Source organism: Natator depressus, chromosome 7 (assembly GCF_965152275.1).
Source record: "Natator depressus isolate rNatDep1 chromosome 7, rNatDep2.hap1, whole genome shotgun sequence".
Lineage (NCBI taxonomy): Eukaryota > Metazoa > Chordata > Testudines > Cheloniidae > Natator > Natator depressus.
The window spans coordinates 104,673,438-104,931,090 of NC_134240.1; the positions used below are offsets into that span (position 1 = coordinate 104,673,438).

General features: G+C 41.3%; 7 protein-coding genes across 8 annotated transcripts; 1 reads left to right on the forward strand and 6 right to left on the reverse strand.

Moving 5' to 3' along the window:
* Positions 1-6,628: 6,628 nt before the first annotated feature.
* Positions 6,629-14,602, reverse strand: PSTK (phosphoseryl-tRNA kinase). The gene is made up of 6 exons (XM_074960028.1): positions 14,284-14,602; positions 11,524-11,815; positions 11,020-11,218; positions 8,501-8,576; positions 7,837-7,930; positions 6,629-7,578 (listed from the first exon to the last, which is right to left on the reverse strand). The coding sequence occupies exons 1-6, from the start codon at positions 14,497-14,499 to the stop codon at positions 7,379-7,381; spliced, it is 1,077 nt and encodes a 358-aa protein (XP_074816129.1). The 5' UTR covers positions 14,500-14,602; the 3' UTR covers positions 6,629-7,378.
* Positions 14,603-17,242: 2,640 nt separating this feature from the next.
* Positions 17,243-58,633, reverse strand: LOC141991119 (disintegrin and metalloproteinase domain-containing protein 9-like). The gene is made up of 23 exons (XM_074959208.1): positions 58,368-58,633; positions 50,490-50,673; positions 48,613-48,710; positions 44,985-45,058; positions 44,214-44,292; positions 43,065-43,141; positions 41,374-41,590; positions 40,739-40,804; positions 40,587-40,658; positions 38,818-38,990; positions 38,297-38,381; positions 37,370-37,491; positions 33,281-33,452; positions 32,562-32,651; positions 31,750-31,945; positions 31,488-31,593; positions 29,584-29,758; positions 28,129-28,209; positions 26,750-26,855; positions 25,480-25,612; positions 23,673-23,739; positions 21,814-21,866; positions 17,243-19,754 (listed from the first exon to the last, which is right to left on the reverse strand). Exons 2-23 carry the CDS (start codon positions 50,536-50,538, stop codon positions 19,673-19,675), a joined length of 2,373 nt encoding a protein of 790 aa, XP_074815309.1. The 5' UTR covers positions 50,539-50,673; positions 58,368-58,633; the 3' UTR covers positions 17,243-19,672.
* A 257-nt stretch (positions 58,634-58,890) lies between these two features.
* C7H10orf88 (chromosome 7 C10orf88 homolog) lies at positions 58,891-75,003 on the forward strand. 2 transcript variants are annotated; one of them, XR_012640337.1, is made up of 8 exons: positions 58,891-59,210; positions 65,828-66,031; positions 66,958-67,027; positions 67,632-67,838; positions 69,134-69,609; positions 71,536-71,808; positions 74,221-74,291; positions 74,933-75,003. XR_012640337.1 is itself a non-coding variant. In XM_074959209.1 (6 exons), the coding sequence occupies exons 1-6, from the start codon at positions 59,008-59,010 to the stop codon at positions 71,762-71,764; spliced, it is 1,389 nt and encodes a 462-aa protein (XP_074815310.1). In that variant the 5' UTR covers positions 58,891-59,007; the 3' UTR covers positions 71,765-71,996. The 2 variants fall into 2 exon arrangements, 1 of the variants encoding a protein (XP_074815310.1); XM_074959209.1 differs by lacking the exons at positions 74,221-74,291; positions 74,933-75,003 and having other exon boundaries at positions 71,536-71,996.
* A 589-nt stretch (positions 75,004-75,592) lies between these two features.
* LOC141991350 (scavenger receptor cysteine-rich domain-containing protein DMBT1) lies at positions 75,593-76,857 on the reverse strand. Its single transcript, XM_074959647.1, is given in 3 exon segments — positions 75,593-75,851; positions 76,576-76,760; positions 76,762-76,857. Coding segments are annotated over 3 exon segments (540 nt in total).
* A 7,655-nt stretch (positions 76,858-84,512) lies between these two features.
* LOC141991351 (scavenger receptor cysteine-rich domain-containing protein DMBT1-like) lies at positions 84,513-140,745 on the reverse strand. Its single transcript, XM_074959648.1, is given in 23 exon segments — positions 84,513-84,562; positions 87,513-87,749; positions 87,752-87,814; positions 92,192-92,209; positions 97,927-98,238; positions 98,973-98,981; positions 100,967-101,278; positions 102,704-103,015; positions 105,065-105,376; positions 107,416-107,727; positions 109,153-109,466; positions 111,491-111,856; positions 112,798-112,815; positions 114,498-114,891; positions 116,272-116,592; positions 118,640-118,942; positions 120,242-120,670; positions 122,717-123,046; positions 125,066-125,386; positions 127,433-127,735; positions 128,150-128,203; positions 136,223-136,276; positions 140,664-140,745. Coding segments are annotated over 23 exon segments (5,226 nt in total).
* Positions 140,746-145,654: 4,909 nt separating this feature from the next.
* LOC141991352 (scavenger receptor cysteine-rich domain-containing protein DMBT1-like) lies at positions 145,655-158,780 on the reverse strand. The gene is made up of 9 exons (XM_074959649.1): positions 158,762-158,780; positions 156,417-156,558; positions 154,754-154,944; positions 152,840-152,878; positions 151,455-151,608; positions 149,819-150,036; positions 149,302-149,477; positions 146,192-146,580; positions 145,655-146,023 (listed from the first exon to the last, which is right to left on the reverse strand). The coding sequence occupies exons 1-9, from the start codon at positions 158,778-158,780 to the stop codon at positions 145,714-145,716; spliced, it is 1,638 nt and encodes a 545-aa protein (XP_074815750.1). The 3' UTR covers positions 145,655-145,713.
* A 13,394-nt stretch (positions 158,781-172,174) lies between these two features.
* LOC141991353 (scavenger receptor cysteine-rich domain-containing protein DMBT1-like) lies at positions 172,175-241,677 on the reverse strand. The gene is made up of 16 exons (XM_074959650.1): positions 241,537-241,677; positions 233,441-233,684; positions 230,201-230,332; positions 211,206-211,235; positions 209,722-209,872; positions 204,547-204,749; positions 197,962-198,112; positions 193,818-194,020; positions 184,797-185,140; positions 183,273-183,294; positions 180,547-180,697; positions 180,026-180,237; positions 178,495-178,667; positions 177,393-177,781; positions 174,454-174,725; positions 172,175-172,356 (listed from the first exon to the last, which is right to left on the reverse strand). Exons 1-16 carry the CDS (start codon positions 241,675-241,677, stop codon positions 172,175-172,177), a joined length of 3,000 nt encoding a protein of 999 aa, XP_074815751.1.
* Positions 241,678-257,653: the final 15,976 nt, after the last annotated feature.

Sequence of the window (257,653 nt, forward strand, 5' to 3'; positions counted from 1 at the left end):
TGTTGTGGATATTTTTCACGTGCCAGTGGTATGTGAGGCTTCAGTCTAATGTTACCCCAAGATATTTCAGGGTGGGATTGTGTCTTACAGAAGTCCACATACAGTTCCAGCCTAGCTTTTTTCTTGTTTAAATTAAATGCTGACAACTGTCTTGGTGGGGTTTGGTTTTAGCTGCTAGTGTAAGAAATATGATTTTAAAGTCCTTGTTAGTATTTGTTCTATGGTAAGTAAATCCTGTGCTAGGCAAATTTCCATTAAGATGGTCAAGGAAAGTCATTGGTATAGATATTAAACAGGATCAGTGCTAGGTCACTTTGTAATTATATGGAACTCATACTTAAATACTGGCACCGTGCTTTTATTGTGGAATGAAAAGAATTTAGGATACAGGTGTTTTCCTCAGCACATGCCAGTAAGAATCAACATTGCATAGTGTACATGCTAACCACTATTAAAGGATCCAGAATGGTTCTTTAATATGCTTGTTCACTTTCTTTTACTTCTTACCAATAAAGGGAGGAATGAACTAGTAGTGAACCTCACTCAGACTTAATTGTACTAAACACCTATATTATTATGCTGAGGGTTAGGCCGTTGTGGGTAACAGCCACTCTTCATTCAGGATAAATGTGAAAAGCAAGTAAGTTCCTTTATGGAACAGACAGCTGAAACAGTAGGACACACTACCCAAAATACAGGCCACCTGCAAGGTTGGAGCAGGAATTGAGTCATGTGATCTGAGGGGGTTGTCCTCTGGGGTCTGAATGTAAATGCAGGGAGCTGGATATTATTTGCTGCAGCTGTGTGAGAGAGAGAGAAGGCAGCGAGAGAGACCCAGAAAAGCACTTGTAGCATGACCTTGAGAAAAAGCTGAGAGCTTCTGAGTAGAGTGCTGGCTGGAAAGTGGCTTGGCACTGTAAGCAAAAAAATGTCTCTTGTTGTTCGATTCCTACTGTGTTCAGGGAAACAGGATTTTATGTATATTTGTAAATAAATGGGATTGCGTCAAACAAACAGCTGACCCCATTGTCAATTTCTCCTACTAACAGAAACAAACCACAAGACCCCAAATACTGGCTAACTACTCAGATCATTAGGGGTACACGGGTGTCCCGTGGGATATGTTTATCATGTACCAATGGAAGGTGATTCAGAAAGTAAGTAATAATATGGCAGAGTGTGTGTAAAACTAGTGGCAAACTATCTTGAGCAGGGTGAGAGTTAAATATTCAAAAGCACCTACATCTCCTAGGATCCTAAGTCCAATTGTCTTTCATTGGGATTTAGGCTTCTAAATAATTTAGGTGCTTTTGAAATTTTTACCAAGTATCAAAGCTAGTGCTTCCCACGCTCAAACACAAATCAATTGTTGCCTTTATTGAATGTTTCTAAGAAGAAAAGCTAATGAAGTATCTTCCTGAATAAGAAAATAGAATTATACACTATTAGGGACATCTAGTCACGGCTACTGAAAGATTGTACAAATTATTATTATTATTATTATTGTACAAATTATTGTACAAAATTGTATATTGTACAAATTATTATTATTATTGTACAAATTATTCTACAAATAACAATGTTTTCTAATGTCTAGTTCAGTTCTGAATGTCTCAAGAGATGGTATTTCCAGCATTTCCATGATCAATCAATTTCACAATTAGTGAATGTTCTCTGTTGTTCTACCTAAGTTTTCCTTTCTTTAATTTCATCCCCCTTCTCCTAAACATTGTTTTTCTTCCCTGATGTTTACACTTTTTCAATAGACTAGCTGTTGATGAGCAAGTCATACCTGCCCACTGGTTAGCCTTTCCTCTAGCTCCCTCTTCTGTACCTCTAGCTCTCTCTTTGTGCCTTCTTCCATGCTGCGCCTTCTGCATAGACCAGCCACCCGGCTACTGTGCAACAAACCAGACCTGTCCTTAAAGCTCACTACTTCCAAAGTTTATCAACACTCATCCTCCACCAAAAGATATTTCATTCATTTATAAAGATGTTTAGAGAAATTTAACACCAAAATAATCTTTTAGCTATTGCTTCCTATAGTGAAACTGCCCCAATCGCTTTTTTTAAGGCTTTCTAACTCAATGAACCTTCAAGCATTCATTACAAGTCACTGAGAGCATCTACATTGTTTTTTAACCCTACATGAAGACTTTTCTGACCTGTGCTTGAACCTGGGGTTCTGTCGTCCACACAGCAGCACACAGACTCAAGTCAGACTAACCATATCCCAGAATCCTTAGCACCACGCCACCCCCCAAAATGTGGCCATTCTAGCCCTAGGACCATGGTGCACTGTGGGAAAACTTTACTGCCCACCTTGCATTTGACAGGAAGTTTGAACAGCCCACCAAAGCAGCCTGCCGAGCAGTCATTTTGGTCTGTGCGCTCCCAGCTACTGGGAAGAAGCATCTTTTGATGAACTATTCTTGCTTGTGCTTCCACTCCTGTGACAGGAAACTGGCAAAGCATCCACGAGGCGCTGGTGGACATTTTGGCAGCGATTTCTGTCCCACCAAAAGTACCTGCTGGATTTCCTAATGGAGCTGCAGGAAGAGGAGGAAGCAGAAGAGGAGAAGTACCCTGCTATTGCAGACTCGCAATGGCAGATGCTGCTCAATATAATTGGTAAAGCCACTGATGCCCCCTACGTAGACTGCCACTTCTGGCTCAGGGCCACAAGCAGACTGGAGGGACCACAGCGTCATGCAGACCTGGGATGTCCAGCAGTGGGTCCAGAACTTTTGCATAAAGCAAGCCACATTTCTGGAGCTTTGTGAGCAGCTTGCCCCACCCTCTAGCATAAAGCAACACCCTTGCAGGTCCAGAAGAGGGTTGCTCAAACTGTCTGGAAGCTGGTTTCCCCCAGGCTGCTACAGGACTGTTGCCAACCACTTTGGGATTAGACAGTTGACTGTGCGTAAATTGGTGGTGGCAATCAGGCATGTGGTTAACCCCAAGGTGAAAGACATTAGAGATATTCCGGAGGTAAATGCTGGCTTTGAGAGAATCGGGTTTCCTAACTATGCCGAGCCCACTGATGGGACTCATGTAGTTTGCCCTCCTCAAGAGCACGAGTACATAAACCATCAAGGTACTACTTCACTGTTATGCAGGCGCTTGTGGACCACAATATGTGTGTCTATGTGGGCTGTACAGGAAGAGTTCATGATGCCTGAGTTTTTTGCTGCTCCGGAATCTACATTCAGCATCGATGAATGTGTTTTTTCTTGAAAACACAGCATGCCTTATTTGTAAACGTCTTAAAATAGTACAACACTCACACCCTGGTGCCCAGGCCAGCTGCCATTACAAAACAGTGAATACCAGACACAATCCCCTGACCGCTACATATCCCCTGGCTCCACATTCTCTTTTCCCTTCTTTCCACGTTTCCCCCTCACTTGGGGGCAGAGGAGGTTTTACCAGAGAGGAGTTGAAGAAGGAAGGCTGAACGGGCTTTAGTTGCCCTGCCCAGCTGCTTATGAGTCCTGAATGCATGGGCAACCCTGACATGGAGTTGTCAAAACTACTGCTGGACTGAGGGTACATGGCAAGTGATCATGATATGGTGTTGGGGAGGTGGCAGGAGATGGTACTCCTGCAACCATTAGGGACAGGAGTTGCTGAAACAGTTCTCTCTATTGAGCGCTGTCCTCTTCCCTTAGCCATCATTCCTGTTCCAGGAACTGCTTTGCAAGTGCCTGCTCCCTCGCTGACAGCTTGTCCTCTACCTGCAGGAGGCCGTCATTCCAGTCTTTTGTCCCTCTTCTTTTGGTAAAGGACCTTCCAGTCTGCCCTCTCAAGAACATCGACCATAACTTCTTCACCATGGAAACGCTTCATTTTGGAACAGTCCTTGAAGGTACGTTGGGCCAGGGATTAAGTTCCTGCAGAACAGCAGGCAGTACAGGTTGAGGAGGTTGAAATAGGAGGAGCAGTGGGGTTATTGTCTAAACTAGCTCAGTGGAGGAGCACAGAATTAATTATTGTGGAATCTCAAGGACAAAAAAGTAACATTTCTAAAGTGAACCAACACATAGTGTGAAGGAAATGCTTCAGGCCTCTGGACACAACCTTGTTAATCGCGGGTACAAAAGTGCAGAGACAATGGTAAGTTTAAAATTATAACCCTTTTTCTGTTTCATAATAATCTCATAAGTAATTGCCATTCAGGGGGAGGTGGGGAACGGGTGTGTTTAGTGCCCTTGCTGCAAAAGGCTTTTTCTGTCATTTCAGGCCTTTCACATTTTGGAAGACATCACTGTTCTTGTGGTACCCTATTGGCGGAGGAAGATTTTATTCCAGGCTGCTGGAGGGAAGGCTGCAGTGTATACATCTGAAGTATTCAAATGTATAGTAACCAAACAGCACATTTGTGAGTGGAATGGACTAGTCAGATACACAGAGGGGCTTGGAAAATATGCCCTTCCCTGCAAGGTGACTATCTGGAGTTCCTGCTTCAGGAAAAGTTTGCAGCTGTCAGCTAGCAGGATTGGGTCAGAATCCGAGGGAATTAACATGATGCTGCATTGGCTTACCTTGCTGCATGCAAACACACTAACGTCTATGGCTTTCCTCCACCCCACAGTCAGCATAGTTCCGGGGAAAAACTGACACCCCACTCGTATGTGGGAGACATAATTTTGTGACATGCAGGCTGCATGGAGTAGCTCTAACTGAAATGGACTAGATTTGGAGATAGAATACTGTTTCACACACACACACACACACTCAGCTCATTGTTTACAAGCAGCTCCATAGACCCAGGAGGAGTGATTACAGAGTGGCAAATTTCTTATTATTGAAAGGAAAACAAGAATGACCCAAGCAAACATCTGTGACTTTACAGTTAAAATAATCTTTACAGCTGTTTATGAATGTCTGAAATTCCAAATCACCATTTTGAACTCAGTGTTGTGGGGGACAGGGGGAAGGGGGAACGCCAAGGCACTGTGATACAATCTGCCATTAGAGGTCACATGCTGGTAGCTGGGGCTCATAATTTTTGCACTGCTACTCAGAGCAGAAATCCCTCGCATCACTTTAATAATAAACTGTAAATTTGAGTCAGACACATACTGGGCTTTGGGACAGCTTCTGCCTACACGGGGTTTGCTGAAGATTCCGCAGCAGGCTGTTCCACGGGGCGGAGAAATCAAACAGCTCTTCTGAATAGGGACCAAGAATTTGCTAATGATTGTGATCCACAGCCTGCTCTGACTGGTTTCAATAGAAGTCACTTCATGCTCTTCACTGGAATCCTGCTGCTGGTTCCCATCAGTCCCCATGTCAACAGGGCACCATGCCAGCTGACCAAGCGGTCATGAAGCACAATTGGCTCCGTGCTGGGCGCAGTGCCCAGAATCCAGTCAAAGTCGTCATAAAACGAGCATGCCATTGGGCCACTGGCGAGTTGCCCAAGGTGCGGTTATTATCGCTGGTCTTTTGGTACTTTCTCTTCAGCCTCTTAATATGTTCCCTGCACTGATCACCTGTCTGGAAAATCTGTAAAGCTGCCAGCTTTTTAGCTATTTGCCAGTATGGGGGGTCATTCCTGGTGCTTTTGCTGAAGTCTAGTTTTACTGACCTCGCACCAGAGATTCACCCTGTCACAGGATAGGCGTGTAGAACACTGTCTGTCCTGATAATGCCCCAGAGCTAACAAACTGCTCAGAGCCCTTGCTCATGCCTAACCCCAGCAGGATTCTCAAAACTAGGCATTGCCCCACCCATCTCCCCAGAGCACGTCTACCAAGTTGGACAAAAAAAACAGCTGAGGATGAGCACGCTTGTCTTCCCCAGCATACCTCTGAACAACGCACTGCCCGTTGATTAATGCACTAACCTGGGATGTAAGAGACCTAGAGTCAACTCCCTGCTCTGCTACACTTGGAGCAGAGACTTGAATCCACATGTTGCACCTCCCAGGAGAGTTGCTCTAACCACAAGATCATATTCTGGGGTGGGTCAATCTCCCCTGTTGAAGCTCTTCCACTTCGTATAAATAATAATTTGGGGAGCCAGGAAAAGACACTGAGTCTGTAGCCTGGTAGTTCGGGCATTCACCTGGGATGTGGGAAAGTCAGGTTCAAGTCCTTGCTCCAAATCAGCAGAGCATAAGGATTAGAACCAAAAGTCTCCCTGCTGCCAGCTGCGTGCACTAACTGCGGCATAAGGTTTTTTTCTATTACTGTTCTGATTCAAGGGGATAAGCAGCATAGTGCTAGAGAAAGCTATACTAGCATAAGCAGCAGGAAAACTTTTAGTTACAGGGCCTGAATCTTGCCTGGCTTAATATTAAACACTTTATTACCTCTACTATTAAATTACCTAAAGTAGCCAGACACTGTCTGTTTTTCAGGGAGCGAGAGAATACCATTTTTCTCTCCACACAGTGCAAGTGTCAAGTCTAGAAAATGCATTGCTGCAGGTTTGATTTGATCTCTGTTGCCAAATATTGCAGAGTAGAGAGCATGCAAATGTGATACACATTGACCGTGTGTTACTTAGACAGAAAGGCCCAGCAGGTGCAATCAGTTATCCACATTACTTTAACAAACAACAGCCGTGGAAGACAAAAGTCAAAGGGTACAACAAAGATATCCTAATACAATCTCTTTATTAATATTACCTAGCATCATGCAGACATTAACCAGTTAATGTAATACTGTGTGTACTGACTATTAAATAAGACAATTTATAATTTCCTATAATTTCTTACAGATGCTATGATTCACGCTATTGTTATGCAGGATGACTGTCCCAATAGGAATGATGACTTTGATAATATAGGACGATGTTAATTACTGAGCGCAAACAACATTTGAGACCAGATCTTTTCTACCTATGTACATCATTGTTGCCTAGCTATAAATACTTTGGAAGAACAAAGGATTGGGAGGAAGATTTGAGCTTCTATTATTTGTTCTATGGAAAAAGGGTAAGTGACATTGAAAAAAAGAAAAACTGGGCTAATATGAGATGGGAAAGGAACAGAGAGATGGATACATGGAAAAATCTAGGAAATACAGAAGCAAGGACGAAGAACATTAAGGATGGAGGAGCCAGGGAAGGAGTTCAAAGATTTGCACCAAAGATGTTTTAAGAGACACAGATTAGAATTCAGGGGACTACAGCTCCAAAATCTCTTTCATCTTCAAAACTCATTTCTTCCTATTGTTGGCCTGGTCTTAAAAATGAAACACCTAAGTTGTTAATGTTTTTTTGGTTTCATAACATTGTGACAGAAATGAATTTATAAATTAACATCAACCTCCACACATGGCAGCAGTGGCTTCCTCAGATAACTTATTCAGCAGACGGCGAACACTATCACGTTTCTGGCATTCCTTACACTGAAAACACAGTGTGCTCATTTAAAAAAAACCTTCATCGCTACATTGTCAGTCGCTTGTTGGAATGAAGTAATGACATTTGTTACAAATTCACCGCTTGGCAGACAAAATTGATTTTTTTGATGATTCCCTTGTCGTAAATCTTCCAAAAACTCTGCTTTAAGCTTATTAAGTTCTTCTGCCAGAATCTTCATCTCACTTGGAAGTATATTTTTATCTAAAAGAAAAATAAAACTATAGTTTTATCTTCACATGCCTGCTAAGTTTCAAAGAACTAGGCCCGGGTCCTGTAAACACTTAACTTTAGTGGGACTTCTCATGAGAATAAAGTTTCACACGAGTTTTACTTGCAGGACTCTAGGGTCTAATCTTATACTATTTCAGTGTACGGGTATTTCACAGTTTCAGCCTTATGTTAGTTACCAGTTGAGCTATATACCCGTGGAGAATGACAGTTAGAATATGCCATGCATACCTTTCACATCCTTCATTGTTTGAGAGACAATTCGTCTGAAAGCCTGATCAGCTTGGTGGAGAATACTAGCTGCACAAATGGCTCTGTCTGTTTCCTAGCCAAGATCAAGAGAAAGTTATATTTAAGAGTAGAAATGCATCCAAAAATGTTCAGTTTCTTTAGAATTTCACCCGCTTCTGTGTGTCCCTCTCCTACTGTATGTAAGTAAGTATTCATGATTCAGGGGCAGATTATAGCATTTAGCCACAGCTTTGTGTCGGGAGTAGCATGGAAAATGCACCATGGCATTACCTCATGGAATGTCTCTGCTTTTCCCCGGTACAACTATCTGTACCACCCCTTTAAGGGGGGCAGCATACGATTTCCCTCCCAATGCGGTCAGTCAGTTGTGGGAGGCATTATCTTAACTACTGTAGAACATATTCAAAGCTTGTTAAAATGCAGTCCAGATGACTTAATTAAGAATTTGTGGCACAGTCACTATTTTTCATAGCGAAAACTCATTCTGTACACAGTCTTTTTCCTCTGTGCTTTTGCAAGCAAGAACTGTGGAAGGAATTTCTCATTTTTAGACACCAAGGTGAACAGCACAACTAAAAATGCACAATTAAGTCTTTCAATATAACCTGCAGGAGGGTATTTGTTTAAAGACAATTAGTACTACCTTTTGCTCAGTATTTTCCTCAATTTGTTTCACTGGATTTTCCAAAGCAGTAATCAACAAATTAATCACCTGCAAACTAAAAAACAATGTTATTGACACCTTTTCTCTCATTTTGTAAAATCAATATATAATGGCACAAAAAACCCCAAACAGCTGATTCTCAGTTAAGGTTGCAAAGTAAATAATGTAAATCTTAGACAAGACAAGGGGACAAGAAGAACATCACAACAACAAAAAATACACATTACAAATTATGGAAACTATCACAACTATCACTTAAAGTAAATTACATAAATATGTTATTACTATTACAGTTCCAAAATTCCGTTAATGACAGTACTGACATTTGAAAACTCACCATACTTATTCCTAATAACAGTCTTAACTCTAGCCCAAAATACTGACTTACAAACTTTTTCAAAATACACACAATGAATTGTATAATTTGCCAGGGTAAAGAGATTTTGACATATTAAATTGTATAAATCAGGTTTTAATACTTAAAGTTGTACGTCAGTTTTTGACATTTTATTTTATAAATTTTCTGGAATAAATAATTTATGATTAGTTGAGATAATATCTTTGTTCTTTATATCTATGTAAATGATCTTATACAAGAGATATTGTTTAAACCTATATCTATCTAAAGTTTCAAGTGTTTAACTTTATTTGACTTCAGTGAAACTTCTCACATGGATACATTTATTCACATGCATAAGTGTTGGCAAGGTCAGCCACAAATCTGTACCATAATTAGGGCCCTACCAAATTCACGGCCATGAAAAACGTGTCATGGACCATGAAATCTGGTCTCCCGCCGTGAAATCTGGTCTTTTGTGTGCTTTTATCCTACGCTACACAGATTTCACAGGGGAGACCAGCGTTTCTCAAATTGGGGGTCCTGACCCAACAGGGAGTTGCAGGGAGGCCACAGGGTCATTTTAGGAGAGTCGTGGTACTGCCACCCTTCCGTCTGCACTGCCTTCAGAGCTGGGGAGCTGGAGAGCAGCGGCTGTTGGCCAGGTGCCCAGCTCTGAAGGCAGCGCCCCGCCAGCAGCACAGAAGTAAGGGAGGCCATGGGCAGCAGATGACCCGGCCACTGGGGGAGGCTAGCCCTCGGCCCCTCGCCTTATGCCTGAGCCCCCTCTTCTCCTCCTCCCTGTCTGCCCCCTCCCCCGCAGGAGCCCAGAGCACCTCCACCATGGACCCGGGCCCCGGTGGTGCAGCCACAGTGCCCTCAGCCCTGGTGCCCAAGGTGGCCGCTCCCAGCCCCAGGTGGCCACCCCAGCCCTGAGTGGCCAGGCAGCGCAGCCAAAGCACCCCCAGCCCTGGGTCAGGTAGGTAGCGTGGCCCCAGCACCAGCTGCCCTGAGTCCCTGCGGGAAATAGGCCGGCCAGCCCCAGCCAGCCAGGGTCAGGGCAGAGTGTGGGGAGGGAATCTGGGGGCGGAGCGTGGGCTGTTTTGGGAGGCACAGCCTCCCCCTGCGTACGATACCCGACGCCCACGTGGGTGGCAATACCATACCATGCCACCCTTACTTCTGTGCTGGCAGTGGCTCTGCCTTCAGAGCTGGGCTCCCAGCCAGCAGCTGTCGCTCTCCAGCTGCCCTTCTCTGAAGGCAGCACCTCCAGCAGCAGCAGTGCAGAAGTAAGGGTAGCAGTACCGCAATCCCCCCTACTTAACATTGCAACCTCATCAAAACTCCCTTTTGGGTCAGGATCCCTACAAGTACAACACCGTGAAATTTCAGATTTAAATAGCTGCAATCATGAAATTTACGATTTTTAAAATCCCATGACCATGAAATTGACCAAAATGGACTGTGAAGTTGGTAGGGCCCTAACCATAATAAGAAGTTATGTAATTTTGGTTATGATGATCATTGCTTTTCATCCCCAAAAAAGAAATTGAAACCCTGTTTCAACTGAAAATCTCAACATGACCTCAACTATGGCGCCATCAGTGTCTGTCCAGATCTTTGTGGAGAAAAAAAATATCTTAAAGGATTGTGATTTGGGAAAATTAATAAGAATCAATTAACATGAATAATTTTGTAAGGAAAAGGACACCATCTTATTCCTTTCACTTTTGTTTGTAACACTATCCCCACTGTAGAAATCTGCAGAGAATTACAGTTGTTTTAAAAATATTAAAATCTACCTGTGCTCTTAATAAAGGCATTTTAGCATCTTCATTAGAAAGCTGTTTTCCCAAGAATATAAACAAAAACAAAGCTTAAGAAGACTGTGCAGAAGCATTTTTTGCATGCATGTGTAGAACCTTGTTAAAAATAGGCACAAGCATCCTTTTAAGCCTGCTGTAGAACCACTATCGGCTCAGGCTCTCAAGTTTTAAAATATTTTCTGTGTGCAATATGCATTTATATCAATTCCCTGGCTTCCAGAAATAGCTCTACAGAGCGTGTACAACATACTGCACATACGTAGTGCATGAAAATTGCTATTTGCCTCTCTATGAAAGCAAAGTATATAAAGGAGAACTTTAATATCACAACATACTTATCTTCTGAAGTGCATTCGACACTTTTCAGAATTAGGCTATTTTGTTCCCACGTGTTTTTCTCAGGATTTGGTACTTCTATTTTTCTTGCCATTAGACATATGGTCTCATCAGGTAACGGCTGACTTCTCAGACAATTCCTCTGTAAACAGGACTCAAGTGGACAGTCTAAAAATAACTGGCAGAAGCCCAGTGAATCTAAAAGAATTTCACAAAATGTTTGCTTTGAAGAAAATAGTAATTTTAAACTGCTAAACTAATGCTTTCTGAAAACTGTGTGTGTGAGAAATAGAAAAATTTTACATAAACTAGAAGTTGCCTATAAGGCAGAGAAACTAGTCTGAGCTTGTGCTTTATTTTTAAATATTTTAGCCATTTAAAATGTATTTTACCATTAAATAACTTCCAACATGGACTAAATAGTTAAAGTTCACTGAATCTGCAGAATAATTATTTTGCTATAAAACCTGGAATTAATGCATGTAAAGGACAAAAAAAATTACATTTGCGAGCTAGCTGGTATACTTCATATCTCATGCTTTGATAATAAAAGTTGTCATCCAAAACAAAATACAATGGTCTGGAAGTGGTCGTATTTATTAAGTAATGACAAGATTTGGCATCATGTATTTCTGAAGATATTAATCCTTGTTCTTTGAAACAGGAAACAAAACTTTTCCATGTTGCTTCGGTTCTGTTTGTTGGAGCACACAAATGATCTCCATTAATAAGAGCATGTAAGAAGTGTTCAAGGTACTTTAACAGTTCATGTCGGTACAATTTCCAGCGAGACAGCTATGAAAAAAACAAAATATTTCACATTTAATATTAACGTTTAATTTAACAAATACTAACTCCCGCCCCCTACGCTTCTCATGTTCCTTCCAGTTCTCCCTTATGACCGTTCTTGTGACTCCTTTCTTCTTCAGCCTTCCACTTTCTTTCATGCTGCCTACTACCCACACCATAGCCTTCCAGTTCCATATAAGTCTATCACTTTTCCTCCCCCATGGCCACCTTTGTGGCAAAAGCCCTTATTTAGCACATGTTTAACATCAGGCACGTTCAACATGTTAAGCACATGTTTAACATCAGGCATATGCTAACATGCGTTTGCTTAATAATGATTTAAGCATGTGCTTAACTGCGTTGCTGAATCAATGCCCAAAGGTTGATCGCCTCACACATTTTTATGTCTTTGTGCTTGAACGGTGTGCAGTTGTCAGGTGTTATATCTATTTCAGTTTGGATACAAGCTCTTCAGCCAGAGAACTTGGGACCATATCTACATGGCAACATTTTCATGTACTTCTGTCAAGGTTCCTCCCCGACTCTGAACTCTAGGGTACAGATGTGGGGACCTGCATGAAAAACCTCCTAAGCTTATCTTTACCAGCTTAGGTCAAAACTTCCCCAAGGTACAAAATATTCCACCCTTTTGTCCTTGGATTGGCCGCTACCACCACCAAACAAATACTGGTTACTGGGGAAGAGCTGTTTGGACACGTCTTTCCCCCCAAAATACTTCCCAAAAACTTTGCACCCTACTTCCTGGACAAGGTTTGGTAAAAAGCCTCACCAATTTGCCTAGGTGACTACAGACCCAAACCCTTGGATCTTAAGAACAATGAACAATCCTCCCAACACTTGCACCCCCCCTTTCCAGGGAAAGGTTGGATAAAAAGCCTCACCAATTTGCATAGGTGACCACAGACCCAAACCCTTGGATCTGAGAACAATGAAAAAGCATTCAGTTTTCTTACAAAAAGACTTTTAATAGAAATAGAAGTAAATAGAAATAAAAAAAAAATCCCCCCTGTAAAGTCAGGATGGTAGATACCTTACAGGGTAATTAGATTCAAAACATAGAGAACCCCTCTAGGCAAAAACCTTAAGTTACAAAAAAGATACACAGACAGAAATAGTTATTCTATTCAGCACAATTCTTTTCTCAGCCATTTAAAGAAATCATAATCTAACACATACCTAGCTAGATTACTTACTAAAAGTTCTAAGGCTTCATTCCTGGTCTATCCCCGGCAAAGACAGAATATAGACAGACACACATACCCTTTGTTTCTCTCCCTCCTCCCAGCTTTTGAAAGTATCTTGTCTCCTCATTGGTCATTTTGGTCAGGTGCCAGCTAGGTTACCTTTAGCTTCTTAACCCTTTACAGGTGAGAGGAGATTTCCTCTGGCCAGGAGGGATTTTAAAGGGGTTTACCCTTCCCTTTATATTTATGACAACTTCAAAGGAAGGAGGCTTCTTGTTGCTGTCTTTAATTCACTCATACTTAACATATGGCAGCAGATTTAACACTGGCTCATACCTCAATATTTAGACTCCGGAGTGAGGTTTGGGTAGAATTTTGACATTACCACTGAATTTCTTTGCTCTTGTGTTTAGGAAATAAACACTTAGCTAAAATGAGAGATGCTGGGCAGGGACAATTGTGGTCCCTCTGTGTCTAAAGTAATTGATTATCATCCCCTCCCATAGCAGTTGGGGTCTGGGTGTACTCTGTAGGGAAAGGCAGAAAGAGAGGCAAAACAGAGTGGAAATGCAAGAAATGGGTCAGAAGTGAAGAGCTGAAGGAAGAGATGGTAATGGGCTGCAGGGCCTGTGCCAAGTGCTCACAATGTCCTTTGATTTCAATATAAATTGCATATGCTCAGCCTCTCTCAGGATTTGGCCTTCGCTGGGGGAAGGGTAGGACCACTTTTAAAGCTCTGCCCTTGGGTCACCTTCCCCACTAGCTTTCCCCAGAAGAAACCCCCCCAGTCGGGGCAGAAATTCCCAGGCTCAGCTGTGAGACTGCTCTGCAGTCAGCACGGGATGGGAACAGACACAATGGCCTGGTGCGTGTGTCACCCACGCTGAGCTCGGAGGTATCAGGAAGAGCAAGCGGCCCTCTGAGGAAGAAGAGGGGGAGTGCCCACACAGTGGCACTTGCGGGTTGAAAATAACACTGCCTTAGACAGTACAGAAGGAGCAGTGCCTGGGATACAGTCTGCATTTGGGGGAAGACGAGGAGGGACGATACAGAGGAGGGGCAGTGCCCGGGACACAGCCCGCCCTGACTGGAGCAAGGCCAGCGCACATGCCGCCAGTGGCTCAGGCCCGAGGAGGGGCGTGGCGGACACCCGCCCGCTGCCAGCGCAGGTAGCAATAGAAAAGCTCCACAGCTGCGCAGAGCAGCGCTGGCCAATAAAGGGGAGGTCAATCTACGCTAACCAATAGGAAGGGCAAAATCTGTACTGACCAATGGGTGTTGTTCTACGAGCCCCACTTCTGTCTCTGGTTGGCTGAAGGCCTCCTGCGGAATGAGGTCATCGTAGGTCAGGAGGGCGCAGTCGCAGTCTGGGGCCCCGCGCCGCCGCAGGCTGTGTTTCAGCGCCCGCGCCAGAGTGGACTTGCCCGCTGCCGGCAGCCCGCACAAGACGCACACGCCCAGCTGCCGGGTCCCGGCAGCCTCCATCGGGGCGGGGCAACTGACAGCGAGCGGCTCCGTGTCGGGAGGCGAAGACTCGGAGGAGCGCGCGGCACCTTGCGCGTGCCGTTGTCAGCGCCTGGCAGGCCGCCCTTTCAAAAACACGCATGCGCGCTTGCAAGTGTGTTGCCTAGATGCGCACGCGCAGTGTCGCCAGTTTCCCATCCCATGGGCCGGGGTTGGGCCCATCGTCATGCCCGTGCAGACATTCGGGAGGCCGCCGCGCCTGTGCGGAGTTCGCGTCCCTCTGCTCCCCGTTCAAGGCCGTGGGGAAGAACGGTGGTGAAACGCCCCCGCCTAGGGCGGCGCTTGGGGGGAGCCTCGGGGCTCAAGGGCCCAGCGGGGGAGCGGTGGCCCTGCCGGCAGGTGGCCCAGCCTCGCCTCGCGGGCTGCCCCATCTCCCGGCCCCGGCCGCTGTTGGATTTTTCGGCTGTATGAAGTTCTCCTTTCCATCGATCGGTCTCCTTGGTTTGTGCAGCTAGAAGCGAAAATAGCCCTTGCCGTGCAATGGGAGCTTCCTGGCAAATCTTTCAGTGCTTTCCCAGCACTGCACATCTCACACTGCTTTAGAAATACTAATTCTCACAACACCCTGGTGAAACCGCTATGGTAACCCAGACGGGGTGAAAACCAAGTACAGAGAGATCCACTTTGTAGTCTTCCTGAAGTGAATGAGGCTACTTATCAGACTGAGAGCAGGTTTTGCCTTACCTGACATGGATCCCGAGCCCGCAAACTTAGCTGTGTTGATGGAGCCCTGCACAGACATGGTGCTCCTCTCCTGTGGGTGAAACTGTGGGGATACGGGACTGCGTTAGGTCAGCTTGCAGGATCTGGGCCCTTGGTTAAGATCCAAAAATGTCTGCAGAGCCAAAATTAGAACTGACCAGACCTAACTGCCCTCCTCTGCTTAGTCGGATTGACTCGCTATGTGGCCTTTACAATGAATAGATGCATATAATGTTACTATGTCTACAAAATACCAAGTACAGTATTTTCACAGATGGTATTTTTGTAAGTGGTGAAATTATTGTCCACATGTTTTTAAAACCTGAGATCTAGTCAGTCTCCAAAAAAATGAGTTAAATGTTTTTAGGTGTATTCTAGTTTACATTAGAACTTGACTGAAGTTAACAAAAGAATGGCCATATTGGGTCATCCCAAAGGTCCATCTAGCCCAGTATCCTATCTTCTGACAGTGGCCAGTGCCAGGTGCCCCAGAGGCAATGAACAGAACAGGTAATCATAAAGTGATCCATCCTCTGTTGCTGATTCCAAGCTTCTGACAAAGAGAGGGTAGGAGCGCCATCCCTGGCCATCCTGGGTAATAGCCATTGATGGACCTATCCTCCATGAATTTATGTAGTTCTTTTTTTAGCCCTCTCATAGTCTTGGCCTTCACAAGATCCTCTGACAAAGAGTTCCACAGGTTGACTGTGTGTTGTGTGAAAAAATACTTCCTTTTGTTTGTTTTAAACCTGCTGCCTGTTAATTTCATTTGGTGACCTTTAGTTCTTGTGTTATGAGAAGGAGTAAATAACACTTCCTTATTTACTTTCTCAGCACCAGTCATGATTTTATAGACCTCAATCATATCCCCCCTTAGTTGCCTCTTTTCCAAGCTGAAAAGTCCCAGTATTATTCAGCTTTCCTCACATGGAAGCCATTCCATACCCCTAATCATTTTTGACAGGTTTCAGAGTAGCAGCCGTGTTAGTCTGTATCCACAAAAAGAAAAGGAGGACTTGTGGCACCTTAGAGACTAGCAAATTTATTTGAGCATAAGCTTTCGTGAGCTACATCCGATGAAGTGAGCTGTAGCTCACGAAAGCTTATGCTCAGATAAATTTGTTAGTCTCTAAGGTGCCACAGGTTTTCCTTTTCTTTTTGCTAATAATTTTTGTTGCCCTTTTCTAAACCTTTTCCAATTCCAATATATCTTTTTCAAAATGGGGCTACCACATCTGCACGCAGTATTCAAGATGTGGGCATAGCATGGATTTATATAGAAGCAATATATTTTCTATCTTATTGCCTATCCCTTTCTTAACGATTCCCAACATTCTGTTTGCCTTTTTGACTGCTGCAGCACGTTGAGTGGATGGTTTCAGAGAACTATCCAAAATGACTCCAAGATGTCTTTCTTGAGTGGTAACAGCTAATTTAGACACCATAATTTTATGTTTTCCAATGTGCATTACTTTGCATTTATCAGCACTGAATTTCATCTGCCATTTTGTTGCCCAGTCACCCAGTTTTGAGAGATCCTTTTGTAGCTCTTCGCAGTCTGCTTGGGATTTAACTATTTTGAGTAGTTTCCATCCTCTCCTTATTAGGACATAGAAAATCTCCTAAATTAAGTGAGTTAATACCAAAGTCATTTATTTCATTTGTGAATTACCACAGGTAGATGGCAGTAGTGGTCCCCCTACTGTACCTTTTTCTTAACCACTTCCGTTAAAAAAAAAAAAAATTCTGTGAAACATTATTATATATCTTGGAGACATATTTTCAAACAAATGCTCTTAAATAAATTATCTTACCATTAATTCATTTTCCAGAAGTTGTTGCAATTAGAATATATTTGCCCATTGTAAAAAAAAGTACCTACATATACTCAGAAAATGATAGATATGTAAATATTTTTATTTTTTAATGTTACATGTTTCACAAGTATTGATTTACAATACTCAAGCACTTAAAATAAGATGCTGTAGAGAAAAATTCTTCTGTCAGTACCACAGAGTATCTTGAACAATACATTTGTAGTCTTTGGGTGAAGGATTTTGGTTGGAGCCCATATATAGTGATTTTATCCATGCAAAATGTGCATCCCTAGGTATTTTGACAGAAAAAAACACTTTCACAGAACTTTAATACTTTTAAAACAAAACCAAGAACAAACATTTCCTTCTGTGATTTTAAAAGTATACTTCTATTTAACTTCATACACTATTTTATTAATGTACATGGAAAATAGGATACATTTTTATTTATGTTTAATATGGAGGTTACTGAAATTCTAAGAGATACACTCTGACTCTATTGCTTGAGTCAATTCACTTAACAAGGTGGGAATAACAAAATGCTCCTTGAAACACTGGATAGTATTTCCATAATAAATTAGATGTGTGAATGCTATTACAACCAATATAGGTATAAACCATCAATTTTTATCCAGACTTAGTTTGAAATAAATTACAATGCTAGTTTTCAGTAAACATTTTTTTCCGTATCAGAAGTACCAGTACAAATGATTTACTGATTCCTGATGTATATACACTACTAGAGTACAAAATTGACAACTTTTATATTTCTTATATTCAGAAAATAAAGGTACTATTAAATATGCTAACATTAACAACTTGTACTAAGATACTGCCAGCATGTCATACTATTATTATTAAAACAATAAGCAATAGGTTAACAATGGGCATACATTTAATATAACTGAGAATAATGGTTGCCTTCCACAGACTGAGAAATTACAAATGGAAGAGACTTAGGTCATCTAATCCATCTCCTTGTCAGTGCTGAGTTTTGTTTTTCTACAGTATATTTTCTGTTTCATTGTCTGGTTCAATTGTAAAATGACAATAAAGGGGTTTCCACCGTTCCTTTGGGAGATAAATCCATAAGTTAATAGATTTTAGGATGTTAGTTTATGCCCCCAAGATTCACACATGAAGCTGGCCCAACAATCATAGATCTCACCATTCTGTGTGAAAGAGTGTCTTTGCCATAGTGCTCCCTTCCCTAGGGAGGGGTGAGTGAGCACAGAAAGCAGCTCAGGTAGCAGTGAGACCCATGCTGGGAGGGGAAAGGGATCAGAGAAATGTACATTGTTTCCCCATCAGCCTTATTGGAAATTCCTCTGAGAAGAACAGAACAAACTCAGTTCTTACCAAGCTTTCCTTCACCTTAGGTGTCTCACACAGACTCAGGAGGGAGGGATATGGCCCACAACTGGGAAATCTTCCTGATATTCAGCCTGAAGTGTCCTTTGGTTAATTTTATTTTATCATTCCTATCACTTTGAATCACCTTTAACATTTTCTCTTTTTCCACTGTGTTTTCACCCTGGATATATGTAATAGATTCGCCATGCCCTCATTCCATTAGTTGTCCATTTTGCCAAACTCTGTGCAATTTTAGTTATTTTCTTTTAAAACTCCTCGCTGATAGTGTCACATTTAGAACTACAAGATTATAATGTGTTCATTTCAGAGCTGATGTATTCCTAGAAATCTCAGATTGTAATTACCAGTAAACATTTAATATGTAGTTAAGCAGCTAGTCTTTTTCCTGAAATGTATTGTAAATAAGGTAGTACACAAGGATATGTATAATAAAGTAAAAATTATTGCTGAGGCTACATTCATTATTTATACCCATATTCTCTTCACCAGAATTCTTTTGTTTATTTGTAATAGTTGAGTTTAAATGTAATATTGCTAATAAGTATCACCACTGCTCCAGCCCCAGGACATTGTGTAAAAGGGCTGAAGTGGCATAAAAGAGCCCTAAAAGCCTTGGTTCTGAGGCACTCAGAAGACAGCCGTAATGCTGCCTCCCAAGGATCTCTTCACAGACCCTAGCATAAGAGAGTGGTGAGGTAGGGCTCCAGCACAGTGGTCCTGCAGAGATGCCAGGCAGTGCCGCTTCCCACCAGACAGCCCAATGAGGTTGTCATAACTTAGGCCTCCGGAGCTGCCTGAGTTACACAAGAGCCTCAGAGAGGCCTAGGATTAGGAAGGTGAGTTAAATCCATCTTAAACTCCCCCTCTCCCTGGCTGCTAGTTTTGTGCTGTGCCTCAAAGTCTAGGTTGTGGAAGAGATGATTATTTGTACATATTGTAGGTAAGAGTTGGGCTCTTATGCCTTCTGATAAAAAAGGCCTGGGAGGAGCTGGGCACCTGTAACTTCCACTGAAATTGAATGGTAGGTGTTCATCTCCCCTCAGCATCATGCCTTTTCTGATGAAACAGTCTATTATGTTTCAAAGGTAGTTCTGACTCCTAAGACTGCAAGATTGAGACTTTCATATAACAAAGAAAAAAATAACAATTCTAAAATACTTCATTAATTTACCTTTGCCACATTTTTTTTCAGTTTACTCAAGGCATTTGTCTGAATTTGTGAGGACTCCTAAAAATGGCTTTCAGACAACAGGTCTGGGTGGGACAGGTGGTCGCTGATGAGATCTTGAAGGAGCTGCAGGAAACTGATTTTGTATTGGCTGCCTAAAGAGTGAAAAATACTTTTAGTGCATGTTTGATACCATATTTCAGGAGCTGAGAAAAATCATTAGTATCAGGAAATCTACCTATCCATGTTATTTCTCAAGTGCCTGTTACAAAGGTGTTGAATCTCCCATTTTAAAATATTTTTAATGTTAGTAATTGTTTACTATTAATATTATGGTAGCACCTAACAGGCTTTGTGAGATCGCAGCCCCATTGTGCTAGACACTGCACATACACATAATAAGAGACAGTCTCTTCCCTGAAAAGCTTACCATCTAAATAGAAAAGACAAACAAAAGATAAGAATTGTAACATAGGCACAGAGAAATACTTCAGACCTAAGGTCTTTGATTGCATCTTGGTTTCTGAAGTACTAAGTACACTTTGTCTGCTATAAGTGATAATAATCCAAAAAGCTGGAGTATCTTGAGCTTAGATATGGAACCAATTCTTTTATTAACTTCAGTGGAAGCAGGCCCCACATTGTAGTTATTAACGTTTTCTTTTCTGGAATTGTGTGTTATTTCAGGACCAACTTTCTACTGGAAATTTCAGAAAATTTGATGGTACATTTTTCTCTACAATGATGCAACCATGTACATTCTCATTCCGAAGAGGTTGTCAATGGCAACATTTGTGACTGATATAAGGCTGAAGATACAACAATATTTCATAATTCTCTACTGTAGAAACCAGTAAAAAGCATTTAGCACCAATGAAGATATTAATATACTGATATGTAAAGATGGAAGAGGAACTGTTTTGAGAGGTTTTTAAATAGTACTGCTTCAGCATTCCCGCCCCCTACAATATTACCTCAAATGCTTTTTAAAAACAGTTGCTCGTTTTTTTTCTCAAGAACTCTGTTTATTTTTGCACTTCTTTTGAATGCTGAGGTGGCTGCATATGATTTCATCTTTCATAAGGCTAATATCAGACACCTACCACAATAATCAGTCTGCAGCCTCTAGTTTGGTTTGTAAGACATTTAAACAAATTACAACTTGCAAGGGAATTTGTACATCCACATGCATTTAGTGTTGAGCAAACAATTCCCACAATTACAGAAAACTCTGGATGACAGTTCTTTGATGACGTATCCTCGAGGATGGCTATAACACAGTAAGGTATTAAGGAATAAGAGTCAGTAACACAAGTGTTTTGTAGCTACCCAAACTGCGAAAGAATGCATTGATGTGAAGAGTCAGTCATTTAAGACCACTCAGAGAATTAGGCTGATGGAAATACGAGTAGGATGGCCCAGGTAGCTGGGCTGGGCACATACCAGATGCACAGTGGGCAGGAATCCTTCCCACTTTCCCTCCAGCCCACAGAAAAGTTCAGTAGCCACTCCAATGGCTTGAGTAACCTCTGCAGCGTGTTCTCTTTCCCCTGTGAGGATCCTTGGGTCAGGTTATCTTTTGAACATTCCAGTCTCTATTTTGCTATGCAGAAAGTGTCACGTTCCTGTACTAGATATCGACTGACTACAGAGCTTGCTAATACATACCAGATACGTTCATCACAAGATCCTTTAATGCTCTGACAATGCTCTGAGGTTTATTTAAATAAGATATTTTACAAACAATGCCACCTAGCAGTGGAACACTATAATACAGTTTAGTGTTCTATTACAGGAAGTTCACAGGGAGCTACACATGGCACAGTCCAGGAGATGCACGTTCCCTACATGGGCCCATGTCATCAGCTCCCCACCTTGCATAACAGAAACATTGGTGCTCTTATCTATGCATCCTTGGTAGCAGGCTGGATTTGCTTCTTAATGAAGAAAAATGTGTCTCTAGTATAAGACCATCTTGATAACATTGTGTGACTTCAGAATGACGACAAGAAAAGATTTTTGAAAACTTCTCTGCAAATATATAAACACTAAATATTGCCTATTTTACAATGTACAAAACACTGTACAAAAGCCACTAGAGAAGAGAGCTAGGAGTGTGCCGGATTTACTAGCCGCTTTACGCCCTTTGTTTGCGATGATAATGCAATGAACACATTTTTAAAAAATACAGTAAAAAAATTTAAAATTACAAACCTTGGCGCAGGAAAATGCGATACTGTAAAAATCCCAGAATTGGTTGCTGCAGGCTGAAAAAGAGAGCAACAAGTATGAAATAAAAAGAAGTTACAAAAAACCCATTAACACTAGACATATCTTTGAAAAAACACATGTGGCTAATTATTAATTATTAATAAATAAAATTATAAATATACTATTGTAAATCTTTAACTGAGAACACTATATACATTTGTCAAAAATAGCAGAATACTTAATACCATTTTTTGACAAAATACCTCAAAAATTATGACAAATCCTTTTCAGTTTTAAGAGTTTAGCATTTAATAATACTTTGAATTTCTATAGAAGTATCTAAGGATCTCAAAGCACTTTGCAAATAATTTATCAAACCTCTCAATTTCCTGTGAGGTAGGAAAGCATTATCATCACTATTATACAGATGAGAAAACTGAGGCCCAGGGTCTCACATAAAGATTGTGGCACTGCTGGGAATAGGAGCCAGATCTACTGTGCTTCAGCTCGAGAACTTTCTTTCTCCTCTACAAACTATTACTTTATGACTGAGTGTGTAGCAATTGCCATTAGAAAGTGGCAGTCTGCCATTTTCATGCTGATCTACAGGGAAAATAGGTATGTATGTCGGGGTCAGATTATCTGCTCATCCCCAAGGCACTTTGAAAAAATTATAATATCAGAAGGGGCAATGGAAGGATGTCTGGGAAATGAAAAGCATGGTATGGAAGAGATTAAAAACCTTTGTGTGAGAAGTATGAGGAGTAGGGGCCTGTGGCGTGACCACAGGATTGGGAGCCAAGAAATCTGGGTTCTATTCTGACATCTACCCCAGATTTCCTGAGTGATGCTCGGCAAGTTACTTAACCTTCTCCATGGCTCAGTGTCTCTATTTGTAAAATGGGATTACACTTACTTAAATACTGCACTGGAGTGTTATGAGAAGTAAAAAGTTAATATTTGCAAAGCTCTATAAACAATTTACTATTAAATGATGAGAAAACTGAACATAGAAAAAGGAAAGAGAAATTAGAATGAGAGAAAAGACAAAAAACAGGAATAAAGAAAAGAATAGAGAGGGATTTGGGGAAAATACTGAAGACAGCAGACACAAAACTTAAAGGCATTAGGGGCAAGTCCTCAACATCATGACTATAAAACAACACAAACATTTCAAAATGACACCAGCTTTTTTTTTTTTTTTTAAATGGATAGTGTGCCAGGGAGATGGGAAGGAGAAAACAAAACTGTGTGTTCCAAACATACTTTCCTATTAGTTTAGTTTATTTTTAAAGAGGTTTCTTTAGCAAGGTCACACTTCTACTATTTCGCTTTATTCCCTAATTTTAAAATCCATGAAAGTTTCAGAGCTTTTTTTCATTTTCTCTGCAAATTCTTCATATTTGCTTAGCATTTCTTATTTATTTTTGCCAGAAATGGACCTATGGGCTGGCTTGGCAATTGCTCTATGTGGATCACAGTTTAGGTCCAGCATTATTTGGGCTAGCAAAGAGCTCTGCAGACTGATGTTCAGTTCCTGTGGGAAGGAAGCACCTCTGGTCAGTACTAAGAGCACTACTGAGTGTTGCCCAGCTTCCCTTTGCTGAATGAAGGATCTTGAGGCCAGCGGGTGGTAGAGTCTCTCATCCTAACCCAAACAATAATAAAATAAGCCTAAATCCTGAGTAAAATGGTGTAAATCCCTTCAAATGCCCTGTGATATTCGTATGGCTCTAATCTATTATATCACAAAGTCAGACCACACAGAAGTCCAAAAATGCACCATGATTTCTAAAGTATTGTAACTTAGTCATCAGTGAAATTTATTCAACAGGAGAGAGTACGATCATACATTGTCTTACCCGATTATTTATAGCGTTATTCTGGTTAGGTCCATTATTTTGCTTTGGTTGCTGTGTATTGTTATCCCTAGAATAAAATTCACATAATCAGAAAAATTAATATAAATCTAGATTAATTACATTTAAGGAACAGTATGGCCCAGTAGCTAGGGCACTGATCAGGGGTTTGGAGATCAGGGTTCTTTGTCTGGTTCTGTCACTGTATGACCTTGGACAAGTCATTTACTTCTCTGTGTCTCTATTTCCCTTACCACCCTTTACCTGAATTGTCTATTTTGACTGTAAGATCTTCAGGGCAGGGACTATCTCCTACTGTATGTTTATATAAAGCTTAGTACCACGGGTGCCTCCAGGTGCTACTTAATACAAATATGACAATAAATGAATACAATATATATTAGAAAAGAATACTTGAGAAGTGAGTAGAGGAGAGGAACTGAACAGTTTAATTAAAACAAAAAGGTTCCTAAATAGCCACAAACTTTGCTGCCTGAGAAAAACACAAATGCATCGGGAGGCCAAATGTGTAGAACTACATGAACATAATTTAGGGCAACTTCTGGCCCAGTGTTTCTTTTCTTTTTAATCTTTATTTGGAGATACAGAATTTACAAGTGTGGATTTCATATATATATATATATATATATTTCACAGTTTTAGGGTTTTCTGCATAATTTGTTTCTCACAGAAAAGGATTAATTAAAAAAAAAGAAAGTTCCAATACTGCACCTGATAATGTGTCTGCCTGCACACTGATTTAAATGGAGCCTTGCACATGCACAGTCCACTCACACACTATCAATTACAGGATCAGAGCTTAAATTTCTAGCTTTTTCCATTGTACAGATCATCTTCCGAAACTAACATTGGCTTTCTGAACCACTGCACTGTAACCCAGCCTTACAGAAAACTGCCTCCAGCCAAACAGCAGTTTCAGAGGATGTAAATATGGCAAATCTGAAGCAATGCCTATGATCTAATCAATAACACAATGGAATACAGTATTAACTTTTAAGTTCCCCTAAAGACCAGAGGATGAAATGTCACCTTATTTACAATAACACTGAATCCACTCCCCCTTTTTCAAACTTTAACAGACCCTCAAATTAGACCTTCAAATGTTGATATAATCTCCCTTTACTTCTTCACTGCACCTAATTTAGTGCATCCTACCACCAGTCCTATACTTACTTTTTTCAAAATGTAGTAATTTTTCCAACCTATTCCAGAAAAGAAATGGACTGTATCTGTACTTTTTATCTGTCAAAACCCAGAATTAGTTTATTAATATTCTAAAGAAGTAAGAAGCAATGGGGGATCGAGTTTCCCCAGCTGAAAGATTTTATAACACAGACAGCTATAGTGAGGTACATTTGTGACTAGCTGCACTTAAAGAAAGACATGATACCATCCTTACATGACAAAACATAGAAGCTACAGATCTCTCTTTCTAATTTAATTTACGGAGATGACATTTCATTACCCTGTGAATCTTGCATCGTCCAATCATGAGCATCAAATCTAGAGAAAATCAATAAATACTTAGGCAGATTCTCCCTTTAGGCTGTGGTTAGAATGGGTATTTTGACAACTATTTCCTACTGTTGATAACACCAGGACAATTCCACTGGTGGTAGAAGTGGTGGGAGCCCTAGTACAGACAAAGTCATCACAGGGGTCTGGCTTTATAATACTTGGTGACATTAAGACCTGCTCTGAGTAGCATTAGAACATGATATATCAAGTGATGAAATACTCTATTGTGACAAGAATGACATTGGTTGTGATGAAAATAAATTTTTGACACCTGTATCGTCTTCTACTTTTCCGGCAAAACCTTCTCTTTATTGCATCTCTCTTGATAAATGCTATTACGACTGCAATCAACACTGGAAGCACAAGCAGGAAAAATACAAGCAAGCCATCTCTAAGTGATGTATCTAGAAAAAAGCAATGCAAACAGCATGAGCTAATCATCTTGTTTAACTTCATTATGCAAACATTTTGCTGCTATATGAACCTTCTTGTTGAGAATGCTAAAACCTTTAAGTAATCATAGATAAAATTCTGACCAGCATACACACGTTAGTAGCTCCAATTAAGTCAATGTAACTAATAGCATAAATCAGACAAGCAGGATCTGGCCCCAAGATCAGAGGTTGCTTGCTTTTTTTTTTCTTTTCTTTTTTTTTTTTTTTAAGAGATGAAAGTAATGTGCTAACTTTTCTATCTTTTTCCACAATGTTTATTTTTTCAAGATCCCTGAAATGGAAAAACACTATTTCACCTTTAAAAAAAATTATTTGCCTGCACATCCCAATTTTCAGTATTTCTGTGATTCAACATATTTTCTTCAGCACACTGACAAATCAAAAGTAGATTGTTTTTCTTTTCAAAATAAGAATTCAGTAACAGATAAAAGGTTTTTTATAAAGTTATGGATCAATTAGATTTTTATATAAAAAATAAAAAAGTGTGTAACATGCTCTATGGTATATATAAAAAGCAAGCAGGATTTGGCCCATTCAGCTTATCAGGATTTCCTAAATTTACTTAGATGGGTGGATCAAATCCTGAACACTTTATTCACATGCATGATCCTACCAATTCTTTAAGTGAATAAGGAGCACAGGGTTTAGCCCACAGCTGTAATCAACTTGAACTTTTGTGATGTAAACAGACTTGTATCTGTTTTGTAATAATATATTTATTTTTGTGTTTTTATAAAAATAATGATTTCTAAACAATTAGAATATTTTTTTAAGAAAAAAATATCAGATTTGTTTTGTAGTACAACCTTACACAATATAAATATTGGGGCCAGATTGTGAGCAGGACTAAATCCCACCTTATCTCTCTAATATCCTGGCACTGGCACAGCTATAAGTACACTGCAGATAACTCCCTTTAAGTCAGTGGTGTTAAGCCAGCAGAGGATTTTGTCCATCCTCTGGGGTCCTGGTCCATGGCTGGGGCTCCTATGTGCTACCATAATATAAATAAAAAGGAGACGAAAGTAAGTAGTAGTTTATTTTATCAGACATTACAGTCAAACTGAAAGAGCTTCAGCATCCTACCTATATGAGTTGGACCACTGTCAATACTGCCACCATAACCTGATTTATCACAGAAAGGAGGAGCCCATCCAGGATTGCAGTGACAATTCCCATTGTTGTTACACACCTGTGACCACACAAGATACCACAATTAAATAAATGTTTCGTAGCACTGAAATGTCATTTTTGCATTTATATTATTTAATTCTCCATATTCCATCTGAGAGATGGGAAAAAAGAAGGGTTCCATTCAGGATTGTTAACCAAGAGCCTGACCCAAAGTGCACTGCAGTCAATAAAAGAACTCTCATTGACTTCAACTGGTTTTGGAACAGGGCCCAAATTCCATGCTTGAAGGGGCATTAGGTTCCAAGTCAAAATGAATTTCTTTACAATTGTCACTCATAACACCATCGATTATTTAGATGAAAGATTTATAAAATTGAATAACATCTTGTGTCTATGGTAGCTGTACTCTTTTCTAAAGACTCCTTTTTTTATCAGCCATATGAAGTGTTTTATTTGGAAGCCACCTCAGGCTACAGCCTTCAGACCTTTCTGAGCTAGTGGCATGTAAGTAGTACTAGCATGTACCTAGAAAAGTTTGGAACATTACAACATTTATGGTCAACCCCAGAGTGAGGGTTGGTTGTAGTATAAGAAGCTGAACCTCTTCAGGGTTACTCCCCTGAGAGTACAATGACTCTCACAGATAATCCAATTGAAGTTAATGAGACTCCATGTGGTTGCAAAGGGCTGTGCTAATGGATCCCTTTGTAGAATTGCAGCCTAAACGTGTACATTCATTTAGAACAAATCAGAACTGCCAAATGAACAAATCATATTTAGAGTTGTACATGAAGAACTGTGTGTGAAAACAGAGAGTGGTGGATAGCTGAAGGAGGGATCTTGGCACAACCATTTTTTCTCCTCCATTGGCATTCCCATACATTGTGAGTGATATTGTTGGCTCCTGTGACAGCAAAGCCTCTACAGCAATTAGCCCCTTTTCTCATTTGTCTTGCATAGAACATTGTTTCAAAGGAGAGCTTCTGGGTTTTACTATATCTGGATCCTGTTCTGATTTTTCACACAGGAATATTACATAATTCATTATATTTTCTCTGCAGAGAATTACATTGCTTTCAAAATTGGACAGCTAATCTAGTAATGTAATTGGATCTACTTTGCCTATTTCATATTAAAAGTGCTATCCACATTAGTGATGAATGTTTACAGTGCATTGGTAACAGGAACTATAGATACAAATAATGAATTTGACTTTTAGTACAGATTAGAAAAAACTAAGCATATGTTTCATTATTTATTTTATTTATTTAGATCTATTGCACCTATCAATAATCTCTAGAAGCCTAATGTAACAAAAGCAATATACTTACAGCACGATTATTACACTTCTGCATTACATCGCAGTTGTAACCAAGCTCACTTGCATTAACACATTTAAAGTCTACACAGGCCTGAAAAATATTAAATATCTATTTTAAAAGAGCACTTCAACTACCCTAATATTTTTATGCACATAAAATAATATATATAAAAACAGTAATACTGCAAAATGTAAGTGGTGAGAAACAAGGCTGTCTAAAAACACTTGATTCTTTAGAACTCCGGTTTAATTTATCACACATTTTCATGCACTAGGACATACTTTGATGGAAATGAAATCAGAATATGAATCACTATTTATTTTAAAGCTTTGTTAAACCAAACAGCAGGCTTTATGGTACAGAGCTAATAAATACTACTTCTCTGTGTGTATGTATATATAAATGAACATTAAGTATGATTTATTATACCAATATATAGACACACCCATGCACACACATACATATAAAACACAAAAAATCTATGAAGAACATTACTTCAGCTGCAAAGTTAAGCACTCAAAAATTAGGAAATGCCAGATTTACAGTTGCTCACACAGCCCTATTTCTGCTCCTTGTGTCCCTCCAGTGCACTGACTGAGGCCACGGTGCTGTGAAAAAATAGTATATGATCACATCATTAAAGCTTCTATCATAATGCATATATGCACAAGGGGACTGAATTAAGGTCGTGTGGAGAACCATAGATCTGGAGTCTCCTAACTTTTGAGTGTTTGACTTGGCAATCTTACCAATGTTCTTTTAATGCAGATTTTGTATATAATTTTGTATGTAATTTTCATTTTTTTTAGAACAAGATCAAATAAATTCTACATTGTTCAACGGTAACAAACTCCCATCAGCACAGTGAATCTTGAATGTTCAGCATTGCAGCAGAGTGTAACAACTTGTACCAACAGCATATGCTGGCCATAGCAGACAGCTGTTTGACTGGGGAGGACATGGGTTGCTGGGTCTAGGGGTGATGGGGAAGTGAGCTGGCTCTCTAATAGGAAGTGGAAAAAGCTGCTCTAACTGTAACCCTATGTTCCCAATGCAATGTGTGCTGCTGGTGCTGCTGCTTCGGTGGTGGCCTGAGCCCTGCCTCTTTATTGATTTTGTCATGCTGCCAAAATTTTCCTGCGGAGTGCAAGGCAGAGAAGGGAAACAGCAATTTTTAACAATTCATATGTCAGTTAAATCTGAATGGAATTTCATGGGACAAATAAAAGGCAATTCCTGTAAGTCTAAGGGGATTCTCCCTCCTGAACATCAAAGGTTATAGTGCACACAGACACTCTTTAAGAGACAAGTATTTTGAGAGTCATGAGCCAATGTGGTTATGAGGAAAATTAAAATGTGGCTTAATGCTTTTGAAAGCTAAGGGTCTTATAGTAAGATGTATTAAAAAGAGAACTTTTCAGTAAGTGTCATGCATTCTGCAATAACTGCTGTGATCTACCTTACCTTTCCTTTTCCACAAGCAGTTCCCTTTTGAACTTGAGCAGGATCAGGGATATCTGACCCTAGGTCAAAGTCAGAAGTCACACATGAAACACCATCTTGATTGCTGACAACACTAGAAGCAGGAAGATTTTCAAGACTGACAGATGTACACTGAAGTTTGCCACATAGACTATGTCTGTAATAAATGAATAAAATACAAATAGAAGGTAACAGGGAGAAAACAGACTCAATACAAAAATATTATTTATTAATAAATTCACACAATTTACACTATGAGCCAATAATTTTCTCTTGCTGGAAATCTCATATTCTAAGAAAGTTTTCCCTTCTCTTTTTCTGTGTATGTGTGTGTGTGTATCATATTTTATATATATTGAAGACTGCCTATTCTGAGCCTTTGGCACAATGTAATTTTGTGTGCGTGTGTGTATACAAGGTATTTCCACATTTGAGGGAAAAGAGGAAACATTTCTCTTGCAGGTTATTTAAAAAGAAATGGCATCTGACAGAAGCTGCTCAAAAGCCTGGGATACGAGAAGTAATCCCTATGGAGATGCATTAGTGGAGAGAGTCCTGTTGATAAAGAGGATTAATGGTGCCTGATAAATGTATTTTAGCATATGGCTCTGCAATTTATCAGATGGATATCACCATAATATATGTGTTTGTCTATGGGTATATAAACACACATGCCCCTGCTATAGGCAAGGCCGGTAGCACGGCCTATTAAGGTTGTCCGACACTTCTCATCATAAGAGCCTGTTTTCAGGTGCTTATAACTTTGCCAGACTTTAACCATTTGGGCTGAAATTTTGCATGCTGGGTGTTGCCTCAGGTTGACATTTTTGGAAAAATTCTTACAAAAGGATTAAGCCATTTCCAAGAATGAGGCTAGGGGAAAATATATTGTTTTGTCCGCGTTAAAAAATTTCTGCAAGCTTTCATTTGAACAGTTTTAGCAGCTCCATGCTTTGTAGCAGGAACTTGAAATTTGGCAGGGGAGTGGCCTTTCTGACAGGGTTGTGCCTTTTGCCTTCCCTGTGAAAATCTGCCCAAATTTGGCCAAGTTATAAGCCTTGAAAAACAAATTACAATTCCATATGCTCAGTTCTATAGTGATGAGAACCACAGAAAAGCCCTTCGGGAGATTAATATGTTTGTCTTCAGAGCAGGGTCACACCCAGGGTTATAAAATTATATAATGCAGTGTAGTGCATAACTTTGGCCCTCCTATGTGGTTTTTTATTTTTTACAAGGAAAGATCTGATGTAGGTCCTCTATTTTAAAAATACATGTGATGATTGGCCAGACTCTCTCCTGTGCCAAGATCGGCTGTTTATGGCTACCTGATTCTGTGGCCTGATCTGCCCCATCTTCCATCTAAGTTAGGGGACCATAGGCTGATCTAGGGACTATATGCCATCTGAGAATTAGTGAAGCACAGCCTGATACATCCCCTCCCTCCCTCTGTGCTGTGCTGAGAGCGTGGTTGATGCAGGAACTAGGTGGGTCAGCTTTCTGCCATTTGAGAGTTCCTATCCATCAAGGGACCTGTCAGCTGGCCAAGTACTGACAGATTATAGCTCCTTTCCACGGCCTAAGCAGCACAAAAGGGCTGGTTCAGAGGTGAGAATCTGGTTCAGTTCCTTCAAAAGAACATTTAAGTAAAGTTGAGTTTTATACATATTGTTTAAATTGGTTTTAAGAAATTATTTTCATCAATTTAAAACAGACTAATAAAAAATGAAGATGAATGCAGGTAAATTTGATAACTCAGGTAGGCCAAAGTACTGGAGCATGTAAGCATTATCTGTATAAATATATACTCTACATTATGGTACTGTTTATATGAATAAATGACAGGAGGAAAGATTAGATTCAATTTATACCTGCTAGTCACTTACTCAATGGGACATTTATTGTACGTTCCACTTGACATTCCACAGTTTCCAAATCTATCTCCCTTCAAGTTGGCTACTTCAAAACAAATATCGGGTGCTTTTCTTGCCCCTAAAAGAACAATATCAAATTTTTAACAACTAATATATTCAATAAAAACAAATAATCCACAATGGCTATTTAAATCCTAAGTCCAAGACAGAGCATATGAGTGAATTTTTCCTATTAATATGAATTCTGTTACACAGACAAACAGTTTAAAAATACCTTGTCCGTAGATAGATTCACACTGTGAATCAAGATTCTGGCAAACCCCACTATAGCAATATTCTTTCATGTTGTTACATGGGTAGCCATTCATGATATATACATCATCTGGGCAGTATGGGTATGTCCCATTGCAGTATTCAGGTAGATCACAGAAATTCATTTTTGGTCTACATTCCACTCCTGCCACTTTAAACTATAAATGGAAGAGAAAGTTACTCTGATTTATTTTGCAACAGGAGAAATTCTAACACACATGGTATACAATGATTATGTGGTAGGTTCGGAAAGAAAATATGCTTGTAAATTTGAGGAAGATGAACATAGTTCTTCATATCAATATACAGAGCACGTATGCCACTCCTGTGAGTTTTTTGTGGCATGTTGATACAGTTGATGAGCTTGATCCTGCACAGCACTGGTTCAGAGTGTGGCATTTATAAACACCAGATAAAAAGTGATGAGTAGACAGGGGATGCATGGAAACTTGATCCTGCAGTAACGAGAGCACTGCTACATGACATCTAATTACTTCTGCCTAATAGCAGAAGTCAGGCCAGAGACAACACTTCATTTGTAAGCTGAAGATCACACATAAAGCCATGAATCCTCAGACCAAGATTCTCTGTTCACCCACTGTCCCTACTTTTATCTACATTCCTGAATACGGGTTTTGATAATGTATGTACAGGTGTCTAAAGACACTGTGATAGACCCATTTCTAAAAATTAAAAAAAAATATTCACTACTAATTAGTACCAATTGTTTAAGTTAAGAACATAAATTAACAAAAAAGGGTTCCTCCAGCCTACCTTGCAATTTTCACAGCACAACCCTTCAGCACACTGTGATCCAGACTTAAATTTGCAGGTTACAGCATCACAGCAAGGATTAGTACACTCCTATAGCAAAGGCATGAATTAGGCACACAGTGTTTTTACTTTTCTCTATAGTCAGGGGTTTCTGAAGTACACAGTCGGACTAAGTTCTGACCAGAAGCCAAATGTACTGAGTCTCTTTCAGTGTTTGAAGTTTAAAGTTCTCTGTCCTATTGGAAGGCAACATGCAGTTTGGCTATCTATCAGAAACTAGAGAGAAACTTTCTTTTTGATTGGCTATTTGCATAGGGATAAGAGCAACAACAGGTAAAGCAACAACTGCTTTTCTAAATAGAACAGGGTCCTAGAGAAGCAGAACTCCATAGGTTTCTATTAACAGTTTGTAGCACTCAATATAATTTATTTTCCAAGTTAAGAGTACAATATAGAAATTATTTGTTTTTAGGGGGTTTTTTTTGGTGCCAGAAAAAACCTTCAACTGAACATGGGTTTTTCCTCACCACTGGTATTTGCTAGCATATATTCTAAGTAGTACCAATCACAGGCGCCGGCCTCCTCATTTCCCTGGGGGTGCTCGACCCCTGCTCCGCCTTGGGCCCTGCCCCCACTCCACCCCATCCCCCAAGGAACGTCTTTGTACAAAACAGGTTGAGACTGAAGCCTGGGTGCCCAAATGAACTGAAGTACTGTACCTGGGGTTTGCCACAATCGCATTCTTCATTCTTATCCACCATGTTATTGCCACAGAAAGGTTCTGTGAAAATATCACTTGGTTTTGGAGCATTTTTAAGACAGTTTCCTCCACCATTCAAAATGAGTTTCTCAAAATCATTGGCACTACAAGTGCTGAAATTCTTGGATGCACTAGAAAGCATAATATTGCATTTGTTTGGCATACACATTTTTCGAGTAAAGATCTATTTATTTCAAGCCATTTAATAACAAGGTTCTATACATTGCTTGTGTAATAGTAGATCATTGGGATCACTCATTTTTTAGATCTACATATTGCAATTAAGGAAAGATATTTCTAGGAGTTAAAAGATACTGCCAGAATTTTAGTCTTTCATATATTCATGGATTTTAAGACCAGAAGGGACTATTACATCATGTAATATGACCTCCTGTATAACACAGGCCATTGAATTTCACCCAGTTACCCCTGTATTTAACCCAAAGTGTTTGACTACCGCAGGGGTGGGCAAACCTTTAGGCCCGAGGTATGGAAATGGTATGGTGGGCCATGAACGCTCATGAAATTGGGGTTGGGGTGCAGGAGGGAGTGAGGGCTCTGGCTGGGGGTGCAGACATTGAGGTGGGGCCAGAAATGAGTTCAGGGTGTGGGAGGGGGCTTTGGAGTGCGGGGGGGTTGGGGGCTCCAGCTGGGGATGCAGGCTCTGGTCTGGGGCTGGGGATGAGGGATTTGGGGTGCAAAAAGGTGCTCCGGGCTGGGATTGAGGGGTTCAGAGGGCAGGAGGGGAATCAGTGCTTGGGCAGGGGGTTGGGGCATGGTAGGGGCTCGGGGCATGGTAGGGGCTCAGGGGTGCAGGCTCTGGGCGGCACTTACCCCAGGCAGCTCCCGGAGGCAATGGCATGTCCCTCCTACGGCTCCTATGCAGAGGCACGGCCAGGCGGCTGTGTGTGACACCCCATCCGCAGGCGCCGCCCCTGCAGCTCTCATTGGCCACAGTTCCTGGCCAAAGGGAGTAGGAGTGGGGCAGGGGCAGCGCGCGGAGCCCCCTGGCTACCCCTAAATGTAGGAGCTAGAGGGAGGACATGACACTGCTTCTGGGAGCTGCGCAGAGCGGCCCCGGACCCCACTCCTCAGATGGAGCATGGCAGTGGGGTAAGCCCCAGACCCTGCTCCCCAGCGGAAGCTCAAGGGCCGGATCAAATTGGCTGATGGGCCAGATGTGGCCCGCAGGCTGTAGTTTGTCCACCCCTGGACTACAGCATGTCTTCCAGAAAGGCATACAGTCTTAATTTGAAGCCATCAAGGATGGAGAATCCACCACTTCCCTTTGTAGTTTGTTTCAGTGGTTAATCATCCTCACTGTTAATTTTCTTTGCCTTATTTCTAACCTGAATGTTTAAGCTTTAACTTTCAACTACTGGTTCCCATTATGCCTCTCTTTGCTAGATTAAGGATTGTGATCTTCTTTTTGATAAGCTAAACAAATGAGTTCTTTAAGTCTCTCACTTTAAGACATTTTTTCCAGCTCTTGAATAATTTTTGTGGATTTTGCACAACACCCCTTATGAGAGAAGGCAACTGTGCTACAGTAAAAATTATTACTTACCTAAAAAATTTAACCAAAGTCTTGAATTTACAAACTATAGTGACATCTACTAGCCATACTATAGTTTGAAGTCTTATTTGTTTAAACCCGATATTTTTGAGGATGGATAACCGAAATTAGACTATAAATAGGGCTGTCGATTAATCATAGTTAACTCACAAAAGTAACTCAAAATAATTAATCGTGATTAATCGCACGGTTAAACAATAGAATACCAGTTGAAATTTATTAAATATTTTTGGAGGTTTTCTACATTTTCAAATATATCCATTTCAATTATAACATAGAATACGAAGTGTACATTGCTCACTTTATATTATTTTTGATTACCATTTTTACAGTGAAAATATTTGTAAAGAAAGGAAAGTATTTTTCAATTTACCTCATACAAGTACTGTACTGCAATCCCTTGACCATGAAAGTGCAACTTACAAATGTAGATTTTTTTTGTTACATAACTGCACTCAAAAACAAAAGAATGTAAAACTTTGGAGCCTACAAGTCTACTCAGTCCTATTTCTTGTTCAGCCAATGGCTAAGAGAAACAAGTTTGTTTACATTTAAGGGACATAATGCTGCCCACTTCTTAATTACAATGTCACTTGAAAGTGAGAACAGGCATTCACATGGCACTGTTGCAGCTGGTGTCGCAAGATATTTACATGCCATATGTGCCAAAGATTCATATGCCTCTTCATGCTTTGGCCATCGTTCCAGAGGACATGCTTCGGCCATCGTTCCAGAGGACATGCTTCCATGCTGATGACACTCGTTTAAAAAAAATGTGTTAATTACATTTGTGACTGAACTCCTTGGGGGGAGAATTTTATGCCTCATGCTCTGTTTTACCTGCATTCTGCCATATATTCCATATTATAGCAGTCTTGGATGATGACCCAGCACATCGTTCATTTTAAGAACACTTTCACTGCAAATTTGACAAAATGCAAAGAAGGTACCAATGTGAGATATCTAAAGATAGCTACAGCACTCGACCCAAGATTCAAGAATCTGAAGTGCGTTCCAAAATCTGAGAGGGATGAGGTGTGGAGCATGCTTTCAGAAGTCTTAAAAGAGCAAAACTCTGATACGGAAACTACAGAACCCAAACCACCATAAAAGAAAATCAACCTTCTGCTGGTGGCAGATGATGAAAATGAACATGCGTTAGTCTGCAGTGCTTTAGATAGTTATCGAGCAGAACCCATCATCAACATGGATGCCTGTCCTCTAGAATCGTGGTTGAAGCAGCAAGGGACATATGAATGTTTAGTGCATCTGGCATGTAAATATCTTGCGACGCGGGCTACAACAGTGCCATGCAAACGCCTGTTCTCATTTTCAGGTGACATTATAAACAAGAAACAGGCAGCATTATCTTCTGCGAATGTAAACAAACTTGTTTGTCTGAGCGATTGGTTGAACAAGAAGTAGGACTGATAGGACTTGTAGGCTCTAAAGTTTTACATTGTTTTATTTTTGAATGCAGGGTTTTTTTGTACATAATTCTACATTTGTAAGTTCAACTTTCATGATAAAGAGATTGCACTACAGTACTTGTATTAGGTGAATTGAAACATACTATTTATTTTGTTTTTTTACAGTGCAAATATTTGTAATAAAAAATAAATATAAAGTGAGCACTGTATACTTTGTATTCTGTGTTGTAACTGAAATCAATATATTTGAAAATGTAGAAAACATCCAAAAATATTTAAATAAATGCTATTCTATTATTGTTTAACAGTGTGATTAATTGCATGATTTAATCGTGATTAATTTTTGTAACTGCGCAATTAAATGCGATTAATTTTTTTAATCGCATGAGAGTCCTAAATATAAATGATGTTTAGTTTAGAGGAAGTTCTTGTCCACGTAAAGTCTATTATTTCCATCTTTAATTTCTAATTCTGGTGGGGGTTTTTGAGGGTTTATTGTTGGGCCACAACATTTATTCCAGGCTGAAACTCTGCATTCAAAGTTTAACTGTGGAACTATATATAAATAATGTCTACTATAACAGTGATAGGTTCCTTGATCCTACATAGAGGTTTTCTGCAGAGATACTATGATGTCACAGATTGAACCCTCATAAACATGCATTTATTTTTGCTGAGTCACTCTGATGTCAGGTCAGGTGAGTCCTATTAGCCCCAAACCTAACCCTCAGAACTGCCAACTTGATAATACAATGTAGGTAGAGATGTACATTTTATTTAAATAACTGTAAATGTAAGCCTTAGGAAAGGGAAGTTTGGACCAGATCCAGTGTGTGAATACTATGTTAGGAGCTGGGTGGAAACAGCACACTAACCTCAATCAACTAAGTCCCATTAACTTTTTAACCCTCTAGGCTTAAGTTCTCCATACAAAGCCCATTTACTAAGGTTCTCTGAGTTTAATAGGAATTTTACACGGCTGAATAAATCTAATACAAATATGTAATACTAAAAATAAGGTAATAATATTTGGAGCTCTTACTTATCCGTACTGTACATAATGTAGGATGTGGAGCACCTTCCATCATCATGTTTCATACCAAGATTATGCCCCAGCTCATGTGCAACTACTGTGGCATGACGTTGCACATTGTTACCTTTAAGCTAGTAAAGAGAAGCAATTGTTGAAATGAATATGAAAATAAAACATGAAAATAAAGAAATCATGAGAAAACAAGGCAATGATCCTACCGACTGATTTATTTAAGCTATGTCTCTCTAAATGTGTGATGATATCATAAGGAGAGAGCACTAATAGCAACTCAGTGTAATTCTTTATCTATATATCGGTTTAGGATCAGATTTTGCCATTCTTCCTCATGCTTTTACTCCATCAGTAGTTCCACTGATTTCAATGGGGTTCCTCACAGATTAAAGTACTATTAAATATAAGTACGGTAGGCAGAATTTGGCCCTTATACTGTGTCTGCTGCTGTGGTAACTAATATTATAAGGACAAACCTCCACATCCTAAGTAAGGTGATATTAGCCCTCTCATAGGATTAAGGGGAGGCACAGGCAGCTTAAAGCGAATTTTACCCCACTCTCCCCAAAGTGCACTGAGTGGAATTCTCGTGCACCTAAGAATCTATGGACTTTATGGACTTACAGTTATGGGGATATGCTTTTCTAGCCAACTTTGAGCTAAATAAATTTAAAAATATGGCCAAAATATAGCTTGAGACTTATCCGAATGAGGTGGACTGGTGCATGAAGGAGAGGGATGTGGCAAAAGGAATTATATCATCATCCTCAAAAACTTTTTGTTTTTCCATAGGAAACCTAACAGAACAACCCACACCAAACCTCTTAGCCTTTGATGACTTGGCGGAATAGGTCAGGGAGGTGTGTAGATTTTTTTATTGACTAGATCTGTACATTAATCATTGAGATGAAGTACTGTACTTACAGTGCTGATGGACCCTCCATGGACTTGAGAACAGACTGTACTTACAAAAGCCATTCCAACTGCCCCACTATAGGCACTTCTCCCTCTGCAACACAATGGCAGAACATGTGCACTGTTTTGAGAATGGGGCTGAAAGTTCATTGCTTTCTAGTGAAAAAATATTGATGGGTCTGACCCAAATATTATGATGAGTCAAATCTTGGTCTCACGGATGTCAGTGGGAAATTTCCCACTTTCCCAAAGGATCAGGATATGACTCTCTGATCAGTGTGCCTACACCAACCATATGACATAACTCTTGAAAAATATACATATGCTGTGTTATTGTTTTTGAGTGAAGAATCAGATTAAGAATAAAGATTTAATTACACAAATAATTTCTTGGTGGGCTACAATTAAAGACAAAGCTTTAAATTAGCAGTAGTCCAGTTTCTATTATTTATTCTCATTTGCAAACATAAGCAATATTACAATTCTGATTTATAGTATGAGGCAAGTTTTTCTAATGAACCAAAACTTACATTATGAGGTGGCTAACATCATTTCTTGAACGCTTAAGAAGATTTTTTTCTCTCCAAGAAACAAATCTATTTAGTACATCTCCAGCTGAACCATCCATTACATTTATGTGATTTTTATCTGACCAGATTTCTAGCCCAATCAAAACAATCTGGATGTTCAATGCATCATACATCTGAAAATACACAATGGTGATTACTTTACATATATGTGAACCAAATTCAACTGAATTCTGAAAAAATCACATCATTATTACCAGTTCAATATTATGTTGACTGGAACAATGTAAGTGTAGGAAAGTTTAGTTCATTTAAATAATTAGTTCACAGTACAAACTGGGCCAGATCCTCCTGTTCTTTATTCAGTCGAAACCTACACTATCATTTATGGGGGGTGGGATGTTACTGAATAAAGATTACAAGACTGAAGGTCTCCTATATTTATTAGGATTCCTAGCCATATCCTTCAGATGCAAGAGCCCTATGAGTAAGGAATCAGAGGGCCAACACTTGGGGGAAGGGAACTGTTTCATTCATTATCTTGGATGGTTATCTTGAGGAGAGCCTAGGAACGATTTCATCTCTCTAGTGGATTGTCAGGGACTTATGGAAATTGCTTACGGCTGTGGAATGGGAAACTCCACAGGCAGCAAAGAGGCTAGATCTTTTGACAGCAACTGGGGATTTTGAGGGTAAACTTTTTGGCCAGTAGAGGATGGACTATATGCAATGGAAAGATCCCCACTGACTTCAGTGGGAGCTGGATCAAGCCTTTAGTTAGATATTAAAACTTCTTGCCTACATTGATTATTCCTGTGTAGAACAGAGAAGCAGTATGTACCTCATGTAGCACTCCATGTACCATGTTGGAGGGGAGGATTAGCCCCCTAATGCTGATGAAATATTTGATTTTTTTTCTTACGAACACAAACAGGAATGTTCAATCTTTCAGAAATAGTGTACAAATATTTTGAGGTAAAGTTTAAAAAAAACCACTAGCAGCAGTCTTCTGTGCTCTTATCCATGTTTTTAGCCTTGTTTTTCATCAGTTATTGCATGAGTCTAGCCACAATGATTCATACGTATTCAGAAACGCTATGTTATTTTGCTAAATTTTCAAAGGTACCTCAACTCGATGTCTGAAATTATATGTATACTTTTGCAAACACATTCTTGGGCTTATGCTTTTGTGCGTACAAAGCTTGGATGTGTAAAACTGCACATTAAAAACTCATGCAAAAATGCAGAGTACAATTTTAGAGGTAGATTTTGAAAATTTGCTGCATTATGGGTGTGATCCTCACCTCTGTTTTGTCCCCTTTATGCCAGGGGAAAGGTCCAGAGCAGCATAATGTGGCTATAAAAGCCTTATATCCAGCTGAGGAAAAATTTCCCTAAGGCTGCCGGCATACATCCTGGCACAGGAGGTTTGTGAGAGGTGGGGAGAGATCTGTCAGAGTTGCCAGAGATTCCAGGTATCCCTGCAGCCCATCAGGCGGCACTGGGAGGGCTGTCCAAGTTATGCCCCTGGAGCAGCCTAAGGTTGAGTGTGTGCCAAGGTGGCTCAAAACCACCTTATCCTCTCTCCCCTGGGCTGAGAGTTCTGTGGTGTACTTCTAACAGTCTTGTCTAGATATTAATTATATGTCTGTATATTAATTATATTTTTCAGTTAGAATACAAACACAAAATACACTAGTTGTACATTGCTATTTGTGTGAAATAAGATAAAAAAGAGACTACTGAATATCCATATGACTAAAATGACCTACCACATCAACATAATTAATCAGCTCAATTGTTTCCTTTTGCACAGCTACAGGATCAGAATTCTTCTGCAAATACTGTAAAATTCAATATTAGGATGTCAGAGAAAAAATAAATAATTTGATAAAATGTGTTTAATACTAGAGAAACACATTACCCTGTTGTTATCCACAACCATAAATAGTTCCACGTAGCGTCTCTGTGGCAGCACAGCTCGTTTTTTCTGCAAGTTAGAAAACGCAATAAGTTAATATTTTAATTACCAATAAGTCAAGATTTGTATTACTATTTGTTACCATGTTATTGCATATATTTACAAGGCATGATATCTTGGTTTGGCCTCAAGTTTGTTCGCTTTTTGAGCTTAATTGACAGCTTAAAGATCTACAGCTCAATACTTCAGTGGCAGACAGGCTCTCAGAGGTGGGGGACTTATGGCATCTTTATATTCACTACCCCTCCAATCCTGTTGCTTTGCCCTCTCATACAGCTTAGAACAGCTTCTGGGCTGCTTTAAGTTGCACTTGACTGCAACAGTCTCCATGTTGCCATTCCGCTATGTGAGGATTTCCGAAGCCCAGCAGTGTTCCAGCCATGCTCAGGGCCCTGAAACGGGGTAAACAAAGAGCTAGCTAGATACACAACCTGGAATGCTCCTACACCAGGGTAAACCCCAGGAAGTCACTTAAGATGGTTTTATAGCCTCTTCTGGTCTCTGAAGCAGCCCCAAAAGAGTTGTATTGGATCCAAGGATCTAAACATTTCTCAAGAGAAAAACATAAATATATTTACCCTAAAAAGCTTTTCCCTGCTGAAAGAACTGTGTGAAACATTTGTATATCTGAGAGAATTTTTCACACTCTTCTCTTGGTGAAGGTTATCATTCAGCACACCACACAGAAAAGGATCTTGTTGAACATGTTCTAATGGATAAAATAGGTGCTCAAATGTAGCTGATGTGTCAACTGGCTCCATACCATACTGTTTGTCACCAATGTAAAGGATTCCCCTACAATAATAAAGGTATGAGAAATTATCAAGTAGAATTTCCCGGCACTTGTAAAGGTACAACTTAGATGAATAAACTACAGCTGAATATTTCACTACTAAGAAATTTACACTGTTACCTTATTTTTTTAATATAAACAACTTTCATAACAGGCAAAGGGGAAGTTGCCCCTAAAATTAAGTGTCAGGAATGGCTGAGAATTATTCGATTAATAAAGTTGCAGGATGGCTATGGAGTTGCTCTAAAGAAACTATTCTGGATCTCTGCTAGAAAGTCCTTCATTCCTCTTCTACCCACCTTTGCCCTAATTCCTGAAAGTTGCCATGCTGGGGTCATGCACAGAGTAAGGGTTTTGTGCAGCACATACTCAGTGCACAATGCATCATGCCCAACCTCTTCCCTCCCCACCCCTACGGAGCTGAACTACTCTAGCTCTGCTGTGATGTTGTGTGAGTTCCATCACTTATTTCCCACCACAAAAGAAGCCAAGCCCAAGAGCCTATAGGCATATTCAAGCCACACCAACAGGGAGCTAAGCTCAAGGAAGTTGTGGAACCCAGGGAACACTCATGACCATACTTTGAATATCTGCACACATACGGCAAGTGGTGTCTCATTTTGTCAATTCACCACCTTTTATTCCCCAAGCTGACCTGTCTGTCTAACAAAAACATTATTGTAATTTAATGTAACAGAGTTACTGTGTGGGTTTTGGAAGCCTGCTTCTAAATGCAAACTTATCAACATCACTGCTATTATTTGTAGAATGATTATAGTGTGCTACACTCTTATGCTATACGGAAACATTAGATAGTGATGCAGAGCAGTTATTTAATTTATTGTTTACATTGTGGTAGCGCACAGGACTCCAACCAGGGCATCTCTGTGCTTGGCCCCATGCCCTATATAATGAAAAACAGTCCCCACCCCCCAAAAAATTTACAATCTAAGTAAACTATGCTTTTGTTTTGTGAAAATTTTATCTTTAGTAACAGATTAACTTCAGGTTACTCAAACTTTGCCCTGGTGAGGGCTGCACTAGGAATTTGTATATCTTTTGTTTGCATGATGGAGCAGGTTGTAGTCAATAGGGAGATACAACCCTATGGGGGGTTACATGTTCCAACATCACATGCTGTGCTCCATCTACATCCACCAGGCTGCTTAACACAAGATGTAGTATTGCATATTGGGACATCTAGGTGGAATTTTCAAAAGCACTCAGTGTTAACCGAACTCTACTACCATTCACCACTGAATTCAACGGGAAGGAAATTACATTAATGCTCAGCATTTTGAAAATCCATACCCTTGTCCCTGAAAAGCAGCATTACAAAATTCTATAGGTTGAACTTTGGCCACTCCCGGATTCATTCGTTCTTATGTAATAAAAAATGGAGATTCTGAACAACAATATATTTTCTTGATATATCAGTCAATGATACACTGAAAAGTGAAAAGCAAAAAGTAATACCTTAGACCATCACATGTACTAAGAGCAAGCATAGAATCAGCAACTCCTTCAACAACTCCACCATAGTAACAGTGTGTCTGAAACACAATGAAACCACATAATTAATTACATAACAGTATTTTTTTCATTCAAGTGAAAGACCCAGACTACTCATTTGCACAATAGTTTATTTATTAGGGCCAGATTTTGCCAGCTTTACTCAGAGCTCTACAAGTTGTCTCAATTTTCTTCCATTGGATTACTCTTGGAGTAAAACACTACTCACTGTGAGTAAGCACAGCAGATTTTGGCCCTTCATTGGTAAAAAAAATTGGTAAAATAATTGGTAAAAAAAATTTCCCCTCCTTGACAAGGAAGGGAAAATGCCCAATTTAACCCATTCCCAATGTCTGACAAACCACATGGGTCTATTTTGTCCATCCTGTTCTCTGGCAGGTAAATCCTGCTTTTAAAGCCTGAATTGTTCAGGAAGCACGTTTAAGCACATATTAAGTTCTACTGAAGTCTCATGATTAAAGTTGAGTACATATTTAGATGCCTTCCCGAACAGGAATAAACATTGGCATGTGCTTAAGCATTTTCCTGAATCAGGACCTCAAAACTGGGCAACTTTGCATCTTGATCCAAAAATGTATGTTACACAATGGCTATATAATCAACTAACTTAATTTCAGTCTTTATGTAAGCTTCCAGAGCATCCTTCTTATACATTCACATATTTCTGAAAACAGGAGTTATTGCAGACACCATGTCATCATAAATAGCAACAGGTTAAACATACTTAGAGTTAAGATTATAGCATGGCAGCCTTATATGTTATGCCCATTGGTAACAATGACATAAAAATACCACACGTTAAAGCAGGAGTGCTCAAGAAGGCCTAAAACGTGATCCAACGCAACCTTCTATTATTCTCTAGTTGATCTTTGAGTGCCTTATTCATTGTTGTGAACTCAAGCAATTGTCACTCCTATATCAGGGAAGATATAAACACAACCAGAATTAATGGTTGTGTATAAGTATTTTTGTTTAAAAATGTATTTAAATGTATATGCAACCTTGTGGACAGCCTTTGGTGTCACAAAGCTTAGCTCCCCTGTGCTAAAGACACAGTCTGACACAAAAATTGAACTTTAATAAGCGCAGTACCTTGATATTTGAATGGGTAGCCTCCAATTTCCCATTTTTGCTGTATGTATATAGTACAAAATCTTCACTAACAAGATTTCTGAAAACAAAAATAAATTGCTGCTGTTTTAAGCGTCTATGACAAAATATACATCAAGTATCGTATTCAGCAATACATCTTGAGGGTAGCACTTCGATGATAAATTTACTATTAAATACGGTAGAAGGACATAGTGTGTAAAATAGGATTTTTTTTAAAAAAATCAGCTGCATCATTTTGAGAATAATTTACTTTTAAAATTTTTGTTACCAAAAAAATCCATAACTGTATTGTTTTTTTAACTTGATTCATTCTTTCAGTTATTGGAAAAGTGGATGGCCTATAAACTTTTGGGGATCGATAACAACAAAATTATACAAATTCCTCCACAATAATTAACAAAAATAGGTAGCAGAAATCTAATTTTGCACTGATTTATTTTTCAGTGAGAACTTTTTCTTCTGTAATCTCTATTAACAGTATGCTTTTTGGCACATTGTTTCTTATATACAGTGGAGCTAAGTGAAAATGTCATCAGAATTTTTAAAAAAAATGTACTACAATAACATTTTCACATTTTATTTTATCTGTTTTCAAGCCAGCTCCTTTATACACTATTTATTACCACCTCACTTTCATAACATACTACCATTTTAGACTGCTTATTCCAAACAATCTTCAATACAAAAATAGTGGTCTCTATTAAGTAAAATCCAAAATTGAAATGCGTCTTAGAATACTGTATAACCTACGTATTTTTCTTTAGTTTTAGGATGTATGTTCCATTTGCAGTTTGAATCGAATAAGAGCGATCATCTGAATGGTCCTGAAAACAAAACAAAAAATATCCCTTGGTTACGCAGTTCCCTACCTGATCATAAATTCATATTTTCTCTAACCAAAAAAGGCACTACTACTACTTCTGTTCAACATTTTAGCTATACAACAAATTTACAAAGAGAGATATTCTTAAAACCTCATGCTTTGTATATTCCACAGTGAGGGCGGCATTCCCTGCAATATTTTTTATTATATGCAGAAGCGTTGTAGTCATGTCGGTTCCAAGATATTACAGAGAAAAGGTGGACAAAGTAATATCTTTTATTGGATCATCTTCTGTTGGTGAGAGAGATGAGCTTACAAAGAGCTGTTCTTCGGGTATGGGAAATGTAAAAGGACACTCTAAGATGGTTCAATAAAAGATATTACACTCTTTATCTTTTTATTGACATTTTACATTCCATGCAGCTAGGAGAACGTCATGGAGAAGATACAACAGAAAACAAACAACCAGTAGAAGGATTAAAATACTCTGCTAATAGAAACGAGGAGTACTTGTAGCATCTTAGAGACTAACAATTTATTTAGGCATAAGCTTTTGTGAGTTAAAACCCACTTCATCAGATGCATGGAGTGGAAAAAAACAGTAGGCAGGTATATATACACAGTATATGAAAAGATGGGAGTTGCCTTACTAAGTGGTGGATCAGTGCTAACGAGACAATTCAGTAAAAGTGGAAGTGGGTTATTTTCAACAGTAGAATACCAAGGGAGGAAAAATCACTTTTGTAGTGGTAATAAGGCCAATGTAAACAGGGTGCCCATTTCAAACACTTGACAAGAAGGTGTGAGTAACAATAGGGGGAAATTAGCATGGGGAAACCTAGCCCTGTAAAAAACCCCCGTTGCCAACTCTGTCCGCATATCTATTCAAAGGACACCATCATAGGACCTAACCACATCAGCCACACCATCAGGGGCTTGTTCACCTGCACATCTACCAGTGTGATATATGCCATCATGAGCCAGCAATGCCCCTCTGCCATGTACACTGGCCAAACTGTACAGCCTCTACGCAAAAGAATAAATGGACACAAATCAGACGTCAAGAATTATAACATTCAAAAACCAGTCGGAGAACACTTCAAACTCCCTAGACACTCAATAACAGACTTAAAAGTGGCAATTCTTCAACAAAAAAACTTCAAAAACAGACTCCAACGAGAAACTGCAGAACTGGAATTATTTTGCAAATTGAACACCATTAATTAGGCCTGAACGAAGACTGGGAGTGGATGGGTCACTATAAAAACTAATTTCCCCCTACTGTTACTCACACCTTCTTGTCAATTGTTTGAAATAGGCCACCCTGTTTACATTGTCCTCATTACCACTACAAAAGTGATTTTTCCTCCCTTGGTATTCTACTGTTAACAATAGCCCACTTCCACTTTAATTGAATTGTCTCATTAGCACTGACCCCCCCCCCCACTTGGTAACACAACTCCCATCTTTTCATGTACTGTGTATATATACCTGCCTACTGTTTTTTTCCACTCCATGCATCTGATGAAGTGGGTTTTAGCCCACGAAAGCTTATGCCCAAATAAATTTGTTAGCCTCTAAGGTGCCACAAGGACTCCTCGTTGTTTTTGCTGAAACAGATTAACATGGCTACCATGCTGAAATCTGCTAATAGAGACTTTTATGGAAATGTGACAACATAAACGTATGTTAATAGGAGAGCAGAAAATAACCATGAGCAGTGGTAAATCCAGACTAGCAGTCTAGGGTTCTATACTCTCAAGAACAGATGCCCCTTACTAATTTATCAGGGTGAAATAATGGAAAAATTAAAGCTGAGCCAAAAACCAGCCAAATTCTGTTTTCTGAACAGCGAAGAGCCAGCATAACTGGTGTCTGCCACCTCCCGTGGGATGTACATTAGTGCAAATATGGAGCTGCACTCCAGCTATTCTTGGGCAACCAAGCATATTTAGAGATGCCAGAGGCTGCTCTAACCTGTATCAAAACCGAAACTAACTCCTGACTGATCCCAGAATCCAAGGAGTGCAAAGATAGCTTAAAGCCTACACTTTATGCTGAGCAGAGCTTGTCTGGACCCATGACTCAGGGCCTCTGTAATGAAATTATGATGCCAGGCTGGTGATGGGGATGCACTGTTGCATCTTTCATTATAACATCTCCTCCCAACACTTAGAAAGAGAGTGACTTTCATCTTATTTCAAATTTAAAACATGAGATACTAAGCATTACTACTAAAGCTTTTGGCATAAAACTGACAATAAGATTTTTGAAAATGATTTTTATGGGATAATAAATGGAGAATGAGCAGTGCTTAAAAGAATGGAATAGCTTATCATAATGAGCTGAATACAGAGTGATTATTTTTGTGATTACCAAATAGAAATTCCAATTCTTAGTCATTAATGGTGGGCTTTTAAAAGCACTCAGCATTGGCCCAACTCCACTGTCATAGAAGACAACTAGAGTGTTACTGCTGACTTCAATGGGAGCAAATTTAGGCTATCACCCAGCACTTTTGAAAATCCCCATCCAAAAGAGCTGTATTTTAATAGTTATACTGCAAAAAGTGTAGGAAAGCACCAAGGAGAGGCAAATGTGGAAAAGTATCTCTTCTTTTGTAAAATCAGCATCTGTATTCTTCTCAGATGACTATCTATCCTTCTTAAATTAAAAAAAATCTTTAAAAATAATTCATTATTGTTTAACACTGGGTTGTTGCTTGTAGTGTCAATACAGTCCACGTGTATCGATGTTGTAATTTGTCTTCCCACTTTAGATGTTTCATTTAAAACTTTTATTACAAAAGAAGGGAGAAAATGATTCATTGTGTAGAGTAAAAACAAAGAATTTGAGGCCCAATCATAATATAATGCCTTGTGGCACTCCTTATGCAAATCATCATCGCCCAATGAACAATATTCAAATTCCACAGGTCAGTTCACTGAAAGATAACTAAATCTGACCCATTATACAGTATTTCCCTGGCAACCATACTCTAACTTGGAGGCAAAAATTATCTCAAACATCCATTAATATTTTTTCTCTCCTAGGGAATTTATCACTCCTTACTCACTCAATTAGCCCCACGGAATTAAATTGGACAATTTGTGCAATGCAAGTATGACTGGGCCCTTATTTATGGTGAAAGGTACTAGGATGACCCAAGTCCTCTGTTTAGCCAAAGAACAAGCACAGCATGGACAATGTCAGTTCAAATTTCCCTACACTGTCTAACTGGACCTAGAGGAAACACCTGGCAGTTTTCCATGTTCACTCAGATTTTTGTCTCTGCTAAGATTGCCAACAAATGTAGCAATCAGTATGAACTGAACTAGAGGTTTGTGTGATGTGGACTGAGAAGACCATCTCTTGCCTGTTTTGAAGCCAATTCTGAGAGCACAATAATTCACTCACAAACGTGCAACCTGCTGAAAGGTATAGAAGAGATTACTGACTATTCTACACAGTAGGGGGTATTATTTTATATATATTGTAGTGCAATATTAACAATAACAAATAATTGAGAAAAAAAGTTTGGATAGAGAAACAAACCTCATGTAAATATGTGTGGCGTCTCTCCCTGCCTGTTAAACTTCGCGGGGTAATTATTTCAAATGTTGAAAGTCTAGATGTCTGATGAGAGGATGCACCTAAAAATAAAATTTAAAATCTCTAAAGAAATAGAAAGAGTAAATAATACACAAATTCTGTATGTTCACAATGCTCATCACTGAAAACCAGTTTAATCAGCGGCAACTAAGTGCAGGAAGAGAAAGGATGGTCTCATAGTTAAGGCAGCTGAATGCCAGAGTAAACTGGATTCTACCCGTCTTGGCCAGAATTGCTATGTTATGCTGGGCAAGCCACGTAAATCAAAATTTTCACAGGTGGCCAATGTGTTCCTCATTTTCTGGGTATCCACCTTGAGGCTCTTAGGGTCTGATTTGCAGAAGTGCTGAGTGCCCACAACTGCATCTGGAGTCAATAAGGGTATGTCTACACTACAATTAAAACCACCCAGCTGGCCCATGTCAGCAGACTTGGGCTTGTGGGGCTCGGGCTAAGGGGCTGTTTAACTGTGGTTTAGACATTCAGGCTCAGGTCCCAGAGCCCAAGCTCCAGCCCAAGCCTGAACGTCTACATTGTAATTAAAAAGCCCCTTAGCCAGACCCCTGCAAGCCCAAGTCAGCTGACACAGGCCACCCATGGTTTTTTAACTGCAGTGCAGACATAAGAGCTCTGCTCTGAACATAATAAGGTGCTATAACATGCTAAATACTCTGAAAAATTAAGTCCTCAAATTAGTCAAATTTGTTGACATTTTAGACAATTTTGGCTTTAATCTCTCTGCAACAGTTCCCCCATGTGTAAAATACCACCTCATTTCATAGGGGTGATACAAAAATAAATTCATTAATGTTTGAAAAGATTTAAAATATTACAATGATAACACCAGAGAAGAGCCCATGAGGAAATTCATAATTCTGTGCTCAGTACAGGGTTTGGATGGTGTGCAGTAAATAATATATGGTGCCACACATTAAATGACCAGGATTAAAAAAAACCCTAGATAACCACCCATTCACTGAATAAGGCTGGAATCTTGTGGAAAAAATAATATGTGATCATGTAATTAAAAACTGGATCATAACGCCTACAAAAAAGGGAACAAATTAAGGTTGTACAGGTGACATTAATTTTGGCATTTTCTAACTTTTGAGTGCTTGATTTTGCAACCTTAATAATGTTCTTTTAATGTAGGGTGGTGTGATTTTTTTGTTTTCTCTTCTGTAACTTCCTATGTTTGCAGGAAACTTAAAAACTAAATAAAAATAGAAATTTCATCCTGTAGAACTGCACTCACCCCAACAGGGACATCTGCAGGGTTGGTGGCTTTAGATCCACAGCAAAGTTATCTACAACTTAAACTAACAGAGTAATCGGTAGAAGTAGAAGGCAGTTATCGTCTATGTGGACCAACCACTAGGGTGGCTGGAGACACACACTTTGCCAGTCTGTTTCACAGTGATTTGCTAGACAGCAAAGAAATGCTGAGACTCAGCAATAAAGGATTCAATTTGAAGTTCTACAGGGAAGTGTGTTGGGTAGTTACAGATCCCTCTGCCCCATCTCCTCAGCTCACCACTCCTCCCTGCCCCTTTTTTCTCCTATCCCCAACTCCCCAGCTCCTGCCCTGTCCTCTCCCTTGCTGATATCCCCTTAGCTTCTGTCCATCCCTCGGGTCTGACTCCTGCCCGTCTCTATCCATAGTTCCTTCCCATCCTCCCCCATACTTTGTGTCTGCCCCTCTTTCTATATCCCTTCCTGGTTTTTGGCTCCCCTTTGCTCCTGCTTCTATTCTCCCTCCTTACCCAAAGTCCTGCCACATTCCCACTAATATACATCTCTTCCCCCACCCTGTTCCTTACCTATCTGCATCACACACATGGCTCTTCCTTCACCTTGCTGCCTGGGCATGGCAATAAGGCAACATTGAGAGCACACAAGACAGGCCCCTGCTCAGTTCCTGGGCATGGTGCCACAGCAGCCACTGTAGCCAGGAGGGACAATTTCAGGGTATGGTGCATGGGTAGTCCAGTCAACACACAGGAGCTGTGAAGGGATGGAACATGCTCAGAGCAGACTGAATCTTCACAGAATTTATCTGCCCAACTCTAGCATGTGAAATCAGATTTTTCAGAGACTTATAATTTGGCCAAAGTTGGGAAGAGTTTCACAAGAATGGCAAGGGCACATCCCTGATACGAACAAAACCCTCTGCCAAATTTCAAGTCCCTGCTCCAATGCATGGAGGCTCTAGAGCTTCTCAGAGAAATGGAAGAATTTTTTAACCTTGGAAACACAATCCATTTCACCCTAGCCTCCTTCGCGGAAATGGCATGGAAAATGTCAGTCCAAACGGTTTAAGTTTGGCAAAGTTATATGCAAGTGAAAACAGGGTCTTACAATAGAAACAAACAACTATAGAAATCACTACTTGTGCCACCTATAATAAATGACTTGCCTTTTTCTTTTCATTTGGTACAGTATCAAAACACAAGACAGTTTATGAAATAGCTCAGTCAGTGGTTCTCAAACTTTTGTATTGGTGATCCCTTCCTCAAAGCAAGCCCCCGAATGTGACCACACTTAGAAATTAAAAACACTTTTTTTACATATTTAACAATATTATAAATGCTGGAGGCAAAGCAGGATTTGGGGGTGGAGTCTGACAGCTCACGACTCGCATGTAATAACCTCATGGCCCCCTGTTTGAGAATTCCAATAGCAGGACATGAATGCCAGATGTATCTTTACTTTTTGCAACTCTGTTGACTTTTTCCAGTTTCTAAGCAATACACAAATTCAGCTTTTTTAGCTATTAACAAGTCCCTGTGGTTACTCAATTGGCTAGCAACTCTGGTCACGCAGCCAATCTTTATGACACTTCTTGGTTGAGTATGCCTTAACACTTACATTTGAGGTTTCAACATCTCAATCATATATCAGGTTGCACCATCTGAATATGAATGCTGGTGATATGCTTTTTCTTAACAGACTGACCATTTTATTAATCATTTTTCTTATTTCATCTAAAAGTACATTTGGTTTTCACTCACTTAAAGCCTTTTTTTAAACTTTATTATTTCAAAGAGTATTTAAAATATACACAGCATTAAAGTGACTTCCTTTTTTCACTATCTGGTATCAGTGGCTAACGAGCTAGTGGTTTTTAATTTGAGAATCATTTTAGCGCATCTATCATGAACTTCTGCTTACATATAAACAAACAATCTGTGTTAACTCTACCAGAGATTATTTTATTTCTCAGATCTAGGCAGAAAATTATGCCTGGACACAGGCATACATAAAATTAAATCCACAGATAAAATCCATTTTTATAGTACACTCCTTATGCCTCTGGGGTACAAATCATGCTACCACACATGGCTGCCACACTCCACCCAAGAAGTAGTAGCAATGCAGTGTTACTGAGTACATATAATTTCTAAAGTTGTTTGGTAAAATCTGGCAAGAATGGCACCACACAGGTATAAAATATTACTACTGAAAATAATCTGATAGTGGAAAGATAGGAGAAAAATGTGGGAAAGTAGTAAACAATTATTTTTAAATAATGGTTCCCTCTGACCCCCACCATTTTAGTATCCGGAGTCTAATTGTAACATGGAAGTAGAATAGAAACTCACTCAACTCCAACTTGAAGAACCATTGTGAATTAACAAATTTGGAGAATTAGTATACATAACACAGTAAAAGGTTAACATATCACAAAATATATATTGTTTGTTTGACATGTGTAGTTCAGTTTTAATATTTTAGTATATTTCATAGAACCATGTGGAAATATGCAGATGAAGAGCATTATATAAATGCTAAGAAGAATTATTATTATTCTATAGTATATTTCATAAACATTATGATGATATGAGACTACAGCTCTTTGCTACTAAACCTTCACTAAGAAAATTTGGTTTGCAAATTATGGGTATGAATTAGCAAAGTGTAAATTAATAAGATTGTCCTTTATTTCAGTGGCTTCCTAGCTATTAAACATCCATTGGGAAAAAAAGCAAAATAAGGAGCAACAGGTAGCTTTCAATTTAAGCCACAATCTGGAAAACTTCAGGTATTGTATTATGCATGTAAATTGCCTTGAATTTAAAGGGACTACTCACATGCATAAAGCTAAGCACATAAGCAAATCTTTGCAGGATTGGGGATTTATCTATTTTCACAGACAGTTAAATTTAAGAGATCTCAGACCATCCAGAGAGCAAGAAGAATACAGTAACTGGAGAAAATAAGAACTTTGCATGTGCACCCTTTTATTTTTTCAAACACTCATTAACTGCAGACTACAACATGCCATATGCTCAGAAAAGCCTATATCATAATCTCTTTAATATAATAAATATGTGGTGACAATTTTAGAAATAAAATTGAAAAAAATTGTATCATCTCAGTGTTTTTATTTTGGACTTAAAAAACATCAATCTAAAATGACTGCAGCTAAAATTATCTTTCTACCCAACTAATCTAACCACATCAACCCCACTTTCCCTTTGAAATCTCTCCACAGGTTTCTCTTTCTGCACTGAATTAAATTTTGATTTCTTGTCTTTGTCTTCAAGGTCGTGCATAACTCTCCCTCTCACTACTTTTACAACCTTGTTTCCTCATGTTGTCCCCCACGCCCCAAACCCAGCTAATCCAGCAATGACAGCTTTCATGTCCCATTTTGTTTGTTTCTGTTAGTCATCACTACATCCTATTCCAACACACCTTCTGGCTTATTTCAGAATTAGAGTACTTCAGTGGTACAGCTGTTAACCAGGAAGCTGGAGATCAAAAGTCTGATTAGAATCTGATCTCAGCAATGCAGCTTTACATTGATGTAAACACCAGGTTCAAATGGTGAACTTTACCTGATGATCTTTCCTTCCCTTTTGTTGTCTACTCATTGCGTTTGGTTTAATCCCTGTGAAGTCAACAGAAAATCTCCTGTTGACTTCAGTGGAGCTAATGGAGAGTAAATTATAAATTAATTTTAATAAAAGCAAACTGTTTTTCCGCACTTGAACTGTGCTCTCAGATAACAACCCAAAAGGATTTCATCTCAAATATAAGGCAAAATCACTCATGGCACAGAAAATTCCATGGAAGCAATCCAAAGTGGCACAAAAAAATCCACAATGTTCTCTTCACAGAGTAGGAGGAGGGTTCTTCAGCACAATTTCTGTAGATGGTTTCTTCCCTACTAAAATCTCGAAGGCTTTCTAAGGGTTGAGCGCACTACAACATTATTAAGGAGGACTCTCCAATTAAAATAATATGGTTTCCTTCCACAAAGAAACATGTTTTGGGTCTGTAACACCGGTAGGATTTATAGTTTCAGTAGTTAGATTTTGTAACTCACTTATAAAAATAGCCTTCTAAAATATTAGTACTTAGCACTTACTGTGTATGTTGCTTTTCATCTTCAAAATACTGATAAATATTAACTAATCTGCACAACCCCCTTTTTCCCCATGTGAGATAGGTATGTATTTTTATCCACTTTTAACAGATGAGAGAACTGAGGCACAGATGAACTAAGTATCTTTCCAGAACCCACAGAGGACATTGAGTCAGGGTCAGAATAGGGTTTAGAACTCCAGAGATCCAGGGTCATAGCTTTATGCTAATACCACACCTGTAAAAATACGGAATACTGAAATGTCCAGTAACAAAGCTAATTTTCTACATATTGAATACAATCCTGCCCTCACCTAACCCACGAGCATCACCATTAAGCGTCAATAGAATTGAATTTTCTCACAGTCTGTTTTATGTGAAAGTATGGCATTGGAATGGAAGCATATCTCTTTTATCCTATTATCTTCATAATGCTGTATGATCAGAGATATAATACATCACCAAATTAATTTTTAAAACAAGTTCTATTAATTTATATCTTGATACTAGAAGGGGAGGGAAGTACAAAAAAATTACTGTAATCGAGTCACACACTATTATTTTGTTGAATCCTAAATGAAAATGAATAAGAAATTAAAAAATGAGAAGTCCAACAAAAATACACAATTATTTTAAGGGAGAATTCCCTCACATCACAGAAGACCTGAACTGTTTTATCCATTGTTCATCACAGATGAGGGCTAGTTATTCTAACTGTCACAACCAATACTTTCTACAGAGCCTAACACAATGGGGCCTGGCTTCTAAGCACTACCATAATACACTACCATACTACTACTAAGTGAAATCAAGGAACATAAACCTGTCTATTGGTATAAATGTGCATTATTAAACTGACTAGGATCATTACACTCAGAATTCCAGTCTGTTCAGGTGGTAAAATAAGCAAGACTGCTTGTTATACAAGCTGGCCAATGAAGCAGAAAAAGAACATACCATACTTACACACTTGTCACACAGGAAAAAAGATGTATCTACAGACCTCATCCTGCAGTCAATACATTTCTCTGGGACTCGTACAAGAATTTTGCTTGAATAAAGAGTTCTGGATCATGACTTACGTGCACGAGCATAATTTGCAGCAACTTTCTCACTGAATATTAAAACTGAAGCTCACCTGCTGTATGAATTGGCTTTCCAATAAATATTAGTCCAAAACCAAACAAAAGTAAGCTGCATTTTAACATGGTTATTTTTCTCTGCGCAAACACTTCATCTACTAAGCTGTTCAGAAACACTGTTTTACTGAGGATGGTGCTCTTACCAGCAGTTTCCCTAAATGAAATAACTGGAAAAACTAGAATCTTTTATTGTCAAGGCAAACAATAGATAGCACTGAAAAAGTATTTCAGGCACGTTAGCAAACACTCCCAAGGAAGAAGGAAATAAAATTTCTCACATTGTGCTTTTCAAAAACTGGTTAGACAACTTAGAACAAACCCAATATAACATGATTGTAAATGCTGACTGGAGAAGCCAGCTGACTGACCCCATCCTAAGGATTACAAGACAAAACTGATTTATTCTAAAACCCTTTGAGATCAAAGACCAGAATTCTGAGACCAGCAACAATATACTCTCAAATGCTAGACAGGAAAACAAAGCATCATATTAGCTAGGTTACTGAATTCATATGAACCAGCTCAACAAAAATGCATCTTAAAATGCACCAGAATTACTCAGGTTCAATTTGTAATTGTTCTCTGTTTTGCACTTTAAGAGTTTTTATTTCACAAAAACGTTTGAAAATATTGTCCCTATGAACACACAGAAATCACACATTAACCATATAATCCAGAAATCACCGGAAACAAATGCATAACTTTATAGATATTTTCCATCTCTAATTTCTGTGGTGTCTCATCAGCGTTCAACAAATTCATTTTGGACTACCATACATGCAATGTTTGCAGATTTGGGTTCTATGACTGTATGCCTTAACCCAACAGCACAGTTATGCCTGTGTAATAAGTACAAAAAAAGGTCCTTGTTGCTATCACATGTTCAGTGGTCTTTTTCATCTCACTGAAACAGTTTTTACAATAACGTTGGTAGTGAAAAAAGAGCTGCTATTGGGTATTTTTTCAAATATTATATACTGGTTTAAATACATACATAGTGATAAAGCTGGTCAATGACTGATTATTAGTCTTCTCCATGATCAGGCGGAAAACTCAAGTTGGATGTCTAGATCTGGACTTTTGTTTTCCTGGTCAGCTGGAGGGATGGGAGATTGAGAGCTCTTTAACTTGCTGTGTAATAAAATTCCTGACAACAAAGGTAAAGACAGCACTGATTCCACTCTGAAAAGTGTATAATTTCTGTAAGCTTTGTTTGATGGGAAGAAAAAAGTTAGGTCCCAATCCTGTAAAGACTTACACATGTAAGTAACATTACACAGAACAGTCCCACTGATCTCAAAGCATGAGCCACAGTGGATAAAGTTAAGCATGTGCATCAGTCTTTGCAGGATCAGAGCCTCAGAAAACAAAGATTTGATACTACACTACTGAAGTAGAGGGAGGTTTTAATACTGACTTCAGCTGAAGCTGGATCAGACCCTATATGAGGAAGGATCCTCAGGATAAAGATAAAACATAAGAACACAAGAAAGGCCATACTGGGTCAGACTAATGGTGCATCTAGCCCAGTATCCTCTCTTCCGACAGTGACAATTGCCAGATGCTTCAGAAGGAATGAACAGAACAGGGCAATTATTGAGTGATCTAGGCCATTGTTGACTCCCAGCTTCTGGCAGCTAGAGGCTTAGGACACCTAGAGCATGGGGTTGTGTCCCTGGCCATCTTGGCTAATAGCCATTAATGGACCTATCCTCCATGAACTTATCTAATTCTTTTTTAACCTATTTATAGTTTTGGCCTGTATCCTGTAGCAATGAGTTCCACAGGTTGTCTGTGTGTTGTGTAAAGTAGTACTTCCTTTTGTTTTAAACCTGCTGCCTATTAATTTCACTAGGTGACCCCTGGTTCTTACACCCTCTAACAGCAATATCAAAATTTCACCAAATGCAGTGCCTTTCATGTCTTAGTGTTTAAACTGAAGACTGAAATCTTTGTTTTTACTATCAAGATTTGATAATCTTCTGGGTTTTTTTATACTTTCCTTTTTGTCCTTCACTCTCACACAAAAGTTCGCCTCAGACACAAGAATTTTCAGTTAGGTGAAACAGATCATAAGCAATCACAATAAATATCCACTGAAATAATCTGTTCAGTAACAAATTCTAAAATAAATTTGAAGACTGTGTGCATGATGAAAGCCAGCCAGCAATCAACTCTTTCTTTTAGCAGAAAAAGTGTACTATATCACATTATGTATTTAGGCTCTGATGCTGCTCCAAAGTTAAATCAACATCAAAATTCCCTTCCAACTTCAACAGTGCAGGATCAAGCCAATAGCTTTTCCACATCTTTACTTATCTACCTCACATGGCTGTTATGAAAAAATAACCACTGATTTTTCTAGGGGGAGGGCAGGAAAAGGGAGGAATGCCTTATTATAAATACCCATTCATTTACTCTTGACCTCACAAGCTCATTGCAACCTAACCAATCTGTCACAGAGTTCACCACAAGCACAGATATCTCACACTCATTTATCTACATTTAGTCTGATTTCTCAGGATGATTCATATGCCCTAGGCCCTCATTCCCTCCCCCCACCACCTCTCACAGCATGTTACAGACAGGGCCCCCACAATCCAGCCACCAGTGGTGAAACCATAGAGAAAACCTTGCAGGGACTAGGAGAAAAGTACATAAGACTGGCCAAACTGGGTCAGGTCAAAGGTCCATCTTGCCCACTATCCTATCTTCCAATAGCGACAAATGGCAAGTGCTTCAATGGGAATGAACAGAACAGGTAATCATCAGTCCTGTCAGCCATTCCCAGGTTCTGTCAAATAGGCTAGAGACACCATTCCTGCCCATCCTGGCTAATAGTCATTGATGGACCTATCCTCAATGAACTTATCTAGTTCTTTTTTTAACCCTATCATCTTGGCCGTCACAACATCCTCTGGCAAAGAGTTCCACAGCTTGACTGTTCATTGTGTGGAATACTTCCTTCTGTTTCCCTCTGCCGCCTATTAATTTTATTGGGTGTCCCCTAGTTCTTGTGTTATATGAAGAGGTCAAATAATGCTTCCTCGCTGTTTCCACACCAGGCATGATTTATAGACCTCTATCACCCCCCCACCCCTTTGCAAGCTCTTTCCCAATCTTTTTAATCTCTCCTCCTATGAAAGCTGTTCCATAGCCCTAATTATAGGTTGCCCCTCTCTGTACCTTTTCCAATGCTAATATATCTTTTTCTGAGCTAAGGCGACCGGAACGGCACAAGGTATTCGCGGTGTGTGCAGGAGGCCTTCAAGGTGCAAGGTGCAGGAGCACCACGCATGGTCACGTCCCCCCTGGGCCGGGCCTATTCCCCGGGAGGGAGCGCAGCCCCCTTGAAGGGGAATGTGGGGCTGAGGCCGCCGCTGTTCGCACTAAGGGGCCTTTCACACGGAATAGGGCTCGGGCTGTACAGTTTCCACCCAACAGCTCTTCTGACTGGTAACGGGCCCACGGCAGGACGCACCTGCAAGCCACGCGCTATCTGGGCCGGCAGCTACCTTCCCCCAGGCCGCGTCACACGCAACCACCGCCGCCCTAGCGCGCGCTTCCTCAGAAGCTAAGCACAGAAGCGGAAGCGAGCGCCACCGCCACTCTGCGCACGCGCACCACCCAACAGATGAGACGCCTGAGACGCTCTGGGGATGGGGCAGAACGGGAAGGTTGCGAGCCAATCAGCAGCTCGGCCGGAATGCCCCGTGACCGTTGAAAGGCGGACGTTCCAGCGGGAACGGTGTCCGGTGGGGAGTATGTTCTGGTTATTTCTGGCCGGCGCAGAAGGGGACTGTTGGCCTCGAGCGGAACGGTTGCGATGGCGAGCGGCAGCCTGGCGGGCGTTGCGGCAACCGAGGATGGCCCCCGCAGCGCCAATGGCCTCCTCCGCCACCCCCGCATCGCTGCCGGCTGCTCCTGGGACTGCGCTTCCCCCTCGTCTCCCGGGGGCCTGGCGGACATCCTGCGTCTCCTTCCCGAGGGAGCCAGTGACGGCGAGGCGCTGGCGCCGCCTGAGCACGGGTAAGGAACGCCCGGGAACACAGGCACCTACACGCCAGCAGGGAAGTGGAGGCTTGATCCGGATCCCGGGCGGGGTGTGGATCTGAACCTCTTCTCTCTCATGGAGTCCTGAGGACTCTTCTCCCCTCCCCCCCATACCCTCGCCTTGGGGTGTGTCAAAGTTCCTTCCCCACGCTGAACTCTAGGGTACAGATGTGGGGACCTGCATGAAAACCTGCTAAGCTTACTTTTACCAGCTTAGGTTAAAACTTCCCCAAGGTACAAACTATTTTACCTTTTGTCCCTGGACCTTATTGCTGCAACCACCAAATGTCTAACAAATATAACCGGGAAAGAGCCCACTTGGAAACATCTTCCCCCCTCCCCCCCCTGAAGCCCTACACCCCCTTTCCTGGGAAAGGCTTGATAAATATCCTCACCACTTTGCACAGGTGAACACAGACCCAAACCCTTCGATTTTAAGAACAATGAAAAAGCAATCAGGTTCTTAAAAGAAGAATTTTAATTGAAGAAAAAGTAAAAGAATCACCTCTGTAAAATCAGGATGGTAAATACCTTACAGGGTAATCGGATTTAAAACATAGAAAATCCCTCTAGGCTAAACCTTAAGTTACAAAAAGACACAAAAACAGGAATATACATTCCATTCAGCACAACTTATTTTATCAGCCATATAAACAAAACAGAATCTAAACATATCTAACTAGATTGCTTACTAACGCTTTACAGGAGTTCTGACCTGCATTCTTGCTCTGGTCCTGGCAAAAGCAACACATAGACAGAGAGAACCCTTTGTTTCTTCCACCCCCCTCCAGCTTTGAAAGTATTTTGTCTCCTCATTGGTCATTTTGGTCAGGTGCCAGCGACGTTGTCTTAGCTTCTTAACCCTTTACAGGTGAAAGGGTTTTTCCTCTGACCAAGAGGGATTTAAAGGTATTTACCCTTCCCTTTATATTTATGACACGCCCCCCAAATCACAGATAGGGTGAAACACTGGCTGTGATTTCTTTCTGGAGCTCTAGGAGAAAACAGGGTGAATAAGACACATGCACCTTTAAATATACTACCAAATATATAAAGACTAACAATATTTTTCACATCTCAAGGACAATTTTAACCAGTTGATTCTGAGAAATTTTCACGGGAGAGTGCATCAGCCACTTCATTAGAAGCTCCTGAGATGTGTTGGATGTCGAAATTAAAATCTTGGAGAGCTGAACTCCACCGAATATGTTTTTTGTTATTTCCCGTGGCGGTACGAAGCCACTGTAGCGTAGCATGGTCGGTTTGCAGGTGGAAACGCTGTCCCCAAATGTATGGGCGTAGCTTTTCCAGAACGTAGACAATGGCATAACATTCTTTTTCACTGATTGACCCCAGTTGCTTTCCCTTTCAGACAGCTTCTTGCTGAGAAACACTACAGGGTGGAATTCTTGATCCGGTCCTTTCTGCATTAAAACTGCTCCCATACCATGCTCTGACGCATCTGTAGTTACTAGGAACGGTTTGTCAAAGTCTGGGCCCTTAGCACAGGGTCAGACATGAGTTTCGCTTTAAGCTGGTTAAAGGCCTTCTGGCACTCTTCGGTCCACTGAACGGCATTTAGCCGTTTCTTTTTGGTTAGGTCTGTCAGTGGGGCGGCGATTTGGCTGTATTGCGGTACAAATCACCTGTAATATCCAGCCAAGCCTAAGAAGGATTGGACCTGTTTTTTTGACTTTGGGACAGGCCACTTTTGGATAGCATCCACTTTGGCCTGTAGGGGGTTGATAGTTCCTTGACCCACCTGGTGTCCAAGGTAAGTCACTCTGTTTAGGCCTGTTTGACACTTCTTAGACTTAACAGTTAGTCCTGCCTCCCTTATGCGCTCGAAGACTTTTTGTAGGTGTTCCAGGTGTTCTGCCCAGGAATCCGAAAATATGGCCACATCGTCAAGGTAGGTGACTGTATGGTCTCCTAATTCCACTAGGAGACCATCTATAAGTCTTTGGAAGGTGGCGGGTGCATTCCACTGTCCGAAAGGGAGTACATTTAAATTCATACAGTCCGACATATGTGGTGAAGGCTGATCTTTCCTTGGTGGATTCATCTAGTGGTACCTGCCAGTACCCTTTGGTTAAGTCCAAGGTAGAGATGAACTGAGCCCGTCCCAGCTTCTCTAATAGTTCATCTGTGCGTGGCATTGGATAGTTGTCTGGGCGAGTTACAGCATTTACGGTAGTCCACGCAAAAATGTATCTCCCCATCTGGTTTGGGAACTAGAACCACTGGAGATGGCCATGCACTGCCAGAGGGGCGGATTACACCCATCTGTAACATATCCTGGATCTCCCGTTCTATAGCAGTTTTAGCTTGAGGAGACACCCGGTAAGGTTGGACTTTAATTGGGTGAGCATTACCTGTGTCAATGGAGTGGTATGCCTGTTTAGTCAGTCCTGGAGTGGCTGGGAACGTCGGCGCGTAGCTAGTGCACAGCTCCTTGATCTGCTGTCGCTGCATACGCCTAAGGGTCATGGAGAGGTTTACCTCTTCCACGCCACCAGCACTTTTCCCTTCGTAGTAGACACCTTTAGGCCACTCAGCGTCATCTCCTCCCTGGGCTGTAAACTGACAAACCTTTAATTTTTTGGATCGATTAGAAGAGCAGAGAGGCGGTGGGTTGCTCCGTGCCGCTGTCCAAGCTCTCTGGAGGCATTCATCTGCTTCCTGTTCGGTCTGGAACTGTTCCCTTGATGCTGGAGACATCAGTTCCTCATTGGATTGTGGACCTAGGCTTGGTCCCTCTGGAAGCGATGTAGGGGATGGGGCTGTTTCCATTGACTGTGAACCGCTCTTCGCTGGTGCACTATGTTGGGGTTCAGGCTCCGACTGAGCCTCTTGTATAGGGTTATCGGCTGCTGCCGGTTCAGGTTCGGTGGGGCTCTCTGGTGTTGGGGATGCAAGTACTGGATTCAGTGCTGGCAATGGGTCTGGTGCTGGTTGTTCCGCTGGTTCCGGTTCTGGGGCTGGCTCTGTCTGGGTCTCTGGGACTGGATCCACTACTGCTGTTGCAGACGTTGACATGGGGTCCGGGTCCATCACCTCTGACCGGGTCCTGGTAGAAGTTTCCGGAACAGAGCTAGGCGTGACGGCTTGCTTAGCCTGGCTGCGGGTGACCATTCCCACCACCTTGGCTAGCTTCACATGATTGGCCAAGTCTTCCCCCAACAGCATGGGGATGGGATAATCATCATATACTGTAAAAGTCCATGTTGCTGACCAGGCCTTATACTGGACAGGCAACTTGTCTGTAGGCAAATTGAAAGAGTTGGACTTGAAGAGTTGAATTGTCACTTGGATCTCTGGGTTGATTAAATTGGGGTCCACTAAGAAAGCATGGACCCCCCAAGGATAGCCAACACTTGTGCTCCCGTGTCCCTCCAAGCGGTGACCTTCTTCCCGCCCACACTCACAGTTTCCCTCCACTTCGAGGGTATCTGGGAGGTATCTGGGCCTGAGGACCTCTGGTGTGATTCTGGTGCAATGAACTGTACTCGGTTGGGGTTCTTGGGGCAGTTGGCCTTTACATGCCCCAGCTCGTTACATTTAAAACATCGTCTAGCTGAAGGGTCACTGGGGCGAGGTGGGTTGCTGGAGAACGGTGTGGCAGGACGATAAGGTCTCTGGAGTATTGTTGAGGCCTTGGGCTGCCCCCAGTAGTAAGGTGTGGTCTGAGGGCGTTCCTTCTGGTATCTGCTCCAACTACGACCAGGGTTGTTCCTCTCTCCTCCCTTCACCCGTTTTGTTCCAGCTTGCCCCACCTCTCTGGCAGTCTGGGACTGCTCGTATCGATCAGCATAAGAAGCAAGACTTTCTGCTGAGTCCATTTCCTTATTGCATAAACACTGTTTATTTCCTCCTTGGACATATTCAGGAATTGCTCCTGAGCTATCAAATCACACATTCTGTCAAAGCTAGTGACACCCCTTCCTTGGACCCATTTATCTAAGAGATCCTTCATCTGGTTTAGATAAGCCACATTACTTAGTCCAGGCCCTCTCTTAAGGGTTCGAAATTTTACTCTGTACGTTTCAGATGTAATTTGAAAATTGCTTTAAAACCAAATCCTTGAACTTAGTATAATCAGAAGCCTCATCAATAGGCATCTTATTGAATATGTCCAGAGCTATTCCAGTTAATTTTGTGACCAATATGGTCATCTTGTGAGCTTCAGGAATTTTATGGAGAGTGCACAGTCTCTCAAAGGTGAGAAAATATTCAGCAATATCTCTGGATTCATCATTGTGGACCTAGTCACTCCCATTTGTGGATTGTTGGGGAAGGATCGTTAGGGTTATCCAGTAGATTCCGCTCAACCTTTGCCTTCTCCATCTCATGCTTCCTCTTTTTCCTTCTCCGCCTCAGCATGCTTCCTCTCTTTTTCCTTTGCCTCCATAGCTCTCCTGTGGGTAGCCTCTTGGGCTTTTTCCTTGGTTTGTGTCATGTTTGCCTCTCTGTTTTTAACTAACTTTACACCCGAGAGTTAGAAATAAAACAAACGAACAAAAAACTTGGCTTGTCAAAAAAAAAAAAAATAGGTTGTGTTGTAACCGGATACCTATGTTCTCTGATAGTGATTGTCAGCCTACAGAAAAATCCTTTTAAAAAAAAACAAAAAAACAAACAAACCACCTTTTCAGGTCTGTGAAGACTTGTGAATTTCCCTGCAGGAGGTTAACTACCCTGTCTTTAGGTAGAGAGAACTCCAGCTCACAAAAGACAATTCCCTTTTGTCTCTGCTCTGGCCCCCAAGGAGAGACAAAAAACTCTTAACTGCTTTCAGCTTAAAACCTGCTTTCCAGCAGCCCAAAGGAAAAAAAAATTCCTTTTAAAATCTGTGCTTCTGGTTCAAAAAATCTCAAAATGATTTCAAGTTAATCCCACCACTCTGCCACCATGTCAACCTTCCTAGGGTTAAGAAGCTAAGACTGCGTCGCTGGCACCTGACCAAAATGACCAATGAGGAGACAAGATGCTTTCAAAGCTGGAGTGGGGGGGGAGAAACAAAGGGTTCTCTCTGTCTGTGTTGCTTTTGCCGGGACCAGAGCAGGAATGCAGGTAAGAACTCCTGTTAAAAAGTCAGTAAGCAATCTAGTTAGATATGCATTAGATTCTGTTTTGTTTAAATGGCTGATAAAATAAGTTGTGCTGAATGGAATGTATATTCCTGTTTGTGTGTCTTTTTGTAACTCAAGGTTTAGCCTAGAGGGATTTAAAGGTGTTTACCCTTCCCTATATATTTATGACAGGGTGCGATGGGCTCAGGCTGGGGCCCTGAAGGCGGTTTCTGATGCCTGCCCCCTGGCTGTGGGGCCCTGGCTACAGAGCTGGAATAGATGCCTATGCTCGCAGTGAGTCTTCACACAGGTTCACTGTGTCCGGGCAGGTGTATTCCCCCCCCCCTCCCCCCCCAGGGAGATGACAACTCTTCCCTCAGTGCAATAGGCACTGCTCTGCTGCTGTCTCTCTTTTAATGGAAAGAGAAGTGACTAGACTTGATTAGTTTCAGAGTAGCAGCAGTGTTAGTCTGTATCGTCAAAAAGAACAGGAGTACTTGTGGCACCTTAGAGACTAACAAATTTATTTGAGCAGAAGCTTTTGTGGGCTACAGCCACTTCATCGGATGCATGCAGTGGAAACTACAGTAGGCTGATTTTATATACACAGAGAACATGAAACAATGTGTGTTACCATACACACTATAAGGAGAGTGATCAGTTAAGGTGAGCTATTACCAGGAGGAGAGAGAAACCTTTTGTAGTGATAATCAAGATGGGCCATTTCCAGCAGTTGACAAGAACGTGTGAGGAACAGTAGCAGGGAAAAATAAACATGGGGAAATAGTTTTACTTTGTGTAATGACACATCCACTCCCAGTCTCTGTTCAAGCCTAATTTAATGGTGTCCAGTTTGCAAATTAATTCCAATTCAGCAGTCTCTCGTTGGAGTCTGTTTTTTTGAAGTTTTTTTTGTTGTAATATTGCGACTTTTAGGTCTCTAATCGAGTGACCAGAGAGATTGAAGTGTTCTCCGACTGGTTTTTGAATGTTATAATTCTTGACATCTGATTTGTGTCCATGCTTATCAGAACATGCCCTGTGAGAACTAGCACATCATTGGGACTGATTAGTGTATTTCAGGGTAGGGATCTCCCTGTGTGTGTAGCTGAAAATATTGATAGCACACATGTTCCCTGCCCCCCCCCCAACATTTAAAACAGTATGTGGGAGCAAAACTTCCTTCAGATGTGGCACAGCCATTAATTTTCATTGCAGACTGAATCCACAGCAAGTTTTGAAATTTGTAAAACGTGATATAAATATACCCTCCCTCCCCCCCACCACACACACACAACCTGTAATTGTAGTGTTTGTTCTTCCTAAAGGATACTGCTTTGAAAGTAATGTGGTAAATGCTTCTGTTACAAAAGTATAGATTATGTAACCGTTCTCTTAAAAACTGAATCACTTTAAATGGGGAATTCTTGTTTGTTTTATAAACTATAGTGTTACCTGGAAAGCATAGGTTAAATAAAATGTAGTTAAGTTTGTTAAACAGAATGTTTCTTATATTTCTAGGGAGAACTCTGTGGTTTTGGAGAGACGTTTAAATGATGAAAAGGAAACTCCCTGCTTACTGTACCTGCAGTGTGATCCTCATGGATCTGAGCAAATAGTCTGTGTTGGAATTTTAAGTGAGGCAAGAAACATGGAAGTATATGTAGGAGAAGAGTATTGTGGAACTGGTAGGGGACAGAATGTCTGCACCATCCAGAATGATAGGTAAGTGTCTTCATTATGTAGGCTTTGTTTAATATTTGCTTATTAAATCCATTTGAAAAGGAAACTGGCTGTTTTGGGGGAGCTGGGGATGGATTATATTGCTTTTAGACTGTTGGCTTAAATGTAGCCCAGCTGTCTTAGTGAACAAAATGTGTTGCTATCCATTGGGTGTTTCGTCTCAATTGAGTTTTTAGTGGTAAGATATCCACATCACAAAAACCACCAACACAATTTGTGCAGCCTTGACAGTCTCAGCAGAGACCAAGGAATGAATGGGCATAGAAACTGCACTTCTCACCCTTCAAGGTGGACCCTCCATGTCATTGTTGAGGCACATTAGTGGTTTACATTGCCATTGTGTTGTCTGTGTCAAACAGATGGTTAAGGCTGTCAGCTACTGTTTTCGGTGAGATAAAGTATTTAACTCAGTAGTAATCCCTAAAAGCCATTTAGGATCATTTTAAATTCTCTTTATATATGGCTCCAAAGAAAGGAATGAAAATAAATAAGTCAGTATTGATTCTTCTCGTATACTCGGCAAGATTTTGCCTGTGGAGTGGGCGGGCGGGGGGGAATTAAAAGGAGGTAGATTTTAATTACAGTAAATCAACATTTGGCCAGATATGTTGTTTGACTGGCTGGTTCTTAAATTAGCAAATCAGTCAAGCCAAAACTAGGAAAAAAATCGTATGGATACCACGCATGAAAAAACTAGGAACTTGTGTGTGTGCGCCAGCCACATGATTAAATCCAAACTGAATTTCAGTGTTCAAACCAAAATATTCTGTTTAAAAGATGACCCACTCAGCTCTTTTCTCATTATCTGAATATAATAGCTGATATTTTTGTGCTCCTGTCGAATGCATTTATGTAGCATTTACCATATAGAGACTTCTCAGTTCTCATTTATTTTTTTTTTCTAACAGAAATGACAAGGTTACCTTATACAAAAAGTATCTTAAATTGGAGTACTCCACAACCTCTTGTAGAATTAAGGTAGGAAGTTCCACAAAATGTTTTTAAATTCTTTTTTTTTATTACTTGTTTGTTTTTTTTGTTTTTGTTTTTTTTTTTTTTTTTTTCATTATCTGATACTCAGATGATAATAGTTAGGTTTACATCAACCTAAGATGTGGTTTGAGTATTCTCTTTAAAAATGTAGGTGGATTTTTATACCAGGGTTCTCATGTTAAATCCACATAAAAAATGTCATTATTAAAGTGCGTGTGGGGGGGGGGGGGGAATGCTCTTAAAGAAACACCTAATTTTGTAAAATAGACATATTCTAGATGTTTGTGGGATCAATGCCTAAAATTCTCATTGTACACAAACATGCACATTTGTAACTTTACATATGTGAGTAGTCTCATTGTACTGAATGGGACTATTCACATGCATGAAGTTTAAACGTGCTTAAGTGTCGGCAAGATAAGAGCCTAACGGATCTGCACTCATATTCTATTTCAATGTGAGTACTACTCAGAATAATAGCAGTCTGAAGTCTATTAAACAGGTCTCACTTTTCCATTAAATGACCTTTTAATGTCCAAAGTAGTAATTTGTTCTAAAACCTTATTTATTTTTCTTTGTTTTTCAATAGCTGCTCTCCATTGGTGAAAGACAAAGAGTACTCCTAACTAAAATTGTAGTACAAGTAAGATCAGTTTCTGCAAAATCTGCCTCAGATCTTTCTTCATTAGGATCAAACGTAGATCTAGACAGAGTTCAAACTATGGTGGAATCCATTGGGTCAAAGTTATCTCCAGGTGCTCAGCAGCTCATGAATATGGTTCGACTTCAGCAGAAGGCAAGTTACCACGTTTTTTTTCATTTATTTAAATTTATAAAAACGCATAATCCAGAACTTTGCGTTTTGTGTCCGTGTTACACGCATATTCCAAACTCATTCAATCAAAAAGACCTCTCCAAACAAACTTCTTACTATTTCAAACCTCGTTCAGCCACCACCACTGTAACAAGACTGGGAACGTAGATGAGCCTTGGAACATGCTCTGAAGGCCACTAAGCCAAGCTGACTGACTGAATTCTAGAGTTGAAGACTCCCCACTAAAAACATTATGCCACCAAACCTTCCACCCCTCTCCATTTAAAACAGGGGGGCTGTTAGGTTGAGATCTGCAGCTACGGGCAGTTCCTTTTAAAACTGTAGTATTATAGTAACAGTCTGCCCATTTCAGGTTTTGTAGGACAAAACTTACACCATTCAACTAAAAATTAGGTGCTAGTCAATGCAGATCACTGAGTATGTGAGGTGTTAATGTGTTTCCTGCAGGAAACAACATTTAGTATCTGTGCAGCCCCATTCTGTGCCAACTGAAATATCAAGGATTTTTAGGGATCAGCCAGTTGTAGCAGAAATCCAGCCTTAAACTAACCAAACATTGATAACTCCTGAGATTTGCATCCAAACGGAAAACGTCACAACTTTCTTGCTAAAATAAAATGATAAAAAGTGATCTTGGAACTTGAGATGACAGACTATTATTATAAGTTTAATAGTTTTGTTACAACTGAGCTGTCACTACTTTGTATTGAGAATTGTGTGATGTGTATAGTGGGGTTTTTTTTGTTGTTTTTAAAAAACCCTTGTATCTTCATTACAAGAAAATGTTTCCTCCAAATAAAAGTGGAAGTACTTATAGTAATAACTATTGGATTTAGGCCTCAATCCTGCAAAGAGCAGCATATGTATGGACCCCTGCACTCACCCACATGGAGTAATCTTTGGTATTGGAGCCCTAATTTAGTCAACTCCTGCTTCAATAATTGAAGTTCAATCTAACGAAATTTGTAGCTACTCTAAACTTCATCTTGCAAATGTTAGTCACATTCACATGATTTCTTTATTCTGTAGAATTATCAGTATATAACTTTCATTCTAATAAAGCTTTCATATCACGTTCATTCTGAGTAAACTTTACACTGGTGAGAATGGAATGCAATTCTATAGTTATCTAAAATGCTACAGAATGCTTACACATTTTGGGGGGAGGGGAAGAGGCACATCTATTACTTCCGTAGATGTATATTAAAAATATAACACATTAAATATGTACCTTTTTTTTTATTTATTTCCATTAGAACAGTTTTCCTCTTAGAGACAAACTTCAATGTATCTTTGGAAAAAGAGAATCTGTCTTTGGAGACAAGCATACAGTCGATGGATTGCACAATGCAGCTGCTTTTAAAAGATTAGACCAATCATCCAATGCACCTTTTCCTTTTAAAAGTTGTTTGACAACTGAAACAGTTTTTGGAGATTTAAAAACACATACTGGCATGAACACATGGATACCTGGTAGAGAGAATATTCCTGATCTTGAAACGCTTAAAACTATGCAACAAAGCACTCCTCTTCCTGGAAATGATTTTAAAGTTATGTTGTCATCGTTAATGCAAGAGCAAGCAAGTGCAAACCCAAATATGCCCAGTTCTGGGCTGCTGCTTCCTTTTCTTCAAAACTTATGTGGTCAAGTAAATCATCTTCAGCTAGATGATGGGAATAAGCATTTTGAGAAGAGTACAATAAATGAAGAGGAAGGCATTCAAACTATTGGGTAAGTTAGGCTTGATACACGTATCCAACTTGTCCTAGCCTGTGGACCGTGCCTTGTTGGCAGTAGCGGTTTAAAAAAAAAAAATCTGCCATGATGACACTGACCACAAAGCCCCACCATTGCAATTTAAAGGAATATAACAGCTGTGAATTCCTATTTAACTAACAGTGTCAATCAGCATTTTGAAATGTATTGAATAGAATATTTTTCATTATTACCTTCATACTATTCCTGGTTTCTTTCCAGTGGCAGATCATGGTGTACCTTTTTCTGTGGTGTTCTAGGTGTCTCTTTTCTTCCCCTTTATCACATTCTTGCTTTACCTACATTATGTACTCTACCTCCTCCCCTATATCTTTCTCTTTCTCCTTCCACTTCTATTGCCAAAGTCTCTATAGTATACTTATCTTTAACTTTTTCTCTCCCGTGTTACCAGATGCATAATAGTCTAAAGCTATGAAAGATGGTGGAAAGGAAAAGGAATGCTTTATAGGTGGCAGCACTCTGGTGAGAATTCAGACCTCTCCAGCTGCCAGGAAAGGGGAAAGCGCTGGTATTCCTTACCTGGGCATTCTACTTGAACTGTGCTTGGTGGCTCCATTTCTGATTTATGAGCCTCTGCCTAGTAGATGTGATAAATGTGAAGCCTTTACTCCAAAACCTTCTATGGCTGCTAAGTGGCAAAAGGTGCATTCTCATTCTGTTTCTCCAAGAACTTGTATGAGTGGGGTGTCTCCATTTTTCAGGTCCTCCCACCTAGTGAAAAGCTCAAGTGTCTGCCTGCGCTAAAGCTCATATCTTTCCCAATTATCAGCAGACTGAAGATGATCAGTTTATTGATACTGCTGCCCACTAGGTTCTGAATAGCAGTAATGAAAAATGACAGAACTCTAGCTAACTTTCCCTCTGTTGCAGCTTGACAAACGCCACATTGCATTGGTTACATGTGGGAAGTGATTTAGCAAGGTAGTTTTTTTTTGGTTTGTTTTGTTTTTTTCCCCCCCCTCCCTCCAATCCCCTGGTTTGGGTATGGTGAATATCTCTTGGAAAGTTTTAGTACAAATTTGTTAATTTTTGAGACATTTAAAAAGGGGGGGGGATATAGCTCTTGCATTTAAATACATACAAAAAGATTGTGTTTAAGGGGGGGAAAAAAACAAAAAAACCACAACCCCTAAATGGCAAAAAGTTGAAACTTGTGACTGGCTGGTCCAAATCGATAAATACTCTTGTCACTTTGCAAGTGGAAGCCAATTTTATTTTTTTTGCAAACATTTTTTTCACTATTTCGTACTCATGTTATTTATCATAGTATTTATGGAAGTCCATCATATGGATATGATGTGTGGCTTTTGTGCTGCTATTCTTCTGAGAATTCCCTAACTTTGTTTCTCACTATGCAGGTATGGAAGCATAAAGTAAAATTTGTACAGATTAGTGTGCTAATCTTTTCTTAAACAAAAAATACAAAAAAATTACCATTTTAAATATTGGGGTAAGATTACATTAAACACAGATTAGCATAGTACCTTAACTCTTACGCACTTCAGAAAGTAGTTTGGTTAGTTGTACAAGTAAATGTACAAATTCTAATGTAAAATAGGGCAAATCTTGCACTTATATGATATACATCTGACTAATGTATGTTGCGCTGTGTGTGTGTGTGTGTGTGTGTGTGTGTGTGTGTGTGTTTGGACAAAATTAGGCCTTCTGTGTAGTAAAGGTGTAAGTATTTATTACTTAGACTTTAACATCAAGAGTACCTCCTCTACTGAGTACGTATTCTAAGAAACCCAATAATACTTCAAAACTTCAGTGCCCTTCCTTGAGGCACTGGGATCTCTATTTATGCCTGTTAGCCAGCATGATCACTGACTCCATATTAAAAATAGGAATGACTAAATATTTTTATTTACATTCTTGCAGAATGGAACAGCAGCCTATTTGCTCCTACTTGGAAAAGGTCATATCCAAAAATATGGAACTGATGGAGAAAAAACTAATGGACTATATTGATCTAAGTATGCAGAAACTTCAGGAACATATAGATACTAAAGTTGTTCTGTTAATGGACATGGTTCAAAACTCCAAAACGAACAAAATGTCACAAGAACACTATGACTCTGGAGAAGGACTCTCAAATGGAGAGAGATAGACAATATTTGAAAGAGAGGACCCCTATATAAATACTTTCCAGGGGCAAGTATTTATTTTGATGTCTTTACAAAGCTTAATATTTATTAAACTAATTATAAAACCCCCAAGTTGTTTATTACATTTGTTACTGTAATTCTGCCCAGTATTGTACACTAAATGTTGTTGTCATAAAACATCTGTAATATCATTTTTCACAAGTGTAAGAATTTTGTATGTATTTTTGTGGCTTATTTAGTTAAAAATATTTCTAAAAAGCCACTTGGAATACATTTTGTCAACCTCCACTTGAACTATGACATATGTGCTATAAATAAAGTGAGTTGTAACTTTTCTATTTATTAGCTTAATTGTTTTGTTTTATTTGCAACCCATTACTAGAAGATTTAAAAAACAGAATTCAGTTTCTGTTTAGTTTTTAGTTTATTTTAGTTCTTTGGTTAAAGGATAATAAGAGGGCACCTTTTACTTCTAACGCACCAGTTCAGAATCATTATCTGATGCATCTTAAGCTGAACTGAAGCACAGTACAGAAAGTGGATTGACTATTATCGATGGGCTAAATGACAGACCTTCTCTATTGATGCTCATTTCAAAACAAGCACACAACTGCTTGGATGGATTTAGTGTAGAGTATTGGTCAGAACCTCAGTAGTAGCAGAAACTGCCCTAAAGAAGCATGTAAGGGGGTCCCCTTTTATATAGGGAGTCTGATGGGACAGGATCTGCTGCATTATGGCAATCCTGAACAAGAGGAATGACCCTACAGTATTATGGTTGCTCCAGGATCAGGGAGGTAGAAAGGTGGCTTAGAATCCTCCTTCACCCAGTGTTTTACTGCATTGGCAGAGACTACAGCTGTTCTACACGCATCTGGCTTCACAGAGGTAAAGGCAATATCTTCCTTTTGAGAAGCAGACAGTCCTCCTTTCTGTGAAGAAATAGAGATATGTATTTTTTAATTATGGGCATTTTTACTTATAGAATAGAATTTGACTCATGAACTATGAGAAGCTATATTTCAAAAGGACAGAGATAGCTACACATCTGAAGTTTCTGCTTATACTTTATATTAAATTTTAGTCTAACTTGTTAATCTTCATTCCCATTCATCTGAGAGCATGTAGAACAGAACTGATTTCCAAATAGCTTAATTTAATGTATTCTATTCAAATATCTGAAATGTTTGAAACCAAAATGTACAAATTCTAAAATAAATACAAAAAAAAATTGTGTCGGCGTGGGCAGTGGCTATTAAGTAGCTGCCCCCATTGACTGTTCTGTATCCACCCTATCCTACATTCTCTTCTCCCCACCACCTCTTTTTCCTCCTCCTCCTCCTCCTCCCCGCTCCCTCATGCAAAGAAAAACTGATGAGCCTTGCAGTATGCCTTTAAGGTCATCACATCCAGGTACTGTAGAGATCAGTTCCAGAGTTGAGGTTGCTTCACTGAGAAGACCCTGCCAGCAGCCCCTCTTCCTACTTAAACCAGGGAACCACCAGCTCAAGTGCCTGAGGATACTGCAGTTTCTAGAGCAGGGATCAGCAGCCTTTGGCCCGTGGCCCATCAGGGAAATCCACTGGTGGGCCAGGACAGTTTGTTTACCTGTAGCATCAGCAGGTTTGGCAGATGGCAGCTCCCACTGGCTGCGGTTTGCTGTTCCAGGCCAATGGGGGCTGCGGGAAGTGGCGGCCAGCACAGCCCTGGGCCCATGCCGGCAAACCATAAACAAACCGTCCCAGTCAGTCAGCTGATTTCTCTGACTGGCTGCGTGCCACAGTTTGCCGATCCCTGTCCTAGAGTATCACAAGGACAGAGAAGGCCTTTGCAGCAGAAAGGACCCAAATGATTTTAGGCTATGTAGGTAAGATCTAAGTACACCAGACCCTTGCTAGAACGCGGGATTTGGGATCCATGCATGGTACTGTGTTAAAATTTCAATTAAAGTAATTAAATTTGGGATCCATGGCCGCGACTGTGTTATGTGTGTATTTGGGCTATATAGATGCGCGTTCTAGCAAGGGGTTCGATGTACTTCACTATATGTAGAAGGCGGCAGATGCAAAGCACAGGTTTAATTTTTTTTGTGAAACCTCTTTAAGTGAGCAGCTGTATTCAATTAAATTTGAATTTCTAAGTGCTCTTAATAGACAGCCCCATGCACAATTTATTTAAATATTACGATTGAAATATTCTTTCAAGCCAACAGCATTGCATTGTTTCAGACAGCAAGTTTGTTTTACTTCCTTTAAAATAAGTAACAGATCTGAACAAATCTCTTACATTAGAGGCAGATTTAGAACTATGTTCTCCATAAAGTGATATGCTATATAATGTCTCTCTCTCTTTAAGCAATTTTAATGTGTCCATCTCCATAATTTTCAAGCATCATAATGCATTTATTCTATCTTTAATAAGTATAAACACAGATGCTTCTGTTTTTCATCTTTTCAAGTATGAAGCTCAAGACAAAAAGTTGCAAGAAAAAGCTTTATTGCATCACATGGTATTGCACATAATTTGAAGGTGAGATCATTTTTGCATGTTAAACATGGTGACTAAATATAATCTATTCAGATTTAAATCAAATACAGAGTTGTAAATACCATTCTCATTCCAAAGAAAATAACTAATTTGATTAATTAGAATATAGTTAAATTAGAAACTTGACCATTAAGAGGCTCTCCAAACTTATGTAAATCATCATAATTTTAGCCAGTCTCCCTTCTCGTATAACCATTTTACTGTTTAGGCAGCTCTGCAATTGACTATCAAGATACTGTGCTTATACAAAATATTTCTCCTTTATAATCAGGCTTTTCCTGTCTGATGCACTAAGTCTTTCAAAAGAAGACAATTCTGTATGCTTAGCTTCAAAATCACCTCTATAGTACAGAATGGTGAGACTATAAATACTAAAAAGAAAAGGAGTACTTGTGGCACCTTAGAGACTATAAATACTGGATTCTAACATCATGGAAGTTACTAGAGCAGAAAAAGGATAAAGCAGCTGGTTATAACAGAGAGAATTTATATTTAAAAATAGCTGTCTTTCTAATCAGCAGTAACAAGGGAAACTGACTACAGAAACCTATCATAATACATTTGTGGCATTATTTTCCTCCAACTTAAGTTAGTTAGTTATTTATTTATTTATTTAAATTTAGATGCTTGAATCATATTGCACGTTGGTGCCATATATAGATGCCTTGTGGTCCTCTGCATCTGATCTCATTTGGTATGTATCTCTGCTCACTTTGGTTTTCAAAATAAGTCCAGCAGGGACCAAAATGATTACTATTGAGAGCAAAGTGATAATAGACTGGTCCTGTACCTCAACCCTTTCCCCAACTGCATTGTGAATGTGTGAGTTGAGATAAATATATAGTTATATAATTGTTCTTAAACTATAAACACTCATGCTATTCAGTGGTAGTATGATGTAAAAAAAAAAAAAAGGGGGGGGGGGGAATTTGAATAGCCACAAGAAGATTCTGTTGTCACTAAGTCTAGATCAGAAAATCAATCAATCTGGTTCACCTATATTTTTATAACCAAAATTATTTATTGAAGAGAATTATAGGCTTTTATTTGTCTAGGAAGTAAATGCAACAGATTTGAAATTAGGGAATGGTAAAGACAGATAAGGAACATATTCAGATGTATACCATCACTAAGCAAGTACTCTGATGTTTATTAGGAATTTGCTACACTGGTAAAAATGCTTCTAGAGCTCATCAGCAGGAAATCATGCAATGAATCAATCCTTTTGACGGTAAAAGCGATTGAAATAACATCATGTTAAATTGATAATACACCCATCTGAGTTACTGGGATTCTTTCACTTCAGCTGAAAGTGGCCCAGCAACGGTCACATTTTCCTGGCCAGAACTTGTCTCTCTCTTGTTCCTAGTTACACAGCCCTGGTAGCATCGGGAAGAATAATCGTACACCTTGCACACCACCACTTTGCACTGGAGGTAAACTGTAGAGTATCCATTAAAAAACTGAAAGGCTTTAAATTGGAACTGAACAATTTTTTTGTTTGATGAAGTGTAAGTAGTCTAGGTATCATCTTTTACACACCTGAGAAAAGGAAAAAATACATAAAATTAGTCTGTTCTCACAACATAATAAAATATGGAGATTGTATTATGCCATGTGACTTTGTGCTACATAAAAATAAACACTTTTGTTGCATCATAAGTTGACTTGACTGGAACTTTCTTTCATGCATTTGAAACAACAAGGTTAATAAACATTTACAATATGAAATTCCTAATACACAGAGATGGAGTGTAAATAATGAAATAAATGCAAAAACATTTTGAAAACACGCAATGGAATTTTAAAAGAATACTTTTGGAAAGCATCTTTCAAAAATATGGATAAAGAGCCTTGCTATCTTTCTAATGTTATTTTTTATTTCCCATTTGGAAATTCTAAAAATAAAAAACAAAAGAAGAGAAACCCAAACCTTTGTTTCACAATTCCTGCAATTTATTTTACTGCGATGGGAAATTTCTATAGAGATTTTAAACTAGTTTCTCTTTCCAAATCCTTCCATATGCAGAATACATACATGGGATTATATGTAATCCACACTATGAAAAGTGTGATTCTTTGTTCCTTTTAATGGCTGGCTTATCCAAAAGGCTACTGCAGCTAGCTAATATATACATTCCTTTACCTCAAAATGGTAGAGGCTTTTAGGTCGGTGAGGCCGAGGTTCAAACCCTGGTGTTGTCCCCTATGAGGTCAGTTACATATAAGAAATCATTTTAAACTGTGAGTTCAATATTTTCCTTACCCTCTCTTGATTAAATCATATTTCACAGTTGTATAGTCATAGGAATCAGGAGATGCTACACATGTGTCTATAAACAACATCAAATTTGGATCAGGGCTGTAGAGAGTGGCTTGAATGTATAAGTCCTGGTTTAGGCCAACAAAGTATGGGAAATCATTCACGGGGCTTGAAAAAGATGGTGATTTCATAAAAGGAAAGTTTCACATTGAATCATCCATACTGAGTTTCATCAGTTTCTAAAGAGTCAGACTCGTTAACTGTATGCATGATGTCTGCTATCATGTCTGGTCCATTCTGCAGGTGAAATGTAACTGAGGACTCTTTGACCTGGTGATGAAATTACCAGAAGTGGATGCTCTGACTGTGTTGGAATAGTTGATAGTCCCATTACTTACCTGTTAAAACATTTAAATAAAATACACAGTACAGTGCTTCAAAGGTCTTGTTGAAATATTACAACCTAGATAGCTGTAATGCACTACAAGTTATCCGAAAGTCAGATGAGCCAGCAGTGAATTGTTTGAGTACAGGTGTGTCAAGGTTCCTCCCCCACTCTGAACTCTAGGGTACAGATGTGGGGACCTGCATGAAAAACCTCCTAAGCTTATCTTTACCAGCTTAGGTCAAAACTTCCCCAAGGTACAAAATATTCCACCCTTTTGTCCTTGGATTGGCCGCTACCACCACCAAACAAATACTGGTTACTGGGGAAGAGCTGTTTGGACACGTCTTTCCCCCCAAAATACTTCCCAAAAACCTTGCACCCTACTTCCTGGACAAGGTTTGGTAAAAAGCCTCACCAATTTGCCTAGGTGACTACAGACCCAGACCCTTGGATCTTAAGAACAATGAACAATCCTCCCAACACTTGCACCCTCCCTTTCCTGGGAAATGTTGGATAAAAAGCCTCACCAATTTGCATAGGTGACCACAGACCCAAACCCCTGGATCTGAGAACAATGAAAAAGCATTCAGTTTTCTTACAAGAAGACTTTTAATAAAAATAGAATTAGAAATAAGAAATCCCCCCTGTAAAATCAGGATGGTAAATACCTTACAGGGTAATTAGATTCAAAACATAGAGAACCCCTCTAGGCAAAAACCTTAAGTTACAAAAAAGATACACAGACAGAAATAGTTATTCTATTCAGCACAATTCTTTTCTCAGCCATTTAAAGAAATCATAATCTAACACATACCTAGCTAGATTACTTACTAAAAGTTCTAAGGCTTCATTCCTGGTCTATCCCCGGCAAAGACAAAATGTAGACAGACACACAAACCCTTTGTTTCTCTCCCTCCTACCAGCTTTTGAAAGTATCTTGTCTCCTCATTGGTCATTTTGGTCAGGTGCCAGCGAGGTTACCTTTAGCTTCTTAACCCTTTACAGGTGAGAGGAGATTTCCTCTGGCCAGGAGGAATTTTAAAGGGGTTTACCCTTCCCTTTCTATTTATGACAAGGTGAAAAAGTGGTTTCAGCTTGAATATTTTTAGATGGCCTTTTATGCTAGATCAGCAGTTCTCAAACTGTGGGTCGGGACCCCAAAGTGGGTCATGACCCTATTTTAATTGGGTATCCAGGTTTGGTGTTAGACTTGCTGGGTGGTAGGGCTCAGGTTACAGGCCCTGCTGCCTGGGAGTGAAGCCCTTGGGCTTTGGCCGCCCCCAGCCCAGGGCAGTGCGGCTTGGGCTCCCCCACAAGATGGTGGGGCTCAGGCTTTGGTTCCCCCATGCTGGGGTCGTGTAGTAATTTTTGTTGTCAGAAGGGGGTCACGGTGCAATGAAGTTTGAGAACTCCTGTGCTAGATCATTGGTCTTGCATGGAATTAACAGAGGGAAAATTTAGTCTGAATATCAAGAAAAAATGTCTTGATGGTAAAATGTATTAGGGTATGCCTCTTGAGGGTTGTGAAGGAAGACCCATTGTATGGAATATTTAAACTAGACTGGGCAAAACACTGGAAAAAGTACTGTAGGAGACAAGTATGCCCAGGACGAGAGATGGACTGAATGATCTAATATGCATTTCTCATCTGTAACTTCTGTTGGTCTTGTTTCCTTTCTAGGTCAAAGAAGGGTGGGTGGTTTTAATCTGTTGGTGTGTTTTGGCCATAATTTAGTTTCCATTTTCTTCAACGTTGTGTGAAGCCACTATTGTGTTGATTGGACATAAAGATGGAGGTGGGATGCCTAATGCAACAGATCTTGGACTCCAAATGATCTCAGTGGGAATCTTGCATGATTAATGTCTGCAGGTTTGAACCTGGTGTCAGCATAGGGAGGTAGATAGGGAAGTAGCTATATGGGTCCTCAGTGGTGTGAGCTCACAGACAACCTAACAAAAGATAGGCCAGCCATGGTATCTATATGTATGTTGTAATGGGATCACAATTTTCTTGATGAACTGTGGCAGCCATTGTGCCTAGAATTCTTATATGCCCTACTGTACTCTTCCAGCAGTTGTATGGTGCTGCACATAAGATGATACTCTGTGTACTGGACCTTTGGTGAACCTCATGATTTTCTTTGCTAGGTGCTGCAGTGGGAGAAATCCAGCACAAGGCTAGGCACCTCTTTCTCTTTTAACTCAAGAAAACAGGATTTCTAAAGTCTCCAGGCCCAAGTGCATTATTGAACATGACACATACTGCTTCCACAGAACAAAGGAAAAGACATTGTCAAAAATATGCAACGTAGTTATAGTCATGTTGGTCCCAGAATATTAGAGAGACAAGGTGGGTGAGGTAATATCTTTTATTGGACCAAGTTCAGTGAAGAGCTCTGTGTGGCTCGAAAGCTTTTCTCTCTCACCAACAGAAGTTGGTCTGATAAAAGATATTATCTCACCCACCTTCTCTCTTTAATTGTCCAAAATAAGCAGCCAGCACCCTACCCAATCCTTAAACCATCCAGAACCCAACAAATCCTAAAGCAAAAATGTGGGGAAAGGATGTCTGAGTGTGCTTCCCCTAAAGTCAGTAGTTTAGCCACAAATTTCATCTGGATCAGGACTGGACCCTTTAATGTTTCCTTTGAGTTATGTTTACAATAAACTTATTTCTGTGTAGGTGTGTTAGAGGTGCTTCTATGCCTAATTGTAGAGGATATGTCTATCACAAAGCTGGCTAAGGAACTTTGGCTCTTTAGCTGCTCGTTTTTTCAGCTCCAGAGGTCCCCAGATCAATCCCCCAAGTGCTGGCTCTCACAAAAGTACATGGTGATATAAATATTACAGTGTTTTCTTCCCATTGAGAATCTTTTAGGAATCTTAAAAGCACTCTACTTACAGTGTGTATGATAACACCCATTTTTTCATGTTCTGTGTGTATATAAATCTCTTCACTGTATTTTCCACTGAATGCATCCGATGAAGTGAGCTGTAGCTCACAAAAGCTTATGCTCAAATAAATTGGTTAGTCTCTAAGGTGCCACTAGTACTCCTTTTCTTTTTGCGACTACAGACTAACACGGCTGCTACTCTGAAACTTAAAAGCACAGAGTTATTCTGACAACTTTTCATTAATAAGTAATTTTAACAAGTTATTTTGATATACAGTATTTTTAGATGTAAACTCTTACCTCACTTTTTGTACCACAGCCATCATAAGGTATATGGAATATAACATGGGATTTTGTAACCACAGGTCTACAAGCTGGATCATTCAAGTGAACATTCCATGAAAAATAGCCTTTTGACCTGATATAGGCTCTTCTAATTACTGCACGCATGTAATCTGGCAGACATGTAAGTGCCACTAGATGAGAAATTTTGAATATCAGTAAACAATATTGAAGCATGTATAAAAATCCAGTAGTTATTAAAATGCTGCTGTATATTATGTTCACATCACTGGCAAGCAGTTAGCCTCACAGAATATTAACTAGCCTGGAAATAACAGCTGGGTGAAGAGAAAATGAATTCGCCCTTTCTTTATTGCTAAGATTGACACAACTGAAAGTTCACTTCCCCAGCCTATCTCCCTTATGGAATTAATACTGATGTTACATAAACTAGTTTGATTCCATAGTTATTTATGCTGCCTAACAGGGAGAGCTCAGAGTTAGGCCACAGCAATAACCCAGTGATCTGCATTTTGTGATTCTTGGCTCAGACACCCACTCCAGCGAGGTGCAGTGAACAGGGGTTCAATTAACTGGCCTACTAATGCATATGAAGACCACTCTATAAATGCAGACTTAGCTTAATGATAAAATATACAAGTGCAGACTGGCTCCTTCTCTCCATGCACGCTGCCAAAACACAGCTCTCCTACTAGAGCAACATGCTGTTACCAAAATCTGTAGAGCTTGAGCCATTGCTTTAAACATGTTGTGACTCAGTTTAATGGGACAATCTGCATCCCTCTTTGGCTTCACCATTGTCTTCAGATGTCTATCACATTTCCTTCTCTGATGGATCTCAAAACTTTTTACTCTTTTCTCCTACTTTCCTGCCTTTCTTGATTGGTTCCTGGAGGGTTTGTGACCCCCTTTCCACTCCTTGGCCATCCTCCATGACAACGCTTCTCTGAAGTTCCCTAACAGTGAAGATTCTTTTCTGTTGGAGCTCAGTATATCTGCCACCTTACTGTTGGTCTCTGACACTGCAACATTTAAAGTCTGCATTGTCTGGGGCTGTGTACCACAGTGAGTACTGGGACCACAGAATATTTGGAATTTTAAAAATGTATTACTGGGTCACACTGGAAAGTCACCCATCGCTTATGGGCTGCAACAGCCTCCAAGGCAGTGAGTGACCATCAGGAAAAGCCACGATGGTCCAAATATGCCTAACAGGTGCAATAGACACCAAATAAAATGGCCTAATCAGGCTTTCCCAACTAGTTTCTCTTATCCAAGCTTGCAGTACAGTAGTAAAAGAAGGATAAGAAAATATTACCAGGTGTCTTGGGTGCTTCAGTATTATCAGGAGGAGCTATGCAAGAAGATAACAAAAGGCAAAAATTAAGGATAGTTCATGAAGCTTCATGCATTATTTATTATTATGATTATAGCATAATCAATTAACATACAGCGTAAGCAATTAAATTAAAAAGGATTTTGAAAATATTAATAGAAAATGTTCTGATGAATAGAGCTGCCATTTACCATCAGTTTTCAAAGACTAATCTAATGAAAAAAAATTGCTGCTTGAAATTGAAAAGGGGAATTACTATTAGTTTAAATGGGAAGAAGATTAAGCTCTTTGTGTATATCTGCATGGACAGGTAATTGCATGCTCAAATACTTATTTTGCAGCTGGAGAAGAGTTTCCATGTTCCATTAACTGTTTGCACACAAGTGCTCATATTTTGTAGTTACAACCAAGATGCCTTTTTAAAACGTGTGGCCCACTGGGCAAGGAGACCCCAGCACATTATCTAAGCATTTGGTGGGTTGTATAATCTGAATGGTGCACTGAACTTGGAAATACATATTAGTTCAAAAAATGAGCAAACACTGCAGTGATATACCTCTTAGGGAAACCTAACCCAGAGTCTGAGACAAAGCCCGCTGAAGTACTAGAACATATTACACTGGCATTTTCTTGATGGCCACAGTTATGTCTATGCACGACCAAAGATTCATCTCCCTTGCATTGCACATCATTCAGGAGGATACTTCCTGAGCCTTCTCCATAATGGGCACTAACTGGGGCTGAAATAACCAGTCCACACCCAAGCTGCCTGTACACAATATCTGTGTCTTTTGTATCCCAGCCATCATCACAGATTGTTCTCCAGCTTTCATTGTAAGGGTCTTCAATGCAACCTGAACACCCGCCCTCTTTGCTCACCAGTGTCAGCGACGTGGTTTGGAAAAGCAGGGAAATTAATTTTCAAAACTAGAGGAAACCATCACTGTGTTTCTGATTTAGGCTTCTATCTTGTCATTGATCCACACATAGTACATCCACCGAGGTCTCTGGCTCTCTTGGGGGCAGATACAGGGTATATGAGACTTTTATTATGCAATACTAAAAGAAAACATGACCACTACCATAGTATGGAATACATTGAAGTTTAAAGATTTACAGTGAAATCCTGGCCCCATGGATGTCTGTGGCAAATCTTCCATTGACATCAGCAGGGTCAGAAACCCCTTGTTTCTAATATGTATCGTGTGGCACAGAAAATGGACAAAAGTTTGGGGGTGGAGTTTTTATTTTATTCCATCTGGCTCTAGGATGACATATGGCTCCAAATATGTAATGGTTTATTTTCTTCTCAGGTTGTTGTGATTAATATAATTTGGCCAAAACACATATCACCTTCTCCAAAACTGTACTCCAAGTTAAAGCTTAGCAGATTTCTGGGAATGTCAGACAAAAGCCTTTTTCCTTTAATATCTATTTTTGTCAGCTGGGACATTCAAACAGTAAGTCAGTGGAGCCAGCTTTGAAGACACTAGTAGTATTTAAAAGGAAATACATTGGAGCAAACAAATAACTACAATAAAATGAATTAATAAATACCCGTTGCTCCTGATGCCATGTAATGGTCAGAGACTGACAAAGATGAGAGAAAATGAAGGCACAGTTTAGTAATAGTCAAGGAATCTGTAAACTAGATACACTTTTCTTAGCTGAAGCAAGGAAGCACAGTGGGCTACAGTGCTAGTCCAAATAATGTCTTAGATTAATTAATTAATTACAATGGCTTAGGTGGTCTCATTATATTTATACAATATGATTATGGTTCCCTAATAACATTTGGGGCCATAGTTATTCCCTGGTGATGGTAAACTGATCAGCAGTATGTGTGTCATGTTGCAAACTCCCCACAACACTGATCCACCAGGAGCCTGCTCAGGGGGACAGGACACCAACAGATCAATGGGGAGATGCACTAATTCTGAAGGTATCCTCTCTCTGTGCCAATCTCCACTCAAATGGGTATAAACTGAAAGGCCCATGTTGGTGGCAGTGAATCTGGCACTCAGTAGGCATAGCAGTTCACTGATAAATTAAAAAAAGATAGGTACAGAAATTCAGTTTAAGATAAAATGATTAAATTTGATAGGGAAGGTACCATGGATACCATATACAGGGACATACACAGGTGTGTTCACACCATTATTTGTAGTGGGACTAGAAAATGAGCTGACCCCAGAGTAATTTTCTGCTGAACAAACAGAAAAGAAAGCCAGATTAAAATATTTTATTTGCTTCTGTAGATATCTGCTATATCCATTGAATACAGGTGTATATGTATTCAAGTGGAAATGAAAATTCAGCAAATCCACTGTGAATTTAAGGGCTACCCTTCAAATAGGCATGTAAACATGGATCACACGTTGAAAAAAACATTCTGTAAGGCAAGAATGACAAAAGACTTACTAGTTGTACTCATCTGCTGTGTGGTAGGGAGTACAGCTGGCAATTCAAAAAGAAGACGACAACATGAAAGTAGCATGTTTATTAAAGAGACATTGAAATGAACTTTATGAGTTACTGGAGAAAGGAAAGACATAATCTAGAACATCATCCCTGAAAGAGAGAGAGAGGGAAAATATATAACAAACTACAAATTTAACTGAGACTCAGTTAGTGCTAACACCAAGGCTGTCCTAAAATAAGCAAGACATTTGAAAGGCAAAGTCTGGATATGTCTATGTGAGTAAGGCATTCCAGAGTCTTCAGTGGTACTTGAACTTTTGCAGCACATCCGGAGTAGAGATTTGTACCAGTGCTGCTAAATGAATAGCTAAAAAGAAATCTCTCCAGTATAGATTAGGGTTGAGAGGAATTTGAAAAGGAGACAACACCAGAATAATTTCCCACTGTCAGATTAGTAAGGAAACCAGAGTAGAGCACTATGGATTTACTATGGAGTGTAGGCAAGTTTACGTAAACCACGGAGATAGGAATCAAGTACACACACTGTGAAATTACAAGTCTGTCTTCAAATAGGCAAGGAAACAGAAATACTATTCTCTCACTTACTTGTGGTACTGGGCTCTTGTGTGATAGGTGGAGGAGTTAGTACTACAGAAAGAAAATGAAAGACAACATTAAATAGTTTATGCAACACACACACAAATGTTATCAGTTGCTGGACAAGATAAAGTACAGTTATATGTGGGATGAGCTATTACAATGAAACAGCTCATTGCTGTTGTGGGGAAACCAATGGGATGGGGAGCTGGAGGGAGGAAATTACCACCTTCCTCTTATACAGTTCAATTCACATTTTTCCATTAGGAGCAGGATTTGCCCATTCCTCCGTGCAGAAAAATTGAAGGCTTAGTTCCAAACCTTGCAGTTTGCATCCAGTCTTATGGAACCAGACATCACTGGAGCTCACAAACGTCTGTATGGATGTAGTGGGGCAGATCCCTACCTCCCATCTGGAAAGAATTAAAGCTGTCTTCTGGGCACAATCACCCTCAGTGCAACACACCTGTAAGCCTTGTGAGGCCTCGAGATGGGTAGACCCTTAAAAAGGAGGATTCTTGCTCAGGCCAGCAGGATTGCAAGTCAGAGCTCCCTGTCCCTTGGAAGAAGGGGTTCCTGACTGGAAAACTCCTTGAGAGCTTTGGCCACCCAGGCCCTCTCAGAAAAGAGAAGAACCTGTCTTCTTTGGCTTCCTGAGGGCCTAGGACTTTATTTTTGTGGTCTTCAGAAGCCTATTGATTTTTTGTATGGATTACTTTAATGCCCCCTCAAAAGGGGGCCCTGATCCACAGAGATGGAGGGCTGCACCCCAGACTCTGAGACAGGAGCAGCACCCACCTTCTTCCGAGAGGGTCACTAGAGAGATATAGCCTACTACAGTGGACTAATTGAAGCATTGGCTATGTGGCACCATGGATACATTGTATTTATGCTGCCATTCACTTCCTTGATTGTAAGTGGATATTGTGATATTATTAAGACTGCAAGGTTGATTATTTCTGATTTAATTATTAAATTATTTTCTACTAAAATATACTAACACAGTCCTTCAACATTACTACTAACCCACACACAGCTATTGAAAGTGATGGGAATGTGCAACTGATTTGATAAACACAAGCAGTGTTATGCCAATTCATCAGTTATCCGCATTGGTACATGTCACTCAAGACCCGCCTCTGAAACCCTTACTCATGTTGAGCAGCACTCACTTAGGCGATTAGACTTGAGTGGGATTCTCTCAGGATGGAGTATTTGTATGAGGAAGGCATCTACTTGTCTTCAGTTTCACCACGAAAGGATGAATCCTTTTCAGCATGGTTAAGGGCTAGAGAAGCAGCCCCTCACTGTCAAATGTGAGTGGAAAGATTCTGATAATTGTACTGAACCCAACTAATAGATAGCTGTTGTTTTGGATGCGGTGTGCTCTTCAGGAACTGGCCAGGTACATGAAAGAAAATAAAAGCCCCGCGTTAGTATTTGTCACAATATTGTGCAAACCGGATAAAGGTTTTCACATCTGAAGAAAGGCAGCACATGAGGTTGGAGTGCTAGCCAGTCAGAACTTTGCGTCCACATCCAAATGATTACAATCCATTACATTATTATTAATTAATCAATCATAATATCTTGGGAAATCTTATTATTTGACATTTTGTACAACATGAATTATGCTCTTTTCACTCTCTGGGGTTGTGGTCAATCTGTCTGGAATGTGGGGAAAAAAATACAAACCTCTGTGTGCGAGAAACCCGGAGCCAGCTAATGTAGCCTCAAATTTAGGAAGTGGCAGCTGAAGTGACAGCCCAATGAGGACTGAACCAGGCTAACTGTGTTATGTGCTGATTTACCCTCTGTGGCGGTCTCCCCTCCATGTGCCCAGAAAGGTGCATACAGATGCTACTGTGCCCATAGGAGTGTATCTGGTCCAGCAGTTCAGTCTAGCTCAGACTGATTTCAGTCTGGCAGGGAAGGAACAGGAAAGCTGTTTATTAACTCAAAATTTGCTTGTTAGGAGTTAATAAAACACAACCCTAGCCTGTATCTGATGGGTTCCATGCGAGGTCTGTGCTTTGTGTCTCTGCCCTGTCCTCACTGGTGCTGCCTCAGCCATTACCTAACATGACAATTCCCGGCGACATGCACATGCGTGTTCACATTATGGTGGGAATAGGACACTTGAAAATGATTTAGGCCTACTTTCAAACCTGGGGTGAGACCGTTTGGTATACAGCACATGTTGCATTGGTGCAGCTCATCTAAACTAGGAATTTTCGCCAGTAGTTGCTTACGTAGTGGCACATCAGTGTAGACAAGGGCTTCGGAGGACTGAAAAAGGAGCCACCTATGGAATCATTCTCTACTGTCCAAATAGTATGGAAGCCAGAGAAGAAGAAAATGGCTTTACTTCTGCAGATATCTGCTCTTTCCATTGGAATGCAGATATGTTTCTATAAAGCAGTGGAGACAGGAATCCAGTACATGCCCTGTGAAATCACAGGCCACTCTTTAAATTGGAATACAAACTTACATGTAGTAATGGGCACCTGTGTGGTAGGCGAAGAAGCTGGTAAATAAATAAAGAAAACAAAAGCCAAAATTCAATACTTACAAAACAGATGTTTGAATAAACTTTCAGTTACTGGTGAAAATAAAGTGAAATTACATCCGACATGTGCTCTTGCAGTAAGCTAGATCACTTGCTGCTGTGGGGAAAACAATGTGATGAGAGCCTGGAAGGGGGAAAGTACCTCTTCATTTCTTGCCATTTAATTTCCCCTTGCAGAAGAACCAAGGGTTCAACTCCAAACACTTCAGAGCACACAGGATTTTAGGGAAGCAGAGATTACTGGAGCTCACAGGCCTCTGTATGGACTATTGGGCAACATGGTACCCAGGGCACATTGCAGTCACGTTGCCATGTGCTTCCTTCCCTGTAGTTGCCCCTGGAATCGCCTATAAGGATGAGTTTCCCACCTGGAGGATTGAATGTAATTCCGCTAAAATACAATTCATATGAAAATAATAGAAATCTGAGTACCTGAGCAGATGACACTGGCATCCTCACGGTGGCCACAGTTATGTGTGCCCCACCCTCGATGCAAGCACTGCAACAGAGAGGATTCATTCCCTCTGCACTGTACGTCATCCAGGAGAATACTTCCGGAGCCTGGACCAAACTGGGCATTCCTGGGGGCCTCAATGGCCTGCCCACATCCAAGCTGTCTGCACACAATCTCTGCATCATTTATGTCCCAGGCATCATCACAGACTGTTCCCAGCTTCCATTGTAATGGACTTCAACATGACCGGAACACCCGTCCTGTCCATTCACCAGTCTCAGTGATAAGGAAATACCCCGTGTGGCTGAGGTTGTGTAATCTGAAATACAAGAGACATAAAAGAAAATAAGGTTCTGTAGTAGCCACTAGAATCTGTTAGCTGGGTCAAGGTTTTATTTTTTATCATCAGAGAAAGGAAATTGATGGCCAGATTTTGTATTATGAACAGATTCTGCTGAGTGTAGTTGAAAGAAGAGTCACTAGTAAGTCAGTAATGGTTCCTGGATTCTTTCCCTGGCCCCAAAACCATTGGGCTGGGCCTGCCCTGTCAATGATCCTCAAGGTACTAGCCCCTAGTTGGGGATTACTGGACTGCAATGCACTCTGGCTACATTCCTTCCTCTTCCCACCAGACACACTATCAGCACTCGGTTCTCTGGGGAGAGTGGCAAATAGGAGTTGTCTCTAAGTACTTGATACCTGTTGGTGTCTTCCCTTGACCACAAAAATACCCAGGCGGTTTGTGAGCAATCAGACACGTTCTCCTGTACATATCCGGTGATCTGCATTTACTCTAAGACTTTGAATTATTAATCACAGCTGAAAATAGTCTCTTTGATATTTATATAGTGCGATAGATGTGCACAGCACTTTATAAACAAGTTAAAAAAGATAAGTGAGGAATTTCCTCTGGACTCAAAAGAATTATTTAAAACACCATTTGACTGCTGTGAAACTAATGATACAAAACAAAAGATTGTATATTTGGTGGTGTGGGTGTCTTATAATAAATTAAGACTATTTGCTCTTTTCCTGTTTGTTCTGCATTTAACTAATATAACAATTCCGAGTGATTTAGATACTCCAGTACAGATCATCTATGGTGAAAGGATACCAGAAAATAAGATGGAAGAATTTGAAATGGAGCCAACTATAGGATAATATCCTACTGAAAATATCTAAAAGATGGCTGGACTGGGACAGAGTTTGTACTAATGTCTGCAGGTTTCTGATCTTTTGGGTTATATGTATGTAAAGAACTGGAGACGAGGGGAGACATTTTCAAAAGCACCTAAGTGACTGTGGAGCTTAAGTTCCATTTGCAAAAGGGACTTAGGCACCTAGGAATCCATGGGTACATCTACAGGGCAAGCAGGATCCTGGGGCAGTGAGTTGGCCTTGTCTACACGACAGGGGAAATTCGATCTAAGCTACACAATTTGAGTTACGTGAATAGCGTAACTCAAATCGACGTAGCTTAGATCTGCTTACCACGGGTCCACACTACATGATGTCAACGGGAGACACTCTCCTGTCAACTGCCCCAACTCTTCTCGATCTGGTGGAATACAGGAGTTGACAGGAGAGCAATCTGCGGTCGATTTAGCGGGTCTTCACTAGACCCACTAAATCGATCTCCCATGCATCAATCGTCACTCATGGATCCCCCGGTAAGTGTAGACAAGCCCTCAGAGCCCAGTGTATAGACTCAGGCTTGTGGGGCTCGCGCCAGAGCACTAAAAATATCTGTGCAGACATTCGGGCTCAAGCTGGAGCTTGAACTGTGAAGCCGAGGGTACTGAAAATTGGAATTATTCTTCCAAGTCACTTAGATACTTTTGAAACTTTTACCCAAGTCTATGAAATTCATTATGAAATTATAGGCTACTCTTTAAACTAACATTTAAAATGGATCAGGTGTAAAAGTTTAGCAAGGCAAAGCTAAGGAAATACTTTCAAGTTGTAATGGACTTCTCTGTGGTAAATGGAGGAGCTGGTAACACAAAAAGAGAACAGAAAAAAATGAATAGGTGATGGGAGAAGGGCAGGAGCCAGGGGAAAGATAAGAGTGGGCAGGGAGCCAGGCACGATAGACTCAGGAAAAGGGACGTGGACAGTAGTCGAGGGGATAAATATTGAAGGAACAGGGAGAGACTGGGGCAGGGAAAGGGGCAGAAGGGTCTGAAAGCACTACAGCAAGTTCCCCTCTAGAATGTGGAATGGAACCCATTATTCCTGAGCATTCTCAGCATTCTTCTGTTGTCTAGCAAATAGCTGTGAAACACGCTGACAAAGTGTGTGTCCTCATTTCCTCTAGTGGCAGTTCCACATAGAAGATTAAAGCCTAATAGTGCTACCACTTACTGCACTAGAGAAGTGATTAAAAGAAAAGTAAAAATTATCCATCTACATGGAAAGAATCATTTCTAAAATTTTGCATTTTTGGTTATGGCTGAGCTACTTTAGGAAGCATGAATGAATGGCATGTGGTCCTCCCTTTTTATTTAACTGTATAACGTATTACAGCACTTTTTAACATTATGTTCACGCTCTGATTGTTCCCTACCTTCATTAGGTGTAGTCAGTGATTCTGGGGTAGATATTGCTCCAGTGTTCTCTGGCATGAAAGTGGATGAAAAGGAGTGATCTCTTTCCAGTGTTGTGTAATCCACAGCTACTGTCAGAAAGATGAGGAAAGAAATTAAGAGAAAGAACTAGTCATGGCTCTGAGAACTGGGGGTATTGGTTAAAAGATTTAAATTTAATGTTTTGTGGAAAAATGAGTTAACGCAGTAGCCTTCCGCTTGTGCAGATGTGGGTCAAAATTGTATTGTAAAGTTAATAATAAAGTCCTATAGAATTGAAATTAGGAAGCTTTTGTCATTGACATTGTTGGTTCAGGACTGGGTTCTTAAGGAGCAAAAGTGGAAGTGAGTTAAAAGAAAGCAATTAAAGCAAGTAAAAATTCTGCATGGAAGGAAGCACGGACAATCATACCTCCACCAGCAGAGAAACCCATGTAAGCAATACACAGCATGGCTAGCCATGTCAATATTCAACTTTGCCTAAGCATTTGTGATAGTGAGAGCAACAATAGTCAATTTTCTGTAAGTTTCAGAGACAAGTGGTCTCTGGCTCAAAAGTGGATGAAGAGGAGCTATCTGTTTCTGGTGTCGTGTAATCTGCAGCGGCTGTCAGAAAGTTGAGGAAAAGAGACAAGATGCCCATTTCCACATCCAGCGGAAAACTTCCCTTTCTGAATTGTGATGTCATAATGCCAAATTATTTCCTTTCTTCTACATATTAAAGTGGTCATGCCCGAGATCTCTATGTGGCACCATATGTACTTACCAAATGCCTGAAACAATTCGATAATCTGGTTTGTAGGGATATATTAATAAACTCTTCGAAGTATAATTGTTGCATGTAATTTTTGTGGGCAGTAATGTCCTAATTCTATGTCTTTTATTTTTCATGCAAATATTATTACTAATATAATTTCTTAAATTTTATATTTTTGGTCATGGCTGAGCCTGTTTAGAAAGCATGACTGAATGGCATCTGGTCCTACTTATTTATTTAACTGTATAACTTATTCCAGCATTTTTCTTACATTATGTTCACACTCTGATTGTCCCTTACCTTCATTAGCTGTAGTCAGTGATTCTGGGGTAGATATTGCCCCAGTGCTCTCTGGTGCGGAGGTGGATGAAAAGGAGTTAACTGTTTCCAGTGTTGTGTAATCCACAGCAGCTGTCAGAAAGACGAGGAAAGAAATTAATAGATAGAACTAGCATCTAGTAATAGCACCTAGAATTGGGGTGTTGTTTAAAAGATTTAGATTTCATGTTTTGTGGGGAAAAAAACCTTTTGCTTGTGGAGATGTGGGTCAAAGTTATATTTCAATGTTAATTACAAATTATTATTTGATTTGCAATTGGGGGACTTTTGTCATTGACAGCATTAGTTCAGGACTGGATTTTTAAGGGGCAAACCTAGAAGTTAATATTGTAAGTTTATGCTCATCTTCTTTACCACCTAACATTTCAAAACACTGCAAACATTTTATTCTCTTTTCAAAAGGGCCCTGTAACTTAAACAACAGGAAGTGATGTGGCTCCATTAGAAAATGTAAACGCATAAACAATAACTATCTGCATTTTATTTGGCTGAGTCTCTTACTGCTAGAGATATTGGGAAAACTCCCATTTATGTTTAATATTTCTGTCCTGCTCATGCATTGTCCCCTTGGTGGATGACTGTCTCATGTTTAATTTACCAAAAAATAAAAAAATAAAAAAAAATGCACCTTATACCGAGGTTAGAATGTTGTTTCTCACATTATATCTATAGATCTTTTGAAGATCAGTTGTGTATCTTCCTTTGTTTAGTCCTCTGGTAATATCACTTGATTTAGTGAGTTCAAAGAGGAACATTCAAAATTTAGGTAGGGAGTGATAGAAAAGAGATAGAATGAGAAGACACTTGGCTCCATTTCTGGAGGACTGGTGACACAGTAGTCATTTGGGAAGTGGCAGAAACCCAAAAGACTGCAGAAGTTAAGAAAGAAGGCTGCAAAAAAAAAAAAATCTAGCAGAAAGACATTTCTAGATATTTTAAAGTACATACCAGAAATTATTTAAATGTTTTACCAGATTGTCCTGGGGTTCTGTAACCAGTATGTATTAATGCGGAACAATAAAAAAAAAATGAATTCTCAGTACTATAAACAGTCACTAATTAAAAAGCAATTAAAGAAAAGTAAAAATTATACTTGGAGAGAATAATTTCTAAAATTTTGCGGTTTTGGTCACAGCTGAGCTACTTTAGAAAGCTTGACTGAATGGCATCTGGTCCTGCCTATTTATTTAACAGTATAACTTTTTCTAGCATTTTTCTTAGATTATGTTCACACTCCAATTTCCCTTACCTTCATTAGCTGTAGTCAGTGGTTGTGGGGTAGATATTGCCCCAGTGCTCTCTGGCGCGAAAGTGGATGAAGAGGAGCTATCTGTTTCTGGTGTCGTGTAATCTGCAGCGGCTGTCAGAAAGTTGAGGAAAAGAATGAATAGACTGGGGTGTTGGTTAAAAGATTTAGATTTCATGTTTCTATTCTGAGTAGAGTTTACTCTGTTTTTGTTTTCCCCCAAGGCTTCACTCTTCACTAAGTTATATTCAGTCTACTACCAGTTCTCCACCTCCAACTAAGAACCCCTTGTAACAGGGTGGTGCTCTTGCTCTGTGGACCGGCACACTTAACATGTGTTTGTCCTAAAATAGTAGGAGGTGCTGAGTGAGCCCTGCTATCTCACTGTTGCACGTGTAGCTGTTTAAACTCCATCTTGGATATGAGGGTGGGAGGACTAGAATGAGAGGGAGTGTCTCGTGTTCAAAATGAAATGTAATGAAATATTTCAGTGAATAACTTCTGAAAATAAATGTTGATCACTAGGTTTTTCAGAAATAGTTTTGTTGTGAGGATTCAAAATCCATTAGTTTTGATACATCGGACCCAAGGAATCTTTCTTCTTTCATTGATTTGAATTATAGTATTCTAGAGTATGTAGGTTTAGAGACTTCTTTTACTTCCTTGTTCTTCTCACTAAAGGAGGACAAACTAAGGTTGCATCTGAAAACATCTGAAGCCCATAGCTCGATAAAAATGTGGAACTACTTTATGTGTGGTCTAATTTGTGTACTCACTTCTGTACCAGGAAAAATGACCACACTTACACATCACATCCAGCCAGAAGTCCACGAGGAGGACAACTGTAATCAAAACAACACAGTATGCACATACAATTTTGGTAACAGGATGCCAAATTAGGTGCAAAATTACCTGCACACTTTTAAAAAAGGCCCTGGATGATTTGAAATACCAGGAAAATGTAAGCGAGTGACTCCTTTTTCCTGGAGAATTGATGCCTGAAGTGATTTGCAAGCTGGTATGAATAGACTCCTCAAAATATAACTGTTGCATGTAATTTGTGTGGGCAGTAATGTTCTATTTCAATAATCTTATAAATAATATTATTTCTTAAATTTTGCATTATTGGTCATGGTTGAGCCTCTTTATAAGCATGACTTCATTGATTGTAGGTGGATATTGTGATATTATTAAGATTGCAAGGCTGATTTTTTTTATTTAATTGAATTATTTTCTACTAAACTATACTAACACAGAGCTTCAACATTACTACTAACCCACACACAGATATTGAAAGCAATGGGGATTTGCCACTGATTTGATAAACACAAGCAGTGTTATGCCAATTTAACAGTTATCTGCCTCTGAAACCCTTACTCATGTTGCGCAGCACTCACTTAGGTGAGTAGACTAAAGTCGATTCTCTCAAGCAGGAGTATTTGTGGAGGAAGGGATTGTCTTTAATGGGACCAATGAAGGACAAATCCTTTTCAGCTTGGTTAAGGGCTGAAGAAGCAGCCCCTCACTGTCAAATGAGAGTTGAAAGATTCTGATAATTATACTGAACCCAACTAAGAAATACCTGTTGATGCAGGAACTGGCCAGATACATGAAAGAAAATAAAAGCTCCACTTTAGTAGCTGTCACACTATTGTGCAAACTGGGTAAAGGTTTTTCACATCTGAAGAAAGGCATCACATTAGGTTGGAGTGCTAGTGTAAGACCAAGAGACCCTCATTGTCGGCGGGTGGGATCGAACCTGGGACCTCTAGAGCTAAGTGCATGAGCTAAAAGCCACATGGCCCTTAGCTAAGGCTGTAGAACAGACTCATAAATCTCTAAGTGGTCTCAGTGCCACTAGAGGGGACAGAGAACCACACCCAGGTGGTGTGTGGGTTACATACTTCCCCTAGCTGAGGAAGTGCGTCCTGAGCTTCGGAGTCTTTCCAGTTGAAATCCCGGATGAGCCCCTACTTGCAACACCGACAGACCCCAGTCATCGGTGGGCGGGATTGAATCTGGGACCTCTAGAGCATGAACCTCCACTGCATGAGCTAAAAGCCACACAGCCCTTAGCTAAGGCTGTAGAGCAAACTCAATAATCTCCAAGTGGTCTTGGTGCTACTAGAGAGAACAGAGAACCACACCAAGGAGGTCTGTGGGTTACACTAGCTTATCAGAACTTTGCATCTGCATCCAAATCGTGCCTTTATTTACATTATTATTAATTATTAAATCACAATAGTTTGGGAAATCCCATTATTTTACATTTTGTGCAACATGAATTATGCTCTTTTCACTCTCTGGGGTCATGGTCAATCTGTCTGGTGTGTAGGCAAAGTCATGCAAACCCTTCTCCACGAGGAACCTGGAGCCAGCTGATGCAGCCTCAAAATTAGAAGTGACAGCCCAAGTGAGGGCTGAACCAAGCTAGACGTGTGATGCGCTGATTTACTCTCTGTGGCAGCCTCCCCTCCATATGCCCAGAAAGGTGCATACAGATGCTACTGTGGCCATAGGAGTGTATCTGGCCTTAGGTGCACATAACAGTCACAGATAAATAAAAAAGACGGGTACAGCATTTCAGTCTTGTCACCAATATACACACCCAAATGACTGATTTCAGTCTGGCAGGGAAGGAACAGGGAAGATCTTTTCCTAACCCACAATTTGCTTGTCAGGAATTAATAAAACACAACCCTAGCCTGTGTCTGATGGGTTCCATGCAAGGTCTGTGCTCGGTTTCTCTGCCCTTTCCTCACTGGTTCTGCCTCAGCCATTACTTAACATGACAATTCCCAGCGACATGCATGTGCCTGTTGACAGGGGTGGATTTACCGCAAAACATACCATGCCCTGGCATTCTCCCCACCCCCCCAATGACGGCGGGGGGGGAGGGGCATGGCCGGGGAATGGGGCTGGCCGCAGGAGCCGGTGCAGTGCCCGCAGGCAGGGGGGCCGGCCGGGGAAGGTGAGCAGAGATGAGCGCGTGGAGGCAGCAGGGCGCTCAGGTGGCCGCCGATGGAACTGTGCCCACCCCCTCCACACACACACACCTTCAGGTGGGTGTTCAGTGCACGCGGGTCTCTGCCTGCTTCTCCGGGCCAGCCAGCGTGGGGCCACATCAAATTCTGAAAAACCATCTGTGAAAACTGAAGCAAAATCCTTTGCAGAAAAGTTTGAAAAGTACGATATTGCTGTTTTCACTCTTTTGTGGAACTTTACTTCAAAGAATTAATGACATCAGTAAATCGCTGCAAAAGGTTGATACAAATTTATTGAATGCTTCACAATTGTTAGCCTCAGTTACAAGTTTTGTCATAGAAGTTTGAAATGACTATAGCTCGGTGGAAGCAGAGGCACTAACGTTAACAGAAAATATAGGTTCCTCTGATATATCTGATGAGAAACGTAAAAAAACCAGGAAGTTATTTTTTGATGAACTTAGAGACAATGAAATCCATTTAAAAGGGAAAGAGAAGATAATCGTTGAGACAGTCAATGTTATTTGTGACACAATAATAGTGCAATTGCAGAGTAGAAGTGAATCTCTAAAGAAAACTGTTGATTTATTTTGTGTGTTTTTTAACAGAAGTATGGACAAAAATGCTAAAAGCCACTACAGTAAGAAATTAAGTGAATTCTACCGGGAGGACATAGACATAAATCTTCTTGAAGATGAAGTGAAACATTTCATTCATTTTATGATGAGGTCTATGCTTCAAGATCACCAGTTGATTTGTACAGACTTGTACGTGACGGTTTGCAGGCAACCTTTCCAAATGTAGAATCCATTCTGAAAATATTTAAAACAATAACTATCACAAATGCTTCTGGTGAACGTTCTTTTTCTGTATTAAACTGAGTTAAAAATTATTTGCGAAATACGATGAGTTGGGAACATTTGACAAGTTCAGCAATATTGACAACTGAAAGTGCCTCTTTACAAAATATTACTTATGATTACTTAGTTGATGATTTTGTAAAGAAAAAGTGTGCAAAAAAAGCTATCTGAATAAATATTTTTTTTCAAATTGAATAAGTTTCTTCAGAGGAAGTTAACTTTTATTTTTCCATTCATGCATCTTCTATACTTTTTATCTTTACACATTTTTCACATTAGGATAATGCAAATTTCATCTAGACCAGAAGTTCTCAAACTATGGTCCGAGAACTCCATTCAGATGGACTGAGGAAAGGTTATGATGGTTTTTTTTATAAAGCGCTCTTCTCCAAAGCACTTTACAATAGTAAATAACGGTACAAACAATATTTGGAAAGATCATTAAGTGGTTCGCTGAGACCCTCAACACTTTTCAAGTGATCTGTGAAAAAAAAGTTAGGAAGAAAATGAAAATAAAGTAAGGTACCTTGATTGTTTTTGTTGTCTATTACTTATAATAGAGAAGGAGGAGGAAGAAAAAAAGAATGAAAAACAGAGGAGCAGAGGAGATAAGAGAGAATGTTCTTTTTCTTGGCTGGGTTGCGTTGTGGGGGCCCCAAAAATAAAACTGGGCACAGGGCCCCACTACCTCTAAATCCACCACTGCCTGTTCACATAATGCTGGGAAAAGAACACTGGAATATGATTTAGGCCTAGTTTCAAACCTGGGGTGAAACGATTTCGTACAAAGCACATGTTGCATTGGTGCAGCTCATCTAAACTAGGAATTTTCGCCAGTAGTTATTTATGTAGTGGCACATCAGTGCAAAACACCCTATAGGTGTAGAAAAGGGCTAAGGAGGACGAAAAAAGGAGCCAACTATGGAATAATTCTCTACTGTCAAAATAGTATGGAAGCCAGAGAAGAAGAAAATGGCTTTACTTCTGCAGATATCTGCTCTTTCCATTGGAATGCAGGTATGTTTCTAAAGCAGTGGAGACAGGAATCCAGTACGTGCCCTCTGAAATAATAGGTAACTCTTTAAATTGGAATACAAACTTACATGTAATAATGGGCTCCTGTGTGGTAGGTGAAGAAGCTGGTAAACAAAGAAAGAAAACAAAAGGCAAAATTAAATATTTTACAAAAGAGACATTTCAATAAACATTGAGCTACTAGAAAAAATAAAGTAAAATTACATCTCAGATATTCTATTACAATGAGCTAAATCACTTGCTGCTGTGCGGAGAACAATGTGATGGGGGCCTAGAAGAAGAAAAGAACCAAAAGGTTCTTCTTTGTTTCTTGCAGTTTAATTCCCCCTTGCAGAAGAACCAAGGGTTCAACTCCAAACCCTTCAGAGCACACAGGATTTTAGGGAAGCAGAGATTACTGGAGCTCACAGGCCTCTGTATGGACTATTGGGCAACATGGTACCCAGGGCACATTGCAGTCATGTTGCCATGTGCTTCCTTCCCTGTAGTTGCCCCTGGAATCGCCTATAAGGATGAGTATCCCACCTAGAGGATTGAATGTAATTCCGCTAAAATACAATTCATATGAAAATAATAGAAATCTGAGTTCCTGAGCAGATGACACTGGCATCCTCATGGTGGCCACAGTTATGTGTGCCCCACACGCGGTACGAGCACTGCAACAGAGAGGATTCGTTCCCTCTGCACTGCACGTCATCCAGGAGAATACTTCCGGAGCCTGGACCAAACTGGGCATTCCTGGGGGCCTCAATGGCCTGCCCACATCCAAGCTGTCTGCACACAACCTCTGCATCATTTATGCCCCACTCATCATCACAGACTGTTCCCCATATTCCATTGTAATGGACTTCAACGCGACCGGAACACCCGTTCTGTCCATTCACCAGTCTCACTAATGCTTCTTGGAAAAACAGAGGGAAATTAATTTTCACCCAGCTCTTGACATCTGGGGCTCTTTTCTAGTTATGAAGTTGGCTCCTGCGGTTTTATGAAAGTTACAAAGCGGATATTTTCCTAAAATTGTATATTATTTGCACATAAGTATTATACTTTTGGCAACAACATTTACCTCTGCGGGTTTCTGCCATTTCACGGCAATTCGGGTGTATATACTGGAGAGAGGAGCCCAGTAACTGCACTGAGAAACTATGGGCGCCTCTTTAACTCAGCAGGGAGAACATAAGAAGAAGACCATTATTGAAAGCACGGCTGAGAAAAGACTCACCACTTGGAGGGGGCCCGTTTGTTGGAGGTGGTGGAGCTGGCAATGCAAAAAGATAAGGACAGTCTTAAAAATGATTCAAGATGATTAAAAGCCATCTTTATTAGGTGGACATTTGAATACTTTTTATGACGTACAATTGCAAGAATGAAAGACAAGAGACATTCACAAACTAGAAGATAATCACTGAAGGAGCGTGAATGAAGGACAAAATATATTCAAAACTACAAACCCAAATGGAGAATGTGTGAGTGCTAATGTAGCAGATACATTCATATCCTCAGTGGATTGGGCACAGAGGGAGACCCGTAACACACCCTCACCAGTGGGTTACATACTTCTTCTTGTCAAAGCAAGCTCATTCCAAGCATCTGAAGCTACAACAATTCAAATGCTGGACAAGACTGGACAAGACTGCCCTTATGTGACAGCATCCTCCTGGCCAATATACCACGGATTGAAACACGACCTCCAGAGCTAAAAGCATGAGTTCTGCCGCTTGATTTTAAGACTCAGGACTCTCTTTTTGCAACAAGATTTGCGACACGCAATAACATGGAAATACCAAGTGACAGGCATATGCAATTAACTTCTTAATCACAAGTTATGTGGTATCAGTACTTCAGCATATGAGCATTCCTGGCCTGACTCTTCAACTGTACTCATGCTGAGGCACACATAGTCATGAGTGTAACGTCATACTGATAAGCCTGGCCTAAATCGGTTGATCTCAGTGTGACTATGGTGTCCCAACGTCCTCATTGGGCTATTCCTCCATGGAACTTCCACTCTGCATGGTTAATGGTTCTAGAATCAGCCCCCATTCTCAGATATGATTTGAAACATTTCAACCACCGCATTATTATAATAAATATGTGCGACTAAATCCCAGTGTCTCTGGATGCTTTGGCATGTACAGGGGCTGAGAAAAGTCATGAGAGAAAATAAAAGCCACAGTTGAGTAAGTAGTCCTAGATTGGCTATAACTTTGATATCTGAAGCAGTGTCAGGCACATGTCTCTTAACACCATCAACGATGCTAGGACACTAGACAGAGAATTAGAAAAATGTGATAGGGGACCACCACCAGCAGGCTAATTATCTACCAATGTCAGACAAAGAAGTGAAATCACTTAAGGACAGTTTACATTTCCCTCTGCAGGTTTCTGCCATTTCACGGCAATTGGGGTGTGTATACTGGAGAGAGGAGCCCAGTGACTGCACTGAGAAATTATGGGTGCCCCTTTACCTCAGCAGGGAGAACATAAGAAGAAGACCATTATTGAAAGCACGGCTGAGAAAAGACTCACCACTTGGAGGGGGCCCGTTTGTTGGAGGTGGTGGAGCTGGCAATGCAAAAAGATAAGGACAGTCTTAAAATGATTCAAGATGATTAAAAGCCATCTTTATTAGATGGACATTTGAATACTTTTTATGACGTACAATTCCAAGAATGAAAGACCAGAGACATTCACAAACTAGAAGATAATCACTGAAGGAGCGTGAATGAAGGACAAAATATATTCAAAACTACAAACCCAAATGGAGAACGTGTGAGTGCTAATCTAGAGGATAGATTCATATCCTCAGTGATTGGGCACAAAAGGAGACCTGTAACACACCCTCACCAGTGGGTTACATACTTCTTCTTGTCAAAGCAAGCTCATTCCAAGCATCTGAAGCCACAGCAATTGAAATTTTGGACAAGGCTGCTCTTACGTGACAGCATCCATCTCCTCAATACACCAGAGATTGAAACATGACCTCCAGAGCTAAAAGCACGAGCTGCTGAAGGTTGATTTTAAGACTCAAGACACTCTTGCAGGGGTTGTAACATACTCATATCCTCTGTGGATCAGCAGGGAGGGGGACACTTAAGGAGACAGTGACCCAAGTGTTATGTTAATGCCAAAATTAGGTAAGTCTGGTCCAGGCAATTGGGGAAAGGAATTTGGATATATGTGAGATGAGCTTGTACCATGTTTCTTGTTGCTCTTTGCTCGGGGAAAACCCATTGGATCAGATTCCGGGTAGGAGGAAACCTTTCCGTGGTTCTCTTTACATCATAGAGTTCAAGTTCTTGATGAGGGAGTAGGATTTCACCACTCCCACTTGCGGAAAGTAAAGGAGAAATCCCAAATACTCTTGATTTCGTGGGATCTTATCGGAGTACACACCATCCTCCCAGGTCTTTGTATGGATCACTGGCAACTGAGCTCCATCTGCCTCTTTGGCAACATGACTTCAGTGAAGCCACAAACACACACACACACACACACACACACACACACTCTTGCCCTCAGATGGCTCAGGACCAATTTTTGATGGTGAGTTTCCCACTTGGAGGTTTGGATGTTATTCCTCTAAAATACATTTCAGGTAAAAATAAAAGAAGTGTGAGTACCTGAGCAGATGACACTGGCATCCTCACGGTGAGCACAGTTATGTGTGCCCCACCCCTGGTGCGAGCACTGCCACAGAGAGGATTCGTTCCCTCTGCACTGCACGTCATCCAAGAGAACACTTCCGGAGCCTTCACCAAACCGGGCATTCCTGGGGGCCTCAATGGCCTGGCCACACCCAAGCTGTCTGCACACAACCTCTGCATCATATATGTCCCAGGCATCATCACAGACTGTTCCCCATCTTCCATTGTAAAGGACTTCAACGCGACCGGAACACCCGTTCTGTCCATTCACCAGTCTCACTAATGGTCCTTGGAAAAACAGAGGGAAATTAATTTTCACCCAGCTGTTGAAATCTCGGGCTCTTTTCTAGTTTTGAAGTTAGCTCCTGTGGTTTTATGAAAGTTGCAAAGCGGATATTTTCCTTTTTTTAAAATTGTATATTATTTGCCCATAAGTATGATAGTTTTGGCAACAACATTTACCTCTGCGGGTTCCTGCCAGTTTACGGCAATTGGGGTGTGTGTACTGGAGAGAGGAGCCCAGTAACTGCACTGAGAAATTATGGGCGCCTCTTTAACTCAGCAGGGAGAACATAAGAAGAAGACCATTATTGAAAGCACGGCTGAGAAAAGACTCACCACTTGGAGGGGGCCCGTTTGTTGGAGGTGGTGGAGCTGGCAATGCAAAAAGATAAGGACAGTCTTAAAAATGATTCAAGATGATTAAAAGCCATCTTTATTAGGTGGACATTTGAATACTTTTTATGACGTACAATTGCAAGAATGAAAGACAAAAGACATTCACAAACTAGAAGATAATCACTGAAGGAGCGTGAATGAAGAACAAACTATATTCAAAACTACAACCCCAAATGGAGAACGTGTGAGTGCTAATGTAGCGGATAGATTCATACCCTCAGTGGATTGGACACAAAGGGAGACCTGTAACACACTCTCAGCAGTAGGTTATCTACTTCTTCTGGTCAAAAAAGCTGATCCCAAGCATCGTCGGGCACAGCAATTGAAATTCGGGACAAGCCTGGTCTCACATGACAGCGTCCACCTCCTCAATACCCCAGAGGTTGAAGCACGACCTCCAGAGCTAAAAATACGAGGTGCTGAAGGTTGATTTTGAGACTCAAGACACTCTTGCAGGGGTTGTAACACACTCATATCCTCTGTGGATCGGCAGAGAGGAGGACACTTAAGGAGACAGTCACCCAAGTGTTATGTTAATGCCAAAATTAGGTAAGTCTGGTCCAGGCAATTGGGGAAAGGAATTTGGATATATGTGAGATGAGCTTGTACCATGTGTCTTATTGCTCATTGCTCTGGGAAAACCCATTAGATCAGTTTCCGGCTTGGAGGAAACCTTTCCATGCTTCTCTCTACGTCCTAGACTTCAAGTTCGTGATGAGGGACTAGGATTTCTGCACTCCCACTTGAGGAAAGTAAAGGAGAAATCCCAAACACTCTTGATTTCGTGGGATCTTATCGGAGTACACACCATCCTCCCAGGTCTTTGTATGGATCACTGGCAACTGAGCTCCATCTGCCTCTTTGGCAACATGACTTCAGTGAAGCCACAAACACACACACACACACACACACACACACACACTCTTGCCCTCAGATGGCTCAGGACCAATTTTTGATGGTGAGTTTCCCACTTGGAGGTTTGGATGTTATTCCTCTAAAATACATTTCAGGTAAAAATAAAAGAAGTGTGAGTACCTGAGCAGATGACACTGGCATCCTCACGGTGAGCACAGTTATGTGTGCCCCACCCCTGGTGCGAGCACTGCCACAGAGAGGATTCGTTCCCTCTGCACTGCACGTCATCCAAGAGAACACTTCCGGAGCCTTCACCAAACCGGGCATTCCTGGGGGCCTCAATGGCCTGGCCACACCCAAGCTGTCTGCACACAACCTCTGCATCAAATATGTCCCAGGCATCATCACAGACTGTTCCCCATCTTCCATTGTAAAGGACTTCAACGCGACCGGAACACCCGTTCTGTCCATTCACCAGTCTCACTAATGGTCCTTGGAAAAACAGAGGGAAATTAATTTTCACCCAGCTGTTGAAATTTGGGGTTCTTTTCTAGTTATGAAGTTGGCCAGTGTGGTTTTATGAAAGTTGCAAAGCGGATATTTTCCTTTTCCTAAAATTGCATATTATTTGCACAAAAGTAATACAGTTTTTGCAACAATATTTACTACATGCAATAACATGGAAATCCCTAGTGACCGGCATATGCAATTAACTTATTGATCACAAGCTATGTGGTATCAATTCATCAGCATTTGATCATAGCTCTCCAACCTTACTCCTCTTCAGTAGGACTTACTCATGAGGGTAACGTCATAGTGATGAGCCGGGCCTAAATTGGTTGCTCTCAATGGGGCTACATGTGTGACTATGGTGTCCCCACGCCCTCACTGCGGCACCCTGTATGGAAGTTTCACTCTGGATGGTTAATGCTTCCAGAATCAGCTCCCATCCTCAGATATGATTTGAAACATTTCAACAACCACATTATTATCATGCAAATGTGCGACTAAATCCCTGTTTCTCCTGATGCTTTGGCATGTACAGGGGCTGAGAAAAGTCATGAGAGAAAATAAAAGCCACAGTTGAGTAAGTAGTCCTAGATTGCCTATAACTTTCATATCTGAAGCAGTGTCAGGCACATGTCTCTTAACACCATCAACGATGCTAGGACACTAGACAGAGAATTAGAAAAATGTGATAGGGGACCACCACCAGCAGGCTAATTATCTACCAATGTCAGACAAAGAAGTGAAATCACTTTAGGACAGTTTACATTTCCCTCTGCAGGTTTCTGCCATTTCACGGCAATTGGGGTGTGTATACTGGAGAGAGGAGCCAAGTGACTGCACTGAGAAATTATGGGTGCCTCTTTAACTCAGCAGGGAGAACATAAGAAGAAGACCATTATTGAAAGCACGGCTGAGAAAAGACTCACCACTTGGAGGGGGCCCGTTTGTTGGAGGTGGTGGAGCTGGCAATGCAAAAAGATAAGGACAGTCTTAAAATGATTCAAGATGATTAAAAGCCATCTTTATTAGGTGGACATTTGAATACTTTTTATGACGTACAATTCCAAGAATGAAAGACCAGAGACATTCACAAACTAGAAGATAATCACTGAAGGAGCGTGAATGAAGAACAAAATATATTCAAAACTACAACCTAAAATGGAGAACGTGTGAGTGCTAATGTAGCGGAGAGATTCATACCCTCAGTGGATTGGGCACAAAGGGAGACCTGTAACACACCCTCACCAGTGGGTTACATACTTCTTCTTGTCAAAGCAAGCTCGTTCCAAGCATCTGAAGCCACAGCAATTGAAATTTTGGACAAGGCTGCTCTTACGTGACAGCATCCACTTCCTCAATATACCAGAGATTGAAACACGACCTCCAGAGCTAAAAGCACGAGCTGCTGAAGGTTGATTTTAAGACTCAAGACACTCTTTCAGGGGTTGTAACACACTCATATCCTCTGTGGATCGGCAGGGAGGGGGACACTTAAGGAGACAGTGACCCAAGTTTTATGTTAATGCCAAAATTAGGTAAGTCTGGTCCAGGCAATTGGGGAAAGGAATTTGGATATATGTGAGATGAGCTTGTACCATGTTTCTTGTTGCTCTTTGCTCGGGGAAAACCCATTGGATCAGATTCCGGGTAGGAGGAAACCTTTCCGTGGTTCTCTCTACGTCCTAGACTTCAAGTTCTTGATGAGGGAGTAGGATTTCACCACTCCCACTTGCGGAAAGTAAAGGAGAAATCCCAAACACTCTTGATTTCGTGGGATCTTATCGGAGTACACACCATCCTCCCAGGTCATTGTATGGATCACTGGCAACTGAGCTCCATCTGCCTCCTTGGCAACATGACTTCAGTGAAGCCACAAACACACACACACACACACACACACACACACACACACACACACTCTTGCCCTCAGATGGCTCAGGACCAATTTTTGATGGTGAGTTTCCCACTTGGAGGTTTGGATGTTATTCCTCTAAAATACATTTCAGGTAAAAATAAAAGAAGTGTGAGTACCTGAGCAGATGACACTGGCATCCTCACGGTGAGCACAGTTATGTGTGCCCCACCCCTGGTGCGAGCACTGCCACAGAGAGGATTCGTTCCCTCTGCACTGCACGTCATCCAAGAGAACACTTCCGGAGCCTTCACCAAACCGGGCATTCCTGGGGGCCTCAATGGCCTGGCCACACCCAAGCTGTCTGCACACAACCTCTGCATCATATATGTCCCAGGCATCATCACAGACTGTTCCCCATCTTCCATTGTAAAGGACTTCAACGCGACCGGAACACCCGTTCTGTCCATTCACTAGTCTCACTAATGGTCCTTGGAAAAACAGAGGGAAATTAATTTTCACCCAGCTGTTGAAATCTCGGGCTCTTTTCTAGTTTTGAAGTTAGCTCCTGTGGTTTTATGAAAGTTGCAAAGCGGATATTTTCCTTTTCCTAAAATTGCATATTATTTGCACAAAAGTAATACAGTTTTTGCAACAATATTTACTACATGCAATAACATGGAAATCCCTAGTGACCGGCATATGCAATTAACTTATTGATCACAAGCTATGTGGTATCAATTCATCAGCATTTGATCATAGCTCTCCAACCTTACTCCTCTTCAGTAGGACTTACTCATGAGGGTAACGTCATAGTGATGAGCCGGGCCTAAATTGGTTGCTCTCAATGGGGCTACATGTGTGACTATGGTGTCCCCACGCCCTCACTGCGGCACCCTGTATGGAAGTTTCACTCTGGATGGTTAATGCTTCCAGAATCAGCTCCCATCCTCAGATATGATTTGAAACATTTCAACAACCACATTATTATCATGCAAATGTGCGACTAAATCCCTGTTTCTCCTGATGCTTTGGCATGTACAGGGGCTGAGAAAAGTCATGAGAGAAAATAAAAGCCACAGTTGAGTAAGTAGTCCTAGATTGGCTATAACTTTGATATCTGAAGCAGTGTCAGGCACATGTCTCTTAACACCATCAACGATGCTAGGACACTAGACAGAGAATTAGAAAAATGTGATAGGGGACCACCACCAGCAGGCTAATTATCTACCAATGTCAGACAAAGAAGTGAAATCACTTAAGGACAGTTTACATTTCCCTCTGCAGGTTTCTGCCATTTCACGGCAATTGGGGTGTGTATACTGGAGAGAGGAGCCCAGTGACTGCACTGAGAAATTATGGGTGCCCCTTTACCTCAGCAGGGAGAACATAAGAAGAAGACCATTATTGAAAGCACGGCTGAGAAAAGACTCACCACTTGGAGGGGGCCCGTTTGTTGGAGGTGGTGGAGCTGGCAATGCAAAAAGATAAGGACAGTCTTAAAATGATTCAAGATGATTAAAAGCCATCTTTATTAGATGGACATTTGAATACTTTTTATGACGTACAATTCCAAGAATGAAAGACCAGAGACATTCACAAACTAGAAGATAATCACTGAAGGAGCGTGAATGAAGGACAAAATATATTCAAAACTACAAACCCAAATGGAGAACGTGTGAGTGCTAATCTAGAGGATAGATTCATATCCTCAGTGGATTGGGCACAAAAGGAGACCTGTAACACACCCTCACCAGTGGGTTACATACTTCTTCTTGTCAAAGCAAGCTCATTCCAAGCATCTGAAGCCACAGCAATTGAAATTTTGGACAAGGCTGCTCTTACGTGACAGCATCCATCTCCTCAATACACCAGAGATTGAAACATGACCTCCAGAGCTAAAAGCACGAGCTGCTGAATGTTGATTTTAAGACTCAAGACACTCTTGCAGGGGTTGTAACATACTCATATCCTCTGTGGATCAGCAGGGAGGGGGACACTTAAGGAGACAGTGACCCAAGTGTTATGTTAATGCCAAAATTAGGTAAGTCTGGTCCAGGCAATTGGGGAAAGGAATTTGGATATATGTGAGATGAGCTTGTACCATGTTTCTTGTTGCTCTTTGCTCGGGGAAAACCCATTGGATCAGATTCCGGGTAGGAGGAAACCTTTCCGTGGTTCTCTTTACATCATAGAGTACAAGTTCTTGATGAGGGAGTAGGATTTCACCACTCCCACTTGCGGAAAGTAAAGGAGAAATCCCAAATACTCTTGATTTCGTGGGATCTTATCGGAGTACACACCATCCTCCCAGGTCTTTGTATGGATCACTGGCAACTGAGCTCCATCTGCCTCTTTGGCAACATGACTTCAGTGAAGCCACAAACACACACACACACACACACACACACACACACTCTTGCCCTCAGATGGCTCAGGACCAATTTTTGATGGTGAGTTTCCCACTTGGAGGTTTGGATGTTATTCCTCTAAAATACATTTCAGGTAAAAATAAAAGAAGTGTGAGTACCTGAGCAGATGACACTGGCATCCTCACGGTGAGCACAGTTATGTGTGCCCCACCCCTGGTGCGAGCACTGCCACAGAGAGGATTCGTTCCCTCTGCACTGCACGTCATCCAAGAGAACACTTCCGGAGCCTTCACCAAACCGGGCATTCCTGGGGGCCTCAATGGCCTGGCCACACGCAAGCTGTCTGCACACAACCTCTGCATCATATATGTCCCAGGCATCATCACAGACTGTTCCCCATCTTCCATTGTAAAGGACTTCAACGCGACCGGAACACCCGTTCTGTCCATTCACCAGTCTCACTAATGGTCCTTGGAAAAACAGAGGGAAATTAATTTTCACCCAGCTGTTGAAATCTCGGGCTCTTTTCTAGTTTTGAAGTTAGCTCCTGTGGTTTTATGAAAGTTGCAAAGCGGATATTTTCCTTTTTTTAAAATTGTATATTATTTGCCCATATGTATGATAGTTTTGGCAACAACATTTACCTCTGCGGGTTCCTGCCAGTTTACGGCAATTGGGCTGTGTGTACTGGAGAGAGGAGCCCAGTAACTGCACTGAGAAATTATGGGCGCCTCTTTAACTCAGCAGGGAGAACATAAGAAGAAGACCATTATTGAAAGCACGGCTGAGAAAAGACTCACCACTTGGAGGGGGCCCGTTTGTTGGAGGTGGTGGAGCTGGCAATGCAAAAAGATAAGGACAGTCTTAAAAATGATTCAAGATGATTAAAAGCCATCTTTATTAGGTGGACATTTGAATACTTTTTATGACGTACAATTGCAAGAATGAAAGACAAAAGACATTCACAAACTAGAAGATAATCACTGAAGGAGCGTGAATGAAGAACAAACTATATTCAAAACTACAACCCCAAATGGAGAACGTGTGAGTGCTAATGTAGCGGATAGATTCATACCATCAGTGGATTGGACACAAAGGGAGACCTGTAACACACTCTCAGCAGTGGGTTATCTACTTCTTCTGGTCAAAAAAGCTGATCCCAAGCATCGTCGGGCACAGCAATTGAAATTCGGGACAAGCCTGGTCTCACATGACAGCGTCCACCTCCTCAATACCCCAGAGGTTGAAGCACGACCTCCAGAGCTAAAAATACGAGGTGCTGAAGGTTGATTTTGAGACTCAAGACACTCTTGCAGGGGTTGTAACACACTCATATCCTCTGTGGATCGGCAGAGAGGAGGACACTTAAGGAGACAGTCACCCAAGTGTTATGTTAATGCCAAAATTAGGTAAGTCTGGTCCAGGCAATTGGGGAAAGGAATTTGGATATATGTGAGATGAGCTTGTACCATGTGTCTTATTGCTCATTGCTCTGGGAAAACCCATTAGATCAGTTTCCGGCTTGGAGGAAACCTTTCCATGCTTCTCTCTACGTCCTAGACTTCAAGTTCGTGATGAGGGACTAGGATTTCTGCACTCCCACTTGAGGAAAGTAAAGGAGAAATCCCAAACACTCTTGATTTCGTGGGATCTTATCGGAGTACACACCATCCTCCCAGGTCTTTGTATGGATCACTGGCAACTGAGCTCCATCTGCCTCTTTGGCAACATGACTTCAGTGAAGCCACAAACACACACACACACACACACACACACACACACTCTTGCCCTCAGATGGCTCAGGACCAATTTTTGATGGTGAGTTTCCCACTTGGAGGTTTGGATGTTATTCCTCTAAAATACATTTCAGGTAAAAATAAAAGAAGTGTGAGTACCTGAGCAGATGACACTGGCATCCTCACGGTGAGCACAGTTATGTGTGCCCCACCCCTGGTGCGAGCACTGCCACAGAGAGGATTCGTTCCCTCTGCACTGCACGTCATCCAAGAGAACACTTCCGGAGCCTTCACCAAACCGGGCATTCCTGGGGGCCTCAATGGCCTGGCCACACCCAAGCTGTCTGCACACAACCTCTGCATCAAATATGTCCCAGGCATCATCACAGACTGTTCCCCATCTTCCATTGTAAAGGACTTCAACGCGACCGGAACACCCGTTCTGTCCATTCACCAGTCTCACTAATGGTCCTTGGAAAAACAGAGGGAAATTAATTTTCACCCAGCTGTTGAAATTTGGGGTTCTTTTCTAGTTATGAAGTTGGCCAGTGTGGTTTTATGAAAGTTGCAAAGCGGATATTTTCCTTTTCCTAAAATTGCATATTATTTGCACAAAAGTAATACAGTTTTTGCAACAATATTTACTACATGCAATAACATGGAAATCCCTAGTGACCGGCATATGCAATTAACTTATTGATCACAAGCTATGTGGTATCAATTCATCAGCATTTGATCATAGCTCTCCAACCTTACTCCTCTTCAGTAGGACTTACTCATGAGGGTAACGTCATAGTGATGAGCCGGGCCTAAATTGGTTGCTCTCAATGGGGCTACATGTGTGACTATGGTGTCCCCACGCCCTCACTGCGGCACCCTGTATGGAAGTTTCACTCTGGATGGTTAATGCTTCCAGAATCAGCTCCCATCCTCAGATATGATTTGAAACATTTCAACAACCACATTATTATCATGCAAATGTGCGACTAAATCCCTGTTTCTCCTGATGCTTTGGCATGTACAGGGGCTGAGAAAAGTCATGAGAGAAAATAAAAGCCACAGTTGAGTAAGTAGTCCTAGATTGCCTATAACTTTCATATCTGAAGCAGTGTCAGGCACATGTCTCTTAACACCATCAACGATGCTAGGACACTAGACAGAGAATTAGAAAAATGTGATAGGGGACCACCACCAGCAGGCTAATTATCTACCAATGTCAGACAAAGAAGTGAAATCACTTTAGGACAGTTTACATTTCCCTCTGCAGGTTTCTGCCATTTCACGGCAATTGGGGTGTGTATACTGGAGAGAGGAGCCAAGTGACTGCACTGAGAAATTATGGGTGCCTCTTTAACTCAGCAGGGAGAACATAAGAAGAAGACCATTATTGAAAGCACGGCTGAGAAAAGACTCACCACTTGGAGGGGGCCCGTTTGTTGGAGGTGGTGGAGCTGGCAATGCAAAAAGATAAGGACAGTCTTAAAATGATTCAAGATGATTAAAAGCCATCTTTATTAGGTGGACATTTGAATACTTTTTATGACGTACAATTCCAAGAATGAAAGACCAGAGACATTCACAAACTAGAAGATAATCACTGAAGGAGCGTGAATGAAGAACAAAATATATTCAAAACTACAACCTAAAATGGAGAACGTGTGAGTGCTAATGTAGCGGAGAGATTCATACCCTCAGTGGATTGGGCACAAAGGGAGACCTGTAACACACCCTCACCAGTGGGTTACATACTTCTTCTTGTCAAAGCAAGCTCGTTCCAAGCATCTGAAGCCACAGCAATTGAAATTTTGGACAAGGCTGCTCTTACGTGACAGCATCCACTTCCTCAATATACCAGAGATTGAAACACGACCTCCAGAGCTAAAAGCACGAGCTGCTGAAGGTTGATTTTAAGACTCAAGACACTCTTTCAGGGGTTGTAACACACTCATATCCTCTGTGGATCGGCAGGGAGGGGGACACTTAAGGAGACAGTGACCCAAGTTTTATGTTAATGCCAAAATTAGGTAAGTCTGGTCCAGGCAATTGGGGAAAGGAATTTGGATATATGTGAGATGAGCTTGTACCATGTTTCTTGTTGCTCTTTGCTCGGGGAAAACCCATTGGATCAGATTCCGGGTAGGAGGAAACCTTTCCGTGGTTCTCTCTACGTCCTAGACTTCAAGTTCTTGATGAGGGAGTAGGATTTCACCACTCCCACTTGCGGAAAGTAAAGGAGAAATCCCAAACACTCTTGATTTCGTGGGATCTTATCGGAGTACACACCATCCTCCCAGGTCATTGTATGGATCACTGGCAACTGAGCTCCATCTGCCTCCTTGGCAACATGACTTCAGTGAAGCCACAAACACACACACACACACACACACACACACACACACACACTCTTGCCCTCAGATGGCTCAGGACCAATTTTTGATGGTGAGTTTCCCACTTGGAGGTTTGGATGTTATTCCTCTAAAATACATTTCAGGTAAAAATAAAAGAAGTGTGAGTACCTGAGCAGATGACACTGGCATCCTCACGGTGAGCACAGTTATGTGTGCCCCACCCCTGGTGCGAGCACTGCCACAGAGAGGATTCGTTCCCTCTGCACTGCACGTCATCCAAGAGAACACTTCCGGAGCCTTCACCAAACCGGGCATTCCTGGGGGCCTCAATGGCCTGGCCACACCCAAGCTGTCTGCACACAACCTCTGCATCATATATGTCCCAGGCATCATCACAGACTGTTCCCCATCTTCCATTGTAAAGGACTTCAACGCGACCGGAACACCCGTTCTGTCCATTCACTAGTCTCACTAATGGTCCTTGGAAAAACAGAGGGAAATTAATTTTCACCCAGCTGTTGAAATCTCGGGCTCTTTTCTAGTTTTGAAGTTAGCTCCTGTGGTTTTATGAAAGTTGCAAAGCGGATATTTTCCTTTTCCTAAAATTGTATATTATTTGCCCATAAGTATGATAGTTTTGGCAACAACATTTACCTCTGCGGGTTCCTGCCAGTTTACGGCAATTGGGCTGTGTGTACTGGAGAGAGGAGCCCAGTAACTGCACTGAGAAATTATGGGCGCCTCTTTAACTCAGCAGGGAGAACATAAGAAGAAGACCATTATTGAAAGCACGGCTGAGAAAAGACTCACCACTTGGAGGGGGCCCGTTTGTTGGAGGTGGTGGAGCTGGCAATGCAAAAAGATAAGGACAGTCTTAAAAATGATTCAAGATGATTAAAAGCCATCTTTATTAGGTGGACATTTGAATACTTTTTATGACGTACAATTGCAAGAATGAAAGACAAGAGACATTCACAAACTAGAAGATAATCACTGAAGGAGCGTGAATGAAGGACAAAATATATTCAAAACTACAAACCCAAATGGAGAATGTGTGAGTGCTAATGTAGCAGATACATTCATATCCTCAGTGGATTGGGCATAGAGGGAGACCCGTAACACACCCTCACCAGTGGGTTACATACTTCTTCTTGTCAAAGCAAGCTCATTCCAAGCATCTGAAGCTACAACAATTCAAATGCTGGACAAGACTGGACAAGACTGCCCTTATGTGACAGCATCCTCCTGGCCAATATACCACGGATTGAAACACGACCTCCAGAGCTAAAAGCATGAGTTCTGCCGCTTGATTTTAAGACTCAGGACTCTCTTTTTGCAACAAGATTTGCGACACGCAATAACATGGAAATACCAAGTGACAGGCATATGCAATTAACTTCTTAATCACAAGTTATGTGGTATCAGTACTTCAGCATATGAGCATTCCTGGCCTGACTCTTCAACTGTACTCATGCTGAGGCACACATAGTCATGAGTGTAACGTCATACTGATAAGCCTGGCCTAAATCGGTTGATCTCAGTGTGACTATGGTGTCCCAACGTCCTCATTGGGCTATTCCTCCATGGAACTTCCACTCTGCATGGTTAATGGTTCTAGAATCAGCCCCCATTCTCAGATATGATTTGAAACATTTCAACCACCGCATTATTATAATAAATATGTGCGACTAAATCCCAGTGTCTCTGGATGCTTTGGCATGTACAGGGGCTGAGAAAAGTCATGAGAGAAAATAAAAGCCACAGTTGAGTAAGTAGTCCTAGATTGGCTATAACTTTGATATCTGAAGCAGTGTCAGGCACATGTCTCTTAACACCATCAACGATGCTAGGACACTAGACAGAGAATTAGAAAAATGTGATAGGGGACCACCACCAGCAGGCTAATTATCTACCAATGTCAGACAAAGAAGTGAAATCACTTAAGGACAGTTTACATTTCCCTCTGCAGGTTTCTGCCATTTCACGGCAATTGGGGTGTGTATACTGGAGAGAGGAGCCCAGTGACTGCACTGAGAAATTATGGGTGCCCCTTTACCTCAGCAGGGAGAACATAAGAAGAAGACCATTATTGAAAGCACGGCTGAGAAAAGACTCACCACTTGGAGGGGGCCCGTTTGTTGGAGGTGGTGGAGCTGGCAATGCAAAAAGATAAGGACAGTCTTAAAATGATTCAAGATGATTAAAAGCCATCTTTATTAGATGGACATTTGAATACTTTTTATGACGTACAATTCCAAGAATGAAAGACCAGAGACATTCACAAACTAGAAGATAATCACTGAAGGAGCGTGAATGAAGGACAAAATATATTCAAAACTACAAACCCAAATGGAGAACGTGTGAGTGCTAATCTAGAGGATAGATTCATATCCTCAGTGGATTGGGCACAAAAGGAGACCTGTAACACACCCTCACCAGTGGGTTACATACTTCTTCTTGTCAAAGCAAGCTCATTCCAAGCATCTGAAGCCACAGCAATTGAAATTTTGGACAAGGCTGCTCTTACGTGACAGCATCCATCTCCTCAATACACCAGAGATTGAAACATGACCTCCAGAGCTAAAAGCACGAGCTGCTGAATGTTGATTTTAAGACTCAAGACACTCTTGCAGGGGTTGTAACATACTCATATCCTCTGTGGATCAGCAGGGAGGGGGACACTTAAGGAGACAGTGACCCAAGTGTTATGTTAATGCCAAAATTAGGTAAGTCTGGTCCAGGCAATTGGGGAAAGGAATTTGGATATATGTGAGATGAGCTTGTACCATGTTTCTTGTTGCTCTTTGCTCGGGGAAAACCCATTGGATCAGATTCCGGGTAGGAGGAAACCTTTCCGTGGTTCTCTCTACGTCCTAGACTTCAAGTTCTTGATGAGGGAGTAGGATTTCACCACTCCCACTTGCGGAAAGTAAAGGAGAAATCCCAAACACTCTTGATTTCGTGGGATCTTATCGGAGTACACACCATCCTCCCAGGTCATTGTATGGATCACTGGCAACTGAGCTCCATCTGCCTCCTTGGCAACATGACTTCAGTGAAGCCACAAACACACACACACACACACACACACACACACACACACACACTCTTGCCCTCAGATGGCTCAGGACCAATTTTTGATGGTGAGTTTCCCACTTGGAGGTTTGGATGTTATTCCTCTAAAATACATTTCAGGTAAAAATAAAAGAAGTGTGAGTACCTGAGCAGATGACACTGGCATCCTCACGGTGAGCACAGTTATGTGTGCCCCACCCCTGGTGCGAGCACTGCCACAGAGAGGATTCGTTCCCTCTGCACTGCACGTCATCCAAGAGAACACTTCCGGAGCCTTCACCAAACCGGGCATTCCTGGGGGCCTCAATGGCCTGGCCACACGCAAGCTGTCTGCACACAACCTCTGCATCATATATGTCCCAGGCATCATCACAGACTGTTCCCCATCTTCCATTGTAAAGGACTTCAACGCGACCGGAACACCCGTTCTGTCCATTCACCAGTCTCACTAATGGTCCTTGGAAAAACAGAGGGAAATTAATTTTCACCCAGCTGTTGAAATCTCGGGCTCTTTTCTAGTTTTGAAGTTAGCTCCTGTGGTTTTATGAAAGTTGCAAAGCGGATATTTTCCTTTTTTTAAAATTGTATATTATTTGCCCATATGTATGATAGTTTTGGCAACAACATTTACCTCTGCGGGTTCCTGCCAGTTTACGGCAATTGGGCTGTGTGTACTGGAGAGAGGAGCCCAGTAACTGCACTGAGAAATTATGGGCGCCTCTTTAACTCAGCAGGGAGAACATAAGAAGAAGACCATTATTGAAAGCACGGCTGAGAAAAGACTCACCACTTGGAGGGGGCCCGTTTGTTGGAGGTGGTGGAGCTGGCAATGCAAAAAGATAAGGACAGTCTTAAAAATGATTCAAGATGATTAAAAGCCATCTTTATTAGGTGGACATTTGAATACTTTTTATGACGTACAATTGCAAGAATGAAAGACAAAAGACATTCACAAACTAGAAGATAATCACTGAAGGAGCGTGAATGAAGAACAAACTATATTCAAAACTACAACCCCAAATGGAGAACGTGTGAGTGCTAATGTAGCGGATAGATTCATACCATCAGTGGATTGGACACAAAGGGAGACCTGTAACACACTCTCAGCAGTGGGTTATCTACTTCTTCTGGTCAAAAAAGCTGATCCCAAGCATCGTCGGGCACAGCAATTGAAATTCGGGACAAGCCTGGTCTCACATGACAGCGTCCACCTCCTCAATACCCCAGAGGTTGAAGCACGACCTCCAGAGCTAAAAATACGAGGTGCTGAAGGTTGATTTTGAGACTCAAGACACTCTTGCAGGGGTTGTAACACACTCATATCCTCTGTGGATCGGCAGAGAGGAGGACACTTAAGGAGACAGTCACCCAAGTGTTATGTTAATGCCAAAATTAGGTAAGTCTGGTCCAGGCAATTGGGGAAAGGAATTTGGATATATGTGAGATGAGCTTGTACCATGTGTCTTATTGCTCATTGCTCTGGGAAAACCCATTAGATCAGTTTCCGGCTTGGAGGAAACCTTTCCATGCTTCTCTCTACGTCCTAGACTTCAAGTTCGTGATGAGGGACTAGGATTTCTGCACTCCCACTTGAGGAAAGTAAAGGAGAAATCCCAAACACTCTTGATTTCGTGGGATCTTATCGGAGTACACACCATCCTCCCAGGTCTTTGTATGGATCACTGGCAACTGAGCTCCATCTGCCTCTTTGGCAACATGACTTCAGTGAAGCCACAAACACACACACACACTCTTGCCCTCAGATGGCTCAGGACCAATTTTTGATGGTGAGTTTCCCACTTGGAGGTTTGGATGTTATTCCTCTAAAATACATTTCAGGTAAAAATAAAAGAAGTGTGAGTACCTGAGCAGATGACACTGGCATCCTCACGGTGAGCACAGTTATGTGTGCCCCACCCCTGGTGCGAGCACTGCCACAGAGAGGATTCGTTCCCTCTGCACTGCACGTCATCCAAGAGAACACTTCCGGAGCCTTCACCAAACCGGGCATTCCTGGGGGCCTCAATGGCCTGGCCACACCCAAGCTGTCTGCACACAACCTCTGCATCAAATATGTCCCAGGCATCATCACAGACTGTTCCCCATCTTCCATTGTAAAGGACTTCAACGCGACCGGAACACCCGTTCTGTCCATTCACCAGTCTCACTAATGGTCCTTGGAAAAACAGAGGGAAATTAATTTTCACCCAGCTGTTGAAATTTGGGGTTCTTTTCTAGTTATGAAGTTGGCCAGTGTGGTTTTATGAAAGTTGCAAAGCGGATATTTTCCTTTTCCTAAAATTGCATATTATTTGCACAAAAGTAATACAGTTTTTGCAACAATATTTACTACATGCAATAACATGGAAATCCCTAGTGACCGGCATATGCAATTAACTTATTGATCACAAGCTATGTGGTATCAATTCATCAGCATTTGATCATAGCTCTCCAACCTTACTCCTCTTCAGTAGGACTTACTCATGAGGGTAACGTCATAGTGATGAGCCGGGCCTAAATTGGTTGCTCTCAATGGGGCTACATGTGTGACTATGGTGTCCCCACGCCCTCACTGCGGCACCCTGTATGGAAGTTTCACTCTGGATGGTTAATGCTTCCAGAATCAGCTCCCATCCTCAGATATGATTTGAAACATTTCAACAACCACATTATTATCATGCAAATGTGCGACTAAATCCCTGTTTCTCCTGATGCTTTGGCATGTACAGGGGCTGAGAAAAGTCATGAGAGAAAATAAAAGCCACAGTTGAGTAAGTAGTCCTAGATTGCCTATAACTTTCATATCTGAAGCAGTGTCAGGCACATGTCTCTTAACACCATCAACGATGCTAGGACACTAGACAGAGAATTAGAAAAATGTGATAGGGGACCACCACCAGCAGGCTAATTATCTACCAATGTCAGACAAAGAAGTGAAATCACTTTAGGACAGTTTACATTTCCCTCTGCAGGTTTCTGCCATTTCACGGCAATTGGGGTGTGTATACTGGAGAGAGGAGCCAAGTGACTGCACTGAGAAATTATGGGTGCCTCTTTAACTCAGCAGGGAGAACATAAGAAGAAGACCATTATTGAAAGCACGGCTGAGAAAAGACTCACCACTTGGAGGGGGCCCGTTTGTTGGAGGTGGTGGAGCTGGCAATGCAAAAAGATAAGGACAGTCTTAAAATGATTCAAGATGATTAAAAGCCATCTTTATTAGGTGGACATTTGAATACTTTTTATGACGTACAATTCCAAGAATGAAAGACCAGAGACATTCACAAACTAGAAGATAATCACTGAAGGAGCGTGAATGAAGAACAAAATATATTCAAAACTACAACCTAAAATGGAGAACGTGTGAGTGCTAATGTAGCGGAGAGATTCATACCCTCAGTGGATTGGGCACAAAGGGAGACCTGTAACACACCCTCACCAGTGGGTTACATACTTCTTCTTGTCAAAGCAAGCTCGTTCCAAGCATCTGAAGCCACAGCAATTGAAATTTTGGACAAGGCTGCTCTTACGTGACAGCATCCACTTCCTCAATATACCAGAGATTGAAACACGACCTCCAGAGCTAAAAGCACGAGCTGCTGAAGGTTGATTTTAAGACTCAAGACACTCTTTCAGGGGTTGTAACACACTCATATCCTCTGTGGATCGGCAGGGAGGGGGACACTTAAGGAGACAGTGACCCAAGTTTTATGTTAATGCCAAAATTAGGTAAGTCTGGTCCAGGCAATTGGGGAAAGGAATTTGGATATATGTGAGATGAGCTTGTACCATGTTTCTTGTTGCTCTTTGCTCGGGGAAAACCCATTGGATCAGATTCCGGGTAGGAGGAAACCTTTCCGTGGTTCTCTCTACGTCCTAGACTTCAAGTTCTTGATGAGGGAGTAGGATTTCACCACTCCCACTTGCGGAAAGTAAAGGAGAAATCCCAAACACTCTTGATTTCGTGGGATCTTATCGGAGTACACACCATCCTCCCAGGTCATTGTATGGATCACTGGCAACTGAGCTCCATCTGCCTCCTTGGCAACATGACTTCAGTGAAGCCACAAACACACACACACACACACACACACACACACACACACACACTCTTGCCCTCAGATGGCTCAGGACCAATTTTTGATGGTGAGTTTCCCACTTGGAGGTTTGGATGTTATTCCTCTAAAATACATTTCAGGTAAAAATAAAAGAAGTGTGAGTACCTGAGCAGATGACACTGGCATCCTCATGGTGAGCACAGTTATGTGTGCCCCACCCCTGGTGCGAGCACTGCCACAGAGAGGATTCGTTCCCTCTGCACTGCACGTCATCCAAGAGAACACTTCCGGAGCCTTCACCAAACCGGGCATTCCTGGGGGCCTCAATGGCCTGGCCACACCCAAGCTGTCTGCACACAACCTCTGCATCATATATGTCCCAGGCATCATCACAGACTGTTCCCCATCTTCCATTGTAAAGGACTTCAACGCGACCGGAACACCCGTTCTGTCCATTCACCAGTCTCACTAATGGTCCTTGGAAAAACAGAGGGAAATTAATTTTCACCCAGCTGTTGAAATCTCGGGCTCTTTTCTAGTTTTGAAGTTAACTCCTGTGGTTTTATGAAAGTTGCAAAGCGGATATTTTCCTTTTTTTAAAATTGTATATTATTTGCCCATAAGTATGATAGTTTTGGCAACAACATTTACCTCTGCGGGTTCCTGCCAGTTTACGGCAATTGGGCTGTGTGTACTGGAGAGAGGAGCCCAGTAACTGCACTGAGAAATTATGGGCGCCTCTTTAACTCAGCAGGGAGAACATAAGAAGAAGACCATTATTGAAAGCACGGCTGAGAAAAGACTCACCACTTGGAGGGGGCCCGTTTGTTGGAGGTGGTGGAGCTGGCAATGCAAAAAGATAAGGACAGTCTTAAAAATGATTCAAGATGATTAAAAGCCATCTTTATTAGGTGGACATTTGAATACTTTTTATGACGTACAATTGCAAGAATGAAAGACAAAAGACATTCACAAACTAGAAGATAATCACTGAAGGAGCGTGAATGAAGAACAAACTATATTCAAAACTACAACCCCAAATGGAGAACGTGTGAGTGCTAATGTAGCGGATAGATTCATACCCTCAGTGGATTGGACACAAAGGGAGACCTGTAACACACTCTCAGCAGTGGGTTATCTACTTCTTCTGGTCAAAAAAGCTGATCCCAAGCATCGTCGGGCACAGCAATTGAAATTCGGGACAAGCCTGGTCTCACATGACAGCGTCCACCTCCTCAATACCCCAGAGGTTGAAGCACGACCTCCAGAGCTAAAAGCACGAGGTGCTGAAGGTTGATTTTGAGACTCAAGACACTCTTGCAGGGGTTGTAACACACTCATATCCTCTGTGGATCGGCAGAGAGGAGGACACTTAAGGAGACAGTCACCCAAGTGTTATGTTAATGCCAAAATTAGGTAAGTCTGGTCCAGGCAATTGGGGAAAGGAATTTGGATATATGTGAGATGAGCTTGTACCATGTGTCTTATTGCTCATTGCTCTGGGAAAACCCATTAGATCAGTTTCCGGCTTGGAGGAAACCTTTCCATGCTTCTCTCTACGTCCTAGACTTCAAGTTCGTGATGAGGGACTAGGATTTCTGCACTCCCACTTGAGGAAAGTAAAGGAGAAATCCCAAACACTCTTGATTTCGTGGGATCTTATCGGAGTACACACCATCCTCCCAGGTCTTTGTATGGATCACTGGCAACTGAGCTCCATCTGCCTCTTTGGCAACATGACTTCAGTGAAGCCACAAACACACACACACACTCTTGCCCTCAGATGGCTCAGGACCAATTTTTGATGGTGAGTTTCCCACTTGGAGGTTTGGATGTTATTCCTCTAAAATACATTTCAGGTAAAAATAAAAGAAGTGTGAGTACCTGAGCAGATGACACTGGCATCCTCACGGTGAGCACAGTTATGTGTGCCCCACCCCTGGTGCGAGCACTGCCACAGAGAGGATTCGTTCCCTCTGCACTGCACGTCATCCAAGAGAACACTTCCGGAGCCTTCACCAAACCGGGCATTCCTGGGGGCCTCAATGGCCTGGCCACACCCAAGCTGTCTGCACACAACCTCTGCATCAGATATGTCCCAGGCATCATCACAGACTGTTCCCCATCTTCCATTGTAAAGGACTTCAACGCGACCGGAACACCCGTTCTGTCCATTCACCAGTCTCACTAATGGTCCTTGGAAAAACAGAGGGAAATTAATTTTCACCCAGCTGTTGAAATTTGGGGTTCTTTTCTAGTTATGAAGTTGGCCAGTGTGGTTTTATGAAAGTTGCAAAGCGGATATTTTCCTTTTCCTAAAATTGCATATTATTTGCACAAAAGTAATACAGTTTTTGCAACAATATTTACTACATGCAATAACATGGAAATCCCTAGTGACCGGCATATGCAATTAACTTATTGATCACAAGCTATGTGGTATCAATTCATCAGCATTTGATCATAGCTCTCCAACCTTACTCCTCTTCAGTAGGACTTACTCATGAGGGTAACGTCATAGTGATGAGCCGGGCCTAAATTGGTTGCTCTCAATGGGGCTACATGTGTGACTATGGTGTCCCCACGCCCTCACTGCGGCACCCTGTATGGAAGTTTCACTCTGGATGGTTAATGCTTCCAGAATCAGCTCCCATCCTCAGATATGATTTGAAACATTTCAACAACCACATTATTATCATGCAAATGTGCGACTAAATCCCTGTTTCTCCTGATGCTTTGGCATGTACAGGGGCTGAGAAAAGTCATGAGAGAAAATAAAAGCCACAGTTGAGTAAGTAGTCCTAGATTGGCTATAACTTTCATATCTGAAGCAGTGTCAGACACATGTCTCTTAACACCATCAACGATGCTAGGACACTAGACAGAGAATTAGAAAAATGTGATAGGGGACCACCACCAGCAGGCTAATTATCTACCAATGTCAGACAAAGAAGTGAAATCACTTTAGGACAGTTTACATTTCCCTCTGCAGGTTTCTGCCATTTCACGGCAATTGGGGTGTGTATACTGGAGAGAGGAGCCAAGTGACTGCACTGAGAAATTATGGGTGCCTCTTTAACTCAGCAGGGAGAACATAAGAAGAAGACCATTATTGAAAGCACGGCTGAGAAAAGACTCACCACTTGGAGGGGGCCCGTTTGTTGGAGGTGGTGGAGCTGGCAATGCAAAAAGATAAGGACAGTCTTAAAAATGATTCAAGATGATTAAAAGCCATCTTTATTAGGTGGACATTTGAATACTTTTTATGACGTACAATTCCAAGAATGAAAGACCAGAGACATTCACAAACTAGAAGATAATCACTGAAGGAGCGTGAATGAAGAACAAAATATATTCAAAACTACAACCTAAAATGGAGAACGTGTGAGTGCTAATGTAGCGGAGAGATTCATACCCTCAGTGGATTGGGCACAAAGGGAGACCTGTAACACACCCTCACCAGTGGGTTACATACTTCTTCTTGTCAAAGCAAGCTCGTTCCAAGCATCTGAAGCCACAGCAATTGAAATTTTGGACAAGGCTGCTCTTACGTGACAGCATCCACTTCCTCAATATACCAGAGATTGAAACACGACCTCCAGAGCTAAAAGCACGAGCTGGTGAAGGTTGATTTTAAGACTCAAAACACTCTTTCAGGGGTTGTAACACACTCATATCCTCTGTGGATCGGCAGGGAGGGGGACACTTAAGGAGACAGTGACCCAAGTTTTATGTTAATGCCAAAATTAGGTAAGTCTGGTCCAGGCAATTGGGGAAAGGAATTTGGATATATGTGAGATGAGCTTGTACCATGTGTCTTATTGCTCATTGCTCTGGGAAAACCCATTAGATCAGTTTCCGGCTTGGAGGAAACCTTTCCATGCTTCTCTCTACGTCCTAGACTTCAAGTTCGTGATGAGGGACTAGGATTTCTGCACTCCCACTTGAGGAAAGTAAAGGAGAAATCCCAAACACTCTTGATTTCGTGGGATCTTATCGGAGTACACACCATCCTCCCAGGTCTTTGTATGGATCACTGGCAACTGAGCTCCATCTGCCTCTTTGGCAACATGACTTCAGTGAAGCCACAAACACACACACACACACACACACACACACACACACACACTCTTGCCCTCAGATGGCTCAGGACCAATTTTTGATGGTGAGTTTCCCACTTGGAGGTTTGGATGTTATTCCTCTAAAATACATTTCAGGTAAAAATAAAAGAAGTGTGAGTACCTGAGCAGATGACACTGGCATCCTCACGGTGAGCACAGTTATGTGTGCCCCACCCCTGGTGCGAGCACTGCCACAGAGAGGATTCGTTCCCTCTGCACTGCACGTCATCCAAGAGAACACTTCCGGAGCCTTCACCAAACCGGGCATTCCTGGGGGCCTCAATGGCCTGGCCACACCCAAGCTGTCTGCACACAACCTCTGCATCAAATATGTCCCAGGCATCATCACAGACTGTTCCCCATCTTCCATTGTAAAGGACTTCAACGCGACCGGAACACCCGTTCTGTCCATTCACCAGTCTCACTAATGGTCCTTGGAAAAACAGAGGGAAATTAATTTTCACCCAGCTGTTGAAATTTGGGGTTCTTTTCTAGTTATGAAGTTGGCCAGTGTGGTTTTATGAAAGTTGCAAAGCGGATATTTTCCTTTTCCTAAAATTGCATATTATTTGCACAAAAGTAATACAGTTTTTGCAACAATATTTACTACATGCAATAACATGGAAATCCCTAGTGACCGGCATATGCAATTAACTTATTGATCACAAGCTATGTGGTATCAATTCATCAGCATTTGATCATAGCTCTCCAACCTTACTCCTCTTCAGTAGGACTTACTCATGAGGGTAACGTCATAGTGATGAGCCGGGCCTAAATTGGTTGCTCTCAATGGGGCTACATGTGTGACTATGGTGTCCCCACGCCCTCACTGCGGCACCCTGTATGGAAGTTTCACTCTGGATGGTTAATGCTTCCAGAATCAGCTCCCATCCTCAGATATGATTTGAAACATTTCAACAACCACATTATTATCATGCAAATGTGCGACTAAATCCCTGTTTCTCCTGATGCTTTGGCATGTACAGGGGCTGAGAAAAGTCATGAGAGAAAATAAAAGCCACAGTTGAGTAAGTAGTCCTAGATTGCCTATAACTTTCATATCTGAAGCAGTGTCAGGCACATGTCTCTTAACACCATCAACGATGCTAGGACACTAGACAGAGAATTAGAAAAATGTGATAGGGGACCACCACCAGCAGGCTAATTATCTACCAATGTCAGACAAAGAAGTGAAATCACTTTAGGACAGTTTACATTTCCCTCTGCAGGTTTCTGCCATTTCACGGCAATTGGGGTGTGTATACTGGAGAGAGGAGCCAAGTGACTGCACTGAGAAATTATGGGTGCCTCTTTAACTCAGCAGGGAGAACATAAGAAGAAGACCATTATTGAAAGCACGGCTGAGAAAAGACTCACCACTTGGAGGGGGCCCGTTTGTTGGAGGTGGTGGAGCTGGCAATGCAAAAAGATAAGGACAGTCTTAAAAATGATTCAAGATGATTAAAAGCCATCTTTATTAGGTGGACATTTGAATACTTTTTATGACGTACAATTCCAAGAATGAAAGACCAGAGACATTCACAAACTAGAAGATAATCACTGAAGGAGCGTGAATGAAGAACAAAATATATTCAAAACTACAACCTAAAATGGAGAACGTGTGAGTGCTAATGTAGCGGAGAGATTCATACCCTCAGTGGATTGGGCACAAAGGGAGACCTGTAACACACCCTCACCAGTGGGTTACATACTTCTTCTTGTCAAAGCAAGCTCGTTCCAAGCATCTGAAGCCACAGCAATTGAAATTTTGGACAAGGCTGCTCTTACGTGACAGCATCCACTTCCTCAATATACCAGAGATTGAAACACGACCTCCAGAGCTAAAAGCACGAGCTGGTGAAGGTTGATTTTAAGACTCAAAACACTCTTTCAGGGGTTGTAACACACTCATATCCTCTGTGGATCGGCAGGGAGGGGGACACTTAAGGAGACAGTGACCCAAGTTTTATGTTAATGCCAAAATTAGGTAAGTCTGGTCCAGGCAATTGGGGAAAGGAATTTGGATATATGTGAGATGAGCTTGTACCATGTGTCTTATTGCTCATTGCTCTGGGAAAACCCATTAGATCAGTTTCCGGCTTGGAGGAAACCTTTCCATGCTTCTCTCTACGTCCTAGACTTCAAGTTCGTGATGAGGGACTAGGATTTCTGCACTCCCACTTGAGGAAAGTAAAGGAGAAATCCCAAACACTCTTGATTTCGTGGGATCTTATCGGAGTACACACCATCCTCCCAGGTCTTTGTATGGATCACTGGCAACTGAGCTCCATCTGCCTCTTTGGCAACATGACTTCAGTGAAGCCACAAACACACACACACACACACACACACACACACACACACACTCTTGCCCTCAGATGGCTCAGGACCAATTTTTGATGGTGAGTTTCCCACTTGGAGGTTTGGATGTTATTCCTCTAAAATACATTTCAGGTAAAAATAAAAGAAGTGTGAGTACCTGAGCAGATGACACTGGCATCCTCACGGTGAGCACAGTTATGTGTGCCCCACCCCTGGTGCGAGCACTGCCACAGAGAGGATTCGTTCCCTCTGCACTGCACGTCATCCAAGAGAACACTTCCGGAGCCTTCACCAAACCGGGCATTCCTGGGGGCCTCAATGGCCTGGCCACACCCAAGCTGTCTGCACACAACCTCTGCATCAAATATGTCCCAGGCATCATCACAGACTGTTCCCCATCTTCCATTGTAAAGGACTTCAACGCGACCGGAACACCCGTTCTGTCCATTCACCAGTCTCACTAATGGTCCTTGGAAAAACAGAGGGAAATTAATTTTCACCCAGCTGTTGAAATTTGGGGTTCTTTTCTAGTTATGAAGTTGGCCAGTGTGGTTTTATGAAAGTTGCAAAGCGGATATTTTCCTTTTCCTAAAATTGCATATTATTTGCACAAAAGTAATACAGTTTTTGCAACAATATTTACTACATGCAATAACATGGAAATCCCTAGTGACCGGCATATGCAATTAACTTATTGATCACAAGCTATGTGGTATCAATTCATCAGCATTTGATCATAGCTCTCCAACCTTACTCCTCTTCAGTAGGACTTACTCATGAGGGTAACGTCATAGTGATGAGCCGGGCCTAAATTGGTTGCTCTCAATGGGGCTACATGTGTGACTATGGTGTCCCCACGCCCTCACTGCGGCACCCTGTATGGAAGTTTCACTCTGGATGGTTAATGCTTCCAGAATCAGCTCCCATCCTCAGATATGATTTGAAACATTTCAACAACCACATTATTATCATGCAAATGTGCGACTAAATCCCTGTTTCTCCTGATGCTTTGGCATGTACAGGGGCTGAGAAAAGTCATGAGAGAAAATAAAAGCCACAGTTGAGTAAGTAGTCCTAGATTGCCTATAACTTTCATATCTGAAGCAGTGTCAGGCACATGTCTCTTAACACCATCAACGATGCTAGGACACTAGACAGAGAATTAGAAAAATGTGATAGGGGACCACCACCAGCAGGCTAATTATCTACCAATGTCAGACAAAGAAGTGAAATCACTTTAGGACAGTTTACATTTCCCTCTGCAGGTTTCTGCCATTTCACGGCAATTGGGGTGTGTATACTGGAGAGAGGAGCCAAGTGACTGCACTGAGAAATTATGGGTGCCTCTTTAACTCAGCAGGGAGAACATAAGAAGAAGACCATTATTGAAAGCACGGCTGAGAAAAGACTCACCACTTGGAGGGGGCCCGTTTGTTGGAGGTGGTGGAGCTGGCAATGCAAAAAGATAAGGACAGTCTTAAAAATGATTCAAGATGATTAAAAGCCATCTTTATTAGGTGGACATTTGAATACTTTTTATGACGTACAATTCCAAGAATGAAAGACCAGAGACATTCACAAACTAGAAGATAATCACTGAAGGAGCGTGAATGAAGAACAAAATATATTCAAAACTACAACCTAAAATGGAGAACGTGTGAGTGCTAATGTAGCGGAGAGATTCATACCCTCAGTGGATTGGGCACAAAGGGAGACCTGTAACACACCCTCACCAGTGGGTTACATACTTCTTCTTGTCAAAGCAAGCTCGTTCCAAGCATCTGAAGCCACAGCAATTGAAATTTTGGACAAGGCTGCTCTTACGTGACAGCATCCACTTCCTCAATATACCAGAGATTGAAACACGACCTCCAGAGCTAAAAGCACGAGCTGGTGAAGGTTGATTTTAAGACTCAAAACACTCTTTCAGGGGTTGTAACACACTCATATCCTCTGTGGATCGGCAGGGAGGGGGACACTTAAGGAGACAGTGACCCAAGTTTTATGTTAATGCCAAAATTAGGTAAGTCTGGTCCAGGCAATTGGGGAAAGGAATTTGGATATATGTGAGATGAGCTTGTACCATGTGTCTTATTGCTCATTGCTCTGGGAAAACCCATTAGATCAGTTTCCGGCTTGGAGAAAACCTTTCCATGCTTCTCTCTACGTCCTAGACTTCAAGTTCGTGATGAGGGACTAGGATTTCTGCACTCCCACTTGAGGAAAGTAAAGGAGAAATCCCAAACACTCTTGATTTCGTGGGATCTTATCGGAGTACACACCATCCTCCCAGGTCTTTGTATGGATCACTGGCAACTGAGCTCCATCTGCCTCTTTGGCAACATGACTTCAGTGAAGCCACAAACACACACACACACACACACACACACACACACACACACTCTTGCCCTCAGATGGCTCAGGACCAATTTTTGATGGTGAGTTTCCCACTTGGAGGTTTGGATGTTATTCCTCTAAAATACATTTCAGGTAAAAATAAAAGAAGTGTGAGTACCTGAGCAGATGACACTGGCATCCTCACGGTGAGCACAGTTATGTGTGCCCCACCCCTGGTGCGAGCACTGCCACAGAGAGGATTCGTTCCCTCTGCACTGCACGTCATCCAAGAGAACACTTCCGGAGCCTTCACCAAACCGGGCATTCCTGGGGGCCTCAATGGCCTGGCCACACCCAAGCTGTCTGCACACAACCTCTGCATCAAATATGTCCCAGGCATCATCACAGACTGTTCCCCATCTTCCATTGTAAAGGACTTCAACGCGACCGGAACACCCGTTCTGTCCATTCACCAGTCTCACTAATGGTCCTTGGAAAAACAGAGGGAAATTAATTTTCACCCAGCTGTTGAAATTTGGGGTTCTTTTCTAGTTATGAAGTTGGCCAGTGTGGTTTTATGAAAGTTGCAAAGCGGATATTTTCCTTTTCCTAAAATTGCATATTATTTGCACAAAAGTAATACAGTTTTTGCAACAATATTTACTACATGCAATAACATGGAAATCCCTAGTGACCGGCATATGCAATTAACTTATTGATCACAAGCTATGTGGTATCAATTCATCAGCATTTGATCATAGCTCTCCAACCTTACTCCTCTTCAGTAGGACTTACTCATGAGGGTAACGTCATAGTGATGAGCCGGGCCTAAATTGGTTGCTCTCAATGGGGCTACATGTGTGACTATGGTGTCCCCACGCCCTCACTGCGGCACCCTGTATAGAAGTTTCACTCTGGATGGTTAATGCTTCCAGAATCAGCTCCCATCCTCAGATATGATTTGAAACATTTCAACAACCACATTATTATCATGCAAATGTGCGACTAAATCCCTGTTTCTCCTGATGCTTTGGCATGTACAGGTGCTGAGAAAAGTCATGAGAGAAAATAAAAGCCACAGTTGAGTAAGTAGTCCTAGATTGCCTATAACTTTCATATCTGAAGCAGTGTCAGGCACATGTCTCTTAACACCATCAACGATGCTAGGACACTAGACAGAGAATTAGAAAAATGTGATAGGGGACCACCACCAGCAGGCTAATTATCTACCAATGTCAGACAAAGAAGTGAAATCACTTTAGGACAGTTTACATTTCCCTCTGCAGGTTTCTGCCATTTCACGGCAATTGGGGTGTGTATACTGGAGAGAGGAGCCAAGTGACTGCACTGAGAAATTATGGGTGCCTCTTTAACTCAGCAGGGAGAACATAAGAAGAAGACCATTATTGAAAGCACGGCTGAAAAAAGACTCACCACTTGGAGGGGGCCCGTTTGTTGGAGGTGGTGGAGCTGGCAATGCAAAAAGATAAGGACAGTCTTAAAATGATTCAAGATGATTAAAAGCCATCTTTATTAGGTGGACATTTGAATACTTTTTATGACGTACAATTCCAAGAATGAAGGACCAGAGACATTCACAAACTAGAAGATAATCACTGAAGGAGCGTGAATGAAGGACAAAATATATTCAAAACTACAAACCCAAATGGAGAATGTGTGAGTGCTAATGTAGCAGATACATTCATATCCTCAGTGGATTGGGCACAGAGGGAGACCCGTAACACACCCTCACCAGTGGGTTACATACTTCATCTTGTCAAAGCAAGCTCATTCCAAGCATCTGAAGCCACAGCAATTCAAATGCTGGACAAGACTGGACAAGACTGCTCTTATGTGACAGCATCCTCCTGGCCAATATACCACGGATTGAAACACGACCTCCAGAGCTAAAAGCATGAGTTCTGCCGCTTGATTTTAAGACTCAGGACTCTCTTTTTGCAACAAGATTTGCGACACGCAATAACATGGAAATACCAAGTGACAGGCATATGCAATTAACTTCTTAATCACAAGTTACGTGGCATCAGTACTTCAGCATATGAGCATTCCTGGCCTGACTCTTCAACTGTACTCATGCTGAGGCACACATAGTCATGAGTGTAACGTCATACTGATAAGCCTGGCCTAAATCGGTTGATCTCAGTGTGACTATGGTGTCCCAACGTCCTCATTGGGCTATTCCTCCATGGAACTTCCACTCTGCATGGTTAATGGTTCTAGAATCAGCCCCCATTCTCAGATATGATTTGAAACATTTCAACCACCGCATTATTATAATAAATATGTGCGACTAAATCCCAGTGTCTCCGGATGCTTTGGAATGTACCGGGGCTGAGGAAAGTCTTGAGAGACAATAAAGCGTCAGCTGAGTAGCAGTCCTAGATTGGCTATAACTTTGATATCTGAAGCAGTGTCAGGCACATGTCTCTTAACACCATCAACGATGCTAGGACACGAGAAAGTGAATTTAAAAAATGTGATGGGGACCACCACCAGCAGGCTAATTATCTACCAATGTCAGACAAAGAAGTGAAATCACTTTAGGACAGTTTACATTTCCCTCTGCAGGTTTCTGCCATTTCACAGCAATTGGGGTGTGTATACTGGAGAGAGGAGCCCAGTAACTGCACTGAGAAATTATGGGCGCCTCTTTAACTCAGCAGGGAGGAACATAATAAGAAGACCATTATTGAAAGCACGGCTGAGAAAAGACTCACCACTTGGAGGGGGCCCGCTTGTTGGAGGTGGTGGAGCTGGCAATGCAAAAAGAAAAGGACAGTCTTAAAAATGATTCAAGACGATTAAAAGCCATCTTTATTAGGTGGACATTTGAATACTTTTCCCGAGCTAAAAGCATGAGCTGCTGAATGTTGATTTTGAGACTCAAGGCACTCTAGCAAGGGTTGTAACACACTCATATCCTCTGTGGATCGGCAGAGAGGGGGGACACTTAAGGAGACAGTGACCCAAGTGTTATGTTCATGCGAATATTAAGTAAGTCTGGTCCAGGCAATTGGGGAAATGAGTTTAGATATATGTGAGATGAGCTTGTATCATGTGTCTTATTGCTCATTGGTCTGGGAAAACCCATTGGATCAGTTTCCAGCTTGGAGGAAACCTTTCCATTCTTCTCTTTACACCATAGAGTTCAAGTTCTTGATGAGGGACTAGGATTTCACCACTCCCTCTTGCGGGAAGTAAAGGAGAAATCCCAAACACTCTTGATTTCGTGGGATCTTATCGGAGTACACACCATCCTCCCAGGTCTTTGTGTGGATCACTGGGCAAACTGAGCTCCATCTGCCTATTTGGCAACATGACTTCAGTGAAGCACAAACACATACCCACACACACACACACTCTTGCCCTCAGCTGCCTCAGGACTAGTTTTTGATGGTGAGTTTCCCACCTGGAGGTTTGGATGTTATTCCTCCAAAATACATTTCAGGTAAAAATAAAACAAATGTGAGTACCTGAGCAGATGACACTGGCATCCTCACGGTGGGCACAGTTATGTGTACCCCACGTCCGGTGCGAGCACTGCCACAGAGAGGATTCGTTCCCTCTGCACTGCACATCATCCAAGAGAACACTTCCGGAGCCTTCACCAAAATGGGCATTCCTGGGGGCCTCAACGGCCTGGCCACACCCAAGTTGCCTGCACACAACCTCTGCATCATTTATGTCCCAGGCATCATCACAGACTGTTCCCCAGCTTCCATGGTAATAGACTTCAACACGACCGGAACACCCGTCCTGTCCACTCACCAGTCTCAGTGATGTGGAAATACCCAGTTGAGCTGAGGTTGTGTAAACCGAATAGGCTGACAAGAGACATAAGAGAAAATAAGGTCCTAGTTCTGTAATAGCTACTAGGATCTGTTAACTGGATGAAGGTTTTTTGTGTGTGTTTGTTTATTTGTTTTTTAATCACAGAAAGCCTGTTGATGGCTAGATCTTGTATTATGAACAGATTCCGCTGAATGTAGTTGAGTGAAGAGTCATCAGTAAGTCAGTAATGCTTCCTGGATTCTTTGCCTGGCCCCAAACCCATTGGTCTGGGCCTGCCCTGTTAATGGTCTCCAAGGTACTAACCACTAGCTGGGGATTACTGGAGTGCAATGCAATCTGGCTACGGTCCTTCCACTTTCCACCAGAGACACCATCAGCACTCGGTTCTCTGGGGAGAGTGGCATATAGGAGTTGAGTCCAAGTACTTGATACCTGTTGGTGTCTCTCCTAGACCACAAAAATACCCAGACAGGGTTTGTGAGGAATCAAATACATCCACCTGTATGTATCTGGTGATCTGCATTGACTCTAGGACTTTGAATTATTAATCACAGCTGAAAATAATTAGTTTGTTTGATATTTATCTTGTGCTCTATATGTGCATAGCACTTTATAAACAAGTTAAAAAAAAACAAATGAGTAATTTCCTCCGCACTCAAAAAATTATTTAAACCATCATTTGACTGCTGGCTATATAAATGCTAAGCAATTTTTAGAAATATATTGAAGTTTAAGGGGGAAATAGGAGTGCAGATATAAATATCTGGTGGGAGAAAACTAGTAACTTAACAATATGCATATCTTTATATGTGATCATAAAGAGAGTGTCTGTAAAATTTATCTTGATTCCTAATATATAATCTTTGTCCTTATCTTTAAAATGATGATCATAACATAATGATAATTAATGTGATAATTTTTTCACCCATAGGCTAGTATGTCAGCTATAGTGAATTATATCTCGTAGTGGCATTCTGAAGTAATAAATGATGAAGAAACTGAAAAGATGGGGTAAAAGCTTCTGAGACAGTATAATGGATGAAGAAAGAAAGGATGCTACTGATAACTAAGATCGAAGACTATCTGGTGCTCTACCGCCTCTTGAGGTCTTCATTGCAGAATTTGCCCAGGATCTTAACTGAGTGTTGCCTCTCTGATCCAAGTTTAATGGTTCTTTCAACTTGGGCTAGTATGCATGGCTGGAGGTATGGGCTAGAGACTGGTTCTGCTTTCAGTTGGGTTGGTAACCTGCTTCCTTGGCAGTGAGGACACAGGCTAAATCATTTGAGTGCTGATAATCCTCCAATGCCTTTTCCTGTGCCCATAAGGACAGACAAGTTCTCTTACAATTCACTGGGAAAGAACGATAGAGTGGTTCAGCTTACTGCGGCACAAAGGACTATGGGTTATGTCCCCAGAAATCCTAGTGACATACATGGTGGAGTGCAGAACCATACAGACTAACACGGCTGCTACTCTGAAAACAGTAACTCGGGTATGGCTTTACAGCCTGGCTGCTCACACTTGGGCTACGCTAACCCACGTGCTCAGACCCTGGTGCCGATCATCCCAGGCTAACTTCAGTGAGGACATACCCTTCGGGTCCTATCACCTTTCTCTCCTAAAGTACTGAGTTACAGCACTTGCATTGTACACTGCTACAACCTCCATGCCTGAGGGGGTTTTAACTCCGAGATTCTATTGTACTGTTTATAAAAGCTACATTGCTTATCAGAGACTCAGTCCTGCAAGCCTTTGCTCATTTGAGTAGTCTCAATGATACTGAAGTCTTGGGTTTGCAGGATTTTAGGTCCCACATGAATTTTTCACAATTTTCCCACTCCGAGATCACTTGAAATACAAATAGAGGCTTTAAAGACCTAATCTGATTAAATCACATCAGATCCTAGTGAAGTCAGGTCAAGTCACAATGGGAATCCATTGAATAAAACCAAAGATTATTAGATTTCTGCTGTGCTTGGATTTGACTACCTCCTTGTAGTCCATTTTAATCCTCTTTGATGATGAACACAGCTAAGGGTGGCTTCTCTCTTGTTTTAGACATAATTAAATGTAACCATCTTTTTCATCCTAAACTAAGTACATTCATCTATTTCTTCTTCTAATTGATAGGCAAGCCCTTATCAGTAATATCCATGCTTGTCCTTTGAGATCAGAATCTCTTATTCAAGCTAACAAGATTACCTGAAGTTTTTGATGTAAAGTTTGAAGAAACAAAGGCTCAGTATTTTTAACCTATATGCTGCTGTTTTGTCTCCTCGTCTCTGACACTCTGCTCCTTGTCATCTCTATATACATTTTAGAACCTCAAAGGTACTGGGCGACCTAACTGATGTTCCTGAAATGCGGCACTCCCCCGCAATGGTTGTAATACAGAAAAAAAAAATCACCAACATTACTGCTTTCCATTTCCAATTTAGAATATGCTCTCTGGGAAATTGACCTCAGTCATGGCACCAAGAGATAAACTGAAATAGAAGTTTCATTGTACTAAGCCATTTAGCAATTTTCAGTAATATTTTTACTTCTATTAGGTTCAGTTGCAATCAGTTCCCAACAAGTCACGTCTATCTACGCCTGTAATAAAATCCAGCCTTTAATATTTTTATACAAGAATGAGAAAAACATCTGATAAATTTTAGACATAATACCTGGGTCATGCAAGATAGTGGCACTTATTAGCAGCATCCAGGTGAAAATCATTTGAGGTCCCATTTTTCACAGGGTTTTCTGCTTACCTAAACAGATGTAGTCTCAGAATTTATATGAATTCTAGTCTATATAGGAGAGGGCGTGCCATGTAATTTGATCTTGCTTCTTGCACTTCCAAGTCAATGCCAAGGAAGTTTTCCCAGGAGGTTATTTTCATTTCACAATGTAACAATGTACATCTATAGATCTAGATATCCACAGATGGCTATCGCTCCAGAGAAGACATTGGACTGATTCCAAACAGCCACCAAATACCTTTGTGGTCACTCTGATGTGATTGTTCCAGGAAGTGGTGGCTTTCAGATGTAATGACACCAGGTAAGGATGGCATAACATCAACTAATAAGCTTTCCAAATGCCAAAGTGTCACACTGGAGGAAGTGAGTCTATTATTGCAGGAATTACATCAAAAGATTGTGGAAAGGTCTCAATTAACAAATTCCCACCTTGTCTCAGAACACTCCAGTGAAACAAAATACTCCGCTGCTCATTGGTACCTGAATTTTCTCCAAGTGGCTTTGGCTCCTGTTTAGCCTGGAGCGAATATCTCTGTTTATTCATGAACATTGTCCTGCCTTTCAATTAATTCTTTTTGATCTGAGGCCTGGTGTAGCAATGAAACAGTTTCTCATAAATGATGATGGCCCACACAGGAGGAAGTGGCTGTTCTCTGATCCTGTGGCACTGGAGCTGTTTCTATGCCATGTCCAGGGTAGATCAGAGCAGTTTTGGGGCTCTTCCAATCTATGCTTATTTGTCATAATCTTCAACCTGCCATGTGTGTCATCATTTATTGCTGGAAAACAGCAGTGGAGATCCTGTTGCTTTCTGCTCCCTTTTAACCCTGGAACTATTAAAAGGAATTAAGAAAAGGAGGACTTGTGGCACCTTAGAGACTAACAGATTTATCTGAGCATAAGCTTTCGTGAGCTACAGCTCACTGCATCCGATGAAGTGAGCTGTAGCTCACGAAAGCTTATGCTCAAATAAATTGGTTAGTCTCTAAGGTGCCACAAGTTCTCCTTTTCTTTTTGCGAATACAGACTAACACGGCTGCTACTCTGAAAGGAATTAGTTACACATTAGGTGTTCACTCAAAAGTATGATCATCATACTGTGGATGTATCGCAAGCTCAAGACACCACTTAAAGGTCACCCATATTGTCTACCTCATAGTCCTATAGTACAACTTCATGAACTTTGTTTCTTACCATTTGGATCAAACTCTGAGGTGCAGGCTGAACAAAATGTCTTGGGTATTTTTAATAAAAGCAGAAGAAATGAAGGGTTAGGTTCACAAGGAGGAGGATATGGTGATGGCGGTACTCCCTCCCTCCCGCCCACCTTAGAATCTTTAGCCCAGTGTTTAGGGCACTCACTGGGATATGGTAGACCCAGATTTAAAACTCCACTCAGGAGCAGAGACTGCAACACAGGCCTCTCACATGTGAGGTGAGGTCTCTAATCACCAGGATATTAGGTATTCTGGAGTGGATGTCTCTCAATCTCTCCTGCTGAAGGTGTTCCAACTTTGTATAAGTGAAATAAGTGAAAAACTAAAGAGTCATCAGTCCCAGTCCCATTGAAAAAGAGACATTAATTCTATGGGCCTGATTCTCCATTGACTTCACAGGAGTTATTCCTGATATACACTAATATCAATGAATGGGGAATGAGGCCCTATTAGTCAACCTAGAAAAACAAACACTGCTCTCACTATAGTAAAATAAGGAATTTAGGGAAAAATCACAAATGATTCTGGACAAAACCTGAAGTCTTTACCAAGGCAAGTCTCCCATGTAATCAATAGGAGTCTTTCCTGAATAAAGACCTCAGGATTTAGTCTAAAATGTTAAAAGCCTGAATATTATCAATGAAATGACTAATTGAACAAGCAATTTAGCATTGCTTCCTCTAAGGATAGGAATTCAGATTAAAATCAGTTTGCAAAAACCAGACTATTCCCTTTATAAGTGAAATCAGACTGTAACAGAACAAATGATGTTGGCGTTATGCCGACAGCTTTATGAGGGTCAGCCCTTGTGCAAACACTGCCTAAGATAGAATTAATTCTCTTTGCCCTGCATGTCACCAAGGAGAATATTTCTTGAACCTTGACCAAAATAAACATGTCCTGAAATGGCTTGCTCACATCTTGTGCATCATTTAAGTCCCAGACATCACAGACTGTTCCCCAATTTCCTTTACAATATATTTCAATACAACTCTCACATTTGCTCCTTCAGTCTCAGTGACATTTCTTGGAAAGAAAAAAGAACATAATTGACACTTTGTTTTTCAGTAAATTAATGCAACATTTCTGTGGGCTGAGAAAAGTTCATGAAGAAGGAGTTAAACCATCAAAGTGTGACTGGGTTTCCTGTGAATCTAATGAAACATGTTTCAGAATTTATATACTTACCGATCTGAAGGGTGTACTGTGCAATTAGATCTTTGTTCTCTAACTTAATGGATTCTTACAAAACAAATGCGTTATGGGATACATTTAAAACATGTTTTTTTGCAAAGGTTTGTTTATAATAACTCTGTTTTTAGTTCATCTTAATTTTTTAAAAATAATTTCTTCTTCCACAGACAGAGTTAGATTCTCTCCTCAGTGTTCCCAGAGAACAGCCACTTACATCAAAGGGAGCTTGATGTGTGCACTCAGAGAGAAAAGGGATATTTTAAAGCTAGGAAATTTTCCACCTTTCCATTTTCCTATAGTTCTATTTCTACAGAGCAGAAATGGACCAGAATCTAGAGATCCACTATTGGCAAGTACAAAAAGCCAAGCGCATACCAATGGATTACAAGGCTGGGGGGCATCATTTGTTATGGGACCAAGGGGCTGTTGCCAACCCTGACTTTGGTTTGTGCCCCCTGACTTTTCATAGGTCTATATGCTCCATTATGTCTTCCACTACCCTGCTAACTTTGGTTGTGGTCATTCGGAAAGCAACACCCATTCCACCCACCCTCCAAATTTTTCTGAAATGACCCCACTGGTCAGACCCTCAGCTGGTATAAGTCAATGTAACTCTACTGACTTCAATGAAGTGACACTGGTTTACAGTGGCTAAGACTCCAGCCCTTTGAGTTGAACAGCTATGGGATGATGCCTGCCGGTGGTGTCTTCTAGGAGATGGTTCCAGCGATGATGTTAAAGACCACCCTTTTATATTTCTTATTCAGTGTGTACATTTCTGGAAGTAGCATTTAGAGTCCTGAAATGGGTGGTGCCAGATGAGCTGCTGCAGCATCTTCAAGTCCCACTGATTTCAATGGGGGAAGCTGAGGACTATCGGCACCTTGCAGGGGGCACTCAAGACTTCACACAGTCAGGCTCTTGTAGAGCAAGTACTTTCCATATCAGTTGTAAAGGAAAAGGATTAGGGGAAGATCAATCAATCTTTATTTTCTGGCAGATAATATTTTTAAGGAGCTAGTTTATTGCCAAAAATGTATCTACAGTTTAATATAATAATAAGCTAAAAATTTCGAAAGGTTAAGTTTCAGTTTAACAGATAAGTTTTGATTTCCTGCAGGGGAAAACCGCAGAGAAAGACATTTCTACTGATCTTTGCAGCATTAGCATGTAACAACTTCCTTGTCTCCTATAATAACTCAGACCTCTTAGACAAATACACCAAACACTTATGAAACAAAGAAAGCCTGTTTGAAGCTTGACATATGGAGGGCACATACAATGATGCACACTAAAAAACTTTCTACTGCACGGTCCAAGTTTTTTATTCATTTAAAAAGAAAACAATTTTTTTGTTTTGACATTTGCTTGACATATGGAGGGCACATACAATGATGCACACTAAAAAACTTTCTACTGCACGGTCCAAGTTTTTTATTCATTTAAAAAGAAAACAATTTTTTTTTGGCTATGATCTTGCAATTGGACAGATTGCTGAGCCTGATCATGTGGATCAGGTTGCTAGATTAGGGCCTTAGAGCCCAGATCTATCATGCTTAATCATGTTGACTAGTACTTTACCATACAAGGAGCTGCAAGCAGAGCAAATCTGTGTCCAAAAATGTACAGGAAATGTACAGTTTTTTATTTGTATTTCCTTCAGTTTTCCAAACAGCAAAATGTACACATTAGGCCAGACAGGAATTACAATTTGGTAATAAGCAATCAATATAGTATAGAAAAAAAATCAGATATGTGACAGATCAATTCAGTAAACAGCATAGGAACCACTCAGAAAACCTAAAAAGCATTTAAGAATTGTGCTTAAACCATGTCAGAATGAGACATACATTCTGCATTTATTCAACTTGGAAAATCAAATGTTGCCCATTTATGCTGACAAATGATGAATTAAAGGCTAAAATGAAAACAAATGAAGTAAAAAATCTAACCCTGAACAAAAAAAATGAGCATGATTTATTTAGTATTTTATCCTATGCAATGATTTCCAAACTGAAATTAATTTGCAATAGCCACAGTTCTACAATTAAGCCAAAAATTTCGAACATAGGTACCTGCAATGAGGAACATATATTCATAGTAGGCACTAGGCACCTAAGTGGAAATCAGTGGGAGCTTCCATATGCTCTGCACCTTTGAAAGTCAAGTCACTTATTTTGACATCAAGCTGTAAGGCAAACTGTGACCATCAGGAGGATGCCAGTGTCACCTGTTCTGGAATTTAATAAGTCAAAATTATACAAGAACCACCCTCTGTGATAACAATCCACACAAAGGGCCTATCTCCTCTACACTGCAAATCATCCAGGAAAACTCAGCCTGAGCCCTGGCCAAAATGGGCACTTAGAGGTGCCAAAAAGGCCTTTCCACAACTTAGCTGTCTGGACATCTTCTGTGCTTCTCTCCTGTCCCAGCCATCATCACATACTGTTCCCCAGCATCTGCTGTAATAAATTTCAACACAGCCTGCACACCTGTTCTCTCCATTCACCAGCCTCAAGAACGTATCTTCAACACACTGGAAAAAATGAATGCCAGTAAGCAGAGAGACATGTTTTCTATTAGCAGTTGCAGATTGGTTACATGCCATTGTGGGCAGTCTTGTCATACCATCCCCTCCATACACTTATCAATCTCAGTCTTGAAGCCAATTAGGTTTTTTGCCCCTCACTGCTACCTTGGAAGGCTGTTCCAGAACTTCACTCCTCTGACAGTTAGAAACCTTCATCTAATTTCAAGCCAAAACTTGTTGATGGCCAGTTTATAGCCATTTGTTCTTGCATCCACATTGGTACTTAACTCCTCTCCCTCCCTGGTATTTATCCCTCTGATGTATTTGTAGGGAGCAGTCATATCTCCTGGAGGCTCCACCCCAATTGCTCATTTTCCTGGACTGGGAGTAGGGCTGGGGTCAGGCTGTTCGCTCTTGGTGCTGGCTGCTGCTTGGCTTGGCCTGGAAGGATGATCAGGTTAATTCCTGCCATCAGCTGGGTGAGCTGCTGGCCCCTTATTGGGTGGCTAGCTCTGCACACTCTTGCCATTTGCTCCATGACTGGGCAAGGGGCTTTGATCCTGGCTCTTGCTCTTGTTCCCTGGTTACTGCTGACAGGCCCTTGCAATCAGATGCATACAGCACTGCCCACTGTCACTTCAGATAGGGGCAGGGGATTATGCTCCAGGCTACATCTCTTGTGGTTAGAGTACTCTGGGCTGGGTCTACCATGTAGGTCATCCTTTACCATACAGATGCAGACTTCAGTGTTTCCTCAGCTCTTCCACTCAGGAGATATAAGCTCTTAAGCCCAAGTGGTTGAGAGAGCAATTAGAACCAGGAGCTTCCTGGCTACAACAGATGACTGAGCAGGCCTGGAGCGAGGGATTGGATAGGAATGAATGCAAGAGAGACAGGCAGGGTCAGTTAAGGATGGACAATACCAGGACATGTTTGTAAAGAGAGGGAAGTGAGCCAGAGGAGTGGGAAAGGCTTGGTATGAGGGAGTGAAAGCGGTAGTGTGGAAGGAAAGGCAGTAGGCTGGAGGTTAAAGGATGGAAGTAATGTGCTGAGGGGTTAGAAACGGAGGATAGACTGGAGACAGGGAAGAGAAGGGAGGGTGATGGGAGAGGGAAATCCAAGAAGATCACACTGGAGCTTGACACACTTCACTTTGCTGAGATTCCCCTACGCAGAGAGGGAATGCGGAAGAAGGGTTTGAGAGAGGAAGGCAGCAAACAGCTGGTGGGTTTTGTGAGCATTGAACTCAGGGAGGAAGGAGAAGAAGTTGTTTTATGAAGAATATGGCAGAGTTGAAAGATAAGGCTATGAATTTGCAACTGTAGAAACTTGCTGTCCCAGGATTTCCTATCCCCAGGCATTCAGCAGTGTGGGAGCAGCCGCTGAGGCAGTAAATGAGGAGTGAGCCAGGCCTGGGACTGGTGGGAAGCACAGTGTGGTAAAAGCATGGGACAAAAGTCCAGTGTGGAGTAGAGAATTAAATTGAGGGAGTTGACCATGGAGGCAGCCGTGATGAGAGAGCATAAGAGTGGATAAAAGTCATCAGGGAACTCAGATAAACTGGAGTCCAACATGAGTAGCCTGCACAAGTCCAAACACAGGAATTAAGGATGCTATTAACAAAGATTCTGATGATTCAGAAATGCATTTCAATTTCCAGAGCTCAAAGAAGATTACTTAAACTAGCTTCTTGCAGCTAATATGTTTGCCCATAACATGTTAACGTATCACTCAACAATAATTGATTTGCAACAGTAAATACTTAACATGCATAAAAGAAATCAGAAGGTACCTGAACAGATGACACCAGCATCTTTGTGGTGACCACAGTTATGTCTGTACCACCCCCGTTGAGAGCACTCCCTTTGCACTGCACTTTATCCAGGAGACTACTTCTGGTACCTTGACCAAAATAAGCATTTCCTGGTGCTGAAATGGCCTGTTGACATCCTAGCTGTCTGCACACACCTTCAGCATTGTTCATGTCATAGGAATTGTGACAAACTGATCCCCAGGTATCTTTGGAATAAACACGAACACGCAGCCCTTAATTTGTGATGAAAGAGGTGCTGGGGCTCAAGCAATTTTTTTACCTTCATCACTGGACCCAGCCAGCCACGAGGTGCCGGGGCTATGAACTGCTAAGCCTAGAGGTGCTGGGGTCAGCTCCGGCAAGCCGCAGCACAAATTAAGCCCTGCTAACATGACATTCCCATCGGTTCATTCCTTTAATCAGTGACAGTTTCATTTCTTTGAAAAAACGAAGGAAAAATATTACGGGTTGGCACCTTTGTTAATTTTTTAATGTTAACCTAGTTTATAACTAACTGATGAAAAAATTCTTAGACCCAAGAATAAATGTAAAAGGAGTACAGTAGCCTAGTGTAAACACTACCATACATGAAAGCACTAGGCCATAACCACACATTGAATGAAGCCAGTGAGGTTGTATGTAATTACCTCCACCTCTGCTATATATAGTCAATCTCCAGAATACATTAGTGAAGCCCTTATACAAGACAGGAATTAAGCTATCAAAAATATAAATAAAAATTCTAAAAAATGAACAATGTCTCCGGGATGTTATAATTATTCCCTCGCACCAGAATCTAAAACTTAAAATTAATAGTTACTGTAGCTTGACACAATATTGTCAATTCAGTCCATGTGAATGTTGATATTTAAACTCAAACCCATATGCAGGTTATTTCAACTGTTCACAACATACGAATAAACAGAAACAGAAAGAAAGATATCTAAAACTCAGAGAATCTATTTCTTGGATTGTAAACATAGCACCAGTATGACAAACTAGTTTCGTTGTATGATAGAGTTTAATAATTGAAGGGCTTGCTCTTGCTATCCTAACCAGCAAAACTTCCAATGACGTTAAGGACTGAAGGATCAGATCCGAAATTAGTACCAAGATCAGCTTGGTACCCAATTTGACTGGCTGTGTAGTCAACCTGAGTAAATGTTCTGCAGAGTTTACAGGTTTATAGTTACTTAGGGGTGTGCTATGGAATTTGATCTTTCATTGCCTGCAAGAAATCAGTAAGGAGGAACTGTTTCAGTAGACCTATTATTATTTTTTACGGTGAGAAACCTCCTTGACAAAAGGTATGTTCTACAGTAACTTCATTATTTTGGTTTTCTTAACATGTGTATTGTACCATGTAATTTCCTGATCCGCCTACACTTAGGGGGGCATTCTTTCTTCAGTGTGCACACGTAGCTCAAATTAACATCCGCAGGAGATTGGCACAGGTATCAGAAGTTAGATTTGTGAACTTGCTTCACTTGTGTCAAATCTAGAGTAGACTTTAACATGGATTTTAATCACAATGAGCAGATATCCTGAAGTGCTTTCTTTGCTATGACACAGTTCTTTCTTTCTTAAATTGGAGAGGTTGCCTACCTTATACAGTAACTGGAATTCAAGATGTTTTGTCCCTAGGGGTGCTCATGCTGCCTACCCACTATATTCGGCCCATCTGAAAGTTCATAGTGTGGGAAGTTGGAGCGTATGATTTTTCATAATAAGCATCAATTAACTCTTTATTTAAACTGTTGGGCCATATTCTGCATGAAAAACTGATCTGAAGAGCCTTCAAGTAAAGGCTGCAGGAATTAGTCATTTGTTATTGTGGATTGTGCTTTACAGGCATATAAGCTGACAAGGCCCCAGATCAGAGGACCCTACAATTTTAGGCTCCTTTTGCAAATGTTTACATACAAGAGTAACCCTATAGAAATCAGGACCTAAATTAGACCATGAGCAATAAAAATGTCAGACCATAGCTGGATGTAGAGGCAAGAGAGAATAGTGCCCTTGTGGGAGTGGTTTTCCTCTACTCAAAGCAGATCTATAACTTGAATGTTTTACCTATTTTTTTTGACATTTATTAGATTCTAGATTATTGCACGTAGATGGGGATTAGTGGTAGAAAAGTAGCTATAAATTCACATTAATAAAATGTATATACATGTCTACACATGTCTAAGCCAGAGCTTGAGCATCCATACTGCAATATAAACCTAGGTTTACAATTGATGGACTCAGGTCTCACAGCAGTGCCAATGCATCCATACTGGACTACGCAGACCTTTTGACATGAGTCCACTCTGCAAAATGACAGGGCTTGGACCAGAGTCAAAATGGGACTCGGGCCCTCTCCCATCCCCCTAGCAGGGTCCTAGGATCCAGGGCTTGATTGCTCACGGACCTGAGTCAGACTGATTTGTGTGTGGATGGCTTAGGTGTGGAGTGCCGATTTAGCCTAAAAAGAAATAAGATGCAATCATATCTAATGCCATGCTTTCCCTATCTAGGGTAAAAAATAAACACGCAGTTCATTGACAGAGTTTTAGCATTTTATTTGATGTCGGTTTTGCATCTTAATCAGAAACAAAATACACTCATATAAACCTTCATTTGTAATTACTTCCTAAGTACATTTATTATATTTTAAACTGTTTATACTGATTGATTATTTCGGTATAATAAATTTAATTAGGTATAATAAAAACTTAATATACTCCCTATGCTAAACAAGTGTTGGATTTCAAGATGCATCACTTTAATAATTAACTATTTACTAAATTAACAAGAGCAGGAATTTTCATGTTACTTCCAGAGAAATACACTTATTTGTGCTAGTTAAATGCAAAGGTGGCCCCAACCTGAATCCACAGAACTCAGCACCCCCAAGTCCAGATCGGAATTTCACAGCTGTCTTTTCTCTCCAACCGACCTAGTCAAAACCTTCCCAAACATATCCCGACTGATGACTGTAGCCAAAATACAATGCAGTAAACATGGTAGGAAATCACCAAATTCTACGTGAATCAAATAATTGTGCACCCATCTACTGCCTGCACAGTTACCCACTTTGAACATATCAATGTCCATTTGTGTGTACGAAGGCAAGATATTGCAGGTAAAATTGGTGCATGTGCACTTTTGTCTGCACACACAAAACTAAAGATTTATTTTCCTCAAGCCCTATTTGAGACTCTTCATTTAAAGTGCATCCAAATCAGGTTTAGTGGAACACATCTCTGCATATTAGAGTATGTTCTGTACATTTATTGTTGACCTTTGAAAGCCAAGTACTTTCCTTTTTTAATTTATTATGTTACCTATTAAATCATTGTGCAAATGTTCGACATTGAATACATTCATGAAAGAATGAGGCTGAGCCACCTCAAGTGATGCTTTGTGGTATTCTCTCACAGTACCTGATACTCAGTTCTCCTTCTCAGTTTACTTCTCAAAAGGGCCCCGGTGAGAACCAAAACAACTCCTGCCAAGAGCAAAATGGCAACAACAGATGGGCTGTGTATGTCATCTTTTTCCAGAAACTCTCTCTTGTGTGGGTCTGTAAATAACAGAGAGAGTTTATCTGACTTAATCTTTTGCCAGTACATAAATACATAGGCGTTGCCAGAGTGATAGAGCATAAAGGACACCATTGAGATTTAAAGGTAAAGAGTTCATTGCCATTTAGAATCATAATAGTCTGACGAAAAGTGCCATGCTGATAAATTTAATTTTGAAAACAAGAGCAAATTGTTTAATGTCTGTTAAAGTAAAATAGCACAAGCAAATGCAGCCTATGTTAAAAATGACTAATAGAGAAGTCTGGAGTTTAACATCTTTTGCTCAGGTGCAACACAAAACAGCAGCAATGCCAATATCTCACACTGCTTTGTCAGTGTGTCTCAACCATGACCTGGAAGACCATCAACCAGCTGCAGGGATAGGAGGATAGCTAAGTCTGTGCGCATTAGCATCATGAGGTCTCTGAGACTATCACAAAAGTTCCAATTGTTGATGGTGTTTGTAATGTAATTATCCAGACCTGAGGCCACCAATTTATTTTACACAGCCCGTTGACCAGCAATCAAATGGTAACAGCTTTCAGGAGCTAGAGGTTCAGAGTAAATTTGAACTAGCATCTGTGAAAGTGAAATGAAATGCCTTGTTACCAATTCTGAGACATTTGTTTCCCCGTAAGTCAATATTTTGATCAAGCATTCGCTCTTATCCTACAGTAAAAGATCAGTACACCATTATTTTCTGTAATCATGATTATGTCTGTAAACAAGTCCATTAAGGTTTATAATGATGATGATATCCATTATTAGTTGCATTACAGCTCCATTTAGGACTGGGTTCTCATTATGCTATGCACTCTGCAAACACTAGGAAGATAAGGCCTCTGACCCAAAAGCTAATAATCTAATGTGAAACAAAATGTAATAAGTGAGTAACAAACAGAAGAAAAGGAGAGAGTGAGAGACCAGGGTGAAAGCAATACAAACTGCAGTTAAGTAGGTGAGCTAAGATGATGTTTCTAAATAATTTGAATGTAAGTTTATCAATAAATATTAGCAAGGCCAACGAACACTAGTTGGCTGGGGTTTTTTAACCATCAAAGCAGAAGTGGGTCTTGAAGAGGGATTTGAAGAAGGAAAAAGTAAAGATTACAGATTTGTTTAGAGAAGGCGTTATAAAGGAAAGCAGATTATCAGTGTGTAATCATTTTATGACATAAATTGACAATAGGGTGGAGATTTTTTTGTGGGAATAACTGATGCTTGACAAATTTCTGGATACTTTTATAATTAACTCCTTGTTGCCATTAAATTGCGTTCACAAGGAAAAAAGGTTTGTCCCTTAGCACACTCCTGTTTAGAATTCATGATTTCATAGAATACCAGGGTTGGAAGGGACCTCAAGAGGTCATCTAGTCCAACCCCCTGCTCTAAGCAGGACCAAATGCCCAATTTTTGCCCCCGATCCCTAAATGGCCCCCTCAGGCTTTGAACTCACAACCCTGGATTTAGCAGGCCAATGCTTAAACCACTGAGCTATCCCTCCCCCAAAAGTAGACAAAGAATATGACATACAATATCCTTTAAGTATCACATTTATGTAAAATTATACTTAGATACAGCAAGAGAAAAGGCCATAAAATAAATTACCAGATTTTCTGTCCTCATTGGTTTCTTTTTTACGCTGGACTGGACCCACAACAACATCTATTTTTTCCTGGTAAGGACTTGTATCCCTCTTGCGCCTCGCTAAACATCCCTGATAGCACCGAGAATAATAATCATATGAACTGCATACAACTATCTTGCACTGCAAGTAAATGGCAGCATGTCTGTTGAGAAACTTGAAGGCATTGAATTTGAAACGAACAATGTATCCCACTGGTGAATAGTACGAGCTGTAGGTGGAATCTCTTATACATCTGTAATGAAAAAACAAAAACAAAATAAATCAGAATTGCTCTACTAACAAACACTGAGGAATCAGAGTAAATGTGTCTGCTTTACTGCTGCAATGCAAGCAATAAAAGCAGAAAGAAAGATACATGTATAACTTTAGGTATAACTTCTTTATAACTAAAAGTCCTTACCCATTCCTGATTAAAACGTAAGTCAGGTTTGTGAAGTCATCAGAATATGGAGATGCCATGCACGTGTCTGTAAACATCACCAGGTTTGAATCGGAACTGTAGAGAGTGGCTTGAAGGAATAAATCCTGGTTTAGGTCAACATAGTATGGGGAATTGTAAACTGGATTTGAGAAATTTGATGATTCATAAAATGAAATATTCACGTCATATCTGCCAGGCTGGGTTTCACTTTTGTCAATATCACCTTTGGCAACATACATTATTTCTACCATTGTGTCCTGGTTCATTTTGCAGGTAACGTGAAACTGAAAGTTGTTTTTCCTTGTGATAATATAATCAGAAGGAGATGTTCTGATTACATTGGAATACGTGATAGTGTTATTTTTCACCTGTGAAAATATGAGAGAATAAAATGTGGTTCACGAATGTATTTTATCAAAATGTTGCAGTTGGAATAGTTGATTATGTAAAAAGACACTGTCAACTTGAGACTTTAAAAAACTAGCTAATTTTTAAAAAAATATCTAATTTTCCAAAGAACACTGTTTAAATAGTATGTTGGGGCGGCGGCGAGGGGGTTGGTTTTTGCGTTTGGTTCTAACTACTTAAAAATATTAGAAGAGTTTTTCTGCTTTTCTGTTGATGTTTATGGTCTTTTCAGAAAAGGTGAAACTGACCAACTATGTCACGGAACATTGATTATTCACAAAATTCTGCCCAATGCAGAAAGCAAACAAGCTGAAAAAATAGATGTATTCCCCCCCACCCCGTTTGCATAATCTCAGGTATCACTTGTAACATATTAGGTATAAAATTTTCCAACAGGATTTTCAAATTGATGTTGCACCTTTAATTTAGTTCTGACATAAACAGCCCACTGCAAAAATTAGTCCCTAGTAAAATGCACACCTTAGTCCACTGATTGGAATCTCTTGTCAAAACAGCACTGCTTCTCTCTTGCCCAATTCCTCCTATATTCCAGGAGAATGGGGAGTTTGCACATTTTTGATTAATATGTATTTTGTGGTTTGGCATAACACTGTTGGTGATCACCCTAACCCTCACCAGCAGGGTTTAACAAGTGACTGCCTTTCAAGGCTATACAAGTGCTCTGGAACACATCTAGTTTGTCACTAACCTGAAGAGCAACAGCCATAAATTCACTTTTAAGACAAGATGTAGCAGGGCTCCTAGAGCTAGCATAAAACCTGTTCTCTGAAGGCACTTTTATAAATTCATTGGACTTTGTTTTTTTATCTATTTATTTTATTAGAGATCAGTTCATGCTGTGAAAGTCAGTTCTGGATCAGGATTTCAGACATCCCAAAGTCTATGGTAGTTCAGATATAGGGGTTTTGTTCAGTCCATTATAAAGACAGGGCCTATTGACAAAGTTTGGATTTATCTTCAGCACCCAAATTACAGGGATTTTGTTCAGGCCACTATCAGTTTTTATATAATAGTATTCTAGCTACTCAGTGTACACTTCCAATGGTTAATTAATGTAGGTGCTTTATCAAAATGACATAAGAAAAGAAACATTGTACTATTCGTTTTGCTCAATTTTTGTATTAGCACCTGCTGCTCAATTAATGCCCCTTCTGCAATAGTTTGTAAACTACGTACATGATGAATTACATTTGCACACCTTAGTGGTCCATGGCCAGGATGTACATATTTAATCAAAGTGATCTTTACATTTTTTGATTTTAGAATGAATTTCTTGCTCGTGAAAGATACCAACTGAAAGTCCTTGAGTTTAAGCTACTCTGTTTATCCACAGAATGATAGCTGATTTCCCCCAATCTCTACAGTGAGTCTCAACCCTGGCACAGAAGGGCCACTTTTAGGGATACGAGGTAGATTTCTTCCCTTTTGGCTGCTCTTGACAGATTTTGGCCACATCTGAAACAGAACCAAAGAATCAGTCCCTTCTGGTTGTACATCTTCCCCAGGACTTGTAAAAGAAAGAGGTAGGGTTTAGGGATTCAAATATTACCCTCTCCCCTAAAATTCAAGGGGATTTTGTCCACCGTCTACCTGTGACAGAGTGCTAGGCTTTGTCTACACTGCACTTTCTTTGGTAAAACTTTTGTCATTCAGGGATATGAGAATCCACCCCCACCCCCCTGAATGACAAAAGTTTTACCGACAAAAAGCGTCAGTGTGGACAGTGCTTTGTCGGCAGGAGAGCTCTCCTGCCAACAAAGTTACTGCCTCTTGTTGGGGGTGGATTTATTTTGTTGACAGGAGAGCTCTCTTTCCTGCCGATAAAGAGCAGCTACACTGAGCACCTTTTAGTGGCATGGCTGTAGCGGCACAGATGTGTCACTAAAAGGTGCGTAGTATAGACATAGCCCTAGCTGTAGCATGATGATCTTGTAGCGAATTGCCTAACAAAGAAGATTATAGGCTTAATTGGAGGCAATTTACGTGGAGATTTGACACTTGGGGGCCATGATTGGGCTATCTGGGTAGTTAGCTCAGTAAGGGATGATACATAATTGGCAGGAACAGGAAGTGGGGAGCTCAGAGAGTGAGCTGGTGAGGTAGAGAAAGTTGGATGGAAGACTTTTCCTGACACATGCTTATACTATGCTCTGCAGTGCTGTGAATCTAAAGATACACATTGTATGTATAGCATGAATAAGAGACCATGCAAACGGACCGGGCAATGCACCGGGTAGCTGAGGGCACACCCTATGGCACTACCACATGGAGTTTTTCCAGATACCACTGACCTGGGCAACATTCACAAATGTGACCAAGAGGTCAAAGGCTCTTCAGCCATTCGTACTACCAACACCTTGAGTCATCCTGATAAATATGAAGTGACAGGATTCTGTATTTATTGTAATTTCCCCTCAGGATTTTCTTTTTTAAAGTCAGGGCTCCTAATTGTCAGTAAGGTGGTTAGACAAACTCATGCACAACAAACAAACTAATCACTTCAAACATAGGATGGGCACTTTTAAACAAATATTTCTGTATCTTTTAAAGCAAATGGTTTGACTGATCATTTTTTCCCAAAAATAATTTAAATTGCTTTGTTCAACTAAAGGTGCGTTCACATGCAAAAGTGACACATGAATAAAAAGTAAATTTCTCACCTGTCTTATTGTACCACATCCAGTAAAAGGTATGTTGAATATAACATAGTTTTCCGTGATCTGTTGTGGCCCACAGGACGAGGCGTTCAGATAAACATCCCAAGCATTGTAGCCCAATGACTGCAGATAGGTTCTGTTAATGACTGCACGCATATACTGTCCAGAACATGACAGTGCTAAATGATGAGACAGAAGGAAAGGTTAATATTAATTTTATATATGTATCCAAACATTACTATAATTAAAAATTGACTGGATCCTGACTTAAAACCTCTGGGTAAGCTCAAAAGCTTGTCTTTCACCAGCAGAAATTGGTCCAATAAAAGATATTACTTTACCCACCTTGTCTCTCTAATATCCTGGAACCAACATAGCTACAACACTGCAAGATATCAAATTTAGCCTGATCTAATGTCCACTAAATGAATGGGAGTCTTTCCATTAACTTCCCTGGCTTGATTAGGCCCTTATTGTTACCTTACTAATGGGCACATTGCTATATTTAAGGCAAGCTTACCTGTATCATTGTTCTTTTCTGGAAACGAATCATAGTAAGCACTGAATCCACTTCTTGTATAACTAAAGTCACTTGAAAACAGAACAGTCATTGTATTTGAAGATGATGTAAATGTGTAATTTGAACCATCACAAATCCTCCCAAGTAGAGAAGATGTATTCAGAGGACCATCATAGACTTCAACAAAGTCATAAGCACAATTATATGAAACTTCTAGCCTGTGGAGATAAAGTTATGTGTTACTCTAAAGTAATATCAGAGTTAGAAAATAACAGTTTTCAAAATGAGTGAAATGCAGTTGGAACGAACTGACTCCCATTGACTTCAGAGGGAACCTAGCACTAAACTAATTATATAATAGCGTGAACACTATTGGGCTAGCAAATGATTTGGTGAACTAATGCAAATCTATGGAAAAATTCTCCTCTCAGAACTGCCATTTAGATCTCTGTTGCATATTCCGCACAGGTTCTGCACAGAGTGATATGCAATGGAGACAAACAGTGAGATCTGGAGAGGAACATTTGACATAAGTCAAAGGTGTGTGTATATATTCTTTTTCCTTTTAAAAATGTGTTTTTAAATGAGATTGCATTGTTTGTGGAAGGTGTTGGACTGACAGCTACAGAGTCTGAAGACTCACTTACAGAACAGGGGCTATAAAGATCAAGCAGTAGACAATCAAGCTTATTCACAAACTATTGCCTTGTTTTATAGGGCTGGCGTTTTCTGAACGAAAACTCTTTCTCTCACATAGATCAAGTTTGGATTCAACCACAAAACCATGTCACATCAATGCTACAGTAGCTAACATTTATTTATTCTTCCAAAAATACCCGTACAACTTGTCGGACTGTACAATGAACACAGCATATGAGCTGAGTTAAAGATAGTAAAAACATTGAATCTGTGCTTGGCTAACATTAAAACAGATTTTTCTTGTTCTGTTTTTAAAGAAAAACAAAACTATGTTTCCCCCTGCCTTTTGAGCTATTCCAACCCTTTGATGACTCTAAAGATCTCCCCACTTGCTTTAGCCTGACTCCCTTCACCATCAAGTGTTCATGCCAAACAAAGGTTCTTCCAGTCAAGGAAAGTTGGCTAACAGTTCCAGTTCAGTGCTACTCCAGAAATGAGACATATGGCTTGCCTACAGAGGCCCAGAACTGTCAAGGTACTTAAGCATGTGTTTAATTTTAAGCACCAGAGTAGTCCCATAGAATACGATGTGCTTAAATGCTTTGCTTGATAGGATCCAGAGAGAGGTAGGCTGCCTCAGGAGCATTTCCAGTGCCAGCTATCGAAGAAGCAAAAGGACCAAACGAGACTCTTGCGTGGTAGTAAATTGGTCAGCTACTAGCTTGCCAGATCAGACCTTCTACTGTATTTGGTTGATCGGAGACTTTAATAATGAAATAAAATAAAATTCATAAGAAACATAAGCAATGGAACATCTTTCAAAACTCAAAATCAAATAGTTCAAAGAGGTCAGTAAGATTATGAGGCTCTTCTATGCAAGATCAAAATCTTTAAAAAAAAAAAAAAAGGCCAAACAAATATGGAAAGTGGAAGTCATCACTTTATATCAAATCCTCTGAAGGTTAAACTGCAGTTCAATACCTAATATTTTACTTACTCAAGATGCTTAAAGATGAGTCTGATATAATAATTGTTCTTGACTTCTATTCTCCAGACACATTGTACATTCACTGGATAGTTTCCAGGGAAGAATGGACTGGAGAATGATCCAGAAGCTGTGGAAAGGTAGCCACCACACGAGCCATTTATTGCTAAGAGGAACAAAAACCAGTATATTTTAGAATTCCTTTTGGTTTTATTTCTGGTGAAGATATTTAATCTGTTTATCCAGAAGATGCCTCAATGCAACTGCTGGGGGAAGAGAAGAGGTAGCCATACATGCCTTGGCACAAGTTGCAGAAGCCTAAGGGCCGCTTAAACTTCCACCGGCTTGTAATAACCCCTAGGAGCCATTATGTGGGTGAGGATTGCCAGAGCACAGTGCTCTCTGGCCTTGCCTCTTCTAATCTCTCCCATCACACCCTCCACACCAGAGCCATGAGTGAGTGGAGTAGAGCATTATAGTGGTTTTGTGCTAGCCAGGTGTTTCTGGGCCAGGGAAATCCCTAGCTGTCCCCTTCAGGGCAGTTTGCTTGCAGCTTGGCCCTGCGCAAGATGCACCACATCCCCCAGATGAGGGTTAAGGTTCTAGACCATACATTAATCCTGCACTCCTCAACATCAGTTTCCGCATGATCACAGGAATACATAAAATAAATCTGATTATGCACAGCACCTCCACATAAATGAAAATGCACTTTGTACAAGCAAGTTTGCCCATCAATAGTTTAAATCTCTCAGAGCACATTTCAACTAAGGGTTGCATGCTTATACTGCAAAAAGGTATATACACAAGGTCAATAAGAGGTAAATGCACAAGAAGGTTCAGAAAAGTTTGGTTTAAGAGAATCTATCTAATCAGGCTATGCTTCTCTTTACTAAGATGACACCAAATGTGTTCATGGCTCCTTCCTCACGGACCTCTAGCTCCCTCCTTAAACCTTCACATACAGAAATCCACTCTACACTGCGGTCATTTCCTCTACTGGTTTCCCTTACACCTTTATACACCTCTCGTAGAGTCCCTTTGTCTCTCAGCTGGGCCCCAGATGATTCCATTTTGCATTTAATGCGCTTGGGCTCACAGCTCAGTCTGAGGCACATCAGCCTCCAGAGCTTGTGATAATTAACACAGTGTAGGCAACCTGGAGCCTAATACAGAGGGATTGGAATACCACAGTAGATGTAAAAATGCAAGTAGAGTAGTCATGTAAAGAAAAGGAAGATCTCATGTAGGAGTCTCCCTAGCAGAGCTAAGTGTGTTGGAGTGATGCAGTATACAACCTGTGGCTGCTCAAAAGATTCTGAGACACAGTTAAAGTTTGGATGCTTAACACAGACTTCAGGAAAAAAACAGTAAAACCAATATAACACCTGACTTACAATTTATAGTGGTTGGTGAAGTACTTGGAAGAGCTGTATCTACAAAACAAAAAGAAGCAAAATTAGCAACCATCTTTGTTAAATAAAACTGTAAACTACTCTCTTAGCATAGTTCATGAGCACGATCACCAAACCAAAGGTAATTGGAATCCAGATACAAAACACCCCCCGCCCCTTCCTTGGCCTCTCTCTTTAGTTAATACACACTAATATTTTGGTGTAATATAGGCTCTTTCCTTGAGTCTGAGTGAAAATGTGAGAATTTCCATCTGTGATTTCAAAAATGAAATAAAATCTCACCAAAACAAATCATGAACAACCATGCTTTCAGAAGACAACCCTTGCGGGTCTTACTATGATTGCAAACCAAATACAGATGTGGTTCCAAGCCAGATTCCAATCACGTATAAAGGAATCTCACTCTCAGAATGCAAGGTCCATGGAAGTACAATAACATAGCATTTCCTGTCCACCTCTTTCTCATCCAAAAATTTCATCTTTGTTCCCAAGACTGCTCCTGAGGCCAAGTGAAAGGGTGGGTGGACAATCATTTCCTTTATAGAGACAGTGCTTGATGATCCAAGAGAAATGGCAGGAAGTTCGAACCAATTAATTGATTTAAGATTATCTCTTGCGCTCATAGGGGAAAGAAAATATGGTATGGATTTACAGGGCTATAGCCTCCTTTTTATGCACACAAATTCAAAGGGAAATAATGATAGGGAGGAGATAAATCCCTTGGGAAAAATTAAATGCTGCCCTAAATTTAAAAAAGAAAAAGAGTCTGAACAAAGATATAACCATGAAATCCCAGAAGTACCAACAGCATTGCATAGTTACAATAATACATAGTTTTGCATTGTAAAAGGAAAAATGTTTCACCTGGTGTCATCAGTGCAGCTGTAGAAGACTCTTAAATGTAAAAAGTAAACAGTAAAATTTGATACAAACTTCAGCATTAGCAATAATCTATACAGTCCTTAAGAACATTTTATGAAATTTCTGCACTACAGCATTATACAAACAAGTATGGCTTTGAAGTCAAGCCAGTGAGGAAAAAAATCAATCCTTTCTGAGAAAAATGGACAGCAGTCCTAACTTTATGGAAATCAAACTAACAAGATCACACTGGAGGAAGATAGGTTCTGACACAGCTAGAAAGTGGAGCTAGAATTGAATAGGAAAGTAATGGTGTCCCTGTTTAGTGGATTTACTCCTCAACTTTGGGCCTACATATAAGTCACCACAGCCTTTGATAGGCATGAACACCCCTTATTTATCTATAGAAATGTAACTGGGTCTTCAGAAATGATTCTGAAAACATGCAGAATTTAGTAGAGAATGCAATTCTTCCTATAGGTTTTTCTCACCCTCTTATATTCCTGCTGTTGAATTCAATATTTTTCTATCAAATTCACCAAGATAGATTTGTTTAGCCTTTTTAAAAAAGGATGTGCGTATAAAATACAAACAATTAATATAAAATGCATATATTGCAATTTAATTCTATCCAAGGTTTTCTAAGTGTCCTTAATCTTAACAGACTTGCCTAGTAGCAAAGCGAACTGATGCAATAGTGTCAGGATGGGGAGAGGATTCTTTCCCTGACTCATTTTTCTATGGGTTGTTTCCAGCCAATCCTAGCTCCTGAGAAACACTTGGCAGATGACCAATAGCAGCTGTCTTAACAAGGATTTTTACCAAAATGTATCCTTTTTATTAGACAAATCCAAGGACTGTGGTCTCAAATTAACACAAAATGTTAACCACCAATAAAATGCAGATCAAAGATAATGGTTATTAAATAAAAATAATCAAGCTTTAATCACAGACATCCAAAAATATGTAAAAATCTGGACTTTGGGTATATTCAAATTAATAGATTAATAGTAAACATGTAAATCTTAGTCTTACCTGGGAACATAGAGTAATAATAAGCAGAAAACCCATATCCTGAGTTATAGGAGTCTCTGTGTAATAGAACTGTCAGTGTGTTTGAAGATGATACATAGCTGAGATTTGACCCATTACAGATTTTCCCAAGTAAGGGTGATGCATACATGGGTCCATCATAGATTTCAATAAATTCCTGAAAGCAGTTCAAACTGTGGAAGTAAGTTAACAACATATGTTTTATAAACTGGGTAATATAGTCACATTATTTTATACCTCTGTGTCATTCATTAGTCCTTTCAATGATGCCAGGTGAGGGATTGCACAGATCCTTGTATTCCAAAAATCTAGGAATTCTGTCCCCAATCTCTCACATACCACCGTACAAAGAGATTTATTTGATCTAGAAATTAATTCTTCCACCTCAATCCCACAAAAGGCAGCCTCATGAAAAGTGACTTATTTGCTAAAATGTAGGCACTGGAGCCTCTCTTCCCTTCAATGGATCTACTGCTCTTCCTGTCCTTTTTGAGGAGGAGGAGAAGCAGCCTATCTGCTCCAACTACTACACATTGCATTCGGACTCTAATTCTTCTTTGTTCTCCACTGAATCCAATGTTCAGTAACTGAGGACCTTTGGGAGCCTTTGAATGCATGAAGAGTCTCGCTCACCCCTCGACATTTGACCACACAACTAGAGCTGGATGAATAACTAATGTTTAAGTTTGTGACAGTTCTGGCCAAACAGAAATATTGGGAAAAAATTGGTTCAACTCTATCTGAAACCATAAATTCTGAATAATTGCAGCAAATCAGAAAAGTCAACAAAAAGTTTGTTTCAGGGCAAACAAAATGTTTAGTTTCTGAGCATTTTAAACTTTCTTTTAAAATACAAGCAGAGGAAATGAAGGGATACATTCAGAAAAGAGGAACAGGTGATGCCCCCCGCCCCTTTTTTACTCAAAGGTTAGCTACATGGTTAGAAAACTCTTCTTGAAGGTGGAAGACCTAACTTCAAATTCCTGCGGCACATCAGGCAGAGGAGGGAACTGAACCTGAGTCTCCCAGATGAGTGCCCTAATTACTGGGGTAAAAGTTACCTTGGGGCCACCACCACCTCCAACTGTTTTGTGAATGGCACCTAAATCCACTTGCGAACCTAGGCCCAAAAAGGTTTTTTTTCCCCCTGAAAATATTTCTTGAATGTGTGTCAAATTCACAAATAGTTTCAGGTAAAAATAAATTAAATTGCATTTCTCAGCCAATAAGCTAGTTTTCCAAAATAGCTCACCCAGCGCTACACACAGCCTGCCAACGGACTCCAAGCTCCTCGAGGATGACTACAGTAAGAGACCAAGTCCAAAGAAGGAGCAGAGGGCAGCACTCTAATGTTGCTATCCATCACTGCCCATGTCATTGTGAAAGGACTTTTTAGCATGGGACTAAGCTTTTCCAACCCAAAAAACTTTCTGCCTCTAGGAGTGTGAGAATATTTCTCTCTTCACCACCCGCAACACAGCACCCCACACAAGCCTGCCAGCCCATACCATCTCCTCTGAGTGCAACAAAAATGGACTGAAGGCAGTTGCTGTCCTAGAAATTTCCAGCAATGCCAAGATCCTAGATACATGAATAAAATAAGTGTTCTCAGAAGGCTAGGATGCTGGTAATTCCTCATACTTACCTAACATAAGAGAAGACTAGTACTATGTGATTATATTCTATTTGTATTTCCCAGACACACTGTGTGATGAGACCGTTTCCAGGGTAATACGGGCTAGAAAGTGACCCAGATGGATTTGAGAGGAAGCCACCACACTGATCTCCTATTGGAGAACATAAAATGAGAGAATGTAAAACAAAGCTGATTTCAATTTTGTTTTAAAATTCTGAATCTATTTTCCATAGGTGAACCCAAAAGAAAATCACAGACCAGAACACCCTACCATCTGTTGAATTCAATGAGCCAATTTCATTTAACTATTTGCCCAGATTACAGTTTGGATCTATGTATTTCTGAACATTGGGACAAAAATCCAGTTTTTCCTGGTTTGTTTGGGGTGGAAATACTGCAAATAAATAACATCTTTCTCATTTGGTACTTTGGTATTTCATCTTTGACACTCACCTAAACCAAAAAAGTACAGAGACATAATCTATTTGTATTCCTGTTCTTACATTAACTGAACTTTTTTGTACCTCAGAGTTCCATTTGCAGTTTGAAAGACAAAAGAGAGTCAGTTCCCTTTTGTTTTGAGCTGGCTTGACCATTTTTCAAAGCATTGAAGAAAGATACTGCCGGCCAAATCCTGAGCATTTCCTGCTCCTTTTCAGTGTTTATGGTGGGTAGTAGCTGCCCGGGGTGCTCAAGATTTATCCCTCTATTAAAAAGCCAAGGATATGCAATTTACCATATGTAATACATTCTACCCGTGTTGTATTTTCTGGTAGAGCTGTTCATGTAAAAAGATTAATATTAATAGTCAAGCAAAACTGTTCCCTTCTATAATAATTCCTGATTGATTTTAGCAAAATGGGGGCTTCAGCTGCAGTGTGACAGGCACAAAATTATTTCACTTATTAAAAAAGGAAGCAAGATAAAGTGGTTTGATCTATGATCTGTAGTGATCTGTGATCTGATTCTTTTCAGGATTTGCACAAATTCCACTGGAACAAAAGCGCAAAGATATCAGCAGTACCATGCCCATCTGTGAGGAAACATATACACAACCAGGCCTTTGGGGATCATCTTGGAGAGCAGTAAACACCACACATGGTTGTGCTCTATGTGGCACAGGAGTGACTGAAGTGCCAATAGAATGCTCTGGATTCAGCACATCACTTTGGCAATCTTGACAAATGGCACTTCAACAGAGGAGTTTTTGGAGCTGTCCTCCACTGGGCAATGGTGGTACCATCCATAACCCTTCTATAAGGATGAATGCTTCCTACAGTACAATGGAGCCAGACTGGCACTGAAATTAGCCATTAGTACAACTAAATCTGACCCGAGATGTAATACCTGGAGAAACTATGTGAATAGGTAGGAAAAGGTAAATGTAGCAGGTTTTATTGAATAAAAATACCATTCGATTTTATTCATTTCTTTAAAAATTTCTGCTTTTGAAAACAGGAACTCATGAACCTTTATGAAGTTCTAGAATGCTGATTGGCCAAAGCCTTATATTTGCTGTCCTTCTAATTGAGAGGCGGGATTTCAGATCTGAATCCTGTTTCAGCCTCAAACTCAAACTCTAGTTTAAACCTAATGATTAGTTGTAGTGTTAGAATTACTGTAGCATACAGAATCCCCCAGATCAGGATGAGGGCCCTGTAGGGCTAGCCACTATACATACACACAGTACAATGCCGCAACTTGCTGAGAGTCTAATTTAAGATAAGCAGCAACAAGCGGATGTAAAAAAAAGCAGAGATAATTAGAGGGGGGCAAGGGCGGTAACAAATAAGAATAACTATGTCCACAATTACCAACTTTTGGGGACTTTTTTGGTGGGAATATATATTTTGTATAAGGACTTTATTAAACACACATCGTGGTACTTAAGGACCACAAGTAGCTGACATAAATGCTTAAAAAGCAAGGAATACCTTTTAGCCCTGCCTTAATCACACCTCTTACTCTAAGTGACCGTAGCTAATGTGATGTGTGTGAAGTCTATGGCTACACTGTAATTCAACACCCACAGCTGGCCTTCGTCAACTGAGTCAGGCTGCAGAGATGTAAAATTGTGTTATAGCTCAGATTTGGGCTGGAGCCAGGGCTCCAGGATAGGGGTAGGGTGTCAGAGCTCAGGCTCTAACCTGAGCCCGAACATCTACACAGCAATTTTGGACTTTTTGTTGCTAACATTTTTGACATTTTGACTTTTCATCATGTCAGCCAGGATAGGAACTTTTTTTGATATCTCAAACATTTTTCCATGATTGGGAACCTGTTTCCCACACTGCTGCAGTCAGAACCACCCAGAATTAGTCCCTCTGTTATGAAGTAAAGTAGACATGACTTACGACTTATAGTGTACTCCATAGTGGTTTCTCCAGAGGCTGATACATGCAAAAAGACAACAATAGTGGTGTTAAAATTAAATAGAATCCCCACTAAATCAAGACACTATTGAGCTTTGAGTCTGTATCCTCCACAGTCTGACATACACACTGTAGAATTACATAAGTAGCACGAAGAACACACACAACAATAGCAAGTAAAGGAAGGATGTTAATACAAAAGATAAAAGCAAACGTAGAACTCCTTTGTTAAACAGAAGTGCAATTTGAGTGTGTTGATTCCTATGAAGTGTAGCATTACCAAAATCTGGGAGCAATGTAATTTCACAAGGGTTATACTAGAAAGAGACCAAACCCAGTATCTCAAAATGAATTGGAGGTGGGAGGGAGTTGACTTCAAATCTCTTCATTTTGATTCTTTCCCACTGAGTTCATTGATGAGGACACAAAGAGGCAAAATGAGAACAGACACATGCATGGAATTAAGCAGCAGACCACACCTTTTATAAACTTTGATGCAGAGCTACCCGCCCATCACCCTATTCCTCTACCAGGCATTTAATTGGTTCTAATGTGGAGGTTACAGAGCTCCTTACAATAGAATCCGTAACTAGCAGCAGGGCAATGGGGATCCTTACCATATAACCCATAACATGAGGTGGCTGTCTTCAGCCTACTCTGCAGGATTCAGGTCTCTGAGAGTCCTAGGACTCTCCCCATCATGAAGGGGAGAGAGGATGCAGCAGGTGATGACCTCAACCCACGAAGGCTACAAGGTCTGATCCTATTGCATGAGCCCAATGCCCACCACCAAAATCCCAGGTCTTTTACCTCTGGGAACTGTTCATTTTATTATCTATTGTCCCTTGGCCAGTGTCTCCCTCCCTTGCTACCGGGATTGTCCCCCTTTTACCCTGAACTCTAGGGTACAGATGTGGGGATCTGCAAGAAAGACTCCCTAAGCTTATTCTTACCAGCTTAGGCTAAAAACTTCCTCAAGGTACAAACTTTGCCTTGTCCTTGAACAGTATGCTGCCAACACCAATCATGTTAAACAAAGAACAGGGAAAGAGCCCACTTGGAGATGTCTTCCCCTCAAAATATCCCCCCAAGCCCTACACCCCCTTTCCTGGGGAAAGCTTGATAATAATCCTCACCAATTTGCATAGGTGAACACAGACCCAAACACTTGGATCTTAAGAACAATGAAAAAACAATCAGGATCTTAAAAGAAGAATTTTAATTAAAGAAAAAGTAAAAGAATCACTTCTGTAAAATCAGGATGGTAAATACCTTACAGGGTAATCAGATTCAAAACATAGAGAATCCCTCTAGGCAAAACCTTAAGTTACAAAAAGACACAAAAACAGGAATATACATTCCATTCAGCACAACCTATTTTACCAGCCATTTAACAAAAGGAAATCTAACGCATTTCTAGCTAGATTACTTACTAATTTAACCGAAGTTCTGAAGAGCATTCCTGACCTGGTCCTGGCAAAAGCATCACACAGACAGACAGACCCTTTGTTCCTCCCACCCCACCCCAGCTTTGAAAGTATCTTGTCTCCTCATTCGTCATTTTGGTCAGGTGCTAGCGAGGTTATCTTAGCTTCTTAACCCTTTACAGGTGAAAGGGTTTTGCCTCTGGCCAGGAGGGATTTTATAGCACTGTTTTCAGAAAGGTGGTTACCCTTCCCTTTATATTTATGACAGCCAGTGTCTCCCTCCCTTGCTACCGGGATTGTCCCCCTTTTACCATCAGCCCCATCAATTTCCCCCATCCATTGATGCCAGAGGGTGGCATATGGCAGTTACATGTATTTTGTGGTAGGAGAGTTAGCTGCCCATACAGTTTTGCTTCCATGTCAGATCCAAAACTAGAAAGGACCTCACTCTTTTTGACAATTGCCATATTAAATAAAATTTATCAAAGATATTTTAAACAAATAAAAACTCTAAAATATAGAATAGATCAGTTGCTTTGATAAACACAGAGAGAGACAGACAGAAGAGTGCATCAGAATATGCTGCACATAAAGAGGGCCATATTACAACTGTTACATACATACATATAAACCTAAGTTTCAGTTCATACGCAGTCAACACACAAAAGACCATAAGTGTTGCTATGGCCCAGCTGCCTTAAGCCATTCTGGTGATTCAAAGCTTGCTGGTGAATCTGGCCCACAGTATTTTAAATAAAGTAACATTAAACTTTATTCATTAGAATAATATAGCATTATGGAAACATAAAGCCAAATAACATCTTACAAGTTTATTATAGATAGTGTGGGGAGAAAGTAGTAGAACAGTAATATAAAAATCTAAGGAGATTATGTGTACATAGCCATAAATGATTAATACACTTGTTAAAGAAAAACGTTAGTGAGGTATGTACATTTACATGAAAATTTAAGTACTGTTAAAAACATTACTCATTTTCTAAAAGTTTACAGCATATGTCCATGTGCCACAGCAACATAAATACATTATCGTTCTGCAGGAAACCAAACAGAAGTAAAGTCAGTAGAGAAAATTAACATCTTCTAATAAGTAAATGAAAAATCAAATAATGGGAACTTTTCATCGGGAAGGAGGTAGCTCGGTTTGGAAGGTATTAGATTAAAAGGTTGAATACCATTTTCTATGCAAGATAGAAGCAAAATGGAATTTTGTAAATCCTCATAGATATAATGGATAGATGAATAGGTTAACTAGATTGGAAGGGTATCTCAGATAGATTTAATACTGTAAATTAGATCAAACAAGAGACCAAATCTTAATGTTTTACTTGATTTTTACTCAGACCTTACTCTGGAATTGATGTCAAAACTTCCACTGAATATATAAATGAGTAAGGAAGGACATAATGATTTGGCCTAATCAGAATAAATAGATAAGCAAGTAAAAGTACAATTTCATGACGTGATAACTCTAATCACTTCTGAATAGATGTGCGCAAAAGCTTAAATCAATCAGCCTTTTGACTTGTATCAGTGTTACACCGCTCTCATTTGACTCCAAGATTTGGAGTATGGTTTCATTTAGCAATTCAAATGGACAATGTAGCCATTAGGGCCCTTAGCTGAAGCTGGGCAAATTTAAGCAACCCGTTATTTGATAAAGCCCTCAGTGTAGTAAGTGGGTTACACCCTTTCTTCCTCAAGCTGCCATTCACTTCAGAAAATTGGTTAGATCATTTTGTTGGGAAATTCACAGCACCTACAGTATATGTGTAGTGTATTCATGTAGCAACATGCAGCACATTAGATACTGTCAATCTGTGACCAAGGAAAGCAATACAGTATAAAATGGAAATTGATACAAGTTGTATGGTAGTCAGTGTCAAAAACAAGCAGTTGTGATGTTAAAGATCAGACACAGAAGACTATAAAATGCAGGACAGTAAGCAACATCTGTTGTTCATATTTAGTTTGTAGCATGATTTATGTCAAATTCTCTATCATATTTTGGAGGAGAGAGAGAGAGAGAGGTTCTAGGTTAAGGTAGACAGTAGTAAAGTAAGGTATCTTTCATTACCACTGCATGACTGCAATGGCCAGAAGGGGTGGAAACATCTCCTTTATTCTGCATTTACCTCTCCCCTTTCCCTGCCTGCTCTATCCTCAACTTTGACTAAGGGGATTTACACAACAGTTATACTAGCAATGAATACCACCATTGTACAAATTACACTTCCGTTTCACCAAAATCATTAACCACCCTTTACACAACAAATGAACTGGGTCCAAAACATTTACGTAACATCTGAGACACGAGGCGGGTGAGATAATATCTTTTATTGGACCAACTTCTGTTGGCAAGAGAGAAATTTTCAAGCCACACAGAGCTCTTCTTAGGTTAGTCCAATAAAAGATATTACCTCACCCACCTTGTCTCTCTAATATCCTGGGACTGACACAATTACCACTACACATAATGTAACATCTGTTCATAAAGCACATTGAAAAAGAAAAGCATTATACAAGCACTAAACAACAACCATGTCATTAGTTGCAAAGACCAAAACCACAAGACCTGATTCTCCTCAAAAGGACACCAATGTTTAATCAGAAATAATTGCTCTGAAGTTAATGTAGTGACAATGGTGTAAAGTTAGAATCAGGCCCATAGTTTTACTGAACTAAAGAGTTCCAGGAATTTAGGTAATAGTTTTTCTCAGCAGTATAGGCTGCCAACTTTTCTACCTGAATAGCTCTCTGAAAACTTGTCTTCATCCTTTTATAGGTAAGGGGAAAAAATGGGAGAAATCAGAACATTTTAGACACAATACCTGAATATAAAAGCAACAGCCAAATGAAAGTCACAGAGTCATACATTTTGACTGGGTTTAGCGGTGCAAGAAAAGCAATGAACTTCAAGATACACTTTGCTTGAAAATATATAGAGGCAGCCCCTGAAATCTGATCTTTCCTCTATCAAATTAGTTAAAAGGAAGTGTTACATGGGTCACCTTTAAAAAAAGCTTTTGCTGCCAAGCTGTTCCGGTAAACCATGATAACAATATAGGTGTCCTTAATGCTGCTTTTATTTCTTATCATTTATTTCAGTTACTTCCTCCAGAAAAAGCTATCTTTAAGAAATTCCACATCATTTTTATGCTACTCTCTTTTTTAAAAAAATTTTAGGGGCAGGTAGATTCTGGAGAAGAAGTGTAAGTTGCAGGACTCAGTCACCAGCCTGAAGAAAAATAATCAGCTACTCTCAGATCAGTTCATAACCTTTGCCTCAGGGCTTTGGTGGTTGTCCAACACCCACCCACACAAAAGGAAACAAAGTAATAGTCCTATTCCCAACACAAATTGTGGCGGCTCTGCCCTAACAGCTCAGCAGTCAGGGCCTCTTGCAGTCTTCTGCTGCTGTTATAGAAAAGTATTTTTGCAGTCCAGACTTGATGACCACAATGGTTCCTTATGGCCTTGGAATCTGTATCTCCCAAGCTAGTAATATCACGCCATCACCGGACACTGCTCAGCTGGGTTGGATGATTCCCAGCACATGCCTGTGAGGCTTCTCTTCCGAACATGATTGGCTGCTCCCCAGCCCCTTAAAGAGGCAGACCACCCTGTCACAAGAACCCCCCTTTCACAGAGACCAGACAGTACCTGCATACCAACACGTATCATGAACCACCAGGCTGCACTGGCTGTTCAGAGTACCTGTTAGTATGCAGATACTGCAGCATGCTCAATTGAAGCTGTGCTTTGAAAATATAAAATTGATACATACTCTGGAAAGATCAAGCTCTAGGTACATCAAGTAGAGCACTGGAAATTAGAAGAAACTTGACAATTTTGGACTTAATCTCTCTGTGCCTCAGTTGCCCAGCTATAACGTGGGATTAATTATGCCATTTAATCATACAACTTCATTTTTATTTCTGAAATACTCACCTGCTAGAGAGCACACAATAGAAACACCCAAGTAAATGAATAGCTTTGTATGGCATGTATTAAAAAGGACCTGAGGCCACATGTTGAATGAGAATGATTCAAAAAATATTGAATAACTGTTCATTAACGGAATGAGGGGAAATAGCATATGGTCATCTAATTAAAGACTGCATCATAATGCACATGCACAAAAAAGGCTGAATTTGTGTTCCCCAGGCAACCTCACTTATGGTATTTCCTAATTTTTGAGTGCTTGACTTGACAACCTTAATAAGGTTCTTTTAATGCAAGCTTATTTAATTTTAAAATATCAGATTTTATCTTTCTGTCTCAAAACTATTCCCACAACTTTATTTTGATTATTAAATATACATTTATAATATCCATCACTGTAGTGTCCTGACCATATTTTAGTTCTTCTGCTCACCAAACCCAAGCACTTGATGTACACTTGAATATTCTACTTCTTAAAGATTTAAGTAGCTGCCATTTGCAGAACTCTGCTGATGAGTTTGTTTGTAATTAACAGTGCATTCTCTTAACTGAATCTGACACATACAGTCCTGTTATGCTGTAACATAACTGGGGAGGGGGAATTACATAAGTACTGTAGGTTTAGTTGCAAAATTAGACATACAGCAGAGATTGCTGAAAATTGCAAACAAAATGCTTGTGGAAAGAAATCCATGGTAAAACTGTTTTCACTGTGCCTCACATTACCAACAAAGGTTGCTCAAGGAATTTGGCTGTGGTAGGCAACACTTCAGTGTGATACCACCCCACCTCACTCAAATTCGGCCTCGTCACCCTTCCATCATGACAGCGGCCAGGCCAAATCTGAGTATATGTTGTTGCAACCTGACATGTGGGTTCACAATGCTGCTCGGGTTTGGTCCAGTCCCATCCTCCCCCCCACCAAGTTAAAATCCACTACTCTAGTTAGCTGCCTGGAAAGCTGTCACCAAGTCAGCTGCCTCGCTTGCCTATAGCTAAAGCAGCCTTGGATTTCCAAACTCTGTCCTGCTTTCCATACTCACCACTCCTATTGCCTCAAATGTGAGTTGCCCATGTGGATAACTGCCAGCCTAGACATTTGCTAGATTATCCAGAGGGTGCTGGAGAGAGATGGATAAATTTTTGTCCCCTGTGAACAAGTTACTCCAGAGCATGACAATCAATCTTTAAAAATGATCTTCCCTACATTCTTTACTTCTTTCTGTTGCATAAGTGTTCATTACTAAATAATTTAGGTTTGGGGAAGATTAGAGTAAAACACTGAAATCCGTACAGGAGTGATGGATCATTCTTTGACCATTGTTTTGACTGTAATTATTGATTGAGAGCTCAGACTAAACATTTTGGGACAGGAAATGTCTTTTTTGTTCTGTTTCAGAGTAGCAGCCGTGTTCGTCTGTATTCGCAAAAAGAAAAGGAGGACTTGTGGCACCTTAGAAACTAACCAATTTATTTGAGCATAAGCTTTCGTGAGCTACAGCTCACTTCATCGGATGCATTGTTCTGTGTTTCTACAGCATCTAGAACAATTAGGCCCTAGTCCAGGACTAGGGCTCCTAGGCACTATGGTAGTACAAATAATTTTTGGTTGTCATTCTCATATGTTTTGATTGCATTGCTGGGCTGTTTTCTGATGTGGTTATCTTGACAATGCTTTGGCCTTTGTAAATAAACAGATGATTTTAGTGGGACCTAGTTTTCTGAACAACTCATCAGTGCAAGTGAAAGGCTCACAATCTGGCCCCACATGGTAGAGTGGAGGGGGATACATTCACTTTCCCCTGGTAGTATCTTTCCTCTTAGGCATGGAATCCATTTGACCAACCAACTTATCATAAATTTATTGGGCACTGTGCTCTATAGCTCTGCAAATGTATGTGTTTTGATATCTTTGAAATGGAACTTACTGTAATTGAACAAAATGTTAAACTACAGATCAAACAAACTGGAAATCAGTGGGCATGAAAACCTGCCTGTTAATTGCTGGGATAATATTTTGCTTATTTGTTATCAGCAGTGCCAAGTATATGTTTAGCTTAGGAAACAAAGAAGGTGTTTGTTTTCTCCCCCTTTTCCAGCTCTCAAATGGCAAATACTTCAGATCACCTCTCGGCTCTTGATGTACCCTCTGAATCCCCTTGACATGCATTTTAACAGTTTTAATGAGAAGAGTCATCATTATGAACCTGGCACAGATCTAACATGCACCCAGATTTGATTTGAAGAGGGGGAAGAAGTGATCTACACACACTGCTTGAATTCCACTCTCTGTGAACATTATGACAGAAACCCCTGACAGCACTGCCTATCACAATCCATTTCTTCATCAGTTCTCAGCAGGAATAGTTTGCTCCATTATACCAGCATACAGCTGTATTTCCTCCTTCATCACTGCATTCCAAGTCAGATTCATAAATACTCATTGGCCCCAATGTGCAGAGCTGGTGCTAGGCATAAGCAGACTAAACAATTGCTCTGGGCTCTGAGCAGCTCAGGGGTCCACCCCATTTGCTTTTTATTATAAGAACTTGCCTACTTTAGTTTTGGGAGGCCAAACATGTTCCTGCTTAGGGTCCCCAATGGCTAGCACTGGCTCTGCCAATGTGCCAACTCAGCTGGTTCAGGGGGCCTCTGCACCACTTTCATAGGAGTCCTCTGTGACACTGCAAAGGGGTCACTCCACTGTGTCAGCAACTTCTGTCAGGCCTGGCATACTCACTCTGCCTCCACACTGGTGTGATGATATTTATTTAAAAGGTGACATGCACTATATGGTTTGAAATCTAACAACACACTTCTCATTAATATTACCGTGAAATGTTTGTAACAACACTGTAGGTGCAATTATAGATACTCTCTGATATTATGTCTTGGAGACTGAGAAAGGAGCCAAAACAGGGTTTTTCCATTGTGAAAGTCTATACTCTCATGTTCACCCTTTTACAAGACTATGATTCATTTTGTACGAAGTGTGTCTTGTGAGGTATCTTTTGAAAACTCAGTCTGCTGAACATTACTGTCCTCGTACAGCAGAACCTCAGAATTATGAACACAGAGTTACGAACTGACCAGTCAACCACATACCTTATTTGGAACTGGAAGTATGCAAACAGGCAGTAGCAGAGACCAAAAAAAAAAGAAGCAAATACAGTATAGTAGTATGTTAAACTACTAAAAAAAGGGCAAGCAGCATTTTTCTTCTGCATAGTAAAGTTTCAAAGCTGTATTAAGTCAATGTTCAGTTGTAAACTTCTGCAAGAACAACAATATAGTTTTGTACAGAGTTACAAACATTTCAGAGTTATGAACAACCTCCATTCCGGAGGTGTTCATAACTCTGAGGTTCTACTGTAAAATAAGTGTGATAACACTGTATGTAAAGTTATAAGATTCTACTGTATAGCATTACTAAGTTTAGAAAAGCAGGCACAGACCAGCTCCTCAGAAACAATAGGCAAATTGATGCCTCAGTCAGAACATAATCAGATGAGCCATCACCTAGTTAAGTGTCCATTCTTTGGCAGGAAGAATTCTTTGGCAGGTGTGAGCAAGACATTTACATATTGGCAAAGACACAGAGAGGGTTTCCCGTCCTACAAACCTGCAGTCACTTGAACCCCAGCTGAAAATAATTCTCAAGGAAGGGAGAGAGGTATAGGAATAGAAAACAACACATACCTCTCCTCTTCTTCTTCCTTCTGCTCAAGCCAACAAAAACATCTGTTCTTTCAGGTGGCCCACCTTGATTATCATACACATTGTAAGGAGAGTGATCACTTTAGATAAGCTATTACCAACAGGAGAGTGGGTTTGTTTTGTGGGGGGTGGGGGGGAGGGAGAAAACCTGGATTTGTGCTGGAAATGACCCACCTTGATTATCATACACATTGTAAGGAGAGTGATCATTTTACATAAGCTATTACCAGCAGGAGAGTGGGGTGGGGGGAGAGAAAACCTTTGGTAGTGATAATCACCCATTTTTTCATGGTTTGTGTGAATAAAAACGTCTTCTGTATTTTCCACAGTATGCATCCGATGAAGTGAGCTGTAGCTCACGAAAGCTTATGCTCAAATAAATTGGTTAGTCTCTAAGGTGCCACAAGTCCTCCTTTTCTTTTTGCGAATACAGACTAACATGGCTGTTACTCTGAAACCAATGGAAGTTAGGCACTTTTGGAAGTTTGGTGCTTTTGTAAATCCAAGTAGGCACCAATCTGCATCCTAAAGTACCCAATAACCTTTACAAATCTGAAATTAAGTTATTTTTGAAAATGAGATTTAGGCATTTTTGAAATTATTATCCTGAGATGAAATAATTCTAAGTAAGAACTGTTCACAGCTCCTGCTCATTAGGTCACAGCAGCTACTGATTATACAAATCATTATAATCATCAGTGTAGTCTTATGTGTATCTCACTAGAAAAACTTATTAGCAGACACCCAGCAGAGAGTGACCCACATCCTTCGAAGCACTCATGACCACAGCAGAACAAATAATGGGGGAAAGTATGTCTAATAATTCACTATTAAAATAACAAGAAATTTGTACAATGACAAATGTTCTCCAATCAGCTCAGTTCATGACAAAGGTTTCTACGTGTCCCCTTCAATCAATAACGCAAACAAAATACGGATGTGGATGAACAATGCTGTGGAATAATTAATCCAAAAAAGGAAAGCAAGAGGCAAGCATTGCAGGAGCCAGGAACGTAGGAGAACTAGAAAAGTTATAGAACACAGATAATCTTATCAAAATGAAAGATAAGCCAAAGATAAGCATGAATGGAGAAAAGACAGACTGAGATAAAGAGAGTCCTTCTCAAGGAGACTGTGAGGCATGAGTAATTTAAAATGCAGGAGAAAGAAGTGAACCCAAACTGAAACAAATCTCAAAAGAAAAAGTATGAAATAATTACCAACATTTTCTGGAAAAGGAAATAGAAAAATTAAGAGCATGATTGTGCCAGCACAAGTGTTTGGTGCAGTTCAGTTGCTCCAATTCACTAATAAGGCTTCATCCTTAGATCTTCTCTGGGAGGGAATTGGCAGCAGATAGAGAAGCATCACTAGTAAGTATATGTGTATTTTAAATGTATCTAAGGTACAATAACCAAGTGCTGAGAGCCAACATCTGTCCCAGCACTCTGGTCACTTAAGCTCCGATTAATTCCCCCCAGAGAAGACTCGATGGAGGAATACAGTACTTCATTCCCTAATGGGGCTGGGGATGCTAAGGAGCTAATTGACCTATCAGCTGGGAGGAGGAGTTAAATAGTACCGGGGGTAAGTGCTAGCAGAGCCGAGGGAAAAGGGATTTCAGGAGGGTGAGATCTCCCTGGAGAAATGGCTGACATCCGAAAAATGCTGTAGACAGAGCTGCTGCACAGGATTGATACAACGGGTAATGTTAACAAATCACATTGAGGTGTAAACAGGCTAGAGGCATACAAGATTGCAAGGATCGCGGGACAGGAGTAGAGCTTCCCCAGTTACAGGTATGTAGATGAATCCTATTACTGCAGTACCTGGGCACCTCACAGTCTTCCAAGTATTAATACTCAACCCTGTGAAGTACTATTATCTTCTTTCTTCAGTCCAGGGTTTCTCAAACCTTATCATCATGAAGACTATCTACAGGGCCACTTCCTTTCCCATTTGCTATGATGCAGACCAGATCACTGCCCCATCTATTAATACATAACTTTCCTGTGGCAACTAAAGCAATTGCTCATATGAAAAAGTAATATTAGGACAGTAATGTATTTTCAGAATAGCCAGCACCATATGGCTAGCCAGATCTACATGACTGCCAACAAAAGCTATATAGAGTAGTGTGAGACTCATTGACCGTTCCTCAGTCTTATTCCATTCTATTCCTATTTATTTTACCTAGTCCACAAAGTTTAAGAGATCTTTTCTCCCACCAATAACACACGGTCCATTTCACACACACAGTTTTCTCAGAACAACTCCCTCTCCCGCTCCCCCGATCACTATGAAGTATCGTTCCTGATAAAGGAAGTTCAAACCAGTTAATTTAGGGGTAGGGGAGGGAATTTGAAAAACTGACATCAGCAGGAACCTTGGGTTTCATAGACAAAAGTCATCTGAAATGTTTGAAAATGTAACAATTGACCAGGAACAGACTCCATTCAGGTCCTTTTTACAATAATTTCTTTGCCCATATCAGAAAATCACTTAGAAAAATATACTAGCTAAAGGGCATAGTGGTTACATTCTGACATGTACTGCACTTTCTCTAATAAAATATACATATGACTCATTAGAGTCAATGAAAGTAAGGGAAAGAGCGTGTGCTTGGACCTACAGGAAAAAATTGCAAAAATGCAGGGGACATTTAAAGTGCATCTAGAATCCATCTGCATGGTATGTGTTCTCAGGCCAGCTACTCTACACAGAAATAACTTTAATAAAATACTGGATCAGAAAATCTCTTCAGCACTGGGCATGCCATGAAGCTGGAAAGCTGCTGGATCTCCCTAGCTGATGATTCTCTTGGTGTGGATCTAGTCCCCAACTGCGTAGAGCTGGTACAGCCAGCTCCTATGCTAGTGTCCCTGTGACCCTTGCATTTGGTGACATAGAGGGGGTGGGGGTAGGCATGGCCAGAGCACCAATATGGTCCCGTAATCCTTGGCTGGTGGATGGCTCTTTGGGGGCCATAATCAGCTGGCATCATTAGGGAGAGCCCCAGGACCCAGGGAGCTGCAACTGGCTCCTTTGCAGTCTCCTCTGTTCCCCACTGCAATCTTGACATTTTCCAGGTTTAAAAAAAAACACTAAGATGACAGAAAAATTTCTGAGTCAAATATAAGTGACCGATTCCATTTAAATATCTGGCTTCTTAAAACCAGTTTCTCTATAATATTATGTTCTGTTTAAAGGCAGAGACAAATCTCATTTTCTTATAAAAAGCCTAAATAAATACACTTATTGATTTGGAAATGGAAAAAAACAACACAAATTGGTTCTTGCCAAAGTTTCTTTATCACAAACCATATTATTCATATTGCAAAGCAGTAATTTGGAGATGCAGAGACATTATATTTGCAAGTACACAAATAGAAATATTGCTTTGTAAACACTTTTCTGATTTTAAATTGCTGTGTTTATATATGAGATTTTTTTAGACTGGAAATCATCCCATCCTACAAATTTGCACAATCTGTTACATTTGATTCCTCACCATAATTTCCATGTCAGACTCTTTGAGATGTTAGAAACACTGGTCTTGAAAGGAAGTGAGAGGAGGATTATGAGGGAGAAAACTTGCATTAGAATCTAAATATCTTGATCAGAAGTGACTGAAATGTGCTAGGCAGGTGTAAAAGGTAAACATAAAAATAATGTCAAACTGCCCTTTATTATATATAAAGTTATCAAAACAAAGTACTCTCTGTCTATCTTAAGTACCTGTATGGCCCCGTTCCCTGTAGTATCTGCCCATCTCACAATCTTATATGTATTTCTCCACACAACAACCCTGTGAGGCAGGAAAGTGCTCTTATCTCCATTTTACAGATGGGTAACTGAAGCCCAGAGAGACTGTGTCTCACACCCATGATCACACAGGATGTTTGTGGTGAAACAGGAATTGAACCCAGTTTTTGGTCTATCTAGACTAGAGATAGTCCTGAGCTGCAAAGTCTGGTTCTAGATTGTGGGGAAGGGAGCTGGTGGGCCGGATATGGGGCTGGGATTCAAGTCCATGGAACTGGCAGCAAGTTAGAGAGTTGGGATCTGGATTCAAACTTCTCCTAGATTCTCATGTTATTTGGAGGTGGGGTTTTAACCTCAGGCCCATCTCTAGCCTGAATTTACCAGAACTCAGAGTGTAGCCTCATTACAGTAACATTTTCATACTTTTTCTTTAAAGCATGATTTGTCGTATAAAAGTTATTGAGTGCAAATGCTAGAAACTGAATCATTACATAAATGCTCTGATGCTGGTGTCTTTAGCGTCTCACATTATCTGGTACGGAATCGGTCTCCTCAGTTTACTTTTCAAAAGAAACCCAACAAGAGTGAAAATAACAGCTGCAAGCACCACACCCGTAACAATAAATGGAGCCTGGGAATGACCAGCAGTAGCAGTAAGTGAACCACGGGAATCCACGTCTTCCTGATGTTCAGAATAGTCCAGCTCTGTGAATTGAGAGAGAGAGTTTTGGTTTCAGTTCGTTCTCTGCTCTAGTTATTGCCAAAGATACCAAGACAAACAGAACTTGAATTGTAAAGTTACATTCTAGATCAGGTCAAGAAATAAATCAATTTCACTCTGTTTTATAGAAGACATTTTAGACACAACAATCCATCTTTATATTAGTAAAGACTATTTCATGAACTGAACCGCCAGCAGGGATGTTTTAGGTTCAACATTAAGAAAACATCATAACTAGCACAAGAGCTAGGGAATGGAATCTTTTTCAAGGAAGGTTGAGGTTTCACGTTACTGGAGATAGTCAAGGTGAGCCATGACAACCACAGTGCTTGAAGAGTTTGAGGATAATTAAATCAATGAAGCTATAATAAGGAGATGGACTGCATCTCATCTTTCTTCCTGAAGAATTGATTCAATTAGAATTTCTGAGCTGGGCAGATTAAAATGATGGGTTTGAAATGTGTTAAGTAAGGAACAAATTTGTAGATGCTCTTAGTCAATAAACAAGTCCCTGATATTTATAAGGGAGTTTTTGCTAAACCAGTAAAAGCATGCTGCGCTGTTAGAAATCAGAACTAAGATTTTGTAAAACGAAATGAAAAGTGATTTACGGAACCTTATTGTGACACTGAGCCAGAGAGAGTTAAGCAGCAAGCAGGCCAAGTGACCCAAAATCAACCTTTAAGGTCATATTAGAAAAGTATTGAAATGGTAAACAGAACCATTCCTTGTAGATAGTTAACAAAGCCATGTTAAATAGGCCAGACTTCTTAAAATGTAAACCTGTATTGTTAGAGAATTAGAAGCAGATACTAATTGTATTTGTCTGTGTTTACCTATATCTTATTAGAAGTTTAACAATGTGATCTAATTAGCTTGTAAATGTTAAACTTCGGATCCTATCTGTAATGTTTCATTATATAGTCAATTGATTCAGAGATCAAAAGGGGATATTAACATTTAAATGAAACTTGTGGTATAATAATATTGTCTTTATTTCTCTTTGATGTTTGTAGTAAACTACCTATGAACTGTTTCAGAGTAACAGCCGGGTTAGTCTGTATTCGCAAAAAGAATACAAAAGGCAGTTTCCACAGTATGCATCCGATGAAGTGAGCTGTAGCTCACGAAAGCTTATGCTCAAATAAATTGGTTAGTCTCTAAGGTGCCACAAGTACTCCTTTTCTTTTTACCTATGAACTGTTTGAATGGGCAATTGCCTTATGCTAATCAGTGCAACTAGTTTATCTGTGTATACATAAGAAATAAAAGTTTAGCTTCAAAGCAACAATATACACTGCCCATTCTTCATCTGGGATGGCCCTTGCTGTGATGTCTGCTGTCAAGATGCTGTCAACTTGCTAGCGAACATAAAAGAAGCTTTGGACCTGATCTTGTTTTATCTCAGATATGCTTAAACTTTGTAAGGAGAAGTTCAACTCACCAGACTGAGGTCTCCAGGTGTACCCTGGACTATCCCTGAAAATTCTCAGAAGAATTTGAACAAACTCTACACATGGACTGCCTATTGGACTAAAACCTATTGAACTGATTCTAGAAGTATTTTCACAAATCACCATCTCTATTATGAAATTGACCTAAGAACTTTACTCATATCTGTATGTATAAACATCTTTAACCACAGTAACTTTCTTTTCTTTTTAATTAATCTTAGTTTAGTTAATAAGAATTGGCTGTAAGCATTTATTTGGGTCAGATCTGAAATATTCCTTGACATGGTAGGTAACAGTGTCCGATCTCTTGGGATTGGTAGAACTTTGCAGTCGAACTTTATGGTGAATAAGGTTTAAAGTAACTCTCACTGTATAGACTTGGTTCTCAGGGTGGGAGCCAAATGCTGGATTGCTTAAAAGAAACTGTATTTTAGCTTCTTGGTACGTAGTACAGAAGCTGTTTTGTTACTGGCTTGGTGAATCTAATTATAGGAATAAACCACCAGTTTGGGGGATTGTCTGCCCTATTCTTTGCAGTTTGCCCAGGCTGGTCATCGGAGGGGGCCACACTGAGAATGCTCATAGTCACACTTAACCTTCTCTTGTGTTTAGTGTATTTAAATTTACCAGCATTCCTGTTCTTAGTGCCATCTTTCCGAAGCTGAATAGGCCCAACAACAACATCCACCTCTTCTTGGTAAGAGCTGGTATCTCTCTTGGACCTGGTTATGCAGCCCTGGTAGCATCGGGAAGAATAATCATATACCCTGCACACCACCATTTTAAACTGCAGGTAAACTGATGAATATTGGTTAATAAACTTGAAGGCATTAAATTTGAACCGTATTGTGGAGCTGTAGGATGAATAGTATGTCCTGTAGGTAGGGTCTCTAACACATCTAAAATAAATAAATAAAATACAATTAGTCTTCATGCATCCACACAAAAATAAATCACTGGCATCCAGCATGCCCTATGTGCACAGATAAAAATTAAAAAATTTAAAATTCATTGACAACAGAAAGGGAGAGAAAAATATACAATTATAGTAAGAATAGAAAATGAAAGAGGTTAAAATAGTAGTAGTGACTTGTCTGAAAGCAAAATATAAATACTGATGTCTCTAAATCAACAAGGTATTTACGTACATGCCTAACTCTAAGAGTGTGAGTAGTTTTACTGAACTTGCATACTTAAAGTTAGACTTGTGCATAAGTCTTTGTAGGGTCGGGGCCCAGGACGGACAAGTTGCAAAGAGGTCCCCTGTAGGTGAAATGAGCCCAAGGCTGCTTATTTAGATCTCTAGGCTGCAATGTATATGACCCCTATAGAACAGCTGAAGCAAAGGGGGTTTATTTTTATTAAGGGGAAAATGAAACCAAGATTTAAGCTCTTAAGTGAGGCTGGCCAGAAAACAACCATTCTATTTCAGACACCGTTTTGAAATTTGTTTGTGTTCCAATGCAGATGAAAAATGAGATTTCAATTTTTTTCATGAAAAAACCATACATGAGAGAGTCTCAATGCAAAATAGCCAGGGCTGTTACACAGGAGATGGGAGACCCAGGGTCAAGTCCCTGCTCTGCATGAGCAGGGACTTGGCCCTGGGTCTCCCACAGCCCAGGCAAATACCCTAATCACTTGGCCTAGGTCTCTCTTTGTCTCACCGGAGAAACCCTTCCCAGTGACAGTTCTATCAGAAGTGATACATTGCCATGAAACTCTTCAGCTCTGAACATCTATATTTTGACAGGAACAATTTCAGTCCACATTTTTTCTACCAGCTCTACTCTGAAGGGTAGGCTCCATCTTTATACTAAATGGTTATACAGCACCCTAGCACAGTGGGGCCCCGATGTCTGACTGGGTTCTCTAGGTGCTACTGGATATGAATAATAAGGATGATAAATTCCTTCTTCCATTCTGTGCCATCTTATCCAACTCACTCCCACTCTTCTGATTTCTGCTTTGGATGCAAGAAGCAAGAAAGTTGCCATTTCCAATGACTCTAATCTCTACTAAATCAGCTGCAGAGGAACTTCACAGAACAAGATTCTAGTATGTTTCACTTTCCTGTCAGCCTTGACTCACCTGAGTAAGTGCCAAAGTTCCATGCCAGTGCATTCTGGTTCAATTTAACCACCACGAGAAAAAACTCAGCTGACCTGTTAACACACAGCTCTTATCTCAGAAGAAGCTGCATAGTTGTCATATCATCAATGTATTTTATACACATTTTAATAAACTCATTTGCATAAGAAAGATCACAAGGTATTAAACTTGTATAAACTGAGATTATTATAAGACTGCATATGTTACTATGTTGTTTTATATTCATGCCAACACTTCTGTCACCTATAGATGGTTAAGATATGTTTGAATGTAGATATGGAAAATTTATTTCCTTTTGGGTTTTAATTTAAATAAATATGAGGTTTAAAAGATTTGGCTGTTTCTTCATTGTATGATGTTATCAGCTCATTTCTTAAAAGGGCTGTTTTGAATATCTAATTTTCATCTCCTGCAATAGATAGGAGGTTTAAACTATCATGCAGGTGGCTTCTTTAAAACTTAACTTCTCTATGTTCTGCAGCTCTAATGCTACTGTGGCTGAATTATTTTGAAATTTCACTCTTATTCCCCATTATTTATATATAATTAGGATTGCACCAATAAATAGTCATATTCATTGACAATGGGACCTGCTCATGAAAGAGTTGTGCTTTCATATGCAGAAAGGTGTCGAGTCTAATAATGGAGAAGTCTACTGAAATTCTGGCAGGAAGGGTTTAGAACCATAGGGATTGCTATTCTGGAGGAGATCAGTGATTTTTATTTTCATACCAGATCTAAATCTAATTTGTTTTCTATAATTCTTTAATCTGACTTTTCCACAAGAAATGGTTTAAGCCAAGACAGATGAACAATTCTGGGTCATCCAAGTGACATTAAAATTCTTAAGTGTTACTTGCAAAACACCGAACACTCTTGAAAAGAAACTGAAAAGATGTTAAAAAGCAGGGAAAATACAGAAAAGCAGGAAAAATCAAACCTTAAACTTCAGTCATTTGAACCAAACATTGAATTACAGTAATTTGAAATAACATTTACAGTATGCTACCAAAAAAAACTAGGACTGCAAAAGAATTAATTTTTTTCTTTTAAAAAATGGAGCAGAATATTTTAAAAATACAGTTGAATTCTATAGACAAACTAATTGGGGCTGAAGTCAATCTTGATGTGGGCAGGTGAAAATCCACTGACATCAGCGGAGGTTGGGGTTACACCTGTTTACATAAGAACTGAATTTACCTCTTTAGTTACGACGTTACATTCTTGAATGGAATCACTGATGCAGAGTTGCATTATCTAAATGTCATTTCTATTGTTTCTATTGATTTCTCATTTTTTTCCAGGATTTGCCAAAAAAGTTTTTTTAAATACTTTGTTGGCAAGGAAAACTGAAATTACTTCACACTGTCCCCATTCAAATTATTGCATAAACAAAACAGATACAGTACTCCATGCACAGTTTCATTCTAAACTATTGCTGGGAAAGTCCTTACCCACTCTTCATAATGTCATAGGTTACTGTTGTAAAATCATTGGGATCAGGTGATGCAACACACGTGTCCAAAAACAACACCAGATTTGGGTCAGAGCTGTGAATTGAAGCTTGAAGGAATAAATTCTGGTTCAAGTCAACGTAGTATGGAGAATCATACACTGGCCATGAGAAGGATGGTGATTCATAAAATGAAATGTTCACGTCGTATCTGCCATACTGAGTTTCATTGACCTCAGTAACATCCTCAGCAACATACATTATTTCTATCCATCTATTCTGGAGCATTTTGCAGTTGATATGCAAATGAAGATCTTTTTGCCTTTTGATTATGTAACCAGAAGAGATTGCTTTGATCAAGTTGGAATAGATGATAGTGTTGTTGTTTCCCTGTTTGACACATTAAATACAAAATTATCTAATGTAGTCCACTTTTGCCTGACGTCACAATTACCATTATTCTTACTAAACTTTTGATGTCTCCATAGAATAACACGCATTTAAAGTGTTGTTTCAGTATTTTGAAAAGAAGTGTGACTTTGGTTATTTCTATTCACAACACATTTTAAAAACCTTTGCTGGCTGTATGATGCGGTGATTACATTGAGATGTGAAAAATATTTTCTTTGAACCCAAACACAGCCCAGTTAGTTTACATTCATGCAAAGCTTTGAACATGTAATGCACAAAGGTCTTGATTCAGCAAGGTACTTAGAGTTGTGTTTAATCTAAAGTACTGTAGAAGTGAATGCTTTAAATTGGTACCTTGCTGAACTGTGGCTTATGTTAAGTGCCAAGTATTATTAGTCTTCATGAACATCAGCTCATGCTAGAAAAAAGTCTATGAACATGGGTTGAGGTTGTTCACTTGTCTTCCCTGTCCCCCCAGTATTCCCCATAAAGTCAATCTACAATAAGTGATGTGTTCCCTGCAGGCAGGGGAAGGACAGGTGGGAGCGTTCGATGAATCTGAACCTGCAGCGATTGGTTCACTTGTAACTCCTGTGAACCACAGCAGGTTTCTGTTCATGACCCTTTTCAAAATAAATTCTGCAGTTTGCACAGACCTACTTACTCAGGTTGCTAAATATTCAACTTCATACCTCTCGTCTTGTGCCACAGCCATTGTATGGTATGTTGAATATAACGTAGTTTGGTGTAACAATTGGTTTACAATAAGGGTCATTCAAGCTGACATCCCATGCAGCGTAGCCTTGTGAGTGGAGATAGGCTCTGCTAACAACTGCATGCATGTATTCTGGCAAGCACAGAAGAGCTAGTGGGTGGATAAAACATACATTATTAGTGCATTCAGGCATACAATCATTAAATGTTGCAACCTATACAGATGTTGTTATCTACTCTGTGTGTAGATTGGGAGAGGGGAAGGGGTTCATAAGCCAAACCACATGATTTTACTATATTACGTCATAAATATTGAATGATGCACCAGCGGCCTGTGGGTTTCGGCTGTGGATTACTATTACTATGAAAATCTGCAAATTATAACTTTGCTTCCTGTGTCTCAGAGAGTCTCATCAATGAATCTCAGTTACCATAGTAGAAAAAATTCTGGAGTGAAGTAAAAGTCCTATTGAAGTTGCTTGGAATTTTGCTTGAGTAAAATTAAGAACAGTATTACCAGGGCCATTATTAAGCAAATAAAATGAAGCATTTCAGTACTTCTGGGAGAGAATGATCTAAAATGCAATGGGAGGTGAAGACAAAGGGAACAATAAAGTAAAGAGAAATTGGTGTTTGTTGACAGCAATTTATGGACCAGATTTGGTATCTTGAATTATACTGATCAGCCAATGGAACTAACCAGTTATGTTCTATTCAATACAATCAAGGGTTGCCGAATCAAGGGTTTGCATGTATGGCCTTACATGAGCCATATGGGGTTTGGAGATACATGTGCAGAGGCTGAATAACATCAAAGTGATAGTCATTCATTGGGGACTGGATCCTGTGGTCTTTACTTGGGCAAAATGCACATTGAAAAGAATAGGAGTCTTGCCTGAATGAGCGCTTAAGGATCAGGCTTTGTATGGCTGTGGAAGGTGTTCTAGTTCACTTGTGGGCACCTCTGTAGCTGAAGACGTGGACAAATTGCAGGGAACTCAAGGAAGAGCATCAAAAATGAAAAAGGAAGTGGAGGGAATGGTTCTAAATATAAATCATTCTAATACTAAACATGTACCAGCAAGGTGCTAAACAGGCATTGAGCTCAAATAAATAATAACTAATGAGTTGTGGAGAGGACATGAAATTCACTCATGCTTGCAATGAGAGTTTTGCCTACATCAGGATTAGGATCAAACCCATAAAGAACGAGCACTTAGGTAGTACAAAGGGCCACAAGTAAGAATAATGAGATGATATAAAGAAAAAGTAAATTGAGGCTGAATATCAGAGAAAATGTCTAATTAATTTTATAATAACTAACATTGAGTTTGTTTAAATATAAAACTGAAAGGAATAGGTCAATAATCCCAAAGTATGAAAGATGACAGTGAGTGCTTGCTATACTGAAGTGGTTCAACAACATTAATAAATAGTTATTTAGCAAATAAAGTCAGTAAATAGGCTTGTCTGCTGAAAAGCGAAGTTCTGTATTAAACATGAACTTACTAGTATTCTGATCTGCTGGAATGGTGTAGTAGTCAGCACGGAACCCTTTCTTTGTGACACTTGAGTCACTGTGAAATCGAACTGTCATCAAGTTTGAGGACGATGTATATGTAAGATAGGAACCAGAACAAATTTTCCCCAGTAAAGGAGAGGTATGGAGTGGCCCATCATATATCTCAATATAATCATACTGGCATCTACTACCTTCTGTCCTGGGGAATAAACATGAACATTTTGTAAACGATTTTGTGAACTCCTGTTTAACTAGTCACCACTAAATCTCACATTAAACCCTTCCGGCTGCAAAGTGTTTGTGACAGATTGTCTTCATTTTGCTTCTTATATGGTACCAACCAGGACTGAACAAATAACCACAAATAATACTATATTCATACAATTTTCATTTTAGGTTTACTGGTCATTTACAAGTGAGAAATGTCCTTGAAATGGAGAGGGTACCAATTTCAAAATTCCATGATTTTGAACCTATGAATTGACTGGGCAATTAGTGCCTTACTTACACTATATCTCTAAATGAAAGTGTTACGCGGTAATTGCTCACTGCTTCTATTTCCCACACACAGTCTGCGTTGTTTGGATAATTTTCAGGATAGAATGGGCTTTGAAATGTCCCAGATGAATACTGAAGGACACCACCACAAGTATATTTTGCTGCAGAATAAAATGTAAGAAAAGAAAATACATATGAGTCATTTATATATATTTTTGCATATATTTGTATAAGATTTATCAGTTGAAGCCAAAACCTGCTAAAGTTAAAGGAAAGCCTCCTATAACTTCAATGAGGTGCTCTATGATCAGTATCTAATCCTGAGAGCTGTGGATCCCACTCACAGTCTCATTTAATGCTCAGCGTCTCTCAAGATTAAGCCCTAAATGTATATAATTGAAGACAGAAAATATGGACCAAAGAAAATGTTCAGGGAAGAAAGATTATGCTTTTTTTCTCTGATAATGTTAAGTTCTTAATTCAGGTTGTAAGTAACTTTCTGAAGAAGCACCTGGTGCACTGGGAACAAAAATTACAGTCTGAATGAAAATAGCGACTACAGCCAACTTTGGAATGTAACAATTTTTACTTAATGCAGAGCTTTAATTGACAGAAGGCTTAAGAACATAAGAATGGCTATACTGGGTCAGACCAAAGGTCCATCTAGCCCAGTATCCTGTCTACCGACAGTGGCCAATGCCAGGTGCCCCCAGAGGGAATGAACGGAACAGGTAATCACCAAGTGATCCATTCCTTGTCGCCCATTCCCAGCTTCTGGAAAACAAAGGCTAGGGGCACCACCCCTGCCCTGCTTATACAAAAAGGGGGAAAACAACAAGGACAGTCATTATCTTCTTGAGCAACTCATAGAAAAAAATATTGGATTTTTATTTTTCCTCCTGTGAAGCACACAGAAACTGACTTTAAGTGCATGTATTTGTTGACTGGTAACTCTGTTTTATTTGGTCCAGCTATTGCCCCAATCCTGCAAACATTCATGTACATGCTTATTTCTACTGACATAAAGAATTTCATTGAAGCCATTGGGACCAGTCACATTAGCCAAGTTAAGCACATACATATGTGTTTGCATTATTGGGGCCTAAGTGTTTCCTTTAAAGTAAAAATACCTAAGTATAGTGTCGTACTGTACTACTCTGTCCCTATTTAGAAATGCTAGCTGCCAAAAGAAAGAAAAAGTTGATATTCAAAAAATGTATTGCCTTCAGCCTGAAGACAGCTTGCAAAAAGTACTAAGATTTATCACCATGCCGTACTTACTTTCCTGTCCAAGGAATCTGGTGCCATTAATATGTGGATATCTTGTGTATTATAATAAGTGAGTAGAGAAGAGTACAACATACAAATAAAGAAGTAAAATAATTATGAAATTACCTGTTGAAGGCAGCCATGTTGGAGTGGTGGTAGTAGGAACTATTAATACAAAAGAAGAACAATATTTAAATGGGCAACATCTTTAATAGAGACATATATAGGTTTTGAATAATGTGCCATATCCAAGAAAATGCCAATAAAATCAGAAAACTAAACTGATAGTATAACTGAATGCAGACCGAAGAGAGATAAAGAATGGATGAAAATTAGAAAGGGATAAGTAGGTCAGTAGATGGAGAGATGGGAAAAGAGATGGCAGGCGGGCTGGCTGGCAAATCATGATACTAAAGAATACAAAGCAGGCACACCCATTGTGCAAATAACACATAACTATATTTCTATCCAATTGTCTAATTCACAAAGCTGATAAAAAGCTAGTTGTCTGCATAGAATTACCGCAATGAAGAAGAGGAAGGAAACAACAGTTGGATATTAGGGAAAACTTTTTCACGAGAAGGGTGGTGAAGCACTGGAATGCGTTACCTAGGGACATAAGAACAGCCAAATGGGGTCAGACCAATGGTCCATTTAGCCCAGTATCCTGTCTTCTAAGAGTAGCCATTGTCAGATGCTTCAGAGGAAATGAACAAAACAGGGCAATTTCGAATGATTCATCCCTGTCCTCCAGTCCCAGCTTCTGACAGTTGAAGATTTAGGGGCACCTGGAGCATGGGGTTGTTCCTTGACCAATGGCTAATAGCCATTAATGAACCTATCCTTCATTAATTTATCCAATTTTTTTTAACCCAGTTATAGTTCTTGCCTTCACAACATTCTCTGGCAATGAGTTCCATAGGTTGACCGTGCATTGTATGAAGAAGTACTTCCTTCTGTTAGTTTTAAACCTGCTGCCTATTAATTTCATTGGGTGACCCCTGGTTCTTGTATTATGTGAAGGGGTAACTAACACTTCCCTATTCACTTCCTCCATATCGTTCATGACTGCATAGACACCGATCCTATCCTCCCTTGCTCGCCCCCTTTCTAAGCTGAACTGTCCCAGTCTTTTTAATCTCTCCTCATATGGAAGCTGACCGACATAGGTGCTGGAACGAGGGGGGCTGCCGCACTCCCTGGCTTGAAATGATTTCCGTGATATATGGGGTTTACAGTTTGGTTCAATGGCTCTCAGACCCCCACTATAAAAATTGTATACTCCTGCTGATCGATACCCCTGATCATTATTGTTGCCCTTCTCCATAAGGTAGCATAGTTATCACTAAGGGCCACATTTCCGAAACATAGGTTCTCCTTGTCCGTATGTAAGCCGTCACTTCTGCCTGCACAAACAGTCCAGTGTGCCAAGAATGTAGCAAATGTGATAGGCAAGCATTTACCTGCATGTATGCAATGAGAGGTTGGGCTAGTGTAGACTGAAGGCCAACAATGTCCGAGGCACTTTCAACACAGTGTTTTGACTGATAGCCAAAAGGATATATTACTAATACAGTCTAACTTTCCCTCTCCAGACTGGAGGAGCACAGCCGCTGCCTTTATGTTTTTATTAAAATCTATGCGCAACAGCCATCTGTATCTACTTTACTGGGAAGAATTTGTGCTGGTGGCTGTCACACATTTATAACCTATTCAAACACAATGACTGTTCTGTTTTCAAGCAATGGCAATTACCAAAATACAGGATGTCATGCTTCTTGTTACTCTTTTCAACGCGGTAAGAACAATTACTGGTAAATTTGTCTCAGATACTCTGGTTAACATAGAGAATATATATTTTATGAAGTTGGTGGGATGAACCAATTATTTAGGGTTGCCATTCTTTCTGTTATCCATTTTTATTTGTTCTTTGCCAGTAGACAGTATAAGGAATTTCAATTAAATGGGCAAGTTTTATAATAATGCATAAATGGTTAACGAATAATGAGGGGATTTGTATGTTCCAAATGTAAACAGAGTATGAAATTACCCATAAAAATATGGGGCCAGACCCTCAGATAATGGGGGGAGGGATAGCTCAGTGGTTGGAGCATTGGCCTGCTAAACTCAGGGTTGTGAGTTCATTCCTTGAGAGGGCCATTTAGGGATCTGAGGCAAAAATTGGCAAAAATTTCCTCACTTTTACGTTTCGGGCCTGTTGAATGTGCATCTTCTTAGACAGCATTTTTTTTCACTTAGTTTCTACTGTAAATTGCGCGCCTGACACGAGAGACTTGACCAATAAGAAGCAAGCAGTTACCCTGATGGCACTCAAAAGCTAACGTTTGGAATCATGTGAACATCTTCCCAGTGACAAGAAGTTACAACTGAAAACTGAAGGGGAGCATTTTGTTTCTAGAGAATGTAAAATATATTTAATCCAAGTGATAAATCTGATTTTTTTGTTATTATTACAGTTAAACCTAGCCTAATTTACCCAGTTGTACTGAATGCTTCAGCCACTTTCTTACCAGTACACTGTACTGGCACGTACCGGCTTACTTTCACCTCTGACTGGACAATGCAGAAAACATGTTTTGGGGGGAAATCTGGGACTGGGAGTGCATTGGAGTCACCCTGGAAGTAGTTATCAAGGCTTCTGGAAGCCAGAGTGTGACTGCATTGTCGCTGACAGGCTACTGAGGTCAGAGCAGCTAGACCAGGGCTGTGGCTATATACAAACACTCAGGGTGTGACCTGCATACTGTCTGGCTGACGTAGGTCTGGTTGGGAGCTACATCAGCAAGGCATTGTGCGGCACTCCAAGTTGCAGGGCAGGTATTGACACAACCCCTCACTGGTCTGGATTGCACCTCAGAGCATGATAGTATCTTAACATGCTTTTTGTCACAAGCTATTTGTAGAAAATGAAGAAATTGCCGATGGCAAGAATTCCACATTTATAAAAGATCCTGCTCTCTGATTCTTAACTAAAATAGTTATAAGAGAAAAGACAGTACCTGAACAAATGACACTGGCATCTTCACTGTGGCCACAGTTATGTATGCCCCACCCTCTGTGTTGACATTGCCAGACAAAGTATTCATTTCCTCTGCACTGCACATCATCCAGGAAAATATTTCCTCTGCCTTGACCAAATCGGGCACTTCCTGGTGCGGAAATGGCCGATCCACATCCAAGCTGCCTGCATACAACTTGAGCATCATTTATGTCCCATAAATCATCACAGACTGTCCCCCAGGTTCCATTGGCATAAATTTCAACACGGCCCTCACATCTGTTCTGGCCATTCACCAGTCTGAGATCAAAAACACCTTTGAAAGACAGAAAAACAACTCAATGAGCATTCACAAAGTTTCTCACGTTGGCATGCTTTCATACATGTTACTGGAATCTGATTTTCCTACCACAGGGGATACCCTTAATTCCCATTACAGTTAATGAAATATACTTGTGTTCTGCAGAGGAAGAACTGGGCTCCTTCTCTCCTGATAATTGAGAAAATATGACAGATTATATCTTTCTATCACAAACTTTATCACTGACAAAGAAATGTCTTGGAGAAATTAACTCTCCATTCTATGTCTCTCAAACAACGAGAACATTCCAATGGTACTGAGATTTGTTTTCATAAATATAAATTACCTTAAATTGGCCATTTTCATCTCCATCTTTTATGCATTTATTAATAATTCCCATGTTTCATCTTATAAAATACCCATTTCCCTGAATATTTAAAAATGTAAAAGGAAGAAAAGTAAACTCAAAACCAAGAAAGAAAGAAAGAAAGAAAGAAAGAAAGAATAACAACAAGAGAAAAAGAAAACAAGGAAGTCTCTTGAATTGCATCTATGCATGCTTAATATCTTCAGCAATGTGTTTTGGGTAGAAATGTCCAAAACTGAAACAGCCTTGATTGTGGTGTATCGGTTGAGGCACCCTTAATTTAGCAGGCCTTCGCTCAGGCAGCTTTAACAGATCATACCAAATATTATGACCTTCTTCATTTATCAACACAATGAAAGGTTGAATAGGAAAGGCTCTAACATGCATGCAAGAACACTTCAGTTTTAAATTAGAGATGGGCCCAAATCACAGTTTCAGCTGGGATCCAAATGATCCCAGAGGCCAAATATATTTGGATACATGATTTTGGTTCTGTTCCAGTTCTAATTTTAATACATTTTTAAAATTCTGGACAGATTTTCTTCAGAGAGCCAGAGTTATGGGAAAACACAAAATACAAAAAACCTACATGTACGAGTAACTTTATTCACACCACTAGTTCCATTGAAGTCAATGGGATCTACTTGCATGATTCAAATTATTTATGTGCAGAAGTATTTGTAGGATTATTTTTCCTTCTTCTGGGCCCAATTCTTAAACTCTTACTCATGTAGTGTAGGAACTTACCTCCTAAGAAGGTCCTCTAAAATCATTGGCTCTTTTTTTTCAGAGTATGGCAGTAAGGTTCTTCTCCATGTGAGTAAGGGTAGCAGAACTGGTCTTGACTAGGAAAATAGGTGTGTTCTTAATTTGAGTTCATTTGAGATGAAATTCAAATGAAGACAAGGCAGTTGGAAATTTTCACATGAGTTAGCAGGTCAAGTTATAGACCATGGGGCAGCCTACAATTTAACTCAACCTGCTCACTCGTTTCCAAACATCAAACTAGGATTTTACCTTGGGTTAGCTAACACAGGTTAAGAACACTAGAAAAAAGGTGTGAAGACACAGGAAATAAGACCTGCAAACCAAACCATGACTGAAATTTCCACCCCCAGCAAGATGTCAATAGGAACACAGAGAATTTTTAACCTCCCTTCCTCAGATAACTCAAAAATGGCTGCACATGTTTTACTCAAAACTTTCCACACAACACAATCACTTTGAGGCTTCAGACCAAGCACGGGTTGTTTCAGCTGAAAAAAGAATTTGTTTGAGAAAATTATGAGCAATTGGAAAACAAGGGAGAGGAATGGGAGAGAAAAATCAATTTCCCCTTCAATATTTGCGTTAGCTCTAATTAACACCTTACTAACAAATATGTCTGAAGAAATTTTCATTTTGTGAACAGGAAGCAAATTTAATATGCGTTAGTAACTATACTTCACGCTTGCACCGTGCTTTTCATTTTTAAATATCTGAGTGCTTTATGTAGAGGTACAAAGAATTATATACTTATTTAAAAGAAGAGGAAGGAGAAAACAGTGTTAAGAAATATTATGGTTACTCCTTTAGTACCCAATCCTGTAAACATGCATGGAGGCTTTGAAGAACAGATTAGATGAACATGTCTCAGGGATGGTCTAGGTATACTTAATCTTGCCTTAGCACAGAGGGTATAGACTAGAGGGACTCTCAAGGTCCCCTCCAGCCCTACACTTCCAAGAATAACTCTCCTCTCCTGAATAGTTCCATTTAAATATGGCTATTTCAAACGAATATTCATGTGGATTAATTATTATTGGGAGTTTTTTTTTTATTGCTCTTGCACCTAGGACCCCCATTCATAGACCAGGACTCCTTTGTGCTAGGGGATGTTTAACATTTTAAATGACATGTCTCAGTACCATGAGAAGATGTTGGCTAAAATGTCTCCTTTTCTTTCGTGTGTCAGTTGGCTGCTGCAAGAAATTCATCCCAGGAATATATTTCTTTTGTTAAGAAGAGGCCTATTTCTAATTAGAGATGGGCAAAAGATTTCTGGAAAATAGTTTGTCAATTTACTTATTTTGCTAGAATAAAAATCAGCCTTCAAAAATCTGATCCAAGAGTAGTGCAGCTTTGTAGAAACTGTGAGGGTACTTTAGAAGCTTGTAATCTATTTTTTAATCAGTAGGGGGCAACTTCTAAAACTCCCCAACATACATCACCAACCCAACAGTTCAGTCATTTTTGACTTTCACTTGTCCCTGACCCTTTTGCTGGTATCTCTCACAGCCACTCCCCTCTGACCAGCGGGGTAGAATGCATTGTGCAAGAGGCTTTATCATCTCTCTTTACACCAACTGTGTGGTACAACTTAGTTGTGCAGTGACTCCTGAACCTGGTACCCCAGGAGTAGTAATACTGTTATATATTCGATTGGCGAACATTGGAAAAGAGAAAGAGAAGGACAGGGTTAGTGATTTTTTTGTTTTTTGCATCATAATATTTTACCAAAATTATATAGAAAACAGTGTAATTGTAATTAACTTGGTGCCAAAGAGCAACGAGTAGGGTAGCAAAGACACAATGGGTTCCTGAAAGCAGTATAGCACACTTAAATCATTAACTTCTGGGTGAAGGAGAGGGGTGGAACCTTTGACCTCACTCCTATCCATGCACATTTTGACCAATATGATTCATAGAAAGTTTTCATTGCAATTGATGCATCTTTTGATCACAAGCATTTGAAGGTGCAGATCAAGTTACTTCTGTCATGAAAATTATAATAATAACACCACCAAGCTCTTCTATAGCCTTTTTCATCAATAGCGCTCAAAGCAAGTTACCAGAAAGGTAAGTAGTATTATCCTCAGTGTATAGATGGGGAAAATGAGAGACAGAGAGGGAAAGTAGTAATTTTTTTTTTAAAAAAATTGGTGAGCAAGAGAAAAGGCTGGATGGAGTTTTCTTTTCTAGTACAGCTCCGCTCTGAAAAGTGATTCCACCCTGTTCTATGTTTATTGTCTTATCAATTCCCATATCAAATGTACTCCAGTACCACCAGGCTGTAGAGCCCCGTTTCTGCAAACATATACACACACATGCTTAATTCTGCTGACAGGAATAGTTTCATTGAGGCCATTGGGATTAGTCACGTCAGCCAAGTTAAGCACATACATATGTGTTTGCAGGATTGGGGCCTAAGTGCTTCCTTTAAAGTATAAATGCCTAAATAAACTATTGCAGTACTACCGTATCCCTATTTAGAAGTGCTAGCTGCCAAAAGAAAGAAAAAGTTGATATTCAAAAAAATGTATGGCCGTCAGCCTGAAGACAGCCTGCAAAACATACAGAGGCTTATCACTGTGCCGAACTTATTTTCCTATCCAAGGAATCTGGTGTGATTTATATGGGAATTATTTGTGTATTATAATGAGATAATTGAGAAGAATACAACATAGAAATAAAGAAGTAAAAGAATTATGAATTACCTGAAGGCCACCATGTTGGAGTAGTAGGAGGAGCTATTAATACAAAAGGAGAACAATACATAAATCGGCAACATCTGTAATAGTGAGAGAGAGACTTTTAGAGTAATGTGCCAAATTCTAGATAACGCCAATAAAATCATAACCAAATTAACAGCATAACTGAATGGAGGAGAAGGGGCGGGGGAGAGAGAGGGACAAAGGATGAAAATTAGAATGTGGTAAGTAGTGGATGGAGAGAGATGGCTGGTTGGCAAATCATGACACTAGAGAATACAAAGCAGGCACCCATCTTGCAAATAACACAAAACTATATTTCTAGCCAATTGTATAATTCACAAAGCTGATAAAAAGCTAGCTGTCTGCAATTCCTCTGATTACTGTAATGAAGACACTTACTTAAAAGAAGAGGAAGGAGAAAACAGAGTTAAGAAATATCAATGTTAACCCTTTGGGATCCAATCCTGTAAACATGCATGCATGTGAATCCCCACCACTCGAGGTTTTGAAGAAAGGATGTTCTTGGTATACTTAATCCTGGTCTTAGCACAGAAGGAAAAAACTAGATGGCTTCTCAAGGTCTCTTCCAGCCCTACATTTCCAAGAATAATTCTCCTCTGCTAACTAGTCCTATATAAGTCAATATGACTATTCAAATGAATATTCATGTGGATTAATTATTGTTCTTATTTGTATTGCTGTAGAACCTAGAAGCCCCAGTCATAGACCAGATTCCATCTCTCAGTATCACGAGAAGACATTTGCTAAAATGTTTCATTTTCTTGCTTGTGTCATGTGGCTCTGGAAAGAAATTCATCGTAGGAATTTTGTTAGGAAGAGGAATATTTATAATTAGAGCTGGCCAAAAGGTTTTCGGCAAATAGATTATTATCATTATAAATGACTCTTTGAATTGCCACTTTGAATGACAATGAATTCATTGGGAGACGGGCAAAGTGTAAGAATGACTCTATAAGATGGCGGTTAGGACGTTCACTTAGGGCAGTGGCTCTCAACCTTTCCAGATGACTGTAGCCCTTTCCGGAGTCTGGTTTGTCTTGCACACCGCCAAGTTACACCTCCCTTAAAAACTACTTTCGTACAAATAATAAGACATCAAAACAGAAAAGTGTCACAGCATGGTAGTACTGAAAAACTGCTTACTTTCTCATGCAATTATAAAATAAATCAATTGGAATATAAATATTGTACTTACATTTCAGTGTATAGTACTATAAAGCAGTATAAACAAGTCATTGTCTATATAAAAGTTTAGTTTGCACTAACTTTGCTACTGCTTTTTATGTTGCTTGTTGTAAAACTAGGTGAATATCTAGATGCGTTGATGTACCCCCTGGAAGACCTCTGCATACCCCGAGGGGTACTTCTACTCCTGGTTTAGAACCACTGACTTAAGGTACGGTAGACCCAAATTCAACATCCCTACTCCAATGACTATTTAATTATTTATTCAAAGTAGAAGAGCTGGACCAGGAGAGACTAAGAAAATTCTGTATCAGGACATCCCATAGCTCGGTGGCCCAGGAATACTCCTGAAATACTGGAGACCCAAGTTCCAAGTCCGTTGGAAAATGCTGATTCATCAAAACTTTTCTTGGAAACATATCTGTTTCAACAAGCCTTTCACTGGGAAGTTGTCTCAGGTCCAGGAGGGAAATTGGTTTTTGGGAGGGCACTCACCTGATGTGAGAAACCCAGGTTCAAGTGTCTGCTCCCAAATAGATAGAACAGGCATTGAATTTGGGTTTTCTGCATCATAGTGAATGCTTTAACTACCATGCTATTGGCTATTGTGGGGAGGGCTTGCACTAAAACTCTTGTGCTTTTTCATTAAAACCCAAACAGTCTCATTTTTGTTCTGATGAAGAATGAAAACAAAATTTAAAACCTCAGAATTATTCCCCAAACTAGAATTGTCTTGTTTTCCAGCAATCCCTACTCTATACCCCCAGAGCCTGAGAAGAGCAAATAATGTACAGATAGCAAAATGTTATGTCACAAGGAAGGAACTGTGGACGAGTGGGTCTAGCATGGTGTTGGGAGTCAAGAAATCTGGTTTCTAGTCCCACATTTTCAACTGTCTTGTTGTGTGGCCCTTGGCAAGTCACTTAAACTCTATGTCTCAGTTTCCCCATCTGTAAAATGGGGATAAAGATCCTTTACTTCTAGGTAAGCTGTTTTGAGATCCATAAATTAACCCCTGCATATAAATGTAAAGTATGATTATTATACATTTGAGTTAATTTTATATTTTGCAGATTCTCTTCATAATAAATAATGTTTTTTCTTTTCCACTTTTCCTGGGGATTCCTACACATCACGGTAAGAGCTTCTTCCCATTTTTGACAATTTCCTAAAATGCCAAGATTTTTTAATCTTCTGTCATCCTGCCAGCCAATGAAGACTGCATAGTCAGGCTTAGGAAAGCGAACCTCGGTCTGCCAGAGAAGCAAAATAGAACAATAGCATTTGGTTCCAAACGTTTGAATGGTTATTTGAACAAAACCCATACTCTGACATTTTGAGGTTTATTATTAATTAAGATCGGTATTAATTGTTAAGCATCAAATTCTCTGCTGAGAGAAACTGAATCTTCCCTGTAGGTTGTGGAGCCCCAGCAAAGCTACTTCTGCTGCACTCTTGACATGTGTCGGTGAGGGTTGGTGGATGGAAAAGGAACAGCCAGTACATTTGTATTTTCAGTACGCACTGAATAGGACTTGACCATGGCTTAGCTCAGCTTTTATTTTTGCGAGGCCGATAAAATATTCTGTCACCAACATCCTCAGCTCCTCCCCGTCTGTGTACCCCTAAATCACTAACTCTTTTCCCATCCCTCAAAAAAAAAAGTCCCTTTTGTACTCTGCTCACACCCCTCTCTGCATTAGTATAAATCGGCAATATAATCCCAGCACATGCCGACAGTTGGCTGATATTGTCACTCTTCCTTTCCTCCCCGAACCATGGGGTGAGCACTGGATTGTGGCAGGATATTGGGTCAGAGGATGGCAGAACAAAAGGGAATAAGGATAGACAGAGGAGATGTGAGAGAGGGAATGAATAAGTGCGGAAGACAAATATGAGAATCAGGGAGGAGAAGGGATTGTAAAGAAAAAGGAGAAAGTAAACACTAGGATAAGGGAAAAAAAGGAAGATAAATATCATAGAAAATATATCAGGGTGGCATAGGCAAGCCTTTTCCTATTTGGCAGCTTCCCAGCTACCAAACCCTTCTGTGCACCCGTGACACCCATTAGCACCATTCCTTCCCTGGAACAAATGTCTTGGATTTTCAACTTGAAAATATACAGACTATTTTCAGCGTAAAACACAAACAGTGTCTCAAACTGTTGACGTATTGTAAACATTTGCCACAACTCAAACTAAGGCAGCTCCAAGGATAAGAGTAATCTTTTTGACGTTGTATCGCAATTCGTCTAGCAGATTGTGGCACTGAAAGCTTTCGGCAACTCAGGTTCTACAGCTGTCTTTTCTAAGTTGGAGGAGATGGGGACTAGTGTTCATTAGACCATTACATCAAGTTAGAAATAACCTTGACTCATGTGAACTAATATGATGTTGGCCATAGCTCTGCAGTCAGTGTAGACAGGAATGGGTCATATTGAACATCAGGTCAGATAGCTGTGAGCAAACCCCAGGCCTCTTTAAACTTTCACAGTGCTGATGTGCAGAAATTAGAGGTCTTGGAGTTTCCCTGCATGACCTTTCTGTGGCCGCTCACTTGTGCTGTGGTTCCAATGCAATTAGGCTTTTTTTTTTTTTTTTTGCACCCATAAGACATGGATTTGGCTATAAAACAATATTAGACACCTGGAGTTTCCTCAACTCTAAATATAGTTGACTCATATGTGGCTCTAAGTGAGTTCACTAACCTAGAAAAGGTAACAACTAATTAACAAAAACAACATTTACAAGGCAGTCTGGTCCTTTTTAGACCCACAATATTATACATGATTAATAAAGACTGACCTGTCAGATAAGTATTGCTTAATACACCTTGGGCCAGATGCTCAACTGTAAATCAACATAGCTCCATTTACAGTGCTAAAACAGTATAACTTTTCCTAATGTTAACCTTTTGTATGTCTTAATGCTATAAGCTTACTGTGCCTCCATGATCCTGAGAAGAAGCTGACCTCCCTCCCCCCAGAATTCTTGCCCATTTGGTCCAACAGGAAACATTCTTTCCAGAGGCCCCATACCACATGATCAGTCAGAACCTCAGCATCATAAATAACACAGCACAGATGCTATACTAAGGGGAGAGAAGGCTGGGTAACTGGCTGTAGCAAGACACTTTTTGAAAAGACTGGATAAGCTTAAATAGGCTAGGTGGGGGGAGCACAAGAGCCAGCTGGCTAGCTCATTCCCTCCCCTACAGCCAATGGGAAGGTGGTGGACCATAAGAGATAGCCCCCCCACTTTCCCAGCCACACATGCGCTCTCATATCAGCCAGCTCCCGCCCGCCATGTGGGCACTGAGTCCTTCCCCTGTGGCCACTCAATGTTCCTCCCCCTTTGATTGTGGAGGAGGGCCATTTTTGTGGAGAATGCATATTTTTATGGAAAACTTCTTACTCTCTTTACGGTTGGAACTTTCTCTGTTTACATTCTTAAACTTACATGCATTGTTGTAAAACTCTCCCCTTCAGCTGAAATTGCTAAAACTATCTACTGTCAAAGAAGAAATAAAAATGGATAATATAACAGAAAGAATGAGAATCCTAAATAATAAGTGCATTTGGCCAGGTTCACAAAAATGTATGCTCCATGCTAAGCAGCATATCTAAGACAAAGTAATTGTTCTTACCTCCGAAGACAGAATAATAAGTAGCATGAAATCCTGTATTTTGGTAACTGCCATCGCTCGAAAACACAACGGCCATTCTGTTTGAAGAGGATGTAAATGCTTGATAGCCACCAGTACATATTCTTCCCAGCAAAGTCGATGTATATGGCTGTTGTGCATAGATTTCAATAAAATCATAAGCACAGTTACTGTGCGGCTGCAGTCTGTGGAGGGAAAGTTAGACTGTACTCGTAAAGTATCCTTTTGGCTGTCAGTCAAAACACTTTGTTAAAAGTGCCTCAGACACTGTTGGCCTGCAGTCTATAGTAGCCTGACCTCTCATTACACATGTGACAATGTTTGCCTACCACAGATACTACATTTTTGGCACACTGGACTGTTCTTTCACCTAGAAGTGACAGGTCACACACACACAATTAGAGCCCATGTTTCAAAAATGTGGCCTGTATTGGAAATTATGGGTATGTCTTTGTAACCCACACACTTCCTGGGTGCGGTGTTCTGTCCCATTTAGTGGCACCAAGACCATTTAGAGAGACAGACAGAGAGATTAATGAGTCTGCTCTACAGCCTTAGGTAACAGGCAATTGGCTTTTTGCTCATGCAGTAGAGACTCATGCACTAAGCTCCAGAGGCCCCAGGTTTGATCCTGCCCGCCGATGACTGGCGTCTGTCAGTGCTACATCTACACAGCAATATAAGCCTGGGCTCAAGCCCAGACTCAACCTAATTCTCTTTGTGTCCACACACCAATTGTGTTAACCGAGGGCTCTAATATAGGGACCCATGATCCTGCAGGGCTGGGGGGTCCGAGCCAATGTTAAGCTGGGGTCTGGGCTCTATTACTTTTCTGTCTGCCTTCAGCCCTTGCTTGACTCAGGTACCAGAAATCTTCCAGATGTATCCCAGAGTTCCTTGGGGCAACTTCCTTAGTCCTTCAATGCGACAATCTGTGGTGTGGTGTATTGCACTCTAGTGCAAACAGAAGCCACACCTCCCTTTGCATACCGCAGCAGCTCAGATCAGCATTAACCGATTGTGTGCTGAACATGGGTCTGCAAGTAAACTATCAGTAGGGCCCTACCAAATTCAGGGTCCATTTTGATCAATTTCACGGCCAGAGGGTTTTTAAATTAGTCAATCTGACGTTTTCAGATGTTTGCATCTGAAATTTCACAGTGTTGTAACCATGGGGATCCCAATCGAAGAGGTAAACGGAAGTGGGTCTGATCTCCCCCACTACTGCCAGTGGCTGTGCAGGGGAAAGACAAGTCCTGTCCCTCCCCAGCCCAGTCGGGACTCATGGGAAAGAGCTTATTTCACAGTCGGTGACATGTTTTTCATGGCTGTGAAATTGGTAGGGCCCTAACTATGAGAGAGCCTGCAGGGTTTTCAATGGACACCAATCAGAAGAAGCTTTTTGCAAAGAGAGCTGCTTCCTGGTCACAAGAGCACAGCCAGATGTTGGTGCACAGTGTGTGGGTGCCCCTGCACACACAGCCCCACAGGGGCAGGGAGGGCAGAGAGCAGAGTGGGGACCAAGTGGCTACAGGGAGGGGGAGTAGTATAGCTCCTGGCTCAGCATGGCCAGGGACGGGATGACCCCACAATACTCTGGCTGTTCCCCCTCCCTGCAGGACAGCCGCTTGGTCCTCACTGTGCTTTCTGACCCCTTCTGCCCTGGGGCTGTGCATGCAGGGGCACCCAGACAGCGTGCACTGTGCGGGTGGTGAGTGGGAACCAGCCCCAAAACTTCCTCACAACCTGCCAGGGATCCCCTATCCCTGCCTCCCGGGGTGCAGCACGGGAAGGGATAATGGATTCCTGGGGGTGCTGGAACACACTGCACCCCCAGTTCTGGAGATGCGCTTTGCTCTGCAGCTGGCAGCAGCCAGGCTGGGGTGTGTGAGTGTTTCTCCTCTGAAACCAACTTATAATTAAACTTCAAAACAGACAGCCAAAGAAAAACACCTTCATTGACTGTCCCATTTTGAAACTTAAGAATTGCGAAGTGTCCTAGTTTGACAGTCCTGGAGACTGATGTCCTAATTATCCTCAGAACAGGTGCAAATGGGCATTTTCCTGCCAATGTGACTCAGCCTAGAGAGGGAGAGACCAATTCTCAGATTAGATGGTAGTTCAGTATAAAGCCTTCTCAAACCGCAATCGTTCTCCTGAGACAGCTACCAAATGAGCTCATAATGTGGTGTATGTACTCATAGCTCCTTATGGGCACCTGAGTCCCATTAGTTGCACTGTCACAGGTAGGAAAGAGAATGGGCAGTAGGATTTTCTTACAGTGCAACAGATTTGTCAGGCCCGCGTGTCAATGCTAGGGCTGGAAGGGAGGGGAAGCTAGGCATTCTGAGATAGGGGGACTTTGACTTGGGTGCGCACTGCAGTGTGGATTCCAGAGCCCTAGGTTGGAGCCTGGGTCAGAAAATCCTTTATCTAGGATTAAAATGCAGTGTCAATGCTCAAGCCCACGGTTCCCTGACAAGGATCAGCTGCCTTGAGTCCCACTAACCCTAGGCTTACACTGCTGTGTAAACATGCCCTATGTTACTGTACCATATGCTCACCCTGTATAAGCAAATGTCCAGGTGAAGATTTAACAAATTTTGAATATTTAAAATTAAAATATTAATCCTCTTTAAAGAAACCTATGAGAAAAAAAATGCTTCATGCATACTTTTAACCAAATGAAGATATAATATCATGGTATAGATAGGACTGATGTTCTGAGAACATTTCCTTATGTCCTCAAGTCCCCATGTGTGTGATCTAATTTCAACATGTTATGTTATCTGTGCACTGCAATTTACTGACAAACCAGCTTTAAATGAAGAGTATAGCCTAAACTCCTGAATTCCCCCAAGTTACTGTATTCATTGTACTTAACATTTTGTACATATGCTAGATCAAAGGTGGGCAAACTATGGCCCGCAGGCCACATCCGTAGGACGTGGGACCCTCCTACCCAGCCCCTGAGCTCTGTTAGCCCTCCCCTGCTGTTCCCCCTCCCCCGCAGTCTCAGCTCACTGCACCGCCGACGCAGTGCTCTGGGTGGTGGGGCTGCAAGCTCTTGCTGGGCAGCACAGCTGCAGAGCCGCGGCCTGACCCAGTGCTCTGTGCTGCGCGGTGGCGTGGCTGGCTCCAGCCGGGTGGCGCGGCTGCCTGTCCCGGTGCTCTGGGAGGCGCGGCTGTAGCACCGCCAGCCACAGGTGCTCCAGGTAGCGCAGCAAAGGGGCTGGAAGCAGGGGGTGTTGGCTAGAGGGCAGGGAAGTTTGGGGTGGTGGTCAGGGGACGGGGGCGTGGATAGGGGTAGGGCTATCAGAGGGTGGGTAACAGGGGGCTTGAATGGGGGCAAGGGTCCAGGGTGGGCAGTCAGGAAGGAGAGAGGAGGTTGGATGGGGCAGCAGGGAGCAGTCAGGGGCCAGGGTTCCAGGGGCGGTCAGGGAGAAGGGGTGGTTGGATGGGGCAGGAGTCCTGGGGGGGTCAGTCAGGAATGAGAGGAGGGGTTGGATGGGGCGGCAGGGGGCAGTCAGGGGCAGGGGGCTGGGGGTGGTCAGGGGACAGGGAATGGGGGGGTTGGATGAGGCAGGAGTCCCAGGAGAGCCGTCAGGGGGAGAGAAGCAGTGGGGGTCAGATACGGGGAAGGGGCCGGGCCACGCCTGGCTGTTTGGGGAGGCACAGCCTCCCCTAACCAGCCCTCTGTACAATTTCAGAAACCCGATGTGGCCCTCAGGCCAAAAAGTTTGCCTGCCCCTGTGCTAGATTATGTGAAATTGCAATAATATATATCACATGCACACAGAAGACAGAATATTTTTGTAAAAACGGAACCTAATTGCAACAACCCTTTGGAGTTTTTGCAATATAACCAACCCATGTAATGCACCCAGTCTCGTGATTTTGGAAGTCTGGTGTGCACATAAGAAATATAATTAGTGCACAATTGAGTCAGGAAAATTCATTAAATGGGATGAACGTACACTCCATGGTGCTACTCATACCTCCATAAGGCATTCAAATGGTTAAAGGGCGTCCTAATAAAGATCAGTGAAAATAAATGACCAGCTGGATAGCACAATACTTAAAGATCACAAAAGGCTAAATTATAAAAGTCTAGTGCTTTACTTACGCAACATGGTCAAACTGGACATGTACGTAACCGTTATATTGCACTTGTATTTCCCAGATGCATCGTGCATTGTTTGGATAGTAATGAGGATAGTTTGGACTAGAGAACCTCCCAGAAGAACCTGAGAGGTGGCCGCCACAGTGGTAATAGCCTAAAAACATAGATAAAATAAAAGGTCTATATTTCTGTAAGAACTATTATAGTTACAGAAACATTAATTTGTGAGTCTGGGAGGTCATCTTGAATTGTGACAGTGTAAAAAACAGGACAGTTCTGCTATGAAAAGTGATACCAACCTGTTCCATGGTTATTGTCTCATCAAATGTACTCAAGTACCACCAGGCTCGAGAGACCCATTTGTGAAAACGTATGCACACACGCTTAATTCTGCTGACATGAATAGTTTCATTGAGGCCACTGAGACTAGTCACGTCAGCCAAGTTAAGCACATACATATATGTTTGCAAGATTGGGGCCTAAGTGCTTCCTTAATAGCATAAATACCTATTATAGTTGTAGAAACATTAATTTGTGAGTCTGGGAGGTCATACTGGATTGTGACAATCAATGTTAAAAAAGATACATATAGGAAGTGTGGTCCCCAACTATTGAGAAAAAACAACATAACTAAGAAATTTCCATTCTTCCAGCACAGTATAGCAAGGTTTTGTGTACTAATCTCCACAGAAGTGTTATTCCAGCCTATTCCACTGAAGTCAATGGAGTTATACTGATGTCAGTAAGGATAGAATTCAGCCCAAACACTATGTGGAAATCGGTGTTCTCAGCATTTCATGTGAATGTTTCTTTGCTTTTGATATAGGAAAATTTGCCTCCTTCCACAAAGTTTCTCTTCAACTAACAAGCTCAAAGGATCCTTAAAAAATCATGCATGCAGGGAGGAGGAGCACTTGAAAATCAGGTCCTCAAAGAAAAACTGTAACAGTCTCAAATGTGCCTTACTATCTCCTGGGGAAGGACAGGGAACAGAAGTGAGAGAGAGTGGGATGGACTGAACAAAAAATGCTAAAAAGAGACAATTACCGGATGTCGATGAGTCTGAAAGATAAAAGAGAAAGACAGGGTTAGTGATTTTTTGTTTTGTTTTGGGCACTGTAATGTTTTACCCAAAATATATAGAAACCAGCGTAATTGCAATTAACTTGGTGCCAAAGAGCAACAAGTAGGGCAGAAGAGAGACAGTGGGTTCCTGAAAGCAACATAGCACCCTCAAATCCCTAACTTCTGGGTGAATGAGAGGGACGCAACCTATGACCTCACTCCGATCAATGAACATTTTGACCAATCAGTGATTCATAGAAAGTTTTCACTGCAATTGATTCATCTTTTGATCACAAGCATTTGAAGGTGCAGATCAAGTTACTTCTGTCATGAAAATTATAATAATAACACCACCAAGCTCTTCTATAGCCTTTTTCATCTATAGCTCTCAAAGTAAGTTACCAAAAAGGTAAGTAGTATTATTCTCATTGTATAGATGGGAAAATGAGAGACAGAGAGGGAATGCAGTAATTTAAAAAAACGTTTGGTGAGCAAGAATAAAGGCTCACTGGCCCCAGCTTATTTCTCTTATAGTACAGCTCTGCTCTGAAAAGTGATTCCACCCTGTTCCATGTTTATTGTCTCATCAATTCCCATATCAAAGGTACTCCAGTACCACCAGGCTGTAGAGCCCCGTTTCTGCAAACATATACACACACATGCTTAATTCTGCTGACAGGAATAGTTTCATTGAGGCCATTGGGATTAGTCACGTCAGCCAAGTTAAGCACATACATATGTGTTTGCAGGATTGGGGCCTAAGTGCTTCCTTTAAAGTATAAATGCCTAAATAAACTATTGCAGTACTACCGTATCCCTATTTAGAAGAGTTAGATGCCAAAAGAAAGAAAAAGTTGATATTCAAAAAAATGTATGGCCGTCAGCCTGAAGACAGCCTGCAAAACATACAAAGGTTTATCACTGTGCCGAACTTATTTTCCTGTCTAAGGAATCTGGTGCCATTTATATGGGAATTATTCGTGTGTTATAATGAGATAAAATTGAGAAGACTACAACATACAAATAAAGAAGTAAAAGAATTATGAATTACCTGTTGAAGGCAGCCATGTTGGAGGAGGAGTAGTATCTATTAATACAAAAGGAGAACAACATATAAATTGGCCACATCTTTTAATAGTGAGAGAGAGACTTTTAGAGTAATGTGCCAAATTCAAGATAACGCCAATAAAATCATAACCAAATTAACAGCATAACTGAAAGGAGGAGAAGGGGCGGGGGAGAGAGAGGGACAAAGGATGAAAATTAGAATGTGGTAGGTAGGTGGATGGAGGGAGATGGCTGGTTGGCAAATCATGACACTAGAGAATACAAAGCAGGCACCCATCTTGCAAATAACACATAACTATATTTCTAGCCAATTGTATAATTCACAAAGCTGATAAAAAGCTAGCTGTCTGCATTTCTTCTGATTACTGTAATGAAGACACTTACTTAAAAGAAGAGGAAGGAGAAAACAGAGTTGAGAAATACAAATGTTAACCCTCTGGGATCCAGTCCTGTAAACATGCATGCATGTGAATCCCCACCACTCGAGGTTTTTAAGAAAGGATGTTCTTGGTATACTTAATCCTGGTCTTAGCACAGAGGGAAAAAACTAGCTTCTCAAGGTCCCTTCCAGACCTACATTTCCAAGAATAATTCTCCTCTGCTAACTAGTCCTATATAAGTCAATATAACTATTCAAATGAATATTCATGTGGATTAATTATTATCGTTTTTATCTGTATTGCTGTAGACCTAGGAGCCCAGGTCATAGACCAGACTCCTTTGTGCTAGGGGCTGTTTTACATTTTCAATGACATCTCTCAGTATCACAAGAAGACATTTGCTAAATTGTTTGATTTTCTTGCATGTGTCATATGGCTCCTGAAAGAAATTTGCCCTAGGAATGCATTTCTTTTGTTAGGAAGAGGGATATTTATAATTAGAGCTGGGCAAAAGGTTTTCGACAAATAGATTATTATCATTATAAATGACTCTTTGAATTGCCACTATGAATGACAATGAATTCATTGAGAGAGGGGCAAAGTGTAAGAATGACTCTATAGGCTGGTGACTAGGATGTTCACTTAAGGTAGTGGCTGTCAACCTTTCCAGATGACTGTAGCCCTTTCCGGAGTCTGATTTGTCTTGCATACCGCCAAGTTACACCTCCCTTAAAAACTACTTGCTTACAAAATAAGGAGACATCAAAACAGAAAAGTGTCACAGCATGGTAGTACTGAAAAATTGCTTACTTTCTCATGTAATTATAAAATAAATCAATTGGAATATAAATATTGTACTTACATTTCAGTGTATAGTACTATAAAGCAGTATAAACAAGTCATTGTCTATATAAAAGTTTAGTTTGGACTTCACTAGTACTTTTTATGTTGCTTGTTGTAAAACTAGGCGAATATCTAGATGAGTTGATGTACCCCCTGGAAGACCTCTGCATACCCCGAGGGGTACTTCTACTCCTGGTTTAGAACCACTGACTTAGGGTAAGGTAGACCCAAATTCAAAGTCCCTGTTCCAATGACTATTTAATTATTTAGACAAAGTAGAACAGATGGAACAGGAGAGACTGAGAAAACTCTGTATCAGGATATCCCATAGCTCAGTGGCCCAGGAATACTCCTGAAATATTGGATACCCAAGTTCGAATCCCTTTTCCATATCAGGCAGAAGGGAAATTGAATCTGGCCCAGTTCTATTTGTAACAGTCAAAAACGTACACCAAGAAAAATGTTTTCAGGGGGTAAAATGCTTCTTTGTGTGTGTTTGTACAGTACCTAGCACAATGTGGCCCAGTGCTATAAGTGCTGCCATAATATAGCTACTAAATAATCATAGTCATTGAAATTCTGGACAGATTTTATGCAGCGAGCCAGAGTCATGGAAAAACATATAATATAAAAAACCTGCATTTATGAGTAACTTTATTCACACCACTAGTTCCACTGAAGCCAATGGGACCTTGGATGATTCAAATTATTTATGTGCAGAAGTATTTGTAGGATTATTTTTCCTTCTTCTGGCCCCAATTCTTAAACTCTTACTCATGTTGTGTAGGAACTTACCCCTAAGAAGGTCCTCTAAAATCATTGGCTCTTTTTTTCAGAGTATGGCAGTAAGGTACTTCTCCATGTGAGAAAGGGTAGCAGAACTGGTCTTTACTAGAAAATCAGAAAATGCCTGTACAGATGGAACCAGCATCTTCACTGGGACCACAGTTACATCAGTCCTATCTTAGACCAAGGCAGTCCTAAAGATAGGATTCATTACCTCCATAATATAGATAATCAAAGAGAAAATTTTTTGAGTCTTGACCAAAATAGACATTTCTTGTTGCTGAAATGGCCCATCCACATTCAGGCTGCCTTCAAATAACCTCTGCTTTCTGTGTTCCAGTAATCATCACAAACCCTTGTCCAATTTCCTTTGCAATAAAGTTCAACATGACCCTCACATCTGTTCCATCCATTCACCAGTCTTTGAAAGACATGGGAAATGATTTGTGGAATAATGGGCAGTAATCTTTTTCCAACTGTTATAATTTCCCCCCCACCAGAAATCATGAAAAATACTAAGGAGTTTAAATCACACATCTGGTTATATCCTATGCTTATATTAATGTGCTGCATGCTATACTCGAGCTGGTTGGGAATTTTTTGACAAATGTTTTTTCGGTTGGAAAATGCTGATTCATCAAAACTTTTCATGGAAACATCTGTTTCAACAAGCCTTTCACTGGGAAGTTGTCTCAGGTCCAGGTGGGAAATTGGTTTTTGGGAGGGCACTCACCTGATGTGAGAAACCCAGGTTCAAATGTCTGCTCCCAAATAGATAGAACAGGCATTGAACTTGGGTTTTCTGCATCATAGTGAATGCTTTAACTACCATGCTATTGGCTATTGTGGGGAGGGCTTGCACTAAAACTCTTGTGCTTTTTCATTAAAACCCAAACAGTCTCATTTTTGTTCTGATGAAGAATGAAAACAAAATTTAAAACCTCAGAATTATTCCCCAAACTAGAATTGTCTTGTTTTCCAGCAATCCCTACTCTATACCCCCAGAGCCTGTTGAGAGAAGAGCAAATAATGTACAGCTAGCAAAATGTTATGTCACAAGGAAGGAACTGTGGACGAGTGGGTCTAGCATGGTGTTGGGAGTCAAGAAATCTGGTTTCTAGTCCCACATTTTCAACTGTCTTGTTGTGTGGCCCTTGGCAAGTCACTTAAACTCTATGTCTCAGTTTCCCCATCTGTAAAATGGGGATAAAGATCCTTTACTTCTAGGTAAGCTGTTTTGAGATCCATAAATTAACCCCTGCATATAAATGTAAAGTATGATTATTATACATTTGAGTTAATTTTATATTTTGCAGATTCTCTTCATAATAAATAATGTTTTTTCTTTTCCACTTTTCCTGGGGATTCCTACACATCACGGTAAGAGCTTCTTCCCATTTTTGACAATTTCCTAAAATGCCAAGATTTTTTAATCTTCTGTCATCCTGCCAGCTAATGACGACTGCATAGTCAGGCTTAGGAAAGCGAACCTCGGTCTGCCAGAGAAGCAAAATAGAACAAGAGCATTTGGTTCCAAACGTTTGAATGGTTATTTGAACAAAACCCATACTCTGACATTTTGAGGTTTATTATTAAGATAGGTATTAATTGTTAAGCGTCAAATTCTCTGCTGAGAGAAACTGAATCTTCCCTGTAGGTTGTGGAGCCCCAGCAAAGCTACTCCTGCTTCACTCTTGACATGTGTCAGTGAGGGTTGGTGGATGAAAAAGGAACAGCCAATTTGCATTTTCAGCTACCCACTGAACATGACTTGATCATGGCTTAGCTCAGCTTTATTTTTGTCAGGCCGATAAAATCTTCTGTCACCAACATCCTCAGCTCCTCACCCTCTGTGCACACCTTACTCACTAACTCATCATAAACAACACAGCACTCATGCTATGCTAAGGGGATGGAAGGCTGGGTAGCTGGCTGTAGCAAGACACTTTTTGAAAAGACTGGATAAGCTTAAATAGGCAACGTGGCGGGAGCACAAGAGCCAACTGGCTAGCTCATTCCCTCCCCTACAGCCAAAGGGGAAGGTGGTGGACCCTAATGGATAGCTAGTCACACATGCTCTCTCACATCAGCCAACTCCCCCCCACCATGTGGGCACTGTGTGCTTCCCCTGTGGCCACTCAGTGTTCCTCCCCCTTTGATTGTGGAGGAGGGCCATTTTTGTGGAGAATGCATATTTTTCTGGAAAACTTCATATTCTCTTTACATTTGGAACTTTCTCTGTTTACATTCTTAAACTTACATGCATTGTTGTAAAACTCTCCCCTTCAGCTGAAATTGCTAAAACTATCTAGTGTCAAAGAAGAAATAAAAATGGATAATATAACAGAAAGAATGAGAATCCTAAATAATTAGTGCATTCTGCCATGTTCACAAAATATATGTTCCATGCTAAGCAGCATATCTGAGACAAAGTAATTGCTCTTACCTACAAAGACAGTATAATAAGAAGCATGAAATCTTGTATTTTGGTAACTGCCGTCGCTCGAAAACACAACGGTCATTCTGTTTGAAGAGGATGTAAATGCTTGATAGCCACCAGTACATATTCTTCCCAGCAAAGTCGATGTATATGGCTGTCGTGCATAGATTTCAATAAAATTGTAAGCGCAGTTACTGTGCGGCTGCAGTCTGTGGAGGGAAAGTTAGACTTTACTCGTAAAGTATCCTTTTGGCTGTCAGTCAAAACACTTCGTTGAAAGTGCCTCAGACACTGTTGGCCTGCAGTCTATAGTAGCCTGACCTCTCATTACACATGTGACAATTGCTGGCATTTTTGCAGGCATGCAGGTAAATGTTTGCCTACCACAGATACTACATTTTTGGCACACTGGACTGTTCGTTCATCTAGAAGTGACAGGTCACACACACACAATTAGAGCCCATGTTTTGAAAATGTGGCTGTTTGTGGAAATTATGGGTATGTCTACACAGCAATGTAAGCCCGGGCTTAAGCCCAGACTCAACCTAACCCCTATTACGTACATACACCAATTGTGTTAACCTAGAATTCGAACCTAGGGTCACAGGATCCTGCAGGCCTGCGGGGTCCGAGTCAATGTTAAGCTGGGACCTCGGGTCTAGGCCCTATTTCTTTTCTCTCTGTCTGCAGCCCTAGCTTGACTCAGGTCCCAGAAGTCTTTCAGATGTATCCCAGAGTTCCTTGAGGCAACTTCCTTAGTCCTCTCAATGCCAACAATCTGTGGTGCGGTGTATTGCACTCTACTGCAAAAGGAAGCCACACCTCCCTTTGCATACTGCAGCAGTTCAGATCAGCACTAACTCATTGTCTGCTGAAAACCGGTCTACGAGTACACTCTCAGTAGGGCCCTACCAAATTCAAGGTCCATTTTGATCAATTTCACAGCCAGAGGGTTTTTTAATTGGTCAATTTCACATTTTCAGATGTTTATGTCTGAAATTTCAGGGTGTTCTAACCATGGGGGTCCAAACCCAAAAGGTTACTGGAGGTGAGTCTGATCTTTCCTACCTCCCCACAGTGTCCGTGCTGGGAAAGGACAAGTCCTGTCCTTCCCCAGCGCAGTTGGTACTCGCAGCTAGAAGCCCCATTGCTGGGGCGCTCCCAGCAGCATGGGGGAGATCAGATTTCATACGAAAGGGCTTATTTCACGGTCTGTGACATGTTTTTCACAGTCGTGAAATTCATAGGGCCCTAACTATCAGAGAGCCTGCAGGGTTTTCAATGGAGACCGATCAGAAGAAGCTTTTTGCAAAGAGAGCTGCTTCCTGGTCACAAGAGCACCGCTAGAAGTTGGTGCACAGTGTCTGGGCAGCCCTGCACGCACAGCCCCACAGGGCAGGGAGGGCAGAGAGCAGAGTGGGGACCAAGCAGCTACAGGGAGGGGGAGTAGCATTGCTCCTGGCTCAGCATGGCCAGGGACGGGATGACCCCACAATACTCTGGCTGTTCCCCCTCCCTGCAGGACAGCCGCTTGGTCCTCACTGTGCTTTCTGACCCCTTCTGCCCTAGGGCTGCGCATGCAGGGGCACCCAGACAGCATGCACTGTGCGGGTGGTGAGTGGGAGCCAGCTCCAAAAGCCTGCCAGGGATCCCCTATCCCTGCCTCCCGGGGTGCGGCGGGGGAAAGGATAATGGATTCCTGGAGGGTGCTAGAACACACTGCACCCCCAGCTCTGGGGATGCGCTTCGCTCTGCAGCTGGCAGCAGCCAGGCTGGCGTGTGTGTGTGTTTCTCCTCTGAAACCAACTTATTATTAAACTTCAAAACAGACAGACAAAAATAAATAAAAAAACAGTGAAAAAAAACCACCTTCGTTGAAAATCCCATTTTCAAACTTAAGAATTGCAAAGAGATGGATGTCCTAATTATCCTTGGAACAGGTGCACACGGGCATTTTCCTGCCAATGTGACTCAGCCTAGGGGTGGCGAGACCAATTCTCAGATTAGATGGTAGTTCAGTATAAAGCCTTCTCAAACTGAAATCATTCTACTGAGACAGCTACCAAATGAGCTAATAATGCAGTGTTTGTACTCATGGCTCCTGATGGGCACTTGAGTCCCATTATTAGTACTGTCACAGGTAGGAAACAGAATGGGCAGTAGAATTGAGGTTACAGGGACAAACCATCCCGATGTGTAGAAAGAATAGTAAATATGGCAGGTGACCAGCTTGGCTTAACAGTGAAATCCTTGCTGATCTTAAACACAAAAAAGAAGCTTACAAGAAGTGGAAGATTGGACAAATGACCAGGGAAGAGTATAAAAATATTGCTCGGGCATGCAGGAGTGAAATCAGGAAAGCCAAATCACATCTGGAGTTGCAGCTAGCAAGAGATGTTAAGAGTAACAAGAAGAGTTTCTTCAGGTATGTTGGCAACAAGAAGAAAGTCAAGGAAAGTGTGGGCCCCTTACTGAATGAGGGAGGCAACCTAGTGACAGAGGATGTGGAAAAAGCTAATGTACTCAATACTTTTTTTGCCTCTGTCTTCACGAACAAGGTCAGCTCCCAGACTACTGCACTGGGCAGCACAGCATGGGAAGGAGGTGACCAGCCCTTTGTGGAGAAAGAAGTGGTTCGGGACTATTTAGAAAATCTGGATGTGCACAAGTCCATGGGGCCGGATGCATTGCATCCGAGAGTGCTAAAGGAGTTGGCGGATGTGATTGCAGAGCCATTGGCCATTATCTTTGAAAACTCATGGTGATCAGGGGAAGTCCTGGATGACTGGAAAAAGGCTTATGTATTGCCCATCTTTAAAAAAGGGAAGAAGGAGGATCCTGGGAACTACAGGCCAGTCAGCCTCAACTCAGTCCCTGGAAAAATCATGGAGCAGGTCCTCAAGGAATCAATTCTGAAGCACTTAGAGGCGAGGAAAGTGATCAGGAACAGTCAGCATGGATTCACCAAGGGCAAGGCATGCCTGACTAGTCTAATTGCCTTCTATGATGAGATAACTGGTTCTGTGGATGAAGGGAAAGCGGTGGACGTGTTGTTCCTTGACTTTAGCAAAGCTTTTGACACTGTCTCCCACAGTATTCTTGCCAGCAAGTTAAAGAAGTATGGGCTGGATGAATGCACTATAAGGTGGATAGAAAGTTGGCTAGATTGTTGGGCTCAACGGGTAGTGATCAATGGCTCCATGTCTAGTTGGCAGCCAGTATCAAGCGGAGTGCCCCAAGGGTCGGTTCTGGGGCCGGTTTTGTTCAATATCTTCATAAATGATCTGGAGGATGGTGTGGATTGCACCCTCAGCAAGTTTGCAGACGACACTAAACTGGGAGGAGAGGTAGATACACTGGAGGGTAGGGATAGGATACAGAGGGCCCTAGAAAAATTGGAGGATTGGGCCAAAAGAAATCTGATGAGGTTCAACAAGGACAAGTGCAGAGTTTTGCAATTAGGACGGAAGAATCCAATGCACCACTACAGACTAGGGACCGAATGGCTAGGCAGCAGTTCTGCAGAAAAGGACCTAGGGGTTACAGTGGACGAGAAGCTAGATATGAGTCAACAGTGTGCCCTTGTTGCCAAGAAGGCCAATGGCATTTTGGGATGTATAAGTAGGGGCATTGCCAGCAGATCGAGGGACGTGATCATTTCCCTCTATTCGACATTGGTGAGACCTCATCTGGAGTACTGTGTCCAGTGTTGGGCCCCACACTACAAGAAGGATGTGGAAAAATTGGAGAGAGTCCAGCGGAGGGCAACAAAAATGATTAGGGGACTGGAACACATGAGTTACGAGGAGAGGCTCAGGGAACTGGAATTGTTTAGTCTACAGAAGAGAAGAATGAGGGGGGATTTGATAGCTGCTTTCAACTACCTGAAAGGGGGTTCCAAAGAGGATGGATCTAGACTATTCTCAATGGCAGCAGATGACAGGGCAAGGAGTAATGGTCTCAAGTTGCAGTGGAGGAGATTTAGCTTGGATATCAGGAAAAACTTTTTCACTTGGAGGGTGGTGAAACATTGGAATGCGTTACCTAGGGAGGTGGTGGAATCTCTTCCTTAGAAGTTTTTCAGGTCAGGCTTGACAAAGCCCTGGCTGGGATGATTTAATCGGGGATCGGTCCTGCTTTGAGCAGGGCGTTGGACTAGATGACCTCCTGAGGTCCCTTCCAACCCTGATATTCTATGATTCTATGAATTTTCCCACAGTGCAACGTATTCGTTGGGCTTGAGTGTCAGTGTTAGGGGGGAGGGGAAGCTAGGCATTCCACGATAGGGTTACTTTGACTTGGGTGTGCGCACTGCAGTTTGAATGCCAGAGCCCTAGATTAGACCCCGGGGTCAGAAAATCCTTTAGGATTGAAATGCAGTGTCAATGCTCAAGCCCACGGTTCCCTGACATGGGTCAGCTGACTTGAGTCCCACTAATGCTAGGTTTACACTACTGTGCAGACATGCCCTGTGTTACTGTACAATGTGTTCACCCTGTATAAGTGAATGTCCAGGTGACGATTGAACATTTTTAATGCTCTTTAAAGAAACCTTTGAGAAAATAAAAATGCTTCATGCATACTTTTAACCAAATGAACTTCCAGTATCATGGGGTAGATAAGACTGATGTTCTGGGAACATTTCTTTATGTCCTCAAGTCACCAAGTGTGTGATCTAATTTCAACATGTTACGTTACATGTGCACTGCAACTTACTTACAAATCAACATTAGATGAAGAGCACAGCCTAATCTCCTGAATTCCCCCAAGTTATTGTATTCATTGTACTTAACATTTTGTACGTATGCTAGATGAAGTGAAATTGCAATTATATATATCACTTGCACATAGAAGACAGAATATTTTTTTGTAAAAATGAAGCCTAATTGCAACCACCCAGAGTTTTTGCAATGTAACCAACCCATGTTATGCACCCAGTCTGCTGATTTTGAAGTCAGGTGTGCACATAGAAATGTAATTAGTACACACGTGAGTCAGGAAAATTCATTAAATGGGATGAACATACACGCTTAATGGTGCTACTCATACATCCATAATGTATTCAAATGTTTAAAGGGCCTTCTAATAAAGATCAGTGAAAATAAATGACCAACTGGATAGCACATCAATTAAAGATCACAAAAGGCTAAATTACTTATAAAAGTCTAGTGCTTTACTTACTCAACCTGGTCAAACTGGAGGTTTACATAATGATTATATTCCACTTGTATTTCCCAGATGCATCGTGCATTGTTTGGATAGTAACTAGGATAGTTTGGACTAGAGAATTCCCCAAAAGAACCTGAAAGGTGGCCACCACAGTGATAATAGCCTAAAAACATAGACAAAAGCAAAGGTCACTATTTCTATAAGAACAGTTATAGTTGCAGAAAGATTTATTTGGGAGTCTGGGAGGTCATATTGGATTGTGACAATCCCCAGCTATTGGGAAATAAAGACATGACTATGATATTTGCATTCTTCAAGCACAGAATAGCAAGGTTTTGTGTACAAATCTCCATAGAACTGTTATTCCAGCCTGTTCCACTGAAGTCAATGGAGTTATACTGATGTGAGTAAGGACAGAATTCATCCCAAACATTTTAAAAACTGTTTAGAAATCAGTGGTTAACTTCTCAGAATTTCATGTGAATGTTTCTTTGTTTTTGATATAGGAAGATTTGCCTCCTTCCACAAAGTTGCTCTTCAACTAACAAGCTCAAAGGATCCTAAAAGAATCATATATGCAGGGAGGAGGAACACTTTTGAAAATCTGGTCCTCAGAGGAAAATTGTAACAGTTGCAAAGGTGCCTTACTATCTCCTGGGGAAGGACAGGGAACAGAAGTGAGAGAGTGTGGGATGGACTGAGGAGAACTATATTTATTCTCCACACCCCAATTGTCTGAGGGTAAAATATGTTAGACTATGGCTGTGACATGCACCTGTACAGTTCTATAAATGTAATGAGAAACCTTTATTGCCTGAACTAGGTTTGAACGTTGGCCCTTTGTATTGCTGTTCAACCTGTCCTTCCTCTCATGTCAGTCACGTGGCAACCGCACCCTGAAATCATATATTGCAGTTGCAAAACATTTCAAGCACAGAATCCCATAAAAGAGAAATCTCCCAGAGCAACCAGCATGAGTTAGCACTTACCAGTTGTGTACCAGGGCCATGGTGAAGTGTATCCCAGTGTTCCTGCAGGAAGATAACAGGCAAAACTAGAGACCTATGCTGAATTTTCACAGGGTGGCCAGAAGTACCGGTATATCCCCTTTGCCAAATCCCAGCTCCCTATACCCAATCATGGAGGTTCAAGAGCTCCTTAATGAAACAGTTTAAAGAATGTTTTTAACCTGGGCAAAACAACATGTTTCCCCTAATCTTATTTTTGAAAACAGAAGAAATTTTGTAGCTGAAACTTCCCAAAATACATCAGTGTGTGGCAAACATTTATCATGGATTTGAGCCTAAATGGTTGAAGTTTGGCAAAGTTATAAGCAACTGAAAATTGGACCTTATCGTGGACAGTGTTAGGCAACCTTAAGTAAAAGTGGCATTAGCAGCTCTGCCTGTAATAAATTTCAGTAGTGATCCTGTACGTGTGCATTTCAGCATATTAAAATTTATGTCAAGATGGAAAATATGTAAGTGATAAGTTACCTGTTTCTGAAGATGTTGTATATCCCGAAACTGTTAGGGTGAAACATCAGAAATTTTAGCATTAGTTAACAAAAAGGTAGATTCGGCAATACCAAAACATTTTGCAATTTGCATAGAATTGAAACTGTAAATTTGGAAGCAATGCACAATGCTATTGGTCAGTTACAGGTAACCTGTAGTTATTTTTTCTTGCAGTCAGTCTATATCTGCATCAGTAGCAGGACTGAACGCTGGGACTGGGTGAATAAAGGATTTTTCAGTTCTCTGGCAGTTTCAAAAAATTTTAAAAAAAAATCCATTTGGTTTGATCTGAAACTGAAAGTGCCAAAAGAAAAAAAATCATCAGAATGACAAAAACATTATTTGAGGTCAAATGAAATTATTTTTGGAGCATTTTAAAATAGAGGCACAGGAAATAAAGGATTAGATTCACAAAACAGTAGGAGGAAGCTTCCTTGTACCCTTTAACTCAGTGGTTGGGGCACTTGCCTAGGATGTGGGAGACACAAATTCAAGTCCCTTCTCCATTGACAATTTATATAAAGGAGACCACCTTCAAAAGAAAAAAGCTTCAGAGAGCCCACACCAAATATCCCATAGTCCACTGGCTAGGGCTCTCTGCTGTGACAGGGGAGACCCAATTACAATTCTCTGCTCTGCATCAGGTAGAGAGAAAAATTGAACGTGGGTCAACCACATCCCAGCTGAGGGCCCCGCACTAAAGCTTATAAGGCAGCCACCATTGCCTACCTCTTTTTCATCTTTCTATTTGCCTAAGCTGTCCATGAGGGATGTAAGTCTACAGGTCTGCTCACCACAACACCGGTGAAAGGTGCCAAAAATACAGAAGTGCCTGAAACAGCCAATGGCATAATGCATAGAGAGCACTGGAAATAATCTCTCCCACTGGGAAGCAGTGCTCAAGGGACTGGGCAGGAAAAGTGAGAGTTAGTAGAAAAATGTGGGAGAAGCTGGAGGAAGCAGGAGTCAGGGCCATCCTGAGGGAGGAAAGATGTGGAAGAGTCTGAGGAGGAAATAGGGGACGGGGAGAAAGAAACAGACACACAAAGAGATTAGAGGAAGAAAGGGGACAAGGTCAGATAGTTAGGAGGCCAGCCATCTGTTCAGCAGGGAGCACACGGGTAACTCAGATCCCATGATTGGTAGGTTAGGAAGGATGTTTTAGAGCAGGGAAGGAGTCAGATTTTTAAGTTGTTTTGAAGAAGTTGCCCAGCTGTAAGGTTACAGGTAGGGTTCATACATGTATCCTTATACCCCTGTTATAACATAACCATTCATCAATACTCTGAAAGGATAGACACACTCTATAGCACATTTGCCCTTTAAAATTTTCATTTAATCAAGGGCCTGATGTGAATAAAAATAACTATAATGCTACTTAAATACTAGTTATGAAAATCACCCACAGTGTTTTCAGGTACAAAGTCTAGCTATATAATATGAGCTTTACAGGATTGTTTAGAATAGCTTGTTTTAACATTTTGAACCGGTTACCCAAATTAATCTTATAAGATAGCAAGAAAAAAAATCACTGACAAAGGGAAGATGCCTGCATACTGGAGTGAGTGTAATATTCCATTTGCCCCAAGTACACTATGATAATTTTACAAGCATATCTGATTACATGTCATTAAAATATACTTAATGAAATATAAACTGGGTGATTCATTGTGGACCTGGAAGAATTACATTTGAAGCACTTTAAAATAAATATGCTTTTTAGCAAGAGAAACCACATCCCTCCTTAATTCCCACCCTGAACACAAAGATTTGGACACATTAAATCAGTAACTTACAGTATATTGATTGACTCGGTTTTAATTGTGGTACAAGCCCCTAACACAAAATCCTAGGTAGTGGGAGCAAGGTTAATTTCATCATACTGAGCAGTTTACTACATGGTTCAAATAATAGTAATAGTTAACTAGCTTCCTTGGCTCACATTTTTCACTAGAACAAAGCTGTGCTAGCCAATGCGGCCCTACACTACCTTTAATTTTTGCACAAAACTCCCATTGCCATGATTGTAAGTTCTAAATGTGGACCCAGTGAAAATGAGCAAAACTTCTCTTTACATTTTTGAAAGAATGACTTTGCAAGAAGTATAGGCATTTTACCTGTAGTCTGCAGAGTTTCGGAAATTAACAGTAACATCCAAGTGAAGAACATTGTGGTACCCATCTTGTCAGGGTGCCTGACAAAAGCAGCATCAGAATTTATAGGCTCTGACTATGGAGGGGCGAGGCTCAATATTCTGTTCTGCGTCTACAGTAAATCAATACAAAGTGATTACATTTCAGTCTCAGATGAAGGTGTTCCTGGCTTTATTTTATAACTTCCTGGTCTCTGCTGGAAGATATTTGAACAGTAGAATCATAGAATCATAGAATGTCAGGGTTGGAAGGGACCTCAGGAGGTCATCTAGTCCAACCCCTGCTCAAAGCAGGACCAATCCCCAATTAAATCATCCCAGCCAGGGCTTTGTCAAGCCTGACCTGAAAAATATCTAGGGAAGGAGATTCCACCACCTCCCTAGGTAATGCATTCCAGTGTTTCACCACCCTCCTAGTGAAAATGTTTTTCCTGATATCCAACCTAAATCTCCCCCACTGCAACTTGAGACCATTACTCCTTGTTCTGTCATCAGCTACCACTGAGAACAGTCTAGATCCATCCTCTTTGGAACCCCCTTTCAGGTAGTTGAAAGCAGTGCATCCGGCCCCATGGACTTGTGCTCATCCAGATTTTCTAAATAGTCCCGAACCACTTCTTTCTCCACAGAGGGCTGGTCACCTCCTCCCCATGCTGTGCTGCCCAGTGCAGTAGTCTGGGAGCTGACCTTGTTCGTGAAGACAGAGGCAAAAAAAGTATTGAGTACATTAGCTTTTTCCACATCCTCTGTCACTAGGTTGCCTCCCTCATTCAGTAAGGGGCCCACACTTTCCTTGACTTTCTTCTTGTTGCCAACATACCTGAAGAAACTCTTCTTGTTACTCTTAACATCTCTTGCTAGCTGCAACTCCAGATGTGATTTGGCTTTCCTGATTTCACTCCTGCATGCCCGAGCAATATTTTTATACTCTTCCCTGGTCATTTGTCCAATCTTCCACTTCTTGTAAGCTTCTTTTTTGTGTTTAAGATCAGCAAGGATTTCACTGTTAAGCCAAGCTGGTCACCTGCCATATTTACTATTCTTTCTACACATCGGGATGGTTTGTTCCTGTAACCTCAATAAGGATTCTTTAAAATACAGCCAGCTTTCCTGGAGTCCTTTCCCCCTCATGTTATTCTCCCAGGGGATCCTGCCCATCGGTTCCCTAAGAGAGTCAAAGTCTGCTTTTCTAAAGTCCAGGGTCCATATTCTGCGGCTCTCCTTTCTTCCGTGTCAGGATCCTGAACTCGACCATCTCATGGTCACTGCCTCCCAGGTTCCCATCCACTTTAGCTTCCCCTACTAACTCTTCCCGGTTTGTGAGCAGCAGGTCAAGAAGAGCTCTGCCCGTAGTTGGTTCCTCCAGCACTTGCACCAGGAAATTGTCCCCTACACTTTCCAAAAACTTCCTGGATTGTCTGTGCACCGCTATATTGCTCTCCCAGCTGATATCAGGGTGATTGAAGTCTCCCATGAGAACCAGGGCCTGCGATCTAGTAACTTCTGTGAGTTGCCGGAAGAAAGCCTCGTCCACCTCATCCCCCTGATCCGGTGGTCTATAGCAGACTCCCACCACAACGTCACTCTTGTTGCTCACACTTCTAAACTTAATCCAGAGACACTCAGGTTTTTCTGCAGTTTCATACTTGAGCTCTGAGCAGTCATATTTCTCCCTAACATACAGTGCAACTCCCCCACCTTTTCTGCCCTGCCTGTCCTTCCTGAACAGTTTATATCCATCCATGACAGTGACTCCAGTCATGTGAGTTATCCCACCAAGTCTCTGTTATTCCAATCACATCATAATTCCTTGACTGTGCCAGGACTTCCATTTCTCCCTGCTTGTTTCCCAGGCTTCTTGCATTTGTATATAGGCACTTGAGATAACTCACTGATCGTCTCTCTTTCTCAGTATGAGGCAGGAGCCCTGCCCTCTCACCAGCTCCTGCTTGTGCTTCCTCCCGGTATCCCACTTCCCCACTTACGTCAGGGCTTTGGTCTCCTTCCCCTGGTGAACCTAGTTTAAAGCCCTCCTCACTAGGTTAGCCAGCCTGCTTCTCATTTCCTGGAGAACATCTTTGGCATAAATTACCCCATGTGCCTTTTACCCATGTATGAATCAAAAGTTAACTTTCACATCTCTAGGGTGGATCCAGGGGCTTTATTCTTCCTGGCTACTGCTAATGGCATGAAAGGGTTGAGGCTGTAGATGGCAGTGAGGTGCTTCTACAGGGCCATCAGACTTACCTTCCTTCAAGAAGGAATGGTGTTTGAAAGGTCAGTCACTTGTCTGCAGCACATAATTAAGAAATGAGACTGAGTCACAGCATCACAAATAAACTACTGCCAAGTATTTGTAGAATATTTTATTAATGTCTTTTTGATATTTTGGGGTTCACTCAGACCAGTAACGGATTCGGTCACCATCCACCTTGTAATGCTGGGTGTCTTGTGGCTGTGCTGTTTTGGTTTATAGCTCTGACCCTACAACCTGCCAGCAGCCCACAAGCTGGCTTTGCTCAACTTGGTTAGAGGTTGAACTGAAATTAAAAAATATTTGTATATGAATTCCTCACTGAGTTTTGCATAGCTATAATCACAATTATATTTCCAGTTTAAACCTGAATTCTTCTTGTGCCATCAGACATTGCTTTGCCATGAACAATGTTACAACATCCTTGTATAGCAGAGATCCCCAAACTGTGGGGAGCTCACCCCTAGCGGGCTTGGAGGAATATCTGGAGGGGTGTGGCGAAGCCCAGGACAGCCCCAATGTGGGATGGGAAGGGAGCGCCACCCAGCCCTTCTTTACCCCCAAGCTCTGCTCTGGTCCCACCTCCAGCCACATCCTTGTCTCCTGGCCCAGAGCTAGCCCTGTCCCCATCCTTGGCGTGGCTCCACACCTGCCCCCAGTCTTGGCCCCTAGCCGCAGTCCCACTTCTGGAGCCAAACCCATGCCCCTAGTGTATCCCCAGCATTGGTTCCCTTACCCCCGTCTGCGCTACCCCCACCCCCCGAGCCGTGGCCCCACTCCTGGCCCCAGCTCTGGTGGCTGGGGGAGCATGGACAGAGGTAAGAGGACAGCGTGAACCTCAAAAGTTTGGGGACCACCGCTGTATATTATATCATTACGTAAACTGTCTCGAATACATTTTATGAGAAACAAGACCATTGTTTCAGATGTGGAGGCACAATGGCATGCAGATTTGGTGGATATGCACCAGTTCTCCAAAACCAACAGTGGTTTTAAGTACAACTTAACAGCGATAGACATTCTATCTAAATATGCCTGGGCCTTAGGCCTAAAAGACAATAGAGATAGCGAAGTATCCAACACCTTTAAAGCTATTTTCAGCAAAGGTCACATGACTCAAAATTACAAACCAATCAACCAAAAGAATTTTTAAACAAACCTTTAAGCAGATTGTTAAAGCAGTATGATGTTCACCATTTTGTTACTAATAATGAAGTCAAAGGGGGGGTTGTGGAGTGATTTAACAGAACTTTAAAATCTAGGATGTGGAGCTATTTTACATTTCACCATACCTTTTGCCACATTGATGTGTTACCTGAGTTTATAAAGAGTTACAACCAGAGCTTTCACAGAACTACATGTACCAGACCCACTGATGTTAACTCCTCAAATTCTCTGAAGGTATGGAAAATGGCTTACAGAGACAGTTTTAAAATAAAGCCAGTTGTTGCCCCTTTTAGTAAAGGCAACCATGTGAGACGATCTAAAATCAAAGGAGCTTTGGAAAAGGTTATGAACAAACATTTAGCAATGAGTTATTTATAGTGGATGAAGCCTTAATCAATGTATACCAATTCAAAGATTATGGAAATGAGAGTTACTGGATCTTTTTACCCTGAAGAATTACAAAAAGTTAACCCCAAAAGGACAGGATTTACAGGATTGAAAAAGTTCAAGCAGAGAAAGCAAAAGGGAGAAAAAAACAGCTTGTGGTGAAATGTTTGGATGGCTCAATATGTTTAACAGGTGGGTGGAAGCTTCTCAACTCTGACATTTAGACATGAAAGAAAACAATTACTCCCGCAAAGAGGTGTGGGGAGAGGGGCGGAAATTAGTCATGGCAGCTTTTACATCTCTTTGCCTTTCAATGCCAGCTCTGGGATTTCCCCAAAATACCAACTTGAACTTTACAATACAGCTAATTAAATCCTTGGATCTCCTGGGGGCCTGAGAGGTGTGGTTAGCAGAAATAAAATACCCACACACCTGGAACAGTATCAATGAAGACATCCCTTTCAAAATCACTTTTGGAGCTAAGAAATGGAGTTTCACCCTACAATAAGGCTGTTACTTGTCCATACCCGAATTACCGGACTACATGAACAGTACTGTGGCTAGTCATCCAGGACCACTTACGGTGGTCATGAACTATGACCCTCTGGGTAGAAAAGTTAGACTTAAATCCCCTGATGGTGCTTATACATTTTCTACCAGCACAGAGCTAGCTAATATTCTGGGTTTGGGCCCCAATCACAGTGTCCAAAAAATCCCTGTCTCAGCAGACATTACAGGAGGAGTTCAGCTCCTTGTAGCTATACATGGACATTGTTGAGCACCAGCTTTTCCATTCCTCTGTTACGCTGCATCCACATCCGAGGAAGGAACAACAAATTTGTCACCATCATCAATGATAAACCACATTTCATCACTGCCAGTAAACATCAGATCGACACCATCACCATTGAAATAAAGATAGACCAGAACAGAAACATCTCATTTTACTTTTCAAGGTGGTCATCAAGCTGCACCTGCATTCTCAGAGAGAGCAAAGTTTTTAAAAAGCAAAACATTATGGTGACCCTAAAAAATTACGGGGACTCCACTGTTTACAGAAACTATTACAAGCCCAGACTGGATATGCCCTTCCTCGATATCATGGGGACCCTGTGATGTTTAGGGTGGCATGGGTGGAATATTCCATAGCCTCTTTTGAAAAGCCATACAGGTTTGGAGGAAGTGGCTAGAGATTGTTAAATCCCATCTAAAAACAGCAACTCAAAACATAGCTAGAGAGGTGGTAGGCCATATCTCCTGAGCTGTTCTGGAGAAGGTGGGTAGTCCATCTGCACAGGAGGGATCGGGACAGATGCACATTAAAAGGAGGAAAAGAAAGAGAAATGCGTCATACCCACGATGCATGGGTCCCCCAAAACCCTTTAAAAGAAGGGCTTTGACGCACAGGGCCAGCCACAAGTGAAAGTCCAGGAGGAAGCCTGGGAGACAGAGGAGATGCTCTGCACCTGATAAAAGAAATATATTTTAATCAGCATGACTTTTGTTCACGGAGGCTGCCCCCATCGACTATTTTTATAGCAGGGAATGGCATACATTATATGGATTTAAACAACAGACTGCTGGACCACTGTTGCAAGATTGTAAAAGAAGATGGAAGTACCCTCACCAGAGTGGCCAAGGTGGGTCTGGTGAATTACCCCATGGCATCTCTATTCAGTCAGTTGGATGTCACATTGGGAGACCAACTCACAAACCAAAGCAACAACTGTTACACTTACCCTTACAGGACCTTTACATAATCAATGCTCAATTACAGCGACAAGACCCTTGACACACAATTTTCCATTGTCCTGTTTTACAAAGGCACTCCCAGAGAACGTGAAGCAACAGAGTTGGATGGTGAGAATCTAGGATTTGTGAGGTGGGCAAACCTGATGACCTAGAGCAGGACTGTTGGGTCGTCTACACAGCGACCTGTTTTTTCAAGAAAAACTTTTGTTGAATGGCGTGGATGTGAAAATTAAACTGACACACAGTAAAGATACCTTCTGCATAATCGGCAATGCCACCAAAGGCTTTAAACTGTGGACATAAGTATGGGTGGCCCCGTGCATCCATCTGGGGAATGCGGAGGCCCTGCTTACCGCTAATGAATGACCCTTACTGAATGCGGGAGGCAACATAGTGACAGATGATGTGGAAAAAGCTGAAGTACTCAATGATTTTTTTGCCTCCGTCTCCACAAACAAGGTCAGCTCCCAGACTGCTGCACTGGGCAACACAGCATGGGGAGTATGTGAGCATCCCTCAGTGGTGAAAGAACAGGTTAAGGACTATTTAGAAAAGCTGGACATGCACAAGTCCATGGGCCTAGATCTAATGCATCCAAGGGTGCTGAGGGACTTGGCTGATGTGATTGCAGAGCCATTGGCCATTATCTTTGAAAATTTGTGGCAATCAGGGGAGGTCCTGGATGATTGGAAAAAGGCAAATATAGTGCCCATATTTTAAAAAGGGAAGAAAGAGAACCCGGGGAACTACAGACCAGTCAGCCTCACTTCAGTCCCCGGCAAAATCATGGAGCAGGTCCTCAAGGAATACATTTTGAAGCACTTGGAGGAGAGGAAGGTGATCAGGAACAATCAAAATGGATTCACCAAGGGCAAGCCATGCCTCACCAACCTGATTGCCTTCTATGATGAGATAACTGGCTCTGTGGATATGGGGAAAGCAGTGGATGTGATATATCTTGACTTTAGCAAAACTTTTGATGTGGTCTCCCACAGTGTTCTTGCCAGAAAGTTAAAAAAGTATGGATTGGATGAATGGATTATAAAGTGGATAGAAAGCTGGCTAGATTGTCAGGCTCAATGGGTAGTGATCAATGGCTCGATGTCTAGTTGGCAGCCGGTATCAAGTGGAGTGCCCCAGGGATCGGCCCTGGGGCCAGTTTTGTTCAACATCTTTATTAATGATCTGGATGATGGGATTAATTGCACCCTCAGCAAGTTTGCAGATGACACTAAGCTGGGGGGAAGAGGTAGATATGCTGGAGGGTAGGGATAGGGTCCAGAGAGACCTAGACAAATTGGAGGATTGGGCCAAAAGAAGTCTGATGAGGTTCAACGAGGACAAGTGCAGAGTCCTGCACTTAGGAAGGAAGAATCCCATGCATCGCTACAGGCTGGGGACCGACAGGCTAAGCAGCAATTCTGCAGTAAAGGACCTGGGGATTACAGTGGATGAGAAGCTGGATATGAGTCAGCAGTGTGTCCTTGTTGCCAAGAAGGCCAATGGCATATTAGGCTGTGTCAAGGTTCCTCCCCCACTCTGAACTCTAGGGTACAGATGTGGGGACCTGCATGAAAAACCTCCTAAGCTTATCTTTACCAGCTTAGGTCAAAACTTCCCCAAGGTACAAAATATTCCACCCTTTTGTCCTTGGATTGGCCGCTACCACCACCAAACAAATACTGGTTACTGGGGAAGAGCTGTTTGGACACGTCTTTCCCCCCAAAATACTTCCCAAAACCTTGCACCCCACTTCCTGGACAAGGTTTGGTAAAAAGCCTCACCAATTTGCCTAGGTGACTACAGACCCAGACCCTTGGATCTTAAGAACGATGAACAATCCTCCCAACACTTGCACCCCCCCTTTCCAGGGAAATGTTGGATAAAAAGCCTCACCAATTTGCATAGGTGACCACAGACCCAAACCCTTGGATCTGAGAATAATGAAAAAGCATTCAGTTTTCTTACAAAAAGACTTTTAATAGAAATAGAAGTAAATAGAAATAAAAAAAAAATCCCCCCTGTAAAGTCAGGATGGTAGATACCTTACAGGGTAATTAGATTCAAAACATAGAGAACCCCTCTAGGCAAAAACCTTAAGTTACAAAAAAGATACACAGACAGAAATAGTTATTCTATTCAGCACAATTCTTTTCTCAGCCATTTAAAGAAATCATAATCTAACACGTACCTAGCTAGATTACTTACTAAAAGTTCTAAGGCTTCATTCCTGGTCTATCTCCGGCAAAGACAGAATATGGACAGACACACATACCCTTTGTTTCTCTCCCTCCTCCCAGCTTTTGAAAGTATCTTGTCTCCTCATTGGTCATTTTGGTCAGGTGCCAGCGAGGTTACCTTTAGCTTCTTAACCCTTTACAGGTGAGAGGAGATTTCCTCTGGCCAGGAGGGATTTTAAAGGGGTTTACCCTACCCTTTATATTTATGACACGCCCCCCAAATCTCAGCTAGGGTGAAACACTGGCTGGGATTTCTTCCTGGAGCTCTAGGAAAAACAGAGTTAATAAGACACATGCATCTCTAAATATACTACCAAGTACATAAAGACTAACAATATTTTCCACATCTCAAGGACGATTTTAACCAGTTGATTCTGGGAAACTTTCACATGAGAGTGCATCAGCCACTTTGTTAGAAGCTCCTGAGATGTGTTGGATGTCAAAATCAAAATCTTGGAGAGCTAAACTCCACCGAAGAAGTTTTTTGTTAGTTTCCTTGACGGTGTGAAGCCACTTCAGTGCAGCATGGTCGGTTTGCAGGTGGAAACGCTGTCCCCAAACATATGGGCGTAACTTTTCCAGAGCATAGACAATGGCGTAACATTCTTTTTCAGTGACTGACCAGTTGCTTTCCCTCTCAGACAGTTTTTTGCTGAGAAACACTACAGGGTGGAGTTCTTGATCAGGTCCTTTCTGCATTAAAACTGCTCCCACACCACGCTCGGATGCATCTGTGGTTACTAGGAACGGTTTGTCAAAGTCTGGGGCCTTTAGTACAGGGTCAGACATGAGTGTCGCTTTAAGCTTGTTAAAGGCCTTCTGACACTTTTCGGTCCACTGCACAGCATTTGGCTGTTTCTTTTTGGTTAGGTCTGTCAGTGGGGCGGCGATTTGGCTGTAGTGCGGTACAAATCGTCTGTAATAACCGGCCAAGCCTAAGAAGGATTGAACCTGTTTCTTTGACTTTGGGACAGGCCACTTTTGGATAGCATCCACTTTGGCCTGTAGGGGGCTGATAGTTCCTTGACCCACCTGGTGTCCAAGGTAAGTCACTCTGTTTAGGCCTATTTGACACTTCTTAACCTTAACAGTTAGTCCTGCCTCCCTTATGCGCTCAAGGACTTTTTGTAGATGTTCCAGGTGGTCTGCCCAGGAATCCGAAAATATGGCCACATCATCAAGGTAGGCGACTGCATATTCTCCTAATCCCGCTAGGAGACCATCTACAAGTCTTTGGAAGGTGGCGGGTGCATTTCGCAGCCCGAAAGGGAGTACATTAAATTCATACAGCCCGAGATGTGTGGTGAAGGCTGACCTTTCCTTGGCAGACTCATCTAGCGGTACCTGCCAGTACCCCTTGGTTAAGTCCAAGGTAGAGATGAACTGGGCCCGACCCAGTTTCTCTAATAGTTCATCTGTGCGTGGCATTGGATAGTTGTCTGGGCGAGTTACAGCATTTAGCTTACGGTAGTCCACGCAAAAACGTATTTCCCCATCTGGCTTGGGAACTAGAACCACTGGAGATGCCCATGCACTTTCAGAGGGGTGGATTACCCCCATCTGTAACATATCCTGGATCTCCCGTTCTATAGCAGTTTTAGCTTGAGGAGACACCCGGTAAGGTTGGACTCTAATTGGGCGAGCATTACCTGTGTCAATGGAGTGGTATGCCCGTTCAGTCAGTCCTGGGGTGGCTGAGAACGTTGGCGCGTAGCTAGTGCACAGCTCCTGGATCTGCTGTCGCTGCATATGCCCAAGGGTCATGGAGAGGTTCACCTCTTCCACACCACCAGCACATTTCCCTTCGTAGTAGACACCTTCAGGCCACTCAGCGTCGTCTCCTCCCTGGGCTGTAAACTGACAAACCTTTAATTCTCTGGAATAAAAGGGCTTTAGAGAATTAATATGGTACACCTTAGGCTTTCGGTTGGAGGTGGGGAACGCTATGAGATAATTAACAGCTCCCAGGCGCTCCTGGACCGTGAATGGCCTTTCCCACGATGCTTCCATTTTATGGGCCTGGAGCGCCTTTAAGACCATGACCTGGTCCCCTACTTTGAAGGAACGCTCTCTGGCATGTTTATCATACCAGGCTTTTTGCTCTTTTTGAGCATCCTGTAAGTTTTCTTTAGCAAGGGCTAAAGAGGTTCGGAGGGTGTTTTGTAGGTTGGTTACAAAGTCCAGAATGTTAGTTCCTGGAGAAGGTGTAAATCCCTCCCATTGCTGCTTCACCAACTGCAATGGCCCCTTAACCTCACGGCCATATACAAGTTCAAATGGGGAAAACCCTAAACTGGGGTGTGGTACAGCTCTGTAGGCAAAGAGCAACTGCTGCAACGCTAGGTCCCAATCATTGGAGTGCTCATTTACGAATTTACGTATCATGGCCCCCAAAGTTCCATTAAACTTCTCCACCATGCCATTTGTTTGATGGTGGTAAGGAGTGGCAACCAAGTGATTTACCCCATGAGCTTCCCAAAGGTTTTTCATAGTTCCTGCCAGGAAATTAGTCCCTGCATCTGTGAGGATGTCGGAGGGCCAACCTACCCTGGCAAAAATGTCTGCTAGTGCCTGGCACACACTTTTAGCCCTGGTGTTGCTTAGAGCTACTGCTTCCGGCCATCGGGTGGCAAAATCCATGAAAGTCAGTATGTACTGCTTTCCTCTGGGTGTCTTTTTCGGAAAAGGACCCAGAATATCCACAGCTACTCGCTGAAATGGAACTTCAATGATGGGGAGTGGCTGGAGAGGGGCTTTGACCTGGTCTTGGGGCTTTCCCACTCTTTGGCACACCTCACAAGACTGGACATAGGTAGAAACATCCTTGCCCATTCCCTCCCAGTGGAATGACCCCCCCAAACGGTCTTTGGTCCTGTTCACCCCAGCATGGCCACTAGGGTGATCATGGGCTAAGCTCAAGAGCTTGGCCCGGTATTTAGTTGGAACTACCAACTGTCTCTGAGGATGCCAGTCTTCCTGGTGTCCACCAGAAAGAGTTTCCTTGTATAAAAGTCCTCTTTCTACAACAAACCTGGATCGATTAGAAGAGCTGAGAGGCGGTGGGTTGCTCCGTGCCGCCGTCCAAACTCTCTGGAGGCTTTCATCTGCTTCCTGTTCGGTCTGGAACTGTTCCCTTGATGCTGGAGACATCAGTTCCTCATTGGATTGTGGACCTAGGCTTGGTCCCTCTGGAAGCGATATAGGGGATGGAGCTGTTTCTGTTGACTGTGAACCGCTCTCCGCTGGTGCACTATGTTGGGATTCAGGCTCCAGCTGAGCCTCTTGTGTCGGGTTATCGGCTGCTGCCAGATCAGGTTCGGTGGAGCCCTCTGGTGTTGAGGGTGCAAGTACTGGGTTCAGTGCTGACAATGGGTCTGGTGTTGGTTGCTCAGCTGGTTCCGGTTCTGGGACTGGTTCCGTCTGGGTCTCTGGGACTGGATCCACTACTGCTGTTGCAGACATTGGCCTGGGGTCCGGGTCCATCACCTCTGACCGGGTCCTGATAGAAGTTTCCGGAACAGAGCTAGGCCTCACGGCTTGTTTAGCCTGGCTGCGGGTGACCGTTCCCACCCTCTTGGCCTGCTTCACATGATTGGCCAAGTCTTCCCCCAACAGCATGGGGATGGGATAATCATCATAGACTGCAAAAGTCCACATTCCTGACCAGCCCTTGTACTGGACAGGCAACTTGGCTGTAGGCAAATCGAAAGAGTTGGACTTGAAGGGTTGAATCGTCACTTGGATCTCTGGGTTGATTAAATTGGGGTCCACTACGGAAGCATGGATAGCTGACACTTGTGCTCCGGTGTCCCTCCACGCGGTGACCTTCTTCCCGCCCACACTCACAGTTTCCCTCCGCTCCAAGGGTATCTGGGAGGTATCTGGGCCTGTGGACCTCTGGTGTGATTCCGGTGCAATGAACTGTAATCTGTTGGGGTTCTTGGGGCAGTTGGCCTTTACATGCCCCAGCTCGTTACATTTAAAACATCATCCAGCTGACGGGTCACTGGGGCGAGGAGGGTTGCTGGAGAATGGGGTGGTGGGACGATAAGGGGTCTGGAGGGTTCTTTGGGAGGTAGGTGGGGCTTTGGGCGGCCCCCGGTAATAGGGTGGGGTCTGGGGTTGTCCCTTCTGGTCTCCGCTCCAACTGCGACCAGTTTTCTTCTTCTCTGCCACCTCCACCCATCTGGCTCCAATCTCTCCTGCCTCGATTACAGTTTTGGGCTTCCCATCTAGGATGTATCATTCTATTTCTTCAGGAACACCCTCTAAGAATTGTTCCATTTGCATTAGGAAGGGCACATCTACTGGAGATTCAACACTTGCTCCTGATATCCAGGCATCCCAATGTTTCACAATGTGGTAGGCATGTCGGGTAAATGACACGTCTGGTTTCCACCTTCGGGCTCTGAACCTCCGACGAGAATGCTCGGGTGTTATCCCCATTCTGACTCTCGCCTTGGATTTAAACAGTTCATACTCGTTCATGTGTTCTCTAGGCATTTCAGCCGCCACCTCAGCTAAGGGTCCACTGAGCTGTGGCCTCAGCTCTACCATGTATTGGTCGGTAGAGATGCTGTACCCAAGGCAGGCCCTTTCGAAGTTTTCTAAGAAGGCCTCAGTATCATCACCTGCCTTGTAGGTGGGGAACTTTCTGGGATGGGAAGTGGTACCTGGAGAAGGATTGCTAGGGTTTGTTGGTATATTCTGCTGAGCCTTTATCCTCTCCACCTCCTCCACATGCTTCCTCTCTTTTTCCTTCTCCTCCTCCACATGCTTCCTTGCCTCCATTTCCCTCTTGTGGGCAGCCTCCTGTACCTCCTTCTCCAGCCGCATGAGTTCTATCTGTCTTTCATGTTCCCTTTGTCTTTCCTCAGCCTGAAATCTGGCTAATTCCAGCTGTAGTCGAGCCGCGGATTTTGTCATTCTAACCTCTCTGTTTTTAACTAACTTTACACCCAAGGTTTAGAAATAAACAAACAAAACTTGGCTGTAAAATTTTGCTGTGCTGGAATAGAATACCTATTCTCTGATAGTGATTGTCAGCCTACAGAAAAAGACAATTCCCTTGTCTCTGCTCTGGGCCCAAATCAAAGCAAAAACTTCCAACTACTTGGAAACCTGTCTACCCAGCCCAAAGAAAAAACAAGTTTCCTTTTTAAACTTGTGCTCCTTGTAAAAAATCAAAATAAAAAAAATAAAAAAAACCCTGCCACTTTTGTCTCCAGGCAAATGGGTAGAACACCCCCCCTTCTATTTACTTTTAGGGAAAAAAAAAAAAAAAAAACTCTGGGTTGGAAGACTGTGAATTTCCCTGCAGGAGTTAAATACCCTGCCTCCAGGCAAAGAAAACCTGCAATTCACAAAGATAATCCCCTTTTGTCTCTGCTTGGCCACAAAGCAGAGAAAAACAAGCTGCTTTCAGTTCCATCTGCTTTTTGGACTTCCTTTCCAAAGGAAAAAAAAATTTCCTTTTTTAAAATCTGTATTTCCAGTTCAAAAAATCTCAACTGGATCTCAAAATGATTTCAGGTTAATCCCACCACTATGCCACCATGTCAAGGTTCCTCCCCCACTCTGAACTCTAGGGTACAGATGTGGGGACCTGCATGAAAAACCTCCTAAGCTTATCTTTACCAGCTTAGGTCAAAACTTCCCCAAGGTACAAAATATTCCACCCTTTTGTCCTTGGATTGGCCGCTACCACCACCAAACAAATACTGGTTACTGGGGAAGAGCTGTTTGGACACGTCTTTCCCCCCAAAATACTTCCCAAAACCTTGCACCCCACTTCCTGGACAAGGTTTGGTAAAAAGCCTCACCAATTTGCCTGGGTGACTACAGACCCAGACCCTTGGATCTTAAGAACGATGAACAATCCTCCCAACACTTGCACCCCCCTTTCCAGGGAAATGTTGGATAAAAAGCCTCACCAATTTGCATAGGTGACCACAGACCCAAACCCTTGGATCTGAGAATAATGAAAAAGCATTCAGTTTTCTTACAAAAAGACTTTTAATAGAAATAGAAGTAAATAGAAATAAAAAAAAAATCCCCCCTGTAAAGTCAGGATGGTAGATACCTTACAGGGTAATTAGATTCAAAACATAGAGAACCCCTCTAGGCAAAAACCTTAAGTTACAAAAAAGATACACAGACAGAAATAGTTATTCTATTCAGCACAATTCTTTTCTCAGCCATTTAAAGAAATCATAATCTAACACGTACCTAGCTAGATTACTTACTAAAAGTTCTAAGGCTTCATTCCTGGTCTATCTCCGGCAAAGACAGAATATGGACAGACACACATACCCTTTGTTTCTCTCCCTCCTCCCAGCTTTTGAAAGTATCTTGTCTCCTCATTGGTCATTTTGGTCAGGTGCCAGCGAGGTTACCTTTAGCTTCTTAACCCTTTACAGGTGAGAGGAGATTTCCTCTGGCCAGGAGGGATTTTAAAGGGGTTTACCCTTCCCTTTATATTTATGACAGGCTCTATTAGTAGGAGCATTGCCAGCAGATCGAGGGAAGTGATTATTCCCCTCTATTCAGTTGAGGACACATCTGGAGTATTGCGTCCAGTTTTGGTCCCCCCACTACAGAAGGGATGTGGACAAATTGGAGAGAGTCCAGCAGAGGGCAACGAAAATGATTAGGGGGATGGGGCACATGACTTACAAGGAGAGGCTGAGGGAACTGGGGTTATTTAGTCTGCAGAAGAGTGAGGGGGAATTTGATAGCAGCCTTCAATTACGTGAAGGGGGGGTTCCAAAGAGGATGGAGCTAGGCTGTTCTCCGTGGTGGCAGATGACAGAACAAGAAGCAATGGTCTCAAGTTGCAGTGGGGAAGGTCTAGGTTGGATATTAGGAAACACTATTTCACTCGGAGGGTGGTGAAGCACTGGAATGGGTTACCTAGGGAGGTGGTAGAATCTCCATCCTTAGAGGTTTTTAAGGCCCGGCTTGACAAAGACTTGTCTGGGATGTTTTAGTTGGTGTTGGTCCTGCTTTGAGCAGGGGATTGGACTAGATGACCTCCTGCGGTCTCTTCCAACCCTAATATTCTATGAATGCTAAATACCCCCTTAATTTGCTCCAACTGGTGGCTAGGCACCAGGTACAATTTTTCTGCATACTCGGTTATTGATTGGTCAAAAGCCACATTATCAGAGGTCCGATAAACCCCACTGGACTGCTTCACTAGACACTTTTTTCTTTCAAATGAGACCCATTTATTACAGAGTTTTTATAAATTTGCATCGCTTTTTCAGCGCACACTCTTGATTCTGTGTCAGAGGTAAGTTGCCTTTTAAGGTATTGAGTGCTATTTCTGAGATTGCCACTACTAAATTGTCAGAGGCCAAATGCCTTTTAGCCTTCCTTTGCTGTGGGGACAATTTGCTAAGTAATTTTAAAAGAATCAGGTTTCTCTTCCCACAGTTAGACATGTTTTCGGTCTGCAGCCTCAGCAGTTAAAAAAGACATGCTGATAATTCATCTCTTTTTATGCTTGGCTTTTGTTCTTTTCAAAGTATAAACCACCAGCCAGTCTGGAGGGAAAAGGCTGGTTCTTAATCTATAAGCATCTGGTATAGAAGCATTTAAATCCACCACCAGGTAGCCATAAGGTTTTTTGATAGTGTGACTGGGGTCCCAGTGGGGGCCAGCAGAGGTCACTCAATTAGGGTGAACTGTAAAGAATGGGGCAGATAATCCCCAAAGCTGGTGGATAGTTTCAATACTTAAATTTACCAAACCAGCATAAAACAGCTTCTTTATTACCTCATTGGCTGCCCAGAAGCCAAAAACACAGTTCCCTTGAAGTAACCCAGCTTCAGGCCTCCATCCAGGTACCCAGGTCAAATATGACGAAAATTTCTGAAAATCTTATTTCATCATATAAAAGAAAAGGTTCTACCAATCCCAAAGGATCAGACATATTACCTCCCAGGTTAATGAATATTCCAGATCTTACCCAAATACATGCATACAGCCAATTCTTATTAACTAAACTAAAATTTATAAAAAAAACAAAAGAGAGTGAGTTTAAAAGATCAATATACATTCAGACAGGTGTTCAATTCTTGAGGTTCAGATACATAGCAGCTATGGTGCAAAGAGTTCCTTTAGAATTTAGTCCACAGGTTATAGTTCAATGTTCAATATCACCTTCAGGGAGTACCAGCATAACTGGGATCTCAATCTGGCGACTCAAACTTCCTCTGATGAAGCTTAAGCAGATCTGAGAGAAGAAGGATTGTGACCAAAGGATTTTTTTATTTCAGGCCTTCTTTGACAAGTTGGAGTCCCTCGGGGAACAACAGGTAATTAGGGCGCCTTTGAAGTGGGTCCATCACCAGTACTTAGCTATACGAATTAACATAAGACAGTTGCCTGTTCCTCCACCATTGACCAATGATTTGCTGTACATTTCAAAGAGAAATGAATATAGAGATATCCCGTGTTTACAATTCATTTAAATGCTAGGATGTTCTTTTGATCTCTGAATTATCAGAATACAGCATAGACAGGGACAGTTGATTACATTGTTGACCACTACCCATATATATGTAAATACACAAAAACACAAACATTATCTCCCCACATGTCTTTAAGGGTTAGATCTGAGTCATTTATTTTGCAGGATGTTTAACCCTTTCTGGCCATGCGTCACAGGTAGCATCCTCAAAAGCCTCTAGAAAGAATTGTGCCTTGCTGGGGTACATGTGCCGAACAAGCATAGTGAATTGCAATTTATCCCGGGGTTTTTGAACAGAACCATGTATTTTGCATTTAGGTTAATTGTGCAACATTTTTTTCTCTGACAAAATATGTTCTGAACTATACACCTAATGCTCAGGTTCCTATGACGCACACACTTGGTAAAGGCTCTCTCAATTTCTTCTCTTTCACAAGCAGAGTACCTCAAATCTTCTAATAATCATATTATTCATAATCATATTTACCGGTGATGGTTAAAAGCATCAGGCAACCCCCTCCACAAAATTGATAAAAGGGTATTTACCAAGCAGTTCTTCGTACAGAGGTTGCCAGCAATTGTAACACCGCACAATATTCTCAGGCACAACAGACAACATTCGCTCAACATTATCCAACACATTTTTAATAAAGTAGCTTTTCCTGTTGTTACTAGGCCCTGCAAGAATTACAGAAAAGGGGGGTTTCCACCATGTATCCATTTTCAAAAACCACAGGGCAGGGTTTTAAACCCTTCTCTGATGACCATCTTGTTGTAAACAACTTTCTGTGGTTTCTTAAGGGTCTTTTTCTCTATTTGCCATTGATTTTTGATCCTTACAATAGAGGGCTGCTGCACCTCTAACTTTTTTGGGGTGTCCTCTCCTGGGTTTATGCTACAGCCCAGGAGAGGATCTTTCAGTCTGTCAGAGCTGATCGTTTCACAGATAGCTACATTCAAGGTATTCCCTTTGACTTTCATACCAGGCCTTTCTTCCCGACAGCTTGGTACTCATAAGTTTTTGGACCAGCTGACACAAACTCTGTGATGCGTTGATATGGTGCGGGGAATGGGGACAACCTGAGCCTGAGAAGGAGCCAGAATTTACCAATGTACACTGCCAAAGAGCCACAGTAATATGTAATTGTTATATATGTATTTGTAGTTGTATATATATGCACACACATAATTCACATAACTCCTCACTTAAAGTCGTCCTGGTTAACATTGTTTTGTTGTTACGTTGCTGATCAATGAGGGAACATGCTCGTTTAAAGTTGCGCAATGCTCCCTTATAACGTCATTTGGCAGCCACCTGCTTTGGCCACTGCTTGCAGGAAGAGCAGCCCGTTGCAGCTACCTGGTGGGGGCTTGGAACCAGGGTGGACTGGCTGCCCCCCATCAGCTCCCCGCTCCCCTAAGTTCCCTGGGCAGCAGCTGCCCAGCAGGCTATCAATTGCCAACAGTTCAGCTGTCCTTCCCCACACTGCCATGCCATGTGCTGCTCCTGCCCTTTGCCTTGGAGCTGCTCTCAGAGCCTCCTGCTTGCTGTGCGGTGGGGGGGAAAGTGGAGGGGGAGGCTAATGTCACGATGTCCGCCTCCCCCCTGCTCCTGCACCTCGCTTACCCCATCTTCCATAGAGCATGGGGGGACACACAACAGGGCTCAGGACGGAGGGAGCTTCCTGTCAGCAGCTGCCATCTCAGCTTGCTGATTAACTTAAAAAGGCAATGTACTTAAGAGTGGGGTCAGCGTACTTAAAGGAGCAATGCACATCTCTCTGTCTCTCTGACACACACACACACACACACACACAGGGTCTGTCTCTGTCTGCCATGCTGTCTCCCCTCCCTCCATTCGTGCTGCCTTGTAGAGTGTGAGGCTACATTAACAATGAGTTAACCCTTGAGGACTCAGCCAATGATGATGCTAGTTCATCATTTAGCAGTAAGGCATTCCCTGGGAAATATCCCACCCTCTGACTCCACCACCTCAACCAAGCTTCACAATCATCATCGCTGTGTACAGTAGTAAATTGTTTGTGTAGAACTTATACTCTGTGTGTGTGTGTGTGTGTATATATAGTCTTTTGTCTGGTGAAAAAAATTTCCATGGAACCTAACCCTCCCTATTTACATTAATTCTTATGGGGAAATTGGATTCTCTTAACATTGTTTGGCTTAAAGTAGCATTTTTCAGGAACACAACTACAAAGTTAAGAGAGGATTTACTGTACATAATTTGATCATGTATATTTTATACATTTATGATGTATAATAAACGATAATAATAAAAACTTACCCTTTTACTTTGTGGGACTTCTGGCAATCCTTGCTTTCAACAATTCCCTTGAAGTTTAGTTTGTGTTCAGTTGTGCTCACACGCATCAGTTCTCTTAAGTGGCTGTCTGTCAGAACGGATCAGTGCTTGGATTTCACATGTTTGAGTGCCGAGAAAACAGATTCACAAAGATAGCTCGAGGCAAACATCGAGATTAATTTTAGGACTGCACCGCTGATGTTGGGGTATTTACCCTTTTCTATATTTCCAGAAAGTAAGGGTCCCCTCTGTCTTCTGAACAGATTTCAATTTGTCATCTTCCAAAAGTTCTGTTATTTCCATCTGGGATGTTGCTTCATCAGTGACTAAGTGGGCTTCAGACTAAAAGGGTCAATCAGAAATTTGATTTGAGATCTTTTCCACTGCAAATCTTGGACTCTTTCCTCAAAACTGTCCTTAAGATCTTTAATCATGCTCACACGTCTAGTTGTGCTCCATTTTGGGGGTTCTGCTGCATCATCTTTTGATCTGGCTTGAAGTTGTGACATTGAGGGAAAGTGTGTCACCTCTCCCTCAAGCTTTTGTCTGTGAAACAACTGCAGTTTGTTCATGAATGCAAATACGCTTTGCACTAGATCAAACAGCAATCAGAATTTTCCTTGTAAGTCCACATTTAGTTTATCCAAATGCAGCAGCATGTCTGCATAAAATGCCAAATCTAGAACCCATCCAGGATCTGTAAGCTCGGGGTGTATTCTGTGCTTCTCCTCCATAAACAATTTTACTGGTTCCAGGAGCTCAAAAAAAAAGGGGAAATAACTTTACCTCTCAAGAGACATTGAACTGCGCAGTGAAATGGCAAATCGGCGGGGAGTAGTCTTCATCCAGTTCTTCAATTAGATTTTGAAATTGTCTGTGACCGAGTGCATTGGAGAGAATGAAATTCACAATGTGCAAGACAGGTTTCATGACGTGATCAAATTTGAGATTTTTAGATACCAGTTGTTCCCAATGAATAATACCGTGAAATGTCCAAAATTCAGGAAAGCTGTCATCAGACTTACAAAGCTCTACTAATCCATTCGCAGATCCCCACATGGACGGAGCCGCGTCTGTAGCAATGACATTGAGCTTCTGTAAAGGCAAGTTTTTTTCGCAACTACCAACATCAATGCCTCTTTTAGATCTTGTCCACGAGTTCTATCCTAGTGACACGAAATCAAGGAGTTCTTCCCTAACAACACAGTAATCAGACACAGTGTGGACAAATACCGATAATTGAGGTTTATCCTGTGCAAGGCACGACTCATCCAAAGTGATGTTCAAATACTCACACTACTGAAGTTGCAATTGCAGTTGTGATTCGATGTCACTGTTCAGGTCAGAGATTCTGTATTCTATTGTGTGGCATGAAAGCTGCAGGCCATAAATTTTCTTCTGTAGATTCTCATTCTCTGGTGACAGTATTGAAATCACATCAGTGAGGCATGTTTTTATAAACTCACCTTCAGAGTAGGGCTTTTTCGCACAGGCTATGTGCCCGACCACATAATAGGAGACTAACGTTACAGTCTGTGATCGTTTGGCAAATCTGGTGAAGAACTGGGTTTCTACATCTGTTTGTTTTTTCAAAGTTTTCCGTTTTAAAGTGCGGAGTTCAGAACCTTGTGGGAATTTTTGACCCATCAGTGCATGGCTTGAGGTGAAATGACACGGCAAGTTTGAAGATTTGAACTGAGATACACATGTCTGGCAAAGAAGACAGATGGCCTTACCATTATGTTCAACAAAAGAGCACTTATTCTCCCATTCCTGTTGGGAGCCTCGATTTTCATCTGTGGATTTTCTTTTCCATTTGCATTTGCCTTCCATTGTTAGACGGTGTAAAAAAATTTTGATAAACATTTCCACAGCAGCACAAACAGTGTTTATACTTCCATTTCTGAGTCCAAACTGAGTAATGCGCGCACTGCGAGCAGTCACATAATGTCACATGTGTGACATGACATAACAGCTATGGAAGCTAGTCACTGTGTGCCAGTGAAAAGATTCAAGGAGACGCATGCGCCAGTCACCCTCCACTTTCACAAATATCACCTAGTCTGTGTCATGCCACAGGCACCATTCTTGCAACCTATCTAACAAATTGTATAGTTCTAAGCATGTGTAAGCAATGGTGGAACAAGCTGTGAAGATGTTGGTGTTGCCAGAGACTGTGCGCATGCTTCCAAGACGTACAAGCTGTTTCACCATCAATAAACTCTCAGGATAAAACTTCTTAACGGGAGGAAAATAGGTACTGAAAGAGTTCATCAGGGTTTCTCACAATGCTGATATTGAGTGGGTTTGTTCTTTGCTTCTAAATACCCCACAGAGAATTTAAAAACAGTTTAGCAATTTGGCGCTTTGCAGGGTTAAACATGATCTCGTGTTGGCATAAACAAATGCCTTCTTTCTGGTGGAAATCATTAGCGTACTTATTTTGTTTTTCTTTATCTGTCCTCCAGCTGGGATACCCAGAAGCCTCTTGTTTCTGACGTAGGTGTAATTTTATATACTGTGAAAAGAGTTTGTCAGATTTTTCTTCAAAATGCAGGATTTCATAGGTTTTTGCCATCACACACCCTTTCACTATGGCCACGTTCAATTCCACCATGCACCAAGTCCCCAAGATCACCCTCTCCTTGTCAGTATGGGTGCATGTCTGCTGCTGCTCAGTTTCTGCACAGGTTTGGCATAGGTGACAATGGGGAAAATAGGCCTCATGAGGTGTACACTTAACTTTTTCAATTCCAAAATAACTTGTGAAGGGTCCAGATTTGTCATGAATGAGATCAGGGTGTCTGATTGGGTATTCTTTGGCTTTGTTTATGAAAGGGTACAGGCTGGTCAAATCATAATAGTGGATTTCTTCACTGGGGTTAGGTTTGTAATACAGGCAGATAGTGTTAGTCCTCCCCCTGAAAAAAGCATCTCGAGGTACCAAAGGCTAAGGTAACTGGACAATGGGGGCAGACAATGGGAGGCCATCACATTAGTCAATCTGCCTCATGAGAGCTCATGTCATAACCATTCAGCCAAGAGTAGCCTAGAATTACCCCTTACCTGTAAGGGGTTAAGAAGCTCAAATAACCTGGTTGGCACCTGACCAAAAGGACCAATGGGGAAAGAAGATACTTTCAAATCTGAGGGTGGGGGGGCCTTTGTTTGTGCTCTTTGTTTTGTATGTTTTTCTCTGGACTGAGGGGAGTCAGTCAGAAATCCATCTCCTCCAAACAATCCTGAACAAGTCTCTAATATTACAAAAATAGTAAGTAAAAGCCAGGCACGGCATGTTAGATTATCTTTTGCTTTAGCTTGTGAATTTTCCCTTTGCTAGAGGGAGGTTTATTCCTGTTTTTGTAACTTTGAAACTAAGTCTAGAGGGGGTTCCTCTGTGTTTTTGAATCTTTTGTTAACCTGTAAAGTTATCTTCCATCCTGATTTTAAAGAAGTGATTCTTTTACCTTTTCTTTAAATAAAATTATTTTTTTAAGAACCTGAGTGATTTTCAGTGTCCTAAGGACCCAGGGGTTTGTGGTCTGTGCTCACTTTGTAACCAATTGGTTAGGATATTATTCTCAAGCCTCCACAGGACATGGGGTGAAGGGGTTTGGGGGGAGATATTTTGGGGGAATAGGAACTCCAAGTGGTCCTTTCCCTGAATCTTGTCTAAATCACTTGGTGGTGGCAGCATACCGTCCATCCAAGGACAAGGGATTTGTGCCTTGGGGAAGTTTTTAACCTAAGCTGGTAGAAATAAGCTTAGGGGGTCTTTCATGTGGGTCCCCACGTCTGTACCCCAGAGTTCAGAGCGGGGAGGGAACCCTGACAGCTCGGGTCTCGGGTTCTAGTGTATCAACTACTAGGCTAGGCCAAAGGGCTCCCCTCAGTCACTCCCTCCTCCTCTTCCTCCTCAGAACTGTTGCTGATGTAGCACTTTCTCTGCAGGTGATTGAATGCCCTTGGAGCTAAAACAAATTCCAAAGTTCTCATGATGGTAGTGAAAGAGTCCAAGTTTCCTCTTAGCATTTCCACGATTTCTGAAAAACATGTTCTTGAAATGAGATGGTCTCTTTGATGCAGCATTGAAACTTCTGGGGTGGTGCTGCCAGTCAGCCAACCACTGAGGTCCAGAGATCAGGGGTTCTGGATTAGACCCTTGTGCTATAACTATTCTGATTGGTACATATTTCCCTTCAGGGACAGTCTAAATGGATGAAACCCTTGCCGATTGGTAGAGAGCGGTGGGGAGAATTCTTAGAAGAATCACACAACCCTCTTCCAGGCATGTCATCCTGCCCCAGCACTTGCCCCGGTTGGCCAAATCTGTTTTTGGGGTAGTCCATGGTAGATGGTGGAGGGAAGAGTTCTTAGAGAGGTCACATGCCACCCCTTTCTTCCAGTCACATGTCATTCTCAACCCCATTCTCAAGTAATACGGTGACTGGTGGGAGGGGCATTATGTAGCAAGGGGCGGCCTCAATGTTTGACAGACAGACATTCTACTCCTTTTACTACTACCTACAGTATGTGCTTGACTTCTTTTTTGTAATGCTGTATTCTATACTAACTATGTGAAGGTGGCAAAAATTATTGGTGAACACTCATTTGAAATCATTGCTCTTGGATTCTGTCACATATTATTTGCTGCTCCTAAATGGATTTGTGTTTCAATAATGTTTAATAAATATACTACTTCTTAAGCACTCAGAAAAATACTAGTTGCCTCCTGAAACACGCTAAGATAATGTCTCTCCCGTCACTAGTACACAGTCTGAATGCAGCAAAGTCCAGAAGCAAGAGTCATAAAAGGGGCAAAAGAAGAGAAGAGGGTACAAATGATAGAGTGAAAAGACCACATGCACACTTAGTCAGACATGTACGCAGCTTGTGGGTTCTCTACACTTACACTGTTTTCTTCTTTACCACACTTCATGCAGGTCAGATGGCATAAGTCAATATTTTAGAGGGATTTAAATGTGGCAAGGGAGGTGGCTTGACAAACAAGCTTCGGCAGATGTTCCATAGCAGGGGAGCAGTAAAGAAGGTACAAAAATAACGTCATTTAAAGGAACATAAAAAGCATACATGTTGCAATGGAATGGGGAAATGCAAAAAGAAAATGGTCAGAGATACAGTTTGAAGCCTTGAAAACAAAGCACAAGAAGCTTAACTGATAAGCTCTGTAATAGGGAACGGCCAAGGCTATGCTTAAAACATCAAGTAAATAGAATGCTGGTTCTTCTGTGTTCAAATAACCATATTTGCATGTGAATAAATAAATCCATGCATGAACAAAATCATTTGTCATTCACTACTCACAATTCCCCTGTTTCAGACATCTAGGCACGAAAAAGAACCAATACTGAATGGTTCGGCTGACCAATTGCACACTGATTAGTGAAGCAAAAACAACCCAGAGGACAATATTTCTTCTCTTAAACTCTTCGAACTATTATGAATAGCAAATAAATTAATACAAAATCCATTCACAAATGGTTCAAGCAGAAAAAAAGGGCTAAATTGGTCAGGTAATTTAGTCACAGTCCATAATTCTGCCAACTCTGTTCTTCAAAGTGTTTGCATTTGCTTTCTCATGGGTTAGTTTTAGGAAAATTACATTGTCAGACAAGACCTGCACAGTTAGCATGAATAAATAAAAAAAAATATATTGGCAGATTAATTTGTACACTTATTGTAGTAAACACGCTTCCCCCCTTCTTAGCCATGGTGTCTCTTATCATAGATAGATTTTTATGGGCACTTTGTTCTCTTTGGCTTTTTCTAATCATCTTGAGGTGCTTTTCAATTCACTGTACTGCAAAACAAACTCCATTCTGCTGAAATCTCTGTTCTGTCAGCATTCTCTGACATTAAGGTTAATTTATTGTTAGTAGCTTTTTTCTAGTCATGGTGTCTTCAGTGAAGTTCATCTGGAAACCATTTAAAGGGCACATAAGTTTAACCAGATATTAACTTCTACAGCTTTAAGAATATCCCTGTCTGAAGAGGTAATTCACAACCTTGTCAATGAGGGAATGGCCCTCAACGCTTTTTGAGGCACAGCTTTATGAAATAGTAATGAGGCAGTGTGGTTCATCAGATATAGCATGGTCTTAGAAGTCAGCACTCTTGGGTTCTACTTCCTGGTTCTGCCCCTGAGTTTGCTGTGTGACCTTGAGCATGTCACTGAGGGTGCAATGTTGCTCCCAATCGAGTCAATGAAAAAATTTCCAGAGACTTCAATGGGGAAGGATCAAAGTTAGAATGTCATATTTATAGGAGCAGGCTGACTCTGAACCTCTGACCTACAGCAGTTACAAAGGCATAAATGGAATGGAATTTCCCCAGTTATTTCCTCATCTTTTTATATTATATATGTGTGTGAAATCGTGATTAGCACATCAGGAAGCTCAAGCCACCAGAAGAACAGAAACAGTCTATGTGAACAGACTGTGGACATATCAGAGACCACTGCTGATAGCATATCAAAACCCTGTGTTTTCAGGCCCACTACCTGATTGCAAGTCACCAGTGACAGCTCAGAAGAGGCCAGGGCTACATCTGCTTATGGACCATCCTAAACTCAGATTGTACAGTATCTGCTGTCATAATACCAACATTTCCCAGCATTTGGAATTATAATCAGTTGCTCCAAGAAGCCTGGTGCCAGTTAATTCAGTCTGTCCTATACTGGATTTCAGTTGGTTAATATAGAACCACTGATTTATCAAATATGAAGATAGTGATGATTTATCTGTTGATCGAGCAAATTGATGTCTAATGTGTAGCACCAGTTATTTATTTATTATATTATTCTATTACTATAGTCATGCAAGAAAAGATCTCAGATCAAAAGTGCCCCAGGGCATTGATCGGACTTTCGTACTCAACTAATTTATTCAACAGACAACTCCATCTCATGAACCCATTCATAAACTTATCCAACAATTATCAAAGTAATCTGTAAAATTTGTAAAAGTCACAGTGTGTTTGTGGACAATTCATGAACAAAAAGAAAAGGGCTAAATTCACTGTGTAGGCTGGTGGACCTGCTCACCAGCCTAGGACAAACAATTGACCACACCCACTTCAGTTTTTAGCCCTTTGTTCAAGGGTCTGGTTATCCTTCATCTCAAAAAAAGGGGAAATGGAACAATAACAAAAAGCAACAGTCCTGTTCTGAGCTGAGATTGTGAGACCCTCTGGCCTCTGATAACTAATGGGCTGGACCATCCGTCAGGCTATGGGTGTCTGCAGGGCTTGCCTCTCTTCTCACAGCCTTCTTCTGCAGCCACAAGATAGTGGACTCTCAGCCCTCCCCAAGCGCCAGGCAGCCTCACGGAGCTGCAGTGTTCCTTTGTGTGTCCTAGCTCGGAATCCTCACACCCAATCATGAAATGTGTCCAGTTGCGTCAAATGATTCCCAGCACCTGCTTGTTGTGCTCTTCTCAATAACAGGGTCATCTACTTCCTGCTTCCCTGGGCTCTTAAAGGGGCAGACCACCCTCTTACACACTATTTTTTTCTTTTTTGGGAGAATTGTTTACACCACTCTAGTCTTTACCTTTATCTTCTCCCTCTCTGCTTTGTCCATCCACCCATTCTCAAGCCTGGCCCAGACATCCACTTCCTCTGGTCCTGCCCTTAATCATTCAACACCCTTTGGAGGAAATCCACCATAACAAATTTCCCTCTTCATTTAACTCCCACACCTTCCTTGTTAAACAACGCTGCTTCCTCCCTTGCTAGCTCACGTGCCTACTGTCCCCATGAGCTGTTCTCTATGTCTGATACTCTCCCCCATGCTCCTTTCCTCCAAGGGAAAGGGCTGAGATTGAGGGAGACTTGGGGGTGGCAGTAGCAGGTTGCCCACAGAAGATAAAATGCGGGTGCAATATTCTGAATTGTAAAAGATTTTATAGCCATTTTCAAAGGCGAGGGAAATGCAGAACGATGCCAAGTGCCTGCTCAGATGAGGGTGTGGAGAGGCTGCTGGATGTGCAGCAGCGGGGTTGTGCCTGGGCAGCTGAGGAGGTTGGTGTTGGGACAGGTGAGTATTAAGAGCAATGTAAAGAGCTGCACAGAGGCACAAGCGCAAGACAAGAAGTTGTACTAGTCCTATAAAACTCATGACTACGCTACACATCCTTGAGTGCATCTATTAGCACCTTATCTAACTATTGACACATAGAGAGAGATGTAGAGAACTCCTGGAACAGGGGAGTGGTTGCAAGCTGGGGAAAGGGAGGGAAAGCTTAGGACAAGTGGCTGAGTTATGGGGTGAAGGGGCTGACGCTGTGGAAAGAGGAGCTGAGAGGTGGAAACCTTGACCCAGCATTGGATTCTTTATTTTGTTTCCCTATCAGGTATCCTGCCTTCCTGGCTTGTATCCTACAGGGAGAGCAGCAAGAGGGGATCTGATGCCATGCCAGCTCCTGGTGGGTAAGGAGAATCACTTTAGAGAAATAGTTGCTATGGGCCTGCAGCCCATATGCCTGCGTGAGAACTCACCTGGTCTGCAGGCCAGAGTCACATGTGAGCTGCGTGGCTCTTGCTAGGTGAGGAAATCCAAGCTCATCTGTGTTTTACGTGGTTTACTACCAATAAATACACAAAGATAACAAAAATCAGATACGTGAAGTTTATTTAAGCAAGGTGTAGCTTCCAAATTATAATGGCTTTGATGCAGTCCTGAGATGGTTCACTGCACCTCCCATTAGACTGCAAATACTCCACATGCTGTAAAACAATAAAATGAACCCCTGAGTTTCAACAGAATGAGAGATAAAGGATCAGCAGGAATGGACAAGGCAGTAATTTTCTGCTTCCCATCAGCAGGACCAGACTGGCAGACCAAGCAGCTTGGACAATATCTTTTGAGAAATCCTCAAAGATATTGTGCATGAGATACATACACACAGCATCTAATATGGGGTGCTATTGACAATTAAGATCCTTAGCGTTATTTTCAGTACACATTTTTACTTCATCAAACCAAATTCTCAAAAAGTTTCAAATACAACAACATCTAATCCAGCAGTAGAATTTTTACCATAAATCTGGGGGAAACCAGCAAAGGGATTTTATAGATTTGATAGCATGAAAATTCCCTACCTACTCACTCTTTCAAAACATTCCTAACTTTTTGGCAACCAGTCTCCGAAAGAGAGATATTGTTTACAATGCTTTTTTTTTTAAAACCTTATCCTGACATGCTTCACTCGTAGCAGTCTCCATTCATAATTTTAGGTGGTTTCTGCACAAATACTGATATTTCATATTATTTACACCTGTGAAGGAAATAATAGACCTACATATTATTAATGCACATATTCTCAATCCATATAACCTACATTCATTCCTGGAAATCTAAGTGTTTCTATGCTTGAACTTTTAAAGCAAACTATTTAAGCGCAGCTCTCCCCAGATCCACACCTACCCATTCACCCAACAAACCCTCCCTACTCACATTTTTCCCCATTGCATCAATATTTTGTCCATCTCACTCTCCCTTCTACCTCCTACCAGACAGTTTTAAAATCTCTCTCCCTCTTACCTCCTCAAACATCTTCTCGTTGGCCACAAGTGTCACTCTCTCAGGAGGGTCAGGGTCTTCCTCGCCCAAAGAGGAGGAGTGGAAGCAGTCCTCCATGTCTTTCTCCATGCTCATGCCCTTGTCCATGTCTTCAAGCCTCATGCCCTCTGCTGGTGGATGGATATGACTTCTGTTCTCATCTGACCAGCTGAGAAGTAGCCAATTGGAAGAAGGTGCCATTGCCAGGAGGGCTATATGAGGCACTGAAGTGCTGCACTCACAACATTACAATGCTTTGGGGATCCAGATGTTCTGGAGTTCTGTTGAAATTGAGAGAAACCCCCACTTTCAATAGAACTGTCGGAGATACTGAGACTGTCTTGCAAACCCAACTCAATCCCTTCAAAATAAAACATCTGATCATCGAATTCTCATAGAATTCTGTCTTGAGGTTACCCACTTCTGGGGTGCTTCCACTTGTTACCTCCTGGGAACCACGTTTAGAGCAGTTAACGCTGGTGTTCCCCCTGCCTCCCTCAGAAACAGACAAATTATTTACAAACTCATCAGTCAGTCTGCCTGCAAGGTGCAGACCCGTGGGCTTCTGATCCTTTAGCCACAGGCGGACACATTTCATAAAACTGTTCCAGCCCAAATATTTCATACAACTGGTCCATGGTAGTGGTTCCAGATCCCTTTCCCATTTGGGGAAGTAATCCCTCATCTGGTTAGTCACTTCTAGGTAAATGACACCCTTACACTTCAGCCCCCCTCAAAACCTTTTCCTGTTAACTTCAGGGGTCAGTTCAGATCACTAGCTTTCTCAAAGGCAGTGAAATAGGCATCAGTTGCTCCCCTCTCTTTGAACTGGGCTGATGACCCTTGCGGAACTGGCTTCTAGTGTTCTAACCCTGCTTATCAGATCAGTGTGTTCCTGGTTCCCTAGTCTCACAAGTTCCAGTTCATGTTGGCTCTGTTAGTCCCAATCAGCAAGCTGTTTTTCTTCCAGTGCCACCAGCCAGTTCTCCTTAGGACTAGTTTCCTCCACTCCAGGGTCCTCTGAGTCAGTAAGCCTGCTCTGGATGGGACCCGGCTGCTGCTCTGACACTTCACTAACCCCTTTTGGTCTAGCTGTATTATTCAGGCAGGATAATATCACACAAATACACTGGAGGAGGGCACAGGACGTTTATAAAGACTAATATCAATATTTCCCAGTTCTCCACAGTTCATGCTTTGTCATTTCCCATTTTGTGAAGGTCTCTTTCAATTTCTTCCACTCAGCAATTTGCCAAATAATTAAGACAGTTGGGTCACATAATTTATTTGACAGAAAAAGAAGATCATTAGAAGTTATTTTCATTTTGAATATACTATACTGACAGTTCCTACCATTAGGGTTCCTGCCACTGGGCCAAGAGTTTACTCTCTGCCATGGGTACTAACACTATTACTCGGTCTCCGGGTTGGAACTGCCGAACCTTTGCTTGGCAGTTGTAGTGAGCTTGTTGGGCTTTTTGGGCCCTCTCCAGGTGCTCCTGCACTAGGGGGGTGACTCGGGTTATACTGTCTCTCATTTGCAATACATGCTCAACTATATTCTTCCCTGTATTGGGCTCCTCTTCCCAAATCTCCCTAGCTATATTTAGTCTGCCCTAGGGGTGGCGGCCATATAATAGCTCAAAGGGAGAGAATCCAGTGGAAGCTTGGGAAACTTCACGGATGGTGAACATAAGGTAGGGCAACAGGGTATCCCAGTCTTTTCCATCCCTGCTTACCACCTTTTTTATCCTGGCTTTGAGGGTCTGGTTGAATCTCTCTACCAGGCCATCGGTCTGCAGGTGGTAAACCGAGGTTCGCAGAGTCTGGACATGGAGCATAGAGCAGAGGTCCTTCATCAGCTTAGACATGAAAGGCTTTCCTTGGTCTGTTAGAATCTCTTTTTGTAGCCCTACTCGGGTAAAAATTTCCACCAGCGCCTTTGCTATGGACTTGGAGGCTGTATTTTGAAGGGGAACGGCCTCTGGATACATGGTTGCATAGTCCAAGATGACAAGCACATATTGGTGACCTCGAGTTGTCTTCTCTAGAGGCCCCACCAGGTGAACACTCATTTGAAATCATTGCTCTTGGATTCTGTCACATATTATTTGCTGCTCCTAAATGGATTTGTGTTTCAATAATGTTTAATAAATATACTACTTCTTAAGCACTCAGAAAAATACTAGTTGCCTCCTGAAACACGCTAAGATAATGTCTCTCCCCTCACTAGTACGCAGTCTGGATGCAGCAAAGTCCAGAAGCAAGAGTCATAAAAGGGGCAAAAGAAGAGAAGAGTGTACAAATGTTACAGTGAAAAGACCACGTGCACACTTAGTCAGACATGTACGCAGCTTGTGGATTCTCTACACTTACACTGTTTTCTTCTTTACCACACTTCATGCAGGTCAGATGGCATAAGTCAATATTTTAGAGGGATTTAAATGTGGCAAGGGAGGTGGCTTGACAAACAAGCTTGGGCAGATGTTCCATAGCAGGGGAGCAGTAAAGAAGGTACAAAAATAACGTCATTTAAAGGAACATAAAAAGCATACCTGTTGCAATGGAATAGGGAAATGCAAAAAGAAAATGATCAGAGATACAGTTTGAAGCCTTGAAAACAAAGCACAAGAAGCTTAACTGATAAACTCTGTAATAGGGAATGGCTAAGGCTATGCTTGGTGACCTCGAGTTGTCTTCTCTAGAGGCCCTACCAGGTCCATGGCTATTCGCTCAAAAGGGATCTCAATGATTGGTAGGGGTATCAAAGGGGCTCTTAGTTGTGGGTGAGGGCTGTGCAATTGACACTCAGGGCAGGAGGCGCAGTACTGCCGGACATCCTCATGTACCCCTGGCCAAAAGAATCTATGCAAGATCTGTGCCTGAGTCTTCTCTACCCCCAAGTGTCCCCCGAAGAGGTGACTATGGGCGAGACTTAATATTGCCCTCTGATGGTTTTGGGGTACCAGGAGCTGGTTTATGACTTGTTCCTGCATTTGAACCACCCAGTACAGGAGGCTTTTTTAAATCATGAAATCGGGTGCTGGTCCTCGGGCCTTTCTTTCCACAGGTACCCCATCTATCTCGCCTACCTCTTTTCTGACATTAGCATACCTGGGGTCTTCTTCCTGGTCTAGCCTGAAAGTCTCTCTTTCGGGACCTATTGACCGGACTCCGAGGGACTGGCCTCCACCTCCTTGGTCAGTTCAGTGGCATTGAGGTTGTGACTAGCCTCTGCTTCCTCCTCCACTTCAGGGGGTCTCTCCCTCAGTTTCACAGGCTCGTTGGCCTACCAGGGCCATTTTCTGGCCCTGAAGCAGAATCCGGGTGCCCAAAGCCTTTGCCTCCCTCCTTTCCCTCTTGGTTTTTCTGCCCTTTCTGGGGGCAGGGAACAACTCTTGTGATATTTCAGCAAAGAATGGGGGGTGCCTTTCTGTTAGGAATGACTCCTTAACTTCAGGGTCCTCTCCACTCTCCCGCCCCTCTGGCAGGACCAAATTTCCAAATCCCGGGAAATCCCTTCCAATGAGCACCGGGTATGGGAGATTAGGGACCACCACCACTTGTTCCTCGGTGATATTCCCCTGGGTTTTGATCCTCACAGGGGTGACAGGACAATAGCTAGTGGTCCCATGTACACGTTACTCCTGTACACTTAGCCTGTGTTAACTGGCTGCGTTTCACCAGTTTCCCCGAAATCAGGGTGACAACACTACCAGAGTCCACAAGCGCCATGGTCTCTACCCCATTTAGTTTCACCGGTTTTGTATATTGATGTGGGGTGACTGCAACCCCCACAAGGTTGATTAGGGTGCATGGGTCTACCCAGTCCCCCAGGTTACACTGTATGGGCTCCTCAAGATTGGGACATTGCGCCGCTAGGTGTCCCAATTCCCCACATGGTAACACCTGTAAGGGGCTCTAGGCACTCCTTTGTCTCTTGGGTTAGGGGTCTTTGCCCCATGGTTCCCCCTGTTCAGGCTATTCCCCCCCTTCTCTGTGGCTACTACCCTCTTCCACCGGGAGCTCCCTGGGTGCTTGGTTATCTGGCCTGCTGGGGTGGGGCTGGGTACTTGTTTTGGAAGGGGGCTTCTCTGGGTCGTCGAGACAGCTCTCGGGCTGCTATCCATCTCTTCACGAACGTGATCACACCATCGTAAGTGGAAGGGCCTTTCTGGCCCACCCATGCACGAAGATCCAGCGGCAATCCCCTCATATAGCGGTCTATGACCAAAGTTTCCAACATTTCCTCCGGGTTGCATGCCTTGGGTCATAACCACTTCTGTGCAAAGTGGATGAGGTCGAACAATTGGGACCTCGGAGGCTTGCCCTCCTGGTACCTCCACTCATGGTATCTCTGGGCCTGTCCTGCAGTTGTTACCCCAATTGTGCCAGGATCTCTGCTTTCAGCTGAGGGTAGTCAATGGCAGCTTCAACAGGCATGTCATGATAAGCTTTCTGGGCTTCTCCACATAAGAAGGGAGTGAGGATGCTAGCCCACTGGTCCTGGGGCCATGCCTCTCGCAAGGCAGTCCTCTCAAAGGAGAGGAGATATGCCTCTGTCGTCATTGGCTGTCATCTTCCGTAGACAACCAGCAGCCCTCCATACTTGTGACCCTTCAGATCCTTTGTTTTTGGCGGTGAGGGCTTTCACTTGGTCTACCAGCTCCCGTAAGAGGGCTTGATCCGGAGAGGCCTGTTCTATCAATAATTGGTTAGTCTCTTGTTGTAGCCGCATGGATTACTGTTGCACCATCTCATGGGCTCCGGTCGCCTCCTGCTGGGCTGCAGCGGCTTGCAACAGTGCTTTTATTACTTCTTCCATTGTGGTGAGAATGCCCCAAACCCAGTGCTTTTTTTGGGGGGGTTGTGTTTTTTAATTTTTTTATTTAAAACTCCCCCTTTCTTCCACCGTGCAGTGAATGATAAGTCAATTATCCCACTTCTCACACCAGTTGTGACAAAGCTCCAAGCCTATATTGGTGGGTCCCGCACTTCCAGGTGGATTCAGTGGCCTCAGAAGCTCGCTAAGGCCTTCAGTATGACCTCCCTTTCTCAGTATAGCAGCAAAGGTCACAGCTTATTGAGCTACTTTCATCACAGGCCAGTATGGGAGGTGGGAAGGTGGAATACCCACAGTCTCTGTTGCTCTTTAGAGCTCAGTAGGTGCAGTTTGGCCTCCTGCCTGGACCAATGTCTGCTTCGCCTCTCAAGGAGATTTCTGTAAAGCATGGGGGGAGGGGGGAACCCGGGCCCACCCCGTACTCTGGGTTCCAGCCCAGGGACCCTAATGGTAGCAGCTGTTCGTGGTTTTCCCTTCACCACTGACCCTGCTTTGATTCCCTGGGCCACTTCCCCATGGTCCCCTTTTCCTAGCTTCACCCTGACCTCAGGATTCAGCAATGCTTCCTCTCCTCCAGCTCCTTTCACCTGGACTTCCCATGGGGGAACTGGAAAGGAGAGCTTTTAAGCAGTATGAGTGAGACCTTGATTGATTCCAGCTGTCTCTATTAGCCTAAGGGCGTTAACTGGTTAATTGGCATCAGGTGTCTTGATTAGCCTGGAGTAGCCTTTGTTTGGCTATCCATGGAACAGGGACCTGCTCATTCTGAAGCTTCTACTACTCTCTTATCCTTCTGTTCTGAGTCTGTCACATAATATATAGATAGATATAGATTTCCAAAGCAGGTAGACTATCTCTCAAATGAACAGTTTCCTCACTGAGAGGAATGACAATGGGAGATTCGTAACCTGACATAATGGATGAACTTCTACAGTGTCAGTGAGAATTTGATTCTAATATAATAGATCAAATTCACACTGTCATAAGCAAGCTGAATTTGAAGTTAATTTACTTTTGACCTTCACACATCCTACCCTCACCCCATTGCTGGGAAAAACTATCTGGTTTTGCTAAGCAAGGACCTTAAAGACAGGTGGTTATATGGGACAAGAAATAATTAAATTACTATATGTTGATAAAGTGATTTATTTCCATATTTTCAACAAACTGGCAGAATTACTTGGCCAATTTAGTATAATTAGTAGGAGAGGGAAGAAAAGGAAACAGATTTGTTTCATTAGCTGAGAAATGTGGGGACTGATTCCAGTGCTTGCCCAATCAACTACGCTATTCTGCAGAGCACATCACTAGCAGTAATGAGATGCAATTAAGGAAGGGAAAAATTAGATGCATTTAGCCCAGTTACCCGGGTTTTTCAGAACCCAAAGCAGTAGTAACTTAACTGTTTCACTCCAGGCAATGTCAGGAATAAATCAAAGGGAACACAGTGCTTCCAGCTGATGAAAGATTGATACAAGTAAGTGTGCTCTTGTATAAAACTACTATTTACTAGATTTAAGCACACACATACATAAGCAATATGTTTAGACCATCCCAAATAATTACCTAAAATCTGAGATGGTATCGAGTAATTAGCAGCAGGTCAGTGATGATCGATTGCTTCCCTGCCAGGGAGTATGGTGTCAGGAAAAGGTCTCTCAGGATAGCTTCAGAGAACTTCTCCAAAGTACTCACACTCTATTATCTAGTCATTTTATAACTATTTTTTACAAAACACATAGCTCATAGTGACCCCTACTGGGTCATCACTTCTTCTAACTTCAATTAACTACTTATCAAAAAAGATTCCTAACAACCTTAACCATAATAAGCTTCTATATCAAAGGTGCCAAACTCAAGGTCTCCAACTACTTATTTTCTTTCAGTCTCATAATTTCTTGACTCATTTCTCCCCTCCTCCCATTCTGATTAGCAGAAACTGCAAGTCTGCAGCTAGTATTTGACCTTGCCTCCAAAAGCCTTGCTTGTCCAATTAACTCTTAACTATGTGATGTTCTATTTTATTAATTCATGGTGGCTGAATGCACACAATATGGCTGCAGTTAGCATGATCAAATTATGGGGGAACATTCCCCGCAATTCCAGGGTAATAGCCTCAGAATAGTTTCCGAAGGGGAGGAGTGAAAGTCTCATCACTTGAGACATTTTACGCTAGTTTGGACAAAAGATGGGGGAAAGTACTATACAGAAAAATCCTGAACTATCAAGGGGAAGTGGTTGAATAGATGTCTTCTATCACTAGTATTTAGGATTCTCTGATTTATTTGGCACATGTATCAGGGTTTCATCCTGTTTGAGAGACGAAATTTTTCTCGGTACTGAAATAGAATCTCGTCCACCATGACAGTGCCATTCTATCCCTATTCCACAAATGCTAGGCCAGGATCTCAAAGTGCTTTGCAAATAGGAAACTTTATAATCCTCTTGGGAGGTAATATGATAAGTTCACATGCTGCAGACATACCAACCTCAAGGATGGAGACTCTAGGACTTTCAGCCAACGTTAGCAGAAGCCTCTCACCAAAGGAACTGAAATGATGAAGTGAGTTCTAACCTGCACAATACACTTCCTAAATGACAAAGGGTATTTATGGCTCTGTTGAATAGTATTCTGGAAAAACAGTTGCTGATATTAAGAATGCAGTGGATATAAAGAAGTAAGGGAGACATCATGCTGTATCTTATTCACATCCGTCACAAGACTGAGGTATAGAGATTTTAAGAGAGATTTGAGAATGATTGCAATTTGCTTTTTAAAACCAGGAGACTGGGTCCAGTTCCATTCCTATTGAAGATGCTGTGACTTTGGGCTATGAACATTGCAGGGGATTGTGCATAGTGCTCTAGAGTTTGCCCAGGGCCTATTTTTTTCTCTCTTTGCATATGTACTGGAAAGTCACATTAGGTACATTTTATACTATAGCCTCCTTGTCTACTGAGTAGGATTTGGGACTGTCTGAGGGTTAAGAGATCTGGGCTGAGCTTTTCAAAGTTAACTAGCAGATTTAGCTACACAACTCCCATAAATTTCAGTGTGGCTAAATTTCTTAGGCAGCTCTGAAAATAGCAACCTGGGGTTCTGTTCCTGGCTCTGCAGTTAGCCTACTATGAAAGAACTTAGGACAGTCACTGCTCTGTGGCTCGGATTCCCCTTCTGTAAAATGGGGAGCATCAAACACTCCTTTGTATAGAGCTTGGAGATCCATGGATAAAGAGTGCTGTATAAAAGCTAAGTAATATTATAGTTATTATTTGAGGCCGAATAGAGAATAAAAGTTAGTACATACTGATCACAGGAGCGGTGTGTGGGGGAGTGTCTGGTATTGGGGATCTTTCAGCATCATATATTAGACACTCAGTGGTATTGCCTGGACCAACTAAACCAAATTTGCAATCTGTGGATATTAATTCTGAAATCCAAGAGGCTACAGCCTGACCTGTTGAGTTTAATGTGCGGGTGCTGGGGGCCATTGGTGGCCTGTGATATACAGCAGGTCAGACTAGATCTGGTGGTCCCTTCTGGCCTTAAACTCTATTATCTTTCTGAACCCTTCAGGAGTGTTACTGAAACCATCCTAGTGTAAGACACTAGCTACTAAAACATGATATTGTGAAATAAAATGTAAAATAAACTAGTGTGTAGTGTTACTAAATAATAAATGCACTAGTATTTACTACATCACAATAAAACATTACTTTAAAAGGAACATTAAGATTGCACAGTCAAGCATTCGGAAGTTAGGATATGCCAGAATTAAGGTGTGCCCCAACCTATCTAGATAGATAACTGGGTGTTCAGAGATGGAAGAGCAAAACAACAATTTAAGGATATGAATCATAATTCTGGAAGAGGCCAAGCATCTCCTAGCTGTGTGCCTTTGATTCCCACCAACTTCAGTGATTCAGCACCTCATGGGAGGCCCTAGATCCCCTCAGAAATACATTTATACATTCTAAGATCTGGTCTACATATATAAGTTTTATTGATGCAATTATTTCACTGGCAGGGGTGATTTTTACCAGAATAGTTATACTGGTAAGAGTCCTGATGTGAACACAGTTACACCTATAAAGTGACTTAATACAGGGATAGTTATTACCCTTCCCATATGGGAATAACTGTATTGATAAAAAGCACCTTTATGGGTATATAACTGCATTTACACCATGGGGGTTTGTATGGCTTTAACTATGCCTGTTCAGCTTTGTAGAATAGGCAAGCCCTAAAATGACATCCTGAGGTTTAGAAAATAGGGTTAGGATTTTACTGACAGTAGATTTAAGTAAACTCTCATCCCTGCGGTATCATCCGTAGGAAGAAAATATTTACATAGAGAAGTAACACACATTTTCAACAGTGTGGGAGAGGTACAAGATATTGTGTATTTAAGAACTACCTGACCTACCAGTTTTTATGGGAATTTCCTGCCAGCATCACTCTATTTATAATGTGTTGCTCGACTTTAATATTGATCTTTGCTCTTGTACTGGCACATTTTCTCACCTTTTCACTGGCAAAATCCTTCACTCCAGAAGAATAGCTATAACCAACCATATTTTTGTCTTGATAGTCCAAAATATTCCAGCTTTCCTTCAAATCAATACAGCCCACTTCTTAACATGTCAGTATCCAGCTGTCATTGGCCTCTCCCAGTGGCAGCATATTCCTCAAGCTTTGATCCTTATTTTGGAAGATTCCTTCAAGACGCTGTCCCTGGGTATCTCGTTCTTTTGGCTCTTTACACTTACAGGTGGCTGTTACCAGCATTTGTCAGAGATCAGTTCCTCTCTAGCCAAGTAGCCCTTCAGCAGTCAGCTGAAATTAACCAGCTAGAAGATATAGTTGCAGTTCTCTTAAAAGCAGATTTTATTGCAAAAGTATGGAAATGGAGAAAAAGCATGAAATGAGTTGATTAAATACTTTGAACTCATGATCATCCCAGGATACTATGGAACTACACCTCATCACTTCAGAGGATGCCTGCAGCCTTATTAAACGTTCAGTTAGCTCTGTGCAAAATTATTTTTTAATTTGAGTATTATATATTATATAGTATATAATTTTAATTTAAGTATAGTCTGAAGCATTACAAACCTGACCTAATATTTTGTAGCACTACATTTATCTATGAGGCTCTGGTGGGCTCTCTAAAGCATATCACAGACTATATGTCCAGTTTCCTTTAGTGGGCGTTGCATAAGACCCTGTGCTAGAATCTCTGTAAACTTTACTTAATCCTGATATGGGCATATAGACTCCATGTAAAAAGGTTAGCTCATGTCCCACATGCAGTGTCAGGGTGGGTGCCTTTATTTATAGAGATAATGAAGAAAAATGCAGTTCTCCTTAAGGGAAAAAGGTGGTGGAGTGGAGGTAGTACTGGTAGAATCAATGCCATGGGAGACTCAGATCACAAATTAGGAGAGGGAGGGAACCATCAGTTCTCAAGCTTGAGAAAAAGACCCAGTTTTTTTTAAACAGAATACACAACCTGGACATCCTAGTGAGATGTGGCAAATGAGGGAGAAGGAAGGACAGGGGTTTCCTCACCTTTAAGAGACTTCTGAGGAAGAGGGAGCCAGGGAGTAAAATAAAACAGCCGAGTCTTAATGAAGGGCCTGTAGAACATCCTGCAGCAGGGACACTTCACAGGAGGGAGGGAGTCAGTCTTGTGTAGTTCTGGCCAGTAAGGGACATCTGAAGGAAATCGCCTGCTAAAAAACTCAGTGACAAAGGACGACTGTTGTGGCTATAGAGCGACCATGCACAAGTGGTAAAAGAAATTTTAAACAGAGATGTTTTTAATATATGCTGGTGGGGCCAAATTCATTCCTGGTGTCACTCAATAAAACTATACCTATAATGACTAAACTATAATGACACCTCCTAAACTTACTGTTCAGAAAGATTCCTCATGCCCCTTTAAACTCTCAAAATTAAAAACATCTCTTCAGTTTTGTTCTGATACTGCCAATCTCTTCACTACCTGTGACCTTCACGCTTGGGCGAAGCCCTTACAATAGCAATCCAATGGCAACTGCAGGACCTATATACCTACAGCATGTACAATGGACCTCCCATATGGCAATGAGAGTCACATTACTAAATAAACATGAGCTTCTTTAATCAATCTTTCATAGATGACTTGACGTAAGAAACTGAATATGAAAACTATGAGCTTGTTATTCTCACGCAAGCACTATAGAAGTTGTCATTATACAATACATCTCTGAAACTGGGTTAACAACTTACTAACTTCAAAATCAGGTTAGACATTATTTGTAACACACAGCAAACAAACCAGCACGTACTTTATGGATTTTTTTTATTGCACGTTAACCTACTGATTTCTACTAGTCCTGTGCTCTATAACAACAATGCAGTCAATTTGTCATTTAATATACACAGCGTTGTCATTTAAAGGGTCCATTTATTACATTAAATTATTATTCCCATATGCCAACAATGAAAAATTCAACTTGCCCGATCTAGTGGAACATAAGCCAACCTCCAATAATTAAGGGCAAGGAGGAAACTTCATAGGGGCAGGAAGTTTCCAAAATCCTATACATCCATAACTCCCATGTGCAGGGTTTCTTGTACCTTCCTCTGAAGCATCTGGTACTGGACATTGCTGGAAACAGGATGGTGAACCATAGATCTGGATACAGTATGGCAATTCCTAGAGAGAGGATCCAGATGCAAAGTTCAGTTCTAGATTTCAACCGCCTCATAGTTTGGGAGAGATTGGATCCAGAGTTTAGGTTTGAGCCCATCTTTACCTTATGTATCAAAATTATTTTGTGAGGGTTCTACTAATGTATTAGTCAATGACAATGTTTACAGTAAACAGCGTTATCCAGCCAGAAGAGTGCACAGAAAGGTTTCCAGCACATAGCTTCACTAGCTAGATGTGGGGAACTCTTTGGCTGAGATTGCCTTCCCTTAATTAATTATACATTCTGAATTATACCTGCCTGGCAACTGACTGCCCACAACCAGATTAGTAAGAGGTAACTGGGGATCACATCGAGCCATGATTGCCCAGCTTGACAAACTTAGGAGGGAAATCATTAACACTCATCATGTGTCTTATACAGCACCAAGCATGCTGTCGGCATTTAAGTAATTAATAAATCAAGACTCCTGAATCATTCTTAAAATAATATAATTATATTAAAATTATGGAACTGAAACCATGCAACTCAAAACCATTAAAATATAGTAAAAAAACATTGTCTTCCTGTCCATGAACTGTTATGGGTGATGGTTGTGTGTTGGAGCGGTTTGGGTATGGGTTCTTGGTGTAGGACTTTAAAAGTGAGATGTGAAAGACAGGGTGGATCTTGAAGCACGCAAGGAGATGTAACCTGAAGGCCACTGGGTTAACCCAATCTTGAAGGGGCTCAGATATTGGTTGGCTAGTTTGGTGGATGGGCAGCTCATTTTAAGGTTCTGGGCAGAAAGCCACATCTTGCCCCCTACAGCCAGATTGGGGGCAACCTGATGGTCTTGTCTGCTTGGAGTTTATAGGCTTCTTTGGAGGACTTCAAGTGTTCCTTGTTCTGGCGTTCACCCAGTGTAGGTGGGAGGCTAAATCCATGGTGGACACTAGTGGGGAACTCTTGGGCAAGTGTGAGTGGAAGCAGGAGTGGAAGCCACAGTTTGCAAAGAATGGGCTATGTTGCATTGCATTATTATATGTGAATTTAGTGTAGCACAGCAGAGGGAGCCATTTGTCCTGGGGGTAACTCCTAAAGCAGCAAAGATACTGCTCCAAGATTTGACAGGCAAACAGTGAGAGTCAATTAGTCTGCAGGTGGTAGGTAGACAAGGTGAGAGACTCAATGCTAAGGAGTCTGAGAAATTCCCACCAGAATTGGGAGATGAACCAGGGAGCCCATTCCAATAAAATGCCCATTAGTAACTCATGATAATGGAAGACATTTTCTTGGATCAGCTGAGTGTCCCCTGTGCAGTAGGAATGGCAAGGGACAAAGTTTGCCATCTTTGTTAGGAGGTCTAGAGCAACTAGTGTCCCTGGGAACATAGCAGATCTACAATGATATAGTAGACCAAGACTGCAGAGCCTTGGGCAGAGGTCAGACTTAAGGATCTTGATTGTGGATTCTTGGTTTGGGGGCAGAGGTCACAGGAACTTATATAATCCTTGTTGTAAGATCATAGGCCTGTCCACCAGAAGATTCTCAAGACCAAATTCCAGGTCTTGAATAGGCCAAAAAGGCCCAAGAGCAACAATTTGTGACATAGTTTCAATACCTAGGTTGTCCCTTAGCTAACCCCTGCATATGTTTGTGGGTACAGCCCAGTCAGGTATTGCTACCACCTTATGCGAGTCCATGGTGAGCCCCTCAGGTAAGATGATACATCCCAAGAATTCCACTGTGTCCCTATTGAACTCACATTTCTCAAGCTTCACATAGAGATGGGTTTGACAGAGGCCCTCCAAGACAGTGCACACATGACGACTGTGGATTCCTTACTTTCAAAGAAAATGAGGATATTGCCCATGTAAAATGATGAAAAATTGGTCCAGAATGTCACTAAAGATGTCATTTATTAAATGCTGGAAAGTTGCCAAGGGCATTGCACAATCCAAATGGCATGATTAAATACTTGAAATGGCCTTACCTGGTACAAAAGACAGTCCTCATTTGTCTCCTTCCTGTTGTAAAAACATTGGTAAAGTGGAATCTTTCGAACCATTCATTAGTAAATGGTATGGGGTACAAGTTTAGGATTAAGAACAGGCATTCTTGTGGCACCTTAGAGACTAACAAATTTATTAGAGCATAAGCTTTTGTGAGCTACAGCTCACTTCATCGGATGCATAGAATGGAACATATAGTAAGATATATATATACACACACACAGGTAAGTTGGAAGTTACCATACAAACTGTGAGAGGCTAATTAGTTAAGATGAGCTATTATCGGCAGGAGAAAAAAACTTTTGTAGTGATAATCAAGATGTCCCATTTAGAGAGTTGACAAGAAGGTGTGAGGACACTTAACTTAAGGAAATAGATTCAATATGTGTAATGACCCGGCCACTCCCAGTCTCTATTCAAACCCAAGTTAATGGTATCTAGTTTGCATATTAATTCAAGCTCAGCAGTTTCTTGTTGGAGTCTGTTTTTGAAGCTTTTCTGTTGCAAAATTGCCACCTTTAAGTCTGTTACTGAGTGGCCAGAGAGGTTGAGTTCTCCTACTGGTTTTTGAATGTTATGATTCCTGATGTCAGATTTGTGTCCATTTATTCTTTTGCATAGAGACTGTCCAGTTTGGACAATGTAGATGGCAGAGGGGCATTGCTGGCACATGATGGCATATATCACATTGGTAGATGTGCAGGTGAACGAGCCCCTAATGGCGTGGCTAATATGATTAGGTCCTATGATGGTGTCACTTGAATAAATATGTGGACAGAGTTGGCATTGGGCTTTGTTGCAAGGATAGGTTCCTGGGTTAGTGTTTTTGTTGTGTGGTGTGTGGTTGCTGGTGAGTATTTGCTTCAGGTTGGGGGGGCTGTCTGTAAGCGAGGACTGGTCTGTCTCCCTAGATCTGTGAGCATGAGGGATCATTTTTCAGGATAAGCTGTAAATCTTTGATGATGCATTGGAGAGGTTTTAGCTGGGGGCTGAAGGTGACAGCTAGTGGCTTTCTGTTATTTTCTTTGTTGGGCCTGTCCTGTAGTAGGTGACTTCTGGGTACTCTTCTGGGTAATCTGTCAATCTGTTTCTTCACTTCAGCAGGTGGGTATTGTAGTTTTAAGAATGCTTGATAGAGATCCTGTAGGTGTTTGTCTCTGTCTGAGGGATTGGAGCAAATGTGGTTGTATCCTAGAGCTTGGCTGTAGACAATGGATCGTGTGGTGTGTCCTGGATGGAAGCTGGAGGCATGTAGGTAAGTATAGTTGTCAGTAGGTTTCTGGTATAGGGTGGTGTTTATGGGACCATCGCTTATTAGCACAGTAGTGTCCAGGAAATGGACCGCTTGTGTGGATTGGTCTTGGCTGAGGTTGATGGTGGGATGGAAATTGTTGAAATCATGATGGAATTCCTCAAGGGCTTCTTTTCCATGGGTCCAGATGATGAAGATGTCATCAATGTAGCGCAAGTAGAGTAGGGGCATTAGGGGACGAGAGCTAAGGAAGCGTTGTTCTAAGTCAGCCATAAAAATGTTGGCATTCTGTGGGGCCATGCGGGTACCCATAGCAGTGCCGCTGACTTGAAGGTATATATTGTCCCCAAATGTGAAATAGTTGTGGGTGAGGACAAACTCACAAAGTTCAGCCACCAGGTTTGCCGTGACATTATCGGGGATACTGTTTCTGATAGCTTGTAGTCAATCTTTGTGTGGAATATTGGTGTAGAGGGCTTCTACATCCATAGCGGCCAGGAGGGTGCTTTCTGGAAGATCACCGATGGATTGTAGTTTCCTCAGGAAGTCAGTGGTGTCTCGAAGATAGCTGGGAGTGCTGGGAGTGTAGGGCCTGAAGGAGAGAGTCCACATAGACAGACAATCCTACTGTCAGGGTGCCAATGTCTTTTGGATTGTAATCTTGTTCAGAGCTTGATAGTCCACACAAGGCTAGAGGGAGCTGTCTTTAAGAAAAGAGGACCCCACTGGAAACATGGAGGGGAGAGAGAACCACTTCTGCATATTTTCCTTGAGCTAGCTCCAGAGTGCCCGTAGTTTAGTTTTGTAGAGGGAGTAAATGCATCGAAAGGGAACTTCTGCTTCTGGAAAGTTGATGGAGCAGTTGTAGCTTTGATTAAGAGTATCAGGTTTCTTTTTGCCAAACATGTTGACATAGTGAGGATATTTAACAGGAAAACCTGGAGCTGTTGGGGCAGTTGTAGTGGTTACCAGGGTTGCCTTTGGATCCTCTCTTTACCTCTCTGAATTCTTTAGAGGACAGAATAAACTGCAAAGGGTTGTTGGTTTCTGGACCGCTCTTGGAAACAGTATTGCTGGCAAGACAGGGAGTGAAAGTATACCATGCCTGGCCACCAGCAGATGAGCGGGTCATGAATGGCATATCAAGGAATGCCAAGGACAACTGTTGAATGTGGTGTACAAATAAGCTCAACCTGGAGTGAGGCAAGTCAGGAGCAAGGCTGGGAACAAGCAGGATCCATCACAGCTGAGGGTGAAGGCTTTGAATAGCTGCTGAAGTGCTGCTGTTACTGGGCTGAAGAGCAGTCTGTT

Excerpts from the sequence above, each read along its gene's own strand:
- C7H10orf88 (XM_074959209.1), top strand. The coding sequence starts at position 59,008 with ATGGCGAGCGGCAGCCTGGCGGGCGTTGCGGCAACCGAGGATGGCCCC. Across the intron at positions 59,211-65,827 it reads CTGGCGCCGCCTGAGCACGG|GGAGAACTCTGTGGTTTTGG; the intron begins GTAAGGAACGCC and ends TTATATTTCTAG. Across the intron at positions 67,839-69,133 it reads TGGTTCGACTTCAGCAGAAG|AACAGTTTTCCTCTTAGAGA; the intron begins GCAAGTTACCAC and ends TATTTCCATTAG.
- LOC141991352 (XM_074959649.1), bottom strand. Across the intron at positions 154,945-156,416 it reads CTAGTCTTCTCTTATGTTAG|TTTGAACTGCTTTCAGGAAT; the intron begins GTAAGTATGAGG and ends TTACTTCCACAG. Across the intron at positions 149,478-149,818 it reads AGAAAAGAACAATGATACAG|CACTGTCATGTTCTGGACAG; the intron begins GTAAGCTTGCCT and ends CTCATCATTTAG.
- LOC141991119 (XM_074959208.1), bottom strand. The coding sequence starts at position 50,538 with ATGCCCAGGCAGCAAGGTGAAGGAAGAGCCATGTGTGTGATGCAGATA. Across the intron at positions 31,946-32,561 it reads TGTGCTGTGAAAATTGCAAG|TTTAAAGTGGCAGGAGTGGA; the intron begins GTAGGCTGGAGG and ends TTCCATTTATAG. Across the intron at positions 29,759-31,487 it reads TACAATAAATGTCCCATTGA|ACATAGTCTATGTGGCAAAC; the intron begins GTAAGTGACTAG and ends CATTTATTACAG.
- PSTK (XM_074960028.1), bottom strand. The coding sequence starts at position 14,499 with ATGGAGGCTGCCGGGACCCGGCAGCTGGGCGTGTGCGTCTTGTGCGGG. Across the intron at positions 11,816-14,283 it reads TCGTAGAACAACACCCATTG|CTGTCTCGCTGGAAATTGTA; the intron begins GTCAGTACAGAT and ends TTTTTTTCATAG. Across the intron at positions 7,579-7,836 it reads AACAATGAAGGATGTGAAAG|ATAAAAATATACTTCCAAGT; the intron begins GTATGCATGGCA and ends TTTTTCTTTTAG.
- LOC141991353 (XM_074959650.1), bottom strand. The coding sequence starts at position 241,677 with ATGAGGCTTGAAGACATGGACAAGGGCATGAGCATGGAGAAAGACATG. Across the intron at positions 204,750-209,721 it reads CTCCAGTTTGACCAGGTTGA|ACTGCAGCCGCACAGTAACT; the intron begins GTAAGTAAAGCA and ends TTCCCTCCACAG. Across the intron at positions 194,021-197,961 it reads GTCCAGTTTGACCATGTTGC|ACTGCAGCCGCACAGTAACT; the intron begins GTAAGTAAAGCA and ends TTCCCTCCACAG.